At 46.7% G+C, this 288,358-nt stretch overlaps 1 protein-coding gene and 2 pseudogenes across 7 annotated transcripts; 2 read left to right on the forward strand and 1 right to left on the reverse strand.

The window, feature by feature from the left end:
- Positions 1-5,199: 5,199 nt before the first annotated feature.
- On the reverse strand, positions 5,200-230,145 carry SFMBT2 (Scm like with four mbt domains 2). Of its 7 annotated transcripts, XM_047740298.1 has the most exons (22): positions 209,933-210,225; positions 209,156-209,288; positions 208,663-208,814; positions 200,892-200,986; positions 198,756-198,996; positions 121,950-122,038; positions 120,038-120,284; positions 111,232-111,329; positions 87,871-87,972; positions 83,571-83,718; positions 68,939-69,021; positions 63,224-63,350; positions 48,563-48,676; positions 46,985-47,027; positions 45,115-45,185; positions 42,649-42,788; positions 31,378-31,487; positions 20,341-20,516; positions 17,744-17,910; positions 17,185-17,448; positions 16,319-16,447; positions 5,200-7,816 (listed from the first exon to the last, which is right to left on the reverse strand). In XM_047740298.1, the coding sequence occupies exons 3-22, from the start codon at positions 208,760-208,762 to the stop codon at positions 7,676-7,678; spliced, it is 2,685 nt and encodes an 894-aa protein (XP_047596254.1). In that variant the 5' UTR covers positions 208,763-208,814; positions 209,156-209,288; positions 209,933-210,225; the 3' UTR covers positions 5,200-7,675. The 7 variants fall into 7 exon arrangements, with proteins under 7 accessions (XP_047596254.1, XP_047596258.1, XP_047596252.1 ...); XM_047740302.1 differs by lacking the exons at positions 209,156-209,288; positions 209,933-210,225 and adding an exon at positions 230,033-230,145; XM_047740296.1 differs by lacking the exons at positions 209,156-209,288; positions 209,933-210,225 and adding an exon at positions 229,510-229,650.
- A 13,574-nt stretch (positions 230,146-243,719) lies between these two features.
- On the forward strand, positions 243,720-243,810 carry LOC125108034 (uncharacterized; annotated as a pseudogene).
- A 39,890-nt stretch (positions 243,811-283,700) lies between these two features.
- On the forward strand, positions 283,701-284,051 carry LOC125106388 (developmental pluripotency-associated 5 protein-like; annotated as a pseudogene).
- Positions 284,052-288,358: the final 4,307 nt, after the last annotated feature.

Consider the following 288,358-nt stretch of genomic DNA (forward strand, 5'->3'; position numbering starts at 1 on the left):
CAGGATCTGGGGGCCCAAGGGCACGTGGCTGCCCGCATGGTGGTTTAGGAGAGCATGCGGTTCCTGTCCCCCAGGGCCAGAGGAGTGGGCAAGGTGGCAGGCGGTGTGGGGATGGAGCACCAGGTGCCGCAGCTGGGCTGTCCAGGAAGGAGGTGCCGGCCCGGGGGGCAGGGGATGCCAAGCACATCTGGGAAGATGCGTTCCTGGACCCACCACCCAACAGTGCATCTGCTGGGCCACTCTTCCGCCCTCTCCAGTGACAGCCAGCCCTCACATGCATGGAACAAGTGCAGGTCCGATGTCCCTGTAAACCCTGTTCTGAATAAGCAGAAGCATCTGTTGAGCCCCATCTCACAGATTCTACCCAACCTGTTTCCAGCCTTCTGACTTCTTCCTCATGCAATGAAGAGGGTGTTCTGGAATTTCCCTTGTGCTCAGTGTAGGAAAACCTCGGAACCCTTCCTGGGAATCATCAGACTGTCTCCAAGTTGTCCTTCACAAAAAGATTAAATCCCAAGTCCCACGCGAATGCCCCACACCCAAGCTCATGCCCAGCGCTGGTCTAATGTCCTCACCTTCTCCCACACCAGCTCCCAGGCTCCTGCTGGCACACTGGCCACATCCTGAAATTTCTGCCATGTGTGGACTGTCCTTCCAGGATCAGGGTTGGTAATTCCCAGCGTGGGCCGTCCAAAGACCCATCTGGTTACCGCGGAGGCAACGATGGGCAGGGAAATTGCAAGACATCTCGAGAATGCTGGCATTTTGCATTCCGGAGTTTTGCACTCCGTCCTCTGGCAAGGGGAAGATTGGCCAACTGGGAGGGCTCAGGGCAACGGAGGGTTCGAGGTTCTGGGCTTATGTACTCCATGACCCCCTTGCGCATTTCAGAGGCTCATTCTGTCACTGTCAGGAAAAGTCATCATCGGACATCACAGAAGGAAGCCCATCGAGGCCGTACACCTCCTGTCCTCGGCATCTCTGCCATCCTCCTCATCGGATCCTGGGCCTGAGTTTTCGGCGGGTCTTCCCTGTGGCTGCGTTAAGATGGCATACCTCTGAAAGCTTCCTTCCATGCACCCACGCTGGTCATTTGCTTCCTAAGCCTGCCTATCATTTCCCCTAAGCGCAGCCCCTCTGTAGAGTGTCTACTGATATCCTCGCCCCTGTTCCCCTGCCCGAGGTGGAAGCCTTGCCCACCTGCCCTTTGTCCTCATCAGCACAGGCAGGAGCTCTAGGGAGGCTGAGCACACTGTGGGGCTTGGTCACCCCGTTGGGTAGCAATCATATTCCTAAATCCCATCTGGTGCATCTGTTTTCTAGAAAGCTTCTAGTACAAACTGGCTAATTCAGGGTTCCAAAGGTAACACAGTTTGAGGCAAAGCTTATAGGCTAGTATTTGACTGTGGGATACAATTACAAGGTAACAAGTACGAGGGCAAGTGGAAAAGAAAGCAGGGAAGGAAGGACAGCAAAAACAAGGTGGTGTGCTACAGGGTCGGCCTCTGCTTACGAAAACAAAGGGGGTCTCTCGGGACAGGCCACCTGGAACTCCCACTGTCCTGTGAGCGCTCTCCCTACTCCTACCCTGACCCAAGCTGGAGCTCTAGGACCCTCACGCCCCTGCCCGTGGGCTGCCACTACCGTTCTGATCAACCATCATTCCAGGAAGCGGATCCTGCTCCCACATGGCGTATGTGTCCCAAGGATCCAGAGATGGAGGAGCGGGGTCTGGCTCTCCAGGGTGTGACTGGATTGGGCCTGGGTACCCGAGGCTCCCCCTGCCATGGGCACGATGGACACAATGTTGTAGTCACCCAGATATTCTGGCTATGGACTATCTGGTCACGGGCACGGGAGCTGATGGGCCGTGAATCAAGAATTCGGGTTCACCCACTCTGGGCTAGACTCTTGGTTTCATGCCACGCAGTATCTTTAATCCTCTCATGGGGGCATGGATGTATCACCACCTACCTTTGACAGGAAAGAAAACTGAGGTTGTGTATCACATCCAGGACATGTAGTAGAACAAGTGTTTCGACCCAGGACTGAGGAAAGCACAATACTCCTCCAAGCGGGCACCTTCCGTCTCCTGGTCTCTCTCTCTCTTTCCACAATGCACACCGAATTGTCACACATCTGCCATCCCCCAAATCTTGAAGCACAAGATGGCAGCGACTATTGGAACACAAACCGTGAGGAGGCTGGATGGGGCAGGCATGGTGGGCGTACAAATCCAGCACCGATGGGACCGAGAATAGTGCGAGAAGAGCTTTCTTCTTCGTGAGTCCGCCAGACAGGGACTCAGCACAGCACAGGAGCTCCTCCCATCCGGGCTGACGTCACAAAGCCTCCTGACAAAGTGACTCCCTGGAAAACCATGGTGGCCTAGCGATTGCTCAGATGTGGTGTTTTCACCTCACGGACGAATCGTCCTGTCTTCCTATGGGAGCCACCCAAGGTCATGTCTGGGTAAACAGCATTTTTTACGTAGTCTTTGAACCTCGAGGAACCTCCAGGAAGCGTGGCGCTGTCCCGCGGCCTTGAAGGAGAAGAGGAGTGGCACCCAGTGCCGGAACAAAGGGCAAGGAGCTTCTGTGAACTGAAGTCGAGAAGAGCCTCGACAGACAGCAGAAGCATTAAAACTCGGCTCTTGATGGCAAGATGGAGAGAAATGGAAGGTTTTTTTTCTTTTTTTAATCTTTTTGGGTTTTTTTTTGCTTTAACTCATCTAATTCAGAAGTCTGGGAAAGTGTTCAGCTCCCACTTTACCTTATTATACACTCAGTCTATGTTTCTTTGTCACCAAGGATCTTCAAGCACAAAGAGAAGTACCACAATCCTACTTGCTCAGTCCTACAACCTTTGACTTCTTTGTTTTTAGTGTATTTTGAGGAAATGAACAGTATGCGTCCCACTTCTGTCTGCCATTGTAGGCTTTGATTTTGGCAGTGAGGAGCTGCTGATGGAAAAAGCTTTCATAATTTGAAACAGAACACGACAGAAGCCTGCTTGAGTGTAGGGGCGAGAGCAATATGCTGAGCAAGAAGAGGGATGACCAGGTGGGCGGGGCCGGAAGAAAGGCACGCTCCTCCACCACCTGCCCCCAGTGCTCGTCCCCTTGGCCTTGGCTCGGCTCCTCAGTAATGCCGAGTGTGGAGAGACGGGGGCGGGGGAAGGCGCGCATCCCACCGGGGACAGAGAACGCATGGCAGGGCCGGGAATGAAGGCACCCCTTGCTCTTCTGAGATGCCCGACACCCACTGGGATTTCTCAAAGGACAAGCGTCCACGGAAACGTGGTCGAGCGCCACTCATAGAGCTGTCGTCCTCCTGATGCAGCCGGCGGCCACGGAAGAGCCCAGCCACGATGCTGTATGTCTGTAGCGTGGCATGTCTGTAGATGCTGGTATGTCTTAACAAAAAGAATTAACACAAGTGCCTTGAATAAAAAGTTCCAAAGCCACCAGGTAACTCTGAGAGATCGCATGGGACTTTCAGAGCCACGGTCCTTAAAACCCTACAAGCGCACGCTTTAGTGCGTAGCAGGGAGAGACCGTCAACACACAAGACAACCCAGCAGTAACATTTAGTGCCCTTACACAGACAGACACACACAGCACCACAGAACTTTTTATTTTATTAACAATGTGGCTTACAATTTTTTCAAGTAAAAAGGGTTTCTTTTCATTTAGAATAAAAATTAAAATATAACTCTGATTTAGATTTTCATTTATTTACATGAGAACATATATACAGAATACAATCTTCCAGCAAACCAACAACATGCCCTTTGTCCTGCAAATTCCAAAAGTAAAAACACGAATTTTTCCTTTTACACACTGAAACGTACACAATATATGAATCAGATTTCAATACGAACTACTCAAACTGGAATGCAAAACAGTAACGGGGCTTCTGACATTCACGACTTGGGATAGTTTATGCCTCTGTATATCATGCTAGCTCCCACTGTGAACAACAAATGAGATGGTTTCTTTCTTCTATCATTTAAAAGCACAATTATCTCCAATTTCCCATGGTCAGCTGATTTTCAGCCCACGCTGCTCCCAGACGTTACCTTTTCTTCGGGGGTATCCATCAGGCCCACGCGGACCCCGCTCTGGCTTGGTTGCCTAAGAAGACCGATGTGCTCTCTGGTACGGAATCCCCAGCATTTAAAGCCAACAAGGAAGATGGAAAGTCCACCGCCAAGGAAACTGCTGGGGTTAGCTCTTATCACCTGAGCTAGAGCTGCTTTAAACCAAAACCCAAAGCAGCGGTTACAATTTTTAGGTAAATTCAAGGGGTCAAAACTACCACAATTCTTCCATCACATTCATATTTTGGGGTACTTATAAACCAACTCCAGTGATAAAAGCCAGGGGAACCAACTGAAATATTCAACCGAGTTAAAGGGATGAAAGCAATTTCCAGAAAGAACAGGAAACAGTAGGAGAATCATTACATCATTACACTGTCAGAGCTGCGGGTAGCGCTCCTCCTTGCTGCTGGCCATTGCACCAACACACATGGGTGGTGCGCACATCTCTTCAGCGACTGCTTCCTTACACGCTACAGACACCTTAATTTACTATCTTTCCCTTCAAAAATAATTGCACACGCGATCACAGCTTTCTAAGACAGAACAGAGTACTTGGATCCTAGATTCACCAACTTAACCAAAAGCAACCAGGGCACTCAAACCACAAAGAAGATTTCAACGCTATTGTTTTTACAGTTCTATATACAGAAGTGAACATAAATGGGTGTTCTACGAAAGAAGTTATGAAAGTCCTAGTGCTTGCAAGACGAAGGGAGAACAGCTCTGAGAGAGGTGTTTGGTCTGAGATAAAAGGCAAATCTCAGAACTTGCCTGATACGACACTCGGTATTCTGAGACGTCAGGACACTGAGACCAAGCTTCAAAGACTGACCCAAACCGACCGTCCGAGATTACAGCAAGGGTCGGGGGAGGGTCACAGGTCTGAGTCACTCTAGTGTACTGAGGAGCCAGTCGAAGCAAACACAGGAAATACCCTTCCAATACGGATGGAGCAGGTTACGCGACCTAACCGGGGTGAGCCCAGACACGGGGAATGAGAACCGCTTCCATCAAGGAGCCTAACTTTAAAAGCGATGGGATAGTTCTCTGGTCAATACAACTTGAAGGAAACAGGTTTCCATTTCCCTTTTTTGGTTTTTCTTTTCTTTTCTTATTTTTGGAAAAGCAAAGAAGTTCGTTCGCAATGCCAGCCTTACCCTACTCTTTTTAGGTTTTCTCGGGTTTTTTGGGGTATATGTGGGCAGGATATTTTCCCAACACAGCACAGACGCAGTCAGGAAGGTGGGGGCTGAACCAGCTCCCGTAGTTTCTGGATGGGATTGCTCGAGGGCTCTCACCAAGGCTGCATTTCTGCTTCTCGAGTTATCCACGCTGCACAGAACTCGAAGTGTCTGCTGGGCCAGGAGAGGAGGATGTGTTTCCTGGCCCGCTCCAGGAGGTAATGGGCAGCTTGGTGTATGCGGGACCCAGCCACACAGAGGACAGGACTTTGGTCCCAAAGTATTCTCATAGACACAGAGCAGAGGCTGGAGCGTCTGGGGACAGAGAGGTCGGGGGAGAGGCACCCCTTGCTGGTGTTTCAACTGAGAGGGGTTTGCCTCGGGGGCATGGTGGTGCTGGGGTGGGAGAGGAAATCATCGTTTCCTGCCTTAAGAGACACAACAGCAAGACGGCAAAATGTACCTTGGAAACTGGCCCTATTGATAGGCCAGAAGCTGGTGTCAGGTGAATCCTACAGAAGAACAAACACCTCATTACCATTCGGTGGCCCACTTGCTATGAGGTGAAGTGCACCCAGCAGTGGAAACCCCCCAGAGAATCCAAGTTCAGGAGGACTTCGGGAACACTCACACCAGAAGCATCTTCTTGGCCCTGAAAGGTTTCCTGGCCAGGAGGGGGGGCCAGGAGGGGACACATATGTCACTTCCATGATGGTCACCCTGGAGCCAGGTCTTCTGCCTCTGGCCCCGGCCTCGTCTTCCTGACCACGCACCACCAAGTGGACGTGGGGGAAGTGACAGGTCGCCGCTCAGAGAGACACTGAGGACAAGGAGGTGTGGGGCACACAGCCCCTTGGGGAGCAGGACGTATCCCCAGCAACGGTGGCTACATCTTGCCCAGGCTGCCGGGGGAGGCTTACCAGCTCTCCGGGGGGGTGGGGGTTCCAGAGATGCCTGCAAGACCTCCCACCTCCCACGCAGCACCTCTCCCCCATGCCGTTCCCTGAAAGGACACGAGGAGGGGACACTCCTACTGGAAACACGTTACCTTGCAGCCCCCACATCCCCTCACTCCCGTTTCAGATGCCACAGGAATAGCTCAGCTCGAAAAGGTCACAGTGAAGGCTCGTGAGTGAGTCAGCGCAGGGAAAATGCCGACGATCTGGAAATGGATCCCCTTTCCCATGGACTCCACAGGGCGGGGCGTGGAAGGCCGGAAGTATGTGGCTGAGAAGCAGGAGTGGGAACCCAGGAGGAGGCAGCGGGAGACAGAAATGACCGCAAGCTAACTGGCGAGTCCCCGTGGATGCCTCTGTCCTCACCACGCTGCCAACGCCATAGGGCAGGACGCCGGTCCTTCCAGCACAGGTCCCCAGGCAGACCCACTTGCCAGACGTTTAAAACTTGGTGGTGGCAATCAGCTGGGGTGGACAGGAGAAAGTCCCCTGCAAGACGGACAGGTCATTGATCCAGGATGCTGCCCGGGCTCCCGTCGGGAACACGGGCCTCCTCCCGGACGGCCCAGGGCTGGGATCCAAGCCAGTCTCACTGAGACACTCACTGCAGGATCCTTCCAAGGGGACACAGCTGGTTTATTAAGAATTTCCTGAAGCCTCTTCCCACTCCTCTCTGAAATTAAGCTTTTCCTTCGATACACAGCTCAGCATTTCCCAGCAGACTGAAGGACCCACTCCCTGATCTGGTCACAATGAAATGAGAAAGTCAGAAATAAGTGAGGTTCTAGAAAAGACTGCAGACGGACTCTCCACAGGCTCTAGACATCCGTCGCTTGGCAAGAAAGGTCTCACCGCAACGACATCCCGCCTCCTTCAAGCCTCCTACTTCCCGAGAGGCAGCTGGGACAGGTGACAGGTGACAGTTTAGCCCATCCTTTTATAACCACGTCCCGAAACCAGTGTGTCTGAGAACGAAGCTGCCCCCGAGATCAAACCGGCATCCGCGCGGCCACGGCCACGCGTGCATCGTCACCAGCGAGCAGAGCAAAGCCACCGGCTGGTGTCCTCTCTGGGCATGTGCAGAAAAGACATCACCTGTGCCTTCGTTTTCAAAGCCAAGTGGGCTGTGGCTGAGGAGGGCCCTTCGCAGGAGCCGCCTGGCTTGCGGAGGGAGAAAGCCGAGACGTGGCCGTGCGGAGCAGCTCTTCCTCTCCCCGCAGTGCCCAACACTCCAGGGGCGCCCGCCGCGGTGGCAGGTGTGCTTGGAAACGTGGTGCCGGCAGAGGCTGGAGGGGCAGGAGGTCCTCCGAGCTGCCTTTTGGCGCTACTTAGTGCGTGTACCAGCTACGTCGCCCAAAAAACAAAGCACTGGTCCCCGAACTTTCCCAAGACGCTGCACCACAGCAGCGCCGGTCCCCTCCCGAGAGGGCGGTGTCAGTTGGCGTACTGGGCGTAGAAGGCCACTTTAACCCGCTCGATCTGATGGCACAGCTTGATGGCGGGCCCCAGCTTCAGCTCCATGCACTCCTGCACCGTGGGCAGCGTCAGCAAGAGCAGCGCCTGCCCGTCGATGTCCTGCCGGGAAACAGAGCCACGTGAGAACCCACACCCGGACACCAGGGGAAGGCAGCTGTCACGGCAGGTTCATCCCGGGGCCCACGGGCGTGCGGGGCTAGCAGACAGACCGGCCTGGCCTGAGGACTCCCTCCTCTTTCTGGTTAATAAAACCTGTGTGCTCGGAAAATCCCAGCTACCCCGAAACTCACACACCCAGGCCGGTGGGGACGAAGGGGCAGAGCAGGGCCACTGCCGCAGGGCCTCCTCTTCCCCAGGCCGCCGGCCCCTTGCCGGAGAGCCCCCTCGCCCCACGCCCGCCTGGTCTGTCTCACGTCCTGCTGCAACTCCAAGTGAGCACCAGGGGAGAGATCTGCTAAAAGCAGCAGCTCCGGTTCCTTGCCAAGGTCTGACATTTCACCATCGCAACGGCTGAGGAGATGCGAGAGAGACAGACGTAGCACTACCCAGGGCAGTGTGCCACTGAGGACAACACACGAAGGCATGCATCTCCCCATGCACAAGTGCGCCACCCAGAATGAGGTGTGCGTCCCCGTCTTGTCGTCGTTAGCCCTCTGCAGCCGCGCACTGGGCCCAGGCAAGGACGGAGCCGTTAGACACTGGCCAGCCGCATTTCCTGTGGGAGGCAGGGACAAAGGCCCACCCCAAAGCTTTAAGATCACCCCAGTAGACACCTCTGCCTCTTCACCAGCTTGCTTCCTCTAACAAATGGGGCTCATTTATTTAGATACCGTTTGATTGGGTGACTGAGTTTAAGTGCAATCCCTTCCTCCTATCCACGAGGCCATCTTCACGTGGCAGAGGCAGTAAGAGAAGGTAACAGAAAAGACCAGCGGCAGAAGGAGAGCACAAACCACACCCCGCAAATGAGAATTTCTGCCCCGTGGTGGAGTGGTGACACAGGGCTGCTGTCAGCCACGGAGATGCCCGGTCCTACAACCGCACACGAGCACCTCCGACCTCACTCATGATGACTTACACATAGGAAGCTCATTTTCTTCAAATAATGGTTTATTTAACAGTCTTCAAAATACTCAAACCAAACCGAACAAAACACAACCCAAAATGGGAATAAATGTTAGCCTTTGGGAGGACTAATGGTAGGAATATAATGTCGTGTACCCTCAGTTTCAAAAGGCACCTGACGTGCTCATAATCCCTAGTACGAAGAGCAGCAGTAAAAATGCAGCATTAACCTTTAAGTACCAAAGCAAGTGCAACTTACAATTGTCTGAATTACGGGAGCGAGGCCGTGGCCAGTCCAGGCCACATCTCACCCAGGACTCAAACTGGACCTCCTCAAACCCAGCGTAAACCGACTGGTCTTAAACAGATGCCCAAAGTGGGATGGAAACTAACAGAACTATCAATGAATTTTTGATGCTCTCCCTGTTTTTACTTTTCCGGTCGTGCTTTTACATGTCACTCCAATGGCTCTTCATGTGACACCTCTCAGGCCGGTTGTAGGAAAGGGCAGACTGGGAGTGCTGAGAGACAGTGCTCTGCTCAAGGTCGTGGGCCAAACAATGGTACCCCCGACCTGGGACCCGGGAGCCAACTGCAACTTCAGAGGCAAATCCACCTACGTCATGCCACACTGTGACAGAGGGGGCACAGGCCTAGGGACACAGAGTCCTGTGAGCACCACGGGCCTCAGAAAAACACAGTGTGAGCAGGAAACAGGATGACGTCATGAAACCACACGCAGGTGGCTTTGCCATCATGTTCAACGAAGAACAGAACAGAGGCTTACTTTTGGATGTAAGATTTTTTTTTTTTAGATGGAAATTAATGTCAGAAAAGCTAGTTGATCTACCTAAGATCATTTAGTAAGAGACCACATCAGAACTAGAACCACAGTTTGTTTTTTTGTTTTTTTTTAAGATTCACTTATTTGAGAGAGACTGCGAGTGGGGGTGGGGGCAGAGAGAAAGGGAGACAGAGACCCCCCCCCCACAGAGCAAGGAGCCTGACATGGGGCTCAATCCCCAGATCCTGAGATCATGACCTGAGTTGAAACTAAGAGTCGGACCAACTGAACCTCCCAGGCGCCCCTAGAATCGTGGTTCTCTGATATTAAATTCTTTTTTTTTTTAAATATTTTATTTATTTATTTGACAGAGATCACAAGTAGGCAGAGAGGCAGGCAGAGAGAGAGGAGGGGAAGCAGGCTCCCTGCTGAGCAGAGAGCCCGATGTGGGGCTCGATCCCAGGATCCTGGGACCATGACCTGAGCCGAAGGCAGAGGCTTAACCCACTGAGCCACCCAGGCGCCCCTCTGATATTAAATTCTGGAGGGAAAACTGCAGCTCCAAACAGCCACACACTTAGTCGTGACAGCCATCCTTGGACATACAGATTCAATTACACTTGAAAGCCGCCCCTAGAATGCTTCCACAACTCTCTACAGACTATGTCAGTGCAGGTGGCCGCCATACGCACGCAGCACACCTAAATGGAGGAGGTCATTCATTTCTTTACTCAGCAAGCGTCTGAGGGCCTGCTGAGAGACAGGCATGCTGATGGGCTCCGTGGCTACTGCACCGACGGTAACAGATTCCCTCCCAGGAGAGCAGGAGCCTCGAGGGAGGCCATTCTGAGGAACAGACCACCACAGTACAGAGAGAATCAAGTGTGGACACAGTGCTCCTGCTCAAAGGGACGGGAACACAGCCAGTCCTGCTGGAGTCAAGGAGCGCTTCAGAGATCAGGAGATTCCCGTGCTCAGACCTAAGGGACCACAAGGAATCATGAAGGGAAAGATGGGCGCGTGGAAGACAAGCAGTCGATGACAGCACGTATTCGAGGAGAGCACAGAGACACTGAAGGGAAAGCTGAGGTGGGCCCGGACAGCAGCTGGGACACGAGCTTCTGGGGTATGTGACCAGGAAGTCACTAACAGTCATTAGGCAGAGAAGCCCCGTCACAGGATGTGAACATCCACAAGCTGCTACTGGCCACAGTGTATCGGAATGAGTTAGGAGGCGGGAGGGGAAGCCACGAGAGACTGAAGGGGAGGACATTTATTAGGGGTCACAAAGCTGAGCCTGTTAAGAGATAAGATTGCCCAGAAGTGGGGTGTTCCCCCACGGGATCCAGTACCGGGCCACGGAGCGGCTGGACCAACCACGAACCATACACTCTGTGTAGATTGGACACGGGATGGCAGAAGGACACAGGAATACAGAAGGCACGACACAGATCAACAACGAAAGGACAAACTGTAAAAAAGAGTCTTCCTTGGACAGTGGCTTTCATAGGCGCTCATCTTCTCAGCGCGCCCCATCTGTACATGCCTCACAGGCACTCTCCGGGACGCACAAACCATTTCTTAATAAAAATATATTAATGCATCTACATCTCCGATGCAAGCCGGTATCTGTCATTCTTTCTGAAATGCTTTTAGGTTTCTCCATTTTTCTAATGCCTTACAGTCCAGGAAGGAGGAGAAGGGGATTCCCTTGGTAAATCAAATCTCAGTTTCTGAGCAGGTGCCAAGTCTTTAAAGTTGTTTCTCATTTATTTGCAAAATAGGTATTGAATTATTTGTATGTTGGACCCCAACGTAGCTACTGGAGATACAAGATGAGTGAGACTTGGCTCCCGCGTTCTCTAGCTGGGGAACAGACACCTGTATATGGCAGCCCAAATCCACACCTTAGCAGACAGAGCTTGAAGCTGAGCCCCAGGACACACCAGGCTGGGGGAGCAGTCAGAGACGGCCTCATGTTTAACTCACTTTTGAGAAGGCCTGGCAATAAGAGCAAGAGAGTTTTTCTAGTCTGTTTCCACCGCTCTAATCTCGGCATCTAGGAAAATACCTGCTGGATGCAGAAGAGGGGCTCGTGAAATGTTTGTTGAGCGACTGAAGGGGAAGACCTGGTCTGGGTGAATTTAAAAGTCAATAGACAGGTAAAGACAAAGTTTGAGAATGTGACATGTGGACAGAACTCAGAAAGACGGGGGACTCTGGGGCCGTGAGTCCCCTAGGACGCAGTAACAGACACGGTGGGCCGGGGGCCTGGGGAACGACAGGCACTTGGGTCTCACGGCTCTGGAGGCTGGGAAGTCCAAGACCGAGCTGCCGGCAGCCTAAGGTAACCAGTGAGGCCCTTCTCCCCAGCTCCAGAGTCCTCACATGGGGGAGGGGCCAGGGAGCTCTCCGCAGTCTCTCTTACAAGGGCAATGATTCACTCACGGGGGCTCCACCCTCCTGACCCCATGTCCCCAACACTGTGGGGACAGGTGCTTCGGTCTACACCGCAGATGCATCCAGTAGGGCCATCGGGCTCCCATCCAGGGAGATGGGGGCTGGGGTGCACACTCTGAGGTTTCTGGAAGTGCCTCAGCCAGCTGTCCCTGGCTCCTGAAGACCCCCCCACTCCTCCACGCAGACCTCACATGGGAAGAAGGACGGGCCTGCAAGGCTGACTCTATGCAGCTCCGCCATCCTCAAATTCACACTCCCGTCTAGTGGTGAGGGGGAAGATGGCCCCTCGCTGGGTCTGTTCCTAAACCTCGCAGGGCTTCTGCCAACGGAGCGCGGAAACCATGGGACAGGCCCTGGGAGTGAACGCAGGCTTTACAGAGCCGGAAGCGCCCCAGACTCTTCCCAGGGCAGCCCAAGTGTTCCTCCTGGGGGTGCCACAGAGCCTCACAGCTGCCACCAGGACACGCCAGTTCCCAGACACGGACCGTCTGACCCACTTCAACAAACCACTCCTTGACCACCACCCACACGCCCGGGGGATGAACGCGCTTGAGCCTGAAGCCCTGTAATGAACGGCCAGAGTGACTGCTGCTTGTCCCAGTCTGTTTATAAGCCTGCTGCCCCTAGGCGCCTGGAAGCATCTAAAACTGGGGCATGATAGGGCCATTTCCAGCCCTGGCAGGCAGGCCCCCAGGCCCTGAGCAGCGGAGGAAAAGCTGCACAGAGAGCTCAGGGCAGATGGAACCAGACAAGAATGATGGTCAGGATCTCTTAACGGCCTCTAGACCTTTATGCGATCACAGCCCCTTCTCACTCCCCTGACACACATTCGCTCGCTCATTTCGCAAATGGGCAAAGCCAATGGGAGAGTGTTTCCCAGGCCCGCCCTCCCTCTGCGGGAGCAGCGCCTGAAGGAAAAGACATCTGGGTGTATAGGCCATGGCTGAGGGGTGGAGAGTCCAGGCTCTGTGGCGTGAACTTCAAGTGTGGGCAGGCTGGAAGGGATGGACATGTCCACGTCCTTGAACCGGTCCTACTAAGGGCTGGTGCATGTTCATGTGGGGACCGCATGGAGAACCCTGGGGTGAGCTAGGGAGAGACACCCAGCCGGATCTGCACAGACTGCCGCATGCAGGGAGACGGAGACCACAGGCAGGCTGAGGCATGGCCATCTCCCTGATCACAGACACCAAGCACCCTGTTTGGGACCTGGGAAGAACCAACCAACCACGGGGCCTGAGGGTTCTGTGCGGTCTGCCTGCAACTAAGCTGTGGGGGCCTCTGGCCCCCTCATTTCCCATCCTCCCCAATGACGTGAAACAACTCTGCACTGTTCTCATTTTGAGAAGAACGTGCAATCATGAATAAACCTGCGCCCCTGATTTCTCAACACCAAAGTGTCCCCTGCCGGGGGCTGGGCTGAGCGACCTGAGCATCAGGCTGTCCCAGAGGTAAGGGCAGGGGGGGCAGCTGGGTGGGGTCAATGTCACAGGTGACCGACACGTCTGTCCTGACTCTCCTTCCCATGTGGGCTGCGTGCGGCCACCACCCACTGCACGGCCCTACAGCTCGGGAGAGAGCAGGTGCACAGAAGTAACAACGGCACCGCACAGCAACGGGCGAGGGCCACCCCCTGTTTAAGAGTCTCGCGTTTTTCTTAGTTAGAGATGTGTGGAGTTTTACTGTATAATGTACACATTTGCAGCAGCATGAATGACAGTAGAGACATTTTAAGCTGTTGCCATAACATTTCAGAATTAAAGGCATGCCCTCCCATAAAGCGCGGACAGCCCTGAGTTGACACCTTCATGAGGAATGAGTGCACTCTGCTGTCGCCGGACCATGCCCCGGGGTTTCTCCCACGCTGGGGAACAAAGCCACTGTCTGCCTGGGGTCATCAGAAACCTCACGCCGTGGCTGGACGGACCCACTGAAGGCCTCCCGAAGCAGGACCACAGGGCACTTGGGCTCAAAGACTGAATAAATTTGCAAAAATTAGTAATGACGGGCCCAACTGAACAGTAAAGGGCTCAAGTCCCATGCGCTTTGGACAGCACGGTGGGCATAGGTTTTTACCACAGCGGAGGGAAGGCCTACCGTGAGGCTGGAAATGAACCGGAACACAGCTGTGATCAATTAGTCTACGTATTCTCCCGTCTCTAAGAGAAGTAAGGAGGTATATAGTAGGACCGAGTTTTTAACTGGTGTGAGAGGAGAAGGTGAGAGACAGGGCCCTGCCCGCCGCCTGATTCTGGGAGTGGGAAGGTGGCGGGCATGCTTCACGTCTTGGACACCTTGGCTTGGGAAGGCTCGGAACTTTCTGGCTTAGAAGTGCAAGTAAGGACAACTCGGCACTCGTAGCATTTTAGCCTTTCTCCCAAGTCAGCCTTGTTTCCACGTTCTCGCCTCGTATCACCAACCGGTGAAAGCAGCGGCACGCAAGCCCGTTCCCCTCTCGCCGTCCCACTAACCCGGAGCTGGGGCGGGAGGGCGCCATGCCCTGTCGGCCACAGCCTGGCTGAAAACCATTCCCAGCCAAAGTGTGCACTGGAGTCTAAAAGTGAAATAAGGCAAAAACACAGCTTGAGACTAATCTGGAACACGACCCTCCACATCGTAAGGCCCAGAGCAGACACTCCGTCCCTGTGCATGGAACAAACACACGAGCAAACAGCCCCACGTGCTAAGCTCTGGGTCACCGGCACTCAGTGTCTTCGCTGGGCCACCACTCACTCACAAATGGCCACCTGGGAAAATGCCACGTCAGCCAAAGCTTTTAGCAGGAGTTTAATCTTTATTTTTGTTTCCGAGGTAGGAGATGGCCCAAAACACACAAGCCTTCACGGTTCTTAGTGGTTCTCTCCCTGTCTGAGTGTTTTAAATGAAGGGACGGGCTCATTACTAGGTTATGTCTGATATAGCTTTTTCCAACATGCGTTTCTGTGTCACTCAGAGGAAGTGCTGGTCACGGCAAAGCCCCACGGCTGCCACTCACGCCTTCCCGTGCACGCAGTCCGTGTCTGCAGGCGGCTCTGGGGCTGACCACATGGGACCTCTGAATGCTAAGAGCCACCCTCCCCTGGGAACTGCATCAATTTGCTTTCCATACAGTGGCCTGGAAGGAGATCTGGGGGACTCGCTGGGCGCAGAGGCATCAGAGGCTTCTTTTTCCTTCTTGACTGAATGCCTGAGTTCCCCTCTTCCCAGAGCATCAGTTAGTATAATCTAAAAAAAAGGCCGCACAGACACACCTCTAATGGATTACGTGAACGGCACCGTCCTTACATCCGAGCGCCTGAGAGACACACGTACTCTGTGAGACGCTGTGAGAAGTAACAACCTTCACGCGAACATGGGAGAGTGGGTCACGGGCTTCCACTGGAGCTTCCGTGGGAGGCTTGGGTCAAGACGGGCCATTTGTTTCCATATTTATTTAAGAGGCAACATAAAAAAATACCTTTTTTATGGCTCAAAGCACGTCTTACACTTTATAATTCTCCTTGTCTCATCAGCAGAATCAAAATTCCTCTAAAGTATAGATTATCTTGATCGTTTTGCGTGGACCCATCACTAGCAGGAACCTAACGTCCCACAGGTTTTTAACGTTGTTACAAAGGAAAGAGCGAAAGAATGAGGCAAAAGCAGTGAAGAGAGTGGCATCGAGAGAAACAGGGCAGATGGAGGGCTTCTGCCTCTGGAAGATGAGGACACGTCCCTTCCCTGTTTCTCCTGCTGAACGGAATGAGAAGCTCTGGATGGTATGAATCCAACAACGTAAAGTGGGGAGCAGAGACGGCAGACCAGCAGGGACCTGGGGGTGCCAGAAGGCATGGTACTGAGCACCCGGGTGTCTGCGTCCCTCTACATCCAAGACTCGCTGCTACAGAGCACGGCCCCCAGTGCTGCCCCGGGACTGGGTGAAAAGGAGCCCAAGGGATGCTCTTTCTAGCTGAAGGGCTGAGAAAAGGGTGGCCCAGAGAGACAGAAACCTTTCAAAGATGGCTTTCCTGCAGGACGGAGAACCGCCCTGACCCTGACGGCGAGGAAGGCCAGATGGCCCCAGGCTCCTAGCCCCTGACAGGGGAGCCCAAGCCGGGACTCGCGTCTCTGCTGAGCAGCAAAGAGCCCCCCACGGAAGTGTCAGCGGGGATGACGTGTGAGCCAGGCTTCCGTCCCCCAGCCCCCTGCAGTCACGAGGAAGCACCTGTGCCCTGCCAGAGCCGGGTCCCCGAAAGCAGCCAGAACGGAAGAACAAAGAACATAAAACAAACGCCGTGGCAGGACAAGCACACCTGTTCCTGAAAGATCTTGGCCAGTGGGGCGCAGTCCGTCAGCTTGATGAACCTCACCACGTCTGTCACCGTCCACTCCAGAGGGTTGCTCTCCAGAATGAGTCTCTCCTCCTCCTCCTGCTTTGTGTCCTGTCGGGGGAAGGGAGGCAGGGGGTCACCTGAACACCGCCGGGGCGGCAGGACACTGGGTACACCCTGCGGGCCTGAGCCAGACTTTCCTCCTCCCTCTGGCCTCTCCCGGGCACCGGAATGACCATAGGGACGTTCACAGCAGCTCATCTGGGTTACGATTTTGCCTCCAATGACTCGTGTGCCTTTAGAGGTTAAAAGAAAAGGCGCCGTGAGGGCAGCTGCTAGAAACCAAGTTCAGGAAGTCTCGGGCCTGCACAGGGAGGAGCATCTCCGACTGGAGAGAAGAGGGTACAAGGTCCGGAGAACGTGCAGGACTCAGCCAGCCCTTCTGCAGTTATGCTGGTGACGATGGTGCCTGTGACCCCCAAGCTGACTGCAGACAGCCTGCAGGCTTGGGGGAGACTGGATATGCTGACTGAGTCATAGCATCACAGAGGTCTCCTGTGAAGGGGAAGCCTCGTGGCCACGGGACCCTGAGGGCCTAGTCTGTCTGTTCCCCTGACAAGGATCCTCTGCAGCTGGAAAACCTTCTGGAGAAACAGGTGCCATGACCTCCCTCGGAACTCCGTCCAGGGTGGGCGATCCCCAGCCCTTCTCCCCAGACTTGGGAACCAGGCTGGAGCTGCCGCGACTGCTGGTTTAAACATGGAGCCCCCAGGCAAGGCCTTCCTTCTTCGACACCCTGCGTGCAGCCCCGGCCCCCCAGAGCCCAGCTTGGGGCCCGCGGCCATTACCTCAGCTGGGTCCTGGACGGTGGCTGCACCCTGCTCTGCCCCCTCGGTACAGGAGGCAGCCTGCGCCCTCCGGGCCCTTCGAGGCCTTTCCACGGGTGGCCGGCGCTCGGGCTCCGAGCTGCTCCTCAGGGTGACAGCCCTCCGGGGCCGCGTGGAGGGGACCTCGGCTGAAGAGGTATCTGTCTGGTCATCACGGAGCTCGGAGCTGGTCTCCTCGCTGCCAGTGTCCTCATCCACAGCATCCCCATCCTCTTCCTCGCTCTCCTGGGGAGAAGGGACAGCACTAACTCCAGGGAGGCCTTCTCCCGCCGAGCTGGCCCCATGCAAACCCTCTGGGGGGTGCGGCAAGGCCCATCCAGCCATCCCCACCACGTCCCCGTCGCGGCCCTCTCCTGGCCCACATGGCCAAGCAGGCGGGGTCTGCTTTCAGTGGCTGAAGCGCCGGGCTCCTGGTACCCAGAGTATGCAAGCACTTGGCATCACACGTGGGCCACAGCCCCGGCCAAGAGCCACCGTGTCTCCCGGGCGCGTGCAGGAAGGTGCCCTGAGCAGGACGTACCTCCCCTGAGCCTGCGGCCAAGTCCACGGCAGAAGACCTCCGCTTCTTCTGCACAAACATGGATTTTCGCCGTTTCCTGCGTCTGGCGGGCTTCGGGTGTCCGCTCTCGGTGCTGGCTTCCCCTATCGGGGGCTTCACAATCTTCTTTCTCTTTCCATAGTAATAGGCTGCGAGGAGAGAGGGGATCAAAAATGTCTTCTAACGATCGCACACACGTAGGACGTGGACACAGAGTACAGAGACCAGAGGAAGATCGGGCAGGAGAGAAGAGGAGAAGAGAAAAAGAGAGAAAGACCATTCTTTCATTCAGAACGTTTCTCCCGTTCCTCGTGGTTAGAAAGTGTTAGGGGCAGACCTGTGTCTTCAAAATCCACACGTTAAAGCTCTCACCCGCACGGCACTGTATGTGCAGACAGGGCCTGTAAGGAGATGATGAAGGTCTTCAAAGCGTAGGGCCTTCATCCCACAGGACCAGTGTGCTTATGGGAAGCGGAACAGAGGGAGGAAGAGGAAGTGCACAGAGGGGGAAGTTGTGAGGACAGCAGCCAAAAAGAGAGGCCTTTGAAGGAACCAGCCCTGCCAGCACCTCGATACAGGTCTCTAGTCACATGCACAGCACCCATCAGAGTCAGTTAGCAACTTCCAGTAACGACCGCTGCATTTTATAAATTAAAGGTATACTCAACTAATTGAAACCACTACTAAGGACCCAATTCTCAGTTATGATCCAAATCGAGACCCATCGCCCAGTCTCGGCTGTCCCACAACATAACCCCTACTGTTCCATCTAAAACCACATGCAGAAAGGCAACCTTCATCTACGGTTGGAAGGAGCTAAGAAAACACCCAAACACACAGCCCCGAGGCTTCAGTGGAGCGCGTGCTCTGTGGCGGAGCGTGGCTGCCATGGGTGCCCGCGCCCCTGCACTCCCCGGGAACGCCTCCCGGCCCCGGCGTTCTGGTGCCTCACATGCAGAATGAGACCAGTGCGACCCACGGAGCAGGACAATCAAGGCTTCACGGTCGTCCCCACGGACCAGTCACGAATGAATAAGCACCTGTTCACACCCAAGAGCCCCATGCGGGCAAGACCTGTCTGGTCTTCTCGGACCCAGGGCGGTCAAGATGGCGGAGGAGCAGGGGACCCTGAGCTCGCCTTGTCCTTCCAGCACAGCTAGAATAAGTATCAAATCATCCGGAACAGCCAAGAAACTGATCTGAGGGCTGAGAAAACACAGCACACGCCTACCAGTGGTTTTCTAGAAGCCAGATGCTGGAAATTGGAGTTTGACCGAATACAACAAAGGGGCAGCACACTTTCAGAGTCCTGGGCTTACAATGGGGGGACTGCTGGCCTCGGTGCTCCCAGTCCTTCCCCATGGTGGTTCTGTCGTCCCCCGGGAGCATCCGTTCAATCTGCAGCGGTATTTACGCTGACCCAGGGGTCTCAGGATTTTGATGTTTCATCACATAAGACCCAGAAAAATCTCCAAGTCATTTCGTTCATATTTAATTCGAGCTGGGGTAACCCACTTCTTCCCGTCTGTTACTGAACAGCGTACTCCGGGAGGGGGGGGTCTCTCCTCTGGCCAAACGTAATGTGAGGGAAAACAAGTTCTCCACAGAGGGCGGTGATGTCCCCGCGTCCTACCAACACACCGCTGGCTCTCCGTGCGTGAGCGCGGGTGCAGAATGCCCAGTGGCCCAACCTCACAGACAAGGGTGCTGACTCTTGGCAGGAATGGGGCGGAAAGGAGTTCTTAGAATATCCACGCATCCATACAGAGAAAACTACAAGGAGATTCACATTCCAAATGGTGGTTCGGATTCCTGGTTCTGACACACAAATTGATCCGTCTTAGCTGGCTGGGGTTCCCAGCACGTGGGCCGCACTCCCGTGTCCCGTTCATGTGCCGGTGGCTGGGATGCAGGCTGGGAGAGCAAAGCCCCAGGCCACCAAGCCTGCAGACAAAGGCCAGGGCTGAGGAAGGATGGGACCTGGGAGAGGCCACTAAAGGCGGCAGAGGAACCACACGTGTGGTTCAGTGTGAAAATCCTGTGGACAGTTTGTGGACAGTATGAAAATCCTGCCAGGAAGTGGTCAGAGCAAAGGTGGAGGGAGTGGGGGGCAACCTGAGTCCCGGGAACAGTGCGGGCTGCTTTTGTACCTCCCAGCAACCTCATCCAGGAGCTCAGAGAAGGAGATACAGACGGGAGCGGGTGGGGGGTGCAGGCTGTGACAAGGAGCTCACCCCCGTCCGGAGGGGCAAAGGCAGGGTCTGTAGTTCCTCAGCCTGAGGACCATGAAAGCGATGCTGGTTACCAGCGGCAACCAAGAACCAGCTTCACCCGCTCTCTCTCAGCCGGGTAAGTTTCCAAACTCAGCCAGTGCCCGAAATTCACAGCCCACCCTTCCCATCGCTTCTTTGCCATCCTGTCCCTCCATGGGGCTAGGACACGTATCGGCCACAGCAAATTTTAAAGAATTCTTTTATAGCAATCCCATGAAAAGTTATTCCAAGGTTTGTTTTGTTTTTTTAAATCCACCAACTACCTCTAACCCCCAGCCCAATCTCCTTTTCATGCTTTGTACTTACTGTACTTGGTTTTGGTGTGAATGGAGCAGTTCTCCGGGCAGTTCTCCGAAACCAGCACGGGACTAAACAGATTTGGGCAGCATTCCAGCTTGGCACAAACCCGCCGGCAGAAATCTGCTACCTGGTCAGACGTCCGCACGATCTTGGCCACGGCGCGGTACGTTTTGCCTCTGTACCTAGAAATGGGGAAGAGTGACAAGACCACACAGTTACTCACACCTGCTGGGCACACGGCACATTCTGAAAGTAGCCCCTTTATTTTCCAACCCTAAGGTAGGCTGTGTGTGATTCCCGTCATTGCTTTTATCGTTCCTTTGGAGCTTGGAGTAGTGTGTTTAGGAAAGCACCACGTGCACCACGACCGCGACGAACCACTGCCACAGAGCTCCGCGTGGCATGGCTCACTGTGGTGTCTGCGGTTCAACACCCACTCCGGAACCCTTCGGAAATCCAGATGTTGTCACCTGCTGCTCATCACGTTTGAGGGAAAAAACCAAAAGACAAAAAACAAAACACTGTCTCCTGCTAAGAAAAACCACCCGCAGTGAAGTCACCAGCATCAATGGAAACCAGCTCTTCGGGAAAGCAGGCAGAATGAACACTGGGTTCAAAATGGGCACGGAGTCCCTGGGCCAAGTACTTATAGGGATAACCACGTAAACAGTGCTTGGCTGGAAAGGGGAGTACTTGATGTAGGTTCGAGCCACCTGTCAACACATTTTTAAGTTATCACTGGTACAAAACACTCATACACGTCTCTGTTAGACCGGTGCTTATTTAACTGACACGTCACGGAACCCAGAGTCCACCGCCACAAAGAATGCATTAAAACCACGGGGACTGTTCAACTATGCCCCAGAGGTACACCCTGATTTTCAAGTTGAAATCTTTTTAAAAGATATTATTTTATTATTTGAGAGAGAGAGAGAGGTAGAGAACAAGAGGTGGGAGGGCAGAGGGACAGGGAGAAGCTGACTCCCTCCCAACGTGGGGCTCCACCCCAGGGCCCTGAGATCATGACCTGAGCCATAGGCAGACACTCAACCAAATGAGCCACGCAGGGGCCCTCAAGTTGAAATCCTGAACAACAATGTATATTCCAGGAAGATAGTGGGACCTTTGGTAGGTAACACTCGGGTTAGTTTTTGGAAAACTAACCACAATCCAGAGGCGTGAACTGCCAAGTAAGCCAACACTGCTGTCCCGCTTGTCCACGTCTGTGGGGGTGATGGGCGTGAGCTCTCTGCCAAACCTGCTTTGCACACTTGTGTTGCAGGTTTCCAAGAGCCTGCCGCAAAGCAACAGGGACACCAGGTAATTCGTGCAAACGGCGTTAACGTAAGGAAAGCATCGCTTTGGTAATTTGCAAGTGAAGTATTACGTTCAAACCTAGATCTGGTTCCCTAAGAGTAAGGCAGTGATAAAAATAAATAGGATAAACTAAAAAATAAAAAAATAAAAAAAAATAGAATAAACTGATCCTGAGTTGCGTTCAAGTAGGCTTTCTCTGTATGCCTCTTAAGACCAAAAAAAATACTCCTTTCCCTAACAGATCATTTTTTTGGTTTTTTTTTACAGTATCAACAGCAAAGAAATTAAATTCTAACTTGAAAAAACTGGACTTCGTGTTCATTCTCTGGTCTCTCTGATCCCAGCCCCTCTGCACTCTTCTTGCATTTAAATGCCTAGCTTCGCTTTCTGTGTAGTGAGAACTAAAAAGCAATTCTTTATAGATAAGATCGTGCTTTAAATCGCATCGCCCTTGAACAACTGTTGATTTTTCTAGGACCTCTCCTGACCCTAGATGTAGGCACATACCCCATGCTCCGCGGAGGACTCCGTGGTTCACGTCTGGCTGGCTCGTGCTCCGTGCTTTTGTTATGCTTCACGATAAAACCAGCACAGGTCCGCGGACACAGAGTATCCCTCCTGCTCTGGGGAAGGCAGACTAAAAATCCATTACTGGTACAACTTCCCTTACAGTTGTTCCCACTACGGTTTTGTAGCTCCTGGGCTCCCTCCCTTCTAAAGAGCTCTGTATCAAGATTCCTCAAGTTCCTTAAAAAATTAAACGATATCAAGTTAAAAAAAAAAAGGCAAGAGAAATGTGAAAATCGGATCCAATTTCAACCTGTGGAAGTCGGGTCCGAAGACGGGTGTCCGAGACCTCCATATTCCAAAGCTTCCAGAAATACATTAGAAGGACGTGAAGAGGGCAAGAGCAAATGCCCCACGGGAGAGAGAGAAGGCTCAGCTTTTTCTTCCCTTCTAGTTTGGGACGACTCCGTGGAAGCAAGCGTTTTAGTAAACCTTTCTCATTTAGGAAACGCCAATCCAAGTTTATGAAAATAGGATCCTGGTATGGTTTAAAAGTAACAGAATCCCCTCTCCTTGCCTGCCCTTCTGGAACAAGCCCATCAAATAGCTATGGTGGTGGAGAAGGAGGGCAGGGAGACTGGGCAGGGAAGGTGTGCAGGCAGGAGAGGCTGGATGGGATGCGGGAAACACTGGTGGGGCTGCCAGGACCTCCCATTCCCACTGCTGGCGCAGACGCAGGCCCTAGAGGCTCTGTCCAGCTCCAAGAGCTCGCCCTCCCCCCTCCTGTGGGCATCCCCCATGCCGTGAGTCATTGTGATGGAGCAAAAGGGCCTGGCCACTTGGGCCCGCCTCTGGACGACCATGGAGGGCCATTCCAATGCCAGAGGGGCCCGTGGGCTATGGTCCATCTCCCCCTCTCCCACGGGTGTTGTTCCAAGGGATCAGACGCGTGGCAGGTGAGGATGGAGGCAGGATGACAGCATCTCCGTCCTGCTCAGAACACAGAGGATGTCTGCCCCTGTGGACAGCCTGGCATGGGTCAGGTGCGATGGCCCGGATGGGGGGTGAAGGGACAAAGGGACAGGAAACAGGTTCCAGAGCGGGGCCTGACCAAACACAACAGAGTAGAGACAGGCCAGCCAGGTGTCCCCTTGTGTTGGGGGGTGGGTGCAAATACAGGAGAGGAAAAGGCCAGAGGGGACGCCCCCACGGTGTTAGGCGGGTCGGAGAGGGGGAATCGGAGCTCAAATTCGGTCACAAGCGTGCGAGAAAGGCCAGGCTCGCAGGCCTGATGTTGCACTCTCTAGAGAAGCTAGTCGCTGTGGCTGGTGTCTGAGAACCGCATTTTGGAGGTCATCCAGGCACTGAACTGCGCCCGGCCTGGGCAAACCATGTGTTTTGTGCTGAAAATGGGACCTGCTTGCTTGGCTGGTCCACACCAGGCAGCGTGTTGCCCATGGGACCAGCTCCCAAGAAGAGCCTTGGCCTGGGCTTCTCTGGATGGAATCGTCCCGTGACAGCCCCTTCCGCTGCTGGGGAAGCAGAGCAAGCAGAAGGACGCCTGACACGGAGATCCTTCCAGACCCCACCTGCCTCTCTCTTCCTCACAACCTCGCTGCGTGTCCTTACCATGTCACCGGGATCAGTCTCAGCCCAGAGTAAAATCATAGCACTCAGTCCCCACAGCCCTTGTAGGAAAATTCAGACCATGGAGGAGGTCATGAGGCCTCCCGACCCAACAGACACAGAAGTAAATATAAATGTCAATTTCTTTTTGTACATGTCTATGTCTAGACACTCACATATGTACGTCTACACACACACACACACACACACACACAAATGTCACTGCTCTGTCCAACGAGAAAGCCCAAGAGACACAACACCTCAACAGCGGTGCACTTACGTGTCCAAACTTGGCTGCTAAATATCGTTTTTCACCTCCTCCCACCAAAAACAAACAAACAACAACAACAACAACAACAAAAACAAACAAAAAACAACCAAGTCTCCTTAGAGAGGTCGCTAAGTCCAGGACTAGGCAGAGAAAGAACAAGATGATCCAGGAACAGTTCACTGGGTCAGAAAATAACCAAGTATCAAACACTGATGAGAAAGGTCAAGGCGATAAACACAAAGCCCGCTGGGGGCGCCTGGGTGGCTCTGGGTAGCTCTGTCCATTAGCTTCTGGGCATGATATCGGGTCCCAGGATAGAATCCTGCATCCGGCTCCCTTCTCTTCGGGGAGTCTGCTTCTCCCTCTCCCTCTCCCCCTGCTCGTTCTCTCTCTTCCCTCTCTCAAAAAAATAAATAAAATCTTAAAAAAAAAAAAAAAAAGCCTGCTGGGTATGGTCCCCACCGGCCAAATCTGGGCCAACCCGAGCATCAGAGTAAGCTGATGACGTCACCCCACTAACCGAAAGAGGAGCCCCTGAACTCACACAGACACAAACAAGGCTCTGAAAAGGCTGAAAGCCTGACAAAGAGGGATATTTACATAGTAGAGAGCATCCCCCCACCAGCTGCCTCTGCCCCACAGCAGCGTGGCAGACATCCCTTAATTGGGTGATCAAAGTAAACACCCCCAGGGAGGGGGTGCACAGAGATGGGCATCAGCCAGCAGGGTGCTGTGAGCAGAACATCCTTACTCCTGTGATACTCCCCATACACCCCCTGAGCCCCGTCGTGCAGAAACATGAAAGAAACTCCCGAAAAAGCAGCGTTCTGCAACGTGTCCCCACCGTCCACAAATATCAAGGTCATGAAGGTCAGGAAAAAGTCTGAGCAACTGTTGGGGAGCAAGGGGACCCTAAGAGACAGGGAAGCCCAGTGCCCCGGTTCTGCCTGAGGGACAACAGTAGGACAGCGGAGACAAGAGTGCGGTGTGAGGACCACTTGTGTGCACCACCGTTCTGATTCTGATTATGTGGGAGAGCGTCCTTGCTGGTAGCAAATGGTTATGGACTGGTGGGCGATGGGTCATCATGCCAACAATTCACTCTGAAATCCACCAGGAAAAAGAATGTAATCGTAATAAATTGTTTATATAATTTAAATGTCATTTTCCTAGAAGTTTGAGATTGTTTCCAGATAAACACATAGAGAAGAAATAGTAAAAATGTTAGGTGTATATTGACTCAAACTACATTAAGCTTAGTGTATACCACGACTTCCATCTGTTTTCGAGTGCTGCAGGTCAGCATGGGCATTCGCTTTTGGATTTTCATGCAGTGCGGGGAAGACACATTGGACCTTACGGCTCCTGTCTGAACTAGTAACCTGGCCTGTTTGGAGCCGGCCAACAATGAGGGTAAGTGTCTGTACAACTCTTGTTCGTGAAGACGCACTAAACACACAGAACTACCAATCTACCCAGAAACACGGGCAAAAGGCAGCTCTAGGATTATACCCATCGGCTGGGGTTTAGTGGCATGACTGCATTCACATGACAGGGTCATTTCTGTGTTCTCCGAGACTCCGTACAATGTGACCATCCGATCCTCACTGTCTCCCGGGGCATCACGGGCAGGTCAGGCGTCAGGAGCTCCGCCAGACGTGGAGAGGCGGGCGGGCAGCACCCAGGGCACGAACTGAGGGGCGCCACCGCGGTCCCCTCTCTAGCCTGTATGGCAGGTGACAGTAGAATCCGTTCTGCAGCTCTCCCCATAGTGAAAGGCTGACAAACAGTATGCCAGGGACACACTTCCGTAGGCAGAACGGGAGGGGAACAGCTCAAAGCACGGGATAAAGCTCCTTGCTTTATCCTGTCAATGTGAGTCCGGAGGGAAGGACCGTCTGCCAGGGCACTTAGTAAAAGGACCAGCAAGGCTGTTGTAAACACAAGGTAAGGTTCTTAAAGCATGGAGCACAAGTTCTGTGAGGAGAGGAAAACACTGGAAGACATGATCCAGCTAGTACATAGCAGAAAACTCCCTGGTCTCAGAAGGAAGGAAGGAAGGAAGGGAGGGAGGGGAGAGGAAAGGAGGGAAGGAGGGAAAAAGAAATGAAAGATCACTGGGTCAGAACTGGACAGCAACTGGGTCAGAACTGACACAGCATGACAGGAAGCAAAGATAAAAAAGGGAGGGACCCAGGGAGATGTGTGGTGAGCAGCCAACAGAGGAGCTCCGCCCCCGTCATTCTGAAGACTGCCCCCATTCCCGGTCCACCTCTGCATTACTGAGCCTCCAGAGACATGCGGAACGTGATCCTGTCTTTACTAGCAGGGCGCCTGAGGACAGGCTGGGTGACAGAGGTCTCAGACACCCACTATGAAACAGCACAGGACGCCAGAAAGCAGAGGGACACAGGAGGGATCCTCTCCTCGGCTGTCACTGCAGGGACCCGCTCAGAACCCCAGAGCCGACACAGAGACGATTTTAAGGTGAAGACGGCTGAGATCCAAAGATGCAAAAAGCCGCTTTCCCAGAGCCTCCATGAGCTGACTAAAAGCAGAAACTTCTGAGAAACGAGGACTACCTTAAGTTCCCTCTTTGGAGTGGCTTCTAACCCTAGGGGAGAGACCAGAGTAAACCTACCATAAATCCTCTCTGAGGAGTTTCTCGGCCATGGAAAAGAAAGACTGCTTGTGCCCACATAAACCAACTTTTTCACACTTTCTTATCTTCTATTTGTTCTCCTAAAAACTCCTATGTCTTTCATAAAGAAACCTATTTGGGGGCGCCTGGGTGGCTCAGTGGGTTAAGTCTCTGCCTTAGGCTCAGGTCATGATCTCAGGGTCCTGGGATTGAGCCCCGCATCGGGCTCTCTGCTCGGCAGGGAGCCTGTTTCCCCCTCTCTCTCTGCCTGCCTCTCTGCCTACTTGTGATCGCTCTCTCTCTGTCAAAAAAATAAATAAAATCTTAAAAAAAGAAGAAAGAAAGAAAGAAAGAAACCTATTTGTTCTTCCCCTAAGGGCCTTTGCTCCATACTCTCTTTCCCCTACTAAGCTAGGGGTAACATACACATAAGCTCCAGATCCTAACTGTCCCTTCAAGTTCCTCATCAGGAAGCACTCCTGTGTGAGTGCATTGGTGCACCTGTGAGTAAAGTCTTTTCTCTTGCTCATCAGTCCTCTGTCAGTTTAATTTGCAGGCTCCCAGGAACTGAACATTACAGGGTACAGAAAAGGTTTTTTTCTTCTTGCCATCAAGAAGTAAGTATGAATGGTCTTCCAGTATCTTCCTTCCAATCAAAGTGGGGGTTTATTTCCACGTGTGAGTACATCAGGCAGGGTGGAGAAAGAGAGATGAAGACAGAGAAACAAGGATGCTGGAAAATATTCACCTCTTCCCCCTGAGAAAAACCCAAAATGGATTTTGAGCCAAAAGGAAATACAGAGTGAAAAACCCAACACTGATGTAACAATCCACTCTTGAATTCCAGGAGGATCCAAGAGGGAGGACTCCAACTTGGCCTAAGTTCTATCATTCACTTGCAAAATGACCCCAGAGCAAGACCTTCTAACAGAACTTGGTGAGGCAGCGATGGGGGTGTCAGAGCGTAAAACCAGGTTCTACTCCCGCAGGCTGAATCCATGACCTGCAGAAGAATTCTGAAGTAAGAACTCAACTCTGCGGAGACAGAGAAGCTTCACGTGCTGGGAGACCATCACTCCGCTCCTTAGCCACAGTGAGCTATGGTCCTGACTTCCTACAGAAGCGAGCCTTTCCTTCATCGCCACATCTCTGTGATCTTCAGAACTACGGGCAACGCTCTGGTTCACTGGCTTCTGGTCTTATGAGACACAACCGTTCAGAAACTTCTGCCTTTTTTCTAGATTCCCGCACTTCAAGGAATGAGAACTCTGAGTAAGAAAGGGGGTATGTGTGCGCTTATTTCGGAAAGACGCCATCCAATTCAGAACACCCTAAACCGGTCTGTGTCGGAAGCAGAAACACCAGGCCCATAACCTGAGGAACTGAAGCGCGCACAGGAACTCGGGCTTGTGTTCCACAAACTGGTTCAGCGCCTGCTTCCTGGAATGTTTACGGCATGTTTTCAGGAGAGCGATCGCACAAATCTGAGCGAGGTAAAAATTAACAAATGAACAAACTAATAATTTTTTTTCAACGAAAAGTCTGTTTCCAACTCCTTTTCCACACAAATCATTTTGTTGCCAAATATTACATCTTGCTACTCACAAAATAGAAGCACGAGTAAAAGACCAAAAAAAAAAAAAAAAGGGAAATAGAAACACATAAAAAATCAGTAACTGCTTATGAAAAAGAAACCAAACTATCGTTTCTATAGAGCCAAGTGTGACTCACCTCGAAGTTGTGATTTCCCCTGCATCTGCCTAAGTGATAAAGAAGTCTCATTCCCTCCAGTTACAGAGGACAATTCCTCTTTAAGTATTCTGAGTAACTATAACAAAGGACTGGGAAAATGTATTAAGCCTTTACCTAGATTTTATAAAGAAGATCACAAAAGCCCCTCAAAGCAGAGTTAACAGTCTTTCTCCCCCCCCAAGAAGATTCTAGAACATGTCGGAAAACATTTAAATGTCTCTAGATGCGCATGGTTGAAATTATTTTTTTTTTTTTATCCCAATGTATAGCCTAAATTCTTCCTCCTGAAATTCAAACTAATGTAGGTCAATTTAGTATATGGAAATGCACTGGAGAGAAATGTTCTCTTCCAGGACTGCTGAATGAACTACGTAAGAACCTACTTTCTCTTTGGAACCAGAGCTACCTGGATTTTGCCTTTCAATTATAAGCTGAAGACTCTCGATACAGACTCCTTACCCGCTGCTCAATACTGCAGTTAAGTTCTTTAAGTATAAACGATGTGGCTGTTAGATAAATAGGGGGAAAATCATCAAGGGACAGAAGATGACGATGTTAAGTTTTTCTCCTACGCACAGGTCAAACCTTTTCAACGGCACCTCCATCCTCTCAAGAAAATGGGTCTTTTCTCTTCAGACGAGGAAGAACGAGCCAGAAACCCCAACTGCTCAGCGACTGCCCTCCCAAACCCCAGAGTTGATGATCTACTGTCCTTTCCCCCTGAAAGCACTCCCTGTGATACGGTCATTGGAGGACAGGGACCCAGACAACCAAATGCCTTAAATGCGAGTCCCCATCTCTAGGAGGTTAATTTATTCAGGACAGGATGCGTTTCAGCCTTTCAGCAAAATGGGAAGAAGTCCGGGCTCTCTCCTCTCATTTGCGCTAAAGAAAACAGCCAAGTTGTCAAGATCTAAAATGTTGTCATTTTACATCAGAAGCAAGAGGGGACTCAGCACACAGTACCCTTAGAAGGAACACTCCCTCCCACCTGTAAATCTGTCATCATCAGAGGCTGCTTTTGAGACGCCACCGTGATCCAGAACTCTCGAAACCCAGGGCAGACAGACACATTCTCGTTGTAAGCTGCCACGTAAGATCCAGCTTAAGGAACTCCCCATCGTCTACGATCTAATAGGTAACACATCGCCTTCGTGACCAGGCAGGGCTGACTGCCCGTGTCAGTTTTGACTGTATGAGGCTGGATTTCATAAACGCTCTGATCGACCTGGTAACGTGAAAATGAGTGCCAACACCGCAAAATTAACTCTATCATTCTGGTACCTGGAGCAACTTTCTGGCTCGTTTAGCAACAGGGGCGATTTTAACGGGGTTTAAGATTTTTGTCCCTGTCCTATTTCCTCATCCGTGAGGTGTGTTTGGGAGGTACGGAATCTTACAGAAACTGTTCAAAGCAAGTGTTTCTCTGTACCAACACATGGTTGCGTTTTTGGCCACCACTTTCCGGGGCACTGACCTTAGAAAAGGTCGAGGTGCTGCTGATCTCCCCCTCAGATGAAGCAGAAAGGTAAGGAACATTCAGCTGGCGAAAAACCTGCTTTAGTTTTTTCTGCTCGTGCATTTATTTTTTTTTTAAATAAATTCAGTTGCTTACATTTATTTCTACTAAAAAAAAGTAAAACGTTAACAAACCACACTAATTACAGAAGGAAAAGATTTAGTATGGCTGGAAGAGATCATTAATTTTTCCCATTAATCATAGCCTCTCAGGTAATTTATGGGGAGGCTCATTTAAATACTTCTCGGGAAGGAGGAGATACGTGCCACCTCTCACCGATAAGCCACTTCACACAAATAAACGTTCTCCCAACTAACGCGCATTCCCTCTGATGCCTGTGACTTGGCAGTGCATCGTTAGACCACAAATGACATTTATGGCGTCTAAAATTACAGACGTGATCAAAAAAGAAACTAGGAAATGCTGAGTGGAGAAGACAGCGAATGGAGAGTAGCCGAGGGGCATCCCGCCATCCTTACTCAGGACCAGCGTGGTCAGTAAACCACAGGGGAGGATAAAACCGGTCAAACAAACCACTTCACATCCCTCAACTTTCACATGAGCAGGACAGGTGCTTTCTTTAAAAGGGGGCTCAGCCACACTCTCGTTGCGGAACGTGCGTCCCTGCTCAGAAAGATCTCATTTCCCAAATGTCACATCTGAAGATACGGGAGGACACTGTTCCACAACAAGCTGACCAGTCAGATCTATTCTGCGGAAAAGCTAAACGAATACCAAGGACCCAAAGTCAAAGCGATTATTATAGAAAATTATCTTAACAAATGGACCTTCTGCTCTCCGCCTTCTAAACACCGTGCTCAAGCTTATCAATCCAGCAGGGGCCGTCAACTTCAGAGCTCGAGAAACTTAGAGCAAGGCCAAAATACCATCTTTCCAGTTAGCCTGTTTGCAAATAAGAGGGAACAACTACATTTCAACCCACAGCCCATTCACCGAAACCAAGCAGAGGATCGGGTTTTTTTTATCTTTTAACACAGCCAACTCTCAGAGCAAAGAACTTCTATCTGTGTCTGGCAGAGCTCCTCACGGTATCGAATGTTAAGAGTTGTCCGTGAATCACAAATAATGACAACAGATATCCTCTCTTTCATAACTGTTCCCCTTCTGATCAAATAATCTGTTGGCCCTGAAACACAGGACATTCTGACTCTGAACGTTTATCACAACAAAGTTACAGTTAAATCTCTCCTTTAGTTCCGGAATCCCAAGGCTTAAGGCAACTCCGTGAAACAGAAACACCAATAAATCTGTACACAGCGCCCAGAACTAAAGAATGACGGCCCCTCCCATTTGTTGCCACTTCTGCGGGCTGTGTCAGGAAGAGGAAGGACAAGTTTCAAAGGAGCAGGCGCTTACCAGACCTTGTTTCCCAGAACTGAGAACACCTACTTTGCCTTCAGGGTCTCCTCCTGAAAATTCCAATGTGGATCTTCCACCAGCTGTAATTCTCTCAACACCCTTCCAGGCTTGTAAGCCGCATTGATGATCATGCTAAGAACCTGTGGGGGAGAAAAGAGCAGCAATGAACTTCAGCTGTATCCACCCCTGCTAAGACGAGAACGCTGCCCCAACCACCCGGCGGACAACGCGCATGGGCTGCACACATCTGCTAAGTGGGGCAGAGCATTTTCCGCAGCCGGACAACGACTCAGCTCACCACCCACGGGGTCTAGAGAGTGGCAAAATCCAGTCCCTCTGGCGGGCGTGTGGACCACTGGCCAGAGGGGACAGCAGACCCTCCCTGTCGTGTCTGACTGAAGAAAAGCGGATCTATTTCCTCTAAAGAGCCAACGGCGTTACATCGCAATGGGATCGGCTACTGAGAATTTTTCATTTTTGAAAATAAATTTCAAAAGGAATCAGTGGGACGGAGGCAACAGAACAGATTTGCACCGACAATTCTGAGCAGACTTCAGATATCTGTCCGGAGACGAATCAAGTATCTGAAAATCACCTGACGCCAGCTCAGTATATGGATGATTCACAGGAGGACAGTGCTCTGAGATGCAAGTGCTTCGAAGGACCGTGTGGAGTAACCAATACTCTCCCGTCTCCTATTTCCTAAAACCTCACCTTTATTCCCAATTCCCAGCCCAAGGAAGTCCACCGGTGGTCGGTGCCTCCTGTAACACTCCCAGAAAGACGGGACATTCCGCTCTGTGAACCCATGCGGGCTCTGCGAAGGTCCCACATTCCTATTAACCTTGATGTGCCCCTTGAACGGAAAGGCCACAGAATTCAGATCCCACGGGGCAGCCCCCGCACTTCTGTAAGCCGGTCATCATTAACCACAAATGTCTGCAAGTTCTGGCACGTTCCAGAGCTGCTGCCACTTGGACCTACCGCGTGAAGAACAGGAGGTACAATGCAGCCTCCAAAGGACCCCCCCCCCCCACACTGTGAAGTTGCCCGAGAGACCCCTTGCTGAGGATCCGCCACATGTGAGACCCCGTAGTGGCAGCAGGAACAGGTCACTGTGCCTGGCATGCCTGCGGGGTCTTCCTTCCTTGAGGGGAACCTTCCAGGCCCTGAGCTCCTGTTACAGGTTTCTGAGCAAAACACACACCCCTGGGGGGGGGGGTGAGAAATGCCATGACTGGAGTTCCTGCCAAAGCCCCTGCTGCCTTTAGGGAGGACACCGCATGGTATCAGGGGAGGATGGAGATCGACATATGTAGCCCGGATTTTTCCATCGCAGTGTCTGTGGCACTGGCGTGCTCTGCACCCTGATTTAATTCTGAAAAACAACAAAGCTCCCTATTATAACAGAAGAATCAATCTTTACAGTATTTCAAACGGTGCAATGAGCATGCAAGTGTCTTTTCTGAGCCGGGTAAGCACTCCGCTATGTTGCCAGGTTCCTATAAATCCCTGGCAGGAGCCCATGGGCCATCCGCTCAGCCGAGGCACTAAGAGGCCAGAACAAGGCCATACAAGCAGTTTTGCAGTGTTTATGTTTTCCGTGTTAGAATAATCATCTGATTTTATTGTTTACTGTCAGTACCATTTGCAGAAATCGAGTTTAAAAATAAATCCAATTAGAATTGGCTGAAATAATGCACAAAGTATTTATCAACAGACAATAAAATTTAAACCAATTCTTTCCATTGTGTTTCACGAGCAAGGGCCCAGAGCTACATGTTATTCGCTGCAGAACGAAATGTATTTGGAGACGGTGAGAAGAAAATGCCTTCCAGAGTTCCATTCAGCCTGGGAACAGGCAGCCATTAAGTTGTCAAAAGCGTCCAATATTGAACAATTTTCCCACGGCATTTCCGATGCCACACCACGCGCTGCCAAATTCAGCAGGCTCGCTATCAGACTTTGGGACTGTGAGCTCAATCGTTCTTCTGCTCGTGACATCTTAGCGTATGACAATTACCTCTAGGAAAACAACTCGGTTGGCAGCTGGTACCACCGTCCAGAGTCAGAATTACTGCTCCCTGTACCACACGGTGACTCAGGTCACTGGATTACGCCCTTCATCACAAGGGGTTGCGTGGACCCTGCCCCCAATTAGCTAGCAGGATGCGGGTGTGAAGTTAATAAACACTATTCCCAAGAAACGCGCCTACAGGTGTTGGGTAACTCCAGGAGGAAACTCATGCTCCACGCAGCCTTCCCTCGGCTTCTTGGAGTCCATGACATGGATGGTGGAGAACACACCTCACACAGAAGTCTCACCTCTGCTGGTGAACAGATCTGGGCTTGAACCCCAGTTCCATCCTGTAGAAGGATGAGTTCTTGGGGTGCCCGACTGGCTTTCCTCCTGTATGATGGGGACACTGCCATTTATCTGGCTCATAAGGGGATCAGAACATTCCACCCAAAATATGCCATTTTGGCATAGGATTATTTTGAGTTGAAGGCAACTGAGAACTACACACAGGAGGAACTCTCCATTCTGCCCTTTTCTGCCTAGAAGCAGGGCCCAGGTGTCCCTTCATACCCGGAGGAGGAAGAGGAGAGCAACCCTTGTCACTGGAGAAAGCAAGATGTCCCTGAGATGACTCTGCAGAAACCAACTTTACTAAAAGAAACCTCAACTTCCATTAGTCTCCCTTATACTTGCCTTCCCACAGTTTAGCACCCTAGAAGCCTGAACCCCTTTTCCTCGGTCTCTCCCCTCTTCTCACTGCACTGCCGTTTGTTAAAATGGTACGGAAACATCTCAAGCATAATGGCCTCCCTGGGTTTTCACTTATTTTCTGTGAGCCCCTGTGCACACAACATAAACCTTTCCTCCTACTGATGTGTTTTGTGGTCACTTTAATTCACGTGTCCCAGTCACTAAACCTAAAAGTAGAGATTTTCCTTCTCTACAACAGGAATGTCATGAAAAATAAAAGCGATCACATCTTGGCACACAAAAAATGTTTAAAGGTAGCCCAAATCTCAGTATTAACCCAGTCCTTGCCAAGCCATAAAAAAAAACTGTCCACCTCCCTATCCCCGCCAGCCCCCATGGATGTGTCAGTCTTCACAACTTTGCAAAATAACTCTGTGTCAAAGCTCCTGGACTTCCTTGCCACCGATTCCTTTTCAGAACACAACTTCTCATAAAAGTACTCTGTACTTTTAAATTCTGCTGCTTCAATTCCATTCTCGACTGACCCAAATCCGATTCCTCTTCAACCACGACACACGAGTGCTCTGGGAAGGTCACCGAGGACCTGCCACCAAATCCAATTAGCATTCGCGTCTCACTGGGTCTCTGAGGAATCCAGCTCTGCGTTCCATCGCCTGGGCCTGCAGCACCTCTCTCCTTGCTTTCCCTCCCTCTGCTCTGCAGGGACAAGTGCTTATGCAGAAAGTGGGGAGTGGGTCAGGTGTGTGGGGGTGGGGAGGGGGTCAGTGGAGGGAGAACACAGGTAGGCCATGCCAGCCACAGGAACTCACTCTGCACATCGTGTGGGGCACACAGGAGCCGCTCGACCAATGTGGGTTTCTTCCCCCAACGCCTCCCCTTTCGGGCGCTCAGAAGATTATGTAAATTGGTGGGAATTTTTTTTTGTTCACATCATGAAATTACGTGATTCCATGATTTCCTTTCATATCCACGGTCATGAAAACTCCCAAAACACCAAAGTAATTTAGATAATTTCCAACCTCAACTGTATCATATGATCAAAGTCAGAACAATGTTGAAAGTGCAGAGAACCACTTAATAAGAAAATTATTTCTCTGAGTGTCAAAATCAGAAAACACTTTAGAAAGCAAATATGGCTCCCACAGCTTGAGTTCGGCTGATTTAATGGAAAAGAGACAGATTCTCAACTTTGAAAGTATGTAATTTGCTAAATTCTAGTGACTGTGGGGAGGCCTCTCTTTGGGGGAGACTGGCTCCTGTAGAAACATGAAGGAGAATATTCCCTCTTGGGGAGGTCGAGAGGTCAGAAAAAGGATCTGGACACAAAGCAGCCTCCCCCACATGCTCACTTTGCCCCAACAGACCTTTCTCTGCAGCGCCTCCAAGAGCCATGGTTACAATAATTCGCTTTTTACAGGAACTGGGACCATCAAAGGCCCTTGTGGGCCTCAAACATTTCTCCTTTTCAAGTTCAAAATCAGATGGAATGGAGCTAGTTTTATAAATAGGTTCGTTGTTTTTATTCCCCTGTAAAATGATAAAGAATTGTTCCTGCTTAATCAGCAGTTTCTCCATCCATAGGGTTTTGAGCCTCAGAAAAGAAAGAACCTTTTCAAGTGATTTACTCCTGAAAACTACATGTTTTCATTTCGTCTCCTCAAAAACTGATGGCCCTATGCACATTCCTTTGCAAATGCTGCATATAATACTAAATATTATCTAATGACAAACTTTATGTTCCTCACCCCTTTTGTTGTTGCAAAAATGTTACTGCTAACAATAATAATTAGATGTTTTACCAAGTGGAGAACTCTACTGCTTTGGCCAAAACTGATTTCGACTTTCATTCGATCCTCAACGGAAGGCTGACCTCCCCTGGCAGCCCACTACTCTGGAGTGGAGGTGCTCCCTCTGTCCCAGCAGCAAGGCTAGGAAGCCCCTGGGCTGCCCTGGTAGGTAGCCTTTCCTCCAACCCAATCCCACGCCAATGAACTCCTGGCTTCATCACTTCAACTTGATTGAAAGATCATTTCCCAAAAGAGACTATAATTCCCAGGAATTCTCTACCTCCCCCTGGAAGGCCAACAGGAGAATCCCACCAGACCCTAAATCTTCATTCACCTCAGTCACCAGAAACCCATCACTTCTAGAACATTCTTTACACCCAGAATCTGTTCCCATATGACTCTGCATTTCCCCCTAGTATGACCCAATCTCAAGCCCCTCAGTGCGCTCCCAATGCATCCATTCTGCCCTCTATCATCAGCGACATATCCTAGAGCCCCAAATGCTTTCCAGAATATTCTTCACCCTATAGTTTTCCCTTCTGCTCTGGACTGAACACTGTGCACCCCAGCCCCTATTCACATGTTGAAATGCTAACCTCCATGTGAAGGCATTAGGGATGGGGCCCTTGGGGGAAGATTAGGGCTCCATGAGGTCATGAGGTTGGCACCCCTGTGCTGGAGTATAACTTTGTGAGAAGAGACCCAAGCGCCTATTCTCTCTCCCACCGTGTGAGGACACCACGAAGAGGCAGCCAGCCCCATGCAAAGCAGGACCTGCTCTACGGGCACCCCAACCTCAGGTTCCTGCCTCCAGAGCTGTGAGGCACACATGTCTGCTCTCTGAGCACGTCTGTGGCGTCGGCTGCAGCAGCCCGAGCAGACCAGCCACCCGCCTCTCCTACACCATCAACTTCCCTCCTCCGTGGGACAGCTTCCCTTCCTGCAGAAACCAGTCCATGGTCCCACCCTCAACCGTGACAACTCTCCCTTCCTCTCTCATCTTCCTGCAGCCACCTTGGTCACTCTCCCTTCTCTTTCTAGACTGTCTGCACTCGGGGGTCCTCCTCTCCTCCAGCACTCTCCAGCACCCATCCAGGGGCACTCCCACGCCCACAACGTGCCCGCATCACCGAAGAACAGCCATCCTTGGTTCTGCTCTTATCCAGCCCTGCTGGTGGCTCGAGGCAGTGCCCTCACACCTTCCTTGGTGAGCACCCTCTCCTCTACCTCCAAGACACCAGCCTCTCCGGGGCTTCCTGAATCCCAGCTCGCTTTCCCTGGGTCCCCCTGTGCCTCCTCCCACAAATAACAGTGGGACTCAGGGCTCAAGTCCTTGGACTGTCTACTTCACTCTGCGGTGCACCTGGCTTTCAGCATGGGCGCAGACTCACAAACTAATGGTTCCTAAATTTCTATTTCCATCCTAAACCTTTCCCCAGCTCCAGACTTGTGTGTCCACCTCCAATGGGATGCTCGGTGGGCATTCTGTTCAAATAAGACAGATTTTATCCATCTGACGGCTTCCCCTTCTCAGCAACGTCTCTCTTCTTAGTGCTCATAGCCGACTTAGGACACCTCCGTGAATTCTGCTCTTTTCACAGTCCATGTCCATAGTCCAAAAGAAACACTCCCTGTCTCCAATATTTATCAGCTTGTTTATTGTCCACTCCCACGAGACATGAGGGACTGTATTTTGTTTGCTGCTGTATTCATAGTAGTCACAATTATACCCACCAATAGCGGGAATTCAGTAAGTTTTTTTTTTTTTTAATTTTTTCAATGAATTTCAATATGAGCTCCGAAATAAGTTAAAAATATTTAAAAATATATTTAAAAGTTATTTAAAAATAGTTAAAATCAAACTGACATCTAGAAATTAGTGACTAATTCACCCCAAGGATATCTTTGATACCATAAAATACACAAAATATGTGTGGATAGAGACCCAGGAGGTAATATTTGCTCCTGACTTTCTTTGCTACAAAGTCCTATCCTACAGCATGATGAGAAAGTTCCATGAAGGGATCTTACCTTCCTGACAGGCAAATAACAAAAACTTAAGCTGTGCCAACCTTCCCAGACACTGGCCAGCATGCTGTGAAGTCCGGCTTCACAGGTGATGTGTGTGTGACAGTTTATGCCCGCATACAGGCTTGGTGCTTTGTTCTTTACGGGCTGGTGTTCAGCATAAGCTTAAGACAGCAGCAATGGAGCCACCACACGATGCCACCCAGAGCCAGGGCGCCATCTTGGATTTTGTTGACAAACGTAACGAGACATCACCTAGGCAAGACTTTTCCTCTGACATTACCACAGAGCCTGAGTCCTTCATATGAGGCCACAGTCCCCCGTGACTCACTCCACCTTCTCCGTTTATACTAATGAACACAAGCCTCTTCTGAGGGACAGAAGGGACCGTCACATGCAGTATGGCACCATTTACATGAACAGCCAAGGCTGCTCTGGATTCCTTATTTTCTGGGTTCCCACATGAAGTCGTTCCAGTTTTTAAGTGCAAGTTGTGACAAGGAGCCAAGAACAAACGCTCGATGATATACAATGAAGGGAAAGTCAAACAAGTCATCCCAGGACTCCCCAAACGTGGGAAATAAACACGGTAATCAAAACCAAGAGACTGAGGGAAAGAGCTTCACGGGTCAACCATGTGGCAGAAACTTGAACCGCGAGCCTCAACTGAAGCCAAACTCCAGCTGTCGGAACCCACCAGAAAGCCGGGAGGGTGCGGTGCTCACTCTCCCCTGTGGGGCACCGTTTGCAGGTGGGCATCTCGGACAGGGCAGGGGAGGCCGGCGCGCTGCCCGACTCCGGAAACAGGGAGGCCTCCAGAGCCCACTGCTGGCGCCCGTGAAGCATAGGGCCGTGGGCACAGTGTCCAGAACCCGCAGGAAGGGCAGGTCTGCAAACTCGCCTCCTGCGTCAGACCTGACGTTCACTATTTCAACCCTCTGCTGTGATGCTCGAGACCCACTGCCCCTGACTGCCTGACATTGGCTACACGTCATAGGGGGCTCACACAGTCGGAGATAACTGCCAGATGCCTGTCGGGAGGGGGTCCTCTGCCCCTGCCAGCCAGGGAGAAGGGGTCTGCGATCCCAGGTCCTGAGCCTGAGCACAGGAGGCGGTCACAGTGAGACCAGGAAGGACACCACGGGGTATATAAAAAGGAGGGCCTCTAGAGAAGGCATCTCTTTCCATCCTCTTCCTTACTGCCTAACACGTGACCCTGCTTCCAGATTTATAGACCACATGCCTATGCCTCCCGCGGACCCCAAGGAACACGGAACTGGGGTGTTCTTCTAACCTGGCACAGATCTCTGCTGTGTATCTGCACTGTGCTGGTTTGCTAGGGTGAGACAGGCTGAGAGGGGTGACAGACCAGACCCTTCCCCGGTCTGCAAGCGGGCTGTCACTTCACCAAATGAGGGGCCGTATCTCTTGCCCACCGTGACCCCCACTCCAAGAACAGAGCCCACCTGGCACGAGGGTATGCCAGGCATTCCCGGACGAACGGTGGAGGGACCATGATTCCCTGCCAGGCTCCAGCACGGGAAGTGTCCCTGGTGTGGCACACGCTCAGGGAGCCTCGGCTGTGTGCAGAGTCAGCCAGCACCTTCGTATCTGAAACACGCTAGAGTGGTCGCGGACAGCTGGAGAGCCATGCCCGGACCACAGCGCACCTGCAGGCCCCACACCACTCACTCCACACCTGCTGAGGCCCCAGAGCTACAAAGACAACAGAAGCCAACCGGACAGAGAAATCTCATTCACTGGAGGAGAGCACTCCCTGCTAGTCCACCCTCTGGGAAGTGACGACCCTTTTCTCCACCTGCGTTTCACTTGCCCAAGGCCGGCTCTGGCCACAGGCACACAAGTCAGCCACCTCTGAGCAGAGCAGATGGGGGGACGACAGCTGTCACTCTGCCTTTCTTAAAGACCTGAAAACCTTTAACTGCTAAAACCACCAAAAGCCTGAGAAGCAAACGTGCTCTATCTTTGCTCCAATTACCTCGTTCTCTTTAAGTAAAATGCAATTTGAAACCACAGAGGTTTTGGAGCTGAAGGGAGCACATTAGCATAAATATTGGCTGGCTGGAACTCCCATTTTTCTTGCACTCAGAGAACTGAAGTGCTTATTTTTTTTTCCTTCTTCTTTTCCTGCCTCATGCATTTTCTGATCACCAGCAAACAACGAGTTTTATCATCAGAAAATGGCTGTGGCCTGGCTTTTGCATTTGGCTGCTGGCAGCTATCAGGGAATTGGTTGGGGACAACCACTGTTGACTCGGAAAACTAGTGTAGGAGAGCCAAAGAGCCAGGCCCCGAGGACAGGCTGGACCCCGGCCAACGCGTCTGTGAGCAGAGCCGGGGCAGGTGACCCGGGACCGCAGGCTGATCCCTGGAGCTCGCCGGCACCAAGAGCCTTGCAGGCGGCTTCACGGGCACCCACCAGTCCACGGCCTTTCCGCCAGGCCTTCCCGCTCCTTCCTGATCCCTCCTGACAAAAACAGGCTCACATGCAGGCAGGCATCGCCAAACCCACAACCCACTTGCGGTGGACCGCGGCAGGGGGGTGGGGTGGGGGTGGGCAACGCTCGGTCCGGGGGTGTGATTCCATGTCATGATGGGAATCCTGACATGGTCCTGGTTTCATCTCTTCCTCGATCTGGTCCATCATCCGCAGGGATCCAAGGTCTGTGCCGCCTCGCCCAGAGCTGACCAGCGGTCCCTCTGCCTGTCCATATCACCTTGGCCTTTCAGAGGCATCCCTTGTCCTTCCACCTGCCTTGAGCACTATAATTCCACAGCGACGAATGTCTTATCTGTGAGACAGACCAACCTGCCGCTTCAGCTGGGCCAGATGTGCACCGTTCACTTTCGGGAGGCAGGGCCCAGGCGCAGGAGGCGAGCTGCTTTAAATGAAAGTGGGTCCCGGCTGCTGAGGACACCTGCCAGGGGCCCAGGACAAGGCCCACCCAGATCTGTGCCCTTCCTGTGTCCGTCCTTCACACTCGGTGCCGCGCGCCTTCTTTCCCGCTCTACCCGCCTCCGTCCCCGGGCACCACTGACAGCCCAGGCATTCTGTGGGCAGGCTGCCCGCGCCTCCTTCCGCACCGACCATGGGGGACTCCCGGGGATCTCCACACACCTGCGCCGGCCCCGTCACGGCACGGAGACGCTCACCCCTCTGCAGTCCCCGACCTGCCTGTTCGTCTCTCCCTCGACCGGAAGCACGTGAGTGATGGGGCCCCCGCTGAACGCCCTGTGGGTTCCATGCTCCCAAGTAAAACCCACAGCAATGGCCCCATCAGAGCTTCTTTTCAGAGTTTCGTCTCAACCACAACTTCAATTTTCTCTCTAAAAGGGATTTTTGCTTTCTGAACATGTAAGTCTTTAACTACTAATTCTGCAGATGGCCTAGAAAAGCTAACACGCTCAGCCTCTGCTACAACCATCTCACTCTCTTTAAGGAGAATGACGTCGGAAACCACGCGGAGGTCCCCGTGTGGAGGGAAGGCATTTGCACGGTGTCACTCAGAGGGCCAGAGAAGGCCACCCTAGAGCTACAGGGCTACCCGGTCCTGCCTCACCTGTCAGGCAGGCCAGACCTCTCTTCCGTTCTTTTGAAACTGTGACATTCTTCTGTACCCTTGAGTCGCCTCCAGCCGAGGGAACCGCACCCTGTCCCCTGACACCCAACTGTGTAGCCGCGGCCGTGCTCCCACAGGAGGCACTCCTCCCTTTGCCCAAGCCAGAGCAAGAGGCCCTTCCCATCTGTTTGTCACTCCTTGTGCTCCCAAAGCGCTCTGCTCTGCACCCTGACTGTCCCCCCACACCGGACCGCCAGCCTAGAATACGCCATCTCCCCAGCAGGGCCGTGAAGCCCCAACAGGCCGGGGGCAGGGATGGCTTGTGCTCGGACACGGCACTTGGCACAGGGCCTGCCTCCAAGAAGTGGCCTCACAGACATGTGTTTGGTACATGAACGGATTGTTGGGCCCCGGGAATTAAAACACATTCACTGCGAAGAAGAACATCTATGTGGGGTCCTCTTTCTTAAGAGAAAACACTGATACGTGTGAAAAGAGCAAAGATCACGTCCCAAGAACAGTTCAGAATGGTTCCAGAATTCTAAGCCATGTCCCACGGGCTCTGTGGCAAGGCTATAAAAACAGACCAGAGAAGAAAACCTCCGTCAGTGTAACGAGGACTCACCTCTCTCTGTGGGTGGACCCCGAAAGACAGGGAGAGAAATGGGAAAGAACCATCGAAACAATGCATGGCTTTGCCCACAACACCAGCTTTAGGCAAGTGCCTGGAGCCCACCATGCAGTGAGCCGGTGCCTCCTGCAGGCAGACGCCGTATGCATATGACCCACGGAGGGGAAAGGCCATGCCGCCCCCGACATGGCCAAGGGGCAGCCATCCCTAACAGCACTTTCTCTCACCCATCCAGGCTTACTTACCTCTTGAGAGAAACCTCCAGTCTGCAGGCCTGGGCCCCCACTCCACACAGACAGCCCTTAAACCCACCGCAAGATTTCACAGGACTTGGGCAAGGAAGGTCTAGATGCCCCTCCACAGACCTGCGGGCCTGGCTGGTCTTTGCCTGACCAGCTCCCGCCCCAGGAAAGAGAGAAAGGAAGCGCGTGTAAAATGTCACCTCAAGTGATTCGAATTTCTGTTATGTCCTTCAGAAATCGTGTCTGTGTCCGGGACACCTGTGGAAATGCACGGCCGCAGAGCTGCGCGCGCCTGGCTTACCTCCTTCAGCACCAGCACGCACTTGCCCGGTCCCACCGACTGAGGTAGCTCGGCAATTCGGCCTTTGTTCAGGTAAGGGCCCGAGAAACACCTGTGGTTGATGAAGAGCTGCGGACAGCAGTACTTCCCGTTGGCAGGGCCTGTGGGGACAGCAGCATAGCTCGCGATGAAGGCGCCCACAGAAACCTGCTCCAACCCACTCAGTTGGCAAAACGACCCAGAGGCCCGCTGCGTCTTAGCAGCCGAATGTCTTACAGACACAAGAGCACAAAAATTGGGTTTATTTTTTTGCTACCGTATCAATGAACTTTTCTGTTTATGATGCAGGATTCAAGACACACAAAAAGATGTGAAATCAAGACAATGACAAACAATGCATCACTGTGCAGCTGAGAAAAACAAGACACAAAACAGGAAACACGCTCAGCAACAGAGCTCAGCTCCCCTGGGTTTTCTACTCCAGGAACTCCCCCACCTTCTCTTCCCCTACCCTGAATCTGGTGTTTGTCATTTCCACGCAGGTCTATAAACTTGACCACAAACACTGGTAGACCAATGCGTGGCATTTCGGGTATTTTTAAAAATGTCCCATGAACAGTTTTCTGCAACCTTTTGTTTGTTCCACCTGAAGTTTCTACAATCCCTCCAATGGTCCACGTATATGAAGAACGTTCATCCTTCTGTCCTTTCTGTGTGTGATCCCATGACACGAATCCAGCGCCAGCCAGCAGTCCACTCTCTTGCTGACGGACGCTCAGTCGTTTCTACTTGCTCGGGATGACCGAGCGCTCTACTAAACACAGCTGTAAACAGCTGCTTCTTCCGGGCAAGAGAGCTTTCCAAGTCCGTTAACAAGGAGCGGACCTGCTTGGCCGTGGGGGCTGCACATCTTCAGTGTCCCCCCAACACACGCTCAAGTCAATCTCCACATGGACAATACGCTCCCATCAACACTGCACAGAAGCAGCTGCCATCCCATGTCCAAGCCAACACCAGACGTGGCAGGGCGTCTTGGTTTTGCCAATCTCATGGACGTGCCGTGTACCTCCCAGTGGACTGAATCTGCATTTCCCTCATTATGCTTTCCACGTAGCAGCGTCTCAGATGGCCATGGGGAAACATGGAAGGACTGAATGGCAAGGTATTACCCGAAACCTTCCTGGTGTCTGTAACAGGGTCTCGCTGTCAGCCTAGACCCGCCCTCCCGACATCGTTCCGGCTGAGTTCCGCTAATAGTGGTAACTCTGTACAAAGACCCTCCTTAGTTTGGGACGGTAATTTAACAGGCCCAGAAGGACTGTCCTCATAGGACTTCAACTAAATACCAAGAAGGAAGGAAGGAAGAGTGTTATTTTTGTGAGGGAGACAAAGGGAGTAAGACAACAATTACAGGCTCTGAAGGAAGAGCTGACACGGTTCTCTTAAAACCGTTCTGAGGTTTGAACTCTATACAACAAAACTAAGCAAAAGAATTATGTCCACAGCTGCATATACATGGAAATTTTTTGGTAGGATTACCCTATCCAGAACTTCAGGAAAAAAATATTTTAGTAAGTCTACTCATAAAAATGCTCTCCTTATGTAAGTTTGATTGCCAGGATTCTTCCATGCCATAGAGCTTAGAAACCCAGAAGAATTCAGAGCAGTTTTCACTTTGGTTAGAAAACAGAATTCTTTTTTTTTTTTTAAGATTTTATTTATTTATTTGACAGGCAGAGATCACAAGTAGGCAGGGAGGCAGGCAGAGAGAGAGGAGGAAGCAGGCTCCCCGCTGAGCAGAGAGCCCGATGCGGGGCTCATTCCCAGGACCCTGGGATCATGACCCAAGGCAAAGGCAGAGGCTTTAACCCACTGAGCCACCCAGGCGCCCCAGAAAACAGAATTCTTAATCAAATATATTATTTAACGTACAAACACGTCTATCATCAGAGTTGTTGTCCACGGGGTATCCACATTTGTTTTCAAAGGTCATTGTAAGATATAGAACTTCACACATTAAAAAACATAAATTATTCACTCTCAGCTTTCAAACACAGAGGGTTTTAAGGAACAATTCAAAAGCCCACAGGGACTTAAATATTAACCAGTAATGGAAAAATGCAAGTGGGATGACAAAAAAAAAGTGAAAAAAAATATGGGTGCCTAATAATAATATTTTCAATTCTTTTCTTGCACATGACCATCTATGACATACATCCCTAAGTGGGCTCAAATTTCCAAGGAACACATGGACTCTTCTCCTGAAGACTGAGAGAACAGTCTAGAGCCACTGACCAAGAGACAGAAGAGGCACAGAGAATCTGGTTTAGAAATTTTTTTTTTAAAGTAGGTATGTGTTAATGAGCGGCAAGAGCGACAAGGAGAATGAACTTAAAGTAGAGATATTCTTCTATTGACCTAAAACCACATGCACGTCTCCACTCCCAGATCAGGACAGGCTGGCCAGCCGTGGGTGGGTTCGCTTACCTGCGGTGTCCAGGTGAGGGAATAAACAAAGGTCATGAGGTATTTTCTCAACAGGCACTGTGGATGGCAATCTGTTGATCAAGAAAATACAACTATCACGGCTTGCACACTTGAGAAGAAATGCAACAAACGAAATAACTAATTAAATTAATTAAACTAATTAAGTCTTTTCCCAACTTATAGTGACTATCACGGAAATCCAAGCACGCAGTAAAGCCAATGGCACGTCTGCCCCTCATGTGGTCATCCCTGATCAGTGATGTTCTTCTAGGAGGCCCCTGCCTTTGTCTCTTGCTGTAGAATCATCATAATGCCCTTCATTATATTTTAGACACCAAGAAACATCAACTTGCATAGATTTGAATGGAACTCAGACTTCCCTTCAACAGAAGCAGCTAGTACTTTCTACGGACTAGTGTCTGAGAACTACTTGGCCTTCGGTTTTTGGTGCCTGTGCTTGTGTGGGTCATGGCCACACTAAAAAGACCCCCAAAGAAAGCCTACGAGCGGACGGATCCTAGAAAGAGCAGTCAGCCTAGCCTAGAGCAGAGTTTGTGTTCTAGTTCAGTAAAAAGCTGCTGAATAAACACCGAGAATGTAGCCCCAGGGGGAAGAGGTGTGCTGGTTTTCACAGGGCACCCAGGATGGCAGGTGGAAACCACATCACTGAGAAAACAACACAAATGCAGAGCGAACCATCACGAGATCTCAGTGGGGTCCTCTCTGTGCTACAAAGTGGGGTCCACACACTCGCGGACCAGTGCCACCTGGAAAAGTGTTAGATGCACAGACGCGCAGGCCCCACTGAAGACATCCTGAGTCGGGGGATTCAGAGACGGGCCCAGCAGGGAGTGTGTCTTATCGAGCTGTCTGGGCGACTGGTACAAGTGCAGGGCGGGGGCCACAGGTCCACGGGCCACAGACTGAGGAGTCACGGACTCAGATTTGGGTTCAGTGATGGGACTGTCTATTGTTTGCTCTCAGTTTCAGTGTTATCCAGACCGCACCGGAGTCAGATTATTAACCTGCTACACGGCGCTTAGACACGAATGCACTGAAAATGCCCACAGAAATTGTTATTCACATTCAAACAGCAACGCACTCATTATTCAATTCATTTTACAATTAAACCTGGGAACCCAAGAAAAATGCTGTTGTTGAATTCACTTCTACTGGTGTATTTTTATTAAGAAAACAGAACCGCGCTGCAAAGGATGTGTATTGTAGTGGACCTTAGCTGCTCTTCAATATATAAAAATGCTACTAACAATGGCAAACTTTCAAAAACATATTCCATGTACGCACACTGCTTGATACCTTTTCTCCCTAAAATTACAACTGAAACCGGGGGTAATGTACACTGAGTTAACCATGACATTTTTGTCACAAGAAATCTAATTTAATCTTCACGAAACCCCCAAGAAACAGGTGCTTCACACAAGAGGATGCTGAGATGCGGAGCAATAAAGCAGCTTCGAGGACACCCTGCTGGGCCTGCAGAGCTGACCTCAAACGACAGTCTGCCTACTGGGCCGGCCGTGACCCGTGACGCCAGCATGCGGAGTGTGGGTGGGGAGAGCGAGGTGCCGTCACTCTCCATGTGTGGGGCCAGGATGCCCTCCAGGTGTGCAGACGAGGACCGGGAGGGAGAAACTACAAACCAGAGAAGAGATCCCTGGCGGAGCAGAGCCTGTGTCTCGCATGTAACAGGTGCATCAGAAAGACAGGTGTATCTACGATCTCCTCTGTGACTGCGCCAACTGTGAACTAACCCCTGATACAAACAGCCGTGCTTCCGATCCTCTGTAAAGATGGCTCTATGGAGCTTAGCACCCCTAAGTTTTGGGAAAAAACAGAAACAGAAACGTACTGTTTTTCTGGTTGCACGACTGCAATCTTTCTCTTCTTTTGTGCTGTAAAACAGGCAAGAAGGGGCAAAAGGACAGTCAGCTTCATTCACAAGTTGGGCAAAGGCATTTTCTAAAAACATCTTCCTATCAAATGGGGTCAGTTTCAAAGTAACAATTTAAGCACTGAAAAGTTACTGCATTCTCACAACTTTAATTTCCTCTAGCATTAAAATAAGACTTTGACTTGGGGTGCGTGGGGGTGTAGTTGGTTGGGCACCTGACTCTTGGTTTCCGCTCAGGTCATGATCTCAAGGTCGTGAGATCGAGCCCTGTGTCCTTCACTCTTCCTCTGTCCCTCCCCTCCACGTTCTTCCCTCCCTTCTCAATCTCTCTCTAACATAAATAAAAGAGACACTAGTAGAGACACTAGTAGAGACACTAAAAGAGATACTGACTCATCAGAAATGAAGTCTAAATAGAATTCCCCGCATTCAATAAGATTAAACGGATCACTATGTTTGCATCCTCCGGATAAATACCTAGTGCAATCACGGGGCTGTAGGGTAGATTTACTTTTTTATTTATTTTTAACTTTTTGAGGAAGCTCCATACTGCTTCCAGAGTGGCTATGTAATTTTAACTAACACTTTTGGTAAACATTAGGGTGGAATAAGAAATGGCAAAATTGATTAGTTTTGAAGAGTTTTAAATGGTACGATCTCAGGATAACAACCTACAGTAACCTATATTAAAACACACACTATTGTATATATTTAAGAGATAGAGAGACAGAGTTAGCTGCTGGGTTAACTACTAAATACTGTTTTAATTTGGTCTTTTTGTGATCAGAAGGATGTCATAATATGTATTTTTCAAAGCAAAATTGAAATCTCACTGGTTAGTGCTAAGAGTAGTTAAGTTTTTATATGTTATGTCAGTAATTATTAGGACCAATTATGATTCTTTTAGGGTAAACCTCACGAGAAAAATCAGTTTTTTCTCAGACATGATAGAGAAACAGTATCTGGGGGCTCCTGGGTTGCTCAGTGGGTTGAGTGTCTGACTCCTGGTTTCAGTTCAGGTTGTGATCTCAGGGTCTTGAGACCGAGCCCCCAGTCAGGCTCTGTGCAGAGTGGAGACTGCTTGAGAGTCTCTCCCTCTGTCCCTTGCCCCTCCCACCCCACTTGCACATTCTCTCCCCCCACCTCAAAAACAGAAACAAACAAACAAAAAATAAACAAAAAACCCCCCACGGTATTTAGCTTAAATTTTCTCTAATCAAAATAATGAACTTTAAACTGAAGACTTAGTTTATTTTAAATCTATATATCATTTTATACAATCTTTATAGGTCTCACTGCATTTATTTTCTATTTTGCCTCTGCCACTCCACGGACCTTCACCTGCCGTACCATCCTGACTTAGCTTGTCTACCTGTGAGATACTGCCAAATCTCCATCTCGCAAAGGTACTGGAAGCATCCATGAGATAAAAACATCGTTTTTTACAACCTGGCTACAGTCTCTTTACAACACAGTCTATTCACCTCCCAAGCCCCGGACACCGTCCACGCTGGCTCCCACCTGGACGATACTCACAGACGGTTTTGTGTGGTGTGGTCAGAGGGTACGAGTTCGCTTCGCACCAGCCCACGGGGAAGATGTCCATGGACTCCACATCAACAATGAACTCAGGGGAAGGAGTCTGCAGACCTGCATCGGGAAAGTCAAGACAAGAGGTACAGACATTACCACGGAGACCCAGAAGAAAGGAGCCCATCAGAAGCATCACGGAGACAAGGATCTCGCTCCCTGGACCGTTCAGCTGAGTCCAGTCTGATGACAGATACCAGCACATGAAGTACCAAACAGCTGGAGTACGAGGGGTGCAAAGAAAGAAGATCCAGAAGATCCAAGCTACTTCCTGTGGGGGTGAGCAGAAAAGCCGGCAGAGGGAACAAGTCCACCCCTTTCCTAAAAGTACCTTGAAAAACGAAGGAAACGGGTCCGAGCTGGGGCCACCAAGACACACTTCATCTGACACCCAGCAAAGGTTGACCTTCGACTCACGAAAGTTAAGACTACCATGGAAAGAAGCCGTTGGGCAGGGCGACGTGGGTGTTGAGCAGGACACACAGACACAGCTCCTCTAGGGAGCTGGCTCACTCACGGGTTTGACTGGGGTTACTTATTTGGAACTCCATGGGCGGCCTGCAGGCTTCGGTCATGTCCCACAAAAGCCATTTATGTGGGAGGGTCTTTTCTAGCGGGGTCTGCCTAAAAGTCACCCCGTTTCACGGACCTACTCGCGCCTTGTGATAAACTGTCAGCACAGCTCGGAGACTCTGAGAGAGGAAATCCGCCTGTGAGGTAAGCGAAGCTCTCAAGGAGCTCTGGCCACAGAGGACACACTTGGAACTCAGCAAACTAGTGAAAAGGAGAAAATTCGATACCGAATCAATAGTTCTTTGGGGGAAAACAGAAAACCCACAGCACTGAGGAGAGACACTCATGAACCACGAATGGAAAGACGTGACCTCTATTAAGAGTCTGACCACTTCCTCTCGCTTTGCCTTGGCTGCTTCATGGAGCAGCAAGAGAAAACAAAGCAGTCAGCAGCCCCCCCCCCACGTCACCACTCCGCATCTGAGGAGTTTTAAATCCTACCTCCCCCCAAACTGAACGTCACGAAGCTCAATTCCAGCAGACACAAAGTGGTCCCAACCGCCGTAACGCTGACGTCCGCTGCCCCGGCTCCCCCCTCCTCGTGGTACAGGAGAGTCGGCGAGAAAGCAGCACGCTGCTCCACAGACGTGGTTCCGATCCAGCGCTCGCCCAACACTGCTGCGCTCGCGGCGCCCGAACACGCCGACGCACGCGTGGGATCAGCACCAGTTGCTCTCAGCTCTGGACTCCTTCCCCAAGAGAGCAAGTGCCATGATTATCAATCCTAACCTTCTCTCTCCTTAATGCTCCCATAATTTGAAGGGTGAGTAAGCTAAAGGAATGCAAGCAGGTTTGTGGGGATCAGCTCTCACCAGCTGAGTGAATGGAAATCATTTCTGTCTCCCATTACGACTCCACGGGTACTTAATGTACTCGCCAAAGAGACCGTCTAATAAACAAGACCACGTCCAAAACAGACAAGAAGTAAACTCCCTGGGTGGCTTCCACTGTGGAAGTGACCGCTCCTGTCCTGGAGAGCGCCCGGCTCTCTAGAGGGTCTGCAAGCTGTCTTTTCCTCTCCAGACTCACAAGAACAACACCTGTTTCTCAGCTACTCAACAATTTTGCCAATGGGCTGAATTCATCTACAACATATGTATGTATCTCCAGACTTACGTTTAGGTACAAATAAGATTTTCAAGGTCAAAGTAGTACTTCGAAAAGAAGCATAAGGTGAACTTGATGGCCTGTTCCTTCCTAAATCATGACCTTGATCTTCCAATATTCTTCTGGCTCAAACATCACTTGCTATTATTAATGCTTTAATATATACACTTCCAAAGCAACATATACAGCAATATATTTATATGGCTGTCTCTACCATACTTTAAAATTCTTGATTCATGTTCTACATTCAAAACAAATATTTATGAGCTGCAACGTGACAGCGACTACATCTTCAAGAAAGTTATAATCCTGCCTTCCCTGCACCTTCAAATCTAACCCATTAAGGTATCCATTGAATAGGAATAGATGGAAAACTGGGTTATTTATCTCCCAGAAACATTTTCCTGACTGTGAAACTTTTCCAATCCTATTCTGAATGATGGGTATTGATTCCTTAAGTCCTAGGAACTAGGACAAATCTACAACTAGATACATCTGGCTGGGCTCAGAATAATCTTTATAAAAAATAACCCACTATTTTCCAAGACCAGCGACCCACTAGCTTACAAAGTAATCCATTACAAATGTATGCGATTCTCCTTGATTATTCCAGGGTTTCCAAAACTACCTATACAGAGCTTAGTGGACTACTGCAATAGTCTTACCATTTTAGAGGACACCCTCTGCGAACAACACAAGGTCATGCTCAATCCTGGAGTTCATTTTAGCTGCATCTGTCAATATGAATTCTACTTGCTTATCCTTATCCAGAACCTTCATCTCAAAAACCACCAAGAAGCCTCAATGTCTATCTATGGGGAAGTACTTCAATAAATTCTGGTACACCATATGACGGGATCTTCTGCCACTGTAAAAAAAGGATGAGAAACCTCTTTATATACTTATATACAAAGATGTATATGTATATGTTGAGTCAAATAAAGGCAGAGTACAGAACACTGTGGATATGTAGTATACTACCATCTGTTTAAAAAAAGGGGGAAATAACATATATTTATATGTGCATAAGACAAATCTGGAACGAAGTGTAAAATTCTAATACAGTGGGCGTCTGCTGGGAAAGGAACTAGGGCACCGAGGTACGGGAGCAGGAGTGGGAGAGAGATTCTGACACTTTCATGTATTTTTGGCCCTTGCGAATGAGTCAACTAATTTATAATCACAAACTTACTATCACTACAATAATCACACAACACAAATGCTCCAAGAACAAAAATAGTCTCACGCACAGACCCTACTGCCACAGAGGCCAGATTAATGACGGGCAAGTGACCATAACGGGAAATAAAACCACACTATGATGAATCATTTCGCTAAGAGGACAGAGATGTTCCATATTCACAAAGCATGTAAATTTGTTAAGAGTCACTTTGGAACCTTAAAATAGTTCTACCATGTGCCACGTCCAGAGACTGCGTCATCCCCTCACTGGATACTGTTCCCTTCCACAAAGTTGTACCTGGCCTCCAGAAGAGGCTTAGGAAGAGAATCAGAACCAGCCCCACACTTCTGTTAAAAGGTGGGAAAGGAAGCAAAGCAAGAGGTATTTAAGGAAGCAAGGTAGCCTTGCTCGGTACCCTCATTCAGAGTCAAAGGCCACAGCAAATGGGGACGGGCTCAAGCACAGGATGGAAAGATAAGGTGTTGGAGAGGGAAAGTGCTCCGGTGATCTGAGTGCCAGAAACCCCAGGGGCCATCCGCCCACCTCCTTCCACCTGCAAAGACCCACCTACCAAGCCAGACTGTCATGTCCCTTTGTCAGCCGTGGAGCCATATTTCTAAGAAAGAAACAGGCAAACTGTGGGCAGCGAGATCAAGATGTGATAGGGAACAGGCGGTCTGGAGGGAAACTACAGAAGTGGGATCAGATGTGTGAATGGAGAGAGAGATGCCTGTAAGACTACAAACTTGCAAGCACTGACATCGGGCCCAACACTGCCCCGAATGTTTAATCTTTACAACGACCCTAAGGGATAGGGACCAGACACAGCCCCATTTTACAGATGAGTAAGCTGAGGCACAGAAGATGATTGAAGAGCAGCAAGGGGTGGATCCACGACTTGACCCTAAATAAGTCTAACTCCAAAGGCGTTTCAGATGACCTCCTCCTTTCTTTCTCTCGTTCTCGTTTCAGTTTGGGGTTTGGATTGGCTGGGTCTGTTTGGCATCGTCCCATTCCTGTTCGGGCCTCACATCCCTCCTGCAGAGTTCCCCAGATAAGGCAGTCACCACCGCCTCCCACAGAAGGGGAAGAAGCCAGACCTGCCCTCAGTGTAGGCAGATGACAACAGGAAGGCGGTCAGTCAGGTGTCACAACCATCCCAAGGGCAAACTCTGCGTGGGTTCCTGTAGCAAAGCCTTTGGAGAGGTGCTCCCCCAGACCCCCATCAAAAGCCTTCCCCCCCAATTCGCATCTTGCCTAGGAGAGCTGGCCCATTTCTGCTGCTGGTCACCAAGAACCCATCTAATCGAGCATCAGCTTTGGGAACAAAACAGATTTGGGAGGATTAAAAGCCTGTGCCCACAGACAGCTCCCACTCTCCAACCACCCTCCTTAACGTGCAGGAAACATTGCTCTCAGCCTGATCTGCTGAGGCAGCTTCTCCCAAAATTGTCTCATGCAGGCCATACCTCCTTTTAAAGATTTTAAAACCACCCACACTGGCTTGAAATAGAATTACTTTCGCATTTGCATTTTCCCTTGTTTGACTTTTGCAAGTCTCTGCGAAATGCTTATTAAGCACCTGACTTTTCCACGAAGTACAGAAGGGCTTAAGGGACAGTTTTCCGCACCTGGTCTCCTACCCATAAGGGGTCACGTCAACACAAGTCCCTTTAAACCATGCCACACCTCACCCATTAGATCTCAGAGTCCTTTATGAACCCCAGCGCACGCAGAAGTACCATCTGCGGAGGGTGACACCCAAATGCAGACTCTGGTCCCTGCCTGGGACCCCGAGGCACCAGGTCTGAGGAAGGTACAATTTCACGGGATTCCCATAGATTTACTGGAACTGACCCAAGCATAGGAAAAAGCTGGCCAGAGAGATTCTGAATGTTAACTTACATATATAAAATATCTCACTGGCTCAAAATTCAGTTGGCAAGAGAGCAGATCTTTTTGTTTGTTTTACATTTAATTAGCCAACATATCATTATTGGTTTCAGAGGTTCATTCAGTTCTAATACCCGGTGCTCACCACATCACGTGCCCTCAATGCCCATCCCCCAGTTACCCCATCCCCTACCCATCTTCCCTCCAGCAACCCTCAGTTTGTTCCCTAGAGTTAAGAGTCTCTCATGGTTTGTCTCCCTCTCTGATTTCTTCCTGTTCAGTTTTCTCTCCCATCCTCTTCCGTAATGTTTCTTATGTTCCAAATATGAGTGAAACCATATGATAACGTTCTCTGATGGACTTATTTCACTTAGCATAATCCTCTCCAGTTCCATCTACATCGTTGTAAATGGTAAGTGTCGATCCTTTCTGATGGCTGAGTAATATTCCATTGTGTATATGGACCACATCTGCTCTGGCCATTCATCTGTTGAAGGGCATCGAGGCTCTTTCCTCAGTTTAGCTATGAACATTGGGATGTAGGTGCCCCTTTGGATCACTACATCTGTATCTGGGGGCTACTGCTGGGTCATAGGGTAGCTCTATTTTTAACTTCTTGAAGAACCTCCATGCTGTTTTCCAGAGTGGCTGCACCAGCTTGCATTCCCACCAAGAGTGTAGGAGGGGTCCCCTTTCTCTGCATCCTCACCAACATTTGTTGTTCCCTGCCTTGTTAATTTTTGCTGTTGATTGCTGTGAGGAGGTATCTCACTATGGTTTGGATTTGTATTTCCCAGATGCCGAGTTGAGCATTTTTTCATGTGTCTGTTGGCCATTTGTACATATTCTTTGGAGAAGTGTCTGTTCATATCTTCTCCCCTTTATTCCACTGGATTTTTTTTGCTCATTGGGTGCTGAGTTTGATAAGTTCTTTATAGATTTTGGACACTAGCCCTTTATCTGATTAGACATTTGCAAATATCTTCTCCCATTCTATAGGCTGTCTTCTAGTTTTGTCGACTATTTCCTTTGCTGTGCAGAAACTTTTTATCTTGATGAAGTCCCAATAGTTCATTTTTGCCTTTGTTTCCCTTGCCTTTGTAGATGTGTCTAGCAAGAAGTTGCTGCGCCCAAGGTCGAAGAGGTTGCTGCCTGTGTTCTCCTCTAGGATTTTTATGGATTCCTGTCTCACATTTGAGACTTTCATCTATTTTGAGTTTATCTTTGTGTATGGTATAAGAAAATGGTCCAGTTTTATTCTGCATGTGGCTGTCCAATTTTCCAACACCATTTGCTGAAGAGACTGTCCTTTTTCCATTGGACATTCTTTCCTGCTTTGTGGAAGATCAGTTGACCACAGAGCTGAGGGTCCATTTCTGGGCTCTCTATTCTGTTCCATTGATCTATGTGTCTGTTTTTGTGCCAGTACCATGCTGTCTTGATGATGACAGCTTTGTAACAGAGCTTGAAGTCCAGCATTGTGATGTCCCCAGCTTCAGTTTTCTTTTTCAACATTCCTTTGGCAATTTGGGGTCTTTTCTGGTTCCATACAAATTTTGGGATTATTTCTTCCAGCTCTGTGAAAAATGTCGAAGGTTTTTTTTTTTTTTTTTTTAAAGATTTTATTTATTTGACAGACAGAGATCACAAGTAAGCAGAGAGGGAGGCAGAGAGAGATGGGGAGACAGGCTTCCCGCCGAGCAGAGAACCCAAAGTGGGGCTCAATCTCAGGACCCTGGGATCATGACCTGAACCGAAGGCAGAGGCTTTAACCCACTGAGCCACCCAGGCACCTCAATGCCGATGGTATTTTGATAGGGATTGCACTGAGTGTGTAGATTACTCTGGGTAGAATAGAAATTTTGACAGTATTTGTTCTTCCAATCCATAAGCATTGAACGTTTTTCCTTTTCTTTGTGCCTTTCTCAATTTCTTTCAGAAGTACTTTATAGTTTTCTGAGTACAGATCCTTTACCTCTTGGTTAGGTTTATTCCCGGGTATCTTATGGTTTTTGGTGCTATTATAAATGGGAATGATTTCTTAATTTCTCTTTCTTCAGTCACTTCATTAGTATATAGAAATGCAACTCATTTCTATGCATTGATTTTGTATCCTGTCACGTTGCTGAATTGCTCTAGAAGTTCCAGCCATTTTGGGGTGGAGTCTCTGGGTTTTCCAGATAAAGTACCATGTCACCTGCAAAGAGTCAGAGTTTGACTTCTTTTTGCTTTTCAAGTGCCTTTTCTTTTTGTTGTCTGATTGCTGAGGCTGGGACTTCTAGTACTATGCTGAGCAAAGTGGTGAGAGTGGGCATCCATCGTGCTGCACACCTTAGGGGTAAAGCTTTGTTTTTCCCCCACGAGAATGCTATTCGCTGTGAGCTTTCCGTATATGGCTTTTATGATCTTGCAGCGTGTTCCCTCTATCCCTACACTGTGAAGAGTCGTAAGAAAGGATGTTGTATTTGTCCAGTGCTTTTTCTGCATCAATTGAGAGGACCACATAGTTCTAGTCCTTTGTCTTATTAATGATGTATCATGTTGATTGACTCGCGAATGTTGAACCACCCCTGAGGTCCAGGAATAAATCCCACTTGGTCGTGGTGAATAATCTTTTTAATGTAACATTGGATCCTATTGGCCAGTATCTTGGTGAGAATTTTTGCATCCTTGTTCGTCGGGGATATTGGTCTATAATTCTCCTTTTTGGTGGCGTCCTTGTCTGGTTTTGGAATCAAGGTAATGCTGGCCTCATAGAACAAGTTTGAAGTTTTCCTTCCATTTCTATTTGTTGAAACAGTTTCAGAAGAATAGCTATTATTTTTTCTTTAAATATTTGGCAGAATTCCTCTGGAAAGCCATTCAGCCCTGGACTCTGTTTTGTTGGGAGATTTTTTAATACTGCTTCACTTGGTTTGAAGCTGGTTATGGGTCTGTTGGTTAAGGGTCTATTGGTTTGGGTCTATTCAGGTTTTCTATTTCTTCGTGCTTCAGGTTGGGTAGTTTCTATGTGTCCAGGAATGCATCCATTTCTTCCAGATTGCTTAATTTATTGGCATATGGTTGTTCATAATATGTTCTTAAAATTTCATCTCCTTGGTGTTGGTCATGATTTCTCCTCTTTCATTCAAGATTTTATTAATCTGGGTCCTTTCTCTTTCCTTTTTGATTAAGTCTGGCTAGGGGTTCATCGATCTTATTAATTATTTCAAAGAACCTGCTAGCAGTTCTTAAGGGACTGCTATCTCTTAAATCACTTTCTTGTTTGGAAACACAAGATTTTATTTATGCCTCTTATCTAGTCAGCAAGCATTTAGCGAGCAAAATGCACATGAACTCTCATCCAAATACTGTGCTGTGTGATAGACAAAGACAGGAGCACAGTCCTGCACAGTGGCTCCCAGCGCCAGTGACAGTGCCAGGATGTCTGCAGACATCGTAAGTGCTCTGTTCCGATGGCACACAAGGAGGTAACACTGACGGGAGAGGGGGCTGCTGAATCCGCATGCTGGAGCAGGAGACCTGATTCCAGGAGACAGACAGACGGACTGAGAAGGAGGAGGAAGCCAAGGCTGCTGTATTACAACTTGAACTCCTGCCCCCCTGCCCCGTGAGGGTGGCAGGGCAGCTGCTGGGGAACTGCGGGGGCGGGGGGATGAAGACCTGGGCCAGAGGGAGGCCGGGGGAACGTGAAGACCGAGTCAGGCAGGGGCACTGGTTGCCAAGGGGATGCCCCGGTCACAGTGGCGGGCCATGGGCAGCCATGCGCTGGCTTGAATGGTCTCTGGGTTTCTCACATGGGTCTGAGGGGAAACTCAAGCAGAGCAAATGTCGGGGTAACAAATGACATCTGGCTGGGGGACACTGTGCCGGCAACTAAAACTAGGACTGGTGGGGGGGTCTGCCGTGAGTGCTGGAGTTGTCAGCACAGAACAGTTCCCAAAGCCACAGAGAGACAAGATTGCACAGGCACTGGGGAAGAAAAGCACTTCAAAGAGCTCTGACCTTTACGTGAGGGAATCTGAACAAAGTAAAGCCAGGAATGCTCATCGAAGAAAGAGTCTGTGCCTGGCACAGTATTCTGGAAAAGAGATGGAGGGGAGGCTTTGAAGGAGGGGTCAATATGGTTTGAATGCTGCCAAGAGAAAAAGGGACGGGGACAACCTACAGATGGAGAATTATCAGTGACGGTGGGGAAACTCAGGTAGAAAAAGCATCATAAGGAAAAAAACAAAAACAACCAACCAAAGCCAGAGATGGAGAATAAGTATCAAACTCCTTAGCAAGAGGAACAGAAGACAGGGGTGTGAGGAGGACTGGAGGCAGGAAAGTAATTACTAGTCATAGAAAGGGCAGGACATCGGTCCTGGGGGGTGCCAGTCATCCACGCAAATGCACAGTCTCCCCGCGGATGCACGGACACTCAGATGCTCACGTGGACACTCGGATGCTGGCCCGAGTGGGAGCGGAGTTAACAAGGTGTGTATGGCATCGTTACTTTGTTTCAAAGTGATAAACGGTTACGGTTTAGCAGCTACCTCCATGAAAGGAATACACCTCCATCACAGCAGCAGGTGATTGAAGACCTTGTATATTCTATTTGCCGCAGAACCAGGTTTTCTCTCGTGACCAGGCAGGCAAAGGGAAAAGCTGGTTATGGCCAACAGCGGATGGAGATCTGAGACACGGAGCTCCCAGCCTCTCCTGTGCACTAGATCCTAGGGACAAAGCAAGCTCCCCTGACAGTTTTCTACCTGTGGGAGGACAGCAGGAGGCAGGGATGATCTTCCTGTGGTTCTCACCGCCAGCAAGCGAGGCCGTGAAGTCTGTAACAGTTAGACTCAATACTTCCCTTTTTGTTCTTAAGCTTTAAGGGTGGCTAGAGCTACGGCAGCAGTGCCACTGTACCCTCGACATGCTTTGTGGCTGAAGCCCACAGCAGACCAGCAACTAAAGCTTCCTGCCCTTGGGGGATGCCACCATGTCCTTGAGAAGAAGAGCCTGCTCAGTGATCATAGAGGGACCTTGCTTCCCGGCACAATCCTGTCCTGCTGGAAACACCGTGCTTCTTGGCTGACCCCGGAGCAGAGAGACTCTCCATCTTGCTTCTAAGTTCTCTGAGTCCTAAAACCTCACTCCCCTGGATGATAAATGAAATGTACGGCCTGGCATTGAGCTACTGATCAGAGGACACTGCATGTTACTGCTCCCACACCCCAAGAAAATCTGAGTTCTGAGTCTCGGGGGCTCACTTCTTCCTCAAGCGGAGCATCTGGAACTAGTGCTGCCCAAAAGAACCTTCTGTAAGGAGGTGGACATCCAGGAGCTGTCCCAAACAGCAGCCTCCAGCCTCATGTGACAGTGCATGACCACAGAGAGCCCAACGCGGGAACCGAAATTATGATTCCATTCAACTTAAAACAAAGGAGCCACCCGTGGCTAGAAGCCACACAGTGGACAACACAAAACTAATATCTACTGATATATCCTGAGAATGTCTCCTACAGGGGTTCCGATCTGGGGTGCATGAATTCCAAGGAGGCCCGTCCAAGAACGGTTTTGAGAGGCTCTGTGGATGGTCTGAAGTTGCACCAAAAACTACATACATGTGCAAGTGCTTTTTCCTGAGTGTCAGTCACCTACAGTGGATTCTCAAATGGGCCTGTCTCATCACTAATGTAAACAGCCGTTGTGGAACTGGGACCACTCTAGGAATTTCAGCACATTCTCAGTTCTGTCCAAAACAGACTGAATTTTCCAGAAATCTGTTACAGGAACGGCCTAATCCCTCCATTAAATATGTCTTCATGGCCACCTGGCTTGGGCCCTCATCCCTATGTCTCATGGAATCAACTTTGCCACCGAGGGGCTCGGGCAAGAAACCTCCTTAGCCTTACTTAGCACGTTACCTCATGCACTCGATTTGCCCACATGCTCACTCACTCACTCATCGGAGCTCTACAAAGCGAGAGGACAAGGAAGGCAAGAAGCCAGACGATCCAGCCTCGAGGCCCTAAGCAGGCTCGTGGCAGACAGACAGGGAGGCTTTGAGAGGCAACGGCGGGCTGGTCTGGAACAGAGGAAAGGTGGCTGATCCCAAGTGTCCCCAAAAAGCAGTTAGACCACTCCTTCCCTCGCTGACTGTGCTGGTCCCCTGCATGCTTGTGTTTTAATAATAAGCAGAATCGAAAGCAGTGGGTAAGAACACCTACAGGGCATCATTCTCTCCCCACGTGCAAAGCACAAGAAGGCCTACTGAGAGTCCCCTGCCCCTTTTCACAAGTAAGAGCGCTCCCAATAGCAAACCAGGTTTTGGTATCCCCTTCCAGAGCGCTCTTCAAAAATTTCTGAAGCAGCATCGCCTAAGAGAGTTAAATAATTCTGCAGAAATGAAGCCTGCTGGTCACCATCCCTTTTATGGCATAGGAGGAATTTCTGCCTCAGCCAGAAGAATAAAAGTAATTAAAAAAAAGAATAGGGGCGCCTGGGTGGCTCAGTGGTTTAAGGCCTCTGCCTTCGGCTCAGGTCGTGATCTCAGGGTCCTGGGATCGAGCCCCACATTGGGCTCTGTGCTCCGCAGGGAACCTGCTTCCCCCTCTCTCTGCCTGCTGCTCTGCCTACTTGTGATCTCTCTCTGTCAAATAAATAGATAAAATCTTAAAAAAAAAAAAAAGAATAAAAAAAATAAAAAGTAATAGAAGCGAAGGAAGGCAAAGATGTAAGCCCTCTTAGGAAGGGAGTAGGGAGTGGGAATGTCGTGAAGACGGGTAGAAGGCGGGGGACCCTGAGGACAGGTGGAAGGGTGCAGGGGTGCATGAAGATGAGTGGAAGGGAGAGCGGGGCGCCCTGAGGATGGGTGGAAGGGAGTGGGGTGTGTCCTCAGGATGGGTGGAAGGGAGCGGGGGTGCCCTGAGGATGGGTGGGAGACCCACATCCTATCCCCGGAGACAAAGATCCGGAAGGCACATGAAGTGGTACGGCGTGTGGGGATGCAGACACAAGAGCGCGGGGCTGCAAGGCTGGGAGCATCACCACTGAGAGCAACTCATGCTACATGGCCAACGCTTATAGTTATACATCAAATCACCTGAAGCAGAGTATTAACACAGAAGAGAAAGCACTACAACGTCCTCTCTCAAACACAAAAACCCCATCATCATAAATTGTACTTGCCACCCATCGGTGGTGAGAGCTTGCAATTCTTTTTAAATATGCTTCTAAAATAGTACCACCTCCATCTCCTGTATTTCATTCATGGCCCGCTCCTTGACATCAGCTCTTTTATAGACACTTAAAGAACTGACTTCAAGAGAAGTCAACTAGTAGATTAAAAATGATCATTTTAATTACCTAAAAGTGGTCAATTAGCCATGTGTTGAAACTACTTCAAATCAATTTAATGCATAAAAGTAACTAATAAATTGTTACGAAATACTTTCTACATTTACAGTGTCAAGTAAGTAAATGGTCTATAATCAGAATCCCCATCATCATAAAAATAATTTAACAGCCACATAGCTACCATGGTGAATCTCTAGCATTTATTCCCAGGACTGAAGACAGAAAATACTATATACATAAAACTGTGAAACAATGAGAAGTAAGGGTCACCAAGCTCACTGTGACTTTAAAAGTAATATTCGGGAAGGTCCTAAACAGAACAAATTCAAGCAAGAAAAACAGACAAAATGGCATTTTACTTTTTTGATCAAACACATGATTCTGACCAAGGACTCCAGGAAATAATATGCAACAAACTGTTTACTAAAAAAAGATTTTCTTTTTTCAGTATGTCAGTCTGGAAAAAAAATTGACAATCTATTTTCTGATCTGCTCCCTAATGGTGATTTCACTGCTACAGGATAAGAAAGCGCTCTTGAGAATAAGAGCCGATGGGAGCTGCCTCACGTTTCTTCGCTATAAAAACAGAAATTTCTATCCAAAGAAAAACAGTAATAAGGAGAAAAGGCTGTCAAAAATGTTCCATATAGGCTAAATGTTGCTGCTTCTCATTCTTTTTAAGAATTGGGGGGCGCCTGCGTGGCTCAGTGGGTTAAGCCTCTGCCTTCGGCTCAGGTCATGATCTCAGGGTCCTGGGATCGAGCCCCACATCGGGCTCTCTCCTCAGCGGGGAGCCTGCTTCCTCCTCTCTCTCTGCCTGCCTCTCTGCCTACTTGTGATCTCTGTCAAATAAATAAATAAAATCTTAAAAAAAAAAAAAGAATTGGAAAGCTGTGAGGTCTGATGAATTAACCAACAAAGATGTCGAGGACAAGAAAAACTGACCCCATGCATATCTTCACAGCTTAGCTAGCGTTGTTTCTCCATCTATAAAAATCAGGACTCTCTCACTGTTTCCTGTGTTAGGTAATTAACAGCTGTAAAGCGCTCTGGAAGTAAAAACTGCTAAATAAATAATGACTGCCAAAGAACTTTAACAGTAATATGCCACATCATAACGTGAAACATGGGCTGTGAACTCTACCGTTTTTGTTTTCCAATTAATAATGCAAGCACGACCCCAATCTCGCAATGTGGCTTAGCACAGTATTAGGCAAGCAGGTTTAATGTAGGGACTGGAAATCACAGGAGGAATCTTATTTTTCCTACAGCAGTTGACTCAACTTTACATATAGTAGTGAAAATAAGGTCAGCTGTTATTCCTGTAGCTACAGAAATATCACCATCATACCTGTGTCTACTTTTTGGTTAATTCCACCTACAAGCCATTTTACTTGAAAATCCCCCAAGCAATCAACTTTTGGAGAATTTCCTTTTATTGCACATTGATTTTGAAACCCTAAACCACAGTATGTTTTAAACTACTTTTCTAGGAATTAACGACACAGATAATGTTCACGTACAATCACTGCTCTCTACCCTTCCCGCTCACTTGGACTACAATATTTCTGAGATCGAGATCATCAGCCTCAGAATTCTGGTGCTTCTTAGACTTACTTACTAAAGAGACAAAATGACGAGATTAGTACCAATTCTACGACCTTGCAAATTTTCATACCAGTGGTGGTAGGAGCATAGCATGATGGCTGAGATACGGGCCAAGAGAGCTAACTTTATTGTTCATAACTAGTCTTGTTTTTTTTTTTTTTATATATACATTTAAATAACTTATGAATGCCAGGAAAATAAGAAAAACAAACAAACAACAAACCCCAAAAATTTAGAGCACGGAAAAATGGGAAAACCTTACAGATCAGACTTAATTCCCTCTCATTTAAAATATAACCTATAAAAAAAACAGTGTTCTATCTCAATCTAAAATCTGATCATGGTTCCGCTTATAAAGAAAGCATAATGTTCTCTGAATTATCTGCAGTTATAAAAAAAAGTAGCTATGAGAAGCAGTTTAAACATCATTAAACAAACAAATCTCGTGTATTATTATATTTGGGGAGAAAGTCATCTCCAGTGACTATTTCAAGGTAAAATTAAACATCTGTGGAAGGAACCAAAGTAAAGGGTATTATTCATATTAAAATGCAAATATATAATTACATCCCCATAATAACCAAGACCTCAAATACCAGTTTTAGTGACTCGTGTTAATTTAATTGTGACATTAGCTTTTATAATCATAGATGTAAAAAGACCACTGTGTTCCAAACATGATTATCACACCAGCATCTCATTTCATGAAATTATTAGTTAAGATGAGAGCCTCTGAGCAAGTTTATATTTGATTAGTTTCACTTGCTTAGGATTCCTGAATAATTTAGGATCTGTTTAAGCAAAAGGAAAGCAGAAGGGGCTCCTTCTGAGAAGCACCGTGTGTACCTCGCCACTTCCAGGCGGACCCTAGGTTCCCCAGGGCGGAAGCGAAGCCAGCGTACCTTCCAGGTGAAGCCACATCAGCCTCCCCTTCACGCTGACAACAGAGGCCACGCAGAGCTCTCCTGGGTTCCTGGGGTTGACGGCTTCGAGCTTCATGTTCTTCGTGAACCCCCGACTAAACGTGGTCTGAAAGAGAGAGAGATGGGACACTGAGCCAGGGCACAGCGAGCAAGAGCAGCAGCAGAGGGGCCCGCGGGCCCAGCAGGGATGCACGCACAGAGGCACGCGCAGGCGCACACAGACACGCGCAGCTGCACAGACCCACGCATGCGCACAGGCTCGCGCAGGCGCACACAGGCACGCAGACCTTATCCATCAAAGAGGGTTGCCACAGTTGGTCGGAAAAGAACCATGACCTCATCTGCCTCCCAGAATGAGAGCTCTGCGGACACACCGCAGGTGCCTATAGATATCTGTTGAAGGAGATGATGAATCCGTTCTCTGCCAAGCCCCGTATGCGCCCTTCCTTCTACGCCATCACTGAGGCGTTTCTAGGGCTGTGCCACAGTCCATCCATTTACCAGTTGAAGGACATTTGAGCAGTTTCCAATTTCTGGTGATTGTGAATAAAGCCGCCATAAACATTCAAGTGCAAGTTTCTGTGTAAACATAGTTTATGAGTCTGCTCGGAAGACCATAACAAAATACCATACACTGGGTGGCTTTAACAATAAAAATTTATCTCGCTATTCCAAAGGCTGGAAGTCTGAGATCACGGTGTCATGGGGTTGGCTTCTTCTGAGGATACTCTCCTTGGCTTATAGACAGCCACCTTCTTGCTCTGTTGTCTCCAGTCTCTCCTCCATGCATGTGGTCTGTGTCCTAATTACCACTTCTGATATGGACACGAGTCCTGCTGGATTAAGGCTCCCCCTTATGCCTTATGTTACCTTAATTATCTCTTCGAAAACTCTAACTCCAAATACAGTCACACTGGGAGGTACTATGGGTTAGGATTTCCACTGTATGAATTTGGGGGACTACAATGCAGCCCAGAGTGCAGCTTTCATTTCTCTAGATAAGGAATTGCTGGACCATATGGTAAATGTATGTTTAACCTTCTAGGAAACCACCAAATTAGTTTCCATAGATCATACTGCATTCCTACCAGTGGTGTGGGGCATTCCAGTGGCTAAACGTCCTCCCCAGCACTTGGTATTGGCAAGTTGTCCAATTTTAACCATTCTAACACATGTCCGGTGCTTGCTAATCATGACTTGAATTTGCATTAAATTAAATGTGGAACATTTTTTTCACACGTTTCTTTGTCATTTGTCGATCTTCCTTGGTGAAGAATCTGTTTCTCTCTTCATTCAGGAAGCATTGCCTGTGGTGGTTGATTTCTTTCAGTACTCTACAAACACTGGTTCACTGTCTTCTGCTGTCCCTTGTCCCTGATGTGAAGTTCACTGTCATGCAAACTGCTGTTCCTCTATTTGGGATCTACCACTTTTTCTCTGGGTGCTTTGAAGATTTTTCTCTTTATGTCTGGGTATCAGCAGTTTGACTATGCTGGGTGTCTTCCTATTTATGCTACTTGGGGCCCACAGAGATTCCTGAACCTGTGCATTTAGTATTTTCAGCTGCTTTGGTAACTTTTGGCCATTGTTTCTTCCCACATTTTCTCTTCCATAGTCTCTGTGGCCATTTCTTCTAGGTCTCCAACTACATATGATATTTTCCCTCAGGTCCCTGAGATTCTGTTCTCGTTCCCCACACCCAATCTTCTTTCTCTCTCGGTTCTTCAGATAGGATCACTTCTATCCTCAAAGTCATCAGCTCTCTTCCCTGTCACCTCCATTCTGCCAGGAAGCCCTTCTGATGAATTTGCTTATGTTAGGTATTATATGTTTCAGTCCTAGAATTTCTCTTTTTTATACTTCCTACTTCTCTTCTGGAACTTCCTACCTTCTCATTCACATTTTTTTCTCAAACTTTAGGATACATCTGAATCACCCGGAGAACCTTTTAAAAACAGACTGCTGGGGCCCCCTGGGTGGCTCCATGGATTCAATGTCAGCCTTCAGCTGAGGTCATAATCCCAGAGTCCTGAGATTGAATCCTGCATCCTCCCTCTCCTGCTCTCCCTGCTTGTGCGCGCGCTCTCTCTCTGTCAAATAAATAAATAAAATCTTAAACAATAACAACAACAACAACAACAAAAACAACACACAAAAAAACAAGACTGCTGGGCCTTCCTCCAAAGTTTGTGATTCATTTGATTTGAGGTAAGTTCACAGAATTTGTATTTCAAGAATTTGCTGGAGCTGCTGGCCCAAAGACCACACTTTGGGAATCACTGCTTTACACCAAGCTTAGTCTTAATGGGAGCTTTAATATAACATGTCTGCTAAATCTGACATCTGGGTCATGCTGGGTTTGGCCTCCATTGGTTATCTTTTCTACTGAGAATTTTCCTATTTCTTCATATGCTGAGCAACTCTGAAGTCTGGATATTTTAAATGTTAAATGGCAGAGACTCTGGATTGTGTTATGTTCTCCCCAAAAGCGTTGGTTTTTCTCTTTTAGCAAGCAATTAACTTGTTTGGACTCAAACTACACACTCTGTCTCTTGAGAAGGAGCTCAAACTCCCACTCAGTCTTTTGTCCTTAACTAGGCTGCCTGGAGTTTGCCTGGAAAATACACAATCCAAAAAGACTTAAGCAGAATTTATACACAGAATCTGTGGTTCTCTCTCCTGGCTCTTCCTTATCTGTGACTCCTTTCACTTTCCAACAGTTGTGGTTGCCCAAATTCTGTTATCTGGTTCATCAGGCCAGAAAGACTGTCATTTTTATATTGCTGGTTTTGTTACCTCATACATCAATTGTCAAAAAAGTCTGAAAAAAAAAGTAAATCACACAACCCATCGTATTCCTTCCCAGCGACCTGCTCCCCTCCAGATCTGCTCACTCTTGTTCATTCGCCACACCCCCAAGGTAGTTGTCTCGGTATCCTGTCCAGAATCTATAGTTAACTGCCAGAGGGTCAATTTAGCCAATAAATACTCAGCCAATACTCAAAGCAAAACTCCCTCCTAGCATTATTTTTAAATAAATATAAAATTTTCCAAAACCATCCACTACTATACATTTCAATCAAACATTACAATACTGAAAACATCTATTTTGAAATATATAAACTGAAATTAACAGGTTCCTGTGAATAACAGAGACTACATCCTTGCATGGCCCATGGGGAGAAACTGAGGTTATTCACAGTCACAACTCTTCGTATGCAGGTTAAGTTGTAAATGCAATTTTATCTTTATGTAACCGTAACAAAATTACCCAGCAAATGTTGAAAAAGCAATTTGCATTTTTCCTTTATGTTTCTTTGGAAATAGGAAACACAGAGATTTTAGGTGGGTTATTTTTCTGCAAGTCATCCTACCCCGTCCACATCTATGTATTGAACTTCTTTTTGATAATACAACTCAATAGGCTGCCTGAAAAGCCTCTAAGTAAGTTAAAATGCATTTTATCCTCCTTAATAAGGGAAAGCGACAACCGCATAACCTATTTTCGTTTCAACTCACTGCTTGAGGGTAATTTATAAAGATCAATAGCAAAACTGTTACCTGTGAGTTTATTTTACTAAGCATTTGGCTGTGTCAATCCATTTCAGCCCTGCCTGGAGATTGTTAAACGTCCCCAGGGAAATCCACTTCCACACCACCTCTTCTCTCGTACACACAAGATGTGTGATTAAAAAATGAATTCATAATAAGCATTCTATTAAAGAGCACTTGTAGTGAGCTAACAAAATTCAGCAAAGCATCGGTAATGCAATGCACATGCCAACAGGCTGATAACGACCCTGTCGATTAAATAAACGGAGGGCCAGAAACAAAGAGGGCATGTTTGTAACAAGTGCATTCCTAATGAATACGCCAGCATATTCATTAGGAGCAATTTCATCGTGGAAGCTAAATCCTGAAAGCTCAGAGGCCACCTGGGGATGTGGCTACTTGCTCCACAGCGACACTGCACATGGCCAGCTGCCCAGCGGAACGGGAGCAGAGGATGGGTGGAAAGCAGCCGCAGTGGAACCATGTTGTCACAGAAGAAAGCACTCCCTACGTACAAAACTAGGGGACATGGCAGGATTTCCCTCCTTCCCAAGGCTGGAGAGGCAGGGAAGGGGTATTTCTTTTGTTAGGCAGAAAGCACACTCCAGGGGATTTGGGGGATGTGGTAAGTATGTCCACCATCCTAAGTGAAAGGTGACAAGGCCAGGACTCTGTGACAAGAGATGGCACTCTGGTAAAGAGTCTAGTGAGACGCTCTGGGACTTGATCAGCCCTGGGAGCTGACCCGCGGCTATCCTCACGGTGGCATGCCCACACAGCATCCCCGTCCTACCACCTCAACTCACCACGAGGAGCTTTCCACACTGCAGAAGAACCTTTCTGCAAACGCAGCATCGGCCAGGAGGAAGGCCCTTTGGTCATTTCAGGAGCCCTGGTTTCCAACTCTTCCACTGATGTGTTTCCATGTACATGAGTACGAGCCGGCCCGCCGATCAACCTACTTCATTCCTCGAAATCCACCTCTGGTTCATGCTCGCTACTGAGCTCCCCCAGGAAGCCAACCCCTCTACCTCTCAGATCTCGTGTGCTATGAGCCCCGCAGTCCAAATTATGGGGGGGGGGTAAGGGAGTGGCAAGGAATCAACAGCTCTAGGAGTACATGCCCAGAAAAGGTCTTTGATTTAGGGGCTCTCTCTCTCTCTGTACTATCCACTATCCCCAACTGGAGGATTGAGTCTTTTTTTTTCTTTTTTTAGCATAAAGAATTAACTTCCATAACTGAATGCATGTTTAACACACAAGGCTATATATTTATGCCTCATTCTCAAAACAGAATAATCCAGATCCCTTTTCGTAGTTCCTAGGGCTGATAAGGTTTCAATAATTTATAAGCTACTTTATACGACCAACTCCTATAACTAAACGAGTACGCATGTGCGCACACACACACACACACACACTCACACAGGGCTGTTTCATGGGCCATCAAGCCAACAGCTCTACTTGAACCAGGAAGCGGCGTAAAGTAAGCAAAGCAGAGAACTGCTGGGCTAGCATCTTACAGAAGTGATCCAAGGAAAGAAGTTGACGATCACATACTGGGAATATAGCTCAAGGGCAGAGCATCTCCTATCAATGGGCTTATCCACAGTATGCCCCACACAGCAAATACCCATGCAATGGTGGCACAGGGGGCCACCCAAACGTGTCTTCCCCTCTCTACAGTACAGACTCGTGGCTGGAACAATTCCCTGGCCATGGCACGTCTCCCAGCCTCATTCATGGCAGGTGTGGCTGAGGGACCGGTTCTCACCAGCAGAAGGTGGATGATGTATCATGCCAGTATCAGGTGCCGTGTTGAGAAGCAGAATGAGCTTCTCCTTCCTCCCTTTCCTTACCTGCTCACTAGATTTCGGATGATGAAGCCAAGGGCTCCCGGGAGGCTCAGACACTGTCATAAGCACGTGCCGATCAGGAACACCCTGGACCGTCTCCTGTGACTACGGCCCGGAGTCACCCTGATACACAACCCGAAAGAGGACTTTTCAGGACTACAAAAGCCTTATGCTCCTGCCGCCCATGGCAGCCCTCTAGTTTCGCCCAGGGAATAGAAAGCAGCCGACAAAATTGATGGTGGTCACCCTCTGGGAGAGAAAGAGTAGCAAGAACCAAGCTGCTTACATTTCTGAAGCAGAAGGGAGGGGCTTCTTCTGTCCCGTGCTGCTTGTGATAATCAGCCCAGTCGAAGTCCTGGCCGGAGTAACCTGCACGGGGCAAAACACAGACAGAACAGCCTTCGTCAAGCTAAAGCTCAGAGCAAACGAACAGCTTTAGAGTTGGCCTCTCATGAGAACAATAAGAGGTCCAAGACAGGGCCCCAGAGGGTGATGTCCTCCTTGCTTCCGGATAGCAGGTCAGATTTCTGAGGGGAACGTGGGAAAATGTGAAGTCCAACATGCACGTAAGGTGTGCCGTCATTAGTGTAATAGGGGCCCTGAAACCAGGCCAAGGTGGGACTCAGGGGCGGGGGCCGAACTGCTTTGGGGGAGAGCAGATGAGCCAGGATACTACACACCACACACCCACACAGCACGTTTGTAGAAATCTATAGGAACTCCTCCCTCCACGTAAATCCTGAGTTCACGTGAACTTGCTTCATGGTATCATCGTGGAAACCATGAGACTTTACTGGAAAACACCACCTTGGGGGATGGTTTTTTAAAGAGTACCAGTAGGTGGACACATAGCGAACAAGGAGCTGAGGTTCTCCCCAAAAAGCCTGGAAAGGCACGGAAGGCAGCAACAGCCCTGCCTTAGGGGTGCACCACAGAGGAGGAAGGAAGGAGAGAATCAGCAAAATCAGGCCTGTCTGGGTGAGGATTTGGAGGGGTACATTGGAGACCTGGAGGGAGGGGGTTCGAGACACAGCTCTTCCCACATACTACACTTAACGAAATACAGATCTTACCAAGGTGGATTTTTCCCGTTCTTTATTCATTTCATGTGGCAGGAAGGGCACAAGTAAGAGTCATGTCATGACCACCGTGATAAGACATGGGAGGTCTTGGGAAAGTCATGGGAAGAGGAAACAGTTCCAAATCTTAAAATAAGCATAGCATTGGGTGTACAGTTTAACCTGGAGAGAAAAACACCTTTTTCTGTGAGTTTCATTTGCATTTCCTGTGAACAAAGGACAGCAGTGGAAGCCATTGGGATCAACGGAAACCGTGTAAAATGTCACCATAACCTTCACTTGAGCACTCTCTATTGATGGGTTTAGGCGTATGGAAAATAAATCCACAAGGGAGTTCTTAAGTATGTTTTTGAGCCAAGTCCCCATTTTTTCTTCCCCATATCATCATAAATCCTACACCTGCAAATTCACTTAACATGGGGACTTGTAGTTCCTAAATCCCATAGTTGCAAAGTGACTCCAGGAATTCTTCACTGAAGAAAGTCAAGATCCCAGCTGCCTCCTACCTCCATTTGTACTCCCAAGTACAAGGTAGTATTTTCTTTTCATTAGGGAAGTTCAATTTACCCAGTTTCTTTAGAAGATGGAGATGGGGTTAACGAAGAAGGGAGCTGCCCTCTGGCCCAGAGCCTGACCCTTGGCCCTCCAATCTGCTGCTGACCATGAGTGGCAGAAGTAACCCCCCCACCGCCCCTTCTTCCTAAGACATCCCTATCATTCGATTAAGGCTGACAACTCCTCATTTCTTTCCAATAACGAGTTAAAATTCGTCAAGTTTGAGATGCTGTATTCTTCAAAGAGAGTTTTGAAGAGATTCTGGAAGTTTTTCCACCTGTCTTTGCCGCCAACCCCTCTCTCCAGAGCCAGATGGAGATTTCGGCAGGGGTTTCCAGAAGGCACCCTCTCATCAGAAGTTTCTGGAAGGGACCAAATCACCTTTTTTCTGAACACTTATCAACAAAACATGTTTTCAACAAGATCATGCAAGTTTCTTTACGATTAATAAAACCTCCACTTGGGGAATGGCTTCTCTGGAGCTGTTGGACAGCAAATCTTTACATTAATGTGTAAGAACAGAAGAATTTGCCCAAAGACAGCTCAAAATGCTGAGAATCTATGTGACATATCCAAGGAGGACATCTAGGATTTGAGAGTCAGCTCTCCCCAGAGCTGCGTGAGACAAGGTGAGAACCACTGGAACCTTCTGTGCCCGACTTCCCTTATTCACAAAGCAAAGGGAAGATCTTTAAGGCACCTCTAGCTGTTGCATTTCATAACTGAGAGCCACCATTATTCATTATTCTACCGTGGCTACTTAGGAATTTTTCCCGTCCTTCTGTGGTTAATTCCTTCCTCTTTTCCTATGAGAAAAATGTGGCAGGGTAGATAAAGAGAGGTTATGAAACAAGGTACCTCCTGAAAGCTCTCCACAGAATAGGGGAAGACAAGATAAATCCTGCAACAGAAGGACCCCATTCATTTGGGGTTGTGGCAAGCTGGCTTCGCTAAGGGCAAGATCTCATTCCATTCCGATGTCTCTTCCCTGGGCCTCTGCTGCTTAGTAACTTTTGTGAGCTGACAAAAATTTCATCAAGATCATGGGGGAGGAGACCATATAGGAAAAAATATATATATAAGTGAATAACAACCCATTTTCTGATATACTATGGAAACCTGGGTATTCTTTATAGTCAGATAAAACTTTCCAATGTGGAAGTCACCTCTACTCCCCCCACAGAGGCATGAGCTGGGCTTTCTATAATCACATTTATAACCATGAACTTCCCGTGGGCTTCAACCCACTCCATCAAATGTCATGCTCTCTGGTTTCTTAGACCTATGTTCAATCCCTCTCTATCTAGTCTTCCAGACTCTCTCTACGGGGAGCCATTTTTAATCTAATGATTTCAAGATAGAACCAAGACTTGTTGGGTATCCACACAACAATGGATGATTCTACCCCCAAAGCTCTTCATTTCCTTGACTATCTGAACAGCCTAGACCTCTCCTCCTCCTCCTCCCTCCTCTTGGGAACCTTTATTCACTTCATCACTTAAAATTCTTTTCCTTCAGGCTGATAATGAGCTCGCTCTTTGTAAGGCAGTTTTGTGACAGCTCAGAATATAACTGCTACATAAAAACAAATTGCTGTGGCTTATATAATAGAGACAACAGGGGTCAATTATACTCATTAATCAACAAAGACAGAACAAGAAGTACTGAGGCTTAACTGTAGCTAGGAAAACATGTTGTAAACCCAGGAGGGAGGAAAATAACAGAGGGGGAAAGAAAAGGAAATCAAAACCCCTTGGGCTATTAAAATCCGCAACAAGCCGCCACAGGGGACCGCTGAACCATGGCCACTGGAGTTATTTAAGCTTTTATTAGTGTTTATACTGAACGAAGTTCCAACTGTTACGGGTCCAAAAGAGAACAGGTCGATGACCCATTTCCTTATGATACAAATTAATTGGCACAGGACAGCCTCACTTGCAAACATTACTATTGGGCGTGCAAGTGGGTAATTCTTTTAGAAAACAATTTGGCAGTAAAAATGTTCACGAACTTTGACATGACAATTTCACAACAGTTTCAAAAACAATCCTGAAAACTGAAAAAGTGTTCTACGTTAAGATACATACAATGGCATTATTACTGCTCAATCTGGGGATGGGGACCACTTTACACCCCCAGATCAGAACAGAAATGAAACTCATCCAAGATCCATGGAAAATCATACAGGCATGAAACTGCACACAGTTTATAAAAAAAAATATGAAAACATTATTGCTACAGGTTTAGATGGAAAGACTGCCTGGTATAAGCATATACAGAACTACCAAATTTATAGAAAAGTATGCAAAGAAAAAGACCCAAGGAAATGTAGGGAAAGCTTAGTAATGGTAATTAACAACACAGTTATCTGGATGGTGGGATTCATGGATATTTTTTTCTTCTGTCTCTTTGTATTTTCCAAGTCTTGATAGTGATCATAAATTATTTCAACAAAAATTACTTACAAGTGTAGCACCTTTGCTCCATTATAAAAGATAAGGCACTAGTCAACCAAAGAAGAAGTAATTCACACGTGACCTGAGCTACACCATGAGCACCTCCCGAGAGCCAACCTCCAGCTTCTCATTTGCTAACAGAATCCTGATTTTATCCAGTTCCTACAGGAAATCAGGACTCTCCTCAGCACCATGAAGTGAATCATGACAACACCATATAATCATGGCGGTCTTCTTGACCTTCGCACAAGGAAGTGAATCACCACAACCACCCCCTACATAATAATGGTAGTCTCATGCCTTTTGCACCAGGAAGTGAACCATGACAACCATGAGATAATCATAGTAGGGTGGAGGTTAGGGTAAGGGTTTAAAAAAAGACATCCTTCTGTAATAAAAGAGACAGAGTAAGAGCTGCTCTTCTATACTGAGTGAATATGAAAAAATTATACAATCTTCAAAAATAACATCAGCAAAAAGAAATCACCTTTGCCATCTATCCAACTGGCAAAATGGAGGACAATGATAAGAATCCACCACTGTAAAGACTGTTGGGAAACAGGTGCTTTTATTCATTTCCAGTTGGCATATCACTCAAAAAACCACCACAGATGTCAACTGGGCAATGTGTCAAAACCTTTAAGAAGGTGTCTCCTCTCCACTCAAGCCATTTGCTCATGCACACAGTCAATCATTTAAAAGCTCCGATTCAGTGTACCTATTAAGGCACAGTTCTAGTACCAGGCATGCAGAAGCAAAAAAAAAAGACAACAAAAACCCTTCCCCAGGCAAGCGTACATTTCAATGAGAGGAGACACATCATGTACAAATATAAAAAGTCAGACAATCAGAGCGTTACAGAGAGAAGCAGAGAAGGGGCAAAGGGAGGGATGTAAGTCTTGAGGAAAAGCTGAAAGTCCGAGGAACTTAGGAAGGAAGCCTTGTGGCCATCTGGGGGAAGGGCAGGCCAGGGGGAGGGGCCAACAACTGTGAAATTCCAGGAGCATGTCTGGAATGTTCTAGAAAGAGCAAGAGGGGGTGTACTGCAGGGCTGGGCAGAGGGAGCTGGGGTGAGAAAAAAGCAGTAATTCCACTATGAAGCTCCCACAGAAATAATAGGATTGCTGCACAAACGTTTTACGCATCAAAGCAGATGAGCCCAATACACACAAACAATGGGGACGTGTTTAAATCATTTCTTTACCTGCAAATCATGGAACTCTCCAGTCAGGTAATGTAGGAGACATTTTGCCAAGTAAGTGGCAAATTGGTGTGTATAAATAAGTAAGTCGATACACAAAGTTACATATTCTGAGAAACAGAAATCCGAAAGCATATACACCAAAAGAGGTTTCTTCAGGACAGGAAGTTCTCTCCTTTTTCTCAAAAATTTAAAGAATGAATACATTATTAAATCTATAAATTAAAAAAAAAAAAAAAGCAGTCTCTAAGCGATGTCTGGGTGGCTCAGTTAAGCATCTGCCTTTGACTCAGGTCATGATCCCAGGGAACGGGGGTCGAGTCCTGCATCGGGCTCTGTGCTCAGCAGGGGGATCAGCCTTTCCCTCTGCCTGCTGCACCCCTGCTTGTGTGCTCGCTCGCTCTCTCTTTCTCTCTGTCAAATAAATAAATAAAATCTTTAAAGGAAAATCTTTAACAACAACAACAACAAAAAACCCCACAGAAGTCCTAAAAAGTAGTAACACTTTCTCAAACAAGGAAATGCATTTAATTCAATCACTTTTCCCTGAGTCTCCAGGTTGCCGGCCTCTGGTTCGTTGAGGGTAAGAAGATGAAATAGGTCCAGCTGTCCCCTGGCTCCAGGAGCCACTGAGAAGGACATGCACACGGCGTGGGAACAGTGACTCCGGGATGGAGGCCGACGTGGAGAACTGGGACAGAAACCTGGGAAGATACACCACTGCACCGCTGAAGAACACACAGCCCCACAGCAAGAGGTCTACCTCAGAGCATGTTCACAGCATGAGGTATAGATGCAGGAGGCATGTCCACACCACACGGGTGAGGAAGCAGGACCACAGACGTCAGGGCGCAGGCGCAGCCCCAGGAACCAGTCTGTTGACTCCCGAGCCAGGCTTCCCGATGATCCCTCAATGCCACTCACCGTGAGTCTGCACACAGGCTCATAGGCAAGAAGGCAAAGACACGCGCAACTGACTAAAGCCCTTCCTCTCACCCATGCTGTTTGCTAAAGAGCTACACGCCACTCCCCCACCCCCCTGAAGTCTGCCAGCTCCCTCACTTCCCCAGCTGACATTCAGTCAAGTCCCCCGGTGCAGATCTTTAAAACACACACATTCATTTCCAACTGAATTCTTCTGTGTTTACATTCATAGAATAACGCAGAGGCAAAAGAACCATGGAAAATAAGAAAAAGGGTGGAAATAAATAAGTCAAGTTAGTATAAACCCGAGCTGTGCCAACTTCCTCATCTTTTAGAATAAAAACCAATGCTGAAACGAATTTAACGTTGATAGGTGACACTATGACACCTGATACACTTCTTTGTCACAAAATGTTAATCTGAATCATAACCATAATGTTAGGAGGTGTGGACGTGTCCCCAGGAGGGAGTCCAACATCATGAAAGTATCAGTCAATGGCAAAGCCATGGCAAGCATCCTGAACAACGAGACTGAGGCTTAAGTGAAAGGAGGGAGGCCTTTTCCAACCACTGGAAAATTTTCAGGTATAAAAAAGTGACCCAAACGGTTTTACGCCCCCAATTTTTTTCAATCAAAAGTGAGTTTTTGGGACGCCTGGGTGGCTCAGTTGGTTGGATGACTGTCTTCGGCTCAGGTCATGATCCCGGGGTTCCAGGATCGAGTCCCGCATCGGGCTCCCAGCTCCATGGGGAGTCTGCTTCTCCCTCTGACCTTCTCCTCGCTCATGCTTCCTCTCACTGTCTCTCTCAAATAAATAAATAAAATCTTAAAAAAAAAAGTGAGTTTTTGTTCAAGAATCAATCAGAAAGCCAGAAATGAGAACAGACTTCCAAATCCAGTAACAGGATGGATGCTCTTGGATGGGGACGGCATATAGTAATAATAAAAATAATTACATAGCTCAAAAGAGAAGAAAATGTTCAGATTCCAAAAAAGTCACGAGGGCCACAAAAGCAGAGCTGATCCGTCCAGTGAACGCTCGGAGCTCACACGGGGTAGAAAACAGCCATGGGCTGGAGAGAGTGGAGCCGCAGGGGCTGAGACGATCACAAAACGCCTGGTCCCCGTCCGATGCCTGGTCTGCGACAACAGGACAATGGGACCAGACAGACTTAGGAGAGAAGGGGCAGACACAGCTGCTCCCAGCCCAGGGCTCCGAGTAAGTGGAGAAGAAAGGAGTGCCATGCTCCACCAAGCCAGAGGCCCATGTGGGCATGCTGTACCATTTTACAATTTTTGTACAACACAGGCTGAGAAATTAATGTGACATTCATTCATTCATTCATTCATTCATTCCTTGAATATCCAGGGACACCTCCATGTACCAGGCATTGTTTTAGGTGCTGGGGATACAGAAGTGAATAAAACTGGTTTTTAAAATCCTTACTTTCTGGTGGGGAAGATAAAGATAGTAATAAATAAATACTTCCAGGACTTGTAAAAATCCTATAACACTGGGTAGGCCCTAACACAAAGCTAGATGGAAGGAAGTACTTTGCTCTAAGGATTCTGGAACTCCCACAGAAATCACCACCACCATTGAAAACTAGTTCACAATGGAAAATCACAACCCACATAACGGAACAAATGAACGTGAGCGTCAAAAAGGGGTTTAAAACAAAATAACCGACTAGGGATAAAGAGGGTCAACAGCAGCGAACCCCAAAATCCCGGACTTTAATGTCCTGCCATGCTTCACACATGTACACACGCATGCACACACACACACAAGCTGACAAAGCCTCAATCTCACAATGATATTTTGATGAACCTTCTAGAAAATTGTGGAACAAACAGAAAGGTAATATGTATTTTATGTAATATGTAATGGTTGAACAGTTAGTTTACCTAACAGAATACTGACAATACATTTGAAAGCACAGCTAAAACAGAAAATTCTGGGGGCACCTGGGTGGCTCAGTGGGTTAAGCAACTGCCTTCAGCTCAGGTCATGATCTCAGGATCCTGGGGTCGAATCCCACATCGGGCTCCTGCTCAGCGGCAACCCTGCTTCTCCCTCTGCTTTCTACTCCCCTTGCTCTCTCTCTGTCAAATATATACATAAAATCTTCCAAAAAATGCAGATAATTCTGTAAATACATACACATTACCAAAATTGTCTCAAACAGAAGTGGTAACCATGACTAAACTTAACCACTCAAGGAAATAAATTCATAGTCAACAGAACACAAACTAGAACAGCACCAGCCAGATGGTTTTACAAGCTAGTTTTACAAAACCTTCGAGAGTCAGATTGTCCATATCCTACACACACGGCTCTGGGGGGACCCGCCTTACAAAGGCGGCTGGATAGGAAATTAGCATGCAGAAACCAGTGGTGCTCCATTATACTGGCCACAGTCATCACAAAAAACAAATGAATTAAAAAAAAAAAAAACGTATTCACAACAGCAAGCAAAAGGACAATGTACCTCGGAAAAATTCTAGCAGAAGACTGGAAGTTATAAAAAAGATAATATAATGAAATGTCAATTTGTTTCAATTAATTAAGTCCAACACACTGTCAATTAAAATCCAATGGGATGTTTTATAGCGTCTTCCAAACTGATTCTTATAAAATCCAAATTGCAAAAATAACCTGCCAAAGGCAACCAAGATAATTTTGAAAAGGAAGAAAAAGTGGAGGGATTCGCCTGATGGATATCGAGACATAAAGGAAAAAGTATTTATGCAGAGATGGACAAACAGACCAGCAAAGCAGAATAAGAACAGATAAAAGGTCCTCACCCTTTAGAGGACTCCCTGTATGCCAGCCGTGGCTTTATAGATCAGAGAGGAAATCAGGGACTATTCAATTCATGACGCTGAGACAATGGGTGAATCTGAAAATCCAATTCAACTTCAGAGAAAGAATAAAATTGTTTTCTTTCCTCATGCCATACAAAACTTCACTCCAAGCACATTAGAAAGAGCTAAATACAGAAAATGAAACCTCAAGATTTTTAAAGAAAACACAGAGGAACATCAGTAAAGAAAAATTTCCAAAGACATATAAACAAATCATAATGGAAAAGGCCGGTAGTATTTGACGACATTACAATTTCATATTTCAATATAACATAAAATACCATTAGAAGCGAAGCAACATGCCACAGGATGGACTCTGATACATGGTGAAGTGTATGACAAAGAAAGCATTCATATTCAAATATAAATACTTCTATAATCAACAGAGGAAGGGCAAAAAGTATAATCAACAATAGAAACGAAGTACAAATTGCCAACAAGCGAACGAGGAACTTCTCCACCGGGCCAGCGATTAGGGACGCCAAAGCGAAACAAGGAGACCCATTTCACAGCTGTCGGAAGGGCCATGTTCAAGCCCAACGCACTCATGACAGCGAGGAGGATGCGAAACGTGAGCCCCAGCAGCCATCCCACAGCTGGATACATCCCCAGAGAGACCTCTCCCACTCTGGCACATGTACGCAGAGGCACATCTGAATGTCATTCCAACACAGAAACCAGGAACGACCTGCAAAGGCCCTCAGTGAGGATCACGGTCTGCTCACACAACAGGCAAAATGAATGAATCATCGATACGCGCCAACGTAGAGAAATATCTATAGGACGCTACAGGGTGAGAGTCACATAGAAAGAGGCGTGGCATCCTACTGTGTGCACGTGTTGAAAAGATCTGCTGTTGAGCAAACAGTGAGAACCTCCAAGTCATGCAGTGGAAACGCAACAGGTTTAGGAAGGTGGGTATGGTCATGGCCGGGGGGGGGGGGGGGGGATGGGGGGGCACCGAAGTCATGGCAGAGAGGAAGGGTGGGAAGGGTCAAGCACAGAACATAGGCAGGACTTCAATTCATTCAACGCTCAACACACACTGACCAAGAGCCACGCTCTTCTAGCCACTGGGAATGAGCAGAGAACCGGAGAAAAATCTCGGCTCTCTGGATCTTTCGCTGCAGCGGAGAGACACACACAGAACAGGACAAAGAAGTAAAATCTACATGACTTGCATCTGACATGCTAAGAAGTTCTGTGCAGCGAGGCCACGCAGGGAAGGAGGTGACAAATGTTGGTGGGGGGAGATCTGTAATTGATATTCAACAAGAGAGAGAAGGAAGACCGCCCCGGGAAGGCGGCACCTCCATCGAGACTGAAGGAGGAGGAGGGAGACAGATGCGTAAGGGGACCGAGTGTCACGTCCCGGGAAGGACAAGGCCTGCAGTGGAGGGCATCTTAGGAAATGAGGCAGACTGGGAACTAGGGGGAGCTGGAGGCTGGGACCGTGACCTGCGCTTGCCACTGAGTGAGGCGGTAGGCTCTAGACCAGAGGGACATCTTAAAACACGGGCATCTTAACGGGTACATAGTAACAGCACCAGCCAACCATCACACTCGAGGGTAGCCCTGGAGAGATCTGACCGTGGCCTGGACCAGGGTGATCGTGACAGTACACAGTCAGATCCCCAAAATACCAAAGGGATTCACCGACAGAACAGACACTGAGTGGGAGCAACAGACAGTCAGAGGTGACCCAGTCTTCTTTACTCTAGAACGCCTCATTTCATTTTTTAAAAATCAAAATCAGGGGCGCCTGGGTGGCTCAGTGGGTTAAAGCCTCTGCCTTCAGCTCAGGTCATGATCTCAGGGTCATGGGATCGAGTCCCACGTCGGGCTCTCTGCTCGGCGGGGAGCCTGCTTCCCTTCCTCTCTCTCTGCCTGCCTCTCTGCCTACTTGTGATCTCTGTCTGTCAAATGAATGAATAAAATCTTTAAAATATAAATAATAAATAAATAAAATAAAATAAAAATCCAAATCAAATGCAGCCAAATGCCAGCACCTGCTTCAGGAGTGTGGGTATTTGTTACTTTCTGTCCCCTCTGGTAGGTCTGAAAGATAGCAGATCACCAAGTGGGGAAAGTTCATCAGTCAGAGTCTGAGCCTTTTCTTTAGGAAAAGACCGTACCAATGAGGGGTCGCTACTCTGCGTCTCGATAAGAATGAAAAACACACCTGTACCTCTGAAGTCATGTTAACAATGTAAGCACCGATTACTAGAGGCCAAACAGCGGAGACATGTGCTGGAATAAGCAGATTACTTCCAGCCCTTGCACACCCATTTTACAACAGACTTGCAACCAAAGGAAAGGCTTAATATTTTCTTCGAAACCCCCCTGGACGGGATGTTGGCTCTTCTCCTTCTACGCCTCATCCTTCACGTGACATGCCAACAAGGTTAAATCAAGTAGTTTAAAAACAGCAAGTCATGGCTGATAACGTATATACACTTTGGCTTAGCTGATTTATCTACTCGCTTGATTGCCTTTTATAGTGCCTATAATATTGAATTGTCCTGTGCTGGTTTTAAGTGAATGGAATAAAACTTCCAAGGTTCTGTCCTTTCCTTACCAGGAAAGCATCTGCTCTCCCAGAGACCTACTGAAACCTGCCTACAGGTTCTAGCTTACACACTTTCTGTCCTTAAAGTCGGGAGACAGATTATTTTTTTTTTAAAGATTTTATTTATTTATTTGACAGAGAGAAATCACAAGTAGGCAGAGAGGCAGGCAAAGAGAGCGGAGGAAGCAGAGGGCTCCCTGCTGAGCAGAAAGCCCGATGTGGGGCTTGAACCCAGGACCTGGGATCATGACCTGAGCCGAAGGCAGCGGCTTAACCCACTGAGCCACCCAGGCGCCCCCAGATTATTTTTTTTAATTAAGAAATAAAGTTAAGGGCGCCTGGGTGGCTCAGTGGGTTAAGCCGCTGCCTTCGGCTCAGGTCATGATTTCAGGGTCCTGGGATCGAGTCCCGCATCGGGCTCTCTGCTCGGCAGGGAGCCTGCTTCCCTCTCTCTCTCTCTCTCTCTGCCTGCCTCTCTGTCTACTTGTGATCTCTCTCTGTCAAATAAATAAATAAAAAATCTTAAAAAAAAAAAAAGAAAGAAAGTCAAAACAATGTAGGTATGGGTCTATGTTCTCTGCAAATCTTCCCAGACCACCAGGTATCTCTTCTTTGATCAGCTGCTTCCCACTGGGGAGCGAGTAGGCTATCTTTTCAGGACCAGGCAGTACATTGTAACCGTAAGCAGTGTTTCCATTTCTAACAGAAATCCAAACGATGTTAATATGTTAATATGTTCGTGGAAAACATACACACAAGAAAACAGTGAAACTCACTTCTCAACATGTATAATAAATCCTACATACCCTATGTATAAAGCTCAGAATTTAAGTTAAAAATAACTTTTATAAGAAGAGCATCTATGTCTGTATGTTAATAAAGCAAAGAATGGTTTGAAAAAATTCTACAGAAGGATCCCCAGCCCTGCTGTTGACACGTAACCTATGTGACAAACTACCTCATGAGGAAACCATAAAATCACCACCACAGAAACCTCCAGCAGCACCTCTCCATTTTAATTTGCTTTAATTACAAAAACAAATATATTTTACTTACGTGCATAACATATATATAAATATCCAACAAATATATTCCCACAAAATGATAGAAGCTCAGTAATTAAACCCAAGACTCTGCTGTAACCACAGGACTTGAAAAGATTATACCCTAGAACTGTAATTCTCCAACTATATTTCTCCAAATTATCAGGGAATCCAATTATCCAATAGGCGCACCCATTTTCTAAATAAGTATCCAAATTACACCAACATTCTCTTTTCCAAAACATATTTCTAACACTTAAATGTCATAATAAATATATTTAAAATATCTATAGACATTTGGTGAACATTTTGGTAAACCAAAAATCTGGGAGACATTTAACCCCCGCCTAATGGAATAATCGAGCAGCCGAAATGCATATACGAATATTTTCCCCTTTTGTTCACCCAACTCATTTTTTCTTTAAATTCTTAAATAGATCTTGTTACTACTTGGTAATTTAGAAAGTCCAACCACACAGCATTTTGGGTATCTAGAAGTCTTTCTTCAATGACAGGGACCCCTCTGTACAAACGCTCTGATTCCATTAGCCAGCACGAGGTTAGAGATGGTCCGTGGGACTTTCAAATGTAGCAAGTGACCTGTCGCTAGATTCTGCAGCAGAAAAAGACTTCCCTGATCTGTTCCCAGGAGATCATCACAGTGAAAATGCTGTAGGACCATCAGAGAGGATTATAAAGATACCTAGACTCGTGTCATTGTTTGACTCTGCAGAGCCCTCGCAGGGTCCCGCTGGTGTCCCATGTGACAGTCTTGAAAACTGAAAGGCGATCTGGCCAGTCACCCAGGAGGACCAACGCAGAGGCACACGCAAGGCCTCAGGAACTGGGGTCTTCACCACAGGGCCACACAGACTTGGGAGGCCAACCCCCTCGCTGCTACTTATCAGCACTGTGATGTGGCCTCAGGCCCCAGAAGCTCTGGGACCCACCTGACCCCAGGTGGGTCCCAGAGTCCCGTCCCGAGGCCATGCTCATTTTGAGGACAAAATGAGTTAGGCATGTTCAACAGGATAAACCATGGTCTCTAAAAGTTCACCACACTGTGACAAGCCCACGCTCTGCCACCGCAGTCCCCTAACGAGAAGGGTCAATGGTGGAGGTGGAAACACTCAACAGGCATCCCCCAGTGGGGGTGAGCGTGGAGGATGGAGTGGGAGAGAAGCCCGGCGGAGCACAGGGCAGACAAGCGAGGTGGGAGCAGCAGGAGAGGCTGCATCTAGGACGAGGCATCTGGAACCTAACCTCCCCCAGGATATTAGCCCCCCAACATGGTGAACGCTACCCATAATCCAGCCCCTGGCCAGCTGAGAAGGTCAGCGTGGAACCCCCATATTATTTGTGGGTCGCTATTGGAATCCCACCGTAAGTTTACTCTTCCAGGGAATCGCTTCCCCTTTTCCCTTCGATTATTCTACCACTCCGTGTTCCTTCCCGCCCGCTCTCCTTCCATCTGGCTGCTCTCTTCCATCACCTCGGTTAGGGACAGCACACCGCATGTGAACCCCAGGCTCAGTCCTTACCAAAAGAAATGTGGTACATGGTCCCAGTTTGAAATTATGTGCATGCAACCCGGCTCCCAACTGAATTATTTTTATGCATTATGGCATCAAATTGTTGGCTATCAGAAGAGTGACCGAGTTCTGGGGAAAATTTAAATTACTGGAAATGAAAATGTTAAGAAATGCTTCTTCAGCATATGGTTGCATTTTTTTTGTTTGGTTTGGTTTGGTTTTTATTTTTGCATAGCGTGGAGTCCAACGCGGGGCTCGAACTCATGACTCCAAGATCAGAACCTGAGCTGAGATCAAGAGTCGGATGCTCAACCAACAGAGCCACGCAGGTGTCCCTTGTTGCATTTTTAAACCCACTTCTAGACACATTTAAACGCTGAGCCAACCCTGATGACCTAGCGATGCTGTGTCCTCTGTCATGCACACGAGCAGCTCCGCACACGATAACCAACAGAGAACCGGGGTGGACAGAAGTGGATTTCTCGAGAAGCCCAAAGTCACACACCTCACCGGGGAGGGAGCTGGGATAGATTCCTGCGTCAAGCCACCTGCGAGACACATTCTTCCCATGATGTCAAAAGAGTTTGCAACCTCAACTTCTGGAGATTAACAAAGCCACGCTTTGGTGACAGTATGATGCCCCCCTCCCCCGAACCACCTGAACCATGCATATTTTCACAGAATACGAACCTTTGGGAGGCGTGAGATTGACTCCATTTTTAAGGCACCATTGTACTGGTAAAATCCCCAAAGAATCTGCATGGCACAGCATCGAGAGATTACTAGGTTCTGCCCTTAGGTCGTCAATAGTCACTTGAAAAAAATGATTGTTAAAAACCTGCAAGAAAACACAGACCACAGAGCCAAGGGTTAATTTCATGGGATTTTCCTGAAAAGCTAGTATGAGATGCTGGCACCACTTCCAAAGGCAATAAATACATTTCATCAAAATGATTTCAACACAAACCGGCCCCTCAGTGTGTATTATGAAATTGGTCCAGGTATGAACCGGTTGATAGGTGATCACCACGGCCATTTTAACGGCAAGAGAAGCGAATGAGTAATACTCACATAAAACAGAGAAGGAAACAACACAGGTGTCTTTAGGGAAGTCACCTGACATCCAGGGCTTCGAGAAAACCAAACTTACACAGGGAGACAAGGCCAGGCTTACGGCAACACCAAGACGGGCCCTGAAAGGTCAGTGGTTTCTTCTTGTCCATACCTGGGACCCACGCGCTCACACCAGATCACTCAAGAAGCTCCACTGTCGGGCTTGGGGACTTCTGGCTTCATCCTGCCTCCCAGCCCTGTAACCACCATAGGCTCCAGCCCAAGATCACCCCGTCCACCCCCCCAGGCACATCTCTGCCTGACACCCTCCCAGCCTCAACACCCACTGTGCCAAAGTTCTTCCAAAACAGCAGTGTCTTTTTGCAAGGTGCCCCCTGAAAGTCAATGCTGCTGGAACCTTTTCCTGACCACTCCTATTCGAGTACAGGCCCCCAGAGCTTCACCCTGCAAGTTCTCTCTGTCCTGGAGATCCTCATTCCTGCCTAGGGACTGATCCCAAATCGGTCTCCCCCTACAGATCCTCTGAGGGCAGTCTCCTCTCTTCAGTGAAGAAGCAGGAACAAGGCATACCGATGGGAAGAGCAGAACGCAAAACCGAGATGGGCCCGGCACTTTCAAGCACGATGGGGTTGAAGAATCTAGTATGTGAACCAGGCCAGGAAGAAAGACATCACTTTATGAGCTTGACAGGCATAACCCAGTCTTTCTTACAAAATCCTAACACTTACTAAAAAGCTAGGATTCCTGGCTCCTTCACTGACAAAATATCATCTGGAAGCAGTCTGATTAAAAGCAAAGCGGCAGAGCGCACTCCTTTCTGTTCTTCTCGATGTTAATTTTGGTAAATGGCTACCGTTGTGCTGCCCGAGGTCTTCCTTTGAAAGTAGACTTGACAGAGCAAAGGACCAAACCTCACCTTCCCAGAGAGATCTTCCCTGCAGCCTGATTTAAAATCACATCCCACACGCTGGCCTTCCACCCTCGGCTCCTCCTCCCCTGCTGCGTCTCTCTCCTTAGCACCAAACATGTAAACTTCTATACAGATTTACTGATTTTGTTTGTCTCTGCCCCCCTCCCATTGAAATATAAGCTCTGTAAAAGCAGGGACTTTTGTCATTCCCAGTGTCCAGAGTAGTGCCTACAAAACCCAGTGGAGTGGGATTGGGTCTTGCATGTGCATGCACGGACACACACACACACACACACACACACATAGACGGATAATTAAAGTGTGGGATTCTGCTGGCTGAATCTCTTAGCACCACTCGACCCCATAAGGACCACACTAAGGAATCTCCAAAACCTAGTAAAATGCATATTCATGTGTGCATACTTCAGAAAAAAAGCTCTATTAGTTTCTTCAAATCCATTAGGGTCATGGCCCACATGGTCCAGAAACATCGATCTGGTCCAGAACCTGCAGGTCTCAGAAAAAGACCCTGCAGTTAACCAACCGGCCCAGGACTGCGTGGCTCAGAGCTAGCCAGAAAAGGGGCAGAACCAAGACTGTTGATCTAAACAACAGGACAGATTTCACATACACACATATGTCATCGTCACCATCATCTGTCAGTATCACCCTGTTTTGGATCACTGGAAACTTAATCTATAATCTCACTGTATGGTGGGACATTTCATCCCGGATCTGCTACAGTCAACCACCTCCTTGTCTATTGGCTTCAATATTATTTATTTCTTCAATGGGTGTGCCATGAAGAAAAGCCTTGAGGAAAACGAAAATGAAGTTTTCATTATGATGAGTAGTAACAGCGCAGCGTTATATGCCCAGACATATTCCAAAACCTTTTCCAATGTTAGGAGGAACAGGCTGAATTATAGTGACTACATTAGGAATATCCTGATATTTTACTCTCTGTAGGGAGCCCTGAGCGTGGGGACGTGCCCATATGTGCTAAGGGGCCAGAGTGCACATTTCAATCCATGTGTCCACGACACAGGGCCAAGAGGAGAAGAAAAAGGGATGCATGTGGGACAGAAAGACCGAGTGTGTGATCTTTGGTAAAAAGGCTAAGAAAAGCTAAAATGAAAAAGAAAATGTACCTTAAAAAAAAATCAAGAGGGGCACCTGGGTGGTACAGTGGGTTAAAGCCTCTGCCTTCAGCTCAGGTCATGATCCCAGAGTCCTGGAATCGAGCCCCACATCGGGCTCTCTGCTCAGCGGGGAGCCTGCTTCCCCCTCTCTCTGCCTGCCTCTCTGCCTACTTGTGATCTCTGTCTGTCAAATAAATAAATAAAATCTTAAAAAAAAAATCAGGAGAAAAGAGCCTCCCTGGCCCCATCCTCAATAAGACCTATTTAGAGAGAAAATTATTTATCGGGAAACCAAACTACTGTTAGTGGAAATCTATCCAACAAGATGAGGATATCTGGGCCGCGCCCAACCGTAAGGAGTGAGCCACATTCTAACACGATCACTTACAACTATTTACAGGCATGGAAGTGTGAGTTCACTGCTGACAGCACTTAGCACATCTGTTCCTCTGTTTCCTTTACTATAGAAACAGCAGACAAAGTGAACACCGTGGTCTCTTAGAATGAGGACCGGGTAATATCCATCCAGGTAAACTGGCAGCTGACTTCAGTGTATCGGCCACTGCCGGGACAAAGGGAAAGCCTGGCCAGGCTTCAGCAAATACAACTCAACAGTTCTGGGAAAATGTGCACCTACCAGAATATGCACTCAAGAACCCCAAAGGTCAATTTACATGCACGGTGTATGACTGCGAGGACATAAATTGCAACCCCAAAACCGTCCTGCAAAATCTAAGTCAGTAATTTTCTCGGGCACACAGTTATTCTTTAAATAGGTTACTGTAAGAGTTACATAAAAGTAATTTATGTGCTAAAGAAAAAATATTTGGAAAAAAGGAAAAAAGTATTTCATGATTCTAACCATTTTCCATACTCTGAAATACATTATCACCACTGTGTTTCTCAATTTTACCGATCATCAATTTAAAAAAGAGCATACAAAATGACTCCCAGACACTCATCACTGTATTAACAAATCCAGTCTTCCTTGGTAAAAGAAATTAAAATGGAATTGACTTCTGGACTGTTAATTAAGTTCTCTTGCAAAAGGCCATTAACTAAAACACACACTGGTAAGAACGCTGAGTTTCTCAGTTTCCCTGCCACCTGTTAGAGGACACTTAAGGTGGAACACATACTGTAGGTGTGACTTCCACAGGTGACTTCCGTGAGATTACCTGCATGGCCAGGGGAGATGAAAATCAAAAAGACCATCAGACCGTCATAAAAATGACTTCACGTGAAAGGTGATTTCATTTCAAATCTGCAAAACGCAGAGGCGGACTCTCCCTTTAGTGAAGGAAAGTCAGTGGCAGAAAGGAAGCCGGGTATGGGGACACACACTGCAGACGGGACATGGGTGGGCATTTCCCAGAAGCAGGTCGAACACACCGAGGACGGTCAGCGGAAGAGGACCAAGTTACTACGGCAGTGATGACCACGTGTGACTTCCCGGCCGTTTGTGCTAAAGAGAATGGGAACGGATGCACGCATGGACGTGTCCCTGGCCAACCACAGAAGGTGGCACACACTCGTGGTGGAGTTCACTGCTGTAAACTCAGCCGCGCACCTGCCCCTCCTTCCCGGTCACTCAAGGACACGGACAGCAACAGTCCAATCCATATTAACCCCTATCTCTGCTGCAACAGGAGGCACCTGGCTCTGCGCGACTGGGGACAAAGGGGGTGATTAGGACAGTGTGGCCCAGGGAGAACGCGCTCCGGCCGGTGTGCTGTGCCATTCAGCCCCGATGTGCTCTTCCCTGCACCATGCCGCAGTCCGCCCCTGTGCCAGCACATTCCATCTGGCCCACTGTGAGCAGATCGGCAGGAGGCAGAGGTGAGGACCAAGGGAAGGAGCTCACCTTGGTCACTGATGCAGGACAGATATGAAAGGGCTCGCTCAGATTCAGTGTTTCCAGCTTCATCCCGACTGTGAAGAAATGGCTTCGCAGATCAGCATGATCCTGCGGGGAAAAGGACAGAGATGCTGAAAGCTGACGATATTGCAAATTAACTCGGTGCTGTCTGGACGCTTTCCTTAGACATTTTATTGGGGAACTGAAGTCGGATTGAAATAATTAACCCTCCCCGTTACAAACTTCTCGTTATTGCAAGATACTGCGGATTTAATTATTTTCCGCGGGCTCCACTGCTCCTCCGGGGGAAGAAAACAAGGCTTTGCGGCCGTGCTTAAATTCACGCTACGCAAAAAAACCCACGTGGCCCTGCTTTGATCTTCTTAGGTGCTGCTCTACGTGAACCACAACAGAGTAATGAGGCAAGCAGTCATCCGAAACACACAGCAGGTGCGCCCTCAGGAAACGTGGCCTCTTGCTCCTGGAGCTACATCACAGGGCTTCGGGGAAACCCTGTGGCTGACACAGCTCGTCCCGGTCTCTTGTGCCCAAGTACATACAGCTTATCAGTTACGGGCAGTAAGTGGCCAACCTTGGGAATGCGTGCACAGAACGGTCCAACCCAGCCGTGCACACCATCAGAACCCGACTCCCGCTCAATAAAGATGCACAAAGCCCCGGTTTAATAGGCATCCGGCAGTTTCATAACCGACTCAGCAGCCCCCTGTGTGCCCGACAGAGCCTTCCTGCCTTCACAAGAGAACAAATTTCAGTATCCACTTTCCCTATCCGGCCGCAGGTGAGGCCGGCTGGACTCTGGATACCAGGATTCATTTTGCAGAGACGGAGGTCATCGCGGAACTCACAGCCTGGATAAATGCTGGTGAATAAAATCAACGTATACTTGCTGCCCGTCCCTGAGGGCGTTAACAGCTGCTAATAAATCCTGCTGTTTCTACACACATCGGTCAGCTGGGAAGTATGCAAGTGTGGAGGGATCTACTACTTTCTTTCATCTGCAAATCTAAAGTGGGTTTTTAAATAATTCAATGATGTCATTCTGCACGCGCGACTCTGAGGATCGTCGCACAGAGTCCCGTGGGGCTGGGACGGCTCCCCTAGCCAGAGCTGGTCGGGGCACAGAAGACCTGCTTACGAAACTCCCCATCCCTCCACTGTATCACTGGCTTCAGACACCCCCAGAATCTCAAGGACCCTGTCTCACGTCGCCACAGTCGTCCGCAAAGGGATCAGTAACCCAGTGGGTGCACAATAAATCCTGGGTCTGACTGAAGCGAAGGGTGCCGCCACGTGCAGGGGAGGGGTGAGGTGGGTGACAGCCAAGAAGGGATGTGTTCGGTGTGCAACGACGTATGACAAGAAACTCACGGAGAGAGCTAGCCCGTTCTCAACCTTTACGGATTCCTTAAGAACGTAACAGCTAACACTTGACAAAAATCATAAGCACAGGAGGCAAAGCACAAGGAAAAATTCTTAAAGGCAAGAGATGATTTTATTGTCTTATACTTAATACAATGGGTTTTTAAGATTTTATTTATTTGAGAAAGAGCCAGCGAGCACAAGCAGGAGTGGGGGGGCGGGCAGGGGCAGAGGGAGAAGCAGATGCCCCACTGAGCAGGGAGCCCGATACCAGGCTCGATCCCAGGACCCCAAGACCATGACCCGAACTAAAGGCAGACGCTTCACCGACCGAGCCACCCAGGTGCCATGACAGTGTTGATTTTTACTGGTGGCTGGGAAGCTGGCTTAGGAAAAAAAAAAAAATCAAAGAAACAGTACAGAGAATTAATGCATATTAACACACATCAAGCACAGTGCCAAGGCAGGGCCAGAAACCACAGGGGATGAGACAAAAGCGGTAAACTTGAACCAAAAAGCATGAGCTGACACCTCAATGAAAAGATGGAACGTTACAGTTCCTGTCAGACACCAGCACCCTCAGTATCTCACCAGCAGCGGGAACTGAGGCATATGAATCGGTTACGCAGATAAATACTTTTCCGTTTTTAATTCCCCTTCAGAAAGAAGGAGTTACTCCCAAACCATAATATAAACTTTGCCTGAATACAGTCAACAAGTTGAAGCAGTCATTGTTCTCCTGCCTGACACGACAGAAATGTCCTCAGGTACTAAGGACCCACGTGTAACTCCAGCCCAGCCTTGAGCGACGCGGCAGTTAGGGACGCCATCCTCCCACACAGTCGAGAATCTGCACGTAACTTTGGACTTCCCCCAAAGTTACGAGTCTACCACTGACCAGAAAAGCCTTACTGATCCCATGAACAGTCGATTACCACATATTTTATAAGTTGTCTGAATGATATACCATATTCTTAAAATAAAGTACCCTAGAGACGACGTTAGTAAGAAATTCACAGCGAGAACACATTTCCAGCACTCAACCGTATCGAGTGAAAAAGCGTGTAGATGGAGTTCACATCCATGCGGTTCCAGGGTCCACTGTACGATGAACGGCCTGGACGAAGGCAAGGTTTTCACAGAAGTTCTGCTTCTCTGTGCGATCAGATGTCCCTCCTCGCCGCCACGCTCCCTCTCATGACTCACACCTGCAAGACTAAACACTTCTGAGACGCGGCTCGCCAATCCCAGGAAAGGTGTAGTTTCTGGCCATCTGTGCCCACGGCACTCTCCTTGCAACTTCGATCCCTTACCTGGCTTTGCTTCTCCTTTCTGTTTCTGCTGTCTGGGGTTCCTGACCACATTCCGGGCTTCTGGTCTATCCACCGTCTTCAGCCCCTCATGATTTCAGCTCTGTGCCCCCTCTCTGCCTGAGATACTTCTGTTCCTGCCTTTGCTCTGAGCGGAGCCAGCCTTCTGAGCAGGGCTGACGAGGGCGGCCAGACCCTCTCTACAGCCCAGGATCTCAGTTTGACCTTGACCACTGACCTGAAGTCCTTGGCCATCTTCACACCCCTCCTGGATCAATGCTCCGAGCCCTCCCAGATCTCTCCAACACAGATCCCTTCACAGCTGCCTTATTTCATTCACAGTTGTCGGGTGGGACCAGGCACTGGCTGCTTCCCTTAGAAATAGAGCCTCAAGGCTTAGAGCAACAATTTGCTCCTCAGATAACCTCCTTCCAGAGCTGCAGCTGGCATTACAAGTGTTTACCATTAAGGATTTCAGTGTATTCGGCATCAGACTTCATCTCTAGGTAAAGTGGGCATCATTTCATGCAGAAATCACACAGTTTCCTCCCTCCTTCCTAGAGAGGCCCATGTGCTTGTCTGTCAACCACCGAGTGTCTCTATCTCTCTGCTCATCCATAAAACATACCATTCACATCAAAATCATACAAAGCCATATATGAGATGAAAATAAAGTACTAATGACATTAATATTTTTTTAAAAATTTAAATGGTGTTGACGGTATTTTATTTCAGTGACTGTAAGATATTTTTTAAGCAACTGAAGGTGGCGCCTGGGTGGCTCAGTCGGTTCAGCAGCTGCCTTCAGCTCAGGTCATGGTCTCAGGGTCCTGGGATCAAGTCCCGTGTCAGGCTGCCTGCTCAGTGGGAGTTTGCTTCTCCTTCTCCCTCTGCCCCCCTACCTGGTCCTGCATGCTCTTTCTCTCTCTCTCAAACACATAAATAAATCTTTTTTTTTTTTAAGATTTTATTCATTTACTTGACAGACAGAGATCACAAGTAGGCAGAGAGACAGGCAGAGAGAGAGGAGAAGCAGGCTTCCCGCCGAGCAGAGAGCCCAATGCGGGACTCGATCCCAGGACCCTGGGACCATGACCCGAGCCGAAGGCAGAGGCTTTAACCCACTGAGCCACCCAGGCGCCCCAATAAAATCTTTTTTTTTTAAAGTATTTTTAAGCAATTTAAGACTAATGCTCAGTGAGCAAAGGTTCACAAAGGAGTCTTCTCATTTTTAATCACGGCTCAGATTTCCTACATCTTAAACTACTTCTACCAGCTTTCTATTCCTTGCAAGCACACGGACCTCTGCCTCGCAGAAATGCGTCTGTTTTTGTTCCAAACCACGTGACAATTTTTCAACCCTATCGTTTAATATACTAAAAAGGAAGCCAGACACAATGTGAGGTAGCTGCATCCAAACACAGGCATTTCTATTCCGGTCTCGAATAATCCACATCCACGCAGAAGAGCCCCTTAAACGCAAACTCTCCATTCCGAAGACAAGCCCAGCAACTGTGCGACACGGGCCTGCACCCCCGTTCCCACCTTCCCCTTTCTTAAAGTCACTGTTTAATCAGTACATTAAAAAAAAAAAGAAAGAAAAAAAGAACAATCCTTCAATGACCACCGGTGTCAAAGGCAAGTCAACACAACGAAATTTTTTAAAGTCCAGGAGCAAAGACACAAGATGATCGTGAGTTCAATTATGACGGTCCATCCACTGCTCCAATGTTTCTGTCCAGAAGGGTATCCGCTCAGAGGGCTGGCTGGGGAAACTTCCAGCTGCCCCCTGGAGACCTCAAAACAAACAGGATAGACAGCCCCCATGTTTGGGGCAATACTTCCCAGCCAGGGCTGAACTCTCTCGTTTGCGTTCCCTGGTCATCCTATAAAGACCCCAACACATATTTACTGGAGTGAGCTAAAGAAACGTCCAAAACAAGATGACTTCTCGATATTCATTCCAATTCCATATTCTATGGTTCAGTCGATAAGCATGCATTAAACACCACCAGCGTACCACACACACACACACACACACACACACACACACACACACACACACAAACAATCAGAGGGGGAAGGAGAAAAACAAAGAAGAGCTATCGAAGATCCAGCCTTAGAAGAAATTCCAGAAGGAACAGGTTTACCACAGCCTATAAAAATCACTACTGCCACGACGATGGCGACCCAAGGATTTAGAGGAGTGAATCTTGATTTGAAACAGGAAAGCACAAGACTTGGAAGGGCAAAGAAAAGTTTATGGGAAAGTGGCTTCGTAAATTTAGCTCTGGAGGCTGGGTCTTAAAATACCGGGTTTAGGCATTTAAGTCTGATCAAAAAAGGCAAAGGGAGTCATTGACATTCTTAAAAAATAGAGTTTTTTATGATAATTAAAGAATTCAATGCCAGTAAATTTCCAAATAAGACAAAGCATAGACCTTCTGAGCTCTCTCTGTGCATATAAGTACATTCATATTCATATACGAGGAAATGTATAGACACTGTCATTGAAAAACAAATTAAATCACCCCCCCCAAGACCATTTACTTTGGGCTGCTAATGCAGTCAGAGTAAACGCATTCATTTACGCAAACACAGCTAATCATTCTCGATGTTAAAAAACAGAGTTCCTGGCTCTTGAAGATGATTCGCAAAACTGATTATCTACTGAGAGATAATAGAAAATCCACTCTGGTTTGAACGATGCATTCCTGCCTTTGCAAAGCTCTAGGGCATCATTCACACCTCACAATTACTGGATCAAGAATGATGTTATTCCTGAAATCAGGAGGGATTACTAAATCCTCAGTGCATTCACAAACACGCCTGTCACACTCAAGAAATACTGTTTATTTAAATGTCCGGGAGTCCAGTTAAATTGCTTATAGAAAACCTTTCATTTAACAAAGACGGGCAATGTCCTTCCCATCTACACCTGTCGCTACACATTTTATTTTTGCCCTGAAGTGGTTTTATATTGATCAGAAGTAAAACGCCATTCATTTTACTGGAGGATGTCTTACCAGCCTACCTTAATAATCGCTCTTCAGGGAACCTTATTTTTGGTGGAATGACAATGTAAAAGAGATTATGTGTACATCTACTTCTGTTCTCCATCAGCTTTGTTCTCTCCAGAACCCAGGAGCTCCTGCCCTCGCCCATGACCACTCAGGCACTCTGCACTGAGAATAACTTGCTTTGGCGTGTGATGTCGAGCATAGCATACTGCAAATACCTGTGAGCACTTTCTTGTATTACCATCTTCCCCTCACAGCAGACTATGGGAGAGTGTCCATCCTACAGCAAGGAAACTAAGACACAGAGAGGTTAAGTTATCCAAGCAAGGACACAGAGCTCACCAGAGAAGCCAGATTCAAACCCAAGTGGTCTGACCACATCCATGCTTAGCTTCGGCTTACAGACCAGACTGGGAAGCAAAGGCCATAAAGGATCTTTTATTTACCCATCATTCATCAGTAAACAAACAAATAAAACTTTCACAGCTTATGGGCTCCTAAAATTTTATTTCAGAGACAGATATTACCAGGTTAAAAGGCAACAGCTATTAATACTGATTATTTACTTAACCTCCAAACTTTTGCAGTTAATTCCTAATACCTTTCCAATGGCGTGTTAAAAAAAAAAAGTGTCAGAGAATTGCGACACTAAAAGTTACCCCCAGCATGTCCATATACGGTCTTCATCAGAAATCAACAAGTGGGGGCGCCTGGGTGGCTCAGTGGGTTAAGCCGCTGCCTTCGGCTCAGGTCATGATCTCAGGGTCCTGGGATCGAGTCCCACATCGGGCTCTCTGCTCAGCAAGAAGCCTGCTTCCCTCTCTCTCTCTCTCTCTCTGCCTTTCTCTCTACTTGTGATCTCTCTCTGTCAAATGAATAAATAAAATCTTTAAAAAAAAAAAAAAAGAAATCAACAAGTGATTGAGACTGCTTTCGCGTGTTTTTGAAGCCAACAAAGATTTAAGAACCGTGTGCAGCAAAATGACTACCGGGCCTTGTAAGCAGGCTATCCTTCATCGATAACCATCTTCTCACATTATCAACGTTAACCCAGACAGGTTAATCTGATAAACGTGGTTCAGCCAGTCCATGTTCCCGGCTGCAAAGGGCACACGCATCTCAACCCATCAGGAGTATTTTAAATACCACGGGTCACGCATTAATGTACACGGAATGAAGAGCAAGCTGGGGATGTAGTCCTGATGCTGAGAAGCTTGACATTTACTTAGAAAATGACCAAGGAGGGATAAATACAAAGTGTCAGGCTGGAAAAGGAAGTGTGGACAAACCATGGTGTCTCTGGCTGTTTGGCTTCCCAGACCCCGCTGATGTCTCATTCTACTTCACCAGAGAGGCAGAGGTCAAGGAGATCGGACGACCTCGGGGCATCCCCCCCACCAGGTGCAGGGGTCAACATCAGCCCCTGCTGCGGTCCCTGCCTTAGAAGGGACTGCCGTGCCTGGAAAAGGTCCCAGCGGCTTCTGGAAGAATCAAACTCAGCTACTGAAGAAACACCAGTGCACAGGGCAGTCTCCCTGTTAGTCATCCGGGAGGAAGCAGCACGCCAAACATCTCTGGCAGAGTGAGAAAGCTTCAGGGTGAGCAGCGAAGCCCTTTATAAAACAGACAAGCAGCCCTGAGTATTAATCTACAGGAGGAGATGAAGCATAGACCCAGCAGGACACAGGAGAAAGCGGAGACGGGAAAGATGGAACTCTCCACCGTTTTCGGTGCCCCTCGTGGGCCACATTCCTCCTTGAGCCTGACTCATCTCTCTGCATTTACTTTAGGGGCTGGAGGAGCAGCAGGTTATGCCCAGGAGGTTATGTGCTGTGTGGCCATCACCAACTCCTAAAATAGCTGATGCTCCTTCCCACCCTGCCTCACTGGAGAAACACACCTCGCATGATAGGACGGTATAAGAATGGGGCCCCGGGGAGAATGGGTTCAAGCTAATTAACACAATACAATTAAAATGCACTTGGTGAGGATTTCAGTGTGAGAAAAGCAGTGCTGGGGCGCCTGGGTGGCTCAGTGGGTTAAGCCTCTGCCTTCGGCTCAAGTCATGATCCCAGGGTCCTGGGATCGAGCGCCGCATTGGGCTCCCTGCTCATCAGGGAGCCTGCTTCCTCCTCTCTCTCTGTGATCTCTGTCAAATAAATAAATTTAAAAAAAGAAAAGAAAAGCAGTGCTCCCCCCTCCCTCATGTGGAAACCAGACTCCTAACCCAAGCTCCACCATCAAACACTACAGAACATTTTCCAGGGGTGGTCATACGAGCCTCGGCCTTTAATTCTTTGCTTCTCCTTTTTGCTTATGTTGATCTGAAATAAAATGGGCAAATAACCAGATAGGCAATTTGCCAAATTGCCCCCCCCTCGGCATTTTTTTAAGCACCAAAACCTTTTTTTTTTTTTAAAGTAGGCTCCACGCTCAGCTTAGAGCCCAGTGGAGGCTCACACTTACCACCCCGAGATCGAGACCTGAGCTGAGATCAACAGTCAGACGCTTGACTGAGCCCCCCAGGCACCCCGAGTTCCCCCATCTCTTACTGTCTCAAACAGAGATACTGCATGGTATACTTCTACTCAGTTCCAGCAAGGTACTTTTTTGGTCCACAGGGTACTCAAACGTTGCACATGCATCGTTTCAAAGGCCTCAATTAATTTGCATAATTTCTAAGAATAGGCTTCAGAGAAGTCAGGAAGGTTTTAATTAGTATTACATTCAAATTGATATATAATGAACTATATGCTTTAACGCCTTTACTCCTATCAGCATGAGATGTGCTAAAAAAAAATCTGGTGTAATTTATCATATTGTTCCTCTTTTTGTTCTACACGAGATCTAGCGCTCATACGTTCACTAGAAAATTACTCTCATTATCTTAGTTTCATCTAAAAACGGACATGAGGATGCTAGCATTTATTAAATCAATAGCATTATTACGTTTTAATTCCACTGCCCTGAATTAAATTTAGCCAATGAAATATTTATAACGAAAATGTAATAAAAAATCTGTACGCTGAACACTAATCAGCATTTCCATTCTTTACTTACAGCTGTAAATAGTGGTTTTATCTACGAGTCACACAGTAAATCAAGTTAAAAAATCGTAATGAGAAAATGTAGTACCATATATACTTCAACCTGAACCACAAGATTTATAACAGGTAACTAGAGGAAGACTTATTTCATAGTAAGTCCAAAAACTGGTACACCAGGTTTAAAAAAATAAAAATAAAAATGAAGCAGAGCACAGAGAATGCCTTTCATTGATTACCATTTAGCACATAAAAGCATTTGTAAGTGGCAAGAAATTCAGGTTTACTCACAGCAGCACTATGGGAAAAACCACGGCTGATTTTGTGTGTGTGGGTAAATGGTGATTACATTCCCGCACTTAGTTCATCCTCTCCCTGATAAAGCCTGGGCATCTCTTCCCGTTCCTATGACAACGCTCGGGGGAGGGGCTGGGACAGGGCAGTCCCGGCGCCCTGGGCCTAGGAAGAGCATGCTGGCCACTCTGGTTGGGGAGTCCAAGCTTCACACCCCAGGGATGGAACGCGGCTGACACACTGTTGGGTGCCCCTTCTGCTGCCAACCCCGATGCAACCCAAAGTTTGTCCTGCAAATTAGGACCACGGCCCAGATTGGTCCCCACTCGGGAGGACACCACCCTTTGGAGACAGAAAGAAAAGCGGGTAATGAGCACAACCCTTCCTCAAAGCAGGCTGATGTTGTGCTCCGAGCCTTCTCGACACAGACGAGCGTTGGCTCCTCTGAACGCTGTTCTGATGCAGGTGGGGAAGATCCCGCCACTGGACACGCCAACGGCCAGGCCGCCTGGCACGGACCTAGTAATGGTTCAAAGTCTCCAGCACCTTCCTCACAACCTTGCTGTCCTGACTGCTACGGTACACCTGTTCCAGGGGAGGAAAGTATTCATTCACTGGGCTAAGTCTTCTCCACCTGGCACTGCCGGCCTTTGGGGGCCGATCATTGTTTGCTGGGGGCGCTGTCCTCAGCACTACGGGACGGTCCTCTACCTCTCTGGCCTCCAGCCACGGAGGCACCCGCACCCACCGCAGGCTCCCAGGTGTGGCCACTGAACCACCTCCAGATGCTCCACACGCCCCTGATGGGCAAATCCTCCCCTCCAGAGAGGACCCCTATATGTGTGGGCTCTTTCCTCTTCACTGCCCATGAGCCTCCTTGGTCCCCTGTGCCTCTGTCTCCAACATTTAGCCAACCCGGCAGCTCTCCGCATCTCTTGGGTTTGAGGAGTCCTGCAGACCATCCCTGGAAATCCGGACAGGGCATCTGGGCCAGTCTACACAGCAGACCCAGTGTCACTACTTACCCTCCCCCAGGCCACCACGCTGAACATCCAGCGTATGACATGAGAAGATGCCGCGATGGAAGAGAAAACACACACCATACCCGCACAGATACTCTGTGTATAATACAGTGATGACAAATGACTCGGGGACTCATTAACCTGCCTGCCTCCCCCGACAGCAGCAAGGGGTCTGTTATTTTTGAGTAGTAAACTCTCACTTCAAACCCACAGACGAGTCACCTAGCGGGTACTGATCCCTGAGGCCACCTTAACATGGCCAGGCCAGAAAACCCTACTCGAACTGGCATACGCCGTAAGGAAATCTGTTATGTCCCACAACACGTTGTTCCACTCAAGGCTGCTGGTCAAGGGGGCAAGCATCCATGCCATACACGGCCCGGATTCATTCCGTCCTTCTCCATGCTCTGGGAACCTCCTCCCTCAGTCAGCTCTCCTCGGGGCCTGAAGGTGGCTGTGGGGTCCCAGGGTCCTCAGCCAGGTCGGATAACGTGCAGAGGAAGAAGAGAGAGCCATCCCTCCCCCACGCCTCCTCTGAAAAGCCAGGTCACCTATGCTACAAACCACGCAGCTGGCTTCCTCAAATACTGCTGACCCGGACTGGTCACAGGCCTCTTCCCAAGCCAGTTGCACTCAAGGGAAACGGGGCCCCTCCTACCGGCCCACACCAGGTGCGGAGTGCAGGCGTTTGAAAGAAATGGGGGCACTTGTTAACTGTGACAATAAAAGATCATCCTGCCCTAAAACCAACACGGGGCGCCTGGGAGGCTCAGTCAGTTAAGCACCTGCCTTCAGCTCAGGTCATGATCTCAAGGTCCTGGGATCGAGACCCCACATCAGGCTTCCTGCTCAGTGGGGAGACTACTGCTCCCTCTCTCTCTTCCCCTCCACCTGCTTGTGCTCTCTCCCTCTCTCTCTCTCACTTTCTCACTCTCTCAAATAAAAAAAATCTCTTAAAAATAAAAAAAAATAAAAGCCAGCCGAGCCTCTGTCAGAGGTGACTTAATAAGGAGGGTCACTCAGCAGACTCCAGCTGACCTGATACTTTGATAGGCAGATCCCACACACTCTTGGGATTTATTTTCTCATCCTTCATTGCAATAATACTCACTGGGCTCAGCCTCTAAACACCCGTGTTCACTTCTAAAGAAAAAGAACTCGGCCCTGGGATGCTAATAGGTCTCTGTGTGCATGCTGGGTCCACCACGGGCTCCCGGCACAGGGCAGGACAGGGGATCGACCTCTCTGAGTCTGAAGACTCCCCAAGGGTCCCAAAAGCCCAAGGACACCCACCACGTCACGCTGCTGTGCAGATAATGTCCCAGCACGTGAAGAGGGCCTGGGGCCATTTCTCCCACCCTGTGGGGCTCAGTAATCAGAACTCTCATCGGGAACGAGCTCCCATGGGAGCACGACACCCCCATTCATGCGAAGTCTCCCCAGCTTTACCAGCGCTTTTCATCCTGCGCCTCTGTACCACACCTGATGGGTCTGAAAGGATGTCTATATATTCCAGAGATACTCCAAAGCGGTGCGACTCACCACACAAGAACAAGGGTCTGTGACACTTCCTGGCCTGGCCTGGCTCCCCTCCTGGCCCCCCACAGGCACACCCGCAGCCTCTCAGAATCATCGGCAGCTCAGGAACAACTGAGGTCCAGCGAACGGACCCATGTGTACAAAATCGCAATCGAGAGGACGAAGGTTTCGGAACTCCTTTGCAGACTGGAGTTAAGTACGCACGCACGTAGGGAACTTGAGGAAAATCAAGACGCCAGAAGCAAGAATCAGTCCCGCTGGGACGGAAGAATCTCACTGGCAACCCCACACGGGGCATCTTGGTAGATATGAACAAGCTTTAAGCCGAGTCTCTACTATTTTAAACTTATCCTTTCCTCTTTTTCTTTTTAAGATTTTTTTTTTTATTTGACAGACAGAGTCCTTTCCTCTTCCTCAATGTTAAATGCAGCCTTACATATTCATGTAAAAGTTTATCTGATTTGTTTATCCTGGTTCTACGTGGGGCTGGAGACAATACTAGAGGCGGATTTTCATCTTGATTTCATGCCATCAAGAGAGGGTGACTCAGGATGGATGGCCGTCCAAGCACGTGTCATCCCACCCACGATACACACAAACCCCCTCCCGCCGCCTTTCTCAAGGCAGGACGGAGCTCAGGAACAGCTGGGGGCTCCCGGCACTGAACCAGAAGTGTGCTGGATGCTCCTTTTCCATCAGCTCATAAACCCCCAAAGGAAAGCATTTAGACACCTCCATACACTGGTCTCCCTTTTGGAGATACTGCGATTTGCAGGTGCCTGTTTAAAAAAGGCATGTGCAGATTAAAAATCCAATCTAACCAGGGCCCCGGCGGAGGGGGGGGGTTCATTTGGTGGAGCATCCGACTCTTGATTCTGGTTCAGGTCACGATCTCAGGGTCGTGAGATCGAGCCCTGTGTCGGGTTCTGCCCTGAACATGGAGCCTGCTGGAGATTCTCTCTCTCGTTCTGCCCCTCCTGCACTTGCGTGCTCCCTTTCTCTCTCAGTAAACGAATTCAAAATATTTAAAAAAAAAAAAAAAGTCCAACCTAACTTACAAAGGATCTCTGTGTGTTTTTAGTGGAAAAAAACAGCCTCTGTACAATTTTATTGTGCCCCATTACCAAGTCCCTTATAGAAGAAACAAGTAGAATCACTTCTTCATTGTTCTGATTAACAGAGAGGGACATGGAAAATCTGAACAAAATAAAAATATGATGTGACAATCACTTTGAAATGTTTCTATCTCAGAGAGCTCCGCTGGGCCCCTGCCCCACACCCCAACCCCAATCACGCTGAGTCCACGCTCGTGTCATCCTGCCTTCCCCGAAACCACAGTGACTGGCGGGAGCGAGACTAATCAGTGGCCAACAGAAGCCATTTGGGAATGAGAACTCAGGCAGCAGGTAAGGGAAAGCTGACTCTATTCTTAAATTCTTGCTGTGCAGAGCTAACAGCGAGTGCTACCAGGCCGACCGCAGGCAGCAGCGTCTGGGCCCTCGCGAACGTGCCGTGGTTAGCCCCAACTCCGAAGACACAGGCTCTGTGCTGTTTGCAGTTACCTTCATCATCTGACCAAAGTTGCCCTCTTCAGTGTGTCTCTCCCAAGACTGTCTCCAGCGCTCATAATAAACGAGATGGCCCCCATCGTCCTCTTGCCATTCCACAATTCACCCACCACGGGCAATGAACCCGGAGCACACGAGGAACCGCCACCAACGGACCCTCCCTCGCGTCTCTACACATCAGGAAGGCCTGACCTTCCCCGCCGTCCAGCACCCCGCAGAGGCTTGTCTTCAAACACCTCTCCAAAATCTTGAATGCCACAGGAATGGCTACGGAGGGACATCGCACGTGCCAGGCAGAGCCTTCCCACCCAGGTGTGTGGTGAGCCCAGGACGGGTGGGATCCCAGGGGGTGAGCCGTCCCTCTGATGCCAAAATGACCCCCCACCCTGTCAAAAACAGCCCTTCTTGAAAAAGAGCATTTGAGTTTAACTTGATGAGACCCTTTAGTTGCTAAATTGTCTGGTATCAGACACCGTGCCATGTGGGACAGGGAACATCATGCCAAAGAAATGAAGGGTTGGCCCCACACAGGGGGCCCACAGCAAATTTCTCTGAGAATCTAAGTGTCCCCCCGAAGGCCAAACTTAGCTGTGAGAGGGATTTTTGTTGTTGTTGCTGGATTTAGCCGCGGAACGAGAGGAAAAGAAATCAGTCACCATAGAAACCACATCGCCATCCACCGTCAGGGAACAGCTCCCAGGCCTTCCCACCCCTTCAGCGGCAGCAGATGGAAGAAGAAAGAAGAGCTCTTCTCCCTTTGCCACACTTAATATTCTCTCTCCGGCCTCTCACCTAGGTCTCCGAACCTCAAACACAGAAGAGCTTCCGTCCGACGGGTTAAATCGACATTCACACCGACAGGTACATATCTCAAAGCTGAAGGGAGCTGAAGAAATCACAGGCCGGGGAGTCTTCAAGGCAGCAGGAGTGTGCCCGGATGCTCTTCGCGGGGAGGACGGTACGTGCCTGGAATGTCTCCCTCTCTTGGTCCATTTGCTCATGTTGGAAACACGACTACTAACCGTGGCTGCGGGTGGCACCTTTCTTGGCTCAGCGCTAACCACCAGAGAGAGCGAGCCGCAACAAAGAAATTGTGATAGGCACCACTTGAGATGGGACCAAAGCCACCCAGCTTGTCACATGGCCATTTTGAGAGCCCTTTATGAACACCTTCGAGGGCGTCCTTTAAGGAAAATAAGTGTACACAGAGGCTGGGATCCTTTTAACCCAGGCTTCTGTCAAAGACAACAGATACCAGGAGACCTGGTGTTTTTTCCAAGCATTGGACCAAGGACTCTCTTCTAATCTGCTGTGAGTCCTGATGAAGGAAAAGCAGCAGCTACCACGACCTCAGCTTCCCGGGCCCCCACAGCAGCCACAGATACCGATAGGGAACTGGCAATAAGGGGACAGATTGTGGCTGGAGTTTTGGGCGTCCCTCTCCCATGGAAAAACACATCCTGGGTGCCTGGGTGGCTCAGTTGGTTAGGCGACTGCCTTTGGCTCAGGTCACGATCCTGGAGTTCTAGGATCGAGTCCCACATCGAGCCTCCAGCTCCATGGAGAGTCTGCTTCTCCCTCTGACCTTCTCCTCTCTCTCAAATAAATAAAAATCTTTAAAAAAAAAAAAAAGAAAAAGAAAAACACATCTCTCCTCAGCTTCTGATAAAAACGAAAATAATCCAGAATTATTGGCTGTCACCACCCAAACACATCTCATCTATGCAGTTTTGGTGTGTATCTAAGGAACGTGGATGGGACACTGGGAAAGATAAGCCCTACGGTGGAACAACAGAGACCCAGAAGGCAGAACACAGTCACTCCAGGCCAGCTCCTGGCCAACAAGACAGTGGAGGACATTCCTCAAGCTCCCGGTTATCTACACCGATCTCTTTCATGAGCAAACGATACAGGACACGCAGCACCTTACAAAGAGATTTTGTAAGGTGAGGTAGGGAGGGCCAGACACTCTGAAAAGAAAACAAGCCCACACACAACCTGGTGAATCCAATCCCTGTCAGCAAGACACACACATGGACATGGCAACCTCACCAGCAACGGGATCCCACGGACGCAGAGATATCTCCTTGACTCCAACGCATCCCGAATATTCTCCTCGGTGCTCTCAGCAGTTTCCACTCAGCCACAGACAGACATGAGTCATCTGAGCTGGTCACGGAAACATCAGCTCCTCAGCCCACCCACCACAGCTCACCGCATCACTGCATTGTTCCGAGACACTCCCACAGGGTCCGCCCCAAGGACTAACACTTGCGACCTCGGAGTCTCCACTCTTCTGAGTCAATCTCCGTACTGACTTCTTCACTAAAACCATTCAAGAATTTTAACTGAGCACTTACACTGTACCAGGCACCGTTCATGGCCCGGAGGACAGAGCTTACGCTCCAGCTAGGGGAAACAGATCCAAAGCTGAAAAGGCAAATGAGTACAGAATACGTGTGGGGATAGGTGTTACGAGAAGCACGGTGATGGAGGAGGACAGGTGGTGGTGGGGAACGCTGCTGCTTACGGTAAGCAGAGGCCTGAACCCAGTGAGGGAAGAGGCTGGGCAGGCCTTTGGTCACGTTCCAGGTGACAGAGCATGACAGCAAAGGCCAGAGCAGGGGCAGCTCTGCGTTGGAGGGGCAGCATCTGCCAGAAGCAGGGGTGCCACACAGGAGGGCCTTGGGCAGCAAGCATATGGGCTAGGAGAGCCCACAGGGAGCAGGACCATGTGGGACCTGGGACAGCACACCCCAAGCCAGAGCAGATGCCCCTGGAGAGTTATAAGAGAAAGAGTCACAGGATCTGAATTTTGTCTCAAAAAAATCTCACTGACCACGAGAAGCAATGACCAGCAGCCAGGGATAGAGTTCTGAAACTCACGCAGCAGTCCAGGACAGAGGGACGGCAGCTTGTCCTGGGGGCTGGGCTGATGGACCAAGAGGAGAGTGACTGAACTTGGGGCAGTCTGTGAGCCTGGAGCCGCCAGGCTTTGTCGACAGACGGAACAGAGGTGTGCGGAAGAGAAGTAACAGCACACCAGGCCAGAGACCGCAGTCCTTGCAGACAGCCTGCCTGCAGGGTTAGTCCTGGGCTGCCCCTTGGGAAGAGGCTTATAAACAGCACTTTACACTGATACAAAGCTCCCCCCACCTACAAGAGTGGCTGCTGTGCCAAGATTGTTTGCACAAACAGTAGGATTTAAATTTCCTTCTGAGAGACTAGGACTTGGGCCCATGCTAGGCAGGGGGTGCCTACATGGCCAGCCCCCAATCAAACCCCGGGCCAGGCCTCTGGTGAGCTCCCTTGGCAGACAACCGTGAGCACACGTTGTCACAGTTGCCCCTGGACACTCCAGAGAGGACCCTTGGAGGCTTCCACATCAGTTTCCAGAGTGCATGCCAGGCTGCTCTTCCTTCTGCTAATTTTGCTTTACAGCATTTTGCTGTCATGGACTAACTATGAGTGTGACCTCTTCTTAGTTCTGGGAGTCCTGGGGCTCACTAACCCTGGGGTTGAGCTGGGGACCTGACGCAGGCACGGAGAAGAGCCAGGCTTCGGGGACGATGCCATGGTTCTGGGCTCAAGTCTGTGTGGCTTACACTTACTGCCACTCTACCGCCAATCTCTAGACAGCTTACTTGGAATTTTCAACACACTTGAGATTTTAAACTTTTTTTTCACAATGGAATGGGAAAAAAAGATATTTGAGCAAGTTCACTTCTTTAAGGGATAAAAATGGATAATGGGCTTTAGTGACATTTCCAGTAACATTCTTTCCTTGCAATTACAAGGTGTGGTCACGAATGAAGTCTGATGGGGAACGGGCTTTTTTTCCCTGGGCTACACATCAGGTTTCCCTTAGGGAAAAATGCTTTATTTCAATTAACTGGCAAACTGGGGACTCTGGCTTCTTACTTGTAGATCCTTTTGATGTATGTAGGAGTCATCACTGAAATGTCCACAACTTAGCACTGGCAGATAAATAGTGTTAGAAATGTAGACTATGGCTTATGAGAATTGCAGAGAATGAAAAGGAACTATGATTAGAGAAGGTTTCTGAATGTCTGAATGTTACATTAATTGGAGCTACACATATTTTCCCATCTCCCTAGACTCCATTTTTTTTGAAGATTTTATTTATTAGATCGCCTGGGTGGCTCAGTGGGCTCTCTGCTCGGTGGGGAGCTTGCTCCCCCCCACCGCCTGTCTCTCTGCCTACTTGTGATTTCTGTCTGTCAAGTAAACAAATAAAATCTTTAAAAAAAAAAAAAGATTTTATTTATTTATTTGACACAGAGAGAGAGAGAGCACAAGTAAGCAGAGCGGCAGGCAGAGGGAGAGAGAGAAGCAGGCTCTCCCCTAAGCAGGGAGCCTGATGTGGGGCTTGATCCCAGGACCCTGGAATCATGAGCTGAGCCGAAGGCAGACGCTTAACCAACTGAGCCACCCAGGCACCCCTCTAGGCCCCATTTTTAAGATTTAACTGAATTCCCCCAAATCCGTGCATCAGATAGTCAGTGCAATTGAAAACTGAAACAGAACAGAAATTGCTGGCCGCTTTCTCCTAGTCTCAACACTTGGACAGTGGGACTTGTCAACAATCAAACGATGGGTTGCAAAGATTGCCTAATGAGTGAAAAAGGAAGCCATGAGACGCCATGCTGATATGCACCATGGTCATCTCTGTAATCTTACCTTTCTTCAGGCATAAACAAGTAGTAATATATGGATTGTCTTAGCAAATCTATCAGGTCCCTTAATAACGAGGCTGGCTTGCAAACAAAAAATTTCTTTTCATTATTTGTTTTTCAATATAATGCATTTTTCTCTTCACTTTCACTTTGTTTGATACCCATTTCACTAGGTTGTCTTCTTTCAAATGAATGGACATTTCTGAAAATCATCTGCATTTTCCAAATTAGGGAAATCAGAATTCCCACTAAACCATGGTACCCAAAAGCCATTCCAAGTGTTCTCTCAAATCAAGGGTAAAGCACAGCAGGAATACTAACAACGAGCTTGTTTTTACATCATTACTGTCCATATTCCTGCACGATGAGGAATCCTGCATGTTAACGCTAGCGGACTATGTTTCTAGACACAGATACACAGATACCAAAGCACAGGTTTGAACACATCCCCAGAGTGACAAACGCCAGAGCTTAATGAGATTCATTCTGTCAAAATACCTATTTTGTCTACTGTGTAAAAATAAAAAAAAAAAGAACTGCTTTGAAATACTGCTCACCTCCAGCCATTAAACATGCATATCTGTCTTGCAACATTGAACACTGTAGAAATTTCCATAACAACACACATCTAGAAGGATTCGTGGCTGAATCCAAGCATATATACCTTTTACCATAATGAAAATAATAGAAATAAGTTTGCCTGCAGAGAAATAGTGATGATCAAACAGTGATAACAGAGGGGGGGAGGAAAAAAAACACCTTAGTTCTATTTTTGTACCCTGCAGAATGCTGTTCAAAAACTTCCAAAAATTTGAGACAAAAAAAACTTGTTTTTTTATTAACATGAAGCAACTATTAAGACCGTCTGAACCTCATCCCGTGCCCCCATGCAATTTCTCTGAGCTTAATTACTCCTGTGTAAGTAGGATAACTCAGTAGAAGGTACTATTATAGTATTTCTTAAATTACTGGATATTCATGGAATGCGGTTGTACTGAGTTGCATAAAGTCCCCTAAACATTTGCATCCACCCAGAACCTGGGAATGTGACCTTATTGAGAAACAAGGCCTTTGCAGGTGCAGTGGAGTTAAACTGAGGTCTACTAGCACAAGCACAGGCCACAGCCTGTGATGGCTGTCCCCATAAGCAGAGGGAAACTGGGACAGGCAAAGAGCAGAGAAAAGGCCACATGGAGGCAGAGACTGGAAGTAAGCTGCCACAACCTAAGAGATCCTAAGGACAGTGGGCCACCACCAGAACCAGGACACACTCCCAGGAAGGCCTCTGCCCGGAGGCTTGGGAGGGAGCATGGCCCTACCGACGGCCCCATTTCCACTTCTAGCCTCCAAAACTATGACCCGGTAAATTCCCATTGCTCTGAGCCACACAGTTTGTGGTTATTTATTACAACAGCCTCAGGATGGTGGTTGTTCTCACGATTCCAAAATACAGCATGTAAACGTCCACGCCCTCTGACGCTCTGATGCGTGGTTATGGTTAAGAGAGTGAAACTGCCCACTTCTTTCCCACTGAATTGAAATAAGAGAGAACAATCATCAAAGTCCCTCACGAGCTTTAAGAACACGTACTTTCCAACTCGACCCATTTTTATTTATGACACGCCCATTCCATCCATCCTGCGAAAACCAGGAAATAGTCAGTATCAACTCTTAGAGGAACTACTGATTATGAACGAAACGCTGAGTGCCGGGAGAACTCTCAGCAGCCTGCCCAAAGAATAGTCAGAATTCTAACAGGAAAACCCAAAAGTGAGGGAAGAAGGTCACATTTTGAAAAATTCAGATGAATGACGAGATCTTGTCAACAGCCTTTTACAGAGAGTAGCTGTTCAATAATGTTTAACGAACTAGTAAATTATTAATTAAAACTGTATCGGGGGGCACCTGGGTGGCTCAGTGGGTTAAGCCTCTGCCTTCGGCTTGGGTCATGATCTCGGAGTTCTGGGATCGAGCCCCACATCGGGCTCTCTGCTCGGCAGGGAGCCTGCTTCCCCCTCTCTCTCTGCCTGCCTCTCTACCTACTTGTGATCTCTGTCAAATAAATAAATAATTTTAAAAAAACTGTATCAGGATTAGTAGCCTCTCTACTTTTCTATCGTAGCATTCCCAGTTCTGAACAGTAAGTCTGTATATCCAGTAACCCACAACTATATTAACTCAAAATATTTTACATCAATGAGTTAAATACACCTAAACAAATCACACATTTGACAGGATTTCTGGCTGCTGCCATGGAGTCTGGTTGAATGGATTCAACACTGATCACAAAAGACGCAGTCCTTGCCCTCCTGAAGCTTCAGTTAGGCAAGAAGACATGGACAGTCCGGCTAAATCAGCTAAAGATGAAACACCACCTTAACAAAGAAGTGGCTCTCCAAGGTTGTCTACACTGACCAGCTCTGCCCTTAGCTTTCTAACCCCGCCTAGTACTCAACAGCCATGGGCAAGGATTTTCAGCCTCCAATAAGAACAACAGGAACCAAAGCAACATGGAGGGAACAAGTTATTCAGGGAAAAAAAGAGAAGACTTTCAAAAATCAGTAATTCCAACAGGACAAACTCATGCGTCCCTGTGGTAAGAAGAGGACGCTGCGAACAGCATTCAGCAAAAACACACCGAAAACACAACCGCACAAGTAAGTTCAGAAAACGTCTCGTAGTGGTGCCAACAGACAAGGAACTGAAAAGCAGAACCGAAAGAGAGTTTGAAAAAAAAAAAAAAAAGAAGAAGTAAAAAGCCAGTCTAGGAATAGCATGTCCACATACTCACTGATCAAAAAAGTGATGGTGGAAGCCATCATTTAAAAAAAGAAACATCCCCAAATTAAAGGCATGAGCTACAGACCCTGGAGTGGTCAGTACGGTGGAAGAAAACTGATGTCCAACCACGGCCATCCACTGCCAACCCGCAGAACAACGGAGGAAGATGCGAGAGTCCGGAGAAGGGAGGGGAAAATGTGGAGTGAGACCTCCAAATTCTTGAGAAAAGTGACAGCGAGCCTAGAATTCTCTACCCAAACCATCAGTGAAGCATGAAGAGAGAACAAAGACAGTCTCACTCGCTCAACATGAGAAGGATCTTGGAGGCTGCCATCTTGAAGATGGCTTCTGCCTTGTACCATCTTCACGACCTGAGGGGAGAAGACCAAGGCAAGGCCGACAGAGACTGTGGCCAGTATTCGTCTCATTCTGATCAAATGCCAAACAAGGTCCCAGTCCCTGCTCTAGGCCCAGCTGCCTGGAGCCGAGGAGAACACTTCATAGAAGATGGTGCCTAGTCCTGGAACAGAGGAAGCTATGAAAGCAGAAAATAGCAGGAACCAACTGGTTCCTACCTGTATTTCTCAGGATGTCCAGTACTTGGAGTTCAGGCTGCAGCTCCGGCAGACAGGTCAGCTCTGATAAACCCTAATTCTCTTAAGACCAGCTCATGACTTGGCTGACTCTAGTCAACTGAGGAAAAGCAAATCCCCTTATTACCCAAACATCACACAGCTATTTTCCCCTCCAAAGAGCGGGAAAAGGCCTCTTCATCTTCTTTTTTTCCTTTTTTAAGATTTTTTTTTTCCTAAGTCATCTCTACACCCAGTGTGGGGCTCGAACCCACAATCCAGAGACCAAGAGTCAGATGTTCCACTGACGGAGCCAGCCAGGCGCCTCAGGAAATGGCCTCTTCTGAAATAACTAGGCTTATATCTGCTTCTTACGTCGTGAAAAGCAAATACACAACACCTTGGAGGACAGACACCGGACGTAACAGTACAAAGAGAAGCAGGGAGTTGATCCCCACAAAAGTGAGGGTGAGGGGTCCCCTCACAGGGGCAGGAGAGCATGTCAGGGAGGGACACGCTTCTGGGGGTAACTCCCAGGTCTAGACGAGAGGTACGAATTTACGCTTTCATCTGTTACTCGTCGAGCTCCTCACAGAATATCCTTCCAAAGAAAATCTATTTTTTCAAGAGTGAGGGACGTGATCTGGTGTACACACTTAAAATACTACGAAGGCCACCACGGAGAGAGTGGACCCCAACTGTCGGGGTCCCCGGCGGGGGGGCGGGGGGAGGGACACACAGACACCATGGAACTGAGTAGGTTATGGAAAACTAAAAGCTGGTTTTATTATTTTTATCATTTCCAGGGGAGGATGTTATCAGGAAAGCAAGAAAGGTAGGAAAGAAGGAAGGAGGGGCGCCTGGGTGGCTCAGTGGATTAAGCCGTTGCCTTCGGCTCAGGTCATGATCTCAGGGTCCTGGGATCAAGCCCCACATTGGGCTCTCTGCTCAGCAGGGAGCCTGCTTCCTCCTCTCTCTCTGCCTGCCTCTCTGCCTGCTTGTGATCTCTCTCTGTCAAATAAATAAATAAAATCTTTAAAAAAAAAAAAAAAAGGAAGGAAGGGAGGGAGGGAGGAAGGGAGAGAGGAGGAAAGAAGTATTGATTGGTCAGCCAAAAAAAAAAAAAAAATTCCCCAGACCTCGTGTCGTTGCCTGCGATCACTACCCCTAGCCGCCCGTCCCATCTAGGCTGTTCCTCAAATTCAGGAGGGTCAAAATGCTGTAAAAGTCACCTACTTGGTAACTTCAGAACATGATTTTATCCCTAGTTGCAAAAAATCATCTTTTTAAGTCCAATTTTGCAAACAAGGACAGTGCAGCTCAAGAAAGTTCACAATTTGCCGTGACGGGCTTCAATTCTGAGGGAGGCCTTCGGGGTAACTGAAATTCAGGAAGCCCATGTCTGCACCCAGACCCTAAACTCTTGGTCCCCGTGGCACATCACACCATCGGCATTTCAGTCCCCGTGGGGACATATGGGGTGGAAACAGGCTCCCTCGGGCCTGGAAAGCCACTTTCCGCCAGCTGACAGCAACCCCGATTGAACGGCCCAAGGACTTGGGGGTCCAGGGAGGCAGAGGACATTTCGGGACTCCCTCTGGCCCACAAGGATCATCCCTGCCCACGGCTTCCATCTATACACAAGTGTCAGGCATCATTTTCAAGTATTAAGAACCCGATGATCTGTTTCAGCTGGGTCCCCCCCCTTTCTGTTGGCGCCTCCCCAGGCCTACAGCCCATCACATACTCACCCCAGCCTCTCGGGCCATCCAGGAAACCGAACCATCAAGAGGAGCATCATTTTCTATTATTTTTACCAAACCAGTACCCGAAATAGACTTGCTATGTGTCCTGTTCCCTTTGTAAGGGGTGAGGGAGTGCAAAGGAGGTGTTCTTATTCTATAATAATACAACGTGCAGAAAAATGGTGAAGCCACGCATTCGTCAGGATCCTGTGATATGAGGAACTCATGGACATGACAAAACAGAGCAAAAGCACAGAGAGAACATTTTAAACATGTGCAGTGCGAGTGGGCAGGTAGCTGTCCCAACAGCGGGAAACGATGGGCTGCGAGACCCTTTCCACGGGAGATCGGGGAGTGTGGAGAAGAGCACGAGTCGCCGGGAGCCGATATCTTACCTTAAATACTTCCATCGGAAGAGGAAACTGGGCGGCATCAGCGAGAGATTTTTCCAGAGCACATTTCCATTCAGATGCCATCTTCAAAGGATAGATTTCTGTATCAACAGCAAACCACATAAGCGTTTAAAGACCAAAATGTTCTGCGGGGATGGTTCTCCCTTGAGTTTTATCTTCCGAGTTCTCAGAGTCGCTCGGTACCGTCGGCGACCGCGAGGATTCGCACCCCGCCCCATGAAAGGCCACCTGCGGACGGGGTTTTCTGATGGGAAAGAGCAAGTTGAGACTCTGCGATCAGAAATGAAGAAGAAAGTTCATGGGGCCCTTCCGGGAACATGTGCGTGCCTTCTGGGGGCTTCCGTCAGTAATTTATTGGCATAAACCACATCAGCCCCATCTTCAGTCGTCGGCGGCCCCAAACTCCACGCATCACCTGGGAAGCAATATCCCCTAATGAAGAACTTATCAGCGGATAAACTTCTAAGCTAGAAACGACTCTCGTCTGGCATTTTCAGTGATCACGGCCTGTTTCCCACTAAATCTCTGAGCGCTCGTAGGCTAAAAATAGCCCGTGTAAGCCAGAAAATTTTTAAAAGGTAAATTAAAATTTACCAACCAAGTTTAATATTTACACTTGAAATGTTGCTAACACGCCACATGTTGTCCATATTTCCCGCCCCGACCCCCACCCGACCCAGGCGGTGGGGTGCAGGGAGAGGGGGGCGGGCAGAGGGATTGACGGAGGGAGGTTACTCTGGCTGAATGCAAAACGGAAAGAAAAAAAAAATTGTGGGGCCTTGTTTCCATTGCCTGCTACGACTGCAGGGGATTTTATGATCTGATCTCAGTGGATTTAAGACCTTATCAAAATAGGATTTGCAGAAGCACTCACTTGAAGGAGATATGTTTATACCTTCCCTTTATCAACCCAGGCTCTTTCAGACAGACAGTGGGGACATGAATATGAATTTAACCACAGTTAAAAGGCAACATTAAACCTCTGGGGCTATATTTTTAATTTCTTGCATGTCTGCTTTTCAGCATGCAGCCGTAGATTCTGATGCCCATGGCTTCCGAACTCACCTTGAGCCTGAAGCTCCTATGTTCCAAGTTTAGGGGTCTTTCCAGACCCCCGTAATTATGATACAGAGAGATGCTGCTGGAAGGAGTCAGGTAATCAAGGCGCAGCCCCCTGGCCGCCCGCGGCCAGCTATGCAAAGTCCCGTAAAGGGTTATTCATGACAAGGGAGGCTCTATTGCGGATGTCGTCTATGATGCTTTTCAGCCTTTTATTTGCACTCTTCTACCTCGGGGGAGTTTTTTTCTTTTCCAATTTGGCATTTCTGTATCAGAACAAGAATGGCATGTGACTTCTCTTAGTAGTTTCTGACATATTTGGGGGAACCCAGTGAGGCCCCGGTTAACAGCTGTACAGAAAATGGATGAATGGTCCCTCCGACATGCACAGGGGGCAGGGGTGCCGAGGGAGAAATCGCTGATCACAGGGTCCCACAAAGGAGGGAAAGGGACCTGTTCACAAATTGTCCCAGGAGTAAGGGGGAGGGGGGTTCAGCTCAGGGGCCCTGGACCAGAATCTCAGTGGAGGGCTCGAGGAGGCAAAGCCCTGTCACCCTGAGGGCAGCAGGTCACAAGAGCCTGGGCTCAGGAAAGAAACAATGCCTGAGAGCCTAGAGTTCCCAGGTAGGTGAGAACAAATTCACCTTCCCAGGAATCTGGAAGCTGTTCAACGGAGAGTTCAGCCTTGGCGTGGTAGCAAAAGGGGAAGCAAGCCACCAGAAAGGACGACGATTGCCCAGGACAAGACAGGAAAGGTGGGTCAAGGCAGGAGAAGGTGCACAGAGCTGGTGCTGAATTCCCACTGTCTGGGGACAGGGGAGCCCCTGAGACAGAGAGGAGGCCAAGAGAAGGGTGGTTCATGAAAAACTACGCAAGACCAGAGCGAAAGTAAGACCAGCTGGCCAGAGCTGGAGCCCAACTCCCAGAACTGAGCCAGGTGACTCAGTGACATACAGAGCCCCATAGGGACACTCGCTTCCCTTCCTGACACCTGTGTCTATAAGCACCTGGCAGGGCAGGCCTGGGGGTCCTCTGTATCATCCCCGAAAGGTGAGCCCCCATCCTCCAGGTGCCATCTCCCTCCCAGCAAACCAGAAGCTCGGGGCTACAGATGAACACTGCTGTCCCCCCAAAGTCATTAAGTTGAAATCCTAACCCCCAAAGTGATGCTTAGGAGCGGGGGGCTTTGGGAGGTCATGAGCGGGGAGTCCCCATGATAGGATTACTGCCCTTACAAAGGAGAGGACAGAGAGTCCCCTTGCCCCCCACCACGTGAAGACTCTGCAAGAAGGCGGCCGTGTGCGGCCCAGGAAGGCGGCCGGGCCCTCAGCAGACATCGGATCTGTGGGAGCCCGCATCTCAGATCTCCAGGTTCCACAGCTGCGTGAGGGAGAAATGCCGCAGGTCAGAAGCCGCCAGGTCTGTGCTATCGATTCTCTGGAGCAGCCTGAACAGACCAAGAAGCCCAGGTTCCACAGGATTTGGATCTCTGTCCTACAATCTTAAGATCCTCTGTCTTCTTTCTGGGGCCATAAAGCCCTGATAATGAATGCAACCCCACGGCAAGGCCTCCCTCTCCTAGAAGGTGAAAATCAAATGCAGGTTTTTCAGGACACTCGGGCACCTGCGAAAGCTAAACACCTAACGTTTCCAATGAGCGGAGAACAACATTCCATGTGTGCGTTTCATTAGCCAGAGAGGCGCCTGGTTACACCGGCAAGTTTATGGACAATAAACAGCGCCATTAAAAGAACATAAACCATTTTCTTAAAATGATTGTGTTGTAGGTAATTTAATAGAGTGTATCATGTTGATTTCTGTTTGCGGGCAAGTAATAAGCAATTAAAATCGGCCCCGATCCGTCTTTAACTAGAAGCCTCAGTGAGCGTGGGGCGATCCCCCTCTGAGCGAGCGTTTGGAGGGCTCTTGCAAAGGCGAGAGCTGCAGAGAGCAGGAGAGGGGCCTGAGACCACCAGCTCGCAGCCTCAGGCTAAATGAAGCCTGGAGGGGCGATCCCCTTTCTTCACGCACCCTACACCGACCACTCCCTCCTTCTCTCCCCGGTGAGCAAAGGCTGGTCTATGGTTGTTAACAGATGGTGGGAAGGCTATGAACAGAAATGTTTATGTCTCCCCACAAGTAATATGCTGAAGCTCTAAAGTCCAAAGGGATACTATCTGGAGATGGGGACTTTGGGGGGGTAGTAATCAGTGTTAGATGGGATCACAAGGGTGGGGTCCCCATCCTAGGATTAGTGTCCTTATAAAGAGACTCCAGACCTCTCTGTCTCTCTCTCCTCATGTGCACATGAAAGACACCATCCACCAAGCAGGAAGCGGGCTCTCCCCAGAACTCAACCCTAGTGACACCCTTATCTGAGTCTCCCATCCTCCAGAACTGTGACAAAATCACCTGTGTCGTCTGAACCCCCCATCATGGGTATTTCTTTACAGCCACCTGCGCTAACTGATACAGAATTCATTTCTGGACTGTTTCTTGACTAAGACATAGTTCACAAACTTCCTGACTCCAGGTACTATCTAAAAGAAAAAGAAATAGAAACAGGCAAAGAAAAAGAAAAAGGAAACGTTGACATAAAGATTGCAAAGGCAAAAAATAAAAAAAATATATATATATACACACACACACACATACATACATACACACATACATATGGAGAAGCATCTAGAGATGAGAAAAACTCAAAAAGTTTTGTGTCCTTAGTTTCTGCAAAAACATGTAAGACTCTACCTTGCTTTCTGAGCACCCAGAAATATGAAAGCAGGCGGGGTCTCTAAAAAACTCCTGACCTCAACGATCCACTTACATTTCTTAGGAAACCAAATATAACCATGAAACTCTGCTTACAGACTGAATACCCAGAAAATGCCCATCACTTGCGGAAACTTGGAGCGCTCAGCAGCACAGCAAATGCAGAGTTAGACCCATTTCACAGAGGAGGAAAGGCAAGGGATTGCCCAGGGCTCTGTAGCAAGGAACAGACGTGCAAAGAGAAGCAAACTTGGACCTCGGCTCCAAGTCCCTGTTTTCCCTACTCTGCCGGCTTCCTCTAGCTGGAGGCACAGGTGAACTCTTCTAGAGGAACAAAAACGATCAGGACGTGCACAGGCCACATTCCTGTGCATGGAGTAGGTCCTGGAGCTCTGCTGGGTGCTCACCAGCAGGGCATCTCTGCTTGATCGGACGCTGTCTTCAAAAGCTCCCCCTCCCCACATCAGGGGCAAAGCAGACAGCCCAGCCTTGGCCATGCTGGAGGGGTGTCTTCACTCCAGGCCCTCCCCTCCAGGTTGGCTTCCAAAGCCCCATCCATCATTTGGCTCCTGAAAGGTGGACTTGGCTGGTTCCTGCCCTCCCTGCAGACATACCCAACCTTTTAGTCAGTTGATCCATTTGACGACTATTTGCTGAGCACCTACTCTGTGCCAGGCACCGGGGAAACCATAGAGACACAGACCCAGATGTTCAGTGTTCAAGGAGCCACTAAAACCTCCCTGGTGGGAACAGCGCCCGGGGATGGGCCACGCTACATCTAGAAGAACAGCACCCGAAGATGGGGTATGCGGGGCATGCCAGTGGGTCACAGGGGAGGCCAGTGTGCCAGAAAATCCCGCCATGAGTGTAGTTTGCCTTCCGTTTGACGCGGAAGGAAAGGGGCTCCTCCACATCTGCCTGACTTTTAAAGCTGATTTAATTTATGAAAACATCGCCCTTCCTCTTCCCCTGTTCTCTGTGCAACTCGCAATGTCAGGGTGGCATCAGAGGAGAAGACTCGGGCTGGGAGCTCAGACCAGATGCCAGCATTCTAGTTGCAGTTCTGCTTTGGTGGGGTGACCTTGAACCACACATCACTTGACCTCAAGGCTTCCGACTCACGAGTGTAAGACAAAAGGGCTGGAATGATGCCTGAAATCATGCCAGTGAGAAGTCTGACCTGACGACTTCATCCTGCAGGTACAAGGCAAGATGGCTGGGATAGAACATTCTGCCTGATGCTTGCACTGTGCTGTCTTTCTTGCCTTCATTAAAGTTCCCGCAAGCAAAAAACAAACAAACAAGCAAACAAACAAACAAAAGCAAAGAACAAAACAAGAGTCTTCACTCTAGAGAACACACTGCGGGTCCCCAGAGGGGAGGTGGGTGGGGCAGGGGGACACAGGTGATGGGGTGGAGGAGTGCAGCTGTCATGATGAGCACTGGGTGACGTTTGGAGAGCTGACTCACTGTACTGTACATGTCTTGGTAAAGCCTGGACCACTAAGGACCTCAGCTACTGGCCCCCTTCCCTGATCACCTGACATCTCACCACTGCCTGCTCGCTCAGCATTTGTCACGGAAGCTGGAGTCGACCTACACCACCAGCACCTGCCTGTGCTCCCTGCCACCACCCTGGGAGCCCTGGATGAAAAGCCCTGACCTATGTTCTCCAATCTGGGCCAGAAATGAAAAGGCAGTGACCTTAAGCCTCTCTGGTGGATGGCATCAAAGCAGCCCCTTTTTTCTGAGGTTCTAAAAAAGAGCTACTTCCTATTTCCCATTTCTACCTCTCTTGGTACTGAATGGTTGGGAAAGATTGTGCCCTTTAAAAAGTAGGAAGATTAAGTAAACTGCAGGCTGAGCCGTGGTTTGTTTCTGTAATGGTGGCAGTCTATGAGGTCGCCCAGCCCAGCGGGCAGGCAGGCTAGAGGGTCGCAGGGCTTCCTCTCACAGTGCACCAGAAACATCTGTCCCCTCCGCCCCCACACCCCCAAATCTCCCTGTCCCACCACTTAACACCCAGGAGTAAGAACAACATCTAATATCTTTATGCAAGCATGAGATTTTATTCCCACCTATATTTCAGTTGAGGAAGGAGCACTACCATATAAGTTTTAAATGACTCTGGGTCTTGAAATTAATTTATACAAACCCAAAGTAACAAGTATTATAATTATATATAATAATTATTATATATTACTGTCAATAACAGCCCAATTATGGAAACAGCCTGAGTGTCCACTGACTGATAAATGGATAAAGAAGAGGGTGGGGTGGGTATATGTAATGGAATATTACACAGCCATCACAAAGGATGAATCTCACCATTTGCAATGACATGAATGGAGCTAGAGAGTATAATGCTAAGTGAAGTAAGTCAGTCAGAGAAAGGCAAATACCGTGATTTCACTTGTGTGGAATTTTAAAAACAGAACAAATAAGCAAAAGGAAAACAAGAGAGAGAAACAGACCAAGAAACGAAGTCTTCATTCTAGAGAACACACTGCTGGTCACCAGTGGAGAGGTGGGTGGGGGGTGGGGGAGCACAGGGGATGGGGATGGAGGAGAGCAGCTGTCGTGAGGAGCACCCACCATGGTACGGAAGTGCTGACTCCACTGTGGGCTTATCTAACCCTGCATGTCAACTAACCAGGATTTAAATAAAAACTTAAAAAAAAAATAACAAAACACACAGGTCATAATCACAGCCCCGTATGCTGTTCTGCTAAATGAGGCAAGAGAATCCAGTTTTCGTCTTGCAACTGCTTCATCTGAAGAACTGAAGGCCACATAGGGAATACCCTTTTGCCTTTTATGTTCCTCTTCCCGTGCAAAACTCCTCTTGCCAACAATTTCAATGTTGGGAAAATGACTTCTTAATGATGAATACCTTCCAAGTTCTTTAAGGACACCCATGAATTCCCCCATGAAATGGACAATTCATGCCCAGAAAACTACTAAGACAAGTAAACACAATTTATTCTTATCTTATAAAGACATTAAATTATCTACAAAAGAGAAAGCACTCTCCTATGCAAATATTTCCCAAGTTTCTATGGTGACACTTTCCATTCTTGCTTTTGAGGATGAGTCCCATGACTTCACAGCAAAGGAACACTGAAGAGAACCTAAGAAGCCACTAATAATCCATCGCTTTGCTATAAATGTTTACACCGGCAAATATAGGGATCTCCTAAAATTTATAAAGCAATTAGATACTAAGCTAAGATTTATACACCCGACTTCCCACACAAAGTAAATTTCTCCTGCTAGGTTATGAATCCCAAGGCAAATGTGAGCTTAGATCTTCTCTCAACACTGACAGGCCCTTTGTTTGTCATCATAGTCCAAAATTACTCAGGGTATATAAATGGATTTCCTGGCTGCTTCTCAAAATGTTGACAACAATACTACTGATAAAATACCATGTTACGTGTCTATATGTCTGTCAAATTCAACAAATGCAAAATACATGACATACAGAACCAAGATTTTTTTCTTTTTCAATTAAAGCTGCTGAGTGACAGAAAGGAAAAATGTTAAGTCTTTGGTTTCATGTACTCGAGACAAGCACTGGCAACTAATAGGGGAGGAAAAAAATCTCTGGCAACTTTAACAAAGCATTTGGCTCTTCACTTCCGATATACCTGGTGAAATCCCAGCAATCTCTGGGAGAAATTAATATTTCTACCTTGGCATCTTTAATTCCATAAGGACCCAACTATTTTTTTTCCCCCTGAGGATACCTATCAAAAGGTTGGTAAGGCCAGTATGGGCAGCAGGAGGAATGGGAAGAAATGAGCAAAGGGCCTAGGAATTTGAACTACGGTATATTCCCCTCTCTCCAAGCTAGATGACCCTGGACAAGTAGCTTAATGTCAGTCTCAAATTTTCTCCGCTGGAAAAGGAAATATTCACACCACACATGTAGCTTCTTTTTGTAATCAAAACAAACAACACAGCAGATGTAAAATCACTTGGCACATAGTAAACATTCAAGAATGGTTAGTTTGTAAACAAGATTTTGGCCCGGTGGGGTATGTCAGGAAGCATGATGCATTCTTCTATCCAATGAAGTCTGTGGAAAGTCATTTGACAGGGCATTTGGAGCTAATTAAAATCCATGATGTGCCAGAAAACAAGTATGATGATCTTCTGTTTGCTATTTCCAGGTCAGGACAGATTATATAATGATAAGCATTTGCTTGGACAGTCGGATGGATGACTGGCTGGCTGGCTGAATAGCTAGTTAGACAGATGATGGGTGGATGGATGGATGGATAGATGGACAGATGGATGGGTGGGTGGATGATGGATGGATGGGTGGGTGGATGGATGGATGAAGGATGGATGGATGGATGGATGGGTGGGTGGGTGGGTGGATGGATGGATGAAGGATGGGTGGGTGGATGGATGAGTGGGTGGATAAAGGATGGATAGGGGGCAAATGGGTGGGAGGCTGGGAGGTTAGAGGGATGGGTGAGTAGATGGATAGATGGGTAAGCAGATGGGTGGTGGATGGGTAGATAGAGGGAAGTATATGGATGCATGGAGACGGATGGACAAATGAATGGGTGAGTGAGTGGGTGGATGACTGGAGGATGTATGGGCAGACAGAGATTTTAGAACCTACTTCCAAGACTATCAAAATTCCTAAAGAAAAAGGGAGAAAATGACCAAGTCACAGTCCCATGTATCTTTCATTAGTGAATCAGTGATTCCAGAGGAATAAGATCAGCTTCACCACAGCCTCCACCACTTTCTCCTTCCAGAACACTACTGAGGTCTTGAATTCTGTTTTCCATAGAAGAGTTTTCTGCAGTCAAAATGTTTAACGTTCACATATGCACGTGTAAAAGATACCACGGAGCTAACAAACTCTCCAGAGACACATCCAGGAAAATATCACATCCTTTACCAAATACTTCGCAGCAGCAAAAGCTTTGGCCCTTACCTGAAGGTGGGTCCATTCTGTATTTATTCTCTTGACACCAACCAACTGGTCGAAGTCTGTAATCCAAGTAAAACAACCACTGGTCATAGGATTCAGTGTCCTCCAATCCCACATAGCGAAGGCGTAATCTTCCTCCAACATTTTCAATCACACTAACTATCCAGTACTGAAAAGGGCTCTGAGAATCCTGAAGTTCTATTAAGGAATCAACTGTAATGAGGTCTATAGGGCCTTTCCCTCGCAGAGGCTGTTTAAACAGAAGCAAAACTCCTTATTTTAAACTTTATTTTAAGGTTCTCATGGAAACAGATGACAGCAGAAGATAATATTTTTTCACACCATCATCCAAGCTACTGGCAAACAGTCTGGTGTTTCCCTCCACCCCCAACCCCTTCCCGCTCCTTCCACACACACGTTCATTCCCCCGGCCCTCTGTCCAACAACAAGAATCACAAGTAAACAGAACATAACAGTTTGCGCTCGGATCTCACCAAACAAATCACCCTTCCCAGATAAAACGGCATTTGTTAGAAATAAGCATGCTTTTAAGAAGGCTTACACCAAATTGTCCTCCCACTAGAAAATATGTGGTAGCTCAATGTCTCTTTTCCCAGACCATGGGGCTATCAATGTACCCCATGACTCAACAGACATTCATCTTATCACGGCTACCATGTGAATGATTAAGACGCTCACATACTTTTAAGTGAGCAAAGCATGAACATGTATCAAGGACATGTCTAACACATGTGAATGATCAGCTACATTAGACAATTATGTAGTTATTTCTACACTTGGTCCCATTGTTGGTTTAGAGAATGTCTATATATACATATATTTATATAATTAGTGCCCACGTATAAGCAAAATTCTCAGCATACGCTGGCACATGAAAAGGGTGTTTGTTCAGTCAGTCTTGTAGGCAAATATGTTAAAAAAAAAAGAATGAACAAAGTAAGATAATTCGTCCTTCTGAAAGGGTGAAGAATCATCATTTTGATTTGCTAACCAAACAAATTAGGAGCCGTTAAGATAAGCAAATACATCAGGCAAAATCTTCACAGAATAAAACCAGATAACCGTGTCTTAGATAGCAGTGCTCCAAAAGTCAATGTCATTTATGAGAGGAGGGAAATTCATCATTAATGTTAAGAGAATAATGATATCATCAAGATCCACATCATATTCTTGTTATTTAGTTTCCCCCTTTTTTCGAGGGGCATTCCCTAAACAGATGTGGTGACTCAATAATTACGAATGACAGTATGGTGCTCCCTCTGTTCTACCATATGTAGTAAAGATCAAAGTGCTTTATCATACAGTTATTGTCAAACGAACCATCACAACGGCAGATCAATTGTTTTTTTCTTCGGCACCTTAAGCATACCTTAACCACACTGAAATAGGATTAGCCAATCCTCCTGTGGTTTTCAGAAGGGAGGCTGATTCATTATTACTCAACACGCCTGCGTTGTTGGCATGCGTTTACTCAACCAGAATGGAAGAGTCAATGGGACCATTTGTCAGCACGCTCCAAGACTCTAACAGGGCATGCTCATGCTTCGTGGTCACGTCTACGGAAGAGGTCTTCTCCAGGATTTTATTTACATTCACGAATACAGGACAGAGGCTCCCATGTAGAGGATAGTGGAAAGATATCCTAACGATAGCATTATTTAAAAATCTGTTCACACAGAAGCCAGTTTTCCGCTTATTGATTGTACCACAGGTGCAGAAGCTTTGGTGCCATGAGAATCATTACCTTAAACAATTCGGGGGAAAAAACAGGAAGTTAGGCTATCTGGACAGAATATCCACACGTACACGTGTACCCTCTGAAGGATATAGGCAAAGGTGCTCATGCAACCGTGAGGCTTCAGACACAGACTAGCTGAGTAACAACAATACATACACCTTCCAGGAGGTTGGCTGGCGCCGTCCGGGAACCAGTCAAGTCACGAATGAGGAATTCCGTCCAGTCTGTGTACTTCTCTTTGATTGCTGGCAAGACAAAAGAAGAAGAAGAAAAAACACACCTCATCACAGCAGGCGAGTATCAGGTTCAGTTTAAAATCAAAGCACTTTTCTTTTTTTTCGTTTTTTAAGATTTTAGTTTTTATTTATTTGACAGACAGAGATCACACGCAGGCAGAGAGACAGGCAAGAGAGAGAGGGGGAAGCAGGCTCCCTGCCAAGCAGAGAGCCCGATGTGGGGCTCTATCCCAGGACCCTAGGATCATGACCCAAGCCAAAGGCAGAGGCTTAAACCCACTGAGCCACCCAGGAGCCCCTCAAAGCACTTTTCTGTACACATGTGTTGTTTTGATACTTTTCTTCATTTTAAGCATCACACTGGAGAGCTAACACGGCGACAAGAAATCTGCCCACAGCGGGTGACCTCGTGCCGTGGCATGCTCACACTTGCTGGGCATCCGGGGGATTAAAGAAGGGGGGCCCTGACGTTTGAGGAGAATGTACTCGGGCATTTCTGTGAGAGAAAAGCAGATATCGTGAAGCACGGAATTCGGGGATAGGGAGGGGGATTCCAAGAAGGAAGAGACCAGGGAGGGACAGAAGTCAGAGGACCTTCCCCAGGTGGAAAAACAGCAGTGGGCTCTGAATGACACAGAAGGATTCTGCAGGTGGAGACAAGGAACAAGGGCTTTCCGACAGAGCGGCCTGGGGAGGGAGGACATGGACGAAGGCCGCACAGTCGTTGACCGACTCTGGCCCAGTCTGAGCACAGGGCGCGGGGAAAAACATCGATCAACAGCCCAGAAAGCAGGCACATTAAGTCAACAGGAAATCTCTGCCTAAAACGTATCTGAAAATAGCACACAGGCTTGAAGGGAAACAAAAGAGGCCAACGGCAGAGAAACCGAGGTAAGGAGTCGCTACAGCTCTCCAAGGACAAAAGCGAGGGGACCGCAAACTGTGGGGACCACGTTGAGAGCAAGGAAGGAATGTAGCTGAGACATCTTGAAGAACGACATTTCAGACGTTGGAAGCCAACCATCTCTGAGTGCTTAGAACCCGAGACTAGAGGAACGGGACATTCCTGGCACATCTCCCAAAGTACAGATCTCCAAAGGCTTCACCCGGTGACATCCACACCCAGGAGAGGCCCAGAGCCTTCCCGGGGCCTCATGGGCTTCACAAATCAGCAACATAGGAGAAGCATGGCCCAGATTCCCACCTACCCACTCTGTGGATCACGTGGAGAGCCAGCAGGCCAGGGAGCATTGCCTAGAATACATCCAGTACTTAGCCTCTGTGGCTAAGGTTCCAGATGCTAGTGGTTTGCACGTTGCCTGTGTTCTGCGAAGGCACAATGCAACAATTTTTTGCTCACACCTCAAGGAACAGAGTTATCACGGAAGGCAGCAAGGCCGTAACATTGCAGGAGGGAACAGCGAAGTCGTGGCAGGGGAACTGGGCTCCTAGCAGGCTCTGCCCTCACTGGCTACAACTTTGAGTAATTTACCCCACTTATCTTACGCTCTTTCCTCATCAGTGTAAGGGTGCTAACAACATTTTAACCTATGGGCTGCTAGCAGTTTTAGAGAAGATACACACATCAGTAAAACCTAACCATACCGGCACACACCCGGCAAGTAATAAGTAGCAGCTCGTCTTGTTGTAAGTGTATATTAAAGTATGACACACTCTCACCAAGTATTTACTGTTCATTCCCACAAATGCCAGGCTGAAGCTGCACACGTGCGCTGGCCTGATCGCCAACAGAAGCGGGGACAGCAGCGATTGCCATCACTAACCAGCATCCCAGTCAATATCCCTCCCTCACACGCTAAGGATCCTAAGACAAGAGCAGAACCAAAATGGAAGAATTCAGGCAACATAAAGGGGATCCAGACAAGGCTGCAAAGTCCAGCTTTCCCCCCGTACAATGCCCCAACCACAGCTTTGCTTAAAAAGCAGCAACTCACCTATTCATCAGCATCTACCACTAGACTTTTTGCTCAAATAAAATACCATCTTCCTTATTTTCTACATACACATTCATAAGGTAATGCATCTATTTGGAGCAGGAACTGTTATGGTGTCCTTTTCTGTCATTAGAAAGTGTAGCCATCATTATTCAATGCTGTACCCATTTCTAAATTAGCCCCCTGCTGTGTACTAAATGATTTGTGTCACTCCCCATATTCCTACTGAATCCTCCAATGCGACTACATTAGGAGGTGGGACCCTTGGGAGGTAATTAGGTTTAGAGGAGGTCATGAGTGTGGAGTCCTCCTGATGGGATCAGTGCCCTCATACATGAGACCCCAAGATCCTCAACCCTCCCACCACGTGAAATTCCAACAGAAGGAAGCAACTCTGAACCAGGAAGTAGAATCTGCTGGTGCCTTACCTTGAACCTCTAGCCTCTGGAACTGTGAGAAATAAATTTCTGTGGTTTACAAGGCCCAAAGAGTATGATATTTCTGTTACAGCAGCCTGAATGCAGAGAGACAACCCTCCTGCATGCCCGCGGTTACCGAGGAGACCAAAAGGAATTGGCATACAAGACAATGGAATGAAAATTTGCATTTCCCTTATACTTTCCAAGCATAACTTTAACTTCCTCTGGGTCTTGGGATCATCATGACAGTGCTCTGAGGGTGATGTTTCTAACTAACTTTTCCCAAGTTCATAGAAAAAGCAAGGGTCACTCCCAACTTCAAATTCAAGTATGCAGACGTCAATCCTACCAGGAGTCTTTCCATGGGAATCCATGACACTCAAAGCTTCTGCATACAGATAAATCAGTAATTTGTAGGCATGACAGAGATAATATGAAAATTACTGTCTAACCAAAGGTTTCAAGATGAGGACAATATACAAATGAGCCCAGCAAATATGCATTCCTTATTTTTTTACCAAAAAATGACAATCAGCATAGCTGGGTGAAATATGGTCCCATACTCGACAGACTTTATGTCCATATCCACTACAAGAAGAAAGTTTAATTGCTTACTTAAGGGGTGGGTTTTTTTTTATCTTATTTTTTATAAACATATAATATATTTTTATCCCCAGGGGTATAGGTCTGTGAATCGCCAGGTTTACACATTTCACAGCACTCACCGTAGCACATACCCTCCCCAATATCCATAATTAAGGGGTGGTTCTAACATCGACATAATCCAAGTGAACATTGAAATTAAACATTTTTAAATATGCCATCACCTTATGAAAGACATCGTGTAATGTTGAAATTGAAGTGGGTTGGGCCGTAGTAAGAGAACAGTAGGGATGCTTCTGAAATTATACCTTGTGAGCCCTCCAGCCCAGAGCCCCTATAACTTTCCATTAATGTCTCTACACAAGGCTCTGAAGCAATCTTTCATGGGCCACACAGTATCTGGACAAATTACTCTCACTAAAAAAAAAGGATCTTAGCTATAAAGATACACGAACAACTTTTGATTAAGAAGTAGAATTAAAAATAAAAAAAATGTGATAGAAAAAAAATAAAAGCTTAATTGATACTAAAAAAAAAAAAAGAAGTAGAAAGGAAACAGTTCTCAGAAATACTGTTACTTTTTTTAAAAAATATTTTTTTAATTTTTTTGGCAGAGAGAGAGAGAGCACAAGCAGGGGAGCGGCAGGCAGAGGGAGAGGCAGGCTCCCAGCTGAGCAGGGAGCCCAGTGCAGGACTTGATCCTGGGACTCTCAGACATGACCTGAGCCAAAGGCAGGTGCTTAACTGAACGGGCTGCCTAGCTGTTAACAGAGCCACCCAAACACTGCGACTTTTAAAAGAAAAACTGTTCTGGTCAACATTTAGTTCTCAAAACTCAATATTCAAATGTAAAAATCTATTAGAGAAAATACCACCATCTGTATTTTTAAAAAACTATGAAAAACAAGTCTACAATTCGCAGTCAATGGACTTATTTTGAGTAATACTGAATTCAGTTAATTTTAGTACAATAAAAATTGCCTAGAAATCCCTTAGAATTCATTGCAACAGAAGCTGACCTGTACGTTCCTGGGTGTCCACATAAGTTTCTAATTAGAAGTACTAAGACTATAAATTTTCATTTACTACAGAATGCCTCTCTTCAAAGACTCAATCAACTAGCATGGCTATAAGAACCATCTTTCTCAAATAGGAAAAAAAATTCCTTGCCCTCTGGTCATTATCTTTTCCATCAGATGATCCAGGCATTAAATTTCGGAAGACCTACAACATAGCAGACACCCAAAGACATCGAATGATTAAAATGAAAACAAAATAGATGGATAAAAGTTTGTCCATAACATTGTAATCATTTCCACATGCTGTTAGCTTATACGGAGACACTCCTGAGAGTTCATAAGATTCTCTATTCATAAGAGTAAAATCAGGATCCTTGTACAACCTTCTCATGAGCACGTTTCCAAAGTTCTATTCAGTTTTAACATTCTATAAACTTCATAGAAAATACATATACTTTAGTCAACTTTGCTTTTTAAGAAATCCAGGTTACACTCATCATTTTAACACCCCGTGTGGGGAGGTATGCCTCTCTCACTGCAGGATGCGATCATGAACATGAGTTTCAAAAAGAGAAAACACACACCCAAACACACACACCCCTATGCTTCTTTGCAAAGACATTCAGAGATGGCCCTCAAGTCCCACAACAGCATTATGGGGATTACAGAGCTACCTATAAAAAGGATTCCAAACAGGGGTGCCTGGCTGGCTCAGTCCATAGAACATGTGACTCTTGATCTCTGGGTCATGAGTTTAAGTCCCACATTGGGTGTAGAGAGAACTTTGGAGGAAAAAAAAAAAGGTTCCAAATAAAAGTCAAGTCACCATCCCCCCCCCACCCACCCCCCAGGATTTGGGAAGACACCAGTCCTGTTGGACTGCCAGGCCCAACAAGCATATGTAAACACATTCAATGATTCCTCACTTCTCAAGGAGGCCATCTGCTGGGGACACTGGTCTGCGGTTCAGAGCTGCCCCTTCAAGGAGACCCTGAACACGGAGATCTGGACTGAAGTCAGAGGGACATACTCCTCCCCTCTCTGTCCGTGTCAGCAGGTTGAACAGACAGGTCCATGGGGAAGACAGGCTGCGTCATACCTTTCCACTCACCGGGAAGATGGGCAGAGTAATTCCAATGGGCAGTGAGCCACTTTCTGCTGAGCCACTCAGATCTCCTCTAGCTGGAAGAAAAGCCAAGCATTCCTGCATCTTAAGAGTCTAAACACACAGAGGCTAATTTTTGTTCCTGGCAATTTTCTCCACTCACTGCCAACCAAAGCTTCTTTGAATTTACTGTGTCGCTTGTATTTTTGGTTCTGTCTTGCTCTTCGGTTGTTCCCTTCTTCTAGAGCTTTTTCTGCCATTTTCAAAACCTCTTGACACAGTAAAGCAGAGCATTTCCTCCTGCTGCATGCCCAGCACCCTCTGACTTGGACGGTTGTTCTGTGGTTATCCCCTTCCTTTTCTCTCCTATTAGGTGTTCTCCTGGGGCGTCTGGTGGCCCGTGGTCATGCATCACACGTCAACTAGAGCCCTCAGAAAAGCTGAAGGGGAAACTCTGTCCCAGAGCAGAGGCTTGTGACTCAGAACGGGTGTTTGGTAACTCCCATCTGAGAACGAAACCCCCGAACTAGTCTCTCCGTTCTCCCCAAACAGTTCTGTCCACTTCTTCAGAGATGAACGCAGAGGCTACACAGGGTCTCTAGTCCTTGGTTGTCCCAATATGGTAGGGGACATAGAGCCTGGGAAGTGTTCTGACCCCATTAAGCCCTGCCATTCCTAGCCTCACCCGGGACTCCCGCTCACCCAGCACTGCAGAGACTCCAAGCCCCCCCAACCAAGTGTGAGGTTGCAATGGCCCCCACCCATCTTTGGCAGTTACCAACCCTTCATGAGCTTTCAAGCTACAGGAACATTTTTGAAATATCTTTTCTGCACGGGTCTCTCTTCAATTCTCTCTGTGGGTTCATGTATTTTTTTCTTCCTTCACTATCATTTTAAAGTAGCCTCTGGAGGAAGAAGAGATAAATAAAAATGCTCCATCCACAGAAGCTCCTGGCTCACAACAGAACTGGGCTTTACCATACGGTGTCAGGCAGCAGCCTTTGAGGTATCAGGAAACTATTCTTTAACACTGACTTCGCTAAAGAAAAGAAGTGCAACAGTGAATCCTGAATTATAAATGGAAGCGTTTATACTCACTATGAAGAAGAAAAGACTATAAAGTTCCTTCCCTTGCGGTTTTTTAAAGGAAAGTATCTACATTAATTTTTTCATACAGTCAAATTAAATTGTTCCCACAAACAGAAGGACAGGTCACAAAATTATTCAGCAGGTCGACAGGATTGATAAGCTCCTACTGTGCGACAGGTTCAGATCCAAGCATTCCTATCTCCAGTGATTAATGAGATGAAGATGCTAACTTGTGAAAAATGCTGCAAAAATTATCTCTACACAAAGATACACACACATACTCCTTAGTACTCACTATCCATAGATTGGAGGGAAAGTCTAAATTCAGCCTCCCAGGATTCTTTCAGTTATGTAAATATACTTGAACAATTACAAAAAGTAGTATTACTATTTTGCTCTGAAGACCGGGATTTCGCAAAAACACAACCTGAGCACTGTTGGAGGGAACCAACAGAGAGTAACGACATTCAGCTGAAACAGAGACAATGAGTGGTATGGACGTCAGAACAGTCCACATCGCTGAAACACAGACTCTTAAGGCCATTATAATCCTTAAAACCTTGGTCAGTGTGTACACAGACTCTTAACAAGAAAGCCCTCGGCTACTTAACATTCTACACATTGCTCAGAATTTTCCTCAATATTGGGAATGAGCGCAGGAGAGTTCCTCCGTGTTGAGATTAGCTTCTTATGGGGTCATACGTGACTTTGCGTGGAGACGGCCTCATTGGCTGGTTATAAGCCTTAAACGACAAAAGGCTTCCTGGCAGTTTTCACACTGGTGGCTCAGTATCCTTGGATGAATCTTTCGGTCGCTCCCTCTTTAATGCATTCCAACGTTTATATAAACACACTCCGTCTCCCTTTAGAAGATCATACATGAAATATTGCAAAACGTTGCTTTAATTATACACGAACAAATTTCCGACAATCCAAATTTAAATTTTAACAAACCTGTACCTCAGATCACGGATACGAAACGACAGCCATGGGCATAAAAACCACATGGTTAATATTTTATTAATTTCAGAAATTATAATGAGATGAAAAATGTCTTCCAGAATGGGATGATACTTTTTAGCCTTCTAATCCCTTAACTGCGTCTCCCTATGTTGAATATTAATGCTAATTAATGTTAATGACCACATCTTCAAACACTGACAAACTGGTACCAAAAAAGGAAATCTACCTTCTGGAGAATAATTCCTCGTGTAAACCAATTCATTTTTAGTTTCTGTTCCTGCTTCCTTGCATTGTTATAAAACTGATCACCTGCTACATAGTGGTAAAATGTCAACCTCTCTTGTTAGACTTTGCAAAAATAGTCTTAACGCAACAGGATCCATCATGCACAAAGACAGTGACTTGCTGAAGGTTTTCAGGAGAACAAGATCAATAATGAATAGATGAGACACGAGGCTTACATCAATAGGAATGTTGACACACGCAGCTACGTATTTTTTAATTGACACTACAGAGCACACTGGAGTTCCCACTGTCTGCACATCTCTCACATCCAAATCCAACGTCTGTCCTTTGTGTTACGCACCCAAGCACATACAGACAAGAAAACGAGCACACTTGAGATCTCCCTAAAACTCAGGATTCAAACCCGATTTCTGCACACTGACACGCCAATCCGGCATCAACAGCTTCCCAACTTCCCTTTGCTAGTAGTTAAGTTATTCCTACAATTCATGCAAGTCACGGCTCCCTGGAAAAGGAATGTATTCTAATAAGCTCTGACAGTGTTTTATCTGCCTGTTTAAATAAGGCAAGTACATCAGTACATATCTATTTGCTGTGATGCCTTGTTAAGGGGATCTGGGAGGATCACAGAATGCTTTCTTGCCAGTTCCTGGAAATGGCACGAGGTCCGTCCGTCTGGGGCAGGAGCAGCAGGGAATGCCTCCCTTGGTGACACGCAGATTCAGGGGCTCTGTTGGAAGGAGACACCCCCACCACCATGTTTGTTCTCCTTACTTAAAACCACCCCCTTCCCATCCTGTACCCAGTGAACTCTGAGTCCATCATCTTCTCCATGCCTGCCTCCCTCTGACCACCGTCCCCAGTCCCCCTCTGCACTAGAATGACCAGGCTTATCACCACAGCATAAAGAAAAAGACTGAGCCAAATCATTCCCTGTAAGTCCTAGAACCACCCAACCTTGTATAAACCCCCCTGCCCTGGAACTCTCTTTTCTGATCAATCAATACCCTATTTCTCTGCTCCCCTCCAAAACCAAACGTAAGCAAAGAAGACTAAACTCACTCACTATCCCATCCATTCAACTTCCTTCCCCACGAGAAGCAAGCCACCCACTGAACTGCACTACTGATGACTTCTTCCCTGAAACAAAGTCCTCTCTGGGCTTCCAGGACTGGGATTTTCTTTCTTCCTTCTCCAGCCACGCCTTCTCCGTCCATCCCCTTTAATTCCCAATGATTAGGGGTTACTTAGAAACTGGTCCTAGGCTGGCTTGCTTTTCCTCTTACTCTGTGGTCCTCTTGTGGACAGTCTCATCCACGCCCATGACTTTAATCACTGTGATGCCAACAGTTGTCAAATTCATCCCTACAGACCAGACCTCTTTTCTGAGCCATAGGATCAGAGAGTCCTGCCTGCTTCACAAACATCCATGGGTGTCTGGGAGTCCTCTCACACCTGTTATCTATAAAAATCAAGCTTTGATCTTTTGAAAAACACATTGATTTGTAGGAGCTCTTTATTTATGTTAGATATTAATTCTTTGTTAGATATCTCATAGCTCCCGACCTTGAATATTGTATTCAACACAAGCTTTTTAAAACAAGACATGATGGGGCACCTGGGTGGCTCAGTGGGTTAAAGCCTCTGCTTTCGGCTCAGGTCATGATCCCAGGGTCCTGGGATCGAGCCCCGCATCGGGCTCTCTGCTCAACGGGGAGCCTGCTTCCACCTCTCTCTCTGCCTGCTTCTCTGCCTACTTGTGATCTCTGTCTGTCAAATAAATAAAATCTTAAAAAAAAAAAAAAAGACATGAGATCATTTCACACAGCCAATGAATCTCAGAGTAAACTTCAAACTCCCCCAACCTGTCCCAATTTCCTGCAGGACTGGGTCCCTCTCTACTCTTCCTCCCTTTGCTCTCCACACTGGCTTTCTCTAAACTCTTCCCCTCCAGCAACTTCATTATTGACCTGGATATCCCCCTCCCTTGGTGTAGAAACACTTCACCAGTAAACCCAGACCTCAACCATCCCTTTTTCGGGGATCCTTCCTAACTTCCAGGATCAGCAATATTCCCTCCTGGAGTCCCAGAGTCATTCCATTCATAGCCTGAACACAATGTATAATTAATTACACGTCTGTACTCATCCACCTCACGACAGTCCACGCCTTACTCTCCACTCCAGCCACGTCCCTTGCATGACTACAAGACGCCCAGGACCCATGATAAACACACACAGCAGGCGTTTGGTACATTTCTGTCACAGGGGAAAGGACAGATCTAATGGCTCTGCACCTTGTGTCTGTTTTACGAATCTTCTGTTGAAACACAACTTGTGGGATTCAGACGAAGAATCACTGTTACCATGGATATATATATATATATATATATATATATATATATATATACCTTTCAATAAAATACGATATAACTCAACAGCACACCACAAGCATTCACAAATGAGCTTCCATAGCTTTCCTTTGCCTGGCTTATAACTGCTCCCACGTGATACGAGGAGACATTTCAGATTATGGCTGCAGCGCATCTAACCCAGAAAGCGAGATATCCCACCAGTTCACTGACTGAGTGGGCATCAAAAACATCTTAAGAGTTGGGACAGACTCTATTTCTCTGGAGTTCTCCTTCTGAAGAACAATGCACAACTGTCCCATTAGGCAACACGGATACCGTTCATTTCAGACGAGGGCATCACCCAGAAATGAAGGAGACACAAGGTACTACACGTCTTTGAGGGGCCAACTGCTTCTGTGAAGTTCTCTGAGGTTCCTAAAAACCTCTTAGTGCTATAAACAACCAAGATTTACAAAACAAAAGCCATAAAGATAAAAAGTACTTATGATACTCTCAATGTGTCACTCTTAGTACTGTGCATCCAATCTTCATGAGCCTAGAGGATGAATAACAGCCCCTAAAACTGTTAGGAGAAAGTTAAAACCTGATCACTGTTCTCTGGCTGGAGATTTTTATCCAATCAAATAATGGAATTTCTCCTATTCTAGCACCTTCTCTCCCATTCTTCTCTAGCTGCCAATATCTTACCTTGCAGGCATTTCTGTTATTGCTTTAAACCTGTTCCTGCTTTAAAAAAAAAAAAACCCTTCCAAAGAGTCAGAGACTTTTTTTTTCTCTCCAATAAGAAAAACTTCCTACAGGTCTTTCATTTGCTCACTCTGCAGAGAAACTGTCAAGTCTGAACTGACATATCACAAAGGTCCAAGGCTCCAAGTTCAATGGAATAGGACACTTTCTTGTTAAAGATTTTATTCTCACAGGTCTCTCTCTCACACATACTTCTTTCTTCCTGTGAAGTTACTTTCTTTGCTGTGGCAAAATAGCTTCCATTCAAAATTTTCCCTTAGGTGCAAGTTTTGAAAAGAAAGAAAAAAAAGCTTGCCAAAAAAAAAAAAAAAAAGCTTGCATAAAACTTACATTAACATGCCCTCTGTATATATCTAATTACATGAGTCAGCCTATCTTTTAATGGTTTTCACAGTTGCTGTCTATAATGGCATATGCTGTGTGTGAACATACCTAGGACACAAGTGCCCAGACATTTGATCAAACATGCCTCCAGATTTTTCTGTGAGGATATTTTTGGATGAAATCTGCACTGCAACCAGTGGGCTTTGAGTGAAGCAAACTGCTCTCCCCAGTGTGGCTGGGCTTCACTGAATCAGGGGAACGCTTGAATAGAACAAAAGACTGACCTCCCCAGAGCACTTAAGAATCATGATGAAATTGGGGCGTCTGGGTGGCTCAGCAGGTTAAAGCCTCTGCCTTCGGCTCAGGTCATGATCCCAGGGTCCTGGGATCGAGCCCCGCGTCGGGCTCTCTGCTCGGCGGGAGCCTGCTTCTCCCCGCCCTCTCTGCCTGTCTCTCTGCCTGCTTGTGATCTCTGTCTGTCAAATAAATAAATAAAATCTTTAAAAAAAAAAAAAAGGATCATGATGAAATCAAAGAAGAAGTGAATAAAGAAATATTCCACATTCATGGATAGGGAGACCCAATATTGTCAAGACGTCAGCTCTTCCCATCTTGCTCTGTTGATTCCGTGCAATTCACAATCCTAGCAACTTATTCTGCAGATATTAGCAAAATGATTCCAAAGTTTTTATAAAAAGGAAAAAAGTCGGGGCGCCTGGGTGGCTCAGTGGGTTAAGCCGCTGCCTTCGGCTCAGGTCATGATCTCAGAGTCCTGGGATCGAGCCCCGCATCGGGCTCTCTGCTCGGCGGGGAGCCTGCTTCCTCCTCTCCCTCTGCCTGCCTCTCTGCCTGCTTGTGATCTCTGTCAAATAAATAAATAAAATCTTTAAAAAAAAAAAAAAAAAGGAAAAAAGTCCATGGGGCACCTGGGTGGCTCAGTGGGTTAAGCCTCTGCCTTCCGCTCAGGTCATGATCTCAGGGTCCTGGGATCGAGGCCCGCATCAGGCTCTCTGCTCATCGGGGAGCCTGCTTCCCCCTCTCCCTCTGCCTGCCTCTCTGCCTACTGGTGATCTCTCTCTCTGTCAAATAAAAAAAAAAAAAAAAAAAAAAAAGAGGAAAAAATTCCAGAACAGTCAAGACAATATTGAAGGAGAACAAAGTGGGAGGATTGACACTACCTGACTTCAAGATTTACCATAAAGCCACAGTAACCAAGACAGTGAGGTATTGATGAAAGAAAGAACATATAGATCAGTGGAACAAAAGAGAGAGCCCAAAACAGACACACATATTTTCAGTCAACTGATCTTCGACAAAGGAGCAAAGACGATGTATAAGAGCAAAGATAGTTTCTAGTTTCTTCAATAAACAGTACAGAAACAATGGGACATCCACATGCAAAAAAAAAAAAAAATGAACTTAAACACAGACTTTGCAATTATGAGTAATTACAAAAATTACCCTTCACAAAAATTAATTCAAAACAGATCATAAATCTAAATGTAAAATGTAAAACTTTAAAACTCCTAGCAGATAGCATAAGAGAAAACCTAGATCATCTTGGGTATAGTGACGCATTTTTAGATACAACAGCAAAGACACAACGCATGAAGAAAACAAATGAGCTGACCCTTGTTAAAATGGAAATCTTTGGCTCTGCAAAATACATTGTCAAGAGAATGAGAAGACAAGCCAGAGATTAGGAGAAAATATTAATACAAGACACATCTGATAAAGGACTGCTATGCAAAATATACAAAGTACTCTTAGAACTCAACAATCAGATAACACACCTGATCATAAAATGGGCCAACCACCTTAGCAGATCCCTCGTCAGGAAAGATACACAGATGGCAAATGGCATATGACAAAATGCTCCACATCATATGTCTTCACAGAAATGCAAATTAAAACAAGAATGGGATACCAAGATATACCATTAGAATGCCAAAAATCCAGACCACTGACAACAGCAAATGCTTAGATGATGTGGAACAACAGGAACTCTCGTTCACTGCTGGTCAAAATGCAAAACGGTGCAGCCACTTCTGAAGACATCTTGGTGGCTTCTTACAAAACTAAATGTATTCGTACCGTATGATCCAGCAATTACATTCCTTGGAACTGAAACACGTCCAAAGGAACTGAAAACACATCCACACAAAAACCTGCACACAAATGTTTCCAGCAACTTTGTTCGTGATGGCCAAAACCTGGAGGCGACCAAGATATTGCCTGCCAGGTCAACGGAGAACAGACTGGTCCATCCAGACAATGGAATATTATGCAGCACTAAAAGGACATGAGCTATCAAGCAACAGAGAGACATGCAAGAACTTTAAATGCACATTACAAGCAAAAGCAGCCACTGTGATAAGGCTCCCTACTGTGTGATACCAACTCTATGGCCATCTGGACAAGCACAACAATGGAGGAAGTAAAAGGTCCATGTCCGCCAGGATTGCTGGGAAGGGGTGCACAGATGGCGCACAGAGCAATTTCAGGGCAGTGAAAGGACTCTGTATGATGGCAATAACGATGGAATGTACAATACCAAGAGGGAACTCTACCACAAAATGCAGACTCTGGGTGGTGAGAATGTGTCAGTGTAGGCTCACCCACTGTAACAACGGTCCCACTCTGGCAGGGGATGCTGATAATGGGGGAGAGGCTGGGCGTGTATGGAGGCAGGGGGTAGGGAAAACTGTACCTTTGCCTTAATTTTGCTGTGGACCTTAAACTGCTCTAAAAAGTTTCAATCTGAAAGAAAAGAGAGGAGATTCTCTAACAGACTGTCTTGGGACTCCATCTGTGACCCAGGCTCCTTCCAGTTCTTCTGTGGAAACGTCTTTGGACTCAAACTGCAATGTTTTCCCGAGTCTCCTCCTCCAATAGGTTCTGGACTCCCCACATCTCCACAACCATGTGAGCCAATCCCTTAAAATACACCTCTTCTCATAGCTCTACACATGTCCTATCGGTCTCTTTCTCTGGAGAACCCTAACCAATACATTATCATATTACCATCCTAAAGGGTTGGTAGACCAAAAGGAAAGAACAAAAACACTCACAGAAAAGGGGGAAATGATAATGAATCAGTCCTTAGACTTTCTTGCGGGCTGTAGCTTCCAGAAGCCCGAAATGACCTGAACCCCACTGAGGAAGCCATGCCACACTGGAAATGACAGGCTCTAAGTGGCTCTGAGTGGAATCCCAGGTGCACCCTGTTTTGCTGTGTAATATCAGAAAATGACCAGCCTCTCTGGTCAGGTTTTCTTACCTGCAAAAAGCAGCCTCCTCACAGTACTCACCTGGCAGAGCCTTAGGACCAAGAAGTGAGAGAACCCTCATGAAGCTCTTGGCACAGGGCTTTGCAGGGGTAAGTGCTAAATGAAGGATGTGGGGGTGCGGTTTGAAGGAGGGGAAGGAGGAGGGTCAAATGCACCTTCAGGCATGTTGCTAATAGGACCACGCCCACTCTGACGGGCTTTTTGCAGGGAAACAAACCAATCTTAAAAACTAACCAGGTCGGGGCGCCTGGGTGGCTCAGTGGGTTAAAGCCGCTGCCTTCGGCTCAGGTCATGATCCCTGGGTCCTGGGATCGAGCCCCAAGTCGGGCTCTCTGCTCAGCGGGGAGCCTGCTTCCCCCTCTCTCCCTCTCTGCCTACTTGTGATCTCTCTCTCTCTGTCAAATAAATAAATAAAATCTTTAAAACCATTTTTTAACTAAAAAAACTAATCAGGAAATTGTCATTTAGAAGTTACATTTTTAAATTTCGAAACTAAAACCAGACAATGATCAAGGATCATATAATTGCCTCAAATACGAACAAAAAATTGAATCAAATTTTAAATCAAGTATGATTTTAGAGTTTTCACAAGCTTGACCATTGTTACAAGCACAGTCAAGGGACTAAAGGGTATGACCTTGTTAAGAGGATACAGACAGAGGCAGTGTTTGCCAACCATTTCTGCCACAAAACACACTCCACCCCGCACACACCCCACCATGTCTACACTCCGAGCTGCACAGACCGGTACTTTCTCTCTCAGGCACTGTCATTTTAGTCCAGTGGTTCAATCCAGGCTAAGTGAGGCTGGCGGGTGAAGTCTGGGGTTGGTGTCGAGGCTGCTGCTCACACGCCCTGTGCCAAAGGTCCTTACTCACAATAAAGTGAAGTCTGCTTTCACCACGTGGCCATCAGAGTTCTGCTTCAGAAAACAATCAGAGCTCCAAGGCACCTGGAGAGACCCAGTCTCTCACCATCAACCTAGCCGCTATCCTCTTCCGCAAGTTTTTACAGAAACTAAACCATAAACATCCTCCGTGCTCCTGGCTTCTCCTCAGTCTTGCTCCAAAGCCTGAACACTGTGTTTTCCATCACCTTCCTGAAGCACCCACCACCCCCCACCGGCAAAAGACAAGCCGGAGATTAAGAACCCGCCCTTTGCATCTGACTTGAATCTAACTCACGTTTGGTCTTTCCAACTCTTCGGCTACCATACTTGGACGGCTAGAAGTTTTTCTAAGCCACACCTCAAAAAACTGACCAACTGCAGGTCAGTTTCCTAATCCCAGACAGGCCCATCCCTCCAGTTTCGGTTTGAGCGGTTATTATATCCCTTACAGCAAAGATTCTTAACTTGTCGCCCATAAAATCCAAAACGAAATTGTGAGCACGCCTGGGCTCCTCCCAAGAGGGCCCCTCCCAAGAAGTTTCACTGACTCCATCAGACTCTCAAAGGACTCTAGGACCCCAAGAAGATTAAGAATGATGCAGAAATAATATAACTGTATTAAAATGTGGCTATGATGTATGTCACTGGATGAGAAGAGCGTTGAGGATGACCTGCTCTACTTTCCAAAAGAGAAGCAACTGATCTACCCTCTTTCCTCAGCCCAACAGACACGAGGCTTGGCAATTCTGATAATAAAACATCTCCGAGTCTTTAGTACGTACCAAACACGTTCGTGCACAGCACCTCCACTGGTGCCTCCAGAAAATCCGATGAACTACTTGTTCTTGTCCCTGTTCAACAAGTAACACTCAAAGCAACTAGGCAGACCTACAATCAGTACAGAGCATTTGCAACAGACAGCCTTCACTGAATTTACAAGCTACGTATATTACGTCAATTTTATTTTATTTTTTATTTTTTTAACAAAGCTTTTATTATGTCAATTTTAGAATAACTCTTCCAAACACACGTGTTGTATCACCGAGAAAATAAAACCAATGCAAAACAAATTATTTTAGGAGTCTAGCACGTAAACACAACTACTCAATAAAACCTTGGGTTCTGGGTCACATTTCTCAAAACTCCTTCTTGTGGGTCTACTTTCAAAGATTTATAGTGCCGGGTAAGTCGATTTCAAATGAGTGATTTAAAACGGAAGTTCCCATTTACCCAAACAACCACATCTCGTGAAACGTTAGTTCCCTTAGAATGAAATATTGAAAAAGAGTAATACTTTGGGAAAACATGTAACTGTCGAAGATTACTTTCTTCATGTGCAGATCTGATTAACATGCTGATTACAATAATTAAAGACAGCTTTAATCACACCTCACTGGAAGTGTGTTAGCACTGAATATGAACCAGAGCATGAGAAAAGGAACGGAATAGTTCTGTTGGTAAGCATCCAACACGAGATCTGACGTATTTAGGACAAGCAGTGAAATCCCTCTAGCTGAAGTGTAGGTGAGGAAGATCAGAACATGTTCTTCAAGAGAAGAGGCACGTTTCATACATAATCAGTTAGGTCCAAGCGTAAGGACCAAGAGCCTGTGGGTGTTCTGCCACTGATGGATGAATCTTGTGACCTACCCATCATGGCTCCAGATGTGGTTCGATTCTTAAAACCTGTCATTTTTGTGAATACTAATGAAACTCGAACTCTGTCCTACCACCAAGACCTCTCAAGACACCGAATTACCCCAAAGCAGAACTTCTTGGCAAAACACAGACTCCAGCATATGCGCTCTTAACGAAAGGATTTATTATCCAGTTATGGTAGATTGAAATCCTTCCCATCACTATATTATATGAGGACACTTTTATTGACTGTACATTTTTTAAATATGCTAGTGAAAAATTATTAGCGACAGAAGTTTGTTTTGTTTTTTCCCCTAATCAAAACACAGGCACCTGGGTGTCTCAGTTGGCAAAGTGTCTGGCTTAGGCTCAGGTCATGATCCCAGTGTTCTGGGATCAAGTCCTGAGTCAGCTCCCTGCTCAGTGGGGAGTCTGCTTCTCTCTCTCCCTCTGCTACTCCTCCTGCTCGTGCTCTCTCTCACTCTCTCTCAAAAACATAAAATCTTTAAAATAAGAAATTAAAAAAATTGAAAATCAAAACACATTCTGCATGTCTAAATTACAATAGTCACTAGCAATTCAAAATTCTGGGGTGGAATGATGTCTACATTACAGGTCTGCAGACTGGAAAGTAATCCCACCATAATCTCACTCTTTCACACATTTCTTCTCTTAGGAACTTTTTTGCTCTGACAACTCTATATGGCACAATTCACAGATCGATTTCTCACCTGTCAAACCCAAGGGCAACGGCTGTAATAGGTTGGCAGAGTACAACTATTTGGAAGTGAGCTCAACAAGAACCATGAACCAGGTAGGTGGGGACAAACTTACAGGGCACAAAGACAGACTGGGAAAGATGAAGTAGTTAGGAGGGTAAGATCACCGGTGATTTCCAGATTGCCAAATCTATGGTCAATTCTCGGTCTTCTGCTTACTTGACATACTGAACAGCATTCCATGGGTCTGATCACCTCCCCCCTCCTAAAAACATTCTCCTCTTAGTGTTACAGATTCAATTTTTCTGTCTCTGCAAAATTCTTACGTTGAAATCCTAACCCCCAATGTGACATGGTATTTGAGGGTGGGGCCTTGGGGAAGGGATTAGGTCTTGAATGGAGAGCCCTTACAAATGGGATTAGTGCCCTTATAAAAGAGACCCCCAGAGGGCTCCCACACCCTTTCGATCAAGCAGGGACACAAGGAGAAGCTGGCTGTCCGCAGCCCAGGGGAGAGCTGTCACCAGAGCCCAAGCAGGCCGGCACCCTGATCTCAGAATTCCAGCCTCCATATCTGTGCAGGGCACATTTCTGTTCCTGATAAGCCGCCCGGCCTGGGGTACATTGCTACGTCCACCAAGCTGACCAAGACACTTGGCCTTGGAGCCATCAAGCTCTCTCGGCCTACCTTACTGGTCATCACTCCTCGGTCTCCTTTGCTACTGCTTCTCGTCAGCCAACCTCTGGAATGTCCCAGAACCCAGTCCACCAGGACATCCTCTCCACCCCTCACTCACTGATGTCATCCAAGCTTGTGGCCTCAGACACCAACTATATGCTGACGGCATCCAGTTCCCTCACCGACCAGGACCGCCCTTACCCCAGACATATGTCCACTGTCCACCTTGACATTTCTGCCAACACCTCAACAGAACACAGCCAACCACACTCGGTTCGCTCCCACAGGATTCCTGGACTCTGGGACAAGTATGCCTCTCCAGGTGCTCAGGCTGAAGGCTCTGGACCCAGCGCTGGCTCAAACATGCTCTCTCTCCTATCCTCCCACCACATCCTCCGTCCCCTACCACACACACAAGCACACGTCATATCCCATCCGTTGGCAAACCCTGGCAGGTCCACCATCAGAATACCTCCAGAATCCAGTCGCTCTGCTACAAAATCCACAACCAGCATCCTGATACAAGCCACTGCTATTGCCTGCCTGGATCACTGCAGCCACAGAGCAGTCCGAATGATCCATTCAGAACACAGCTTGTGCCCGAGTTATTCTGTGATTCAAAATCCTCTGAGGAAGAAAAGCTGAAACCTTCACCACAGCCCATGCAGCACTATGGGCCACTGCCCACTCTGATCTGCTCCCTACTGCTCTCCCCAACACGCACTCCTGTCCCACTCTGCTGGCTTCCGTGGCTCTCTTCTAATATATCCAGGATGCTCCTGCCCCAGGACATTTGCATGTACTGTTCCCACTGCCCAGAACACTCTTCCCCCCAGATATATTGACAGCTTGGTCTTTCACTTCATTCAGGTCTCTGCTCAGATGTCATTTTATTCAGGAGGGCTGAATAAATATCTGCTATATTTCATAGTTTAAAAATAATTATTACAGTGAGACTTCATTTTTACAAACATAATTTGATCTCACATAATTGAGAGGAAAAAATTCAGGGACTTTGTCCAGGCTCCTCTTAGGCTCCCTCAAAGTTAACTAGCATCTCAGTCATGCCCTCCCTCTTTCCCAGGAGTCCTAACCCCTGCTTCCTTCTGAGGCTACCCAATGAGAAGAGAATATTATGACGAGGCTCTACATTATCAAAGAGAAACAATTTACTTATTTAAAATTGTTTTAAAAATCAGGCGAAGGGGGCCTCCTGGGTGGCTCAGTCGGTTAAGCATCTGCCTCCAACTCAGGTCATGATCCCAGGGTCCCAGGATCGAGCCCCACATCAGGCTCCGTGCAGAGTGGGGAGTCTGCTTCTCCTTCTCTCTCTACCCCTCCCTCCTGGTCCTGCTTTCTCTCTCTGTCCTCTCTATCTCTGTCTCTCTGTCAAATAAATAAAATACTTAAAAAAAAAAAAAAAAAAGAGTCAGTCTGAGAGTAGAGGGTTTTAAGAATGAGCCCAGTATAGTTACATGGACTAGAACTCCACAGGCCACAAGGACTAGGAGAAAGAAAGTGGGGAGGGGAGAGAATATAGAGCTTTGGTCCCCAGGAGACAGCTCCAAGTCAGAAAATATATGGTCACCCAAAATTAAGGACTCCAGACACCTTCCCTCTTCTACTCATGCAGTTGAACTATTTCAGTAATAAAATCAGTTTCTACAGTTTGAATTCGTCTTCAAAATTTAAAATGACCCGAGTCATAGAACTTCCTTCCACAGGAATGTGGTGGGAACTGATTACCACTGGTTAGTTAACCACAGGCGAAGTAGCTGAGAAGGAGCTCACCTTACCAACGTTGGCCATGACACGGAACCTTGACCCTGGGTGTCACCCAGGTCAAGTTCCTGAGCATGACCAACAGGAGTTTCAGTGACTATTCAAAAAATAGAGATACCTACGCAACAGCTGGCTTGGTGTTTGTTGTTACAACAAAAAAAGTCTAATGAAAGTGATTAATTGTAAGGAACATGCCATAATTTCTGGAATCATGAATCAAAACCATTTATCAACTTGTAACTAAAAGAAAACCCTCCAGAAAGAACCAAAATTATGGCATGGCTTCCCCTCTCCAGTGAAGGAAACGCTGAGCACCTAAAACAATAGATTCATTGGTCTGCAGGCAGGAGCAGCACGGAAAGGAGGAATATTTTAGTGTATATCTGATCTTTTTCCCCTTCTCTCTGTAACTGAACAGGAGATTTCAGATAAGTCCCTAAGGTTTTGTCCTCTGTGATTCTTCAAACAAACCAGCCAAACAAAAATACTAGGGCAATAGATCACAAAATATTTCAATTTTGCAAAAGGACCAGAATATGTAAAAATAAATAAATACATATGTATGTATTTATTTTTACATATATATGTACATATATATGTGTGTGTGTGTGTGTGTATATATATATATACACACACATATATATATGTTGCTGCTTCTGTCGCTGTTGGTAATCCATTCTGAGTGCTCACTATAAATTCTGCCTGCCTTATTATATAAACAGACTCATCTGGATTACTGCATGTGGCAGTTCCTGAAAACATCAGCTGTAAACAGAGCCTGGACAAATTCCCTGAATTTTCTCCTATCAATTACACAAGATCAAATTATGTTTGTGAAAATGAAGTTTTACTAGTAACGATTATTTTTAAGCAATGAAATCTAACAGATATTAACTTATGGTTTTCTTCCTGTTATCACGAAGACTGTATTAGATGAGATTTATAGCTGTTTAACAAAACAGAAACTATCACATCAACCTTGGAGGCAGCAATTCATCAACTTACATGGGACAAACAATTCATACCAGATGAGTGGAGAGGAATAAACTTCCTGCTCATTTTTGCAACCCTTATTCTTCTACCGGGAGAAGTTCGGATAATTTGGGATTTTAAAAGAGGGGAGTCTATAATGCAACAGAACCTTATTTAGGTATCTACTCTCACCACAGCCTGGAATTGACTTATCAAAAAATCAAAAGCTCTAGGTATTTTTGTCACTTTACCCAGGATTTCAATAATCCCAACAAAACAAACTGCTAGGATTTTTTTTTTAAGACTTATGTATTTATTTATTTGAAAGTGAGAGAGAGAAGAGAATGAGCAGAAGGCAGGGGAAGAAGCAGATGGAGAGGGAGAAGCAGACTCCCCACTTTGAGTCTCAAGCAGGACTCAATCCCAGGATCCTGGGGTCATGACCCTTAAGGTCCAAGACCTTAAGCAGATGCTTAATAACTGAGCCACCCAGGCGCCCCAAACTGCTGGGATTTAAAACCAGCCCCAAAGGGCATTAATGTGGAAATATGCCTCTTTTAGTAACCATTGCTAGTGACCAATTCTTCTTCTTTTTCAGAATATTTCTTCAGGAATCAAAAGAGAAAAGGAATCTCTTTACTGCCATCATCTTTGGGTGATTTTACGAGCAGTTACATAAACACAGGCACGGAGAAGAGCTGGACAGGAACCTACCTTGTGTGACCCCAGTAGGACGAGTAAGATTACACAGGAATGCAGAGAGTCGAAATCGTGACATTCTTCCCGCCTCCTGGCTCTCTTTTCTGCGTGTTAGTTAAAGGTCCTGCCTGGACTGAGAGAAAGTGCTGGAGAATCACAGACAGATCGTCATCCGTGGGACCTTCTGCCACAGATGCGTGGAGGCCGTATCGTGGTTCTTCCACCCCGGATGGTCCTTGAGCAGAAGCATGAGCACATCACTAATTGAAGGACTTGGTGTCCTTGTGAGAGTTACAGGGAGACCCCAAATTAACTGGTTTTGCATCAAGGGTCTACTAATAAATCACTAACACATTCTGAGTAATAGCAATGAGATGGCGAGGAATGGCTTGCCAGGGCCATGTAAGAGCCTGCCTCTACAAAAAACACTGAGCAGTTCTTGAACTATTCCTAAATATCAGGTAAGCGTCAGCTGCCATTAACAACACTGAGTTAAAAACAGAGCTTCCCTATGACCCAGCAATTGCACAACTGTGTATTTACCCCAAAGATACAGTTGTAGTGAAAAGAAGAGCCATATGCACCCCAATGTTCAGAGCAGCAATGGTCACAATAGCCAAACTGTGGAAGGAGCTGAGATGTCCTTCAAGAGATAAATGGATAAAGAAGATGTGGTTCATATATACAATGGAATATTACTCAGCCATCAAAAAGGACGAAACCCCAACTTTTATATCAACATGGATGGGACTAAAGAAGATTATGCTGAGTGAAATAAGTCAAGCAGAGAGAGAGTCAATTATCATATGGTTTCACTTACTTGTGGAGCATAAGGAATAACACAGAGGACATTAGGGGAAGGAACGGAAAAGGGAATTAGGGGAAATTGGAGGGGGAGACAAACCATGAGAGACTGTAGACTCTGAGAAACAAAGTGAGGGTTTTAGAGGGGAGGAGGTGGGAGGATGGGTGAGCCTCGTGGTCAGTATTAAGGAGGGCACAGATTGCATGGAGCACTGGGTGTTATATAAAAACAATGAATCATAGAACACTGCTAACTTAATAAATAATAATTATATTATTATAATATAGTAATAATAAATAAAAATAATAATAAACATTGCAATTCCATTCATTCATGTCAAAAACAAATTTTAGAAAGGATAGGGATGGAGAAGCGAAAGGAAACAATTGCCAAGGGCCGTGCAGTTATCAAAACACACGATTCTCAGTAGAGTCTAAATGAAAGTGGCCTTCACTATTATTTACATTTGATACTTTTCATTTATTTACGAGACTGCAAGTATCCCAGATCAACTTAAAAGTGATGCATTTCCCAACTGACTTAGCCTATGTAAATTAAAATTTGTAATTAATATAAATTGGCATTTTTATGAAGGGCGCTAGAACTTTTATTAAAACATACTTATATCTTAATGTTATAAAGATGCACATTATTATCAATGGGGGTCAACAAGAAGCCAGTAAAAGCACGTAAGCCCACGACATGAGAGGCGCACAGAGGATGTTGCGAAGCAGGGCAAGTGAAGTAGGGCTCCCGGCCCACATCCTTCCCCCACCAGTATCTTCACTACCCACAAACCAAGAATAATTTCTATCCTTTAAATGGTTGGGAAAATCAATAGTTCATGACATGTGAAAATTATATGAAATTCAAATGTGTGCGTCCATCAGTTAGGTGTACTATGGGACACAGCCATGCCCGTGCTGATGGCCAGACAGTCCATGGCTCTCAGGAGCAACAGAGCACAGGTGGACCTCAACGCTGGCCAGATGGCCCACCGAGCCTACACACTGCCTCCCTTTCACAGAGCACACCTGCTCAAGAAGCAGGTCTTCATGGGGTGGCCAAGAAAAAACGTGTGCTTCGTTACGTTAAGAAATGCTTGAAAATAAGTAACACCATGATGAACAATAACCCTCCACCCAAACAGGTTACTAATAGTGACAGAAAAATAATTAAGGAAAGTTCCCAAAAGTGAAGCAGGGAGGGGGGAAAAAAAGGAGGAGGAACAGGAAGAGAAAACAGTGACAAAGGACAAAGGAGGAATAAAGAGAACAATGTGACCACTTTGGGACATTTTGTGCAATGCTCTCAACGGCCAGATTATGGCTGAGAGTGCTGTTACGCTGGTGACAGCTAGAAGAGCAGGTCACTTTTACCAAGTATGGTGGGGGAGGGAACACTAATGAAAATAGCCCACCCCGTGTCCTCTTCCTAAAGCCCCCCACTCTTCACAAGTAGTGAGCAGAGCCTACTCTAGGGCAACCATTCCTCAAATTCTCACAACATAGACTAAAAATACTCATGAAAACCTCGCTTACAACTTCATTACAGGTCTAAATCTGTCTTCATAGAATATAAAAATAATGCTTTAAATTATCTATTATCCTTCCAGGCAGAGGCTCAGAAAGGCCCATGGCATCTGTAGAAAAGCCTGGAGCACGACTGTCACCCAGTTTTGTCCAGATGGAGAAATTCAACAAACCTCAAAAGAGCCGGTCGCTCTCATTTAAAGGCTGATTTACACACTCAAAAAAAAAAAAAAAATAGTCACAAACATCTATCTACAATGGTTTGGAGAAGATAATCTGACTGTTGTGTGGAAATAACTAAAAATGCTTTTTGTCAAACATGAGTTAAAGGGTTAATGAGCTAGTAAAGGGTAAAGACTACACAGAACCCAAATATTATCTGGAAGGAAGGATCTAGAAGGGTAAAGCTTAGCAGGGAAACCATCAATTCTTCACAGGGCATTTGCCCAAACCCTTGGAACAGCTCCACAGTGGTACCAGACAGTGGACAAACACCAAAGCCCACACATCAGGCAGCGTGTAAAGCAGACTCTCCTCGTGAGGCTGAGACCCAAGCACTCACCTCCATGGGCTACATCTTGAGTGGAAGGGGGAACTGGAAATAGCCACCTCACCCCCAAGGGCCTGAGGGAAGCCATCTTTGGTGAAACCTTGGCAGTAACTTGGATGGCGGGTGTGTGTGAGGGGGGTGGGGGGAAGATGAAGAAAAAGTCCCTGAGAATTCATAACTACAAACAAGCCCACGCAACGCAATCGTCCAAAACCACCTCGAGCTGAACATTCAATTAAAGTGTGTCATTGGCCACAGGTGTCTAACAGAAGCAAACTACAAATCTGTCTTGAGAGACTCCATCTTTAACCCAGCATTTAAAAAGATCTCACAAAGTTTAAAAAAAGAAAAACAAAAACAAAAACAGGAGTACACTATCAATAATCACTAGCCAATAATCATATTGCTATTTTTAGTAGTATTGTTACAATGAGTAACATTTATTAAGAGCTTATTATGAACCACTCACCAAAGTGTATGATGTATAATCACTTGGTTAGTCCTGACGACAGTATTTTTTTTAAGATTTTATTTACTTATTTATTTTACAGAGAGAGAGAAAGAGCAATCACAAGTAGGCAGAGAGGCAGGCAGAGAGAGAAGGGAAAGCAGGCTCCCTGCTGAGCAGAGAGGCTGCTGTGGGACTCAATCCCAGGACCCTGAGATCATGACCTGAGCCTAAGGCAGAGGCTTAACCCACTGAGCCACCCAGGCGCCCCTGACAACAATATTTTAAGGAGAGCACCATTACTGCTTCTATTTGGTCAGAAAAGAAACACAATATACAAGGTCCATTAGTAAGAAAAAATCAGAACTTAAAGATTTTAGGACTTAAAGATTTCTGATACTGGTATATAGCCGACTCTTGAATAAAACAGGTTTGAGAGCACACATCTGCTCATAGGCAGATTTTTTTTTACAGTTTATAATATGCAAAACACACAAAATTTGTGTTCATCGACTTTATGTTGTCAGGGAGGCTCCTGGTCCACACTAGGCTATCAGTAGTTCAGCGGTGGGGGGAATCAAAAGTTATCTGTGTATTTTCAACCGCATGGGGGCGAGGGGTGTTGGTGCTCCTACTCCCATGTGGTTCAAGAGTCAACTCTACTTAATGTACTAAAGAAAATAAAAGAGGAAATTCAAATTCTATAAGGAACACAAGCAACAACAAAGGACCCCCCCAAAAAAAATGACCAAGAAAATTTTCAGCACAGACGAAAGTATGAAAATACGGGAGAAAAATTAAGAAACATGGAGCACACGGTCTACAAGAAGTCTGTCTGGAATGCTAAAAAAAAGCGAAGGAAAAGAGGGAATAAGGGAAGAGGCACGAACTAGAGACAGAATAACTGAGAATTTTTCAGAACTGATAACACGCAGTAATCTACAACCTCAGTAAGCCCAATAAACCCCAAATGGAGTCAATAAAAAGAAATCTCTTTTAGAAACATTCCAGTGGACCTGCAGAACACCAAAAATAAGGAGAATTTTATAAGGAGCTAGAGGGGGAAAGACTGTTGAGCGTTAAAAGAATGATGGGCTGACAACTGATGTCTCAGCAACAATTAAAAAGCCAAAGAGTAGAGAATCATATTGTCAGTGTGATACTACAAAACACCTGTCCATCCAGCATTACAGACACAGCAGAAATACCTCTCAATAGTAGGAGAGAAATAAAGACATTCTGAGACACAGGAGAACGGAGTTTTTCAACAACGGTTCTCCCCTCCCAAATGTAAGAAATTCTGAAGAATATACTTCTTTCTAAAGAGAAGGGATCCCAGAAGGAAGATCTAAAACGCAAACTGAATTACAAGAAAATAAAGTGGTAATATATGAGTAAATCTAAGTGAACACTGACCATACACAATAATCACACCTGAAATTAGAAAACATGTAGAATGTTGGGATGATGAAAACAACTCTCATATTAAAATGTGAGCAATTCACAACCTGAAATGACTATGTTAAAGAAAGGCTGAAAAATAATGAGCTAATAAGACTCAATTTGAGAAATCAGAAAAACAAAAAATAAACCATCTCAAAAAGAGAACAAAAACACAGAGGGCATTCACAAAGCCAGAAATTGTTTTTAAAAGCTAATAAAATTGAAAATCCCCTGAAAAGACCACTTTTTTTAAAAAAGGAAGATTATCAGAAATTAAAAAATTACATTTATAAATGATAAAGAACTTAAATAAGGTAATAGGAGAATATGAGTACCTTTTGCCAATAGTCTTAAAATACAAATGAAACAAATTCCCAAAAGCCCAAGAGTGAGTAAAACTGACTCAAGAAGAAATAGAAAACCAGAATAGTCCTATAACCTCTAAAGATGCTGAGTGCCTAAAGACTCTTACCCTTACCACTACATTTCCTTCTTCGTTGAGCCTGATTTTTGTATCCAAAATCATAAATAATAATAGAAAATTTGGTAATCATGTATCTTACTTTGGGAAGAAATAAAGTCATCAGCTCAACACTCAATGACACTCTTATGAAGGAAAAAAACTTTCTACAAATATTTGGAAGAAGCAAATGTACACTATCCATTCAAAAATTAAGAGACTTCATAAATAGTCATTGACCAGCCAAAGCCTAGTAATGTATGACATACCTGGCCCTGTTCTATAGAGACATGATTTTATCAGCTGTATAATATTCAATAAACATTGAACTGCAATAGAATTCATTCCCCTAGGGGTCCAGTGACCTAGCCAGACTCAGACCCCTGCATGCAGTGCACAGCCCCCACTGTTCCCTGTGGTCAAGAGCCAGCCCTCACTGTCTGTTCTCTCTTTGCTTAGTAGGTCTCCTGCATCTGTGTTGGGGCCACATAACTCATTCCAGCCAATAAAAAGTGAGGCTATGCCTTCTCTAGGCTCTTTCGTTTCCATCTACCCACAGAATGCAGTAGAGTGTGTGACCTTATGAAAACAGCAGAGCCACATGATGGAAAATGCCCAGGTCCATGAATGGGGCATATGGCAAAGGCTGCCTGCCAATCCACACTGGACCGTGAGGAATGCAGTACAGTTAAGCTGAGCAGTGTCGGGCCTCCGAGACCACATTTACCCGTCACAGCAGCTCACTATGCACCCTACAGACTCACCTTGATTTCCCCAATATATTTTTATGAAAGAATGTAGATCCTCATGTTACTCTAATATTGTAATAACAATTCCTTAAATTTCCCACAGCTTCTTCCAGCCATAATCAATATTTCTTTTTTTTTTTGTAAAGATTTTATTTATTTATTTGACAGAGATCACAGGTAGGCAGAGAGGCAGGCAGAGAGAGAGAGGGGAGGAAGCAGGCTCCCTGCCGAGCAGAGAGCCTGATTCGGGGCTCGATCCCAGGATCCTGGGATCATGACCTGAGCCGAAGGCAGAGGCTTTAACCCACTGAGCCACCCAGGCGCCCCCATAATCAATATTTCAACAAAGGTGACAGGTCTGTACCAATGACGAACCAAAGACCATTCAGCTAGGAAACTTGGTAAAGACCCAGAGGCCGAAATTTGCCATTAGTAAGAGGAAAGAGCTCAGCAGTTTGCACCAGGGCTTCTTGACTTCAGCACTACTGACATTTGGGAACAGATCATTCTTTGTTGGGGGGCAGAGCTGGGGGGCCGTTGTTCTGTACAATGTCGGGTATTTAGCAGTATCCTTGGACCTTACGCACTAACGCGAGTACTACCCAAGAGGTGCTGGGTTGCGACAACAAGAATCTGTCCCACCCCCACTATGACAATAAACGTTTTCTCCAGGCACTGTCAAACATCCCCCAGGGGGGCAATCTTCCCCAGTTAAGAGCCACCGGTTCAGACAAAACAACTGGTAAACAGTTTCAATCAAATTTGTTTAACAACGTCATTGCTGTCTAGACACATACCACAAGTTCATTTGACGCGTGCAAACGCCTCCCAAACACGTACACATCATGCTATTCCAGACCCGAGAGAAACACCCAAGTGGGGACAAGTACAAAATCTGGCATAAATGCCAGGAGTTCAGAACCCAAGGCCCCGAGATGCTTCCTCCCACAGCTGGTACGACCCGGGCCCATTCCACCGTGTGCCTTCCCTTTCCAACCTCAAAGGAGAACATTATCACTGTCCAATCTCCCCAAGCTACAAATGGGTAGAAGTTACAAAGGATAATTTACTAGCATAATATTTTATCCGCTAAATATTTTAATAAGGTAGCCCACTCCCGGTCCGTTCTCATGACCAACACAGTGGTGCAAACGATGAAAAGGACAGATCATCCAGGGATCACTGGCATTTACTCCAGGCAGGGTCTGTCTGAGTCTTCTTTTTATAACTGCACCTTCCTCAGAATTTTCTTTTATTAAGGTTGCTATTAAGTGGCTATGCATTTCCTGACGACCTATGAACCCTGGAGAGGAAAACCATAGGTCACAGGCAGGCTTGGCACCAGAATGATGTCAGCCTGGGTTACAAAGTGCTCCCTGGGGGGAAAAAAAGAAAACAATGGTTCACCCTAAATTAAAAAAAATAAAACCGCATGACACTCCCTAGGTAGTCAGACACAGGATAAACCTCTCCTTCTTAGCCTACCGCACACCTGGAAGCCCTAAAAATTACTAAGAATTAAGTAAGTGCCCTCTCTGCACTGAACAGGATGAATCCCGAGCAAAACATTTCCAGTGGCTATCTCATGGCAGTTTGTCTTTTACTGCGACATTTCAGCCGGCTGCACTCTACTTGGCAAATGAACAGAATCTTCCATCAATGGTGACTCATAATTTTTCCATTCACAAACCCACCTGCTAAGAATGTGAAGTGATTTTTTAACAGAGAATTTGGCTAATAAATCCGTCACGTCGTCCGCCGTCATCCGAGAGTGACTGACCCACCTGGGTTTAACCTGATTGACTTGTGGCTCTACCGGCAGTCAGTCAGCCACACAGAGCAATAAACGATCTCTCCTCAAGCTGTTATGATTAATCACCACCCTTCAGTTAAAGCCAATATCCCGCTCACATCATGTTGACAACAAGAAAAATTTGGTAATAAGAAATGGCTCTGCTTTATCTAGGCTGAAGATATATAAATTACAATCAGATTATGTAGATGAAATACAGGAGCTAAATTTATCCACAGTAACTACACTTGTCACAGCACTTTTTAATGCCCCTAAAAAAGGATTTATGTGCATGCTAGAGCCAGCGGACAGTCGAAGAAAGACTTCAGCGGCTTTCCCATTCAGATTACTTCTTTTCACTGTAGAAATCATTAGCAAAACTCTTTTCATTTCGCCGGCCCGGAATGTGTTTATTAAATCACTTACAAAAGCTGGACTGTCCGTAAGGCATACACCGTGAAGCAAACTATGCTCTTTCCTTCAGGCCACTGAAGTATTAACCACAAATTTGTGGTTAAAGCAGCCAGCCTGCTCTTGGGGCTGAACACAAGCCCTTGAGGAAGTCAGGAGACCACGGTCTGCCCTGTGGCAAGATACAAAGGACAACAGAGCAGCAAAGATCGGGATGGACGGGAGTGTTTGAGCGAGAAGTAAAACAGATGAAATAAAGCAAAGAAGAATGTGGGAACCTGGAAACTTTGCCCTAGATTCCACACACCGGACAACAGGCCAAAAACAGCCTCATGCTTCGGCGGTATGTCCTTACATAAATACCCATCAATAATTAGCAAATGAGTTCGCTGGAACTGCTTTGATACTTCTTTGCAGCTTAATGGTCTGCTGAGTTTATAGCTGGCAGCTGTCTCCATATGGGGCTGTCAACATATCAGAATGATATTTACTGAACCTCACAGACTAGAAAGTCAGACTGGGCTTATTTTCTCTCCATGGCTAATTATAAAGCCCAGAAACTGGGATTTGAATTACTTGCCAGGTTAACGTGCTAAAGAACCCAATTTCAGAAGAAGAGAGCCTCAACACGATAGGAGTAAAAATGGCATAGATCCACCAACACTTGGGGGACGGTCCTGTTTTGGCCACCTCACTCAGCTGAAAGGGGACCATGCGAAGTGTTCAGTCCACCTTTGGAGAACCAACCAAAGCAAAACACTGATTTCTGTTCCCAGACATACCCTGAAGCCCATCAACCCATCCACACTTCGTCCCCTGTGAGGGGAGGTCTTAGACGTCATTATGAAGATGAACTTTACAGTGCGGTGGGTACAATACAGCTGTTCTCCCTGCAGCATGGTGGATGACAGAGAAAAACCTAGCACAGATATGAGACACCCACTAAATAAATTACACGCCCTACCCACACTGCCCGAGAGCAACAAAGAGAAATGAGCTCACAGTGTAAGGTGTGAATCAATACGCCACAATTCAGTGAAAAAAGTCTCAGAATGGTGTGTATGGTGAAGCCAGTTTCATCACTTAAGTTTCTAACTTAAAATACCATCATAAGAATATCTAAATCAAAACAGAACAGTATTTAGAAAAATGTACACCTTTCAGCAGCTCTTTATGAGAAGCGACTTCAAAGCAGAGAAAGTTCACTTTTTACTTTACATACTGATCTACCGTCTTAATTTTTATTACTTTTGTTATTTTTTTAAATGAGAAATTCCATTGAGCTCTATTAAAATTACTACATGATTGAAACATACGGATGTCAGAACATTAGTAAAAGCCTAATGCATACTCACTGTCCATTTGGTTTTATTCTCTATTCCAAATGAGTATTTACTTTCAGCAGAAAAAAAATTAGGGATATGTTGTTAAATGGGAGGCAGATAACACAGGGCTACCCAATTATACTACCATGGAGCAGTTTCTAGAAGTTTCCATTTACTTGGTTGCAAAATAACCTAATCTGCTAGCCTATGCACGGTTGAAGAAAAGTCCATCCAACATTAAGAGCAACAAGCCTGCCCCACTGCATTGCTGCTACGTAGCAGCAAACCCGTAACATTTATTACCCCCCAGCCAGCTATGCAAACAAAACAAGAAATCCTTCTTAAAAATGAACAAACACTGCCGCTTGGATCTCTTAATGATTACATGATCTCGGGGATTTATATCTATCTCAAGCACACTTGGCGTAAAATGTGAGTTCATTGTCCCAGCCTTTCTGTGACATGAGCTCTTTGAAAAAGCAGGGGCATTTTACCTAAACAATGCTCTTTTTACCTAAACAATGCAGAAATAACCAGACCCAATTTACCAGCACAGGTAAGTAAAACGTCATAATATACTGTGATGGTTAGTTTCATGTGTCAGTCTGACCAGGTCCCAGGGTACCCAGACATTTGGTCCAACATTATTCTGGGTGTGTCCAGGAGGCTGTTTCTACGTGAGATTAACATTCAAATCAGTGGTCTCTGAAGGAAGCAGACTACCCTCCTCAACAGTGGGTACGCCTCATCCCATCAACTACAGATCTGATGGAACAGAAAGGCTGAGTGAGATGGCACCCCTTCCATCTGGTGGTGGGAGCTGGGACAAGGCTTGTCCGACCTTCACACGTGAATGGAAACATCCCCTCCTGGGCTCATAAGAAAATGCAGTGACCCCCCCCTAAGGGTTAAGTCCTGCTTTGTGAAACATCTGTGTTATCTCTGAGAGTGGCTGGGCGCTGAGTCAGGTAAAAAAAAAACCCTCAAAGTCATTAATCTACTAGATTAGCCAACCATTTTGACATCTACTTCTGATAACCCAACCTCTACTTCGAGAATCAGCGTAACTGGAAATGCACTGCTCTCATTCCTCTTAACCACTAAAAAGTTCTTACTTAATATCGCCCCCAAATGTGACTCCCAGTAACTTCTAGTCATTGGCCCAAATTCTAGCCTTTGAGGTCCTACAGATGCCCAGGCAGTTAGGACACCCTCAGCTAATTTCTTCCATAATCATATTATTACATATCCAATCTAATTATTATAATCTGGTTATGTGTATTGGGCGGGGGGGCGGGGAGGTTGTTTGGGGTGCCTTTGAAGGACTGACTGTCTGGAAGGGAATATGTCTCATATGTGATTCTAAAACCTTCCCATCCCATCCCTTCCTTGAAACGACAGCTGTAGATCCTATCCTTCCTCATGCTAAGAATACACAGTATTTAAACCTTTATCCTTAATACAGAGCCACTGACCAGAGTCCTGCCAATTCTCATGAATACAGATTTTCTTGTCCAGAAAAGTTAATCATTTCAAAATCAAGGGTGCCTGGGTGGCTAGTCGGTTGGGCATCTGCCTCTGGCTCAGGTTATGATCTCAGGGTCCTGGGATCGAGTCCCACATTGGGCTCCCTGCTCATCAGGGAACCGGCTTCTCCCTCTACCTGCTGCTCCCCCTTCTTGTGCTCTCTTATCAAATAAATAAATGAAAAAAAAATCGAAGAAGATGAGAAACAGAATATGGAGGAGCAGCAGTTGCTGGAAGTCTTTTCCTCACAGAGCAGCCTCACACTGTGGAAAGCAAAGAAAGCGGCAATCACTCCCCAGTCATCTGGAAACACAAGAAATTCCAGGACCTCCACACTGCAACAGCACAGCCTTGGCTGGTGGAGCCAGAGCAGGCTCAGAGCAGAGCCTCCAGACAGAGTTGAAACAAACAAGCACTCAGGGGGACAGTCTCATGACCCCGCCCCTGGAAACCAAAATAAAAACATACGTATCCGTGATATGTAATAACACGGCCAAACAGATGTGGTCAACAGAGGAGGACACAACAACCTGCTGAAGAAAAATACTTAATTTAAAAATCAAAATTACATCAAATACTAAGTTTCAAATTCTATTAAATTAAAAAGAAGATGCATGAAGGACCCTGGTGTAGAAGACAAAAATGGATTTCTGGATAAAAAGACACTTGATTTTGGTATCAATTACTGAGGAACAATAGCCAAGTAGAAGGACACCACAATGCATTATTATCATCATGGAATTTTAAAACAAGTATACTACAGGGGCGCCTGGGTGGCTCAGTGGGTTAAAGCCTCTGCCTTTGGCTCAGGTCTTGATTCCAGGGTCCTGGGATCGAGCCCCGCATCGAGCTCTCTGCTCAGCAGGGAACCTGTTTCCCTTCCTCTCTCTCTGCCTGCCTTTCTGCCTACTTGTGATCTCTGCCTTTCAAATAAATAATAAAAAATCTTTTTAAAAAATAAATTAAATAAATAAATAAAACAAGTATACTACATATCTACTCAGGTATCTGTAAGTGTATCTGTGCTTTACACGTTTTGAAAAGTATTGTCATTTTCCCCCCACTTAGAAATGCTTCAATCCATGCTGAGTGAAATAAGTCAAGCAGAGAGAGTCAATTATCATATGGTTTCACTTATTTGTGGAGCATAACAAATAGCATGGAGGACAAGGGGAGATGGAGAGGAGAAGGGAGTTGAGGGAAATTGGAAGGGGAGGTGAACCATGAGAGACTATGGACTCTGAAAAACGATCTGAGAATTTTGAAGGGGTGGGGGGTGGGAGGTTGGGGGCACCAGGTGGTGGGTATTGTAGAGGGCACGGATTGCATGGAGCACTGGGTGTGGTGCAAAAATAATGAATACTGTTATGCTGAAAAAATTAAAAATTAAAAAAAAAAAAAAAGAAATGCTTCAATCCTCAGGACAGCCAATGGCCAAGTTGTTAGACTGTAAGTAGGCATGAACTTTATGACTTGAATCAGCTACACAACGTTTACTTTTCATTAGGAGAAGTTGAACACAAGGACTCAAATAGATCTCGAGCCATAATGCGACATGCCAGTCCAAGAACATCTAGTCAGTCTTTCTCCAGGTAAACACACAGCCTAGATGCTGAGGGGAAATGCAGTGAGCAAAACCACGGATATTCTTGTTCTCACGCTCCTACACTCTGGGCTAGGGGCGGGGCACGGTCAGCTGGCCAGTATGTTGTATGTCAGACAATGATACGTGCTAAAAAAGGAAATCAATCTGCCAAGGCGGGATGGATGATACTTGTCCACTGTGAGGAAGGGCTCGCTGAAAGGCTGACATTTTAGCAGCGACTTAAGGGCAGTGAGACTCAGCAATTATCTGGGGGGGAACGGTGTTCCAGGAAGAAGGCACAGCCTTTGTGGGATGTAAATGAATTGGGCACATTTGAGGGTTGGTGAGGAAGCCAAACTAGCCAAAACAGAGTCATGATGGGGGCACCTGGGTGGCTCAGTGGGTTAAAGCCTCTGCCTTCAGCTCGGGTCGTGGTCCCGGGGTCCTGGGATCGAGCCCCGCATTGGGCTCTCTGCTCGGCGGGGAGCCTGCTTCCCTTCCTCTCTCTTTGCCTGCCTCTCTGCCTACTTGTGATCTCGGTCTGTCAAAAAAAAAAAAAAAAAACCAGAGTCATGACGACACACGGTAGAAGACAAAATCATAGGAGGTGGGAAGAAGAGTGCCTATGCATGGATCCACTGATCGCGTGCACAGGAAGACACTTTTAAACCCTGTGCTTCAGGAAATCTATAGATGTCTTTGGGTAATACAGGCATTTTAATATTGGCCCATAAACATGGGATAGCTTTCCATTTGTTTGCGTCTTCTTCAATTTCTTTCATCAAGCTCCTGTAGCTTTCACTCCCTGGGTTAGATTTATTCCTAAGTATCTTATTTCGGATGCTACTATGAATGGGATTTTTTTTTCCAGATGTTTTGTTTGTGGTGTACAGAAACACAACCCGTTTGGGTATGTTGATTTTGTATTCTGCCACTTTACCAAATTCACAGATTATTTGCAGGAGATTTTTGTGATTGGCGTCTTTAGGGTTTTCTATATATACAATCACATTATCTGCCAACAACAACAATTTTACTTCTTCCTTTCCTGTGTGGATGCTTTTTATTTCTTTTTTCTTGCCTCATTGCTCTGGCTAGGACTTCCAGTTGTACTCCTGATCTTAGGGGAAAAGGTTTCATCCTTTCACCACTGAATATGACGTTGGCTCTGCGTTTGTCATATATGGCCTTTATTAGGTGGAGATATGTTACTTCTACACCCAACTTGCTGAGTGTTGTGTTTCATGAAAGGGTATTATATTTTGTCAAGCGCTTTTCCTACATCTACTGAGATCATGATTTTTTAATCTCTTGTTCCATGAATGTGGCATATCATATTTACTGATTTACATATATTGAACCAACCTTGGAACTCTGTGCCACAGGATTTTTAGGCAAAGTAATTAAGATGTGAATGGAAAACGTAAGTCTGTTTGTAAAGAAGTTACTAAACCCAAATCACCAAGTTCATGGTAGACCTGAGAAGAGAATGCAGAGCTAGAAACTCTACAAATGACCTTTCATCAAAATCTAGCAGCAGTTAATTCCCCTGTGTCTGCAAATGCATTATTTTCACTCGTTCAGGTGAGCCAGGTCTAAAATAAAAAACTAATCCCTGTTACAATGCTGCTAACACCCCAAGAGTTTCAAGTATCTGGTTAAGGTATGTCCTACAGTTTTGTTTTGTTTTTTGTTGTTGGGTTTTTTAAATTTTATTTTATTTTAATTCAGTTAACTAACATATACTGTATTACTAGTTTCAGATGTAGAGTTCAGTGATTCATCCGTTGCATAAAGACTAAGTGCTCATCACATCACGTGCCCTCCTTAATGCCCATCCCCCAGTTACCCCATCCCCCACCTCCCCTCCAGCAACTCTCAGTTTGTTTCCTAGGATTAAGAATGTCTTATGGTTTGTCTCCCTCTCTGACATCGTTTTATTTTATTTTTCCCTCCCTTCCCCTATGATCCTCTGTTTTGTTTCTTAAATTCCACATATGAGGCTGTAATATATAAAGTATAGGAATTAAAACTAGGTACTGAGAGAGAAAGAGAGAATGGGGGGAGCCAAAGCTTGACAACTCCAAGCTGGCAAGATGAATTGCCCTCATTACTCTAATATGCTGTCATACATGCCAGGCAATTTAAAACTCACTGAATTTGTTTTCCTTTCCCATCACACTAGATGCCTAAGTGTGCAGCTGCTGACTCTTCACAATTAATTAATGGCTCACTTTTTTTACAGTTCTTCCTCAAAGGACTTGAAACACTTTTCGTAAGTATTCTCTAGGATCTTGCCTCCGTGGTTTAAATGGAACCCACTGATGAGCCCGAGGGCTGCAGCCACTCATCCCCGCCCGTTCAGACCATTCATCAAGAGAGCATTAATCTTCAGTGATCGAGGAAAAGAGCTTACACTCTGAAACCTTCTTTCCAGAGATGCTTTTTTTTCCAGGATAACCACTCAGGGAACCACCTCGCTACCAGAAACAGGACACACCATCCCAGAGGAAAAAAGAGCCATGCTCGCTGGTAGGCAGGTCCATCACCACGCGGGGACGTCTTTTCATGGTCACCACCAGATTCTGAAGGGTCATTAACATCATCCCCATTTTCCAGATGAGGAAAGTCTGTCCTGGAGTCCACTCCATCTATGGTGAAGGGCTGAAGCAGGATTTCAAAAGGGGTCTTTCTGGCCCCCAAATCCACAGTCTTTACTACATCAGGCTAAGTCCAAATGCCACTCTTCGTTGGGAGATGAAAATGACTGATTTGGTAAATGCAAACTGCCCTCTAATTCAAGTCCGCCAGCCCCCCTCGCTGGCACAGCAGACCTAGCCAAGCGCCCACTTCCTCTACTGGTTACAACAGTCAAGAGAATGAATAAATTGCCCAAAAGACATTCCTACTCGAAATTTCACTACATGCTCTTCTCCGTAAAACTGATTTCCCTCAGGACCCAGCATGTGTTCTTTTTAATTAATAATATGACAAGTTTTATTACAGGATTACTCATATATAAAACAAATTAATGATCTCTCCAAAAGGAAAGAGAAAGGACGCTCTCATTTAAAAAAGAAAATGTGTATCTCTCCTTTAAAAACCCAAAGTCCCACCTAAAGCATTTATCAGCATTGTCGTAGCAACTGAGGGTGAACGGTGTCCAAGACAAAATGTGTAGTCATAAGGGGTGTCATGGGGATAGGATCTCTTCTCCACAAGCTCTCTGTTCAACAGAGTCTGTACATTTCTTAGGATAATCACAATATCCTACCCTCAATGTTTTGTTGCCTTGTTTTGTCCACTTCCAAAGAGGCTAACTGCTTGAGGGTAGGGCTTTACTACTCATCTGGATGCTTTGAGACGCTTGAGACTATGTCCTTGACAATTAAAGTAGAAATGCTTTCATGTGCAATGCACTTTTTTTTTCCAGAAAATGCAAACAGAACTCCACAGCAAAAGGATTCCAATTCCTCAACTACTAATATATTCTGTGCAACTCCAGTCAACATTCCAATAGGAGTTTCCAGAGAACTTGACAAATACGACCTCTAAATTGATATGGAATGTCAAGGAAGTATGGATGGCCAGGACTAGTACTCCCCAAACCTTTACACCTCATGGTCCACGTGGAAGAAAGTCACACAGTGCTACAGATGGAAGCTTCCAAGTACAAACAACCAGCCCTGCACTCTACCGCCCTAGGTCACCCTCAGCATTCCCACAGCTGAGTGGGCCCTCAGACTGCCTGTGACACAAACTGAGAACGTGTTTCCTGAGACAACTGTGACAAGGAAAAAGTCAGGGGCACGGTATGAAGGACTTTGTCCAGAAAGCAGTAGTGCTTAAGACATGTGGACAGCTGTTGGGAAAGGAAAAGAGACCAAGGGAACAGAAGCCACCTCCACACACAGAGAGAGAGAAACTATGACAGAGAAGGCAGCGCCCACCATGCGGGAACAGAAGAAAGTCAGGGGATAGTCCTGTGTATGACAACACTGGTTATCATCACAGAGAGAAGTAACAGAACATCACTTCCCAGCCTACCCTGGCATCAATTCCAGAGGAGGGGCCTTTAATACATTACAAATTCTAGAAGTACACAAGAACGATTTGGAATGAAAAAAGAATGCTTATGGAAGACACAGAGAAGCAAGAACAACAAAAGAAATGTCTGATGAACAGACTGAAAATGGTGGAGAGGGGTCAGTGGAAAATGGGCGAAAGAAACCTTCACAGCCAATAAACATATGAAGACAAAACCATACTAGTCCAGGGAGATACAGATAAAAGCCACAAGAAGACAGCATTTCATGCCTACCGCGACAGCAAAGCTTTGGCTGTGGGAAAACGCCATGTTCACGGGCTGCTGTGACCAGAGACCCACCACGACAAGACTTGCGTTATCACTGGAGAAATTCTCACATGGAAACCAGGGCGCTTGGCCAAGGCAGTTCTTTGCAGGGCTGTGGTTCATCGTCGGGAGAATTTGGGGAAAACGTAACGTCGACTGTGAGGAAAACTGAGAAGTTGTGGTAGAGGCATAAAAGGCAAATGGAAGTATTATTTGTACTGATGCCATCTGTGTCGAGTCTGAACATGTGTAAAAATGTTGTGTTATCAACGGAGAAACTAACATGCACGCAAAGCACGGATGGGAAAATGAAACCCCATTTCACGAGAGTGGTCAGCCCTGGAGAGAAAGGGGAACAGACCAGTTTATTTTTTCAATCTGAAGTATGTCGAACATGAGAATTTGACAGGGCTATCTCAGGACGGTGCGGGTCTTTTTAATTTTAATCTCTGTGCTTTTTCTGTAGGTTCGGTATGTCCCAAAAAAAGGTTTTTAAAAGGAAAGCACAGATTGATGGAGAGTCCCCTAAAACAGAAAGATTTGTACCAAGAACTTTGCGTGGAATGCTGTTTCTTTTTAGCAAAAATATATACATTATATTTGGAGATAGATATATATACCCCCCCCCCCAAAAAAAAGCCCATCAGGTAGGAACTTGTTATCTCCATCAGAGAACAGGCATACAATGGAAATCTACCGGGCTATTTGAGATGCTACATATCCATCCATATTTACTGCTGAAGACATCCAAGAAAAACCATTAAAAAGCAATTTATGGAACAGCAGATAGGCAGGCCCCCACAAACATAAAATTGTAAGCCTGTTATTATAAATACGGGCATGTACAGGGGAGGTGACCTGTGCATTTGCAGGAAGCTTTGTGGAAAAAGAACTCCAAAATGTTAATAGTGGGTATCTTTACATAATGATATTTCATGAACATTTTCATTTTTTTCTGTCCTTTCCTAAACCGACAGAACGTGTCACAGCAAGTAGGAATCATTAATACAATCACACACACAAAGAAGTCCATCAGGTTATTTTGTGTTTGTGGGGGCAAAGTTCTCTCTATAGCATCTTCAGTAGCTTAGAGAATGGAGGTCTACCGACCGCTGCGGTTCAGGTCACGATGCTGTGTTGACAACTAACAGAATCAGGACAGTAAGAGGTGACACTGGAGAGGAAGCAGGAGTGGAACAGAGGGGGCCATTCGGGAACTCCTGGAACCAATAGGCTGAGCTCAGACCTCTGGTCTGGATTCTCACGGTCCTGGCTTCCTTCCCATATTCAATGCCAAGTGTATCCAAAGGCAGGTAATGGCCATACTCACTTTTCACTAACACCCCCCTGGAGGTGGTGATTTGTATCAGCTGGAAGAAACCTACAGTACAGTATTCTGCTTGGGCTGCCATAACAAAATGCTAGCGAGAGCAGCTGAACGCACAGACACGTACTTCTCCGACTTCTGGAGGCTGGACATCCAAGAGCAAGGTGCCCACAAGGTAGGTCTCATTCTGAGTCCTCTTCTTGGCATTAGGCAGCTTCCTCCCTGCTGTGTGCTCACACCACCTCTTCTTTTAGTGAGAACAGAGAGCCATCAAGCTCTCTGGTATGTCTTCGAATAAGGACACAAATCCTATGGGATCAGGGCCCCACTCTTCTGACCTCATTTAACCTCAATTACGTCCTTAGAGGCCTCATCTCCAAATACACCCCTACTCGGGGTTAGGGCTTCAACATATGAATTTGGAGAAAAACAAACATTCATCTGGTAATATATGGTAAAAATAGAGCATAAATGAAATAATGAAGTTGCACCTGGAGAAGTATAAAATACTTCCATTAGTCAAGGTCTCGGTGCTGAACCATGCGTGTGTAACATCTCTTCATACGAACATTTCACAACATTCCTTTTATTATCCTGGTATGATACCCACTTCACATATATTTTTTATAACTTTAAAAATACCCAAATTTGACATAAAAGAATAATAAATGGAAAGCAATTTATACCAAAATAAAGTGTGTTTCAGTAGGTAAACACTCGGGTACAGCCCTCCCAGAAGGCAGAATGTGGTAGTCAAAGCTTTTATCTACTTAGAACAAATCAACTGGGATTTAAAAGAAGAACATATCAAGCCGAGTACTGCCAGCCCTCTTTTCTAGGGGATACCTTGAAAGAAGGACAAGTACCCTCATCTGTGTTCGCATACGTGGAACTGTCCTGAATGTAAAGCGCAGACACGCACGGAATCTTGCGTGCTGCCTGCTGCTCAACTATCACCAAGAACGTGGGAGCCAGTGAAGACTGTCTCCTACAATTGAACAACTCTTGTTAAGGTCCCAGACAAAACAACTAAAACCTTCCTTCCATTTACTGGAATTTACTGAATTTCACATGCCTGAGAAATTCAGACTATTGCAGAACCATACAAAGCAGACAAAAACGCTTGGGAGTTGGAATCGGGTTCCAGGCTCTGTGAATTATGTATAGATGTTTCCCCTCCACTGTCCAGCAGGACATTCCAAGGTCATGGGAATAATTCTCCGAGATACAGACGGCCCCACATGCTGCAGGACACTTGGGGTCATTGGCTCCTTCCTATCGGTAACTGCCCTGCTAATTCCCCAATGTTCCCAAGCTACAAGAGAGCATTCCTGGGGATCACAGTTCACTCTTGTTCCATAACTTCAGCTCTGAATTCTGCTCTGAAATCATCATAGGCAGCTACAGAACACTTCTGACATCCCATGTGAGCATTAGTAGTAGTACAAATACCAATGATAACCCTTTATGTTGTCTCAAAATAAATCTTTCTTCAGCTCACACAAGAGTATCAAGTTTACTCTTTAATTTTCTAAGCAGTACATGCCAATTAGCCTCAATTTTGAATTATGCAGTTAAATCTCTACCCAGTACACTGAGAAACAAAAATTTCAAATCCCTGGTTCTTCATAATCATTCTTCCTGATCCCAAAGCAATTTCTCTTTCTCTTCCAAATTTCCTTTTAAAACCCAATCAAATTCCATTATTTATGTGTGTGGAGGTGAGAGGTGGGGGCATTCCAATCCCTCCATGCATCTCTTTGGGTAATACCTCAGGAGGTCAACATTAAAAAGAAGACAAGCCTGGGGGTGTCACCAGGCCCCCGACAACTACCAGGAAGAGAAGTCCTTCTTGCTGCCATCTTCACATGAGAGAGTTTTGCCAGTCAATGCTCTTCTTTACCTCTCTCATTTGGGCAGCCAGCTGCCAGAGAGAAACCAGATTTTCTTGACAAGGAGATGATCTCTCATGCCTTGCTTGCATCAACAAGTTATAAGAATTGTTTCTTTAACTTTTTTTTTTTCTATCACATGGGCAAACTGACCTTTGTTGTGTGTGCAGTTCTAGGAGTCTTAACACGAAAAAATTCACAATACCACCATCACAATCAGGATACAGGACAGTTCCGTCATTCTCCCCAACCCCCAAAATAAAAGTTCTCTCCTTTATCCCTTTACAAGCATACCTTCCCTCTGTCCCAAGCCCCTGGCATACATGAATGTTCTCCATCACTACAGTTTTTTGCCTTTTAAAGAATGTCCTATAAATGGAATCAGACAGTTCATACCCTTTGAGACTAATATCTTCCACCAAGCCTAATGCCTTTGAGATTGTTTCAAGTGGCTACGTGGATCAATCAATAGTCCATTCCATTAACTGCTGGACAATATTCCATGACATGGAAATGCCTATGTGTTTACTCATTCACTTTCTGAAAAACATCCAGATTGCTTCCAGTTGGGACAACTACAAACAGAGTGCCATAAACGTTTATACACAGATGTTACGTGAACCTAAGTTTTCATTTCCGCAGGGTAGATACCTAGGAGTATGATTGCCGGGTCATTATGGTAAACCTATGTTTAAATTTATTTTCTTAAAAAAACCTATCAAACTGTTTCCAGAATGGATTTCCCATTTGACTTTCTCACCAACAATATACGAGAGTTCCAGTTGCTCCATATCCTTGCTAACACTTGGTACTATCAGTGATTTTTTTTTTTTTTTTCATTTTAGAATTCCAACAGCAGTATTGTAGTACCTTGGTGCAGTTTTAATTTGCATTTCTCTAATGGCCAATGACACTGTACACCTGCATGGGCTTGTCTGCCATCTCTGTGTCTCTTTGGTGTAATGTCTTTTTTAAGCCTTTTGTGCATTTTCTAATTGGGTTATTTTTTTTCTCCATGTTGAATTTTGAGAGTCCTTTTGATTCGGAATACAAATCCTTTGCCAGGCATGTGATTTGAAAATGTTTATCTCCAGGGAGCAGCTTGTCTTCATATTCTTTCAACAGAGTCCTTCACACAGGAGAAATTTGTTTTTGTTTTTGTTTTTTTAGAAGAGGGGGAAGGGGCAGAGGGAGAGAGAGAGAGAGAGAGAATCTGAAGCAGGCTAAACACCCAGCAAGGTGCCTGACTCAGGGCTCGATCTCACAACCCTGAGATCGTGACGGGAGCTAAAATCAAGAGCCAGACACTCAACCAACTGACCCACCCAAGTGCCCCCATACAACAGAAGTTTTTAATTTTCATGAAATCAAATTTGCCACCCTGTTTTCTGGTCTTACCTCTACACACTCTTTGTCTAACCCCAGGTCATGAAGATTTTGCCCCATGGTTTTTTCTAGAAGTTTCATAGTTTTACATCTTACATTTAGACCTATAATATGTATTGAGTTATTTTTATGTAATTTTTGCGTATGGTTTACAACCACTTTCAAGGTTCTGCAATGGCTATCCTATTCTGAACAAAACACTTTCCTCTTTGGCGAAGTTAACACCGAAATCCTAAGAGTCCCAGATAGAACTCACTTCCAGAGGTCATCTTTCTTTGACACCTGAAAGACAAATGTTTCCCCTCTTTGTAAAAAAGATTTGTATCTTTAAAAAATTATGTTTATAATAAACAAAATTATTTGTTTATAAACAAAAATTATTTGTTTATAAAAATTATTTGTTTATAAATTATTTCCTACAAGGAAACTGTAAAGAGTTCAAATGTGTAGCCCTCGAACCTCTTGTCCATTTCTGTTGAACAGGAGACCAAGGCTACCTTCTCTGATGGTTGGAACCCAGGACTTACCTCTCCTTGTTGACTTATAACCAATCAAGCAATGTCCTTCCAAGTTTGTAATGGCAGATTGTGCCCTTTTGGATGATTTCTGAAGTATCTCCACCATCACACACATCTACCATGGAAGACTCAACAGCCATGAGCCTTGGAAACCCTGACAGCTTGCCTCATCTCTCCTTCCTCTTCCAAACTCAGCCTTCCTGGGAATGCACGAGAGGCTACCAAGCATCTAGCATTCACTGGCTAGGACACAAAGATGTGGCTCTTTTTCTCAGCAGGGTCAAAACTCTTCCCACTTCCACATGGACACAGTGAGGTTATAAATCCATGACATGACCTCCAACACTGGTACCATCACAGCAGCCTTCCACAGACCAGCAAACATTAACAGCAGAGGTTGAGAAGACCGTGGACAGACGCGTTTCCACCCAAGTCCATAAACAGAAAGAAGAGCCTCTGCTCAGATGCCAGGTGTCTGGGTTACAGAGAGCTTCTCATGAACCGTGCTGCGTGCTGGCAGGTCTAGTCCGTGGAGCCGCCAGTGACCACAGAGAAGGCGGAGTGAGAACGGGAGTGCATGCAGGATGAGCCCCATCGAGCGCAAGCTTGAGAAGCGCCGAGGGGAGCAGCATTGTGGTACTGCCGCATAACAAATGAGCCCAGCACGGAGTAGCCTCAAACACCGGTCGCTGGTCTCACAGATCCTGTGGTGGGAATTCCGACAGGCACCGAGGGCTGGCTTGCTTCTGCTCCACAAATACCAGGGCCTTGGCTGGGAGACTCCAAGGCTGGGGGGGTAACCCCTGGCTGGCATCCTCACAGCGTGAAGGGCATCAGTCCGTGGTGGCTCAGGCTCCCAAGGGCTCCTGTTCCAGCCAATATGGTGGCCGTCATATGGCCTTTTGTGACTTGGCCTCGGAAGAAGAGACCAGACTCCACCCTCAATAAGAGACGTGTCAAAGAGACATGGACTACTATTTAAAACCACCATAGCTGGCAAACCCGTGGGGGTCTGACAAGCCTCTGAAGATGTGCCTCAGGGTTTCTGGAAAGGGAGGAAGTTTCCCTATGGTCAGTCTGGCCCCAGGGACCACCCTCAGTACGCATCTAGAAATCTCTTCATTCTCTGCCTCAAGAATGGCTGGTGAAGGCTTTTTAATGTGGGGAGCTCTCTCTATTTTCTCTCTGACAACTGTGTTGCAGCCTACTTCTCAAGATTCCGCTACTGAACACCCTGAAAGAAATCAGTACTTGCAGTTAACTTTACAACAATTCCCACCGTTTTCCAAAGTAACTAGAACAGCTATTTCCAATGCCGCTGTTGTGAGACTCCCATCAGGTCGCTGTGTAGGCCTACTCCCTCTCCGGCTCGCCCCAGAATTCACTTGAATCACATCCCCTGACTTGTTATTATCAAATGTAATTAATGCCTATTGTCCCATTCAGAGGATGCATGTCAGCTGAGTACGTCAGCACCCCATAGCCTCATCGACAGACATCACACAGCCTTTGAACCCTTCCTCAGGCAGCTGTGGTGAGCGCCCCAGCCCCCCCCAGGAGGTGTGTCAACTAGAAGCTGCACTTAGTAATTGATAATCACCATAATTACCTAATCAAGAAAACACCATCAAGCTAGGCCACCCTAGCCAAAGCATATCGCTCCCTCTCCCTTCCTCCTCCTCCCCCCACCCCCGCTCTGTCCCTATCTGTCTCTCTTCTCACCTACAGCCTGCTCTTTCCCCAGTCACGTGTGCTTATTTAATTTTTGTTCCTTCTATAAAACCCGTCTCTGATCAAAACGCCTCTTTGTTGTGGCAGGAAGCAGAGGAAAAGAGACTCCTGGTGCCTTTTTCCTCCCTCTGATTCATTCTGTTGAAAATGCAGGGTGAGTGTCCGGAGTCTGACATCGTTTTCCAGCGCGGTTCCATCCAACTCAGGGGCAGCAGGCCTGGGAGAGAGCCAGGCATCCGCCCCTGCTCTCCACGCCCTGACACGGCACAAGGGGAGGGTGTTTTTGTTTCTGTTTTCTTTAAAAGCTATGCCCACTGACCTCCTGCTGTGACTTCTTTCCTACATGCCACCCTGACCGGAGCACTCCAGCCTAATCAGACCTTCCTCACCCATCACGTTACTCTACGGAAATAAGAATCTCATTGTGAACCATGTCTAGTAAATCTCCCACCTGCTGAGATCTCTTCTCCCCCTTCCATCACGCCGCAGCACACATAACGAGGCCTGACACACCCTCTCACCGGGAGCCTGTGAATTTTTTTCAAAAGGGAAAGAATTCTCCATGTGTATTTGGACAAGAAAACCAGGTCAAAACTGACCATTACAAGAATCTCAAATAACAACCTTTAAGTGTCCGTATCCCACTATGCTCCTGAATCCAACAGTCTTCACCTTATAAACACCGAATGTCATTTTCCCAGGAGGAATGAGCAACCAAAGTGCGCTCCCGCATGGAGAGCTTTTCCAGAATAGTGTTTGTCTCTTACACCCCTCCTCCTCTAGCCCAGCCGCTTGGGAGGTATCTCTCTAAAACATCGTCCGTCTACTCCTAGCCCCCATCCTGCAGCCAACACTGAGCACTCTGATCTGGCCTCATGCTCCCACTTCACAGATGAAGTGACAAAGACCCCAAGAGGCACAGCTTCCGTACTATGTCCGACCCACATGCATCCCTGAGCCAAAACAACGAGGAATAGTTACAGCTCCTCCGGGAACCACAGCTTTATACTTCGTTCTGTTTCTATCGAGTTTTTCCAATGAATGTTCCCGACTAAGGTAAGAAAGGGTAGCCAAGAAGGCACTGAGTCTACATTCCAGGGACTGAGAAGGATGCTCCAGATATTCTTGGTGAGACAACAATGGTGTTCACGTCACTGGGCAGAGGGACGCCCAGACAGCTGCAAAGCATGATTCCTGGGTTCGTGTGAGGGTGTCTCCAGAAGAGACGAGCATTTGACCAGGGAACTGACTAAAGAAGATCTCTTTACCAGTGTGGGTGGGTGGGCGCCATCCCATCCACTTAGGTCCTGAGCAGAGCAAAATGCAGAGGAAGGGCGAATCCGCTCTCTGTGTAAGCTGGGACCGTCCGTCTCCTTCTGCCCTCAGACATCGCTGCTTCTGCTTCTTGGACCTTCAGACGCAGACTCAGGACTTAGACCATCAGCCCCTGGTTCCCAGGCTCTTGGACTGGGGCTGACTCACCCCACTGGCCTTCCTGGTCCCCAGCCTCCACACGGAGGTCACGGGACCACTCAGCCTCCATAACCCTGCCAGCCAATTCCTACAGTAAACCTGCTTTTATAGTTCTCTCTCTGTCTACATCCATCCAACGTGTTCTGTTCTCCAAAGAACCCTACAGTTTACCCAGTGGCATGACAAGATAAAAGGAACATGAACAGCACTAATTCACGTTAATCTAAGTAACAGGGCTATCATTGGTGCTTATTCCTAACAGTGTGCTTTAATCGGGGAAGAAAGGTATGGACAAGGATTACTGAGGAATCCTTCAGTAAGTTCACTGTTTATATTAAACTAACATATATTTATTTATCCTCATAAAAGAAAAAGAGGCTTGACAAATTTTAACAACTTTCAGTCCCCTCTACTTATAAAATGCTTTAATGAGAAGCCAGCTGGAAACAAGTCTAGTGGGCCATTTGTTTTAACTCCCCTCGAGGGGGAAAAAGAAAAGTGTTTCATTAAAACGTATTTCTGTGAAGGTGCGTCAAACGAATGCAGAAACACACAGATGGAGAACCGAGGAATCTGGTATCACCACTCACGACTGCACGTCCTGCTTCTTCTGTCCCTGAGACGCCTCAGTAATGGCATGAGCCTAAGAGAAATAACTTCCTCTGGCCACAATTTAGCTTTGTGACTTGCTATCCACTTGCAATAGGGAAAAATAGAAAAAAGGTACCAAAAAAAAATATGGAGAGAACAATTCAAATATCTTTCAAGACTAAACATTGCATCCAATAAAGCTTGTAGGGCTTACTGTCATGCCTGCCAAACAGCGGCGCCTAGCGACTCAGTACCCCGGGCACAAGTGGACACTGACTCAGTGCCTGTGGGCACCTGTGGGCACCGACACAGCACCTGTGAGTATTACCCCTGTGGGGAAGAGAACTCTGGAGGGTTTCCAATGTGCAGCTGTCCGGAGTTCTCAAGGGTCAAAGTGTCTTCAGAGGCTTGTTATAGAACATTCTGAACATCTCTGCTAAGGAGGACATTGGCAAAGTGGATGCTTATGATCTCGCATTCAGCCCAGGCTGCTTCCAGAAACTTCTCCGCAGCACCAACTGTCCGCTTTGGTGCAACAGGAAAGAAAGATACGTCCTCTCCCTCCCCGGACCTTCCTTCCTGCGTCCCCTCCCGTCTTATTTCTTCTTTCCCTTTTGTTTTAACCTCATCTGTCTTTAAGACTGACAACATAGAGCACTGGTGTTAAGGAAACACATGAAGGAGAGAAACACGGAAGCAGCTGTGGAACGGTAAGCAGGGAAAGCACGGACCTGAAGGACTCTGTGCATGTCGCAGCTTACCTGGGAAATGCCTCGTGTCTGGGAAGACGGCACCGCTGAGCGGTCCCAGCAAGGGGCAGGAGGAACTCTCCGTGCATCCTATCACCACGCTGCCCTCAGAGCCCAGGGACACACAGTTTACTTCCAGCAACAAAACCTTCAGTTGCTGACAACGGGATCGAATCATCAAATACTGACATAGAAGGAGAAAAAAGTCAAGTGCACCCCGCGGCTGCCCAGTGGCTCACTGTCCCGGCCACCTGCCCGGATAACAGGATGGAGACTCCTTCTGAGATCTCCGGGGCTCGCTCCCTCCTTTTACAAAGACAGAACCAGAGCACAGCCAGAAGCCAGGCCCTGGGACCCGCCCTGGGGCTCACACTTTGTGCTGCCGCACATTTCACAGTAGCTGGGCTTTTTCGTTAGCTCCAACTCAGACCTAAAAACAAAACTTCTGTTTGGAATTACTTCCCTCTCTTGACCGTACCAAAGTGGAATCAGAAGCTAAAAGAGAAGTGCCATTAAAATCCCAGGCCCAGGACCCACACCACGTGTTCCCAATCATGTGCGGACCACAGCGAGAACCGAGACCTAGACCGACAGCGACCTGAGGTGAGACCATTGTTCTGTCGCCGGGAGGATAAGAGGATTTTCCACAGCTCTTCGTAAATACAGTGATACCACTCAGCTTCCCCTAACAAGTTCTGTCCCGAGGCCAGTGCTTCTGGGCTGACCTGCGGAATTCGGTCTCATTTGCTGACCGCCTCACTCAGCCCTGGACTACATCCCCCTCTCTGAAGCTCCAGGAACTGGGGAAGCACAATCTAGAACCTGGTTTCAAGGAATTTACCAGCAGAGATAAGCAGACAGGGGCGCCAGACAGTTAAGCGTCTGCATTCTGCTCAGGTCATGGTCCCAGGGTCCTGGGATCGAGTCCCACATTGGGTTCCCTGCTCCAGCAGGGAACCTGCTTCTTCCTCTGCCTGTCATACCCCCTGCTTGTGCTCAAGAAAGAAAGAAACAAAGAAAGAAAGGCAGACAGATAAAAACTCAGAATAGTGTAGAAGGGTTACCATAAGCTATGCCAGGTGTGGGGTCGGGGCAGGAGTTAAGAGGGAGTGAGGGTTTAATGGGGACAGAGTTCCAGCCTGGGAAGATGAGAAAGTTCTAGATGGTGACGATGGTTGCACAGCAGTGGGAACGAACTTGATGCCAAAATTATACACTCAGAAATGATCCAATGTAAATTTTATAGGATGTATATTTTACAATAAAAAAATCAGAAAAATAAAAACACGACCCAATGTCTTGCAATCCAACCATATTACACTACCTTAGGAAGCATGAAATAAAAACATAGCTTGAAGCGCCTGGGTGGCTCGGTCAAGGAAGCATCTGACTCGGTTTCAGCTCAGGTCGTGATCTCAGGGTCCTCAGACGGAGACCCGCATCAGACTACATGCTGGGCATGAGGTCTGCTTGAGATTCTCTCCCTCTCCCTTAACCCCTCCTGCTCGTGCTCCCCACCCCATCTCATATAAATTAATAAATTAAAAAAAAAAACAAAACCCATAACTCAGTGGTGAAACCTGTAAGCAGCACTGCCCGCTGACCCCACCCGCCACATGCTTCTGGAGAAAGCTTGCCCTCCTGGTTGCTACAAAGATCTTGCACAAGCAAACTTCATATAAACATCTCTTTTCTCAAAAAAGGAACAGCCTTGAAAGCATGTTCAGGAATACAGAGATATATATAAACTGCACAGCACATTCCACATTTGCTTAGAAAGGGAATCCATCCGCTCTGGTGTGTAGGACGTGTGGTACCCTACAAATGAGCTCAATTTGGGTCCAAATCAGAAATAACGCTTTTAGCGTAATAGGAAAAAGATAGTATATTCTTAGTACTAGACACTAACAAGAGATTAAACCTGAAAGTGACGGGCTAGTGATTCTGTGCTACAACCTTCTAACGGGATTATTTCAGTGACTACATCTGTACTCAAAGCATTTGTGGCCATCGTGCCTTATGGCGTGATGCATAACTAGCCCTTTTCTGAGAGCCCCTCGATCACTACAAAGAAAACACCTCGAAGGGAAAACAAACATTTCCTTAATGAGCACTGCACCTGCTGGTGTGAAGTATCAGGCAAACACATAGGAAAATTAAAGTACTTAATTCGACCCATCTTAATTCACTCAGTTCCAACAGTTCTAAAAATCCTAAATCATTTGCAAATGAAATATTGCCTTGAAATAATAAAAGTGTAAAATATGCTCATGGAGTCATTAAATTAGCCTATTTTCCCGCATAATTATGTTTTACTTTTCTCCTCACTAATTTCTTTACACTAGAATTAGCGAGAATTCTATCTGAATACAATAGCAGCTCCTGGCTCACGACAAGAGTTTTACAAATGGGAGAAGCGCAGAGCTGAACTCAAGCAGGACCCGCCTGGCCGGGGAAAGCCTCATCAGTGCTTGGAGGCCAGAAGGGCAGAGCCGCAGACACACGCTCCAAAGCCACTTTGGCAGAAGGTTGTGGTTTATCTTGCGTTGTATCAGCAAATTAAAATGGTGTCGCCATTAGGCAGGAAAGTAAGGGGTAGCTGGAAATCAGATGGAAAGAACTACTAGGAGAGTGATGATCACATGAAAGGAGGTAGTCGAGAGAAAAGGGAGCCACCGAATGAGAAATGCAATCATTCACGACAAGTCCCCAGGAAGACACCTGAATTAGGTGACAGGAGGGTTTCCGAGACCTGAAATTGTACCGTTACAACAGAGGACAGAAGACGAAGCCTTGGGATGGACGGGGTGGGAAGGACACGAGACAAAGAATATCAGATAAGGAAAACTCCAGGAACAAAGACAGACCACGCACTGGTAGTGTAAACTGTTTGCAGTGCCGACGTCGGGAGTACTTTCTCTATCCTGCTCATTAATCCAGTGAAAAAGAGAAGAGTCCTGGTTCTTTTCCGCTGATAATATGCACCATGACAACATGTACAATGAAGTAATACGTGCACTGATTTAGACAGGCAGCTTTTCTCTCTGTTTCATTAACAGTTTATCGGAAAGCTTGCAAATATTCCAAATGACTCAAGCGTCCCATGGTGTGGGCACCTGTGATGAGGCCCAAGGATAGAAAACGTAGACTGTCCGCTTCCAGAAGAAAAGCTATCTTTGCCAGGTCATCTGTTTTAAGGTCCGGGTTCCCAGGCCCTCAGAGCCCCAGTATCCCCTCCAGCATGACGGGGTCCCCATATCTATCCTGAGGACAAGGGGTTGTGACTTTCACACTGAGAATCCCAATTACTCGGGTTCTCAGTTCATTTCAAGTTCTATCTTGCAATCCTTTCTAGAATACAAACCCTCACCAGCCTGGACCCCCACACCGCGGCATCTCACAGGTTTAAGACCACAGCAAACTCTGCTGAGCTGTCCCTTGTCTCTAGAGTTTTCCACTGATGTTTTGGACACTTTGGTGTTTCTGTATCCATGCTAGACTGAGTCCTCCACACGAACGGTCCTAAACCAAGCCAACTCCTTCCATTGTCTCCCATGGTCCAATGGCAACAATGGCTAAAAAGAAAGCCCAGCAATAAACACTGGAAAAAATAAAATAAAATTTTGAAAACCTGGCTTGTCCTGCTGAGGGTTAACCAGTGAGGAAATCTACAAAGTGGGAAAGTGAGTTCAGCAGACGGAGAGGGCACTTACCCCTAGAGAATCACTTTGGAATGCTGCAAACCCAGGACCAAAGTGCACACAAACTTCCCCGGAATTACATGTTCTTAAGATGCGGACATCTCCTCCCTCCCCCCTGCTAAGCTTGCCCTCCCCCTCTCTGAAATGAAAATAAATAACATTTTTAATAGTTAAGCTTCCGACTCTTGATTTCAGCTCAGGTCATGATGTCAGAATCATGAAACGAAGCCCTGCATTGGGCTCTGAGCTCAGTGGGGAGTCTGCTTGAGCTTCTCTCTCCCTCTGCCCCTGCCTGAATCTCCACCCCGACCCCTGCTCGTACTTTCTCTAACAAAAAAAAAAAAAAAAAAAGAAGAAGAAGTTGGTTGATTAAAAATAATAATACTTTTCACAAGGTAACTGGGACAGAGTACAAGGATTCTTTAACAATTGGCCTAGTAGACAAATGAAATTCATCCAAGGAACCAGGAGCACTCAGCACAGCCAAAGGCCAGTTTCAGAGGCTCTAGATAGACTAGACTCATCTTTCCAGCAAAGTGAACTTCTGGATACATGGCAACTCCATGCTTCCCACTCCTAAAACTGTCTCTAAAGGAAAACAATTAAAAATAATTATGTCAGGGGGCACCTGGCTGGCTCAGGCAGAAGAGCATATGACTCTTTGATGTTGGGGTCATGAGTTTGAGCCCCATGTTGGGTATAAAACCTACCTGAAAAAATAAAATAAAATAATAGTAACCACCATATTAACACATAATCAATTCACTCTAGATGTTGGACATTGAACCCAAGAAAATGCCTGACCTTCTTCAGGGCTTACTGCTCCTCTGCTCACTCCAGCAAGAGAGCCAAAAGGCTCCTATCACATAGGATAGGATTAGTGCTGGGGCGCCTGGGTGGCTCAGTGGGTTAAAGCCTCTGCCTTCGGCTCAGGTCATGGTCCCAGGGTCCCGGGATCAAGCCCCGCATCCGGCTCTCTGCTCAACAGGGAGCCTGCTTCCCTTCCTCTCTCTCTGCCTGCCTTTCTGCCTACTTGTGATCTCTGTCAAATAAATAAATAAAAATCTTTAAAAAAAAAAAGGGATAGGATTAGTGCTAACTTGCCAGGACATCTGAAAATGCAAAACACGGAAACTCTACAGCTGTTTGGTAACACAAAGCCACTTTTATCACAGAAGTTTAACTCAAAACCACGACATTTAAATCTGACGTTCATCCTGGGTCTCCCAATGGAAGAAAAATGGAAGTTCACAGCTCTTAACTCATCATAAAATATAATAAAAATAGCATTCCTTTTGTTTTGGGTTTTGGGGGGCAGCAGGGAGGTGATGATCTGATTTTAATTTTTATTAATCCAAAAATTTTGAGGAACTAGACTTCATTTCACTTCTAATAGAAGAATATTTTTAAACAAATACATTTAAATATTTTTAAACAAATATATGATTCTACTTTGTAAAAACCATTTTGTAAATAAAAAGTCTTGCAATCCCCACAGCTTCTCAATTACTCTGTACAAGCCTGTGCAGAATTATCCATTAGAGACACTTACTGAAATACTTACAAATGACATGATGAAGGCTAGTCATTGCTTCAGAAATAATACAGGCTGGCGAAATGGGTGGGAGTATTGATTTTACAAGGTTGGCTTTGAATTGACCATGATCGATGTCAGGCAATGGTCAGGCAATGGAGGGAGGAGGGGGTCACCATGCAGATCATCTACTTTTGGATATAAGGAAATTTCCCACAATAAAAGAGTTTTAAAAGCAGAACAGGAAGAGTATTTTGACATTCATTAGGAAAAAGAAAAGTTGCAAACCACAGCAAGTAATGACTAGAGCTCCAGATTTTAGCAGAATGTGCCAACATAGTGTTGAGAAGTTGACGACTTTGGCCATTAATTATTTTTGTCTTCTTAAACCTACCTGGTCAGCAGTTCACTGTCTCATTAAAATGGATCTACCACATGTTCAGTGTGGAGGTACCAAGCCCTCCCAGTGGGAGAACCTCAAAAACTAACAGCCAATTGGTACTAATCTAAAGGGGATTCCCATACAGATCAATTTATGACCAAAAAACTATGAAAATCATGTGTTCAGATCACATTTCTTAGCCTACTACCAACACGATATGGCTGCACCCTTAAATGTGCATCCTGAACAAATTTACTTGCGTACACAGTGGAATGGGGAACTCAGAATACCCTTCTATAATATTCTGAAGGGAGTGAGAGACTACAAGATTAAGTTATTGATAGTAAGACTTCCAATCAAAAAAAATATATAAGTGTATATATCTAACTCCAATTTTAAGAAAAAGTAATCATCACTGTCCTATGTCATTTATTTTATCCAAAACTACCAGGAAACCATTACTTAAAAGACCCAAGACATAAACTACTCTAACACAAATTAAAAGTAAAAGCAGTATTACCCATAATACAATGTCTTCGGGAGAATTCTAATAGCATTCGTTGGGGAAAAGGAAGAGAGACATGTCGGGGGTTTAAAAAAAAAAAAAAAGAACACAGTGCCAGGAACCTTCCTATGTAAGAAAACCAACACTGATTCAGGCAGAATGAGCTTATAACTCTGATTTAGGAACATACTAGTAAGGCCATGGGAGGTTTCAGGTGAAGGGGCAGAAAATGGGACTCCACGTCCACAACTCCTCTAAGCTTTTGGCAGGGCTGTCATAGTCTCCTGAAAATTCAGTAAGATGAAAGGAGAAAATGTTCACTCTTAATAGTATTCTCATCCACTAACCCAAATACCATCCACCAACTGACAATTATTCATACACTTCCAATAAGAAGCCACGGCAGGTTTTCATGTGACTACATTAGTCAAGGGCTCTTGGTGGGACCCCTGTGCTGTGCACACGTATATGGATCTGTCCCTGCCTAAGGCTCAAGTCTTAGGCACTTTTGCCTTCATGGGTCAGGAACATGAGACCAACACGTGGGTGTGACATCTTGAAAGAAAAGAGGGCACAAAGAAAGTTCTTCTTTGGCTGTTTCATCTGTAATTCATACTTAAATTTTTTATGAGCTCTGATACATGGATGATAGAAGAAGGGTGGAAGGGATCTCCGGCAGCAAAATCAGCAGCAAAAGAGGACCCACAGGGAAAGAGATGGAAGACAGGGTAGGGGTGGACAGGGAGACAGAGCCAGGAGGTCCCCAGAAACAAAATCGTCCCAGCAAGAGGCAGAAAGTAGAAAATCCCGCTTCCCCATCCATGAAGACTGGGCCAACTTATAAAAAATGATTTCCAGATTCTAGAGCTTGCAGGTTCCCCAGACCTTTCTAAAAGTCGGAGTCCCTTCAAGACCACTCCACATAGACAGAAATAAGAAAATCAAAGCTTAACGTGAAGTAGTATCTTCAAAAATCTTTTTGACACCCTTTATTCTGTGACCAAGTCTACAACCGCCAAGTGAGGGATATCAACGAGGATGCTGCCATCGATCCCGAAGACACGGAGGTCCAAGCTTGCCCTCTCCGCTCACCCATCAGACACACCAGCCAAATGTGGTGCTCAGTCTTTGCGTAAATGGCCCTCAGCCCTCCTCGGTTTCTCACAAGGAATCCCACAAAACGAATGGAATGTAATCTGATCGGGGTGGAAGCTTCAACCACAGTTTACAATCCTACTTTGAGCCCCGAGAAATGGTCTGCTTAAAACCGCTGACGCTACTGAAATCGGAACGAGTACCCACTACCCGGCTAAGCACTACGCCCTTACCATGTTCCAGGGGAAGAATAAAGGCATCAAACAGCTGAACTCTGTCGTCTTCACGTCTCAAACTCCCCATTCGACGCTAAGGTCCCAAATGGCCAGAGCTGCTGGCTGAACTTTGAGCCTCACATTTGACTCTACAACATCACAGAATATACATCCTGTGACCTTTGCTTTTTTCTCTTTGTGCAAAGTAACTCAATCAAACTATTGTTTGCTCTTTTGTCTTCCGAGACACGTGCAGGATCTTCTTGTCCACAGCATGTTCTAAAATGATACACTGCTATGTCTGGGGGCCGGGGTCGGGGGGAGGAGGGGCTCCTTTTATTCCACGTGTTCATCTTAAATAGTTAAAAACACTGAATTTGGGAGTGAGGGTATTTTGCAGGCTATAAGACACCGCGAATTTTTAAAACAAGCCTTTTAGAACTGCTGGTCTCTTGAAAGTACTAAACTGATAACAGATACTACACTCGATATGAGCCAAAAGGCCAAGAAGCAATGTCTCTTAAAGATATTGTACACATATTAACTGATAAACTCAAGCTTAAGAAAACAGGATTTGAGAATGAAAAAATGGAATCTAGGCCCAAAATGACACATTTAAGCACACAGAAATGCAGAAGTAGTAAGTGATTTTTCTCTACCCCAGATTGGGGTACACCTTAAAAGCACAGTGAAGAGGGGCACCTGGGTGGCTTAGTGGTTAAGCCTTTGCCTTCAGCTCAGGTCATGATCTCAGGGTCCTAGGATCGAGTCCCGTGTTGGGCTCTCTGCTCTTCGGGGAGCCTGCTTCCTCCTCTCTCTCTCTCTCTCTCTGCCTGCCTCTCTGCCCACTTGTGATCTCTCTCTGCAAATAAATAAAATCTTAAAAAAAAAAAAAAAAAGCACAGTGAAGAGTATTGCTGGTGTATCCCAACTATGAGAAAGGCAATCATATCATGGGCCATCAGTCTCTTTTGAAGTTACCAATACAGGGGAGAAGCGCGTATATTAAATCAAGAGCAAATGCTACAAGCTAGAAATTTAAGATACTTTATCACCTACAGAAAACGCATTTTCACTCCCAAATGGAAAAAAAAAAAAAAGCAGTTTGGTTTGGTTTTATATTTCCAGCACTTTTACATTTTCCTTGAGACATTTGGAAAGATGAAATAGTTACCCTTAAAAAAGTGTTTGTTAGCTAAATGCATTGTAGAAGACACTGTGCACTGTCCCTGAGGACCATTTTTCCCCTTACTTCTCTTGGCAAAAGCAGCTTCCACACCTGGGGAGTTTCAGCTACGAAGCTGGGCTCCACAGCTGCAGACCACATCTGCCACCCTCCTTTGCAACAGGGGATGGCAATGTGCTGAATTCTGGCCCATGGAAGGTGAGCAGCAGGCCCAGAACTCTCTCCTTCTGTCTTTCTTGCTGGGAACACGAAGGAGACTCGAGTTTCCATCACCCAGTGGTGCTGAGGTCCCCCATCCTGAACCACTCACCCCTGGCCTGTTGCCGGAAGGAGGGACAAGCTTCTAAGTGACCGTGAGCCACAATATATGGGAGGTCTTTTTGTAACAGACGTTTAAGTTGTATCCTGATACATAAACCGTGCAATCAAGGACCTCAGATGTGCTATAAGGTCAAAATCCCCAGAGACTAAAAATGGGAAAGAAAAAAAATAAAGGGGACCATGAAAATAAGAAGAAAAAATCAATAATAACCCAATCCCTGTGCTTCTAAAAACCACTTAAAAATCTTCATAATACAGTTGACCCTTGAACAACATAGGGTGTCAAGGCAGGTAATGGAGGGTGACAGGAGCGGACCCTCTGTGCAGTCAAAATCCAAATACAACTTCTGACTCCCCCAAGCTTAACTACTAACAGCCTACCGTGACTGAAACATAAACTGCTGATTAACAAATCCCTCGTATATGTACGCATGTTAAATGTAATCTATAATGTATTCTTAAAGTCATTTAGAAAAGCGTAAGAAAATGTATTTATGGTACTGAACTGTACGTATCGGAAAAAAAAAATAAGAATATGTACGTACAAGTGGACCTGTGCAGTACAAACCTGTCGAGATCAAGGGCCAACTGTCCTTTTAGCAAGCCGTATTCATACAGAGGCAAAGTCAACCTACATTCCTCTAAATGTGAAAGGAAACATGCTTTTGACAGCAGAAAGATGAGTTACACTGAGAAGCTAAGTAGGCAAGCGTTTCAAAAAAAAATTAAATTTAATCTAATATACTGCACTTAAATATTTGTTAAAGAGTTGCTACCAACTACGCTAATAGAACGTTTAATTGACACTTATTTGCCAGTTGGCTATTTATGTGAACGTCCTTCTGGCAGAAATGCTTTTGCAGAAATCCAACCTGGCGGGCCCCATAAATACATACGCTTTACGGAAAGGACCCTTAACGGGACTTATAAATCTAAAACTCCATGTACATTAGGGATCTAACATTAATTTTGATGGACTAACAAATTACACATTAGATATACAGATGAAGAATGAAAAAAATGGTGCTTTATTCATTTCAAAAAACAAATCTGGGATTCAGTATCACTCCCAACAACATTAAACAAGGCATATAAATCATCCCTTAATCTCTGAAGGGCCATAAAACATTTAAACCAGAAAATAGGCTTTAAATTTTATTTTCTTTGGAGATTTTCGAAGAGTTTTGTTTTGATTCTGTTGGAGGGTGATGGGAAGTCAGTGTGGGTGGGCAAATTATTTTGCTTTATGACAGTCTCAGAAGATATTCATCATAGAATTTTCTAGGAAATAAGCTGATCGGATACTGATGACTTCACGTAACTGTCTAGCGTGAAAAAATAATTAAAGATCATTTTAAGGGCAGTAACTCCTTTCTATGGTCCACGATGGGCGTTTGGGGGCTATTAGTCACCATTGTGTAACGATGTCAAACGGGCTTTTTTAAAAATCTGCATTGTTTAATCAATACCACTCAAACAGCTCTGTTGGCTGGTCGGAGACAACCAGAAAAATAATAATTACAAAAACCCTTAAAATCATACTTCTCTTCAGTTCTGCAGCACTTCCCTCTGCTTAAATCTCTTCAGAAACAGAAAATTCCTAGGAGCGGAACGTCTGTGAATTCTTGCTCCATACCCGCAGAACGTTTTCAAAGAGTAAGAGTTGGGCCACGTGTTTGGGGCGCTCCTTCCATCCCCAGAGCTGTTGTACGTAACGAGATCCGTGCTCACCTTTGACGACTTCTTTTTTAAGAAATGCCTGACACAAATTCTTTTCACAGAAAAGACCACCTCCACAACCCACGGACCATTTCTGGCCTGCTCTGAATGCAAGCTCTTGGGTACGTCGTGTTCTCAAACACGGGGCGGGACGCTCCACCTGGGCATTTCACTAGCGTCCAGACCTCGGGGTCTGCAAGTGGGGTGATGTGACAATCGCCACGGTGAAGACCCACAGAGGAGACGGTGACGAGAAGGAGCAAAGCAAGCCCCGGACAGCCACGCGAAGACACGGAGGAACCTTAAGTGCAGATCACTGGACAAGGAATCAGGTGGGAAAGGCCACCTACCGTGTGGTTCCAGCTATCGGACATTCTGGAAAAGGGAAGACCGTGAAGACAGTAGGCAGAACAGCGGTGACCAGGGCTTGGAGAGGGGCCTGGGGAGGGATGAGTACGTGCAGCAGAGAGGGTTTTCTGAGCAGTAAAACTGCGCCATGGGATGCTCTATATTACGGTATCCTTGCCACGAGGGAGCTGTCCGACAGAAGGTACCCCCACCCCCGACAATGAACCTCGGTGCCAGCTGTGGACTTTCCATGACGACACAGGTTCATCCATGTTCACAATGAGTGGGGAGACGCTCATGATGGGGGAGGCTGTCCGTGTGCTGGGACAGGGAGTGGATCGAACCCTGTACTTTCCCCACAATTTTGCTGTAAACCTAAAAACTGCTCTTAAAAAATAAAGTCTGTTTTCTTTCAAAGCACCAGACACTCAAGATCCTCAGGCCAGGGGCTCCTGAGCCCCTCCCCACCTCTCCGATCCCCAGCTTTCCCCGGGCTCTGACATCTCAAGAATCTAGAATATGTAGGACCCTCCTTCCCCACCGTAAACCCCTCCTTGAAACTGGAACAGCAGAAAGACTCTTCCCTAACCTCAGAGAGGTCATGTGAAAAAACCAACACAAAATGCCACTCCATCCGTAAACGCAGCAGCTACCCAGCTTCTGGACGTCTGATGAAGTCCTCGGCACCGTCCCCAGGGTCCAATCCCCACCTCCTGGCTCTGGTGTGGTTCCAGGACTGCCACCCAGAATGCACAGCAGGCAGAACCAAGGACAGGCTGGGGCCACGGGACACCATCTGGGTGCTTGCGGGCTTCAGGTCTGCCCTTTGTATGCACCTCTGCTTTCCCCAGACCCTTAGACGGCATCACCGGATGGCCCCCCTGCTCATCACCGATTTAAGACATGGTGTTTCAAAGACCAGCTGCTGTCTAAGCAGAAGTCACCCAGCCTCTAGGATGCCTCTCTGGGGAAGCACTTCTCAAAGAGGAAGAAGGCTTAGAAGCCCTCTCATGGGTACATCCCGAAAGGAAACGTACCACTCAGCCCGGGACCCGCGAGCCCAGCCCTGACTGCTAGGACACACACACAGCCCCATGCAAGCTCCCTTCGCTCAAGTCACCTATTTGGGGCCCCAGAAGCAGCACTTATGGCTCCCTCCTCCTTCCTCAGTGGGTCTACCCTGTCGGTGGGTCAGGCCAGCCCTGACCTTTCCTGCTACGTTTCCCAGTCCAGCGTCCAATCTTGCTTAGGTTCTAGATCTGTCTTCCACGGGGCCCATGCTACTGCCCAGAGTCTTGCTTTGCTCTGGCCAGTGCCAGGCCCCAGGCCTGGACCCGTGACCGGGACTTCCCATGTGGAGTCTCTGTCCACCGGGTTTCAAGAGAGAGCTGAACTGTCACAAGCCCACCGCACCTCAGAACTCACCCAGCCGCACAGCAGGTCAGCCTGATTCTTGATCGTGACAGCTGCCCCCAGCACACGTCCCCAGCCCACACTCCGTTTGAGCACGGGCCCAGGCCCTCGCTCCTTCCCAGGCGACTCTATCAGCCACCAATAACACAGCTCACCTCCCGACATCTCAAATCACAAAACTCATTAGAAGGGATCGTGTGTGCACCGGGTCGATGCCCCGAGGCTGTGCCGTCTTAGGGCTGCCCCGTGTTTTGGGGAGACAGACTAAGGGCTATTTTACACAGGGGGGCACGGCACTCGTAGAAGAAGTCTAAGCTCCTTACAATAATGACACATTCGACTCAGAAAGCACCTGTCCATCAGAGAGAAGCACCTCTTTGCTCTTTATTTCCCCCACACCACATCCCTCTGTTGCCACCTGCTTACTAGATACAAAATAAATGTAAGACCTACCTGAGCACTGAGAGTCCTATAAATTAGTTACTCGGCTTTCCCGAATGAGAGCTGACACTTCGCTATATGACAACCCCCCATCTCCAGAACCTCTGGACGGGCCACTTGCTCCACGGTAAATGGCATTAGCTAGCCCTTGCTACCTAGTGGGCGAGATGCCCGCTCTCCCCAGATCTTCTCCCTGCCCCCTTGCGATCAGGCTGTCGGGCATCACTTATCTGCAACACAGGTGTGTATGACCAACGGCTCTCCTCCCTGCTTCGAGCCACTGCTTCCAGGACGCGCCAGGCTTCCACGTGACAAGCGCAGTAAGGTTTAAAAGGCTCTTTAGTAAATAATATGCGCCCACCGCTCCCGATCAGTTTGTGCTGGTGGCTGCCGTTATTTTGTTTCATTAGGGCGGAACCTTTGCTCTGAACAAACAGGAGCTTTACCTGCATGTGAGGCTTTTAAAAAAATAAAAGGGATGGGGCGCCTGGATGGCTCAGTCGTTAAGCCTCTGCCTTCGGCTCAGGTCATGATCCTAGTGTCCTGAGATCGAGCCCTGCGTCGGGCTCCCTGCTCAGTGGGGAACCTGCTTCTTCTCTCACTCCCCCTGCTTATATTCCCTCGCTCGCTGTGTCTCTCTCTCTCAGATAAATAAATAAAATATTCAAAAAAATGTTTTAAAGGGTGTTAGGATGGTGTGGAACAGGAAAACCATGGAGAGAGCAAACAGATCAGTGCTGGGCTGGGCTGGGGTGGGGAGTGAAGGGGAGGAGGAATGGACAGAGGAAGCACAGGGATTTTTTAGGGCAGTGAAATTACTCTGTGTGACACTGTAATGTCACTGTACACCTGTCCAAACCCACGAGCTGTGCACCCCCGAATGTCAACTATGCACGTGGTCATGCTGGGGGGTCTGCGTAGGTTTGCCAACTGAAACAAAGGGATCCATTGGTGGGGGGTTGATAGTGGGTGAAGCTGTGCATATGTGGGGGCAGAACGTATATGAGAAATCTCTGTACCTTCAATTCTACCATGAACCTACAACTGCTCTAAAAAGTAGTCTTTAAAATCATCAATCCATAAATAAAACTTAAAAGTGAAAAAAATGCCATCCTTAGCCAGAAGATGAAGGAAGGAAAAAGACATTATTTCTAGATTCCCTCCTATAGTCTTAGCATAGCTCTGAGCTCATACAAATCCCATTTAATATACAAAACGATCCTAGAAGGCAGCTATCATTACCCTGCACAGGAATACTGAATGGCACAAAGTTTAGAAATGAGGGAGCTTGTCCAAGGTTCATACGTTTAATTAGGATCCAAAAGACACACTTCTTCTGATTACAAAATGTTCAGAAGGCCTCGCTTCTGCTGTCAAATGGATGAGACTACGTATCCACAAATAATTACAACCCAGGCAAAAATAACTTTGAACAGAGGTATGACCAAAATTCCCTGAAATGGTGGGAAAAAAGCAATTCCTCATCGGCATCTGGGGCCCTGAGCAGCTGGGTGGGGGCTCCCAGCCCCGTGAGCCCTCTCTGCACCTACAAGATGCAAGAGCTTCCTCACGGGACACCCCCCTCTGTCCTCCCTAGGAAGGGGGACCATCAGAGCCTCTTGCATTTAAGCCAAGGAAAAGAAGGAATAAAGTGAGGCTGAGCATCCTTCCCACCTCACCGTCGGCTTCCAGAGAGCTTCTGTTCTCTGCCCTCGACCTCGGGGCTGACACCAGCAGCGAGTGAGAAAAAGCCAGGTGTTAATCAGCCATTCTGCAAGTGCGGAGTGGGGTGCAAACAGGTTAAGTGACTATATTCCAAGATTACGACCAGGGAACAGCAAGAGGCAGAGCTGAGCCACCACCCAGACCATGTGACTCGGGCCAATCGTAGCCCCCTCCGGGAGGCCAGAAGACCACTCTTCCCCGTATAGGAGCCAGCTCCAAACACACTCACTGATTTCATTTAAATGCCAGCAGGTCACAGTGCAGAGAGACCTCTGCCTTCAGCCTCTGGCAGACCGCCGTAATGTCAGGGGTCAGACTTCTGTTACCCATCAGGTCAACCTGCAGCTCTTGGAAATTTCCACTACAGGCCACCCATCTAAAGCCAAACCTTTACAAATGCTTAGCGTAAGAAAGATAAATGTTGAAAATGTGGGGGAAAAAAAAAAGTGCTGTCTCAGAGAAGTTCCCACTCAGACAAGAAGAAAGATCCTACCCAAGTTTCCAGAGATCAGAATTACCTTCCAAAGCATCTCAGCAAGACAAGAGTGAGACCTCGAAGAATCAACAGCCAGAGCAGAAAATACCAATGAAGAAATATGTACACTAGCAGCTGTCAGGTAAAAACATCCATTTCCGTGGGTGCCTGGGGGGCTCAGTCAGTTGAATGTCTGACTCTTTGTTTCAGCTCAGGTCATGATCTCATGGGTCGTGAGATCAAGCCCCGAATCCCAGCTCCAAATTCAAGCAAGGAGTCTGCTTGAAGATTCTCTCCCTCTGCCCCTCCTCCCACTCACACTCGCTTGTGCGTGCTCATTCGCGCTCTCTCTTAATTTTTTTTTAAAGATTTTATTTATTTATTTGTTAGAGAGAGAGGGAGAGAGAGCAAGCACAGGCAGACAGAATGGCAGGCAGAGGCAGAGGCAGAGGGAGAAGCAGGCTCCCCGATGAGCAAGGAGCCCGATGTGGGACTCGATCCCAGGACGCTGGGATCATGACCTGAGCCGAAGGCAGCTGCTTAACCAACTGAGCCACCCAGGCATCCCTCTTAATTTTTTTTTAATTCATTTCCAGGGTGCCTGGGTGGCTCAGTGGGTTAAGCCGCTGCCTTCGGCTCAGGTCATGATCTCAGGGTCCTGGGATCGAGTTCCGCATCGGGCTCTGCTCAGCAGGGAGCCTGCTCCCCCCCCCCCCACTCTCTTTCTCTCTCTCTCTCTCTGCCTGCCTCTCTGCCTACTGGTGATCTCTGTCTGTCAAATAAGTAAATAAAATCTTTATAAAAAAATTAGTTTCCAAAAGTAAGCCCATCATCATCATCTGAGTATATTCCATTGGCCAAAAGTTGACTATATTACAAATGAGATTGATGTAAAATGCTGAATACTAACCATATCATATATCCCAGCAAAAAAGCCACTCGGCGCATAGTAGAACCTCAATAAATAATCCTTGGTAGATTGACATAAAACTGTTTCCATTCCTACAGCAATAGAAATGAACAGGTGCCAGCAGCCACGAGAGGGCTCCCCCCCTTCAACCCAAGGTCCTCTATCCACCAGCCCTAGTTGTTCCCATCAGCAAAGAACCCTGGAGCAAGACTTGCCAGGAGTCCATGACTGGAATGTCAGTTCTGTGAAAGCCCAGCTATGAGACATCCTTTCAAAGCCCTGAAACACTTCTCAACACCTAAATTACGAGTCTGAGGTGGGCATGCACGGACGTTCAGAATATGCACACCTTCCAGATTATAAAGCCCACATATCTACCCAGGAGAGCAGGAGGGACAACTCCGCTCTTCAAAACTCTTTTATCTGACACGAGTGTTACGCTTTACTGCTCACATCCCCCCTCCAGATGATTCTGAAAATCTACACTCGCCAGTCATGTATTTTCGACTGGGCATTCTAAAATCTTTCATTCATTTAAATGGTTGCAAAGGATGTCATTTCCCATGGGTGCACATATGACATTTGGAAAAAAACTGCCACATCGCTCACGTAACTGCACCCGGGAGGATGATCGGGCCCCTCCACCTCGCACTTTGAAATGCACCGGAATGAGCACTACCTTAACCATCTGTGTGGTGCTCCCTTCCTCCAAAGGCCAGACCCATCCCACATCCCTCCAACTCCCACCGCCCGTACTAGTTTTTCATTCCCAACTGTTTCTCTGCTCGTCCTACATACTTCCATGCAACAACAACAAAAATGTAATATGGAATTTAAAACTTTTTAAAAATTCCTCCAACCATAAGCTAAAAAAAAAGTCTTTAGGCTCCGAGTATTAAAATTCTTTTTGGTCCCAATCAAAACTTAAGTAACATCACAAAGTTTGACAATTAAGCTTAAAAGCATAAAACCGTAATGTGATATCTCGAGTAAAGGAGGCTTCGCTTAAAACACGGATATTTTGAGTTCGGTGTCCCAAAAACGAGGCAAAAGATGACGTTCTTCTCTAAAGCAGAAGGCAGGCTGGCGGGGGCAGCAGGAGAAAGACACCCGTTGGTGTCTTCTCAGGCAGATGGGTTTCCGGAGACAAATAGAACATGCGGTTCTGGAAACTGAGTCCTGAGATGCAAGCCGGGCCGAGAGGTCCAGGTCATGGGGGCCATGAGAGACCCCGTGTGGAAGCCTTGATTCAGGGCCACCCCCCTACCCCGGTCTGGAAAGAACCCGGCAAGGGCACAAACGTGGACCCACCTGCCACATCTGTGGGAATGTTCTCAAGTTATTAATCAAACACGCTGCAAGATAAAGGTTGTCCCATCCTCCTCCGCTGACAAATATATCTTCATCAGAACAGAATCAGGAAGTATGTAAAAAGCTATGGTTTATATATGAGTGCAAGTAGGCAAAATGCCGAAGATTAATAAATTTAATTATGATGGTGTGTCTGGCTGTTGATGGGCTAGCAATGTTTGGATGAGTAATAAATTAGAGACTTCCATAGTTCATAAATCATTTTTATTTACTCCATAAAAGTTATTGTCCTTGTCCTTTTCTCAGAAAAAAACATTAAGTATCTAGTTTAAAAAAAATCAAGATTTTTCACATAATTTGTATTCTAGTCACAGAAATCCTCTAAGGGAATAAAAAATAAAATATAATTATATCCAGTCTGTATAATTTTAATATTCTCAATCAAAACAAGGTAAATCAAAATACAGAAATCAAAATTGCAAGTTTTTTTTATTTTATTTATTTATTGAGAGAGAGAGAGAGAGAGTGCACAAGCAAGGAAGCAGGGACTGAGAGAAAGGGGAAAGCAGACTCCCCACTGAGCAGAGAGCGTGATACGGCACTCGATCCCACCACCCTGGGATCATGATCTGAGCCAAAGGCAGATGCTTAACCAACTGAGCCACCCAGGCATCCCTCAAGTTATATTATTATAGGTTTTCAAAAAAAGCTATTTTCCCTGTAAATATTCCAAATCACCTATTGAAATTAATAGGAAAATTACAAATTATAATTAGTATCAAAATTTTTATCTAAAATATTTAAATAAAATTTAGTATTTTATCTACTTTTTATAAACATAACCTTCATTAAATGTGTTTATAAAAACTATCCACCGTTCTAGCATCCAACGTCCTTCCAGCTGTTGATGTAAAAAATCATTGTATGTATCTAGAGCTAAACACACAGGTGTGAGATGAGCATGAATTTATACTGTAAAATATTTTAATTTCATAAGCAAACTTAAATTTTAGTCTTGTTTACTATCCCTCAGCCGACGTACAAGCGTGTTACGAATTCTGCACTGATTACTGACTGCCTCGGGAACCATACCATGGGACACCAAAAAAGCAACAACAACAACAAAAAAGGAGGACACTCAGAACTACTCAAGAGGGAAACTTCATAAGTAGAAAGTCTCCGTCTGTGTTCCCCGCAAGGTTGATCCTCAGTAACATGTAGCGTTATTAACACAAGCATCACTTCTTCAGGGCAATGCCACGACCCACGAAATCCATAGCCATCAGACACAGGCCTTGTCTCCATGGGCATAAGAGATACGCAGATTCACTTCCCTTGTGCCCGACCAGCGTTTGTCCCAGAGAGAACGCTCAGAATGAGGAGTTCTCTGTGCCCACACTGAGTACAAGACCCCCCGGGGGGCTAAGAAGGTCCGGAGACTCGCTGAGTTTCTAGAAGGCAGATCCCAGGCCAGACGCCCCTCTCATCCTGGTGTAAGTACGATGCGAACATCAAAGACCCCTGCTGTGCTCACGTCACATTCACCTGTGGCCCTTCTCAGAGCAGAAGACAGGCTATAAAACGAAGACGCAAGCCCTCAAAGAAGCTAAAGCCATGGTCAAGTCACATCACCTACGTCTTCAACGAGTCACGGAACCCAGCATCCAGAAGGCTAGCTGCATGAGCCACGTGGCTGGTCAGCAAGCCCGGGGCGGGGGGCGGGCAGGCACCCTCAGAGAGCCCCACACAGCTGTGTGTGTCAGGCGGGGAAGAGGGGTTCCTGTCAACCTCTCGGATAAATGCAGAAGGCATGGTCCTGGAACAGAGGCATGACCTTGGAAACTTGAGCCTTAATGGGGGAGGTGGGGAGAGGGTACTTAACAAGCAGCCATAGGAAGGCACAGTCTTGCTTAGGAACCCAGGGCAGGAGAAGGGGTGGGAGCAGCTCACCAGTGCAATGGGCTAGAGGACAGTCAGAGGCGTGATGGAGGGGGACAGACGGTGTTGGGGCTCCTGGTTCTGGGCGGGAAAACACAGGCAGGTCAGGCCATGAACAGACAGAGGTCCGAGGAGGGCCTGCTGCCCTACAGGAGCCCCATCTGCTCCAAGGTGCCTGGAAGCTTCTTAGAGGAGCTGCACCAGGGTCCCAAGGGGATTCAAGGGTCCGCCGGGGCAGAGACTGGAGTGGCGTGCGAGGCCAGCACTATCGGGGCCCATCAGGAGCAATCTGGGGCCGGGACCCTCAATGGGGGAAGGGGGACAGAGAGGACAGACCCTGGTGGGGAGATGAAGGACCAAGAGTGACCCACAGGAGGCCACGGAGACCCACAGAACTAACCCGCCTCTGGCACGGAATCAGACAGGGCCTGACCCCCAGGAGATGCGGCCGGATTAAGCAGCAGGAGAAAGGAAACGCATTTATGACAAACACCAAAAGGGAAAATCTTACCGTGCCGCTTTGCACTTACAGTTTTCACGGAGTACAGAAACACCCAAATAGCATCTGATAGAATTTACATAACTTTACATAATCTCATGATTACCACTTGGCAAGGAAGCTCCAGACCAAATCTCTTCCATTTATTTGCCTCCAAAAATGACGAGATGGAAAACATTCTGGACAAGGAGCGTTCTATCCTCTTCTTAAAAACCCCAAGAAGCCAATTCTGCAACTTTCCTTGGTCATACGTTTCCAATATTTCAAGTCTAAAGATTCGAAAGTCTTATTGACACCACTGAATCAATAAACAAATATTTACCGACCCCCTGCTACTTTCAAAGCATTGATTTCAGAAGGTGGGGGAGGGAATCGCGCTTACCTTCAAAGCTACTTCAAGCTGTCGAGCCTGGGGACAGATTCACCCTTGCCAAGCCACATTTTTCAAAAGTAAAATAAAATGCTACCAGCCAGTTGCCAAAGGTCTTCTTAGGGTTAAATTCAGTTAGCTGGGACACAGCAGGGACACGGCAAAAATACCGTGTGGGTGAAACCGTTTCTAACTGAGGAGCCGTGATGCCAACAGGACAAAATTCACGATGGACTCATTCACTGGGCAAGGCACTGACTAAGGGGACATGCAGGATACAGTGAGCTTCAGAAAACAAGTACAAACACCAAGCAGAGGTTAGAGGAGAAGAGACCCAAGTTTTTCTGATAAACAAATAGTTGTTCACCACTGCCTGTACAAGGTTTCTGATTTAAATGAGGACCATTTCATCTGCCTTATCTTTTTTTATTTTTTATTTTTTTGGTCTTTGTTTGGTTTTTCCTTCCATAGGCTGAAAACAAAGCAAAACAAACAAACAAAAACACACACACAGTTTCGTAGGCGTCTACTCAGCGAGCCCATTTAGTTCAAAGCCGTCTTATAAACCTCATTCAGTGCTCTCTGGATTCTTACATTCAGAACGTTTCTGAGCGGAAGGAAAACTTGGCGATCGCGCAGACCAGCATGTCATGAGCTGGAGCTTCGACATGAGGTCACACGCTCGGAGAGGCACAGGACACATGGGGCTCTCCTGGTCACGCCCGACACTCCAATACCGCCAGGACCCAAGCAAACAAGAACCAACACACAGGGGACAGAAGATGACCTGGAGGGCAAGCAGATGACCACCTGGAGACAGGAGGTCCATGACACTTGGGACAGCGATGCAAACAGTGGGACTGCGTCAGTTCCAACCCTATTGCTAAAATGTCACTTACATAATAAACTAAGTAATAAATACAACATGATCAACTTCAACCTCTTAGAGTCCACAGTTAAAAAACCGGAAGGTCTGTCTGTCCCATGACTTCCCAGTCCTGTGTGTCACCTGCCCCCCGCTCTTAATTTATAATCAACTACGGTAAAAACAAAATCCTCCAGAACAGTCCCAAGAGCAGGCTCCAGAACCTGGAAGCACCCACCCGCGTAACATAAGGCCCTGTTCACACTTGCTTCTAACACTTCATGAATAAACATCCCTTTATTCAAATAAGTTATATATTAACCAACTCCCGGTAATTTCGATTCAACTTTGGATGGTAAACAGAGTCATTCTGGCAAGACTGCAGAGTTTGCAATTCAAATTACAGAAATTTTAATAATGGGGAAAATAAAAATTAGTGGCGTGATTCCTAAGGCACTGTAATTCCAACACTTTTTACCACGACAGTCAGAGCGCACATAAATATTTCTCCATTGATAGGGTGAGGGGTTTTATCTGGTCAGGCATCATCGCACAGACTTTCCTGCGGTCCTACAGGAGTATCCCCTGTCGGGGACACAGCAGGCACCAGCGTGAGCTCCAGACCCTCCAGTCCCAGACACTGAGAGGCAGCAATGCTCGTTCTCAGTAAATAACAGAGAAACAGTCACTGGATTAAATGACTTCCGTAGATTATCACCATAAACAATTATTATTTGGCAGTTGCCCTTTGCGGGCTTTGCATGTGCTTATGAATAAATCAAGCCTTATTGATTTACTAAGCCAAAGCGTTTTACCTCTAGCTCCCCTAATAAGAACTCTAATCCCCTACTGCACTTACCGATGCTTTAATGTAGTATGTCTCTTAATACTTTTAATATGAAAGATTAGCGCCAATGAGCTCAGGAGCAGAAACACGGCTCTTTGGACGGCCCATCGGCCAGTCCGCCCAAGTCTCTCTGAACACATCCTCTCTAACAGAGTTCTTGCCGGCTGATCGAAATCACCCCTTAATGAAATAGGGGGAGCTGCCATCGGCCTGTTTCCTTCTGTGTAACACTGAGCGGAAGAATGACGGCTCGCATTAAATCAAACATTAAATTCATCACAAACAGCAAGGCAAGAAAATACGGGACCACGAAGGATGCTACGTGGTTGGTAAAGCTATCATCTCGGGTCATAAAATGACTGTCCTGGTGCTGTGGCTCCAAAAGATGTTTAAGACTACCTGGGACGATCCCAAAATGTCCTCCGAGGTCTTGGGTGCTACGATCCCAGTCCCCGCAGAAGGGGGGGCCCTCTGCTTCCTCCCACTGGTGGGCAAGGTCACCCCACACCCTCAGCCCCTGGCCCCGCCGCCCCGTACTTTGAAGCTGTCATGCTCGCACTGACTGCAGCGGCCACACTTCCGCTGACTCTGGCTCTGGGAAGGACGACTCCCAGCTCTCTGGGCTCCAACAGGCAACCAGAGTCAACGACTCTCAAGATTCTTTATCGTGGGAAATTCTATCAGCTGCAAGTGACGACGGACCCCAGGCACTCCCAATAATTTCCCAGCCTTGTGTGTCCCCCGATGCACTGAAACCTGATCACCCCAACAGTAACACGGAAACTTCTGTGCTTCGTAGACTCCTGGGCTGGGCTGCCACAGATCGTAGTTCCGAAACCGACTCCATGCTTCATACATACGTGAGGAAACTAGCACCCCTTGCTCCTCCTTCCCTTTGCAAGGACCCTAAACCTAGGCATGTCAGACTGGAAAGCTCTTTGGACGTTAGACAGGCTCATTTCAAAGATGAGGAAATGGAGAGGAAACCCACCTCGCCAGCAAGGTCAATGGCAGGGGCCAGATAAGAACCAGATTCCTCGCTCCAGCCACTATGTTTCTCCCTTTACAACGACCCACTGCTCCCTGAGATCGGTAAGAAAGTCCACCACCGTGGAGAATCCCAAACAAAAGCATTATGTGTCGTGGACTTCACCTTGTGTTAATATCCTGTGATGCCTTTCAAGTTTAATCACGACAACGACTGACCGGGTACAGATGCAGAATTTCCAAGGATATTAGCTCTCTAAGACAGAAAACCACACAAACAAGAATCCTTGTTCAAAAATAGATTCCCCGATTCCCTGCGGAACCACCACTGCCTCCGGCTACAAAGCAATAATTATCCTGTACTACAGCGATCAATAAAACCTTTTGCCCCCACGAACCTGCTCTTTCCTGACTTTGTTCTCTGCACTAAAGATTTTCAAGTCATATTGATTACCTACTAAATTTTTTTCAAGTTCTTTAAAACGGGCAATAAAGAAATTCTCAAATTACCATAACTTGTTATTGTTGGAGTGGGTTTCAAACCTTTCCATCACATTAATGCTTCTCCCCTTTACAGGGCGTTCCTGTTTTTCATGGGGAATTTGTCATTTTAAGTGTGTCTCTGTCTTGCCTAATAGCGCAAAGTCAGTAGGATACAAATTTGATGTTGCTTCTGGAACTGTGACTGCTGCCACATTTTTCATCCGAGCGAGAAAGAAGAATTGATTAATAAACTATGCCCTCTCTCTCGAGCAACAGCATGGATTTCTACCCAAGGAACCCATTAGCTCCGAGAGTGTTAAAATTCAGCACTCTGGAACTTGCCTCTAAAACGATTCACTAGAGAATCTATTATAAGGGAAACCATCGTGCACCATTTCCAAGGGCATTTAGCTGCTAACGTGTCAAACCTGGAGAGTGAGTCATGAATGAGATAAGCACGGACAGCAAGAAGGCAGGGAGGCAGCCCGAGAATCCGCCCGAGGGGGGTATGGGCATGGCTGTGTAGCCATCAGTCGTGTTTGGAGCTGGGCAAGTGGGAAGATCTCTCGTTCTCCGAGTAGCAAGGATATACTCCCAATATTCCATCAGCACAAACCATCCGTCCAGACCAGTTTACTTCATGAGAGGACAGAGCAGGGAAATTAAATAACCATATGTTACATCATATCTTCTCACCTCCGGGGCTGTTTCCATTCAAAGCAAACGGAGTATTACTCAGTCTTAAAAAAGAAGGAACGCCTATCTGCACAACTCACAAAAATTAACACGAAATGAACTAAAGACCTCAGTGTAAGAACAGAAACCATAAAACGCCTAGAAGAAAACACAGGAAAAAAAGGTCCTAGCCATCAGTCTTGGAGGTGATTTTTTGGGATATGAGACTTAAAGCACAAATGATAAAATAAAAAATAAATAAATAAGCAGACTACAACAAGCTAAAAAGCCTTCTGCAGAGCAAAGGAAACCATTGATAAAATGAAAAGACAACCTATAGAATGGGAAAAAATATTTGCAACCATGGATCTGATTAGGAGTTTATTCAAAATATTAACTCATACAATTCAACAGCTTAAAAAAATCCAATTTAAAAACGGGCAGAAGGGGTGCCTGGGTGAGGTGGCTCAGTCAGTTAAGAGTCTGCCTTCAGCTCAGGTCATGATCTGGGAGTCCTGGGCTCCCCGCTCAGCAGGGAGTCTGCTTCTCCCTCTGCCTCTGTCCCTCCCCTCCACTCGTGCTCACACTCTCTCTCTTTCTCTCAAATAAATAAAGTCTTTATTTTTAAAAAATGGGCAGAAGCTTCACCCATTTCCCTTCATGTATTTGGTGAAGGCGAGTGAGAGACTCAGGTTCCCAGTTATGGAATGAATAAATCACAGGGATGGATGATACCCCACGCGGAATACGGCTGAAGATACTGTAACGCCGTGTAAGGGCTCGGGTGGGAGCTCTACTCCTGTGGGGACAGCACAAGGCGCAGAGATGCTGAATCACTGGGTTGTGTACCTGAGACTAACGTAACGTGTGTCAATGATACTTCAATAAAAAGAGAAAGGAAAACTGAGAAGCAGCTCCCAATAGACATTTTTCCAAAGAGCACACACGGGTACCTCTCCACATCACTGATCATCAGGGAAATTGCAAATCAAAACCCCCCGCAGGTCTCACCTCACCCCTGCGGAATGGCTGTCCTCAGACAGACAAGGGACAACATGCTGGCGAGGATGTGGACAAGGGGGACCCGTCACGCTCTGCTGGTGGGCGTGCCCGTCGGTACAGCCTCTCTGGAAAATAGTACAGATGTTCCTCGGAAACGTAAAACTAGAACTACCTTACGATCCAGCAATTCTGTGACTGGGTATCTCCCCAGGGGAAACCAAGACTCCCTGGGTTCACAGCGGCCTAAGTTACAGCAGCCAAGACCCGGGAACAACCAAAATGTTCACTGTAGGTACCTATGACGGAATATCCTTCAGCCACAAGAAAACAAGGAAATCTTACGTCTGCCACAACACAGACAGCCCCTGAGGCATTACATTAAGTGAAGTAAGTCAGACAGAGACAAACACTGTAGCACCTTACTTCTGGATGGACTCAAAAGAAAAAACAAACAAACAAACAAAAACAAAGAACCAGTAACCCTCATACTACAGGAGATGAGATGTGCGGTTCCTAGAGGCCGTGGGGGGTAAGGGAACTGGAGGACGGAGGTCGAGAGGGACAAGCGTCTAGCTATGACCGCACAGGGACGGCAGGCGCAGGAAGCTGACGCTGCCATGCGGTACAGCTGGTTTTCAGACAGTAAATCCCGAGAGGTCTCATCACGAGGAAAACACCCTTTTTTCTTTCAGTTCGTCTTTGTCTCTCTACGAGAGGACAGCTGTCCAGCAAACTCACGCACGGCTGTCGCTTCCCTCCATCTCAATAAAACTGGAAGGGAAAAGAAGGGAAATCCCAGGACACGCCGCCCACGGACAAACCCTGAGGACTCAATGCTGAGGGAAAGTAAGCAGGTCACAAAAGGACACACACTGCACGACCCCAGGTACGTGAGGAATCAGACACGCAAACACAGAGAAGCAGGCTGTGCAGTGGAGGCTTCCAGGGAAAGGAAAATGCGGGACTGCGGCTCCGTGGGTCCAAAGCCTCAGTTATGCAAGACAAAAAGGTTCTAGAGATGGGCTGACACTGTGCTTACAGTTCACAAGTTTCCATCCACTTAAAACTCTGTGAAGAGGGGGAAAAAAAATAAGAGAAACATAAAAATGTGGCTTATGACAGACCCACAGTGCAGGCCCTGGCAGGGACGCGTTGCAGAGAGCTCTACCGGGCTCGGCCCGCTGTGTGTGTGTGCAGACCTGGGACGGGGCGCAGAGATACAGCGGGGACCGGTCACCACCCACCACCCCTCCCTCCACAGAGAGAGCAGATACAAGGCTCACACTCGCAGTGCCAGGGACACGCAAAGGCCAGGAAGAAAGGCACTTCAGGGATTCCTCTCCTCAAGGGCATCTACACAATAAGCAGAGACCATAACCTCCTTCCAGAGTATTCGCTCCCTCGATGAGCACCTACTCAGACCTTGCCAAGCACAGGTGTCAGCACCGGGCCACCCAAGTGCACGATCGCCCACCGCGGGGCCCACCACTCGGAGTAAAACCACAGAACAGAGACTGCGGCTGCACCTGCCCACGGCCAAATGCTGAAGTGCAGCGGAGAGCAGACGGCCGGTGGAACAGTACGCAGCCAGGAAAAGGCATGACGTCCTGAGCCACGCAGTGAACAACAGGGGTGAGCTTCCAGGACATGATGCAAAGTTCAAGAATCCAAACTCAAGCGGCCTCACATTCTGTGATTCCATGTTTTTCCATGATCGAGGCTGTGGAAACAAAGCGGGCCGGTGGTTGCCAGAGCCTAGGGGATGGGAGAGCAGAGTGGCGGTCTTCCCTTACGCAGTGAGGACAATGCTCTGGCATCAAGACAATGACAACGGTTGTGCAGCCTGTGTGCAGCCAAAAATCACTGAAGGGCACACTTTCAAGGGCGACTTTCACGGTACGTGTTATCATCATCTAATTTGCTTTCAAGGATCAGTAAGGGGGGAGGGGCAGGGTGGCAAATGTGATCAATTCTGAGGGCACCAGGAGCTTTGTGAGCAAAAACAGGGTCTGACCTTGACCACCTGTGAGCTCGTGGCTGGAGGAGGCAAAGGGGTGGGAGGACGTCCTGCGCATGGGGGAGCACAGGTGCAATGACCCAAAGCTGGACCAAAGGGCCCATCTCTCTTTCTTCTGGGGCACTCAGGGGCCTTGATGTCAGCCAAGGCCCAGACAACATATCTGGTCCCTACAAACGTCACGGAAATGCAACTCAAGCTCCACGGGTTGTGGGTCATGTGTCCATGACCACCTCTTAGCAGTCCCTCTATTAGGCACAGCACGGGGGAGTAGAAAGCCGCAGACCATTCCCACCAATCAGAAGAACAATATATCAGAACTACAGAAAGTAGATCAAATTGCAAAGTCCTGGGCGAAAGCAACTGCCAATATGGGGGACAAAAAAGGAACTCAAAACTCAGCTCTGCAACGTTACGTGTCAGGCGGAAAGATATCAAGTCCAAGTTAAACTAGACCGACAGGTACTATGAAGACACGACACGGGCTTGAGCCTCGGCACTCAGGGTCTTCAAGCATCACCGCAGCCGTCACCACAGGATCAAACACTAAAAACAGGGTGTTACGATTCAAATATTTGGAAAGGTGGCTTTTCTCACTTACGGAATCAGACGAGCTCCTCAGTTTCTCCAAGTCCGTGCCACCGGCAGTTCGAGCCCCGTGATTGCCTATTTGGGGGACTGTCCTGTGTGGCCCCCTGGCCCTTCCACCACAGGCCAGCAGCACCCCACTGTTGTGGGTGTACAAAATGCTTCCAGACACGGCTGAATGTCCCCTCAGGGGTACGGTCACTGGAGGGAACCACTGTTTTCCGGCAACTAAATGTACCTTCTCTCTACAAGCTCTGACGATTCCCTTGGGAAGAACGTCCTTTCTCTATATCTGCCTGGTTTTCACGCCTCCCACCCTGACAGCCTGGTTTTACACGCCTCCCACCCTGACAGTCTCCCCACAAGAAGACAAATGAAAACTTACTAGAGAAGCCCATTCCACGGGCTCTAGGTGACTATTCAAAGCCCAGTCTTGGGGTGTGTGGGTGGCTCAGTTAGTTAAGCAGCCGACTCTTGATTTCGGCTCAGGTCTTGATCTCACGGTTGTTAGATCGAGCCCCACGTCAGACTCTGTGAGATCGAGCCTCACGTCAGACTCTGTGTTGGTGTAGAGTCTGCTTCGGCTTCTCTCCATCTCCCTCCAGCTCACACTCTCTCTCCCTCTCTCTTAAATAAGTAAATGAAGTCTTAAAAATGCCCAGTGTCTAACTCAGAAGAAAAGCAACACCAACCATCTGCGGGGAAACACGAGGTTTCCGTGACACGCCTCCTCCTCTCCTACCCCCCACACCCATTTGAGGACTAGACTCCAAAGTCTTAGTCCCCAAAAGGCCACAGAGGTCTCAGCGGACAACTAAAAATGCATCCGGGCCCCCCTCCCACTCAGGAGTCCTCCTCACACTGAAACCCTCGAAGAACCCACAAAGCACCAGACCTTCCAATAAATCGGTTTTGGAATCTCCGCGAGCATCTGGAACGATGATCACGTGCGACTCCAAAGGCCTGGGGGCTTGGGGCATGGGCTACCCGGCCGTCCGGACGCAGGTAGCTTACCGTCCGGGGGCATCAAGGCCTTGTTGTTCTGTGTGCACCAGCCCACGGGGTGCAGATCCGCGATCACCACGTCACACCAGAAGTCGGCCCGGCGGTCCTCGCCATACCCGCAGTAACGCAGGAGCAGCAGCTGCCCACACGTGGTGATGACCGTGGCCACCCAGTACGTGTCGGGGTTGTTCTTGTTGGCCACCTCCAACTTCATTCCCGGCTGGAAGTTGCTCTGAAGACTGATTTCAACCTTCAGGAAGGAGAAACACAGGGAAACCATCCCCGCATCAGACACATTGTATCACATGAGAACTACTGAAAACCCAGCACTTAAAAAACACTATTCCCCTTACCCTAGGGCAGCTGGAAGAGAAATACAAGACGAGCCACCCACCAGACGTTTACCAGTAGCCTCCATAAATATCAGAGATTAAAACGGACGAAATTAACTTTAGTAATGTATCTTATTTAACTCAAATATTATGTATCCCAAATGTTGCCATTTGAAGATGTAATCAACATGAAAAAATACGGAGTTGTTTTCTGTTGTTCTTTTCCAAGGCAGCCCACAAAATCCTGTGAGCTTTCTACGTTCACCCCACATCTCCAGGTGGACGACACACTTCCAAATTGCTCAGAAACTCCACGTGGCTAGGGGCCACCGGGAGAATAGCACAGCCTTTAAGAATGCATTTCTTTTTCTTTTTTTATTTAGGGGTGACAGTGTATTAATATGTACCAGCCGTCCCCCAAAAAGGAGGCTTTGCGGGTGCCTGGGTGGCTCAGTGGGTTAAGCCGCTGCCTTCGGCTCAGGTCATGATCTCAGGGTCCTGGGATCGAGTCCCACATCGGGCTCTCTGCTCAGCAGGGAGCCTGCTTCCCTCTCTCTCTCTGCCTGCCTCTCTGTCTACTTGTGATCTCTGTCTGTCAAATAAATAAATAAAATCTTTAAAAAAAAAAAAAAAAAAAAAGGAGGCTTTGCAAGCTGGTGAGCCATGACATTGGAAAGCTCACCCATCAGATATCCCCAAGGAGCAGCTGCCTGATTTATAGGTAGCTCGTCGATGGGTCCACGCGACTTTTCCTTTAAACAAGGCGCACAGGCCTGGGGAAACTGTGCGTTGGGAAGGAAACTGCATTGTGGTTGGAAGGAAAGTGGGAGAAGTAACTGGATCAAAGGGAATGGGGTGGCTCCACATGGAGAAATGTTGATGACTTCCTGGTCCAGAAAAGAAGGAAAAAACTGTGGATCGGTATCTCTTTCCTTAACTCCCTCAAGGGATCTGGCCAAGTCGTCCCAGCATCTTGAGAGGCAAAAGGGCCAAAAGCAAGACCAGCTGGAAAAGTGCCCCAGTTTGCTTACCAGACTCAGGCTAAATCTTTGCCTTGGATAGCCCAGTGGAAAAGAAAAAAAAAATGTTTCTCAGAATTAAATTTTCATTTCCAGTAAAGCAATAGTAATGCCTCAGAACTCGGGTTCTGGAAATTGAGTCTTTCCCTTGCTAATGATAAATTACCAAAATCTCATACATAAGCAAAAGTCTGATAAAACCTCCATCTTTTATTTCCTGGACCTTGCCCTTGGCTGGGCACGCTTTGTGCATTGCTCAAAGAAATATTACTGATGAAGATGATTTTCTGGTTTGATCCAAATGTGTTCTGAATATTTAGTTATTTCCTCTAATTTCAATCATCTGCCTACAAATGGCTCTAAGACTTAGAGGTGTCCTTTTGAAATAAAAGTATCTGTTCAAAATAAAAATAATCATCCTTCCTAGAGGACATTACTCAGCCTATGAATTTGCCCTGTTTGCTGGCTCTTTACTCCCATCAGTCCTACCTGTCTCAGGCTGTGTGCCCTTTGCAGGGCCACGTCTGTCTGCTGCGGTGCCTCAGGGTGCAGAGTAAGGGTAAGGTGCCCATGGTTCCTGCACACTGAGTCCCACCCACGGCCCAGCCCTGTTACCGGAAGAGATCAAGTGCAAGGACAAGGCCCATCCTTCTGACAGCTGGCTGCCCTCTCCTTTTGATTTCTAAAAAATCCTGCCTCGATTTCCCTTTTCTTCCCAAAGGTTTAGCATCTTCCTGCGGATACCCGTTCCCACCTTCCGAACGCAGACCAGAAAGACAAGCGGGGAGACTTACATGCTTGAAGGACGTGTGAGGGGCTGCGCTGGCGCCTGTTTCCTCCAGGTACTCCCCCCAGTTAAAGCCGATTTCCTCCAGGCTCGAACCTTCTTCTGTCAAAGGACAAAGAAAAATGGAAGAATGTCAACACCAGAGCGAAGAACGGAAAGGCACCGGCCTCCCATGAAGCACAGGGATCCCTCATGCAAGAGACAAGGGAACTCAACGGCGCAGGAGGGTCCTGTTGAGGGCGCTGCTGAGGGCCCTGGGGGGCTCGGTCGGTCAGTGTGTGTAGCATCTGCCTTTGGCTCAGGTCATGATTCCAGGGTCAGCGGATCCATTGAGTCCCGAGTCGGGCTCCCTGCTCAGCCCAGAGCCTGCCTCTCCTCCTCCCTCTGATGCTCCCCCTGCTCGTGTTCTCGCTCTCTTTCTCTCTCAAATAAAATCTTTAAAAAAAAAAAAAAGGATGCTGCTGGTCCTGTCCGTTTCGGCGTGGGAACTGTGGAACGTTGACTAAGGAAAAGGAACGCTGAGGAAATCCTGCCTGAACTACGCTGGCAAAATCAAGTGTAAAATTAAGCGCTCTCGGGCAAATGAAAAGCGATTTGTTTCAGGGCATGTCTGCTGCCGGTTAGAGTGCTTGTTGGGAATCAGCCAGCGTCACGGTGGCCCTCCCTTCTCCGGGGAGGTTGGAGGACCAGGTCAAGGAAACCTGGACGTGTAGACAGCACGGACACCTCAGAGTGGTGAGAGATTAGAGATCAGACAGCAACAGCACAGACTGTTCATGTCCTCAGGGACCTCAGGAAGCACTGGCTCTCATGTGCTTCCAAGGAAAAAACTATCTGAGGTCCAGAAGCCTTGCTCGAGTATGTGAGGTCACCTAGCAACTTAGGGACAGAAACCAAGCAGCTGACAATCAAGTAATTCCCAAAACACTTAAGACTGTGTGTAAGATACAATCTGTATAGTCAAAAAGAACCCACTACCTCATTTTAATGTATGGATAACAATATCATGCCATGGATTCCAACGGGAAGAACGCACAAGCTGTAAACATGACTTTAACCTATCTCAAGGCTATCACAGCATAAAGAACATAGAGCGTAGGGCTGTCCACAAATGTGGCTAAGCGAGAGCGTTGAAGTTTAGCTTCCCTTTGCTTGCGAGAACGCAACGGCTGCTGATGCTCAAGCTGTGTATCTCCTATAAGCAAGAGCCTGTTTCACGGGCCAAGAATAAATAATGCTCTCGGTCACATTATTAATGGAGAAGTGGTGTACCCTGGCAGATGGGCCAGGGGAATCAGCAGCAGGAGGCTCTTGGAAAGAAAGCCATGCTTTCTTCAATTGTAAGTACGGAAAATAATTTTCTGGTGCTACTCTGTATCGTCTCGGAAATGGACAGATCATTTTTGGAAAGTCAAACCATGCTAGGTTAAAAGTAGTTACCTTACATTTTGTCTTCTAAATCAAAGTTGCTCAGAACTAGCCTCCTCGAACTAGTCGCCCCCTATGAGCTGGTTTATAATTCAATGTGCAGGAAAAAAATAAAAGCGACCCGAAGAGAAACCCTTCCCCCTTGTTTTTGTCCCAACATTCCACTTTATCCAGGGACTAAGGTCCTTCCATTGGGAACAGCCTCCCTGAAAAAAGTCAGCAGGTCCCGCAGCGGCCACCTAACAAGAGACACCATGACGCAAACCTGCAGGGAACACAGTCGCTTTCTGGAAACCCCTCCGGGTGTCGCCCAATGGCTCGACTCACAACTCTTTCCCCAAAAGGCCGCAAACATCGATTACCAGCTTTGCTTTCTGATGGACTAGCCAGAAGCATCCGCACACATCTCATTTGCTCAGGGCGCCTGGTGCAGAGGAAGTCTGTGACTTCTCCACAGCCTACCTGTCCGGCCCCCACTCAGCCCATGCCACCTGCAGGCCTGCCCACCCCAGCCAGGGTCACGCATTTCCGGCCCCACAGAGCCACCACGCAGTCACGGCAGTGTCTTAAGACCTACACAGGACAGGGGTGTCAGCTCGCTGCTAACCGCTTTGCGTGCATCACCCCCTTTCATCCTTCCAAAAACCCTGACAGATGGTGACTACCACCCCCATGGCACAGAAGAGATCAGGAGCCCAGAGAAGCGGGGGGCGTTCACCAGGACCACGCAACTGTCTAGCCACAGAGGCAGGAATCCCACTCGGGCTGTCCGGTTTCAAGCTGGAACTGTCCCGAGACACCTCTCTATATCTCCCTTCTGCCTGCATCATGCGTGGGGCATAGGCCCTCCAGCACCACTACCCGTTCCTCCTCCTGGAGAACCCAGGGCAGACTCGGGGCCAGCTTCTCTGCCTTCCGTGCGGGTGAGCATGAGAGCACTCCAGACCCCAGCCTGGCAGCAGGATGAGGCAGGAGGTGGGGGAAGGCGGGAAGCAGTAGCCAAGCTCAGAAAGAACGGCATATGCAGAACCCCCAGAGCCTTCAGCAGCAGGACTAGACTGGGGGGACGACAAGGGTATGAAACACAGGCCTGGGCCTTCGGAGGCAGGTATCCTGGGAGAGCTGCGGGTGAATGAACAGCTCCTGGGAAATGGAAGGGATCTCGTAGGGAGTGATGGCTCCCCTGGCATCAGAAGCATCTGCCTGCAGATACCCCCTGGAGGAAGGGCCTGTAGCAGCCAGCGCCTGGGGCTGGAAAGCATCACTAAGCTTCAGCACCACTCCTGGAAGGACCAGGGACCCCATCGCGTGGAATCATCCGTGTGGGTGAGCCTGTGGCTTCAATCTCTCCGCTTCAGCCTTGAGACCGCTCGCTCCAGTTCTCCACGCTGCAGACAATTCCAATCGGGGCCACCGGCATTCTCACCAAAACCCCGTCCTCACCGAAGTTTAACTCATTCATTACAAACCGAGCTTCTCTTCCTGCGACGAGCAGGCTGCAGGCGGCTTCCAGGCTCACTCTGGCGTTCGCTCAAGCCACCAGGGGACGGAAAGGCCCCCCAGGGACTCCCCAGTGAGCTCGGAAGAACGCTGCCTCAGAGAGAGCCGTTCCACGCTCTAGAGTCCCGGGAAAATACTTAGAAGTCAAAGCTGGAACAGGATTTTAAAAGTTAAAGCCTGTGTGCCCAGCACGGGTAGTTTCCAATGATAAAATCATACACAACACGCAGGGTCCCCCACCAGAAGGCCTTCCCCAACCTGTGACTCACAGCATGTCCCCCAGGCACACGATCCCCGAACAGCCCGTTCTCTGCAGACCTTTCAATGAGCAACAGATAAACACGCACCCTGTTTACGAGAGGAGGTCTCATAAACCCAGAGCAAATATTTACAGCTGATTCATAAACCTCGTCAACCCATAAACATTTTATCAGGGAAATTCTGACAAGCTCCGTCCTCTGCCAAGGCACCAGTCAGAAGCGTTTTTCCCTGTGATGTCATGAAAACAGGCCATGAAACGCGACCAAGAAAACTGCACGTTCTCAAAGAAAACAGGCGCGCTCATTAGTGGCCATTCAGTCGTGGAGAACAGAAGGCTACTTATGGGACCAGCCTATTCCCTGATAGATAGAAAAAGCGCACTCAAAGTTGAGGTGTGGATGCTGACACACCTTACCCATGCGAGTGGAAAACAGGGTAAACACGTGGCTCACACACCTTTTTTTTTTTTTAAGGAATCGAATCTCGGGTTTTGGTTTTAGAGTCTGAATCGGGCTAACTTTGCGAGGCTGAGCGCTAACGTCCGTGACCACTAGCCAATAAAAGAACGGAGAGCCTGCAGGTTTGGAGCCGATGAAATTTCACACGACACCTAGATATTCCTCGGGAAGAGAAAGAAGGTTTCCTCGGGAAGAGAAAGAAGGCTTTACGTCTTCGTGATTTTCCCTGCTGATAGGGCGTTCATACCACCGCAGGGTTTAAAAAGTACTTCCATTACTGCATTAAGCAGACTCACAACACGAAGGACGCTGGGAAAGGGCTGCCCAAGGTCACAGGGAGGGCCGAGTTCATGGCTGCAGGACATCCCCCAGGGAAGGGGGGACAGTCACCTGCACTCAGAAGATGCAGACAGCCAGAGAGATTTTCCAGAAAACACACACACACACACACACACATAAAAATCACCCAGTCACCCAGTTGGGGGGCAGGCAGGGAGAGAGGAGGGCAGTAACTTTTCTAAAGAGAATTCTTTGGGGTCTTTTGTTTTGTTTTTAACAGGGAACACAAATGGAGTCATACAGAACCAGTTCCTAGCACCAAGAATCAGAAATCTGAATTTTTCTAATGAGAATGTTGACTCCTTTCTTTCCAGAATTAAAAAGAAAAAAAAATCTATGGGACTGCAATTAATGTATTCCTAACACACACACACACACACAAAAGAAGAAAGAAAGAAAGAAAGAAAGAAAGAAAGAAAGAAAGAAAGAAAGAAAGAAAGAAAGAAAGAAAAGAAAAAGAAAAAACTGCTCAAGCCCACGTTCCCAGCATAACTCTCTTCACTCAGAGGCCCGCCCGGTCTGAATGTGCAACCCCACTTTATCTCCAACTTCATCGGGAAATTACATCCAGCCGGTCTGGAAAAATAATGTCAAGGAGTCCATTTATCACCGTGTCGGCATGGTGTTTGGTTTGCTTTTATCACAGCGACTGGAGAAGCCCAGAGCTCCAGCACCAGCTCCGGTCCACAGCTTCCTCCGCCCACCAGGTGACAACGTCGTCCGCCCTGTCTGCTGGGGAGGCCTGGGGCTCTCGGGTCTGCGCTCATCCCGGCCACATCCTCCGCGCCCCTGGGAGGAGGAGTCGTTTCCCGGGACGCCTGTTTCCTTTATAGGACTCAGATGCCAGTCAAACTAGGATTTGAGCTTTCATTAGGAGAAGAGGCAAAATGGGAGAAAAAGCCATTAATCAGATTTAGACCTCACTGCTATACGGTAAAGCTTTTGCGAAAGTCAGAGGGACAGCTCATCCGTGCGAGGAAGGGCAGTGGCTCAGGGTAGGGCGTGGGGACACAAGTCCCAGCAGCCGGCCCGTCACCTGGGCCGAAAAGAGCTCCAGGCACCTATGTGTAGTCACCTGCTGGGGGAGACGGCCTGTGTCCCATCACATGTGGGGAGGGGACAGCAGACAAGTGGAGGGAAGGACAAGAAAACAGCTGGGTCGCGCCCACATCTCAGAAAGTGCGTGTCTGCACATGGAGGGGGTGTGCTTGGCGCACCTTGGTGACTTCGCCCCGCATGGAAGGGCAGGTGTGACCCAGTGTGCAGAGCACCTGCTCCCGGGCCTCCAGATGCTGGAAACGAAACCCTGGCCCCAACCCAAGAGCCAAGGGACTTCGCCATGTTGTCTGGCGGATGATATAAGCAGCTATTTCATGGGGTCATGGAAGGGTAAACCAAGTCAACAGACACAAAGTACTTGCAGAGTGCCTGCCATACAGTTCGAACTCAGGGTCACGTACATACCTGTCCCTGGTCCACAGAGAACCAGCTATGCCTGCCTTCTCCTGCTCTTCTGGTGAGTGGGTCCTGCACAAAACGCTCGCGGCCCCAAACATGTCACAGGGGGTCCCACCACCAGACACCCCACCACTGACGCCAGAACAGACCTGTTTTCTGTATCACCAGCTTGAAAGGGAAAATAAGCTTCCTGAGGATTCCTACTTGAGTCCGGTTTAACAGACAGTGTTTGAGACGACCCTGGGATTCTGGCAGTCGGCCTCTGCCCTCTACAGAGGTTTAGATCCTGCCCTAAATTTATTTCTCCTTGAGGAGCCACTCCTCGTGTCTCATCTAAAAGCCTCCAAAGAGCCACTTGTGGAAATTCCAAGGAGAAAGGAAAGATCAGCCACGTACGGGGGAAAAAGGCTCCTGGGCCCATGTCTATGCATGTTAAGACACTCTGGAGTCCTTCAGAACTAGCATTTCTAGAAAAGAGCCTCCCGTCTTGTGTGATTCAGGTCACCGTCATGCATGAGCAAGGAAGCCACCATGAAGTGTGTGCACACAACGGGGCCTTCAGCACAAGCCCAGCCCAGCCGGTGACAGAACAAATCTCCTACTTCCCTATTCATGGGATCCCCCATGAGGAAACGCTGCCCAGATAATTTTCCCGACACCGTATTATTACCAATGGGCTCCAAAACCTACGTAAGCTAGACAGATATACTGCCATTGCAAGAAACTGAGAAGTCCACACACGTTAGGTTTTTCAACAGGCTCGAAAACACACCACTGAAAACAAGGCAGTCACAGACACAGGACCGTTCCACGAAGGCACGGGGAGAGCCTGGGAAACCAGAAGTGGAAATGTAATCTCACGCAGCAAACGTAAGACAGACTTTTTTTTAAAAAGCATATTTGTACTCAAAGAAAGGTAGGATGAACCCTCCGCCTATGGGACTGAGTTTCCTCAGAAGGGAATTTCCATACTTCCACTGGGGGACAGTGTCTCAGCTCTGCTTCTAGAAGTTTCCTCATGCCAGCTTATGTACAGAAAAATCCCAATGGGGCGGGTGGGGAAACGGGGCTGATTGGGAAGCAGACACGAACATCCTTCTCCATATTTAGGCAATAACTTCAAGGGTTTCCAGATTTTTTTGCAGATAAAGATAGAAATTTGAGTTAACGCAATAAATCCAGTGATATCGAGCTTTCAGTAATGCTGCCCTTGACAGCACTCATCCGAGTAAAAAGGCAAACATCGTGATTTCTCCAGATAAGTGTCAAATCTCCCACTGAGTTAAGGATCAACAGTTTTTTACACGAATTCACCAGAGCAAATATTCAAGATCCAGACAGCTAACCTGTCCTGATTGAATTTTTTGTGATGCAAATAGAGCAATCTTTTAAAAAAAAAAAAAGAAAAGGGAAAAAATGTTTTTTTTAAAACGGACTCTTGTGTAAGTATTTAGAAAAAGATACATGAATTAACTCACTGATCAAATACTAACATTCACTCTAAGGCTGGTTAGGTTTTAGATTCCTTGAATGGAGGAAAAACTTGACCACAGACTCAGTGACCTAAATTTCTTTCCCATTAGGCACTTCTCTGAAAGACATGCTCAAGGTTTCAGAGAGGAGGGGAGGCGGTGGCATAGGTGCCTGGGCGGATCCCGCTGTCCCTCAAAGCACTTGGGAGAAAAGTCTGACGTTCCCACCTCCCTTGCACTGGCGCAAACACAAGAGTCATCCTGGTCAAGAGTTTCTGAGCAAAAGAGACAGCTGTATCTTAGGAGCCAGATGACGTCACTGTTGATCGAGGACCCGTAACAGAAAGACGGTGCGTCCTGACTGGCAAAAATGACATATAAAGGGGTGCCTGGGTGGCTCAGTAGGTTAAAGCCTCTGCCTTCAGCTCAGGTCATGATCCCAGGGTCCTGGGATCGAGCCCCGCATCGAGCTCTCTGCTCAGCAGGGAGCCTGCTTCACCCTCTCTCTCTGCCTGCCTCTCTGCCTGCTTGTGATCTCTGTCTGTCAAATAAATAAATAAAATCTTTTTTTAAAAAAATGACATATAAACATTTCACTGTGTTAACCACTGAGATGCTGAAGCGATCTGTCCCCTCACTGTGACCCACCCCTCGCCATCTAGTATAGGAAATACTCATTTGGGGCCAAATTTTGCATAACTTTCAAGCTACTGTAGGCTTCTAACTATGACAGCAGATGCTAGGAACAGGCAGCATGAGAGATCTGGAAATGTCCACCCCACTGATGCCTGAACATTTTCAGGAAGATCCGGGTCACCGAATCACCACGTCAGAGAGAGAAATCCAGAAAACAACATCCCACCTGAATCAAGACCTCCATTACCACTCGCTGAGCTTTGCTGTTTCTCCGGGGGTGAGGAGGCGGGTTCCTGCACGCTGGACGCGGACAAGCTGCCCTCCATGCCTAGTGAGCAAGGGTCCTCCTCTCTTAACGTATCCCGCAGCAAGAATTACCTAGGAGCAACCAACAAAGGAAAAAAAAATCAGAGAACCTTGATTATATTCTTTTGTTTTTCAAGTCCCTCCCCGCCAAGTAACAGCATCCTATCAGATCTGCTACCGGGTCATCCTAACACGCAGGATGCCGAGTAACGCTGGTAACAGAAATACCCACACCCGGGGAGACGTGTCCCAAGCAATGTGCGACCAGACCCAGGCGAGGGCTCGACGTTTGCCAAGGTGCTTCCTGACCAATCCAGACTTTTCCGAGCACAGCCCAGCTAGTCTTCGCTGGCATTCTGCTAGGACGAGGTGGGAAAACAGGTAAAATTACAGGCGCTTCTCACGGAACCTACAATTCAGTTCATTTACGTCCCGGCTCACGAAACAACCGGCACGCCGCTCTCAGGGTCGGCCACGGTCATCGCCGGTGGTTCGACTCAGCCACGCGGCCTTTTAAATCTCTCCCTCGTTCAACGTCTGCTTGTGCTGCACACGTAGAGGAAAGTTTGAATCAGCAAAAAAGAGCAAGGATAAAGGAAGGCACAGTAACTCTACACCTATAAATAGAATATTTTGTCACCCACATAAATAAAATACCTTTATTTATTTATTTGTAAATAATACCTTTATTTATTTGTTTTATTTAATAATGTAAATAAATGCCTTTATTATTATTATTTATTATATATTATTTATATATATTATATATTATATATTATAAATAAATAAATAAATAGTTTATTTGTAAATAAATACCTTTATTTATTTGTCACCCACATAAAGAAAATACCGCTCCCTTTTAAGCTGCCACACACATGCACGCACACACACATATGCACGCACACGCCCCTTTGGGTGCTATTCATTTGACTTTCCTGGAAAATTATTTTGAGGTCAGGTCAAAATTAAAGGTTCATAAAAGGGTATGAGTCACCTGCACCACGGCAGGAAAAAGGCAGAAAACTCTCGCAGGAGAAGACGGGTGAGGTCCCAGGTACCTGGTGCGGGTACTTAACCCAGCACCAACTTACTCCCCACCTGTTCATAAAATACTACACCAGACGCTGTGGGGGCGGGGGAGGGATACAAAGCCATTTGTCCATCAAAATACAAAGAAAGAAAATACCTACTTCCGAATAGGAACTATGGAAATGTCGAGACTGGCTCTTCCAGCGGCAACCTAAGCCTCTTGAGGGTACACGAATAAGAAAATGAAATGACAGATTATCAGGTAAACGTAACCAACTGGGAGACCATCTTTGACTCATTGCACAGCTTCTGAGCACAGGTGCTTATCCTGCTTTCTGAAGCCAAGTGAGGCTCTGTGATCTGAGGACCAGAAGTCAGGACGGGGATACAGGAGAAGTCGAGGCTGTCCCAGGAAAGAGGGCACTGGTTAAAGGCTGAAACAGCTTCCGGGTTTAAAAGTCCCATCAAGGGGGGCACCTGGGTGGCTCAGTGGGTTGAGCCTCTGCCTTCGGCTCAGGTCATGATCTCAGGTTCTGGGATCAAGCCCCGCATCAGGCTCTCTGCTCAGCAGGGAGCCTGCTTCCCCCTCTCTCTCTGCCTCTCTGCCTACTTGTGGTCTCTCTCTGCTAAATAAATAAAATCTTTTAAAAAAAATGAGAAAATAAAAGTCTCATCAAGGATCGGAAATACCCGAGGCTCAACGGAGCCCTGCATGGGGCCAAGAAAGCAAGGCAAGACAGTCCTACCCCGCCCTCCAGCAGCGTCTAAGACCAACGGTGTAAGGAAACTAGGTGCACACAGGAACGACCTCAACCTAAACGAAAACTGGTGTGTTTTTCTTTAAATAGTTTTTTTTTTTGTTGTTGTTGTTGTTTAAGAAATAAGTAAAGGAATGCGTGGAACAGATACACGGGTTCCAAGATGCTTTAAAACAGAGGGCATGGCAACCCCAGCACTTTGCACACTGGGGCTGGCTAATTTTACCGCAGCGACATCCGTTTGCTAAAATTGCGCACGCGATGACAGGCAGAACTGCATTCTCCTAAGAGCACTCCTGCTACCATGCAGACGCTGGGATTTGTGGGCAGCCGCGGTTCCGGAGGTCCCCTCCCTGTGGGGCGGCATGCAGCCAACCGGGCAGGAAAAGGACGGGCAACCGGGGCTCCCCACAAGCCCTGGTGCCTTAGGCCCAGATATCACAGCAGGTGGCGGTAAGCACCGTGTGTCCCCAGCGCCACCGGCATCCAGGAGCCATGGCCGCTGCCATCGGCAGAGAACTCACTTGTTGATAAGCAAGCGTGGCCATCCCACCAGAGACCCAGGAGCCAACAAGCACCCGGGCACGCAGCAGACAGCACACACCTGCCCGTGACGCCGGAAGCATGGGTGTGAGTTTGCGGATCCCCTGATCACCCAGCCGGGGGACACCACGCCCACCAGTAACGGGGGCACCCAGAGGAAGGTGCGGCACCCTCTGGGAAACACTGCCTCCCTCACAGATGTCCGCTGGGGTCTGTTGGGGAGATCACCGAGGCCTGGGAGGGCCAAAGGACAAGCAGCTGAACGACACAGGAGGGGGGACCCTTGGAGCCAACGGCGTATCAGACAGTCCAGTACAGAGGGCATCCCCACAGGGTACAGGGCGCACGCAATGACCCCTTATAAGCTGGTCAGGGACAGGGACACTAGAGACACAGAGAGGCAGAGGCAAACAAGGCGCAGAAGCCGTGATCACCACGAGGATGGGCGGGGGCAGGCAGGACCGGAGGAAGAGCTAGCGGAACAGGCCCGAGGCTGAACCCCAAGGCCAGGAGGCTGGTTTGCCCAAGCGAGGACCCCAACCCTGCGTTCCACTCTGCGGGCAAGAGCAGACACCGCAGAATTTCACTGCGGGAGTGCCATGATTCGACCTGTTCCAGGCAGCCGTACACCAGACAGACGGACAGACAGGGACAGGACTGAAACAGGACCCTGTGGACGAAGGTCTGGGGAGAGAAGAAGGAAACAAGTGCACAGCATCCTTCACAAGGCCAATGCAGGGGACGTGGTACAAACGACCCAGGGGTCCCTCCGACATTAACAAGACGCAATCTCTTCACAGCTTGGAGGCAGCTTCCTAGACTAAATCCCTTTCCACAGCTCGGTCTCCACAGCACATTCCCAGGCTGTGCCTGTGGAAATAAACATGGCCGGAGAAACCACGTCAAACAGGAGAACGACAGACCACTCCACAGAAATGTACTTCCAGGGGACTTTGTGGGGGCAGCAGAGCTCGCTGGTTAAAACCAACCCCGAAGTCCTACAAAATGAAAACAGGATTTTGAAAAGAAAATCCTTTCCTGCCGCCAACCCCCGACCCCAAAAAAGGCTATTTTTAAAAAGAGGCATATTTCATTTTGGTTCTTAAAATATATATTAGGTTCAAGACCAAAGGTAAAGCTTTCTATTAATGAAAGTACCTTTATTTTTTTAAAGACATGAAAAGAAAGCTCACAAAGCTGGGTTTTTAAAGGGTAACTTCCTGTTTTTTACAATACACTTGGGATCCTGTGTAAAGTTAATCCCACTCTAATTGGCTCCTCTTCTCTCTAAAGCTGCTGAACAACACAATTAGAGAAACTTGGAGAGTAGCAAGGCTGCGATCTAGCTGTGTGACCCAGGCAAATGACTTGACCTCTCTGTTCCTTCAAACTTCTCATGAAAGCTTGATTAGATGCAATCCAGGGCCCTTTTCAAATCTAAAGTTCTACAAATCTACCAGAGCTTTTTTTTTTTCAGTGTTAACGGTTTTTTTCTGCATTCAGATTACCTGTTTATCTGAAAGAAATTTAACAGAATAAGCACCCTCCCCTGTTAATTCTTTTCCACCTCCTCCTACCATTTGGAAAAAAATCAGAGACAGTTAAATAATTTTAGCATAAGCCAAGCAAAGTCTTGTTAGTAAGAAAATGGGTGGGGAAGAACACTTACTAGATAGTATTCTAGAGCTAACCAGAAATTATTAGGGGTTTTTACCCATTTTGAATTATCTTTAAATTACCAACAAGGTCTAGTCGAACTTTCTAGACCTGCAGGGTCTAATACAGTAACCACCAGCCACATGTGGCTACAGGGCCTTTGAAATGCAGCTAACATGAAAGATGATTTCAATTTAAAGAGAAAAGAAAAGATTATTTCAATTTTAATTTTCATTAATTTTCATTAAAAAGTCAGAGTGGCTGCTGTATTCGGGAGAAAAGCTAGCCCACTACACAGGTAGGCCAGGGTTTACTCTATCTGAATCTGGAGCCTGTCGTAAATAAAATCAATTCTTGGCTCTCTTGAAAGTTTTAATTTAACAATAGCAAGCTCATCAAAAGAGAACCCAGGAATTTTAAAACCTAGGAAACTTCAAAAAGAGACTTAACAGCTTCCCCGTGATATCCCACAAACATTGCACAGCAAACGTTCCGATGAAGCAGGTTTTTATGGAATGTGCTGCATTTTTGCATCGCTATAATTTCAAAGAAGAAAAGATCTAATATCCGAAAGCATGCATGTCACACTAAAATCGCTTTCTGTTTTCATTCATCTATAAATTCAGGAAAATCAGTCCAGCTCAAAAAATGTAATCAGGCTTAAAGATTTTCTGGGAAGGAAAAAGAAATGTCCATGAATGTAATCATTAAGAAATGAGTCATGTATCAATGGCTTATAGAATACTTATTGAAGGGGGAAAAGTTTGCTGAAGTTTTTATGACTTCTTAGGGATTCAGCTCTCTGCCCTTGCCCCTGGCCAGACACCGTAAAAAGGGAATCAGGGACTATAAAGTAAGACATCAATTTAAATGCACCAAATCAATCATTTTAAATAGAACTCAAGGGTAACATTATAAATATAAAAAAGAAAGCCACATCAATGAGTGGCAGAGTTAAACCTTATGTTATTCTATAAGGACAAGTGACAACACTCTTGTTTACAGAGGAGACTGCAAAATGTATTTATTTTAGCAAATGTCACATTACACTTGCACTTTTTCAACCATATTTACTGGCTCCTTCCCATAAAGGTATACACATGCTGCAGAAGTCTAGAAAATAAAATTATAAAGGAGCACATGAAAATCACTTATCATTCTAACACCCGGAAATAATTAGTCTTATTTGGAGAGTAGGTCCCCCTGACAGCTTCTCTGCGGGGTTTCAGCTCACCTAGAATTTAGAATTTTAATTCACGTTTCATTTGCCATCACACAGACAGCAGCACTTCTCCCACGTCGTTAAAATTCCTCGAAAACATGACTTGCACAATTTTTATTATAATACGAATACGGTAATTTATTTGCCATTCCCCTCCTACTGACCATTAAAGGGTGTTTTCTTTTTCCCCATCATCAGCAGTGCCGTGTCCACCACACTCAGCCATAAATGCTAGCAGACCTCTGAGGCTTCCTTCACAAGGAGCCCCAGAGGTGAGATGAGGGGCCAAATGCAGGAACACATCTAAGCCTCACGATCCACGCCACCTGCGATCCCATGGATGCGAGCCTCCCGGAGAAGCGAAGCGAGGCAACGGAAAGGGAGGCTGGTGTGTGCCTTCCACTCCTAGCACCACATCACAGGGAAGTAAGCATCATCTCGTCTACACCACCCCCACTTAGGGCCCAAATCCCACCAAACACACCCTACAAGGACTGTGCTCCCTTTTTATAAGTCTGTGATTATGATGCTCTAGTCGTCACGGTTGACCTCAGGATGCATGCTAAGCTTTTGTCCAAAGATTGACGTAAAACACGGTCTTTGGTTTAAAAAAAAAAAAAAAAAAAAGGTCACAATTCCCACCAGCGGTGACCAAGGTGCTTCAAGCCCAAGGAGGCCGAGGTCCCCACAGAAGTGAAAACAGAGCCTCCTACACTATGAGCGGGTGAGCCTCATGGGGGGAGGGTCACCCGTACTCGAGGGGGTCCTCACTACATAGAATGGTGTCCGCTGCCTCAATGGTTCTCAAAACTGAAGACACAGAATCAGCTGGAGGGCCTGTCAAAACTCAGGCTGCTGGGCCCCACCCCCGAGTCTCTGACCCACAGATCCAGAGAACTACCTTGTTCCTCTGTATTCTAGCAAGTTTCCAGGTGCCGCGGACGATGCTGGGCCGAGCACTGCCCTCGGGAGATCCCCTGCTTGATGAAAAGACTTTCTTGTCTGGGTTGCTGAGAAAGATAATGCAGTTCTTCATCAAGAGAGATTTAACAAAGGTGTACCCCCCAAAAATATTATTATTTCTGCAAAGTCATTTACACGTGGCAAGGGGAAGGCTGGTTCTCCCAGAAGTAGCTCTGCGTTAGAGTCTTGCATGGTAAGCAGCGTTCCTTACAGAATGCCAGTCGTCACCGTTCCATCTCATAAAGTCGAGCTTTGCGACCCCATCTGCCGAAGTCAGGCCAGCCTGTTCCCCACAAAAGTTTGGTAAGAGTTACAGTTTATCAAGAAGGCATCGCGTTGACTCTTCATGGGGGAGCCACGCTCTTAATGGATCTATGTATCTGGCCGAATTACTTTTTCCAGGTCTCTTTTCTTGAAAAGCAAAAGGAAACTGGCTTGTACAATCTCCACGGACTCTTCCCTCGGTCCCTCACTCCTGGGACCGAGGTGACCGGGTGACACCTGGGAACTCCCTCCTTCTTCAAACCCCTTGGCTGACTGCCATAGTGTTCGTCTCCACACCTCTGACAACTCACTTATGAACTTGCCCGTTTCTGTCATCGAGTCATGTGCTCACACTGGGCCCGCTCCCCCTCGCTCCCTCCCCCCTGCCCTTTGCCTCCTAACAGGTGTGACCCCAGCAGGTCTGTGAAGACGTCCCAGCTGACCCCATGGCACATGAGGACTGGTGCCCCTTCCTCATACAACCGTGCTCTGGAGTCAGTCATGATCTTGTTCTTTCCACATCCTTAGTTTTAACATACTTATCACCCATCCAAATGCAATTTTTCCACTATCTACTTCTCTTCTTGATAAATTGACATAAATAGGCATTTTGTTCATTTCATCTCAAGAAATTTCCACCGGGGCCTCTGCTCTGCTCTGCTCTGCTCCCATCAGGCTGCCTTCTATGCCCGGCAGGCAGATGCCATCTGAGACCTGGCTTCTCTTTCCTTTGTCACACTCCTCTCTTCTGGGTCCCCATGTCTCGCTTTTCTCTTTTGAGGAGGTATGTCCCCTAAGAAAGGACATAGGTAGAAAAGAGGAGGCCTTGCATGGTTGAAAATGTCATTATCTACCATCACGTTTGTACCAGGAGTTTAGGTGGGTAAAAAAATTCCAAAGTTGAGGGACACCTCAGTGGCTCAGTTGGTTAAGCAGCTGTCTTCAGCTCAGGGTCCTGGGGCCAAGTTCCGCAACAGGTTCTCTGTGCAATGTGGACTCTGCTTCTCCCTCTCCATCTGCTGCTCCCCCTGCTTGTGCGCTCTCGCTCTCTCTCTCTCTCACATGCTATCTCAAATAAATAAAATAAGACCTAAAAACAAAAACAAAAACTACACGTGGGAAAAAAACGAAAACACCCTCTCGCAGAGTTTTGAGGGCTTCTGTCCACGATCTCACAGCTTCCACAGGGGACGTCAGTCAGTGGCGCAGCTCCTGGAGCCTCTGATGATCTGCTTGTGGCTTCAGGGCAATCAGACTTCTTTCAGGTGTGAAATTCATGTTCTTAGACTAGGATATTTTCTTGAATTACTGCTGATTTCCTCATCTGTGTTCTCTATTCACCCAAATATTCCATCCAATGCCAGACCTCTTCAATCTGCTTAATGTTTCCTTTTATGTTCTGTCACTTTATTTTATTTTATTTTTTTTTTAATCTTCCACTTGGGATCTACCTTCAGCTTCTCCTCTAGCTCTTCTATGGGATTTCATGGTTTAATTGCATAAAGCTCTGTCTAACTCTCATGAAGACTCCCTTTCCCACCCCATCCCGTTCTTGTTAACGGGATGCAAAGTCTAAAACTAAACCCTCCCTGCAGTGATTCATGACCTTCTTTGAGAGATTTGTAAGTCATTTTGTTCCCTTGGTTGGTTCTGGTCTCTACTTGTCATGCTAGGCACCTATCTCAGAAGACGGGCAGCACTCTGGTTTCTCTTGTTTAAGAGGAGGGGGGCCGAGGGGCTGGCTGGCGTCTCTCGGGTCATTCCAAAGGAAACCCCACCATGAGTGTCTTTACTCTCAGGCTAGTCAAGATACACTGGAAAGGGTTTCAACCCTCTTCCATCAGGGAAAGGCGGAGGTCTCTGCCTACTGTCAGTGGCTTAGAAGGGACATCGCAAAACACACACAATCCCTTTCCTCCCTGAGATGAGGCACGTGAGGGGCTCCAAGAAGGATCTCTCTCTTAAATCCAAAGCAACAGAGGGTCCAGCTCCAGATTGCCACTTCTGAGAGTTAATAAATTCTCTTCTTCCCTTACCTGCCCCACTACTCACTAATATACCACTTTTTCACCTCGATCCTATTTTATTAGACATGATAAATGTCGCTCTTTCACTGCGCAGAGACAATACCCAAGCGCAGGTGAAAACACAAAGCTTTCTACTGGAAGTCACGAGGCCCCACAAGGGCTCACTTTAGTGAACTGCATTACGCTAGCAACAAAAGAATGGTCTCAGAGTTACCTGGACCGTTCAAAGGGATCTGCCTCAATGTCTTGCAAGAAACTTGCAACGTGGGCGCCTGGGGGGCTCAGTGGGTTAATCCTCTGCCTTCGGCTCGGGTCATGATCCCAGGGTCCTGGGATGGAGTCCCGCGTCGGGCTCTCTGCTCAGCGGGGAGCCTGCCTCCACCTCTCTCTCTGCCTGCCTCTCTGCCTACTTGTGATCTCTCTGTCAAATAAATAAATAAAATCTTAAAAAGAAAGAAAGAAAGAAAGAAACTTGCAACGTAGCTAATTAACATACTCATAATCTCATGCGCGCTACTCCTAAATGGGAAGAGGTCTGCGTCCGTCCGTGTCTCTCCGTGACTCAGAAAAGCGACTATCCTCCTGAGAGACCATAAAACGCAAAGGTCCGAACTCAAAGCTTATGAAAGTTCCAGACACGTCCGGGCTGCCCGTGGATGTCTAGCGTGTCTAAATCGCGCAGAAAAACGGCCTCATTTCCTACTCCAGGCAATCTCGAAATGAGCACAGGACACCCAACCTGAGCGAAGACCCTTTCAAAAATATTTCAAATAAAGGGGGAAAGATTGGGGGGGATTCTGAAGGACACACAACCCAATTTTGTCCCAAATTCCGATCTCGGAGAAACCACCACTTCCATCTTTGGAAGAAGCAGTGGGCAAATGGGATGAGTCTGGGACGGGGAGAGCAGCTCCAGGAACCATACCTGGAAAGGGCTTTGGGGAAGGAAAGCCACGTCGGGTGCCAGGCGTTACTGTCCAGGACAGCCCCCTTCCATTCCTACCCACCCTGTCACCGGATCTCCCCGCAAATGACACCTGACTGCGTCCAGCCCCTCCTGACGCCTAATAGCCAACACTCAGCCTTTCGAAAAAGAGACAGGTTCTGCCTGATTCCATCATCAAGTGAGATGAGTGGATTCTGTGGGGCGGAAGGTTCGTGAAACGCTGCCACCCACCATATGCTCGGAGTCTGAGTCACCTTGATTAGGACAGCAATTTACTGGCCATTTGTCCACCGGGCTTCGTCGGTTTTCACTCTAAACAGACGGAAACCTGACACACATGGCTGCCCCAGCATAAGAAATGCTAATTCTTTACAATCAGATTTGTACCCCAATCCTGGGAAACAAGGTATGTGGGGGATGAAGGTACTTCAGGAGTCAACAGCGGGGCTGGCCTGGCTTCCCACAGTAACATACCGTGACCTCTAATTCCTGGTTTTAACTGTCACCTCTTAGACTCGGCGGCCGAACGGCATGTGTTACTCGAGCAGAAGTGAACGACGTCAGTGCTTTCCGACGGGGCACTGTGCAACAGGAGAAAAACCCAGGCAAAGGGCCGATAAGCGCTGGCAACATGTCAGAATGCCACTAACTGACTTACTCTTTACCTACGGATCATTTACCGACTGTTAAGTACTTATTGCTCTAAACAAGGATGGGGCCTTGAGATCCCCAATGGAGTCTGGTAGGCGATAGGTCTTTGCATCGAGGTGGTGATAAGTGTTTCTTGCGCCAGAAATTTGCCTCCAAGCCACCGAGGTTGAACACCATCCTCAGATGACCCTATTACTGACACCACATACTTTACACCAAAGAGCCTGGAAGGGCCTTATGATAAAAAAGCATGAGTTCTATTCGCACAGACATCTTCCCACACAGTCCTGACATCTTGAACTAACCCTGGGGTTTCCCTGTCACCGACAAAGTCTGGAATGAATTAGAGCATCCGTCCAAGCCTCTGATGAAAGCAAAGGCATCCTTCGTCTCTGCAGGAGACGCGTATCCCACGTTACACACCTGTGCGTGGAGTCACGAGCCCATGCGTCGTACACACGACCGTGAGAACTCAAAAGGCAGAGAATTCTGACAACGGATCCTTCTGCAAGCTAGACATGCGTAGACAATGTCTGATCATCAGCGCCTAATTTTCTGTGGGGATTTTACATATCCGTTACTTCCGGCAGCCCAGATACACAGCAAAGACGCCTGAGAGATGCCACACACCTCAAAACGTCTCATGGAAGCCAGCGTGGAGAGCCGTGCAGCGTCCCCGGGGATTCATAAACCAACTGAAGAGCATTTCAGGTGTTTACTTGAAGCCATACCTATAACCATAAAATTGGGCATAAATCAAATTTTGTAAATCATATCATTTAAATGCATGAAGGAAGTTGGCTCCAGGGGCGTCCAAGTGCATATCGTTATGCAAAGTCAATAAAAACACCCTAATTTAGCTTGGTTACAGAGCACGGGGAATGTAATGAACGGAGATCTGGGCTTTGCACTGGAATGTAATGATCATGAACCTGAAGGTACTCTCAGCCTTCTCACTGCAGCAAGCATCACTGTTTCATCTGCCAAACACAGGGCCTGTTCCGAAAGTCTCGCCTCCCAGGCACACGGTTCAGGGAATCTGGGTTTTCACGGACCTTCCTCATTAAAACAAAGTGTATATGGGAGGAGAGAGTACTAAAGCTTCCCCTGGAATGGAATAAAGACCTAAAAAACAAAACATCGCCCATGGTCTGAGCTGGATCCCAATAGCTTGCGGAAAAAGAGGCGGGTGAGGACCTCAGGGCCCAGCTGGCTACTCCCAGACTTAATCTAATGAACTGTGTTAAGGCACTGAGGTTGGCAGCCGTAGAGGGATGGAAAGGGGAAAGGTATCCTGCATTGTACAGCTAGCAGGGAAGGATAAAGCATATTTAAGTTAAAGTTTTAAAGACAATGAAAGACAAGGACCAAAACGAGGCTCCTTGTTCTCTGCTACTCCACAGGGAGCTGTTCTGCCTCCTCGAAGGGGAACGGAGAACCAGGACGGCTGGGTTTGATTCCAGAGTTGGCCGTGTTTCCAGACCAGGGGATGTCACCTCTCCTTACCTAACATCAGGGACGCACACGTGGCAGGGGTTACAGACCCTAAGGTGTGAGGCCTTGGAGGATCTCAGAAACTTTCAGCTGCAATACAGAACATGACTGTGATCAAAGCAGATGAATTATAACTTAGGGAGTTAACATCAACAAGGATATGAATGTTAAGACAAGCAGGCTTCCCGCTAAAGTACATGTTTGCAGTCTGCACTTCCCACCATACCACTGACTTCTGTCCTCCTGTTCAAACTGTGCAGGCTAAGACCGCCAAGCCCTCTGCCTCCTCACTCCCACTTCTCCACCCTTCAAAAGGCAAACCGGCTTCTTCCCTGAAGGAATGAATGCAAACACCGCAGTGATCCAAAGGAAATGTTGGCCTTGTGCTTTGCCGCCCATCCCCCTTGACTTTTTTCTGTCCCTTATCTCCACTCATTTTGGGGGACGTTTCTGTGAGCTCTCCACAGGGCTGGAGAAGAGATGCATCTCTTGCAAGAGGACCAATGGAAGCCTGTCTAGAACAGTCTCAGGGAGCTCCGCTTTTTTGCATTGAACCCCTATAGCATAGGGCGCCTGGGTGGCTGGTCTGGATCTGCCATCAGCTCAGGTCATGATCCCAGGGTCCTGGGATCAAGTCCCACATGGAGCCCCACATGGAACCCCACATGGAGCCCCAGGTCTGGTCTCCTTGCTCAGCAGGGAGCCTGCTTTTCCCTCTGCCTGCCACTCCCCCTCCCTGTGCACACGCTCGCAGGCTCTCTCTCTCTCAAATAAATAAAAGAAAGTCTTTTAAAGAAAAAAAAGAAAAGAAAAACTACTTAGAAGGGAAAATTCTACCTCTCTTCCCCAGCTGTCCCAAGGTCCTGTGGAGTTTGACTCTGCACTTGTCCACGACTTGAGAATTTTTCCATTTATTCTCACCTATACACTAGTTTGAGAATGTCTTTCAGGGAAGAGAGGAAAAAGGAAACTGATGTGTATGAAAATCAACTACCTTTTAATTAAGCTGAAATTTCAGAAACGCAACTTTTCAAAACTGTAATGATCAATTCACAGGACGGAGAGCAACATTCTACCCCAACCCAGGGCACTGAATATTTTCACTTTCGCATTTAAATACAGAGATTTAGCCTCCTCTAAAGGCTCTGCTCCCCCATGACCACCCGAAATAAATGCAAAGAGAAAATGCTCCAGTCTTCCTGCAAACTGCAAATCAAGTTCAAAGTAAATAAATAAATAAATAACCAACCGTTATACGGAACTGCTCCAAAACTTGATCTCCTTATCAATAAAATATAGATAACAGCACTCACCTGTAAAGATTAAGCAAGCTAACACATTTAAAATGTTTGGCGCAGTGTCTCACACGGAGTAAATAATCAATATACAATCATTACAGTTTCAAGACAAGGCAAGACTAGGATTCACATCCTCACTCTCTCTCTTGCCCTGATTTGCTGCCAAGTTACTCAGGCTCTCTAAGGCCTCAGTCTCTTCTGTAAAATGGGGTAATATTCCCAGAAAATAGAGGATACATAAATGCAAAGCAGTAAGCACTGGGGCTGGAGAACACTTCATGCTCAAATAAGTAATTATTTTTATTTTTAACACCATCTTCAGTAAATAGCTAGTTCATAATCTTATTCATTCCACAATGCTTTCATCGTTAATCCCTGGACCTACAAGATCCAAACGTCCAGTTTTTTATATGAGCACTTATTTCAATTATGTTTAAAAAGAGACTGGGAGGAAATTTATACTTGGAATTACAGATTCTCGTATTATGCCTTAAAGTGATGCGATTTATACCTCAGTTTTAACTGAAATGGAAAAACAAACTTGCTAAATTTAGGAGAAAGCAGACATGGTACACCTTAGTAACTTTTTATAAGGCTTTTGTTGGGGGTGCCTGGTTGACTCAGTCAGTAAAGCATGGGACCCTTGATCTCAGGGTCGTAAGTCTGAGCCCCAGGTTGGGCGTAGAGATTACTTAAAAATATTAAAAAAATAATAATAATAAAGTTTTTTTCCCTCATCCAATAAAACTTCGGGGGGGGGGGGGAGGGGAATCACAGGATAGAAATCTGCCCCATCTTCTCCTGTCCCACCAGCACCAGAACGGTCTCCTATTAGCCCTACTCTACAGATATCACCATATGCGCTCACAAGCACTGTATCTACCCAATGTGTCATTTTCATTAAAAGAAAATCAAAAAGAATGAAACAGAAAAGGACAATGGATTCTTTGCTTAATCACTGTCAACGACATCTATCTTCTCACAAGGAGAGAAATCTTAGAGACAAAAGAAATAAAACTTTCTGATTAGCGAATGTCATTCTATCAAAACACAAGGGACCTAACGATCAGTTTATGGTGAAACAATCATTTGTTTATTATGTTGTTGGTCATCATACAGTACATCATTAGTTTTTGATGCAGTGTTCCATGATTTTAAAATTCACTAGGGGCTGACCAGATGGGGGAGTGATCCTGGCATCTTTCCATCAGAGCACTGCTGACAAGATCCTGCCAAACGGATCCTTCGGAACCTTGTTCAGCGACTTTCTCTGGATCCTGTAAGATCCCTTGTTCTACTGCAAGCTCTAACCCAAATACCTTCCCTTACCTACAATATACAGTCCTGTCTCGTTTACACAGACTTCAACACGGCCAACTCTTGTTTTAGCCAACAAGATCACGTCTCTGGAGTTGTCCGGGACCTGTCTAGTCTCACAGAGAGAGGAAGTGTCGCTGGCTTACACACAGGTTTGATCTCTAGGTCCACTGACACATGGATTTTTTTTCTAATAAACTACACTGCTGTAAATATATTCTCTCCTCCTTAGGATCTTAATAACTATTTTCTTTTCTCTAGCTTACTTTATTCTAAGGATACAGTGTATAATAGAAGTATAAAATATGTATGAATCAATGGTTCACAGTATTGGTAAGGCGTCTGGTCAACGGCAGGCTATTAGTAGTTACGCTTTCGGAAGTCAAGTGACACGAGGATTTTCTGCTGGGGGTTGGGGAGAGCTGTTGCCCCTCACACCTACGTTGTTGAAGGGTCAACGGTATGTACTGTCTAATAGCCCAACTTAAAGAGCAGGAATGGGGACACCTGGGGGGGCTCAGTTGGTTAAGCAAGCCTCTGCCTTCAGCTCAGGTCACGATCCCCAGGTCCTGGGTTCGAGTCCCGCACTGGGCTCCTTACTCAGTGGGAAGCCTGTTTCTCCCTCTGCCTGCTGCTCCCCTGGTTGAGCTCGCTCACACTCTCTCCCTGACAAATAAATAATTTTTTAAAAACTAAACTTAAATAAATAAATAAAGGGCAGGAATGGTAAATGCAACATCAGACCTAGTTCTTTTACTCCCTAGGCTACCAGGAGGCCGCAGTCATCTACCCACACTGTAAATACTAGTGGAATGAGGTCCCAGCACTCACCCTGTCTGCAATGGTGGGGTACGGAGGATTATGTGGAATAGTCCCTTTTAGTCTTAGGAATTCCTAAAGCATCCTTGAATCAGGTACTTCTTCATGACTTCTATTCAAAACCACAATGCCCTCGCCCAGCCCACGATACTCTCAAGATTATATATGAAGCCTGGGGCACCCGGGTGGCTCAGGTGCTTGAGCACCCAACTCTTGGTTTTGGCTCAGGTCATGATGTCAGGGTCCTGGGATCAAATCCCACTTAGCGTGGCGTCTGCGTGCAATTCTCTCTCCCTCTGCGTCTGCCCCTCCTACTCATACTCTCTTTTTCTCTCTAAAATAAATAAATACATCTTAAAAAAAAAAGTTAACGGATTATATATGAAGGCTACATTTGCATGTGTGTCCATCTCTACACCTCCCCTTTTCCCGGGCATGAGTGAAACCTGGCCTCCGTGCAGCCTCTTTCCCTCAATAGTGTCAGCCCTTGACCCCCGCAGAGGGAACTAGAACCCACCAAATGTCTTCTTGAGCCACAGTCACAAGGCCCCTCGTGCTTTCACTGTACTTTACAGACGGGGGTCTGAAAGATGAATCGTTTGACCATGCCTACAAAGATGTGTTGAATCACTGGTCTTTTCCCCCAAACAGAAGCATGGAGATCGGAGTGAGACTCCAGTCCGACGCACGTAAGGAAGCTGAAGCTCAGAAAAATGCTCTAAGTGGTCCAAGGCCACACAGCTAGATAGAAATATCTCCAAAGGAGAACCCAGACCTCCTGATTCTGTCCTCTCCTCTGCCACAAAATCCGGTGGTTAGAACCTGAATGCCCAGGTTGGTCTGTTATGACAAGCAAAATTTCCCTAATTTTTTCTCCATATTTGTAAAACGGGAACAATATGTTTGTACTGAGCCAATGCAGATGTAAAAACAATTAGGAAAACAAACATAAAATGTGCCTTGAACTACATATCCCGATTTCATTTCGGTACAAGGACCTTTTACGAGCTCTTCTTTCCAATCACTACACTGTTAGCTGAACTCCGAAAGCTCCACTAGTGAAATAACTATCAGAAAAGCTCCAAACCTAGAAACCTAGAACTGGAGGTCATTCAAATCCCCACAGTACACCATTCTGTACAAATTATTTAAAAGGAGGAGGACAACAAAGAGAAGGGAGAGGCGAAGAACTCTTTTACTCTGATACCCTGACAAAACCTTTTTGCTCTCAATATAGGCCCTCCAGAACGTGACTTCCATTTCAAGGGTTCTGCCACCCCAAGGAAATGGAACCCTCATTCGCTTAGCGCTCAGAGCAATGCTTCCAACACAGATGGGGTGAGTCCTTCGTGGGCACCAGTTCTTGGAGAAAAGTGAACAATGTCATCTCGGCCAGAGCAGGCAGAAATGGGATTTGATAAACATCCCCTACTCCCCGGACAGCAAAGGGAGGGTCTTATAACAAAAAGGGAACAGAGAGGCTAATTCTGAGATCATTCAGGCTCTCCTCCTTCTTCGGGAACCTATTCCGCTTTATTTGTTTGTTTTTAAGCAAGAATCGTGAACCTCTGTACTGATACCTAGCAAAGCTTAAAAAAAAAAAAAAACAGAAAGAAAACAAAAACCTATCCATGGTTTCTGCAAGAAAACACTAAGAAGAAAAGCTCTCTCAGATCAATGACTCCCATCATTAGTGAAATTCAGGTCCCAGCAGGGTGGCCTGTTGGAGGTTCAAGGTGCTGGAAGCCTGATGGGAAATACTCACTTCTTGGCCTGGCAGCTCTCAGCCTGCACTTCTAGAAAAACACACATCAAAACAGGGTCGCTGGGAGCACGCTTCTCTAGACTGGGGTCTGCTGGATCAATAGCCACCGCGCAGGAAAATGGGTCCTTCGTACAGTCAAAACTTTGGTGAGGGAGTGGAGGGTTTCTGGCGTGCGTGGGTGTGCCCCTCCCCCCTTTCAGGCAGGCGGCATGGTCCCAGCTCCCAGCTAAGATAAGGATCTGAGACAATTATTTGTGGAAGGGAGGAAGCAGCGTGTGTGCCAATTTAATGCTTACTAGGGGGAAAGTAGCAATCTCCTATCGCAAAGAAGCGCCTGGCCAATTCCTTCTGGCCACCAAGGCCTCTCCCCTTCCCCTTTGTACCCGCTCAACCTCTCTCCCCACCCGCAGCGGCCTCCCCAGAATGAGGTGACCAATTTAAGCCGGTTTTCGCGTTTTCTCCGACCTGGTGAAACGTGGATCCGCAGGCTTGGTGTAGACACTCGAATCGGTCTCCCAGGTCCCTTGGCGTCGGTGGAGGGCGGAGGTGTGAAGGAAAGTGGAAGGCAGCGCCGATGGATGCGGATTCAGGCAGGGTCTGCCCTGTCCGAAAGCGGTTGCCCACCCGTGGGCTCGAATCCGCTGCGGCCGCGCCGCTGGAGCCGACAAAACGCGGTGCGGGGCGGATGCTCTCCGGAGCCGGGGGCTGCGCGCGAGGCTGGAAGCCCCAAACCCTCCAACGCGCCCGCGGGTCCGGGAACTCCGAGGAGGGACGCTGGGTGATGAGTGCTGACTACTGCACTGAAAGGGGAACGAGCATCCGTAGGACCAGCGCCTGGCGCCCTCTCTTCCCGGAATCCCACCCAACTCTAGAAACCCAAAGATCCCGAAAATTCCGAAAGCGAAACTGCAGGCGGGTCTCCAGAAGTTTGGGGACGGTCTCCCAGGCTTCCCGGCGCCGGCTCTGCACTCCGGACACCATCGATGCCGTCAAGGCCGAGCGCCCCTGGCCGTGGCGATCGCTGCGCACCACCACCTTCCGCGTCCCCGGGGCACCTCCCTCGGCTTTTTACGTGGAAAGGGCCCCGGCCCCTAACCGCAGCCCCGGTTCCGGGGCGGTGGTCTGCCGGGCTCCTGCCGCGTCTCGGTTCCGCCCCCGACGCGCCCCCCCACACACACACCTCCCGTTCCTTCCTACAGGAAAGGGGAACTTGGACCCTGCGAGAATCCTGAGGAATGTTCTTTGTAATCGGTTGTACATTCGCTTCCACGGCACAGCTCGGTGCAAAATCGCGGGTTTCGGGGCGTTGGAGTGTGAATTGTGCGCTTGTCAGCGGCGACGTCAGGAGGACGAGGGGAGGGGTTCCCGGCTGAAACTGCAGTTTACAAGCACAGAGCCATTTTAGGCTGGTTTCCACTCCAGCGAAGCCCACGGGAGAGCTGTCCCTGGAGGACCCGCTGCCAGCGCACGCTGCCAGGGCCGGGGACGCCCTGCGCGCTCCTCCGGGGGGGCCAAGCCCGTCTCGGCCACAGTGTCGCGATCTCTCAGCCCCGCCGCCCAGGTGGGAAGGAAAATCTGACGCGGGGTCTCCAATCCTAGGGTCGCTTCCCCTGCGCCCCCACCCGCGGGACACTGCGAGAGACAGGCCTCTCCGGCAGCGCGGCGTCCCCTTAAGGGGAGAGGACGAGCTGACCCTACGGATCTCCCCTCTAGGCCCCTGTAAATGCCTGGAGACCCGGTTACTGCGCTAACTACAGACCTAGCCAACACACTATGTTTAACCCTGAGATTTAAACACCTCTCGCGCACGGGGCCGAGGGGCCATCAGGTTCGCCCGCCCCGATAAGGTCCCCAGGACCTGCCCTCTCCAGGGCCGGGGGCGGGGGCGCACAGCCGCCGCACGGCCCCCTGTCCCCTGGGTCCCTCCCGCGCGACCTCCGCTCGGCAGCTGCGTCCTGGCCACTGGCGACCCCTGTTGGAGATCCCCGTTCCTAGCTTAGGAAGCTCGGGTTTGCTTGCTTCCCCTCCGACTTCCCCCTCCAGGCTCCGACTTTGCCCCCAAACTCCAGTCGCAGACCCTCCGGGCCCCAGAAGCTGGCCTTTGCCGGACACCCCTGAAACCCCCATGCCACGGCGCCGCCCCTCGCCTGCCACGGCCGGAGGACGCCGCACTCAGATCCAGCCTTCTCCAGCTGGACCTAAGCAAGGGCCACTTTCTTCCGTGAACACTTCTCCCATCCCCCACCCTCCCTAGAGTTCAACTCCAAAAGCAACTCCTCGCTTCCACCCTACCCACTTTGCCGCCGAGGCCCGCGCGCCCACACCTCTCGGCCGCGCTGCTCTCATGGTCCCCACGCCTCTGCCGCGAGGCCCCCACCGCCAAGCGCGGCGTGCCCCCAGCACACCCAAACCCCACGGGCGCCTGCAGCCCGACCGCACCCAACACCCCGACACTTAGTCCTTTACTCGGGGCTTCCCCGCACAGAAGCCAGCATACAGGGAGGGCTCCTCTCGAGAACGCCGAAATAAATCATTGCCTCTGCCCTCATGTATTCTGCACCACGTGTCAGCAGTTTGTCACGTCAAATCGGGTTAGTCTGGCTCCAAGACGCGCACACACATTCGGGGCGTATGTCTCTGACACCCCCCAACTGCACACGCCGAGATGCACACCGATCCAGAAGCACACGCAGCAGTTGTGTTCGGCTGCCCCAGTCTGGGCCAGCGGCACCCCTTTTCTCCTTGGCAATGGACTGGACGCGCAGACTCCAAACACGGAAAAAACTAGGGCAGCTCATTCTGTCTCCTTTTTCCCACTTAATTCGCTAAAACAGCTCCCGGAGTAGCCAAAGAGAGTCGAAACTAAGGCACCGCAACTCCGGTTGGGTTTTTTCCCACCTCAAAACCTTTATTTTCAGTTTTTAAAAGCCACCTTAGCCCGCCATATTGAAACGGACACGGTTTCCAAACACTCCTTCCCCGCAGTTGCGGCGCTTCCAAGAAAACGCAAGTCGGGCTCGGGCTCTGGACGTGCGTCCGGCCCCCGCGAACCCTCCGCTTCCCACCCCCCCCCCACCCCGGGCTCCCCGGGCCCCGCTTCAGCTCCTCCCGCCGCCCCGGGACAAAATCAATAAATACATCTAAGCGGTTCCTACAGTTGTTTTCTTTCTTTCCTTTTTTTTTTTTTTTTTGGCGGATTTTTACCACACACACACACGTTAAAAATAAAACTCCAAAGCTAGATCGGATGAGCAATTTTGAAAGGAGGTCACATGAGAGTAGACAACAGGAAAGCCCCAAGTGACAGGATATTACTTTAAAGAGAAAAAAAAAAAAAAAGAACAAAAAGACCATCCATGCCGAAGCACGCTCCGAAAACTCCTCCTGACAATTTCATCTCCGCTGCACAGGCACCTATTTCCAAGGGGGCGACTCCGAATGCGTAAACGGTTTTCAACACGCTTGATGGCGGGTCTCCAGTCCTCACCCTACCGTTTTCCCCCTCCCCGCCCCCAACACAGACACCAAAAAAAAAAAAAAAAAAAAAAAAAAGAAGAAGAAGAAGAAGAAAGAGACCCCGACGAGGAAAGCGACCGAGGAGCGCGGGGTGGCCAGGGCGGCGGCGTCGCCGAAATGAGGAAGGTGGGCGGCGGGAGGGGACAGCCCGCACCCGGGGAGGAGGACACTTGGCAACTACGCACGGCCTCCCGCGAGGCCGGGCTCTTCAAAGCCGAGGGGCGAAGCGGCTGGAAGGGGACGGGGGCAGCAAGAATGACAACCCGGGAGCGCGGAGCGGAGTTTGGGGCTGTGCTCCGGGGCTGCCGCTCTGCCCTCCCGCCGAGCTCTCCCGCCGCACCCCCTCCTGCAGCCTCCCACGCCCGGGCGGGCCCGAGCTTCCCCCTTCCCCGAAGCTGGGGGAAAAGCAGCTGCCCGGCGGGGGCACTCAACCTGCGGGCCGGAGGTCTGCTCGCCCGGCGGGCTGGGCGCGGGGACAGCGGCCGGCGCGGCGTCCTACCTGGTGAACTTCGTGCTCCCCTCGGAGGGGACCCAGGCCCCGGGCGCCGCCGGGGTGGGGGTGGGGGGGCGCCGGCCTCGCTCGCCCGCTCGCGCCGCCTCGCCTCGGCTCGCGCTGCCTCGCTCGCTCCCCGCCCGCCGCCTCCCTCGCGCGCCCGCTCGGGTCCTCCGACTCCCACTACAGCCTCATTCCAATATGGCATCCTCGCTGTGCGCATGCCCGGCACTCTTTTTTAAGATTATTATTTCGTGTGTGCAGCGAACTCCGGCAACGACCTTCTCCAGCGCTCGCGGAACGGCTCCAGCCCATTAGCCTGCGGGACGCTCGCAACGCCCTCCGCTGCCCCGCCGCGACTCCCCAGAGCCTGGGCAGACCCCCACTCCCCAAACACACACACACACACGCACATACACACGGGCACACTCACTCGGGCACACGCACACACACACGGGCACATCTCACGCTCACACGGCCCCCTCCCCGCCCCGCTCCCCGCCCTCCTCCCCTTCGGCTCCCTCCGTACACAATCTGCAGAAAGTTCACGGCACGGGCGTCTCCGCACACCCATCTGCAGGGGAATCTGGGCAAACTCCGCATCTCCCCGGACACTTTGTGTTCTGGGTCTGCAGTCCCCGGTGGACGAAGTGCCCGAACTTGCGCTTTATCTGCCGGTGGCTGGTTTGCAGCGGAGAGAAATTCAATCCTCGCCGCCGCCTCGGTCCCGCCCGCTGCCCCCCCCCCGCCCCCCTCCCCCGGCAATTAAATGGAACCTTTTCTATGGAGATTCGGACTTTTCCTGGTCCCCTAGGGAAGGCGGGAGAGGACCGAGGGGAGAGGTTTTTCTGGGAAAGGTGCCTCTAGGGGGAGGAAATTAAGTTGGGGCTGCTCCGGCGAGCTTGCAGCTGCGATCTGCCTCGCCCTGGCAGGACGCAGGTAACGAGGGTCGCCACGGCGTTTCCTGGGGCGGTGCCCGGACCTGGGCGCCGGAAGAGGGCACCTGGCCGGGGCCAGGGTGGGAAAAAACTCCCTCCCGGGGTGGGGGGGGAAACGTGGCCCTCGGCGACTGTTGGGGCGAAAGGGAGGCTACGCAGCTGGGTGCAGGGCAGGGTTACCCGCCGGCGTGTTTGGGCACGCTGGCACCTTGCCCGGGGAGTGGGGGGTGGGGGGAGGCTGAGAGGACCTTCCGGGGCCTAAGGCGCAATGGCTCGGCAGAGCGTGCACGAAACGTCCGCAGGTCGGAAAAGCTGGCGACGCCCTCGTGAGAAAGACCGAGAACTTACGAAGGTGGTCCTCGCTGTAATGAGGAGCGGGGAGATGCTGGTCGGGGGCAGCAATTCATTTCCCAGGAAACTAGGGATACGGACACGTTTGGTCAGGGGAGTTGTACTATAGCCACAGGGTGTAAAATCCCTCCCCCCCGAGTCTCTCAATTTTGTGTCCATCTCTTTCCTACGAACCCCTCTTGCCGTACCCCCACTCTGGTTCAGGGGGTCGGAAGGATAGCCCGGTCCCGAGCCTCCTGCGCTCTCGCAACTGCACCCACCTTCCCCGGGCCTGCCACCTAAGTGCATCCTCCAAGGCCCGGGGAGCTCCGGCAAGGGACGTCCCCAAGGAGAGGCGGGCGCTCCGAAGTGCCAGGGACAGTGCGGAGACCTGGGAGAGTCCAGGGATTAGAGTCCGACCGCCCGCGGGATCCGCGGGGTCCTGAGCTGATGGGTCCTCTCCCCTACAGCGGGGACCGAGCTTGTCTAGAAGATCCGCAGGAGGGACATGCCGAGAAATGGCTCTCGCCAAGCCACGAGGTAGGGGGTGTCCCTCCACTGAAGAGGTCCCTGGAGCTCGGAGATGCCCGGCGGGCGTTGGCCCCAGTGAGGCCCCGCGCACATCTAGTATGGGGAAATGGGATTTCCTTACCCCTCGGAGAGCGCTCTCAGAGGTGAACTCTTCCGTCCTGTCACACCTCTTTGAGGTGCCACCTGAGACCCAAGGAGGTTAGACGACTCACACAGTTCAAACTCCATCCCGAGTTTGCATCCCCTCCAGCTTTCCGGTCCCCTCCTCTTGGGAACACCAAGCTGGAACCCCTAGCTCCTTCAAGGCAGGTCACTGAAGGCAGAGAGTCCTCCAACCAACCGCACCCGGTCCCTGTACATTAACCCTTTCACCCGCATCCCCGAACTGCCTCCCTCTGTGCCGTAAAACAGCTCCACATTGAATCAGAGGGACGCACCGAGGCTCGGAGGAATCCAGAATGTGGACTCCGGACAATCTCCGGGCTCTACTCGCAGGTGTCCTTCACCCAGGTCACCTGGCTCCTTCCACACAGTCTGGACGGGAGGGAAGGAGCGAAGGAAACCGGGGACCATCCCACGCCAAGAGGATTTGCACCGCTGGAGACGCAACCCCTGCGCCTTTCTCCTGGACGGGGTCACCAGGCACTGCCCATCGCTGAGAGCGCGACAGCAGGAGGGCCCCGGATGCCGATCCCCTCCTCCAACCAGCCTGGCTCCTACCCGCAGCGCTGTGGTACCTCGGCTACTGGGGCCCCCCGGGGGCGGGCGGCTACACCCCTATCGTGAGCCTCGGGTACCCGCGGCCTGCCAAATCCGGGGGAGGCCACAGAGGACCGCTCCCTACGCAGGACTCCCGGAACGCCCCTGTGTACCGGGAGAAGCGTGTTCCCTCTCTACGAGCTGTGGCGACGTGAGCTACCGCCAGACCACTGCGACTTCAGGCTTGTTTACCAGGTTGAAGTCATTACCATGCTCCGAACGTTATTTCATTAAAAAAAAAAAAAAAAAAAAAAAAAGCAAATGCAAAAGAACTAACGCAACTAACTCGATGACCTTACCTTACCGTTCCTCTAGAGTACTGGACTCTCAATGTTTTGTAACTTTGCCCTTGCGACTACAGAGTGCAGGGGTCCATTAGGGTTACCTATCCTGATGAAAGAAACCGTCATGAAAGCCACAATGCACAGTGGCTATCACGTTGTTATCGCAGACTCTCAGCGCGGTCTAGAGTGGAATTTCTCCAAGTCCTACTTTCGCATTGCTTTTTCCACGTGACTTCTGGAAAGGGCTATGGCTTTCCATTTTGCTTCCTGCCTCCATTCTCCTGTATCCAAGGACGCCAATGAGGCCAATGAAAATTGGCTGTAAGACCCCATGAGCAGTTAAAGTGGCCCCTTCATCCCCCTCCAAAACCTTCCAACTTCCATTTTTTATTTCAAAGCCAGACACTTTGGGGATATGGGTATCCAGATGTAGAATCCACCCTAAATCAGTTAAAGATGAAAGGTGAAGAAATCCAGCAGAGTTAACCAAGGATAAAACCTGGTAAAAATCATGAATGTTTCCAAGTCATGATACTCTCCAACTCAGAGAAATTTAACCATGTAAATCTCATGACTAACCACACAAGATTTCTCTATATATTATTAACATTTTCTGAAAATCTTGGCAAAAAGAAACTTCTGATCACACGGGTTGGCAATCACTGTTATTTCATTCCTAAGCAATGGCTAAACCATGAATTACGTGACTTCTAAAATCGACACACATCCCAGTTACGCTTCCTAAGGACTTTGGAATTCTTTCATATGGATGAGGCTTAAATTATACAAAATATTAAAATTATATTTGTTAATTGGAAAATATATAGATGTTATTTCCATTGCTTGATGATACAGCACAAATTAGGAATAAAAAATAAGAGTTGAGGAGTTTCTCTCTCATATACTGTGGATTCCTAAAGTATTACTCCACAAAAATTATTGCTGAAGAGCTAAAAATTATATGCATGTTTTTTAACTTTATCTATGTACGCTATCTGTGATTACTTAAATCTTGCTTCAGTCTTCACACCAAGAAAAACATTGGTCCGTTTGCTCATAATTATTTCGTGATTAAGTTATCATTTCCCACTGAGAAAAGGAAATACCCTAGGAGCCCCTGGATGGCTCAGCTGGTTAAATGATTGGCTTGGTTTCCGCTCAGGTTGGGATCTCAGGGTCATGGGATCGAGCCTTGCTTTGGGGTCATCGTAGAGTCTGCTTTGGATTCTCTCTCTCCCTCTGCCCCTCCCGTTCATGCTCTCTCACTCTCCCTCTCTCTCTCAAATAATTGAATAAATCTTCTAGAAAAGAATAAAGAAAAGCAAATGCCCCAAAGAAGTCGACCACTATGCTCTCTTAATATAACAAATCTCTAAAGAAATAATAGACATACTATCTTAACACAAAAACAGGAGAGGGGAAAAGTCTCTGTCCTAGGCTAGTAAGATGGTATTTTTTCATCACCTTTCTACAGTCACTGTAACTAAAGACACTCCCTCCCTATGTTTTCCCCCTTTTCCCTGATCCCCAGTTGAAGCACTGATTTCCAGTATCAGGACTCAGATGACCACACCACTGCTCCAGCACTAGTTTCCTGTGTGATCTATCTCAGTCAAGTGAACTCTCTGAGCCATTCTTCTCTCCTGCGTAAAGTATGGGATTGGACTAGATGTTCTGCAAGGTCCTTTCGACTCTCAAGTTTGCTTGCCATTTGACCCCAGGCCAAAGCCACAAATTATGTTCCATAATATTCAAACACCATCTCCGTCCATTTGAAGTGGCCAACGTGTAAATTCTGGGGTCACAAAGAGGAAAACAAAAGGAAGAAAACACATGGAGAAAGGGAGAAAGGGCCTTCTCTGCCTGATGACCCTGAAGTAGAAGTATCGTTGGGTCATCTTTCTGCCTCACTGAGATGACCGTTGTGTTTTCTCTTTGCTCCATGGGTTTTTTGGGTTTTGTTTTGTTTTGTTTTGTTTTGTTTTTTGGTTTTTGGTTTTTGTTTTGTTTTTTTTTTTTTGGCTGCCCATGGTAGTGTCAGGGCTAAGGTCAGTGTAGCCATGAGAATCCTTCTGGAAAAAGCTGGGTGATGGAGATCACTGTTTAAATAGATGAGGTTCACTAAATGCTCACAGTGATGGATAGGGGCCCACAAACATATCAGCTATCAGAGCACTTTCTAGAAACTTCAGAAACCCACTATTCTTTCTTATATAATTTGAAGGAGTTTCAGGCTTCCCTGGCAAAAGATGGAAAAAGCAAAATACGATATACAGAGGGTATTAAAAATTGCATGATATCTGAACTCCCCTGTGACATTTATTTAAAGAGCAGAGACGGTTTCCTTGTGAACGACCCCATTCTGACTGATGGCTTCTTTCTCCGCAGAGAACGATGAACTCCCGGACAAAAGTCGCACCCAACCTCTGAGGCTCCTTGTAAAGGTGGGGGCCCGGTATCTTATGCTTCCCTGGGGAATCTGATTTTTTATTAGGTAGAACCTTCTCCATCCTTCAGGCTTGTTTCCAGCCATTTCCAGGAGCGAGGAAGGAAAGGTAAGGAGGGGGCTGCGGAACAGGGCCTGACTCAGCTACTGGCCTTTTATTCCTCTACTTCAGGAGAAAGGAAAGAAGGAATTTATTTAGTACCTACTTTGTGCCAGACACTGTTCTTGGAGTTTTTACATACCTGATAGCATCTAATGTGTTCTAGCCTTGAAATGGTTTTCAAGTATGTTTTAAACATATATTCCTTCACATCCAAAGCTAGATATGGTCCACTGTCACTAGAACACATCTGAGCATCACTTTCTTCGTGGTGCTGGAGTTGCCTGGAATCATTTACATTCTCTCGAAGCAGGGATGTTTGTTGACCAAAACACACACAGACACGCACACATGCGCACACACACATACACATACACACCCAAAAAACAGCCCAGGTCAGGATTGTGGTTTATAACCCTGGAACAGTTTTGCTTCTGGATATTAACTGACTTGAATGAGACTGAATTCAACACTGTGTAAAAGTATAAAGAGTCCCACTGGACTTATCACACGGTATAGACTAAACAAATTAAAATAGGCAGCCAAAATCCCACATCAAACTGTGGGTTCCTGTGTAAGCAAGGAGACAGTTTTTATATGCACGGCTGTAATCAATAAATATCCCACTGTCACATACAGAGAAGACGTGCCAGTATTCCGACACCGTCAATCCAACTTTACTGTAGCTTCAAAATCCCCGACCTATTTGTTTTCACTGTATAATTCACTTCAGATCATCTCACTACAGAATAAATAATTATGATCATGATCAAAGAAGTAAGTGAGTAGACCTATAAAGACTTGATTTGCAGTGCCATCTACTGGAAACAAATAATGACTTGCTTTCAGATTTTATACATCTGTATTTTTAAATTTATTTTATATTTATTATATATAATATATATTTATCTATATATATTTATTTTGTATTTAGTATATGTATATATATTTATTTCTTGTTGTTTTTTAAGGGAAAGAGTGTTGGGAATAACAGACATGGGTAAGAGAAAAATTGGGTTCTTACTGTGTTTGATTACATGTAATGATCTGGAAGCTCTAGTTTTAAATAAACAGAAGTATATTCACATCAAACCATGTATTCTTTGAAAAGCATATAAAGTACTTAGGTGTGTCTTTGAAAAACAAAATCTTTTCCATTTTTTAAAATGAGTCCTTATAACTAGATTTTTAAATAGAGCACTATACTTTTTTTCTTCTCGAATCAGTTGATGAATTCTTGGAGGTTTTCATTTTAATTTCCTATTTTATCGGGGAGGGATGCAAAGATTTCTCAAGGTTTCCCAAATCAATTCCTTGAAGAAGTAAATTTTTAAAATTAGATATAGAAGAAAAAGGACTAATGATAAATAAAAACAAACCTCTGCTCAAATTTATTTATTCAACACATATTTACTGAGTACTTGCTGCATTCCAGCCTCCGAAATACAGTGAGCTGAACAGACACTTCTGGCCTCACGATACTTCATTTTCATCACAGAGAGCTCTGTAATAAATAAATATGGAACACGGCTCATAGAGGATAGTACAATGGAAAAGAAAAAAGCGGGGGAAGCTATAAAAAGTGGCAACAAGGTCAAGTAGGGAGGACATTTGCATGGTGGGGTGGTCAGGAAGCCCTCTCCAATACTAATAATTTGAGCATGGCTTGCTTGGGGCGAGTGTAGCATGTCCAGGAAGAGGGAACAGTAAGTACAAAGAACCTGAGATTGTCTTGGCCCCATTTCGAAGAAAGAATAAAGTTTCCTTCTGTAACAGTTTTTGGGGATTTTGTTGGTTGGTTGGGTTTTTTGTTTTGTTTTGTTTTGTTTTTAAGAGAGGGAGGGGCAGAGGGAGAAAAAGAATTTCAAAAAGTTTCCACACACAGCAGTGAGCTGGGCTGGGTTCAGTCTCATGACCCTGAGATTGTGACCTGAGTGGAAATCAAGAGTCTGGCACTGAACCGCACTGAGTCTGGCACTGAGCCCCGCAGGCACTGTCACAGTTCGATGATATTCAGCAACAGAAGCATAAACTGTCGGTTAACCTGTAGCATCTAAGTGAAGCCAAGAGTGCTCATTCCTCCAGATGACAACCCACAATAAAACGAGCCGTTCCGATGCTTCCGAGTCCATGCGTTCCCCAAGAGCTCAAACCCGGTTTTCCGGAGTTTCATTAGATTCTCCGGTTGCATGGAGCCATAAAGATCATCTGATCTAACCTCTCTCGTGCCCAACACCTGCTCATACTGTCCCTAGTTGTTATCCATTCTGCTCTGGGACACCTCACTCTGCTCCCTCCAGAGACAGCCAGTCCCAGCTCTGGACTGCTCCAACTCTTCGCAAGTCCATACTCACACTGAATAAAACCCGTTTCTCTATTCCCTGTGTTGGGCTGAGCTTGCTGGCAAGAGGAGAAGCCAGAGGGTCCCCTCTTCTTTTTTCTCACTGTGCAGGTGGCCTCTATAAGCAGGAGTTTTCCATGTTCTAGGATCTGTGGCTTTGCACCTGCCTCCTTAATGGACATACAGTAAAAACCATGTCTCGAAATGAATTCATTCATCCTCATCCTCATGAAAATGATCCCACTTTTACAAAAACTCCTCGGGCACACAGTGGTTTCTAAGCCTCTTCCTCACAACAAGGGAACTGTGTTTCCCTCAAAGCCTTTAAACCAATGGAAATGGAGTAGTGTACTCAACTGAAAGACCTCAGTGTTTCTGGGCTCTGCTACCTTTCATTCCTTGCTTGGTTTGCCGTTATGCGGCATCAAAATCAATCCCTCTGGGATGACATAAATGAAAACAGTCTGGAGAACACAATCAGTTACAAATGAATGTGAGGAAACATTGTAGCACATTTGCTGCAGGCAAACTTCTTCTGGCTAGAGGATTCAGAACAACAGCTAACCTTTGCTGAGTACGTGCTCTGTGCCTAACACTCTTCCAAGAGTTATATACACATCTAGTAACTCATTTAACCCCACAGCAAAACCATGGTGGGCAGTGGGATTACGCCCACTTTATAGATTCAGAAACTGAGAGCGTGAGAGCAAGGACGCAACCAGGTCATGGGTGAGCACTAGTCGGTGTTGAAGGCAGAATTTGATCTCAGCCTACCTGGCTCCAGGGTCTGGGTTTTCCCCCTGAAACTATACTCCCATTATTTATAAGAATAGAGATCCTAGAGTCTACATATCATGTACGGAGTGGGAGACGGAAAAAATTTGTGTGATTTTGCAATGGAGTTAAAAAGGGGGACCAGGGGGGCGCCTGGGTGGCTCAGTGGGTTAAAGCCTCTGCTTTCAGCTCAGGTCATGATTCCGGGGTCCTGGGGTCGAGTCCCGCATCGGGCTCTCTGCTTCGGCAGGGAGCCTGCTTCCTCCTCTCTCTCTCTCTGCCTGCATCTCTCCTACTTGTGATCTCTGTCTATCAAATAAATAAATAAAATCTTTAAAAAAAAAAAAGCACTGAAACACAGAATTGTGACTGTGACCTTGTAAGTGACCTTGAAGATAAAAAATGCTGAGGACATTTGGAACAGGACAACAGCAGCAACAATAAAGAACTACCATTTACTGCCTATACATTCTATGCTAGGCTCTGTGCTAAGTGGTTGGCTTGCATTTGTTTTAGTTAATCCTCATAAAGCCCTACAACACAGTTACCATCATCATACCCATTTTACAGATGAGGAAACTATGACATAGAGAACTTACAGAATTGCTTAAGATAGCCCTCTAGTGAGTTATGGTGCCTTAGACAGCTAATGTGTATTCTGACTTTCATGCTATTTGAGAACCAAAACAGTTCATGCTGAAGATGGGGCTACCTTGGGCACCATGAAAAACAAACAGTTCTCTGTTTGCCAAACTCACCAAAGGCCTTCAGACACTCCGTTTCTGCTGAATCCATGTCTGCTCCATTAGGCTGCATGCTGGAATGGAAAGATTGTGGATTCAGAAACTGGAAGGACTTCTTAAATCCCAGTTCTGCACTATCTGTCTCCCTCCCTCTACTTCTTTCTTCTTCCATCCCTCTCTAACTCAGTTTCCTCTACGTGAAAATGGGGCTAAGGACACCTTCTCCCCACTGCAACTTACCGTGAGGATTACATTTCTCTTTTAGAGAGACAGACTAGCATATAACAGAAGCTTAAGGAATATTGCCTACATCTTTCCTACCAATGGCCACCAACTCGGAATATGCATTGTTCATAAACTTTTAATACAGTGTTGAAATATTTTTAAATGCACATTTAATAATTATGTGTTGAATGATCGAATCAGATCACACCCCAAATTAGTTTTCTCTATTCCATGATCTTGTATCCCGTGTGATCCCTATTTTAGTTTTCCTCTGCAGTGTCTTCTCCCTATTAGCATCCTTTCTCCATCACTCAGCAGTTGCACTGTCCTGAAAATGAGAATAAAATATTCCAAAGCAAGAATGTGGCTAACAATGGATTCATATGATATCAAAGGGCTTGAAGTTCTATTCTACTCATTGGGAACAAAGCTTTCATGTGTACCAATGCTATGTAATTTTTGTGAACCTTTGTCAGTCCTTCAAATTCTAACAAATTTGCATGCCCAATTTAAAAAGCAGACAAAGGAGGTCCCTGGGTGGCTGAATTGTTAAGTGTCTGCCTCTGGTTCAGGTCATGATCCCAGGGTTCTGGGATCGAGCCCCGCATCGGGCTCCCTGCTTGCTAAGCCTGCTTCTCCCTCTGCCTGCTGCTCCCTCTGCTTGCACTCTCTTTCTCTCTCTCTCAAATAAATAAATAAAATCTTTAAAATATATATAAAAAAGCAGACAAAGGCTTCAATAGCAAGTTCCTAGACAAATTGTTTTAAATTCACAGGAGATGGGTAGTTACAGAATAATACTGTAGTCCCACCAAAAATGTTACAAGAAATGAAGAGACCTGGATTCAAATCTCAACGGCCACCCTTAGCAGATTCTTAATAAGTCTGTGAATTTCTCTGAGCCTCAGATTTACCATCTATGAAATGGACATCACAACGTCTTACCTCAGAGGAGTGAGAGGATTGAGGAAGAAGCAATCTACTCAATGTCTGGGGCAGAGTTTTGATTTGGACACCAAAAAAGAAAAAAACCCACATTTCCTTCAGTTGTTTCTCCCTTTTTGTTTAATAATAAATCAAGATTCCAAGTCCAAACTATGAGTCAAAGAAAATCATAGACACCTTACCCCTGACAAGGCAGCTCTAGAATCCAAGTCACTATAAATCATTGTCTGTTTTATTCCCGGCATTGAGCTAGGCTCTACCTGCCTTCACATTTCTGTTTGTGTTTCACACTGCTTTGGGCTCTTAGAAAGAAGAGAGCTACAGAAACTTAATGTATGGCTGGTATTTCTAGGGAGTCTTTTGTTCATGTCCCTTTTTGCTCATAAAAGAGAAAATAAGAAAGAAAGAGAATCTGTAAAACCAGGAAGTTCTTTGAGACAGAAATATCTCCATCTTCTTTTCTCTCGACCCTGAGTAGCACAAATCACACTGAATGAGATGATATTTTCTAGTTAAAAAAACAAAACAAAACAAAAAACCCAACAACCAGAATTTTTCCCCTTCATTCTAGTTGTCAACTAAAGGAAAGCTTTTGACAAACTTTTAGTACCAAAAAAATCAGTATCTAAAGATCAGACCCTGAATCTAAACTTGCCAGGGTAATGAGTACATGGAAGGAGCTCATGAATGTTGGTGGGGTTCAGTCTCGGCTTTGACATTGACCCGAGTGTAACCGCGGAAGTGATTGTACGTCCCTTTTCCCTTCTGTAAAATGAACATGATGTTATTATGCATACACTTTTGGGAAGAATGCATGAAAAGCATCACAATTTTGTCACTTTTTTAGCTTCTTGGAAACAAAGGTGACCATAAGGATTTGGGTGTCTGAAAGCAAAGGTGGTTTACACAGCTTCTGAGCCACTGGTGTGTTTCACACACCCATTGTTTGCACTCCTCGTGTATTTATTTTGTCGTTTGTCATTCTGGAGCAGGAGGAGAGAGCCTTCTGGGGAGAAGCCCCAGCAACAGGCTGCTGATGCTTTTAAGAAGAAAGCTATTTTCATAAACTGAATTTTTATGATAGAACCATGTTGGGGATGCTGAGGCCGGCAGTGTGGATAAACCTGTTTTAAAAATATTGAATTCTTAAAAAATGAATAAATAAAAATTATAAAAATATATTTAAAAATACATAAAAATATGGGCATCTGGGTGGCTCAGTGGGTTAAGCCTCTGCCTTCGGCTCAGACCATGATCTCAGGGTCCTGGGATTGAGCCCCGGATTGGGATCTCTGCTCAGTGGGGAACCTGCTTCTCACCCCCTACCTGCCCCTCTGCCTACTTGTGATCTCTCTCTGTCAAATAAATAAATAAAATCTTTAAAAAACACATAAAATATAAAAAATGCATAAAAAGGTATCAAATATATGACTCTCCAATGAGGGACCCCTAGAAGTAGGACTAAGGACCTCAAAATCCTTCTCATCACCAGTGCGAACTAGCACTTGGCCATCTCCCAAAAGGGATGCCAGTTATGAACCGTCATTTGTGTTATCGTTCTTCCACCTTGAGCCTCAGTCCTGGGCTCTTAGGAGAATTTTTGCTCGCTCCCTGGCGAGGGGCAAACATCTCATGACATATTTGTGTGTTTATGGATTCTTTCCCTTTCTCCTGGCATTCAACGGAATGGCCTCGGACCAGGAATTTTAAAGGTAAAACCATCATCTGCACTACTGGGGAGTAGGAGAGATGAACGTTACCGTCTATCCCGAGTGAAGTGCTCAATTCATTTATTCATCTCTTTTTTAAAAAGTACATCCTCAGACCACCAGTTTGGGACCACCATCGGGGAGAAAAAGGATAGCACCAGCCTTGTTACACCTGACCCCCTTAGCCTCCTTTTTTTTTTTCTTTTTTTGCAAAAGTGTGAGTGTATGGAGGTCAGACATGGGGGTGGTGTGAAGGCTAAGTGTTCACGTCCAGTGTGGCTGGGCCATGGTGCCCTGATCTCTGGTCAAGCATCATTCTCGATGTTTCTACGAGGGTCATTTTGGGATCAGATTAACACTGAAACTGGGGTCAAGTGCTCTGGCCCCACCTTCAGAACAGGTTCTGTCCGGGACCACGTCCTCCCTCCCTGGGCCAAGCCACCAGGCTCACCTGCCTCCAGGAGAGCTCACGGCCATAACCTCTTCACCGGTCTCCCCACTTCTCCTCTTATACTCTGCTGTCAGGACTCCATACAGAAGCACAAGTGTGAGCTCCGAAAGAGACAGTCAGTCCCGCTCTCCCTGCTTCAGACTCTCTGTGGTTTCCATTCTGACTCAAGTGAGACTCTGAATTCCTCACACAGCCCATTTGCTGAAGCCCTCCCAGCTTCCTATCAGTTTTGGCCTCTGCTTCCTTCCCTTGCTCTGCTTGGAGTTGGGTCAGCTGTTCCTTGGACAGCCTGAACAGGCTCCTTTCTTAGCATTGGCTGTCCCCTGTGCCTGGAATACACACTCGCTCAAGCATTGGCCCATTTGTTCCGCTATTTCCTTCAGGTTTCCACTTGTCGGGCCACTCTCCGTGTACAAACACCCCATCTCATAGGCGCTTTCTGCTTCATTTTCCTTCACGGTATTTGCCATCATCCATATCAGATTATTTTTAAGAAACCTTATTATCCATCCCTCCCATTATCGGAGTACAAGGAGAGTCGGGAGTTTCTCTTATCCATAGCTGTATAACGTCCTCGCCTAGAACGGAGCCTGGTACACAGTCGGTGCTCTATAAATATTTGTTGAATAAAAGATGAAAGAAATGCCGTAAACACAACGTCTGTCTCTGGAAGAGGCTGAAATGAATATGTTCTGCGTCAATCTAGATTTCTCATAATCAGCACTGCTAGATCAAGCAGGAACATATTCAAGAGGGACTTGTTTTCTGACCACCGGAGTGAGAGTGACAAGGTGCTCGCTGCACATTAGGAAGGTTCCGGCAAAGAGCCCAGGAGACACTGAGAGATCCCTAGCCCTTGGGCCCTTGGCCTTATGAAAAGACACCCCCGTTTTTTCTGATCCTTGCCATGGTTCCAAACTAGGATGGCAAGTCGGAGCTGCAAATTATCTTCCTTTTCTCTGCGAAGCTCCCACACTTTCAATTGAAAAAGGAAGAGGTCTAAAATATTTCTTGCTCATAAGCTTCTCTTTCTTGATTTTCAAGTACGTTGCAGGCATTATTCAAGGCTTATCTCATTGGTTGCCTTGATAGTCAGAGGACAAGGCCACATTGTAGAAAGGCCACATTGTAGAAAGGCCACACAAGGCCACATCCACCTGTAGAGAGTGGATCCTTTAGAAATAACCCATTAGGGGGGCACCTGGGTGGCTCAGCCAATGCAGTATCTGCCTTCAGCTCAGGTCATGATCCTGGAGTCCTGGGATCGAGTCCCTCATTGGGCTCCCTGCTCAGCAGGGAGCCTGTCTCTCCCTCTCCTTCTGCCTCTCCCCCTGCTTGTGCTGTCAATCTTTCTGTCAAAGAAAGGAATAAGGGCGCCTGGGTGGCTCAGTGGGTTAAGCCGCTGCCTTCAGCTCAGGTCATGATCTCAGGGTCCTGGAATCGAGCCCCACATCGGGCTCTCTGCTCGGCAGGGAGCCTGCTTCCCTCTCTCTCTCTCTGCCTGCCTCTCTGTCTACTTGTGATCTCTGTCAAATAAATAAATAAAATCTTTTTAAAAAAATTTTTTTAAAAGATAAGAATAAAATCTTGAAATGAAATAAAATTAAAATTAAATTAAATTAAAATTAAAATAACCCATCAGCTTTGCGCAGTGGCAGTATCGTAGCCAATGAGGGTTATCCGAGGCGCGATTATTGCTAATTAAAATAACCCATCAGGACTCCAAATCCAGAAGGATGCCAGAAACAAGGATGACCATCGTATGTCAGCTCCTGCCCAGTTAACTCTGCTCGTCTAGAAACTCAGGGCTCAACAGCAGAGAATCCATGACTTCCAATTGTTGCACCATTCAGTAAGGCGAGATCCTAGATGAAAGACTCACAAACTACTATCTCCTCTTTAACAACCCTCTATTACCATAATTAGGCTCCTGTGGTATAATGCAACAACTTGGACCCACAATTTAGATGAAACTTCCCCTTCCACTTCTGAGCAGCCTTTCACCATCTGTAGTTGAATGAGTGAATTAGCCTCCTCCAGTCCAAATGTCCTGGGGTTAAAAGAGAGAGAGGAACGGAGAGCTAAAATACCCATTTCAAAGTCTTAATCTGTTTTCCATTTTTTCCCATTTCTCTCCTCTACTTTGGGGCAAGACATCATCTAGGCTTAGCAACTGGAAGAACTATTCTGATCACCTTCAAATTCTATTCTCCTTCCCCATGAAGGATAGTATTAGCCCCCGAATCAACATGAACTCCTTCTACGTCCATTAGCAGAAATGAATCGAATGCTATTTCAAAGGTGAAAGCAAGGGATTTCCTTTTGGAAAACAGAGGCAAAAATAAAATTCTGCCAAGAACGTCAGTCATAACTGGTTGCTGAGACCCAAGCTTGTCCGTTCCATCTTTTCATCATGAAAGAGGATGCTCGAGGTGAGAACCCACCACTGATTCCAGCATGGAGAAGCAAGAATGCCTCCATCCCTTTGCTTTGCTCCTGCCTGTAAGCCACCGGGCACCGCTCTCCTGGGGAGGGAGAGCCAAGGGACATGGTTCATTGCTTTATCCATACTTTGTTTCTTTTAAATCTCCACTTTACATGTGGATCTTGGGTCCAAAAATTGAACTGCTAGAAGGATGTTCTTTTTTTTTTTTAAGATTTATTTATTTATTTGAGAGAGAGAGAGAGATAGAACATGAGTAGGGGGAGGGACAGAGGGAGAGAATCTCAAGCAGACCCTGTGAGCGCAGAGCCGAATGTGGGGCTGAATCCCATGAAACGTGAGGTCTTGACCTGAGCCAAAACCAAGAGTCAGATGTTTACATGACTGACCCACCCATGCACCCCTAAAAGTATGTTCTAAGAAAACAAGACAAGTACTCAAATACGTGTATACAAAGATAATCATCACAAAAGTGTTGAAAATACTAACTTATAGGTGATCAGTTAGACTGTGTAAAGTATAATAAAACATAATAACACTAAAACATAATACCATTATGTTGTAGATATCTATTTATTGGCGTGGAAAACATTTCAAAAATGTCATATACACTATGATCTCATTTTTGTAAAAACAAAAAGATACATGTACAGATGCCTAAAGAAGGAATATGGAAATACAGATACCAAAATGTCAAGTTCATGGCGGCACTATGCATATTTTCATTTTCCACTGTGTAATTGTCTATGTATCATGTGATATATGTTACAGTATGCACTTAGTCATTCAGAAAAAAAACTTACTTTTAAAAGATAATGCTCGCACACGGTTCAAAATTTAACGGCTGCAGAAGAGTCAACAATAAAAGTAAAGTTCCCTCCCTCCCATGTGCCCTTCCCAAAGGTGATTACTGCTGTCTCCCCCCACCTTCCCGAGATGGGCTCTGCTATTCCATGTATTACTTTCATGATTAGAAAAAACAATAGTACTAGTTCCATTTTGGAAAAATAATTTTATTAAGATTAAAATGAAGTCTTTGGGAGTTAAAAGAAATGGAGGAACTGAAGCAGTGATAGAAGGACTTGGGTTGGGGGTCCCTGGGCAGCTCAGTCATTAAGCATCTGCCTTCGGCTAGGGTCATGGTCCCAGGGTCCTGGGATCCACCCTGCATCGGGCTTCCTGCTTGGTGGGAACCTGCTTCCCCCTCTCCCACTCTCTCTTCTTGTGTGCCCTCTCTCACTGTCTCTCTCTCTGTCAAATAAATAAATAAAATCCTTAAAAATAAAAAGAAGAGGGAGGAGTCAAGATGGCGGAGAAGTAGCAGCTGAGACTACTTCGGGTAGAGGGAGATCAGCTAAATAGCTTATCTAAAGATTGCAAACACCTACAAATCCAACGGGAGATTGAAGAGAAGAAGAACAGCAACTCTAGAAACAGAAAATCAACCACTTTCTGCAAGGTAGGACTGGCGGAGAAGTGAATCCAAAGCGACGGGAAGATAGACCGCGGGGGGAGGGGCCGGCTCCCGGCGAGCGGCGGAGCAACGGAGCAAAATCAGGACTTTTAAAAGTCTGTTCCGCTGAGGGACATCGCTCCAGAGGCTTAACTGGAAGCCCAGGCGGGGTCAGCGCGGCCTCAGGTCCCGCAGGGTAGCAGAAGGATCGGGGGTGTCTCAGTGTCGCAGAGCTTACCGGTATTCGAACGGGGAAGCCGGCTGCAGAGACAGAGCCGAGGAGTGACTCTCAGCTCAGGGTTGCCTGGAACCGGTCGCAGGCTCGGTCAGCTCGGAGCGCGGCCGGAGGCCAGGGTGACGGGAGTCATTGGGAGCTGTTCTCTGGGGGCGCACTGAGGACTGGGGCCCCGGGCTCTCGGCTCCTCCGGGCCGGAGACCGGGAGGCCGCCATCTTCATTCCCGTCCTCCGGACTCTACGGAAAGCGCTCAGGGAACAAAAGCTCCCGAAAGCGAACCCGAGCGGATGACTCAGCGCGGCCCCGGGTAAGGGCGGTGCAACTCCGCCTGCGGCAAAGACGCTTGAGAATCACTACAACGGGCCCCTCCCCCAGAAGATCTACGGGAAACCCAGCCAGGACCAAGTTCACCTACCAAGGAGAGCGGCGGAATTCCAGAGGAGAAGAAAGCAAAGCACGGAACTCATGGCTTTCTCCCCATGATTTTTTAGCCTTGCAGTTAATTTAATTTTTTTTTCTTTTTCAATTTTTTTTTCTTTTTCTCTTCTTCTGCTAATTTTTTTTAACTTTTACCGTTTTCTTTTTTAACGTTTTTTAAATAGTTTATCTAATATATATATATTTTTTTCCTCTTTTTATATTTTTTTCCTTATCGGCTTTCTTTTTTTAAATAGTTTCTTTTTTTTTCTTTTTTTCTTTTTGAACCCCTTTTTATCCCCTTTCTCCCCCCTCACAATTTGGGATCTCTTCTGATTTGGCTAAAGCATATTTTCCTGGGGTTGTTGCCACCCTTTTAGTATTTTACTTGCTCCTTCATAAACTCTTTTCTGGACAAAATGACAAGGCGGAAAAATTCACAACAAAAAAAAGAACAAGAGGCAGTACCAAAGGCTAGGGACCTAATCAATACAGACATTGGTAATATGTCAGATATAGAGTTCAGAATGATGATTCTCAAGGTTCTAGCCGGGCTTGAAAAAGGCATGGAAGATATTAAAGCAACCCTCTCGGGAGATATAAAAGCCCTTTCTGGAGAAATAAAAGAACTAAAATCTAACCAAGTTGAAATCAAAAAAGCTATTAATGAGGTGCAATCAAAAATGGAGGCTCTCACTGCTAGGATAAATGAGGCAGAAGAAAGAATTAGCGATATAGAAGACCAAATGACAGAGAATAAAGAAGCTGAGCAAAAGAGGGACAAACAGCTACTGGACCACGAGGGGAGAATTCGAGAGATAAGTGACACCATAAGATGAAACAACATTAGAATAATTGGGATTCCAGAAGAAGAGGAAACAGAGAGGGGAGCAGAAGGTATATTGGAGAGAATTATTGGAGAGAATTTCCCCAATATGGCAAAGGGAACAAGCATCCAAATTCAGGAGGTTCAGAAACCCCCCTCAAAATCAATAAGAATAGGTCCACACCCCGTCACCTAATAGTAAAATTTACAAGTCTTAGTGACAAAGAAAAGATCCTGAAAGCAGCCCGGGAAAAGAAGTCTGTAATGTACAATGGTAAAAATATTAGATTGGCAGCAGACTTATCCACAGAGACCTGGCAGGCCAGAAAGAGCTGGCATGATATATTCAGAGTACTAAATGAGAAAAACATGCAGCCAAGAATACTATATCCAGCTAGGCTATCATTGAAAATAGAAGGAGAGATTAAAAGCTTCCAGGACAAACAAAAACTGAAAGAATTTGCAAATACCAAACCAGCTCTACAGGAAATATTGAAAGGGGTCCTCTAAGCAAAGAGAGACCCTAAAAGTAGTAGATCAGAAAGAAACAGAGACAATATACAATAACAGTCACCTTACAGGCAATACAATGGCACTAAATTCATATCTCTCAATACTTACACTGAATGTTAATGGGCTAAATGCCCCAGTCAAAAGACACAGGGTATCAGAATGGATAAAAAAACAAAACCCATCTATATGTTGCCTACAAGAAACTCATCTTAAACCCGAAGACACCTCCAGGTTTAAAGTGAGGGGATGGAAAAGAATTTACCATGCTAATGGACATCAGAAGAAAGCAGGAGTGGCAATCCTTATATCAGATCAATTAGATTTTAAGCCAAAGACTATAATAAGAGATGAGGAGGGACACTATATCATACTCAAAGGAACTGTCCAACAAGAAGATCTAACAATTTTAAATATCTATGCCCCTAACATGGGAGCAGCCAACTATATAAACCAATTAATAACAAAATCAAAGAAACACATCGACAAGAATACAATAATAGTAGGGGATTTTAACACTCCCCTCACTGAAATGGACAGATCATCCAAGCAAAAGATCAACAAGGAAATCAAGGCCTTAAATGACACACTGGACCAGATGGACATCACAGATATATTCAGAACATTTCATCCCAAAGCAACAGAATACACATTCTTCTCTAGTGCACATGGAACATTCTCCAGAATAGATCACATTCTTGGTCCTAAATCAAGTCTCAACTGGTATCAAAAGATTGGGATCATTCCCTGCATATTTTCAGACCACAATGCTCTAAAGCTAGAACTCAATCACAAGAGGAAATTTGGAAAGAACCCAAATACATGGAGACTAAACAGCATCCTTCTAAAGAATGAATGGGTCAACCAGGAAATTAAAAAAGAATTGAAAAAATTTATGGAAACAAATGATAATGAAAACACAACGGTTCAGAATCTATGGGACACAACAAAGGCAGTCCTGAGAGGAAAATATATAGCGGTACAAGCCTTTCTCAAGAAACAAGAAAGGTCTCAGGTACACAACCTAACCCTACACCTAAAGGAGCTGGAGAAAGAACAAGAAAGAAACTCTAAACCCAGCAGGAGAAGAGAAATCATAAAGATTAGAGCAGAAATCAATGAAATAGAAACCAAAAAAACAATAGAACAAATCAACGAAACGAGGAGCTGGTTCTTTGAAAGAATTAATAAGATTGATAAACCCCTGGCCAGACTTATCAAAAAGAAAAGAGAAAGGACCCAAATAAATAAAATCATGAATGAAAGAGGAGAGATCACAACGAACACCAAAGAAATACAGACAATTATAAGAACATACTATGAGCAACTCTACGCCAACAAATTTGACAATCTGGAAGAACTGGATGCATTCCTAGAGACATATAAACTACCACAACTGAACCAGAAAGAAATAGAAAGCCTGATCAGACCCATAACCAGTAAGGAGATTGAAACAGTCATCAAAAATCTCCAAACAAACAAAAGCCCAGGGCCAGACGGCTTCCCGGGGGAATTCTACCAAACATTTAAAGAAGAACTAATTCCTATTCTCCTGAAACTGTTCCAAAAAATAGAAATAGAAGGAAAACTTCCAAACTCATTTTATGAGGCCAGCATCACCTTGATCCCAAAACCAGACAAGGATCCCAACAAAAAAGAGAACTACAGACCAATATCCTTGATGAACACAGATGCAAAAATTCTCGCCAAAATACTAGCCAATAGGATTCAACAGTACATTAAAAGGATTATTCATCACGACCAAGTGGGATTTATTCCAGGGCTGCAAGGTTGGTTCAACATCCGCAAATCAATCAATGTGATACAACACATTAATAAAAGAAAGAACAAGAACCATATGATACTCTCCATAGATGCTGAAAAAGCATTTGACAAAGTACAGCATCCCTTCCTGATCAAAACTCTTCAAAGTGTAGGGATAGACGGCACATACCTCAATATTATCAAAGCCATCTATGAAAAACCCACCGCAAATATCATTCTCAATGGAGAAAAACTGAAAGCTTTTCCGCTAAGGTCAGGAACACGGCAGGGATGTCCGTTATCACCACTGCTATTCAACATAGTACTAGAAGTCCTAGCCTCAGCAATCAGACAACAAAAGGAAATTAAAGGCATCCAAATCGGCAAAGAAGAAGTCAAACTATCACTCTTTGCAGATGATATGATACTCTATGTGGAAAACCCAAAAGACTCCACTCCAAAACTGCTAGAACTTGTACAGGAATTCAGTCAAGTGTCAGGATATAAAATCAATGCACAGAAATCAGTTGCATTTCTCTACACCAACAACAAGACAGAAGAAAGAGAAATTAAGGAGTCCATCCCATTTACAATTGCACCCGAAACTATAAGATACCTAGGAATAAACCTAACCAAAGAAACTAAGAATCTATACTCAGAAAACTATAAAGTACTCATGGAAGAAGTTGAGGAAGACACAAAGAAATGGAAAAATGTTCCATGCTCCTGGATTGGAAGAATAAATATTGTGAAAATGTCTATGCTACCTAAAGCAATCTACACATTTAATGCAATTCCTATCAAAGTACCATCCATTTTTTTCAAAGAAATGGAACAAATAATCCTAAAATTTATATGGAACCAGAAAAGACCTCGAATAGCCAAAGGAATATTGAAAAAGAAAGCCAAAGTTGGTGGCATCACAATTCCGGACTTCAAGCTCTATTACAAAGCTGTCATCATCAAGACAGCATGGTACTGGCACAAAAACAGACACATAGATCAATGGAACAGAATAGAGAGCCCAGAAATGGACCCTCAACTCTATGGTCAACTCATCTTCGACAAAGCAGGAAAGAATGTCCAATGGAAAAAAGACAGCCTCTTCAATAAATGGTGTTGGGAAAATTGGACAGCCACATGCAGAAAAATGAAATTGGATCATTTCCTTACACCACACACGAAAATAGACTCAAAATGGATGAAGGACCTCAATGTGAGAAAGCAATCCATCAAAATCCTTGAGGAGAACACAGGCAGCAACCTCTTCGACCTCAGCCGCAGCAACATCTTCCTAGGAACATCACCAAAGGCAAGGGAAGCAAGGGCAAAAATGAACTTTTGGGATTTTATCAAGATCAAAAGCTTTTGCACAGCAAAGGAAACAGTGAACAAAACCAAAAGACAACTGACAGAATGGGAGAAGATATTTGCAAATGACATATCAGATAAAGGGCTAGTGTCCAAAATCTATAAAGAACTTAGCAAACTCAACACCCAAAGAACAAATAATCCAATCAAGAAATGGGCAGAGGACATGAACAGACATTTCTGCAAAGAAGACATCCAGATGGCCAACAGACTCATGAAAAAGTGCTCCATATCACTCGGCATCAGGGAAATACAAATCAAAACCACCATGAGATATCACCTCACACCAGTCAGAATGGCTAAAATGAACAAGTCAGGAAATGACAGATGCTGGCGAGGATGCGGAGAAAGGGGAACCCTCCTACACTGTTGGTGGGAATGCAAGCTGGTGCAACCACTCTGGAAAACGGCATGGAGGTTCCTCAAAATGTTGAAAATAGAACTACCCTATGACCCAGCAACTGCACTGCTGGGTATTTACCCTAAAGATATAAACGTAGTGATCCGAAGGGGCACGTGCACCCGAATGTTTATAGCAGCAATGTCTACAATAGCCAAACTATGGAAAGAACCTAGATGTCCATCAACAGACGAATGGATAAAGAAGATGTGGTATATATACACAATGGAATACTATGCAGCCATCAAAAGAAATGAAATCTTGCCATTTGCGACGACGTGGATGGAACTAGAGGGTATCATGCTTAGCGAAATAAGTCAATCAGAGAAAGACAACTATCATATGATCTCCCTGATATGAGGGAGAGGAGATGCAACATGGGGGGTTGAGGTGGTAGGAGAAGAGTAAATGAAACAAGATGGGATTGGGAGGGAGACAAACCATAAGTGACTCTTAATCTCACAAAACAAACTGAGGGTTGATGGGGGGAGGGCGTTGGGAGAGTGGGGGTGGGGTTATGGATATTGGGGAGGGTATGTGCTATGGTGAGTGCTGTGAAGTGTGTAAACCTGGCGATTCACAGACCTATACCCCTGGGGATAAAAATATATGTTTATAAAGCTGTAAAAAAAAAAAAAAAAAGAAAGGATGAATACCCAAGTTTGTAGCAACATGGACGGGACTGGAAGAGATTATGCTGAGTGAAATAAGTCAAGCAGAGAGATTCAATTATCATATGGTTTCACTTATTTGTGGAGCATAACAAATAGCATGGAGGACAAGGGGAGATGGAGAGGAGAAGGGAGTTGAGGGAAATTGGAAGGGGAGGTGAACCATGAGAGACTATGGACTCTGAAAAACGATCTGAGAATTTTGAAGGGGTGGGGGGTGGGAGGTTGGGGGCACCAGGTGGTGGGTATTGTAGAGGGCACGGATTGCATGGAGCACTGGGTGTGGTGCAAAAATAATGAATACTGTTATGCTGAAAAAATAAAAAAATTAAATGTAAAATTAAAAAAAAAAAAAGAAGTACTTGGGTTTTCTTCATTCTGCAGCTGAGCAGTGGATAGGAAATACTGAACACTTATCCAACTCTGAGTGAGGAATAGGGCTTCGTTGTTATATTACACTGACTTTTGTCTTTCTCCCCTATAACAGTTTGGGAGGACAGAAGGGGTGTCATGCAATTTTTGTCCTGCACAGTTGTGTACATACAATAAAATAATTGAAATAACCTTGGAATCATAATATTTATAAATTACCAAGATTTTATAAATCATAAGGTTTTATTAACACGAGGGATTATTGGGTGTCTGGGTGGCTCAGCTGGTTAAGCGTCAGACTCTGGATTTCCGCTCAGATCATGATCTCAGGGCTGTGAGATCAGCCACAGGTCAGGTTCACACTGAGCGTGGAGTCCGCTTGAGGATTCTCTCTCTCTCCCTCTCCCTCCACTCCTCCCCACCATATTCCCCCTCCCTAAATAAATAAATAAGTCCTTAAAAAATCCCACTAGGGATTATCATGACCACTAAATAATAGTTTCCCTACAGCAAGCAGGAAATATATTATCTTCTTACGAGATAAATAAATGCATATAGTCTGAAACAAGATTAAACATCTTGTTAATCATTGGCCTTGAGTGGCAATGTTGCCAAATACTCACTATGTGCCCAGTATAGTTCTAAATACTTGACAGGCACTGACTCACTTAATCTTCTTAACAATCCTAGGAAAAATTTCCCTTATGTTACAGATAAGGAAAACAAGGCACACTAACTCACCCAAGATCCTCGGATGTGCTTGGAAGGGGTGGGTTGCTTCTGTTGCTTCTGTTACTCAGCCAGTATTTTTCCAACCAAGCCTCTTAAAGTACTTTGTAGTAGATCAATAGAAATAACCCAGAACTTCAGTAAGAAAGTGTTGCCGTTTGTTGTTACGTCTGAGATAAATATTTCACTGTCAGTGACAGAGCTGAGGACTCTGAATTTGGGCCCCTTGTTCTAGCATCTAGACCCTCTCCCTCAGCTGGAAACTGAGAGTTGCTTCATTTGAGGAGATGGACCACGGTCTGGGGAAATGGAAGCAAATACAGTGCCTATTTGTCACTGGACGGTGGGGGGGGGGTTGTACTCAAAGAATGTTAGGAGATATTGAAGGTAACGCAGATGGAGAGTGAGGTCATTGTACCAATGCCAGGGTCTGTGCTCTTAAATTTGGGTGAATTGAATGTAATCATTTCGCAGCTCATGGCTGTTATTAAACTGACCACGTCCAGTTTCTGAGAGAGACTCCAAAGAAATAGCAAAAAGGGAAATCTGAGCTGGACCATTTTCAGGGCACTGAGAGAAGGCAAGGTATCAAGTGTCCCAAGGCACACAGACGATTGCAAGCTGTGTGGCATGGGAAATGGGAATCCTTGTTCAGTCTTGATGGAGACAGGGCTAAAATCCAAATTGCAAAGTACAGGTAATTAACACAAAACTGTTCTGCACATTGAGTTATAAAATGAAATCTGTGTGTATAAATAACTTTTGTGGTTATGCATGGAAGTGACGGGTGCTGCTGAAATGGGAAGTAACCCAGCTTCTGTGTAAGCCTTTGACCTCTATAATCAGAGTACCCCCAGCCACCCTTAGCCCTACAAATTTGTACTGTGTGTTGCACAAAATGTATTTCCTTACTGCGATAGTTTTCCTAACATCTGTTTTCCTTCCCAGTCCACAGGTTGCAACAGCCAAAAAAAAAAAAAAAAAGAAAAAAATTCTTTATTCTTTTTAGGCTATCTTCTCTATGATATGCTAATTACTGCGATATTTAAAATGTAATCCTCCTCTAAAAACATAAATGTTAAATGCAACATCTAAGCTGTACACTGTGATTATCCATCATTTCAATTTCTCCATTGATTCTCCAAACAGTATCAAATCAGCGAGGTATTTATTAGAGGAATTTTTTTTCTCTTTTCCTTTTGGAGGAAAGAAGCATTTGTATTTTCATCCGTGGGAAAGATAAAGCAATTATGGATTACTTAAACATGGTTGGGCTCTATTTTAATTTCTTGGGAGGGGTTAATGATTAATTAGTATTTAGATGCAGATTGAAAATTGAGTTAGCTCCCCAAGTGCTTAGAGAGAGTAATAGTGCATAACAGTCGGTCTTTAAAAGTGACACTTACTCATTTTTATCAAAGCTGAATTGAACAACCATAGTTGACATCTGCCTCAGTCAGTTCAAGCTGCTATAACAAAATACCAGAGACTGGGTGGCTCCCATTTCTGGAGGCTGCTGGCCAAGGTCAAAGTGCCCTCAGATCCAATAGTGTCTGTTGAGAATCTTCTCATTGTGTCCTCACAGTGCCCAGAGACAGCAAGCTAATCCCGTTCCCGCTGCTCCACACTCATGACCCATCACCTCCCAACTTCCCGACACCATCACACTAAGGGTTAGGATTCTAATATGAATCTAGGGGACACAGCAATATCCAACTCTTATGTCCCAAATTCATATCCATGTTGCATATAGTCATTCTGTTGGATTTGTCCACATCACCTGTGATAGGTGCCAGTCTCTTTCTCGACACTGTTTTCCTTCTGTGCAAAAGAGTCAACCGGGATATTTTAAGCTCTTACTGTGTACCTAGCACCATAATGAGCACATGCACCCATGTGCTCACCTTGATTCAGTGTGGGTTTATGTCTTAAATTGGCCGTGGGTTTCAAGTTTCTAGAAACGATAATCCTCATCTGGGATTTATTCCAAAGAAACGTTTTGGCTTCCCCCCCTCATTCAGATGACTTATTATTTGAGAATTCCTAATTGCCTCTGGCTAAAAAATGATCAGCACCACTGGGGGCAAAATGCAAGGCTTGAGGCATTCCTAGGACCTAAGCTCCCGCTGGACGCAGCAGTCTCCCTCGTTGGCATGGTGCACATGTATGCATGGAGAGTTGTGATGCTAGGGAGGAATTATTATCCTGGAACCAAACTCTCAAGGTCCTCTTCAGAGAGAGTCTTGGGGCATCAGTCATTTGTCTTTGACAAAAACAAACATGGTATTTCCCAATACATTGTGAAAGGATGATGCTTTCTGCCCAAACGGGGCTGTTAAAAATAAAACTGTTAATAAATACTGTTAAACACACCAAGCCAAGGACAGAATTCTCTTTAAACTTGGGTTACTTGGACCATATCTGGAATGTTCCTCCCTCGCCTTCTAACCCAAAGGTGGGGAGGTGAAGAGAGAGGCCTGGAGGGAAAGACGGACAGAGAAATTCAACTTATATTCCTCAATTATCTGGCTCTTCAGGTCTGCGAGGAAGGATGGAAAAGTTCATCGAATCAATAAGGCAACCTCAATTAGAGTATGTGGCACGAGCATTAGAGGCATCAAGAAAACACGCGTCACGAAGGGTTGGAGGTGATTACTAGAAAGAAGCCCTACAGTTAGGTTTTGATTTAGCCAATCTCATTTCATTCAGTCTTCCGGATCATATTTGATTTAGAGTTTTTACAATATGAGTCTCAGTAGTCTTGCCGATGACACAGTGCCTGTTCCCTGAAGGCTTCATCACACTCCTTTTTAATATATCTTTCATCACGGTATTATAGCCTGTCGAGTGATATGTGTCTTTCTGAAGATAATTATATCCCTCTGGTATTTTTTTTTGTTGTTGTTCTTCAATAACTGCCAGGGTGTTTGAAATCTACGGTCTTTGCTCTTTTATCTCGCAGGGTACAATGTTCTTTCGTAAAGAGATCTTAAAGTTCTTTACGGATGTTAATTAATTCTCTCGCCTAGAAATGACTCTCCCCGTCTTGCATCTTTGGGCAGTCAAGGCAGGAAACAAAGCAACACATTGAAGTCAGGTAACAGCTCGGCCCCAGAGCTGGAATTATTGTCCGCTAGATCAATTCTCCGTGTTCTCTTCAGGAAGAAATGGTATTCTGAACTTGAAATAGATAGTGATGATCCCAAAATCAGATCGTAAAGTACAGAGACCTGCATAATTTCACTTCACTGACACACAACCCCGAAGAACCACTTACTCTTAATGAAGATTTAGCAGCTCAGGATTATATTACCAACATTTTATTACCACCCACATACACACACACAGCAGGACTTTAGTATCCCACTACGAAGTGTTATTTGAAATCATTAAAGACTAAACTGCACCTGTCAAAATAAATCAAACAATACACAGAGTGATTCTTGAATCGTCGTCTCTTTATCCTTTCTATACACTCATTAATTCTTAATATTCTTTCTCATCATTCGTGTGGAATCTCCAAGTACTCCTGTCCTATAAAATCGTGAATCCCAATGAAATCAGGTATTTAACGCACAGTTCTGTCTCTGGATTCCTCTCGGTACGCCCCCTTCCAGTGCGGCGGTCTGGGGTTTCCTCCTATAAAATGTTTTTACAGCTTGACGCTGTAAAAGTTCATCCAGCTGACACATCTTGGCCGTTGCTTTTATGTGTGTACGTCTGTTTGATTTAACATACTTCTGATTAACAATGGGGCTTCCTGACGCTGTCAAAATAAGGAAAGGACGGAATGTCTTTCTAGAAATGACTGTTTTTAAAAGAGAGATGAAGTAAACAAGCCTTTCCTGCTAGTAAAATAATTGATTATGTTGCTGACTACTTAATATTATGTGTAGCCAGAACTCTGTAGAGACCGTTTATGACATTAGCAGAAACAAAGAGCGAACTAAAGGACCAGAGGTGGCCATCCTCTGTAAGGGAAACATAGGAAGACAGGCTGTAGATAATTTGTGTTTCCTGAAGGAACCAATGGATTGCAAGAAAACAGACACATGGACTGGAGTGTTACAAGTTTTCCCATGCTGTATGAAAACAGGGATGGAAATGTTGTGTAAGTTATTTTAACAGTCCTCAAATGAAGTATGCGATTAAGAAAATGCTTTAGTTAATAAAGTTTAAAATCCTGAATCTAGCAGACAGGAAATCTAGCTGGTTTTCATTTTTATTTTGCCTCCTAACAGTCCACAGTTTTGTTTCCAACATTCTGGTTACACTCAGGAACATCTATTAACCTGTTTTCCATGGACTCCTTCGGTAAGAGTGTCAGAAAGAGAAATTGATCCAGTTTCCAAGGCACGCTTGCTGAGTTAGGCATAAAATGTGTTATTAGATGAGAGCCGGTGCTACCCACTACATGGTGTTCCACTTATATCTGCATGATTTGTGATGGCTCGGTCATTTTTTGAGCATGTATTTCCATTTTGGGGTTAGGAAACATTTGTTTCTCCTGCTACCTTGGGTTTTGCAAAAAGGAAAGAAGGAAGCAAACAGATTAGCTGGTACCAATCCGCTACGTCCTCCTTTTCGATTGGAGAAAGCTAGGAGTTTTCGCAAACTTTCTTTTCTTGAATTCTCCCACAAAACCGTGTGAGGTAGTTCTCATCTGCGTTTTTACAGTGGAAGAAAGGCAGACTCACAGGCACACAGCTAGAAAAGACAGTCTCCTTGGTGGCAAAGTGCGGGGTATTTCCGGGACACCTGGGGGGCTCAGTGGATTAAGTGTCTGCCTTTGGTTAATGTCATGATCTCAGGGTCCTGGTATCGAGCCCCGCATCGGGCTCTGTGCTCCGTCGCTCCCCCTGCTTGTTCCCCTCTCTCTCTCTGACAAAAAAATAAATAAAATCTTAAAAAAAAAAAAAAAAGCTCAGGATATTTCTGAACAGAGAAGATATTAGGATGAATGGATCCTGGGTGGGAGGGATGGCGCCGAGAAGTCCTCCTCCTCCATCGTACTGTTCCTGCAATGCTCCATTCAGATGATTACCTAATATTTATTGGCAGCACTAATACTACCTGATTCATCCCATTTTTAGGAGGAAGAGCTACTTGAATAAAAGCACCAAGAGAATCATCTAAATTCAAGGGCCTAAGCGAACTAACTTGAAAATGGAAATATTTGGACAAACAACACCAGTGCATATAGAGATTGATACCAATGGTCTCTCTTTTTTAGATACTCACCATGTAGCTTTTTAATTTAAGGTTAAATGAAAGTCAAACACTTCCCCCTTGTCCTCGTTGTCAGTATACATGGTCCATTACATATTGGCCAATTGAAGTGTTTTCTCCCTCAAACTCCGACTCACAGTAGCTCCCACCATGAGTGGGATCCCATCCCTATGAGCCCCTTCCTCAGTGCCTGCCACGGCCCCCCAGCCTATGTGAAGTGTCGGTGAAGTGGAGGGGAGGTCCTGGGCCGGAATGATCCCCGGAGATTCAACAAGAATATCTTGTCACCTGTCCTCTCTGGGGTATAGATTTAAAAGCATGAATTTTGAGACAAGAAAAGCTGGTCTTTGTGTGTCAGGTAATTTGTCAAACACGTGAATTCAAGGTTCCAATTCTGGCTCCAAAACTGACCGTGATGCCTTGAACTTCATTTTTTAACTCCCCTGAATGTCAGTTTCTTCATCTATAAAATAGGGAGAGTATTTCCCACCTTCCTGGGCTGTGGGGGTATTCTCTAGGTCATGATTTCAAGGCTGATAAAGTGCAGGTAGCCATAGGACCTGCAGGGCAGCTCCTGGTTGGTAGAGGGGGGCCTGGCTGGAGTATTGGAGAGGAGGAGGCAGAAGAAATCAGAAGTAAAATTTAGGATGAGAGAAGGGCATGGGGGAAGAATCTGAGAATGTCAATCGTGTAGCTGGGAAGATGACTGCCGAGGTCCAATCCACATGCACAAGGCATGCTGCAAAACATGAGTCCAAGTAGAGAAACAAGGACAGAATTGGGGCATGATATTGCTGGGACTAGTGCAGTGGTCTAAGGAGATGTAGGCAGCCCAGGCTGTTGGAAGAATTAACTGAGGTAATGTGAAGGCTTCTTGCCCGGAGGTTGTAGTGGTCTCCCAACTCTTCCTTCAATTTTTTCTCCCCCTTTCCATTCCCTGTCCGCTTCCTATGAAATAGAGAGGATCAGCTGCTCAGAAAGCTGTTAAAACCCTATTTGACCCCGCTGCAGTACTTTCAAATGGTGAGGCATTAAGTCAGTAATATGGCTGAAAAGGGATGCTCTAAATTCCCACACTGCCAGATGTCCCTGCTATTTGGAATGACTTGAAGTTTATTTGTGCACATTTTGAATTTTTTTTAAGTGATCTCTTCCATAATGATCCATTCAGGGATAGAAATCAAAGTTCAGCTAACTTTTTTGGTTTAGGAAAACTACCTTTTAAGGAGATGGTAGTTGACATGATTTTAAACCCTCACCCCATGTTCAGAAACTCAGCTCATATCATGAATAAACAGAATTGAGTTGTATGACTGAAGTTGACCCAAACAGTGTATTTTGCCCTATTCTTAACTTTCGTGCAAACATTTACAGCAATGGCATACTACAGTCCTTTGGCCATTAATCCATTCCCTGCCTTCCCCTAATACTATAAATCACCCAAGACCAGAGAGGATTTCTCTTAGAAGGTAGCACCAAGTTTCTTTAATTGAATCACAGAGAAAGAGTTTTCATTTGGATGAGCGTCTTTTGTTGCTCTAGGCAATGGAATGCCCACGGGATAGCTCTCCTCCGTGGCTGGGAAGGTGATTGGGAACGCCTCTGGTGACAAGACAGTAGGGGTGAGAAGTAACCAGATGTTTACGGCCCGGACTCCAATTCCTTCCAAATACAACACATGCCTCCAAGGCACTGAGATCGGCCACTGCCACCCCCAGGTCTGAAACATACTAGCAACTTACCTCATCTTGCCATCTTTCCCGTTTGTAACATGGGGATAATAATGACAACTATACAGAATTTTGTGAGGATTAATTAAGATAGAACCTAAAAACACCCGTCCCATAATAGTTACCCACTAAGTGGTGAGGGCGGACGTAATAGCTAGTATTTACGGACATGTGATATACTGCAGGCCCCAGCAATAAGTGTTTTATGGGCATTTTTCTTTTTGTTCCTCTCAACAAACTTAAGAACTAAATATCATTGTACTCATTTGACTGGCAAGGAGATGGAACTGTAGAAAGCCAACAGGGTCTACTGAGGGTCCCCCCAGATGGTAAGTAGTAGACGGAGAAAGCAAATTCTGGTTTGTGGGTGCCCGTGATGTGTTTAGTTAAATGTATCAGGGGTAGACACAGAGAAACCGAACAATTTGTAAATGATAATGAACTTCACTAAGAAGTTTAATAACTGATTATTATTACTGAAAGAGCGATCTGTACTTTCTATGAGCAAAGCAACATTATCTTGGATTACAGTAGACAGCGTGTTTTTCAGGATGTACTTCTCTAGAGCCTGTGAGCTCTAATCTTAGTGACCTCTACGTGTCAAAGTCACACTGTGATGAGTCCAGTAGAATCAGTCCTGAGGGAGGTGGAGGTGGCTGGAGAGAAGGTCCTAATCCACGGGCTCGCTGCCAGGACATGGTTGGGAACTCTAAACTCTATTTGGGTTATGACATAACCTTTGACTGTCATCCAAAAACAGTTATTACTCCCACAAAGCCTTGAAATTCAATCTCAGACTAAATTTTTAGTGGTCGTTGTCAGCTTGTTTCTGGAAAGATTACACTTAATTATGAGACGATGTGGTGGGTGTTTTTCTGTGTGTGTGTGTGTGTGTGTGTGTGTGTGTGTGTAAGGAAAAATATGTGAAGCTAATTGAATGGGGCCAGTGAGCAATCCAGACCAAGAGGGAGACATCATGTTGAATAAAAGATGGAGAACGTCCTAGGACAAATGTCATCTTCAATGAGGTGGACTCGGGATACACGTGATGAAAAACAGCCTGAACTAAGGCACCAGAGAAAGAGAGCATCTTCCTCGTCTGGGTGTTTGAGGACGTAAGTATTACCAATAATTGCGTTCCTGTAATGTCGCAGCTACCAGGGACTTAATGTCCACTTTCAGCACTATCTCAGGCTAGAGCAATTGAAAGATAATAAGAGGAAAATGAGTAATGAATCCTTTTTATTGTGTGTTGTAAATGCCCTCCATTCAAAGTCTGTGTTTGGACTGGTAATAAAAATGAGTGATGAGGGCCGACATTTAACATGGGAATTGGTTCGAGCAAGGAACATATTTTCTATTTTAAGGAAAAAAAAAACACACCTCACAAATAATTTAGGTTGTGGAGAAATTCCTTGCTTGGAAACTTTCCACAACTACTGTACAGTTTTCATAAGCCTTGGCAAAGTGGGTGCATTTTGTTTTTCTTTTTGTGGCTTAAAACATTGGCAAAAAGTGTAACAGCAGCTGAGGAGCCCAGGACTTCATGAATTTGTCGGTCTCTAGACCTCTGGCCAAACATGGGAACATTAGGGAGAATTATGTTCGTAAAATATTTGCCACTTGTTAAGCATCAAGGACACCAGTAATGTGCAGATCTGTTATTCAGATATGCCAACTGTAGCCTCCTCTACAGCCTGAAATCATTCACCCAACATTTTATCAGCTCTTCCTTCTTGTCTGCATTTCCCCCTAGAAGATAGGAATCTAATTTACTATTTTCTTACCCATCACCGTGCAAGAGTCTGAACCTTGGGATGGCTCATTTTTTGAGAACTTACACATCTACCACCCTAACCACAATCCTTAGAGTCTCCCAGCAAATTGGTGAATTTAATCATTTCAGGGATCAACAAATTAAGGCCCAGAGAAGCCTAATGACTTGTCCACTAATAAGTGACAGAGCCTGGAATTTAAAGCTGAGTTGGATGGACTCTGGAGGCCACAGTTTTTCCACTGAACTGCCCTGCATCTCAGCATTGGGGTAGTACATTGTGGTCACATACCCAGAAACAAAAATTAGGACAATAAAGAATCACCTTCAGGCATGCACGTTGTATAGCTACGGAACAGCTGGGAATGGAGATGACTACATGCATGCACGCACGCCACACACACATACACACACACACTGGGTTTTTTTTTGTTTTGTTTTGTTTTGTTTTTAACAGACCTTTACTTTATCCTCAAAAACCAACTCCCTGGAAAGAATTGGTAAAATGGGACAGAGATGAAATCAGAAGTTTGAGCGATGGGAAGGGGGAGAAACTGTAGGATTCCTTCTTCTGTGCCCCCTTGTTGGGAAGTGATCCACCAGGGTTTCACTGGTGTGATTTGGATCGCTTTCAGGCCATAGAGGCTGCACTTGACATTGGTCTTTGTCACAGGAAGATGGACATGATGACATGGGAACAGAGAGTTCCTTTGCCATTCCCTTGTTGTTTAGCCTTCGGATCATGTGTGCAATGTCCTTGGATCTCTTGCTCTTCTTGGAATACTTAACAACAACTGGGAGATGGGACTGTCATCAGATCTGCTGGTCAAGGTTTACGTTATTTTTGAAACTGAAGATGTAGGTAGCAGGTACTTAAAATTCATAAAATTAACAGTTTAAAAGATGGATTCCCACTTCAAAGCAAAAATCAAAACAAAACAAACAAAAAAAACCTCCTCACTGTTTCGGGCATCTGAGCATGTCAGTGTGTTATATATTAATTAGTTAAATATTAATTAATTAATTAAGTATCAATATGCCATAAGTGGAAATGAAACGTAACTACTTCTGGGAGCAGAGAGTCCACGACACCCAAACGGTACACCTGCAAGGGGACGCCCCAAGAACGATTCTGGTAGGAATGTAAGAAACAGCAGCACAAAACCGAAGCCCTTGATTGGGCCGAGCTAGCTCATTAGGTGTTGGAAGGAGAGCCCAAGCGACACCCCTTTCCAATCTCATCATGGTCTGAGCGTAGTCAGTGCCACACGGCTGGGGACCTCCCCAGCTCCAGCTGGCTCAATCAGGATGTGAATTTTGTGACTGTCACTCACCCCCCGCTGCTCACCAGTCTCCATGCCCAGGGAGTGACAGCAGCTCCAATTCTTCCAGTTTTATAAAAGAAATACGTTTGGGTTTGTAGACATGCGTTTTGCTTTTCCACGGGATGCACTTCCCGGGGAAGCTTTCCTAAAGGTACTCAGTTAGTTTGCAGCCTGGGCTGTGGCTGGACGTAGGAGGTGATGACAAAGACAGGTGGTGGGCAATGAGCATGGAACACGGGGAGCCCAGCCTGAGATTTCAAAACTTCTTGCGGGAAATTCGACACATCAAAACGGTGCTATGGGGCTGGAGAAGGTTTGGTGGCATGACAGAAGCAGAAGAAAGATGTGGGTCCCCGCTGTGCTCTCCCACCAGGAAAGCTTAAACCATTCCATGTAGACGCCTAGCTGGGCTGTGAGCCTGTCCACTTGCTCTCTGTGGCTCTGGCTTTGTAACCCATCATTTATTTTCCCTGCCTTGACAAGGGAGAATCCAGTATGAAAACAGCCTGTGCGACAAACAAGTCAGAGGGCTCCCAGGTAGGGCGGATGGAAGGCCCAGGTGCCCTCCACCAGGGGCCACACTCTCCACAAGCTTCCCGACTCCCAGACTCAAGCCACGGGCTTGCAGATCTTCCGCAGGTGGGCAGAAGAAGAGGTAGAGAAGTAGGGTCCATAATTTGACGACCTCTCTGTCCCAGAGAAAGGATCATTTGTGTTCACAGTTCACACGTGAGTATGCCGTCGTGTGAGGGAAAACGTACAATTGTTTTCATTCCCGCCCTGACTTGAGATGTGTATGCCTCTAAGTGGCGTCGAAGCCCTCTTTCCTGGTCTGTTCCTCAATAAGAACATTTTATTAACCCCTTGCTGCAGGTTATGGAGCTGCTCAGTTACCACACCAGCCTAGATCTAAGCTCTAGATTCCAAAGGCGTGGTCTCCAAAGGCGTGGATTGCATCACCACCATCCCTGTACAGAAAGAAATAAGAAATAATCGCGTCCATACTCTTTATTAAATGAGTAATTATTATGATGCATACTCCATAGAAATGGTTATACAGTAATATATTGCTACTACTAAAAAAATACTAACAATATATTAGTACTACTAATGTGTTAGGTATGGTATAAAACACCAGACAGTAGGGGGCGTGGGGAGAAGAATTTAAAAGATGAGAGAAAAATAAACTTAATTATTAGAAGTCCTCAATTTTCATCCCACACACCTTTTTTTTTTTTTTTAAGATTGTATTTTTTTTTTTTTTAAGTTATCTCTACACCCAGCATGGGACTCGAACTTGCAACCCCGAGATCAAGAGTCACATGCTCTACCAACTGAGTCGGCCAGGTCTCTCTGCCCACCCCACCGACACACACACCATTGGATTGTCTCCAACACCCCATTTTTGGAAACCACAGATCTAATGCGAAAGAAAGAGGGCTTAGTAAAAACATTCGTGTCGTAAAGACAGGCTGTTTTTCAACAGTCTTTATTGCAAATAAAGAAAGAACCCAAGAAAAGAGAACCACTCTCTAGGAAGCCAGCAGCAGCATTTTGGTCCTAAAATAGATGCAACCCTACAGCGTTGCTACAAGTTCATTTTCTCTGGCAGAGAGCCACGCCTTGGCCTGCATAGGCTTTGTCCTCAGTGGCTTCTGTGGGACGGGGGCTGGGGACACGGGCTTGGCCATGCTTTAACAGAGGTGGCTTTGCACCAGCCAGTTTCTAAGGAGACCCTGCCTGGGCTTAAACGCAGAGCAGCCCCCTTCCCTTCTCCCTCATCTGTCTCCACCTAATTGAGCTCCCAGCGGCTCTGTTCCAGCACAGGCCTGTTTCACTTACTGACAGAGAGTCTCCGGCTTTCTAGTTTCAGAGCTAAATGAACCCCTGGAAGGAGACACTGTTCATCTTAACGGGGCCCCCAGCGCAGAGACCAGAGCATCAGGCAATCGATAGGGCTTTGCAGCAAATTAGCAGAGTTCTGAGGTTAGTTGCTGGCTCATCCCAAACCCAGGCATGGAATGTCCTTGCCCAGGGGCCTCGGGAAACCTTGTTTGAAGGCTTAAGAAAAGGACCTTGGCCTTCACTTTAGCTTCTTGCCAAAGTTTGGGACTTCGAAAGGATGGCCGAGTAAACTCATCAGGCAAATATTCCTTCACCGAGATGAATGAGAAAAAACTCAGCACGAAATAGGCATACACATCCATCTATCCACAGATAATATAGAACACCAGAAACTGTGTTCAGTGCATGTGTCTGAGCTCATGCAACCCCGGAAATCAAAGGAGCCATGTTCAGAGAGCCAGGATTTCCACAGATAATCAAAACCTAGCGTCATTTTGTTGAGGACTGAAGTCTCAAGCCTGGCTTGGACCTCTCCAGGGACATGAATTAGCATTAGGTTACACAAACACAGAAATTTTAGGAAGTACAAATGTGGAATGTGCTACTTATATTTTTTGTTTTGGGGTTTGTTTGTTTTTGATTTTAGAGTGATAAATAGCTCTAAGCACAAGCCAGCATTTCACTAACGAAGCCCAGATAGGAAAAGTAACTCACTTAAGGTTACACGCTGTTTCGGAGTCAATCAAAGACAACAGAACCCAGACCCCTGACTCCCAGACCAGAAGGGAGCCTGCTTCTCCCTCTGCCTCTCCCCCTTCATTCTCTCTCTCTCTCTTTCAAATAAATAAATCAAATCTTTAAAAAATTAAAAAATTTTATAATTTTATTTTTTCAATTTCAAATAATAATATGGTTTAAAATGAAAAACAAACCTCCTTCCAACCCAGATTCCCGGTTTCACTTCTCAACAACCTGTGTGCCTTCCAGACATCACCTGTAGACACACATCCATGGAATTCTTTTTTTTTTTTCTTCATACAAAGGAGGACATCTAGATCATAGTATTTGATATCTTGATTTTTATACTTGACAGGATGTCGTGACAATCTTTCTAAATCAGCATGTACCCCTCTACTAATTTCCTTCTAGCTGTGGAGCTCTCCATGGAGATGATACACTATAAATTTTTAACAAGCCTCCTATTACAAACAGCAGAATTGTTTTGTTTTTGCTCTTACCAACAACACAGCAATGGTTATACTTTCACAAACATCCTTATGTGCATCTTCAACATATTTGTAGACTAAATTCCTAGAACTGAAATTGCCAAGTAGAAGGGAGCATTCACTTTCTAATTTTGTTAGATATTAGCAATGCTTTAGGATAACACAAAACAAACACTTCTGAGGACTCTGTGCTCATTTCCAGCCCCGTCCAATGGTGTGTATGAGGCTGGTTTCCTGGGGCCCTTGCTAGCATCTAGCTTTGTTAAAATTCGGGGCAAAATTAGGAGCCCAGTCCAACTTGTGGCTCTTAATTTTCAGTGGATGCAAGCATCTTTTCACACTGATACTCCATTTAGGATGATTTTTATGTTAACTATGCATCTTTTCCATTTTCTTCTTAAAATGTATTTATTTTAAAAAGTCTCTTAAGTTTTTTGAAGCAATCTTTTATATGTTGCAAATATTTCTTAGTGTCTCATCTTTGGTTTATTTTACTATACTGAAGTTGAAGAGATATAAATCTCTACATATAAATGGAAATCTCTATATCCATATCCATGTGTGTATAAATATATACGTGTATGTATATATCATATACATGACAGAGGAGGGGAGAGATGAAATCATTTTCCTCATGACTTCTGAGGTTCTAAGGTTTGGCTCTTGCTTTGTAAGAACTTTCTTTACAGCAGATTGTAGAATAAATTATCCCAAATACTCTCCTTGTGACTTTATGGTTTTATTTTCTTAAATTCAAAAGTTTGATTCCAACTTCTACTTTAAGGTAGAATGTAGAAGGACATGAAAGACCTTTATTCACATGGTAACACCAAGAAGCCAGACATATAAAAATCCTACTTTCCCAGGAGACTAACAAAGATCAGGCGCAAAGGAAGTCTTAATGAACTGAATTTCAGAGAAATGAGCTCCATGCTGGCAAAGGGAGTCGGGACAGCCCTACTGCTGGGGAAGAGTTTCTGGTCGGGTATGGCCGGATATTGGGGAGACCTTGCAAGGAGAAGAAATCGCCTCAGCTTTGGGGGTACTGGCAGCTGCAGAAGTGAATGCAATGAGGAAGTGTTCCCACTAGAAAAAATAAATTGCTTCAACCACTCTCCTATTTCTACCCCTGCCCTCAAACTTTTACCAAAAAGTCTCCTGGAAGAAAGGGCTAACATCCAGAGCAAGAAGACAAAGACCCCTGTGCTCCCACAGTCTTTAGATTCTAGGGATCTTCTGAGTCAAATCCAAAGTAAATGAAAAATATTAAAAATGGAAACCCATCATCTCAAATATCAATAATTTCTCTCAAAGTGTGAGAGTCTAAGGGTCAGTCTAAGCACACCACATCTCTATCTAATTAAAACTTAAGCTGAGACCCAGGTCGATTTGACTCTGGAAGGAAACTGAATAGCGAGACCTTCTCTTCAGCAGACAGGAGGAGAGAGCCTACATTCTCTGAGAAATAAAGTGAAAACATTATTGTACTTCAGTCTTCATTGTCTGTGTCTATCTTAGACACACACACAAAAAATCACAAGGCATGCATACGAATGCAAGACACACCCAATAATTAAGAAAAAGAAACAGCTTATAGAGACAGACCTACAATTAACCCCAGTTATTGGAATTAGCATCAAGAATTTTAAAACAAGGGCTCCCTGCTAGCTCAGTTGGTAGAGCATGCAACTCTTGATCTCAGGGCTATGAATTCAAGACCCAGTTTGGGTATAGAGATTACTTAAAAACAAAATCTTTTAAAAAGGAATTTAAGAATAATTACTATAAACAATTTTAACATTTAAAGAAAAAGGTGAATACAATAGGTAAGAGATAGTGGTGTTTCAGGAGAGAAAAGGGAACTCTCATGAAAGACCAAATGGACATGGAAATTCTAGGGGTGTAAACTGCAACGTGGGAAGTAAAATATTCATTAGATGACATTAACAGCATGTTGAATCTTCAAAAGAAAGATTCATGAAACTGACACAGGTTGATGGACATTATCTGGCTGAGTCAGAGATGGAAAAGATATTTTCACAAAGTGTAAACAGTAAGGATGATGACTGAGTTACTGGAAACAACGCAAGCCAGAAGACAACCAGGAGTAACATTAAATGCTAAGATAAAAAGCACTGTCAACCTAGAATTCTATACACAGCAGAACTATCAGAGGCAGAAAATGGGTGAACCAGATGGAAAAGAAACAAAGTCACAAGTGTGGTCACTCCTAAGTAGTGATATAATTCTCAGGCCACACAAAGATGTCTGGTCCCCAGAATTCTTGTGGTCATGTATGCTGCTCCTGGGTCCTAAGAGATAAGAGACTGTTGTTCTGTTTTCTCTGGGGGTAGTGGATGTCCAGGCACTGAAGTGTTTTCCCGATTCTTCTGTTTCTTTTTTTCCTCTGTGCCTTAGGATTAAAAAAAGACAAGTCATCATTTAAAGTAGGAGAAAGTCTCTGTTACTGGCAACCTGAAAGAGAAAAATTAACATAATCCCTTGAGACAAGGTGACTTCTCATCTAAGTTTTTAGTCCATCTCACAAGTATTTTATATTAAACCACAGTAACCAGCATGATAGATGAAAAAAGCCCAAGACTGCTTCCACGGTCCCAGAGTCCTTCCAGGCAACTGTCTCCTTACTCTATGTGAAGACTAAACATCTTTCAATTAAAATTATAGAAATCTTCACAAACTCTCTTCAGAGAGAATGCAATATTACCCATTGGTTTACAAAAAAATAAAAACAAAGAACATGGGCGCCTGGCTGGTTCCATCGGTGGAGCGTGTGACTCTTCTTCTTGGGGTTGTAAGTGCGAGCCCCATGTTGATTGAGTGTAGAGATTACCTAAAAATAAAATATTTTTTAAAGAGAGAGAGAACAGATCATTGGCTTTGATGAGACCATCCAAATTATTAATGAAGAATATAGAAAATGTTGGGGGCCAAGTATACATATGGCTATCAGGAGAGGAAGAGTGAAGAACTTTTCACGGGTGAAGAACTTTTCACAGGTTTCTGCATTCTAAGCCAAATGAGTGCCTGAGAATCTTTTCAAAATTACCATAATCATAATAAACTGTGCCCTGCTAGTTGTCCCCTTGAAGTGTGTTTTAACTATAGCTTATATTCTACAAATAGCAGCTTAGCTCTTACTGGGAATATTTATTGGAGGAAACATCACCTACCAGTCCCTCTGTTAGGATGAAATGTCACCAGTCCTTTTAGGGAAGTGGTTTTGTTGTTGTTGTTGTTGTTGTTGTTGTTTTTAATATTGGTTGGATTCCACCCTCTGCCAAGAGCAGTTTCAAAAATGGATGGATGTCCTTCCATTGACTCTTAAATTTTTATTTTACATACACTTGGAAGGGCTCCTTAGTAACAACTTAGTAAAGGATTAATAAAATTCAATTCTGACAAACCACCACCCATAGTTTTCCAAAGTTTATCAAAGATTCTAGCTCAGAATTCTGAAGAGCCTAACTGCTCTTTCAGGGCTTGTTAATGTCACAATTTCCCAAAGGGCATTCTGTCCTCAGTGCACAATCACTCTTGGTGTGTCATTGTATCAGGAAGTTTGGTGCAGCAAATGACAGTATTCGCTATCCCACGTAACAGCAAGTCCAAAGTTATGGGAGCTCCACTTCTCTGGGTCTGTCTCAGTTTTTCTGTCCCCTAACCCCTATGTCAAGTTTATCCCTCATGTGAACACCTCTCAGGGTTGCAAGGCAGGTAAAGTGTATCTGGGCATTACATCTGACCCAACAATGTCCAGAAGAGCCTTGTGACCTGCCAGTGTCTAACCCAATCGCCAGCAAGGAGAACTGAACATTAGCAGACAAGCTAGAATCTTCCATCTGCAGCCAAGAACGGGCCAGTATATTCCTCAACAAATTCTGAGCTCTGTTAGGAAAGAGGAAGGATGAACGAATGTTAGATGACTCGGGAAATTCTACCCAAGTTAGAATTTTCCATTGCTGGTACTGTTGGTTTTTCACCACAAATGACAGTTTCTTTAGTTTCGATATTATTAACTGAGTTTGTTGCAGACTCTTTGGCTAAGCCTACGATGTGGAGCAACGCCTATCTTTTTCAATAATGTTTTGGACTGCAATTTTTCCCATAACTAAATTTAAAGGCGTGTGAACTTTGGGAGCCAAGAATTGACCACCCACACCCCATGGCCAAAGCAGACAAATCCACAGTCCTCACCACCATGGTCAGAAGCCTCAGTTGGCTTCTCCCGTTGACCATTGTTGTTACTGGAATTTTTCTTAAGAAAAGAGGAGCTACGTGTGCTTCTAGGATACATTATTCTGCCCAAGTGGACTTTGGTCAGAAAGATGTGAGAGTCACTGCTTTGGGTCAGAACTCCCTGTGAGTTTCTTTCCATCCTTCTGTTCCACCAGGAAGAGAGGAAATGACTCTGTGCCTTAGGATCAAATATGCTGACCTCAGTCTTCCAGTGTGAGGACCCAGGGTCTCCTCATTAGTCTCCCATCTGGAGTTGGCAGCACCGAGATCACTTTTTCCAGTTCACGTGTAGCGTATAAAGATCAAGGCTCAGGAACTACAAATACAACTGTTCAGGCTGGAGTCATTCCAAGTCAATTACTACTATTATTAGGCATTAAATTAAAACATTGGCTCTTGCTTCAAAGTTCAGGCTCTCAGGTACATGATTACAACTGCTTCTCACTTTCTCTCTGGCCTCTCCAATTCATCGTGTAAGCCAGTTCAACACAGATCTGGTCATGTCATTCTCCTGCTTAGAATCCTTACAATGACATCTATACACACCTTTGTCCATTTTGGCCGCTAGAACAGAACCCCGTGGACTAGACAATAACAATAGAAATTTCTTTCTCACAATTCTGGAGGCTGGAAGTCTGACATTGAGGGACTACCATACCTGGTGTCTCATAAGGACCACTTCCTTGTCCGTAGATGGCCACCATCTTGCTGATAAGGGACAAGAGAGACTTCTGGGGTCTCCTGTATGACGGCACTACTCCATTCATGCAGGCTCCCTTCCCAGAGGCCTCATCTCCCCATGTTATCACACTGGGGGGTTAGGATTTCAAAATAGGGATTCGATGGAACTGGAGCAGAGAAGAAAAAAACCTTTCAGTCCATAAATGAACTTTCATGTTCTGGCCTCTGCCTGTCTTTCCAAACACATCTCTTGCCCCACTCCCCAACAAAATGTCACTGGGCACTGCAGTCTGAAAACACCATTCTTGCAGTATCTGGAACATACTGGATGCTTCCAGACTGCACGATTTTCTCCCGCTACCTGGAATGCTCTTTCTGCCTTATCAATCGAAGTACCACACTCTCTTAAAAAAATATCTGCCTTAACTCTACTAGGAAAAGTTAGTTACCTATCCTTGATGCAGTGTTTGTGGGGTTTAATACCGTGCACTTCAGAGCCAAACTATCCAGGTTCAAATGCAAAGTTCGCCACCACTTACTGGCTGTGTGGCCTTGTCAAGGACAACGTGGGACAGATTTCATCCTACGTACTGGCCATGAATCTTACGTATTAGTGTTTCATAGATGCCAGCAGAAGACCTGACTCCCGGGTCAGAGATAAACAGTACATTGAGCTTCATGTCAGCTTGTGTTTGCTCCCCAAGTCCACCAAGTCTCATGGGAGCCATGCAAAGGGCCCATTATGACGGTTGCAGGGACAGTGAGTTGCATCACAGGAGAGGATCCCCGAGCATGGGAGAATCCTCCCTTTCATAATAAGTGGAATAAAAACCCTTCTCTTTATCCAGGGAGAGATACTGCCTCCTATCTCAAGGCTGAGTTCTGCAAACACCACCCCAGGAATTAGCCCACGGAAAGAGCAGTGAAGACCTCAAGCTCTCGGCACACCCAGAACATTCCTCCAGGAACGCTCAGAGTCCACAGAGGGCTGTCTCTCCCAAAAGGCTTACATGTGCCATTTCACCTCTGGGTATCTCACTTTTCTTGTCTCAGGTTGGGAAAATAATGGTACCAGCATCATAGGGACTTCATAAGTGTTCAAAGGCTTGCCACACGTCCAGCTCTTAGACCAGCTCCCAGCCCAGAAGAAGGGCTCAGTAAGACCTAGTTATTAGTATTAACATCCCTCCCAGCTCCCCCCTTCCCATCATCCACGTAGTTTACTTATAGCTCTATCCCATCTCACGGTATTTGTTTACCCATTTTCTTTGTCCACTGGCCTAAGTGCTTTTTCAGGCAATGCATCTTTGCATCCCAGATGTCTGTCCGGGATGGGTCATTATTACATTTGTTGGATAGAGGAATGAGTGACTCACCCTCCCGCGTATCAAACAGCGTGACCTCTGTGGCATCCTCTCTGTACATTTGATCAAATTTGAAGACTTTAAACTCTTCAGTCCTTTGCGGGCTCAGGGAAGGAAGCTTTTATGTAGCTCTTTCTTCTCCCAGAAGGACACGGCAAGACGATCATGCCGCCCACACAGGTAGGCTAAGTCGCTGCTCCAGTGGAAGGGTAATTATCGGTTCTTATCTGCTTCCAAGTCAGAAAAATGGCAAGAAGAACAGGGCCAGCCTCATACACTTAGGACAGCGCTGAGCACCTACGAAACGCATCTTCTCCTCCTACTCCTCACTGGATCCCATTTCCCATTATCCCCACCCCCCTAGAGGAAGTCCTGGCGAGAGGTGTTTCAGTCACTGGTGATGCAGGAAAGATACACCTGGTTTTCACTCTTACTGTTGCAATTCAGAACACAGACTACCTGGGGACGGGAGGCAGGTGGGCCACTGTTTTACCCACCTCTCCTCAGAAATTAACCCAGGTCAACCCGCGGAAGCTGTCCTTGGGTCCCTGGCTGGACCCTGACCCAGCACCTATCATAGATCCTGCTCTGTGATGCCCACCCCTTAAATAAAGACATGCAGGAAAAAAATTAAAGAAGAAGGAGAAAGTTACGGAAACTAACGTCGTCATTTTTAAGCACCTGATGGAAAATCATCACTACTACTGGCCCCGTCAGCAGCCACCTCGCAGCCCGCCCCTTCGCAACATGTGCTTAGTCTGCATCTCATGTTGGGACTCGTACAGCGGAGCCGTCTACTCAACGCCAAAGGCTTCCTCCCCTGGCATTTTTGGATCTGACTGATTTGCACTGAGGTTATCTAGGCTTCACTATTAATTGTGTTGTAAGTGTTTGTCGGAAACGCAGCCAGTGTTGTGGGTCTACAACACTAAACAGACGACTTTTTCCATCAGTGTTTTACTTGAATCTACATGTACGTCCATTCCCTGGCTGGAACATTTGCTATTCAATATTTGGTAATTCAGCAGCAGTGTGCGATTTTTGCTTGGCCCCAGAGCTTCATTTTCCTGGCTTTTAGGTTTGTAAAATAAAAAGGGATATCTTAAAAAAAAAAAAAATCCCATCTGAGCATGGGAGAATCCTCCCTTTCATAATAAGTGGAATAAAAACCCTTCTCTTTGTCCAGGGAGAGATACTGCCTCCTATCCTCTCCTGGATGGCGGACTGTCCTGCATTAATGCCCAGTCCTTTGAGCTGAGTTTCCAAGAGATTATGGTTCTTCATGCCCAAACTGCTCTGAGCACATAGACCTTGCTGGGAAAGAACTTCCCTGTCAGCGGGCCCCAGGGAGGTGCTTGTCGTGCGTATGGAACAGGTGGGGAGTTTGCTTGTCGTGCGTATGGAACAGGTGGGAAGTACTCAGGAGTTGATGCCTTTTGGAGAAGCCCTCAGCCAATAAGGGATGGAGGTTGGTGGATAGAGAGCTCTGCTTTCTTGCCTTTTGGGGGGATAACTGAGTTATCTCTGCATATGCTTTCCGAGGTCTGATGCAGACCTGAGCCCCAGATGCCTGTAGGTCCTCCCGCTACTTCGGACTTTACTGGTTTTCCTTCTTTCCCATCTTGCTCCTCCAGTCCCGCACTGTGCGCCTGGGTCCCTTCCTGAGTTAACTACTTACTCTCAAATCATACCCCAGAGCCCCATTTTGGGGAAGCCCAGACTAATATCTGGCAACTAGCACGAATTTCCTGGGTAAGAGGAATATAGTTCAATGAGGAAAGGGTATGGTCACAAATTCCTCAGACTGTCACTTCCTATCCTGTTTGCGGTTTCAGGGAGGGATGTAGTTAATTAGAATATAATATATTGTGTATTATACTTATATAGCAAGTATAATATACTTATTAATTATAAGATAAGGTAATTACTTATCTAATATTTGAGGGAACAGGCAATCCAATCCTGAAATTCTTTGCAAATGTTAAATGGTACTTTCAATGTAATGAGCAAAAACAAGTCGTTTGTAAAGATTAAAAAGGCAAAATGTAAATTTTGGAAAACATATAGAGTGTGGAAAAGACAGGAAAGTCGAAAGAGGAAAGTAAAATGCTTCCCATGGTTGCTTTTACAATTCGGGTATACGGCTTCTTGGTACTTGGTGGGCACAAACTGATATGCTATTGTGCTGTATTTAGCCCACCCAGGTGCTTGATCTACAAAAATAAAAACATTCAAAGATCAGGGTGATTTCAAATTAACTTAGCGCCCTCCATGAGATCAGAGATTTTAGTGGTTTTGTTTTGCTCCCTCTGGAGTCTGGAGTGGTGCTTGACACAGAAAGCTTTCGATGGGGCGCTTGGGTGGCTCAGTTGGTTGGGCGACTGCCTTCAGCTCAGGTCATGATCTCAGAGTCCCAGGATTGAATCCTGATCAGGCTCCCAGCTCCATGGCGAGTCCGCTTCTCCCTCTGACCTTCTCAGCTCTCATTCTCTCTCTCACGATCTCTCTCAAATGAATAAATAAAAAATACTCATAAGCTTTTGATAAATACCTACTAAGTTAAAACATGAATAAAGCCTCCTTTATTGATGGGATTAGAGCCAGTGTGCTAGGAGGAAGCCAAGGTCAGTGTTTAATAACAAGCCCTTCATGAACATCAGCTTGCTGGGATCATCGCTTACCCCTTGGTGCTACTTTATTCCTTTATTCCTTGTATCAGCATCCTGCTTCTCCACAACAACTGAATGCCCCAGAACAGAAGTGAGGTTTCCCACAGGCAAGACACAGCTCATTTCTGTGGCAAGAACTTTCCCTTTCCCACCATATGTCCTCGTAAATCATTCAACTATGATGTTCGTCAAGAAAACAGTTGAGAGCCTTTTAGGATGCTGTCACCTAGATTTGATCTCTCTTGCCAACGTGTTACCTTCCATCATGGGGCCACATGCCTGCCATTCAACAGATGGCATGGACCCATAGTCGAAAAGCTTATGGCTCAGAATATCATAGACATTTAATACCCTGAAATCCTCGGAGGCACTGAAAACAGGGCAGGCTCTTTGTCCTTTCCCTCAGGTCCAGACAAGATATTCATGATTTATATTCATGATCCTGCCTGTGGAGGCCTGTTCGAGTTTTGAGAGCTGTTGAAGTAGCCTTAAGGGTATAACTTCGTGACCAGTTAAGTGTGATTGTCACCATTTTGGTTATTGGTGGTTTCTGCTGTCACTTGGTTCAGTAACTCCAGAAGGTATGTTAGTTGTGTTGGTACACTGGTTCCCCAGCTACAGTACTCTCCACCACCACAACTTCCAACTCTTGCCACCTCTTCCAGCTGAGGGAGATGGAGACCCAGAAGCTGGCCCAGACCCCTTTCCCATTCCAATTCCCATTCCCATTCCTACTTTCCCAGGCCACACTGTACTATCCCATTTTAGGAGTGTCCACCATTATTCTCCCTGAAAATTAGCTTCCTGGCATAATTCAATGGTGGTCATCCAGAGGAACAATAGAGGGGATCCCATGGGCATCATTCAGAGTGGATTGAATGGACCCAAAGAAAATAAGCCACTGACTGTGTATCTTCATGGCTGGGTTTTCACTGTTTCAGGATCAATGTAGCCCACTACCACAACCCTGAAGAGACAAAAGGAAATAGTAATTACTCTCCTTTCTAACCAGGACAGAAAATGAGATGTGCTTAGTGATGGAATACGTGGAGTGAACTGGAGTCAGGCAGAGTGTTCTGTGTGGATGACTCGTTGACAATCATTAGAATACAGTCCTAGCTCAAGCAAGTACACCCCAGGAGCATAGATGTGGGAGGAGGTGGAAGGGGCTGAGCGGAGAGCCCAGGACGGAGACTCAGCCCGGCACAGACGCTTCTCGCGTTCACCAGGAACAGGTATCTTCAACTGCCAAGTGAAATGACTGTGTTAGACAGCGGCTGAAGAATTGTCATGTTCTAAAACATTTCGAGGAGCCTAAACACAGTAATCTATTTAACATAGACGTTTAAAGATAGGGAACACAGAGGAAAAGTCAATCTTTAATCTTTAATACTGTGTTGCATCAAAAATACTGCTCACGTCTCTATCACAATTTGGCGTAAGTAGTGGACAGAGATGAAACATCAGAAAACAACCATCTCTGGGATAATAAAAAGTAGAATAAAATCTTTAAATCATTTATGGTGTGCTCCTCTATAAAAAGTAATGGAGAAAAGTTCCATCTGAACTTCTTAATAAGGGAGCTCTGGATGAAGGTGACTGTTGGTGGCCATGTGTGACAGGTGGGTCGGGAACACAAAGCTACACGGAACTGGCCCGAAACCCTGCCTCAGGTCTCAGCCTCACTGGCTGGTGCTCTAAGCTTCTCGAAGAGTCACTGAGATCTTTATTTTTAGAAGGCAAAGCTAGGACCTTAAAAACATGTGCAAAAAAAAGAATCAACCTCTTTGCCTAAAAATCACCAAGCAGGAAGAAAAAACTATCTGAAAAGTACACTAAGTTTTGCAGATCCTGGCCTCAAGGCAAGAGCATGGGTCTGGGCAAGCCAGAGACCCGGATGAATCCTTCAAGAAACATTTATTCAGCATCTACGAGGCACCAGGCACCGTGGTAAGCTCCTCATCCTGCAACTAAGGGAAGGAGTTCCAAGTGCGGGGCTGATAGGAGCACAGCCTCCAAGAACCATGTGGTGAGCAGTGGCCAGGAGAGGTAAGTACAGGGTACTCTAGTAGCCTTGGCGCTTGAGGGGTTTTCACAGAAATTGTTCGTAAAGTAACCATCACACTGGGAAGGACAAATGGATGGTGGGGTGAGGATAAGTGTTGGACATTTCCAAGAGTTTCCAGGTAGAGAATACTGTGTATACAGAAAGAAGCCCAGAAGGGAGACAGGACATCCCCCCAACTCCTGTACAACCTGGCCCAGATTTTATCACGAACTTAGGAGAAACTGTAACACGTATTCCTCACGCCCATCCTGGGAAGTAATACGCTCATTAGGATGGTTTTGCTCTCTCTCATTCAATACATGACCATTTGCCGTATTTTTTTTAAAAAGATTAAAATTAGAATTCACGGAAGGGAACACTTAGTGTGAGAAATGGGGAATTTTGTGCCTGACTGTTCAGTGTAAAACAGTAAACAATTCTGAAGTTATGTATCAGGGTACGAAATGGGTTATTTATATGAGGAAATAACGTTTTAAAACTCCCCTTTCACTCAATAGAGCTTGGTACCTTCCCAAATAATCGTCCAAAGTGTTGATAAAGTGACCCTGGCAAAAACCCAAAAAACAAAATATGAACAAAACAAAACAAAACAAAAAAATGTTACATAAATTTCAGAGACATTCTGATACAGATTAGACATTTTATACAGTAGGTTATCTGAAGGGGTGGATTGCTCTGGGCTTAATCCTTTGGAAGATACAGACTTGACTTGAAAACTTTTGACCATGTAGCAAAGAGGCAGCCAATAGAGGTGATGTGGCTGAGGTCGAGAGTGTGGTGTAGGCTCTAGGCCGGGGAGCCTGGGGCAGCTCGGTCCCATTTCTGCCCATCACTCCTCCACGTCTCTTTTCCACTAGGGAATGCCTCCTCCCAAGCCCACTGCCAACCTTTGAAGAAGTGGAGGGAACCAGAGAGAAAGAGTGTGGAGTGCGGAAAAGGAGTCTGGAGAGGCTGGAGAGGCTGGAGAGGCTGGCAAGGTGGAGGGGATAAAGGGAGTTGAGTGAAAAGAGCAATTTAGAACCGAGAGGAGAGAATCAGGACCGCCACTCAACAGTGAAATACTGAAAGCAAGACCACAGCCATTGTGGGTTTTAGTGTTTTGTTTTGTTTTTCACAGATGTTTTTCCTTAAAAATAAGCGAAAGTATGGATCTGAGTGCCAGGGATGGGGTCGAGGTAAGAACATGGGGGACACAGGTCTCCTAGAGCTCCCTAGAGCTCTGCCTCTGCACTTTAGGACCCCATGTTCCAGAGCACCGACTTGTACCAGGTGACCTTCTTAATTCTTGGATCTTAAGTGCTTTTAGTACCTGTTGATCTCTAGGATCTAACAACAACTAAAAATGCCAAGGTTTCTGGAAGACGCGTGATTCCTGACTCTTTTTCAGACACCAAAATGCCCTCATCCTCCCCGTGAGTGAGTTCTCTGCAGGAGAGTGGGTGCAGGGGATTCACGGAACCCAGAACCTCCATCTCTGGGCACACTTCCTATCCCTGCTTTCTCAAACAACATCCTCGAGGCTTCCCAGAAACCTCCCCCTTCATAGGAGTTAAACATTATTTCTTTTCCGCACTTAACCTTGACCCTCAGCAAACTTCATTCAGCTGAGGCGTCAAGTTTCAGCAAGTGAGGGGGAGATTCGCAGCCCGTGAAGGTGCTCCAAAGGGCTGGGTGTGACCTCCTGACCTTTATCTGGAAGGTGTTTCCCTGTGGCAAGCTCTTTGTACAGAGGACTGAAGAGTTCCGTCCCTTCTCTCTTGGGCTCTCTTTTCCTTATGGTCAAAGGAGGAAGCCCCTTCTGAGTTGTAGGCCAGGATCTCGTGATGGGCTCCTCTTCTTTATTTCCAAAGGACCCAGTAAATGATGGGCCCCTTCCCCCTTCCAGAACCTGTTGGACTTTCCTAGTTCAATGCCCTGTGCTCTGTCCACCCTTCCTCGAGCACAGCTTTTTCCACCCAAGGCTGCAGAGAAGGAGGTGTGAGCTGCTGAAATAAATACAGAAGCTCAAAACCCTGCAGCATGGCTTGGGCTGGTATTCCCAGCTTCAGGAAACAAAACATACTCCTTCTCCCCTCCCCCACCCAGCCATGAACTTGTTCTATGTGTTATTTTGCTATTTGAGAATATCGATTAGGAGCCGCTGCCCCTGTCCCAGCCCCACCAACGGTTTAAATCCTGCAGGTTGAAATGCTTGGTCCCTCAGCTCCTGACTTTCTTCAAGGACACCTGCAGCCCAGTCTAGTCTCCTATGTCCTTCATGCTTGAGCACAGATTTGCTGAAACGGCCTCCGCTGGGCCCTTCCCCCTGAACACCCCTGCCCAGCTCTGGAGTGGAGACGAGTGACTGGGATGAGTAGATCTACCCAGTGCCCCCACCCCCTGCATTCCCCAGGCTCTGGTGGAGTCCTTTACGGAGCTTATGGCCACTGAATTCCTCTGGGGTGGGATGCAGAGGTCATCTCCCTGTACCCCCTTCTGCCAACATCAAGAATCTGAGTGATGTCTGACCATGGCTCCGGAAAAAGTCTGTGGTCACCGAATTACATCTTACCTGGAGAAGTCATCCTGCGTTTGGATGCCGTGATCCGCCGTAGAGAATTCGAACAGCCCAGAAAAGTGCATGCTTCACAAATACCCCCAAACCAGCCAATTCCTCCTCAGTACTCCGACGAGGCATGTTGGAGTTCCCTGCTGGACCCTTGCTAAGTGGGCACATATTGGACACCTTCCTTCAGAATTCGAAGTGGTCCAAGAGTCACGGGTCTGCCCTGGCCCGGAAGATTGTTTGAGATGCCGTATTCCCCCAGCAGGTCTTTACGCTCAACACAATCCCTGTCGGAATGGTGGTCACTCTTACTTTGCAGAAATTCTCGAACCAATCCTCAAATTCATAGAGAAACACAAGGGACCCCAAATAACGCAAAAATGGTCTTGAAGATCAAGAACCCAGCGGGAGGACTCACGCTTCACAGTTTCAAACCTTGTTGCAAAACTGCATTAACCGAGGTGGCAGGGCCATAGCGACAGACATGTAAGTCAGCAAACAGAACTTGGAGTCCAAAAATAAACCTTTGCCCTAATGGCCAGCTGATTTTCGACAAGTATGCCAAAACGAAGCAATGGAGAAAGAAAAATCTCTTGAAGAGAAGGTACTGGAAACACCGGACATCCGCAGGTGTCGCTGCAAAAGGTAGTTTCCCTGGGGGAAGCCAGGAGCTTGGTAGTCATACTGGGATTGTAATGGTTTTATATAGAGCCGGGAGTATTCTAGACATTCATAGGCAGAAACGAAACTGGGTTTGAAGAACTACCAAGACCAGAGAGCACAGCTGCTCTGCCCGTCTCTTCAGAGACCCTGAAAGAGGAACACAGGAGAGACTGCTTCCCCAGGGACGTCGTGCAGCTGCTGGGGGTGCTGGGGGCTTGCCCCGAGAGGCGGCCACACTTGCCAGCCTGCACGGAAGAAGCCCGTTCGCCGGATTTTCAGGCGGCTGGTGTGGTGGCTCATGCAGAGGTCCCGGAGCCGCGGGAGAGAGCTCTCGGCACAATTCCAGCTCTGGAACGTTGCTCCAGAAATGACTCACAAATAACCCGGATGACAAGATGCTGGACATCAGCGGTCACCAGTGGAATGCAAATCAGACCCACGCTGAGATGCCACCTCACGTCCTCAAGGCTGAGATCAAAGACACAGAAAATCGGTGGGCGAGGAGGTTCGAGAATTGGAGCCTTCCCACGCTGCTGGTGGGAATCCGAATGACTGCGCCCAGCAGGCTGGCGGGTCCTCCGAGAGTTAGACTGAGGGTTTCCGTACAATCTAATCATCCCGCTCCTAAGTACAGGCCCAAGAGAACGGAAAACATCGGTGCGTACAAAAACTTATCCATGAATGTCCGTGGCAGCGCGATTTGTAACAGGCAAAGAGCGGCAATAACCCAAGTGTCAGTCGACAAATGTCCTTGTACCTGTGGTTTATCCCCACCGGGGAATGTTACGCACCCATTAAAGGAGTGAAGCAGGCTCTGTGCGGCCACGGGGATGAACCTTGAAAACATCTTGCTACGTGAAAGAAGCCAGGCACGAAAGGCTACATTTTGTACGATTCCATTTACCCACCGTTTCCAGAAGAGCCACAGACACAGATCAGCAGTCTGTAGGAGCTGGGGGAGGGAGGAGTACAGAGTGACTCCTTAGCCCCAGAATTTCTTTTGGAGGGTGGTGGAAACGTTCTGGAACTAGGTAGCATGATGATTGCACCACTTCAGGAACATGCAAACGCCAGGGGCCTGGATGCTTTAAGATGGCCAAATTGTAAATCTCTGGCGAAATTTGTTTCCATTTAAAAAGTGCAAGAAGAAGGGCGCCTGGGTGGCTCAGTGGGTTAAGCCTCTGCCTTTGGCTCAGGTCATGATCCCAGGGTCCTGGGATCGAGCCCCACATTGGGGAGCCCCACATTGGATCCCACAGCGGGGAGCCTGCTTCTGCCCGTCTCTCTGCCTGCCTCTCTGCCTTACTTGTGATCTCTGTCTGTCAAATAAATAAATAGAAATCTTTTTTAAAAATGCAAAAAGAAGAAGAAGAAGAGGAGGAGGAAGAGGAGGAGGAGGAGGAGGAGAAAAAAGAAGGAAACCTGGTAAAGTATGTGGTTCTGGCCCAGAGGCAACCCTTGCCCCTTTGTTTGCCCAGGGCCCCTCTTGGCAGCCCGAAGGAGCATGAGGTCTGTCTCTTTCAGCCACGAAGAGGGCGTCTGTATCTTGAACGGGCTCTTTTTCCCCCTTCCCTAGAGCAGATGGGAAGATTCTCGGCAGGCCTCCTTTCCGACATATTCTCAGCAAATACAGGCGAAGGGAGAGGACTACACGTTAGATACCGTCGGCTTGATCTAGGCAGCAAAATACCAAGACAGGAGACTCTCAGCTGCGGCCAAACCAGACCCCTGTGTTCTCGGGATGCGTTGCAGAGAACACAATCTTTAACCAGGCTGTTCCCTGGCTCCTCTAGGTCTAACCAGCTAGCAGCTCAGCTGGCGCTGCAGGCACGGTGGGAAAAAGTCACTGCCCTGCACCTTCACTGCAACAGGTTGAAAGGGCTGATTTACGACTCTTGGCAGGAACAGCTTGGCTCCGTGCCAGGGGACGTGAGGGCAGCTGCCCCAAAGGCTGGTCCGCTTGGCACTCCCCCACCCCACCCACCGCAAGGGACGGAGCTCCGGGTTCCCGACTGCTCTGGGTTTGAATATAGGGAGACAGCCAGAAACTCCGGGGATGAACTGGAAAGTTGAGGGGCACCTCCTGGGAACGGCCCTGACCAACCCAGAGTTAAAGCAACAATGTTGCTCTTTTGCTCCAAAACTTTCTCCGCAGACTCTCGCCCAGGCAAGCTTGCCGAGCTGTCTAGTGCCGTCCTTCGGATCCCGCTGTATCTTCCTCAAACCAGCCTGACAACCCTCCACATCTGATTCTTGTTGTTTGAAGACGACCAGCATCCCTCTTCTCTCAGGGCCACAGAAGGGGACAGGTTAGCATATCCTGATACAGGTGGCCACAGGACAGTGTTTATGGTGGTGTGTCTTTCCCTCCCAGGGAGGCCTGCATCTTAAATGCTGACTTCTGGACCCTACCTGCACACAAAGAAGTGAATCTTTAATGGATGTTTATTTTCCTGGAAGAACGAGGTGGGAGTGGGAGCTTAAGGCATCTCTTAAAAATTCACTTTGAGCTCAGTGTCCTTATAAAGTAAGGCCATTCTTGCTGGCCGACTGTGACTGTGTGTTGGGGACAAAACAGGGACTCTGGCAAAGCTGGCCTTTGGGGTGGTCTGACAAAGTGAGGCACAGGAGCACGCGGACAAAGGAGGGAGTTGGGGAGAAAAGGGTGTTTAAAAGTGACGATACAGTGAGCTCCTGTGAGGAAGAGTCCTGTCCCAACTACTGGCGCATTTTATTTTTTTTAAAGATCTTATTTTATTTATTTATTAGAGAAAGAGAGAGCACAAGCAGCGGGGAGCAGCAGGCAGAAGGAGAGGGAGAAGCAGGCTCCCCACTGAGCAGGGAGCCCCATGTGGGACTCGATCCCAGAACCCCGGGAACATGACCTGAGCAGAAGGCAGACGCCCAACTGACTGAGCCACCCAGGCGTCTCCTGGCACATTGGATCACTGTCCTTCTCTTTAAAAATTCTTCAATATTGCCTCTGGTGTGGAGGCCCCCAGTGACTCAGGCCTAGCCCAGGTCGGAGCGTGGTTAGTTTTGAGGCGCTCCAGATGGGGATGCTCCTGGAACGAAAAGATATTCCACCGTGGGTAGAAAGTCTGGAAGACTTGAAAGATCCCGAGGTGTTGCAGATCCAGATGCAGGCCTTGGAGGCTCTGCTTGGCCCAGCAGGATCTCGAATCCTGTACATCGAGCGAGCGAGCAAAGTCATACTCGAGCTAAAGGTTCTGGAACCCTTGGACTTCACGGAGGTCGTGGTTTATGGCTGTTACTTATGCAAGCTCAGGGCTTGGTGGATGCTCCAGCCCGTGGCCAAATGGCACTGCCAGCAACAGGAATAAGTGATGCTCAAAATTGAGGACACCGTGAAAGCCCTGGAGCTGGGTCCTTGGATGAAATGAAGCCAGTGTGCAGCCCCCTACCTGGGATCAGGATTTGAAGAGTAAACTGTGTCTCCAGAGGTGGAGCAGTGTCTCCAGTGTCTCCAGTCTGACAAGGAAAAACCAGCTGATCTTTGGGTCTCCACCTTGGTCTCAGTCCTAACGTGGCTTCCTCCCAGGTTTGCTAATTAAAGGATAATTTTTTTAAATACCTCAATGTTTTTGGATTACTGACTTTAATAGGTACATAAAAGTTTTTAAAACTTATCAGAACGGGAATGCCGAATGGCGAAGCAGATTCTTACAAAACCACACACGCTCTTCCCGTGTGATAGAGCAGCTGTGCTCCTTGGGATAAATCTTATGATTTATAAATCTTACGAATCTTATCAAAGAAAACTTACGCCCCTGCCACCTGCCCGTGGATGTTTCTAACAGCTGCATTCGTATTTGCTAAAACTTGCCTGTGGCCACGACATCCTTCAGGAGACGAGGCCATCTGCAAGCTGGGATATTACACAGCACTTAACAGAAATCCGTTTTCAAGCTGGGAAATACAGAGAGGAACCTACAATGCCTATCGCTAAGTCAAAGAGGCCAGTCTGAAAAGGCTCCGTGTTGTCTGATCTCAGCTGTAGGACATTCTGTCTCGAGGCAAAACTATGCAGACTGTAAAGAGATCAGTGGTTGCCAGGGACAAATCGGCCGGAACCCAGGGGATGTTTAGGGAAGCAAAAGTCCTCTGCGCGATACCCCGAAGATGGATGCATTTATTCAAGCCTGTATGGGGTCCACCAAGAGTGACCCCAGTATAGACTCTGGGTGATAACACTGTGCAGGGTAGGTTCATGGATTGTGACAGCTATCCTCTGCTGGGGAAAGGATGCGGAGAGCAGGGGTGGTGGCGTGGGGGTGGGGGGGTGGGATTGTATGCGTGTGGGGCAGGGGGCATATGGAAAATCTCTGTACCTTCCCCTCAGGTTTCCTGTGACCCTAAAACTGCTCTAAAAATATAAAGTGCTCTTTTAAAAAGTTTACCAGTATTGATAATTTTCCTAAAGATTAAATATATTCTTTTTTTTTTTAAAGATTTTATTTATTTATTTGACAGAGAGAAATCACAAGTAGGCAGAGAGGCAGGCAGAGAGAGAGGAGGAAGCAGGCTCCCCGCTGAGCAGAAAGCCAGATGTGGGGCTTGAACCCAGGACCTGGGATCATGACCTGAGCCGAAGGCAGCGGCTTAACCCACTGAGCCACCCAGGCGCCCCAAGATTAAATATATTCTTAAATGGCCATTGCCTACGTCCACCAGGAAGAAACATAGTGAATTTCAGGGCAGAAGAACTCCTTGTCTCGAAACCCTCAAAAAATTACCAACCATGTTATTGCCGTCTGCAGGGTTATAAATAGTCTCCCATTAATATGGATAATTATCTTTTCATAAGGGTTAATTTAGGATCTTAGGCTCTTTTTTTATTTAAAATTCATAAGCTCTTCTCACATTTATTTTTCTTTATTAAAACGTAAATTTTGCCTTACTACTTTCACCGTACTAGTTCATTACAGAGAACTGAGAAAACAGAAAGCAAAAGGTCCTCCATAATTCTACCACTAGGGATTCTTCCTGTAATTTTTTTCTATGCATATTGATTTTTAAAACTCAAGATCATACTATATTTAGTACAATCTTTTTATATTCAGTGGATAGCTGCTTTCCATTTCTGGCTCCCACATGACCCAGCTGACTGTCCTTTCTCCACTCTCATAAGCTGGTTTGTTTTGATCTCTCAACATTTTGCCTTTTTACTTTAATTATCTGAGTAGACTTCAAAGGAAGAGATTGACTGAGACGATCTACAATGTCATTTTGAACAGCTGAGTAGTTTTGTATAAATACACAATTCAATTAGCTAATTCCCTTTTGGTTATATATTAACTTTTTGCTATTTCTTGGCCATTCAGAAGAGCACTATAATAAATATCACCATGCTGAGATCTTTGCAAGTGTTTCCTTAGGGTAAATTATTAGATAAACAATTACAGGTTCAAGGAAATTAGTATCATTTCTGCAGTCCATCCCTAATAATAGTTTGCATGAATATTCCTGTTTTCTTCACCCTGGCCAACATTAACTTGACAACTGAAAAAAGAAACCATTCTGCCAATTAAAGGAGCTAAAAATACTATCTCCCAGTATTAATTTACATTATTTAATCGCTGGAGTTGTAGAAACTTCCGTATACTGATCACTCCATCATTATGCTACATTATGAAGTACTCATTTCACATCTTTATTCATTTTCTTCTATTTATTTGCTCACTACATCCTCTTGACTTTTGAGTGGACTCTTGTTTTTAAAGATTCTATTTATTAATTTGAAAGGAAGAGAGAGAGAGAGAGAGCACACGAGCAGTGGGAAGGGGCAGAGGGGGAGAAGCAGGCTCTCGGCTGAGCAGGGAGCCCGATGTGGGACTTGATCCCAGGACCCTGAGATCATGACCTGAGCTGAAGGCAGACGCTCAACAGACTGACCCACCCAGGAACCCCCAAAGAGGGCACTCATTTTTAAAATTAAGGGCGTTACACTTCTGATGGTCACATATTTTAAAGTTCTTCCTCCTCATTAGCCATTTGCTTTTAATTTTACATATGAAATATTTTGATATGCATTAAACATAGATTTGTATCATCATGTGGTTTATTCCTTCGGTGTCGTAACTAGAAAGTAGTTCACCTACCCAAGATTATGTAATTACCTACTTTCATTTTTAAGTGGGTACATTAGAAAAACAAGAAAATACCATAACACTTAGAAATCAAACACTTAAATGACTTAAAATGGACACATAAAGCAACATATACTAAAATAAAGACAAAATCCATTACTAGACCTTCTCTAAACTTTAGGCATACTGAAAGTTACCAATTATGAGCCGTTCCTTCTGCAGGAAAACAGAGGCATTCTATCTCAGAATGAATTTCTTTTTAAAAGCCTTCCATCCTGCCTCAGATGCATCTGGATTATTTAAGCCATTAAACATTACCAGGGAAAAAATAAGACAAGAAAATATTAAGGAATTCAGGTGGCAAAGACTTTTAACTATTTGTCTCTTTCCTGGGGATAAAATTACACAGAGTCAGTGAGGAGAGAAAATTCACTCTGGACCTCCAAATTCTACCACCCCATTCTTTTGTGTGGGGAAGTAAGAACAGTTATCATCTTCATGGAAAATGCTCTCATTTAGTGGATTGTGGAGTTCATCAGGGACCTGGTTCCTATTCAGAAATGTCCCTGGAGAATCTTGAGTTGTCCTCCGCTCAAGGCTGTAGCCCATAATCCACGTGATTATATGTATTACCATTTTTGGGGTCTTGTGGCTAGCAAGAGAAGTAAAAGCATGCATCGAGGGTTACAGGAGTTTTTTTTTTTTTTTTTTACTGATGAGATGTGGTAAAAGGGAGACTGAAACCAACATTATTAAAGGTATGTTGCAAGCTAGTTGTTCTGTATCTCACATCAGGATTATTACCCCATTTTATAGATGAAGAAACAGAAGCCCAGAGAGGCCTAGCAGCTTCCCACTGTCACACAGCTAACAAATGAGGAGACAGGATTTGAAAACCAGGATGTTGGAAGAAGCAGAAATAAGTGAAGACCCCGAGAAGAGAAGCCTGTGAGACTCACATCCGTCCCCAAGGGTAGTGTTCAGGAAGACACAATTTAGAACTAAGCATGGACTTCTTCCTATTTAAGCACAAACATATGTGTCTTCGTAAGGAGCGCCTTCCGTTGGTTTATAGAAAGCTGCTGACTTGGGATGGGTTCAACATGATGATTCTTCAACTTTATGATGGTGCAAAATGATATGTATTCAAGTAGAAACTGTACTTGGAATTTGGAATGTGGACCTTGTCCCGGGCTAGTGACGTGCAGTCAGTCCTCTCCGACACTGGGCAGTGAACTCCAGCTCCCAGGCAGCCAGCGATCATGAAGGCAGACGAGCCGTCCTGACAACCTTCTGCACCCATCACCATTCTGTCACTTTCAGGGCTGTCCTCAACACATGACGCGAGACAGTCCACCCCCGATGATCAATCAGGCTTCCTGCGGGGTGACTGACCCACCTTCCGGCGGATGGGAGTGTTGTGGGCATGGCTACGGCAGGCCAGGCTACATAAGCTGTGCTGCTTGGGAGATCAGATGTAGTAAATGCATTTTCTACTTATAATGTTTTCCACATATGATGGGTCCGTTGGGACATAACCCCACTGTAAGTCGACGATCTGTATTAATTTCCTCTTTCAAGCTTTCACTTGGGTGGGTAAC

Source organism: Lutra lutra, chromosome 8 (genome assembly GCF_902655055.1).
Source record: "Lutra lutra chromosome 8, mLutLut1.2, whole genome shotgun sequence".
Classification (NCBI taxonomy): domain Eukaryota; kingdom Metazoa; phylum Chordata; class Mammalia; order Carnivora; family Mustelidae; genus Lutra; species Lutra lutra.

Excerpts from the sequence above, each read along its gene's own strand:
- SFMBT2 (XM_047740302.1), bottom strand. The coding sequence starts at position 208,762 with ATGGAGGGCAGCTTGTCCGCGTCCAGCGTGCAGGAACCCGCCTCCTCA. Across the intron at positions 111,330-120,037 it reads CAGAATGGACCCACCTTCAG|AAATCTATCCTTTGAAGATG; the intron begins GTAAGGGCCAAA and ends CTGTTGATACAG. Across the intron at positions 16,448-17,184 it reads CCGTCCAGGACCCAGCTGAG|GACACAAAGCAGGAGGAGGA; the intron begins GTAATGGCCGCG and ends TTCCCCCGACAG.